The sequence below is a fragment of the Myxocyprinus asiaticus genome, chromosome 27 (assembly GCF_019703515.2).
Source record: "Myxocyprinus asiaticus isolate MX2 ecotype Aquarium Trade chromosome 27, UBuf_Myxa_2, whole genome shotgun sequence".
Classification (NCBI taxonomy): domain Eukaryota; kingdom Metazoa; phylum Chordata; class Actinopteri; order Cypriniformes; family Catostomidae; genus Myxocyprinus; species Myxocyprinus asiaticus.
In genome coordinates, this window is record NC_059370.1 from 24,941,541 (window position 1) to 25,198,967 (window position 257,427).

At 37.9% G+C, this 257,427-nt stretch overlaps 9 protein-coding genes and 1 long non-coding RNA gene across 11 annotated transcripts; 6 read left to right on the forward strand and 4 right to left on the reverse strand.

The window, feature by feature from the left end:
• The first annotated feature begins 4,055 nt into the window (after positions 1 to 4,055).
• Positions 4,056 to 12,826, forward strand: aga (aspartylglucosaminidase). The gene is made up of 9 exons (XM_051658647.1): positions 4,056 to 4,267; positions 5,069 to 5,222; positions 5,961 to 6,073; positions 10,426 to 10,538; positions 11,324 to 11,438; positions 11,674 to 11,749; positions 11,958 to 12,065; positions 12,294 to 12,427; positions 12,529 to 12,826. The coding sequence occupies exons 1-9, from the start codon at positions 4,168 to 4,170 to the stop codon at positions 12,627 to 12,629; spliced, it is 1,014 nt and encodes a 337-aa protein (XP_051514607.1). The 5' UTR covers positions 4,056 to 4,167; the 3' UTR covers positions 12,630 to 12,826.
• Positions 12,827 to 12,954: 128 nt separating this feature from the next.
• On the reverse strand, positions 12,955 to 25,775 carry neil3 (nei-like DNA glycosylase 3). Its single transcript, XM_051658062.1, is given in 12 exon segments — positions 12,955 to 13,165; positions 13,293 to 13,452; positions 16,871 to 17,258; positions 19,562 to 19,641; positions 19,643 to 19,726; positions 19,835 to 20,001; positions 20,141 to 20,215; positions 21,204 to 21,408; positions 21,771 to 21,905; positions 24,677 to 24,786; positions 24,908 to 25,018; positions 25,725 to 25,775. Coding segments are annotated over 12 exon segments (1,749 nt in total). The 3' UTR covers positions 12,955 to 12,982.
• A 296-nt stretch (positions 25,776 to 26,071) lies between these two features.
• Positions 26,072 to 41,390, forward strand: asb5a (ankyrin repeat and SOCS box containing 5a). The gene is given in 7 exon segments (XM_051658063.1): positions 26,072 to 26,079; positions 26,265 to 26,515; positions 36,993 to 37,072; positions 37,381 to 37,438; positions 38,889 to 38,930; positions 39,287 to 39,478; positions 39,664 to 41,390. Coding segments are annotated over 7 exon segments (759 nt in total). The 3' UTR covers positions 39,792 to 41,390.
• Positions 41,391 to 51,930: 10,540 nt separating this feature from the next.
• spata4 (spermatogenesis associated 4) lies at positions 51,931 to 54,683 on the forward strand. The gene is made up of 6 exons (XM_051658189.1): positions 51,931 to 52,127; positions 52,452 to 52,581; positions 52,740 to 52,858; positions 53,851 to 54,071; positions 54,175 to 54,328; positions 54,492 to 54,683. Exons 1-5 carry the CDS (start codon positions 51,961 to 51,963, stop codon positions 54,285 to 54,287), a joined length of 750 nt encoding a protein of 249 aa, XP_051514149.1. The 5' UTR covers positions 51,931 to 51,960; the 3' UTR covers positions 54,288 to 54,328; positions 54,492 to 54,683.
• A 7,297-nt stretch (positions 54,684 to 61,980) lies between these two features.
• Positions 61,981 to 80,219, forward strand: gpm6aa (glycoprotein M6Aa). The gene is made up of 7 exons (XM_051658651.1): positions 61,981 to 62,414; positions 69,687 to 69,879; positions 70,475 to 70,631; positions 71,382 to 71,535; positions 71,714 to 71,790; positions 76,740 to 76,805; positions 79,413 to 80,219. The coding sequence occupies exons 1-7, from the start codon at positions 62,378 to 62,380 to the stop codon at positions 79,563 to 79,565; spliced, it is 837 nt and encodes a 278-aa protein (XP_051514611.1). The 5' UTR covers positions 61,981 to 62,377; the 3' UTR covers positions 79,566 to 80,219.
• A 3,675-nt stretch (positions 80,220 to 83,894) lies between these two features.
• On the forward strand, positions 83,895 to 93,063 carry lrit3a (info leucine-rich repeat, immunoglobulin-like and transmembrane domains 3a). Its single transcript, XM_051658188.1, has 4 exons — positions 83,895 to 84,216; positions 85,310 to 85,776; positions 91,282 to 91,587; positions 91,675 to 93,063. Exons 1-4 carry the CDS (start codon positions 84,035 to 84,037, stop codon positions 92,733 to 92,735), a joined length of 2,016 nt encoding a protein of 671 aa, XP_051514148.1. The 5' UTR covers positions 83,895 to 84,034; the 3' UTR covers positions 92,736 to 93,063.
• A 1,843-nt stretch (positions 93,064 to 94,906) lies between these two features.
• Positions 94,907 to 126,581, forward strand: egf (epidermal growth factor). Its single transcript, XM_051658864.1, has 24 exons — positions 94,907 to 95,538; positions 98,573 to 98,772; positions 98,853 to 99,034; positions 100,715 to 100,945; positions 102,068 to 102,273; positions 102,561 to 102,674; positions 102,817 to 102,939; positions 107,057 to 107,179; positions 107,305 to 107,430; positions 108,564 to 108,700; positions 109,206 to 109,354; positions 109,435 to 109,539; positions 113,802 to 114,025; positions 114,336 to 114,503; positions 115,283 to 115,426; positions 116,979 to 117,104; positions 117,874 to 117,990; positions 118,227 to 118,352; positions 118,858 to 118,980; positions 119,223 to 119,388; positions 123,081 to 123,245; positions 124,969 to 125,068; positions 125,142 to 125,244; positions 125,399 to 126,581. Exons 1-24 carry the CDS (start codon positions 95,397 to 95,399, stop codon positions 125,560 to 125,562), a joined length of 3,564 nt encoding a protein of 1,187 aa, XP_051514824.1. The 5' UTR covers positions 94,907 to 95,396; the 3' UTR covers positions 125,563 to 126,581.
• A 15,784-nt stretch (positions 126,582 to 142,365) lies between these two features.
• elovl6 (ELOVL fatty acid elongase 6) lies at positions 142,366 to 167,261 on the reverse strand. The gene is made up of 4 exons (XM_051658161.1): positions 166,945 to 167,261; positions 148,492 to 148,623; positions 147,270 to 147,421; positions 142,366 to 143,282 (listed from the first exon to the last, which is right to left on the reverse strand). Exons 1-4 carry the CDS (start codon positions 167,025 to 167,027, stop codon positions 142,849 to 142,851), a joined length of 801 nt encoding a protein of 266 aa, XP_051514121.1. The 5' UTR covers positions 167,028 to 167,261; the 3' UTR covers positions 142,366 to 142,848.
• Positions 167,262 to 181,369: 14,108 nt separating this feature from the next.
• On the reverse strand, positions 181,370 to 183,726 carry LOC127417971 (uncharacterized). Its single transcript, XR_007893350.1, has 3 exons — positions 183,414 to 183,726; positions 182,020 to 182,056; positions 181,370 to 181,457 (listed from the first exon to the last, which is right to left on the reverse strand). It is a non-coding gene; the product is annotated as an uncharacterized LOC127417971 (long non-coding RNA).
• A 2,890-nt stretch (positions 183,727 to 186,616) lies between these two features.
• pitx2 (paired-like homeodomain 2) lies at positions 186,617 to 196,047 on the reverse strand. Of its 2 annotated transcripts, XM_051658060.1 has the most exons (4): positions 195,704 to 196,047; positions 193,466 to 193,534; positions 188,628 to 188,827; positions 186,617 to 187,511 (listed from the first exon to the last, which is right to left on the reverse strand). In XM_051658060.1, the coding sequence occupies exons 2-4, from the start codon at positions 193,509 to 193,511 to the stop codon at positions 186,948 to 186,950; spliced, it is 810 nt and encodes a 269-aa protein (XP_051514020.1). In that variant the 5' UTR covers positions 193,512 to 193,534; positions 195,704 to 196,047; the 3' UTR covers positions 186,617 to 186,947. The 2 variants fall into 2 exon arrangements, with proteins under 2 accessions (XP_051514020.1, XP_051514019.1); XM_051658059.1 differs by lacking the exons at positions 193,466 to 193,534; positions 195,704 to 196,047 and adding an exon at positions 189,551 to 190,100.
• Positions 196,048 to 257,427: the final 61,380 nt, after the last annotated feature.

The following is a 257,427-nucleotide window of genomic DNA, read 5'->3' on the forward strand; positions in this document are numbered from 1 at the left end:
AACAGCAACTTGGGGGAAAATATAGGAGCATTGTTCCACATAAGGAATATATACTACCCCCCCCCCCCCCCCCCCCACAGCACATATTGGATTAAAAAAAAGAATGGAAAACCTCGGACATATTGGATAACAAAATTGGAAATGTTATTTTCTTTATTTATTTATTCCCCCCCCCCCAAATCATTATTCCTTCACTGAAAAATATATTATTTCTGGCCCAAGACTAATGTAATCTACATGTAATACTCACAGAGTAACATAACATAATCTAATTTAGAAGGCTACTGTGAAATCCATGGGATTTGCTTAATTTAGTGCTGACAGCCATGATGAATATTGCATAAAGACACTGTATACACTGATGTCAGAATGGCTTAACATACATTCTGTGTGTTAACATCTCATATTATTGTTTTGTTAAATTGTTGTGTCCTAAAATTGACATTTACTTTTTGTCAGTTCAGATCAGAGAAAATTCAAAACTCAAGTAATTTTGTCACAACTTGATTTCATTGTGTTCTCTCCTTTTAAATTTGTAAAATGGAAGTTTACTTAATCCATCTGATTTGGGACTACATGAATACTTTTTGAGGTGTTAATATATCATTGATGAAACTGCGGGATTTCCATTTTCCAGCATGCTTCGCATGGGACTGGATAGGAAGGAAAGTGTTGAAAATAAGTGTTATTTTATGCATTTTTGAGCAAGATAAGAATAGGAAGAGATTTGTTCATGTTAAATGTTCTGTTATATTGGTATGTAAAAAGAGTGTGTCATGCTGGAGTTTTGGGGGTTGCCATTGTGGTGAAAAATGGTGCATTTTCTTAGTCTGAGGATGGACTTTTCACGTGATACTTGATTTGAGTGCTAATTAGCTCCGTATAAGCTGCTGCTCCTAAATTGGCAGTGTAACAGTTTCACTGTCCTTACATGTACTCACCTGGCATATATTAATGATTAATCAAATAAATTCAATTGGTCCAACATAAAAACAAATATTAAATAAACCTTAGTAAATCTAGTTTGCTGAACTTTACGATGTTGAGTTAAAACTACCATAGCACATTTGACCTAATCTAACAAAATTATTGTTGGCTCAGTGACATTGACAATCTGAATAAAAGAAATGTAATTACTTTTATAAACTTTCTAAAATTCAATTAAGAAAGAGGAATGAACAATTATTTTTGAGTGTAACATTAATGTTTCTGGCCTAAAGAATAATTCTGACTCTTTAAAATATAAGTCATACTAAAAGCCCTAAATCTTTCTCTGAGTAATTCAAATGTAATGTATATAACATTTGTATGGAATGCATGGGACAAGTCTCTGCAAAGGAAATTGTCTATTTGTAGAAAAAATGTATTGTATTAGTTTATATATTTTTGTCATTATTAAAGACAACAACAAAGCAAATTTATATTTAATATGTAATAAAAAGTTTACAATTTAACAGAAATAAAAAATAATTCTTTATGAAAGTAGGTCACAATCTGTTAAAGCATTAGGCCTATCTGAACTGAAGCACACTAAGTTATTTCTTTCATGTGACATTTGCTGAACTTAATCTTCAAAATTCCGCTTTAAGCATATACTTAATTGGTTACTGGCATTAAAATAGACAAGTACATGCCTCAAGCTGAATGTTAAAAATTTTTTAATTAGCATTGTTGTTGGCATATACTATTTGGATTCTTTTTAAAGTGATAACTTCCCTTTTTAGGCCAAAATAATGACTTAAATGTGTCTTTCTTTTTTAGGGCAGCTCAGTTTCCAAACCTTTGTTCATAAATATTTGAAATCTTCTGATTGCAGATTAGTCATAATGCATGCTTATTTCCATGCCAAAACACTAAAAGTTCATTGCAGTTTTCCCTCATGCATCAAGTGACTGCTGTGTTAGTTAGCTTCACCTCAGCTGGCGCTTTCTGCAGTCTGTTTTCTTTGAGCGATTCCTATCTTTTAAAGTGCTTTTAAAAGAACCTCATGAAATTCATTTTCATTTATGCTGCAAAGTCTGGCACAGTAATGAACACAGTCTTCCATCTGTTTGACTTGATGTTTGGTTACATATGGAAACTAGTCTTTATTGCAACTTGAACAAAATAACCTGATTTCAGTGTTAGTTATTCAATGTACTTTCACTCCTCTGTTGCATTTCAGTAAGATTTCAGACCTATTTCTGTCTTCACTTAATAACATGGACTTTTTTTATTTTAACATTAAGATTGCCATTTAAAATACAGCACATACATGTGTATGGGAAAAGTGTACAGGTGCTGTAACTGGTCACAATTCATTTTAGTTTTTCAACATTTCTCAAACCTTTTTTTTATTTTTATTTTTTTTTTTTTACTTTTGTGCAGTTTATATAAAAACAGTAGTTCTGAGGTGTGGCAAATACATTTACAAATATTTCATGTAGTCTGCACAAAGCAATGCCTCTTTTGTTCTTAATGGTAGGCCTATATAGTGGTGCAAACAGTGTGTTGCTAAATGTACTCTTTGGTCATAAAGGAGGTGGGATGCAATGTCCATTGTACAGTTTGGCAAATATTCTCATTTCAGAAAATCACAAGTCTGTTCAGAAACACATCCCATGCAAAACGTTGCAAATTTTGTTTCAATTGAAAGTCCAAATATATAGATGTCAGACATGGTTATAATGCTCTCGGGCATTGCTGTTGACACTGTTATAACTCAGATATTGTCTTTAGGCTTACCAGTTTACCAAAGGCTGCCATATTTTCATAAAGAATTCAATGTTTGGCTATGTAATATCTCTAGAGGTTTCGGTTATGTCACTTTAGGTTAGCAGTGTTAGAAATGTCTCTGCCCTAGGTGTTTTAATAACTCCTTTATTTTGCCATTTAGAGCTGTCCTCCTCTAAGCTTCAGCACGCACCTCTGGTGTTCAATTACTCTTTTATCAGGAATTATTGTAAGAGGGCAAATCCATGAATAAAATATGACAGAAAACAGTATATTCCTTTTATGAATAATGTAACAGCTAATTCAATATATTTGCCCTTTTTTTCCTGGTAGAGTAATGCTTTGTCACAACCTGTATGTACTGCTGCTCTTTCTTGTTTAGCATGGGCAGGGCAAATAATTGTGCCTCTTTCTGAATATTTTTGGCAGAGCTAAAGCCAATCTAAACCTGTAGAATTTAGTATAAGATATACAAAAGAGAATGCTACATTTTATTTAGCCTGGTGACTAAATCCTGCTGATTTAGTCTGGGATTTAGAATTTAAACCTACAGTATATGATCCATGATCTAATTATTATACATCACTTGTGTATTGGAGTGCCATATTGCTTGGCTTCTTTGTTTAACAAAGGATATAATGAGTACTATTTACCTAGACAACTCTCAAAAGAAAAATCTGTCAGTTTTTAAGATATACACATTTCAATTATATCACAAGTTTTTTTAAATGATGCCTACATGTTAAGAATTAAAAATGTTTAGTATTTAATTAAAATCAATTCAGAGTACTGTATGAATTTCTAAAACTTAGCAAGTTAGCAGTAGTAACAAAATTCATTTTAGTTTTAAACAATATGGCCTAAAAATTGGATAAATAGCAAAGACAGCAACTACATTTGCTTTGGTATTAATTGAAAAGAAAATAATTACTTTGCAAATGTGAGCATATTTAAATAAATCTATTTTAGACCATTAGTTTAAATCATATGTTTGCCAGGAATCATTTATTTGAGCATTCCAGAATAATAGCTTATATAGGCAGTGCTAATATAGCAATATTAAGGTTATATCGTAGGCTATTTGTTTTTCAGTCCTCTGGAGGTCTTACTTTATTTCTCAAGAAAATACTTTTAAAATCATTCATTAATTTCTATTACGTAATAATTATAAAATATTATTTTTACAGTATTATATATTGTTTATTAAGCACCCTTTCCGTAGCTTAAGGTCACTAAAAAAATAAATAAATAAAATAAAAATACGTGCTTTCTGTTAAGGATTTTTTTTACGACGCGGTCCCTTTAAATGTTTTCACGAACATAAGTCATGTGAGAAAACCCGGAAGTGCATAGTTGCAAGACAAGACACGGAATGTTTAAGGCACATGACCGTAATAGTTTTTGCACACTTAAGGAAATGTAGTCAGAGTGCATTAGGATTGTCCGTATTTCGCTATGATTCAAGTAGCATTTGTAATTTGTTTGCTTCCTCTAAATCAAGCTGCACTGCCTTTAGTGATCAATACTTGGCATTTTAAGGATGCAACAATCGCAGGTAATACAATAGCACTTTTTAATTCTTTCAGAAACTGCACAATCCTTACGTCTCTCATCCTGACCAACTGTTTTATATTATTTTCTTGAATGATCCTTAAAGGCATGTCATTACAGGGTGAAGTGATAGTTCACTCAAAAAGTTTAATTCTCTTATCAAAACTCATCCTCATGCCATCCCAGATGTGTATGACTATCTTTCTTCTGCAGAACACAAACAAAGATTTTTAGAAGAATATCTCAGTTCTGTAGGTGCATACAATGCAAGTGAATGGGTGCCAAAAAATGTAAGCTCCAAAAAGCACATAAAGTCATTATAAAAATAATCCAAAGGACTCCAGTGGTTAAATTCAGACCTTCTGAAGCAATATGATAGGTGTGGGTGAGAAAGTCAATTATTAACATGTATTCTTCTGCCTGCCCAGTAGGTGGCGATATGCACGAAGAATGCAAATCTCCATAAACAGAAGAAGAAGAATGTAAATGTGAAAGTCGAGAGTGATAGTAAAAAAAAGTACTTAAATATTGAACTGTTTTCTCACCACACCTATCATATCTGAAGATATGGATTTAACCAATGGAGACTTTTATAGTGTGTTTATGTGCTTTTTGGAGCTTACATTTTGGTACCCATTCACTTGCATTGTATGGACCTACAGAGCTGAGAAATTCTTTGTTTGGATTCAGCAGAAGAAAGTAAGTCATAAACATCTGGGATGGCATGAGGATGAGTAAATGATGAGAGAATTGTAATTTTTGGGTGAACTATCCCTTTAATGTTCAGTGGTATTTCTGTCTGTAGCTTGGAGTGCACTGCAGAAAGGAGGCTCGGTTCTGGATGCAGTGGAGACGGGCTGTGCGCAGTGTGAACTGGAGCAGTGTGATGGAAGCGTGGGGTTCGGGGGCAGTCCAGACGAGCAGGGAGAGACCACTTTGGACGCTATGATCATGAATGGGTACCGCTTTTTTTTCAAGCCACATCCATGACTTATTAACACTTCATAATAAAACTGACAAACATTACTACATTGTACTGTATGATGGTTAACAGGTCATTGATGTACATTCAACCTGCTGGGAAAAACCCAAAACATCCTTAGATAGTTAAATGGTGCCCAAAATTCTTATAAAACCAGCCTGGTTTTAGCTGTTTGTTTGTTTATCTCCCTCAACAGGGTTGTCAGAAATTGTATGTAACTCATATGAAGTTCACATTTTAATGTACTCAACTCTTCTAACAAGCAGTATATAATATTTGTTTGTGGTTTAATTAATTATTAAAGTTATTGTAGTGTTACTGCATGATGCAAATAAAATGAGAATCAAATAAACTTCTTAGATATTGGTTTGGCCTGATATTGGGCTTAAGCAGTTATGTTTTAGTAATTTACTTTTGTGCATGTTGTGAATATTAACTAAGGGTGATGTTTGCACTGGGACACTCTCTTGTTAATAAGTGGTGAGACTGAGACAAAATACCAGACATTTTTGCAACAATAGATACCTACTTTTTCACCTGATTTGATTGATCATTAAATGAGCCTGATTTTAATTATTAATTTGCATTTTATTAAATTTATTATACATTTAAACATTATTTTGTATTGTTTAAGAGAGAGTCTGAACTCTCTATAAGGCCATCAATGTAAAACGATAACAGTCCTGTTTTTGTTTCCTAAATGTCCCATGTTCAGAGACACAATGGAAGTGGGAGCAGTGGGAGACCTGCGCAGGGTTAAAAATGCTGTGGCCGTTGCCCGAGCAGTGATGGAATATACAGAGCATACCTTCATAGTGGGCGAGTCAGGTAGGTATTGTGCATTCAGTGGGTGCTTCTCATTTCTGAAATTGTGCATCCTCATTTCCTTTCCTTGCATCTTAGTATAGGAAACAAGGAAAGGATGCAAGGAAAATAAACGAGGATGGAGGAATCGAAGTGAGATACACTGGTGGCCAAACGTTTGGAATAATGTACAGATTTTGCTCTTATGGAAAGAAATTGGTACTTTTATTCTCAAAAGTGGCATTCAACTGATCATAATGTATAGTCAGGACATTAATAACGTGAAAAATTACTATTACAATTTGAAACAATGTTCAGAACTTTTTAAACTCAAAGAGTTCTCATTAAAAAATCCTCCACGTACAGCAATGACAGCTTTGCAGATCCTTGGCATTCCAGCTGTCAGTTTGTCCAGATACTCCGGTGACGTTTCACCCCCACTTCCTGTAACACTTGCCATAGATGTGACTGTCTTGTCTGGCTCTTCTCATGCACCTTACAGTCTTGCTGATCCCACAAAAGCTCAATGGGGTTAAGATCCATAACACTCTTTTCCAATTATCTGTTGTCCAATGTCTGTGTTTCTTTGCCCACTCTAACCTTTTCTTTTTGTTTTTCTGTTTCAAAAGTGGCTTTTTCTTTGCAATTCTTCCCATAAGGCCTGCACCCCTGAGTTTTCTCTTTACTGTTGTACATGAAACTGGTGTTGAGCGTGTAGAATTCAATGAAGCTGTCAGCTGAGGACATGTGAGGTGTCTATTTCTCAAACTAGAGACTCTGATGTACTTATCCTCTTGTTTAGTTGTACATCTGGCCTTCCACATCTCTTTCTGTCCTTGTTAGAGCAAGTTGTCCTTTGTCTTTGAAGACTGTGGCGTACACCTTTGTATGAAATCTTCAGTTTTTTTGGCAATTTCAAGCATTGTATAGCCTTCATTCTTCAAAACAATGATTGACTGACGAGTTTCTAGAGAAAGCGGTTTCTTTTTTGCTATTTTTGACCTAATATTGACCTTAAGACATGCCAGTCTATTGCATACTGTGGCAACTCAGAAACAAACACAAAGACAATGCTAAGCTTCAATTAATGAACCAAATAGCTTTCAACTGTGTTTGATATAATGGCAAGTGATTTTCTAGTACCAAATTAGCAATTTAGCATGATTACTCAAGGATAAGGTGTTGGAGTGATGACTGCTGGATTTGATCAAAAATGACTTTTTTCAAATAGTGATGGTGCTGTTTTTTATACATCAGTAATGTCCTGACTATACTTTGTGATCAGTTGAATGCCATTTTGGTGAATTAAAGTACCAATTTCCTTCCGAAACAGCAAAATCTGTACATTATTCCAAACTTTTGGCCCCCAGTGTATATTTGTAAAATGGAATGTCCTGCTCAGTCAAGCATCACTTCAGAGCACTGTCTAAAGGCATCTCATTCCATTATGTTGTTGAAACATGATTTATTAATATATTCATAATAAATACTAATAATACAAGATGCACTGTTGAAGTACAGTATGTAACAATTAGGGTTTATTTAAACTGCAAATGTGAAAGGCGAAAAAAGTAAAACTGTAGTGTCAGATGTGAAAGGGAGGAAAATGTATGTGTGCATCAGGTGCATTGACAAAAGTCTTGCGCCTAGGATGCAGCTGTGCTTCCTCGCTTAAGCGTACTCTGTATGCTTCCTCTATCCTTGCAGTGCATTTGGAGAATTGATACTGTACATCCGATCGGTTTCTTGGTCACAGGCTCGAGGACGCAGGAGAAACGAGGATGCACAGCTTAAGAAATGAGAAGCACCCAATGTCCTCTGTATTCCAGCTTGTTAATGTAAATACTTAACCAGCCAATTGTGTGGTATTCAGCATAAAAGTATTCAGACATGGTCGAGGTTCAGTTGTAGTTGAAAGCATACACGAGAATGGGGAAGAAATGTGATCTAAGAAGGGGTGCTTTGAGTATCTTAGAAACTGCTGATTTTTTTATTTTCATGCACAGCAATCTAGAGTTTACAGAGAAGTGATGAAAAAAACAAAAACAACATCCAGTGATTGACATTTCTGTGGACAAAAATGGCTTGTTAAGAAGAGGTTGCAGGAGAATTCTGGTTCAAGCTGACAGGAAGGCAACAGTAGATGACATAACTATATGTTACAACAGTGCTATGCAGGAGAGCATCTCTGAATGTGGCTACAATGGAAACAGGCTCACAACACCTGTAGAAGTTTGGAAAAACATTGAATGGCCTCGATTTCTGTTGTGACATGCATATTGTAGGGGCAGAATTTGGCATAAACTTAACCTAGCTGCATAACACAATAGATGGATGCATCCGGCTTTGTAAGGGTGTGGGGAATATTTTCTTGGCACACATTAGGTCCCTTAACAGTTCAGTGTTTAAATGCCACAGTCTACCAGAGTATCGTTGCTGACCAAGTGCATCCCTTTATCGCCACCTTCTAATGGATGCTTCAAGTAGGAAAACTCACCACGAAGAATGCAGGCTGTTTCAGTATTTGAAATGTGTACTTAAAGCTGCACTACATAACTTTGTGCTCTCTAGCTACATCTGTGGTTGAATAAATTATATCAGTCGTGTTTTGGCACTGCTCTTCTGGCGGATGAATCTCCCAATTTGGGCTTAACTGGACATCGCCTATGTGTAATCATGACTGGAGCCGGAGTCATAACGTGCTATTTTCATGTTGATATTCTGTTATACGATTAAACATTTGAACGGAAATATTACTTGCTTTGATGAAGATAACACTCTTATTTACATATTTGAATTAATTTTACACTTAAATCGCTTTTCTGACACTACACTCAAAGCACTTTTAAATAGAGAACAGGAGACTCTCCTCAGCCACCACCAGTATTATCTTAATATGATTATTCAAGTGTTTTATCTACTGTTAATGTTTGAATTGTACTACAATTTTCAATTTAAAACCACAAATTGCAGATATGGGTCAGGAGCTTCAGTTAATGTTCACATCAATCATCAGAATGGGGAAAAAATTTGATATCAGTGATTTGGTTCGTGGCATGATTTTTGGTGCCAGACGGGTTGGTTTGAGTATTTCTGCTGATCTCCTGGGATTTTCTTGCACAACAGTCTCTAGAATTTACTCTGAATGGTGCCAAAAAACGAAAACAACCAGTGAGAGGCAGTTGTGTGGATAGAAACGCCTTATTGATGAGAGAGGTCAACAGAGAATGGCCAGACTGGTTCGAACTGACAAAGTCTATGGTAACTCAGATAACCACTCTGTACAATTGTGGTGAGAAGAATAGCATCTCAGAATGCTATTCTGAGATGCGGGTTGGCGCTGTTTTAGCGGCACGAGGGGCACCTACACAATATTAGGCGGGTGGTTTTAATGTTGTGTCTGATCGGTGTATCGTTATTGTTATTACAAGAAGTCAATACACATTAAATATGTCACAGTAACTTCACCAGGCAACATAGATACATCACGATCGGTTAACACACGAGTAATGTTCAATTCATAAAAGCATGACAAGCAATAAAAGCTTCAACAACCCTACCAGAAAACATATCCAAGCATTATAGCAGGTAAACAATTTCGGCAAATGGATAACAGATAAACATTCATCTAGACTACAGTGATGCTGTCCTGAACTGTGTGAGTGTTACTGAACTGAGCTGAACAGCGTAGTTAGTTTCTCCAGTCAGAACATGAGACAGCCGGTACTTAATTCCTGTGTGTGCATACATGACGTAATGACGCAAGGATGAATGTCATAAGCCAGCTATTTCGTGCCAAATCGAACCCGACAGCTCAAAATACAAATCTTTTTTATAGGCTTACCATAGTGAATCGGGGTAAGGTAAGGACATTGTTTTGAACATTGATTGTTTATGTACTCAATCAATAATGGCAATTTGTTCATCTTTAACAAAATAAAAAACTTACATATTGCAGCTTTAATAAAACCACTGAGTCTGCTTTCCTTTTCAACTATTCATTTCAATATATCTGTAGACACTAGGGGCTTGTTCAGAAAGAATTCATATTGGTTTAAAGTGTAGAGCACATCACTTATATTGTAATTCCATCTATAATGCTGTTAAATTCTGTTACTCCCATCTGTTATCAAATCTTAATCAAAAGGAATTATAGGGTGCAAAAATGACTTTCTTTCTTTATCCGAGGCTGCCTTACTAATTAAATATCCTCATTACAATGAAAAAAGCCAAGCCAGCCTCCCACTGCACTCCATTTGTGCTTTTTACTGTCTCTTTGGTTTATTTCAAATCAGCACTAATATGTGATTCAGTTTGTACTAATTCATAGTTGCAATATCAAGAGTAGTAAAAAACCTTTTTCTGTCTTCATGCAGCCTCAATTTTTGCTGAAAACATGGGCTTCAAATCGGAGGACTTATCAACGAACAAATCAATGACTATTTTCTCTCAGTGGTTGCAGGACAATTGTCAACCCAACTACAGAAAGGTCAGGAGTTAGTTTAAAAAAAATAAATAAATAAATAAATAAAATAAAAAAAATCTTCCGTGTAATCATTACTGCAGGGGTTACCTTTAAAGTACCTTAGCACCTTTTGCAACTTCAAACATGGGTTTAGAAGCAGATTTGTGGCAGATAAATGGTTTTGATGTACCAAATGTACCAAACACCTTTGAAAGATTTTTTGTTTATTGAGGTATATAAATAAATAAAACAAAAGTTACTTCAGTCAGTGTTATGGTTTGGACCAACATTTCTTGTGCTTATGAATTCTGTGTTTTCAGAACTCTAACAAAGTTATGCTTACTTCAGTTCATATAGATTTTGCTGAGAAGTTCTGGAAGGATATCAGTGTAATCACTGTCATCAAAAATACACAACAAAGCAATAATGAATAATGCATTGTGAGCTTTATGAAAACTACAACGGTTGATTCCAGCATTGTGCTATTTGAGCAATCAAAGCCCTATGGAAATTCAAGAAACAATACTCTGAATACATTGTTTTGTGTTTTCATACCTAAGCAGATTTAACTGTTTGGGTTGTTGGCAAGTTAATCAATTTGTCAAAATCAGGATCTGTTAACAACTTTGCAAAGCTTAAGGTGGATAAAGCAAATCAGGGAGCAACATGAACATTTTAAATTATAAAGTATAGCTAGGCAATGTAATGCTAATTTTAAAGCTATATAGAAAAGGACAAACTTGATGTATGTTCCTGTTCCAGATCTATTTTTATCAGTTATATATTCACTTTGTATTTTTATATTACAGGATGTTTTTCCAGACCCTTCCAAATCTTGTGGGCCATACAAGCCCAAGGCCAAAGGCCTATGGAGGCCAAAGCATCAGAAAGAAAAAATTGACCCCAGTGCTCATGATACAATTGGTAACATTCCTGTTGATGAGGAGAGCTTTTGTATTGTAAATTGCTTAAAAAGAAAGCATGCACAATAAATAAGGTGCACTTTGATGGTGCCATTGATAACCAAGCCCATTACAGTTTATTGTGCATAACAATTGATTTGAACGCCACAAAAGATATACTTGAAAACCACTATTTGATTTGATTCATTAAGGCATGCGGTCTTACATGATACATTGTAACTGTTCATTTTGATTAGGAATGGTTGTAATTGGTGAGAAAGGACAGGTGGCAGCTGCAACATCAACCAATGGAGCAAATCATAAGATACCTGGGTGAGCATGACAACTTCTCAGTATAGGTCTCTTGTCTCCTGTCGGAAATATGAAGTCAGAATGGTGATGTTTAAGAGTGTTAAAAATCATAAGAACATTATTGAATGAAATTTTACCAAGCAATGTTGTTTAATACAGATAGAAATAGGTTTTGAGTGTTGCCTGTCAATAGAGATTTAGTAAGCAAGATGCATGTTGATTTGTTTAGCCGTGTAGGTGATTCACCGGTAGCTGGAGCTGGAGCTTATGCAGACAGCACAGCGGGAGGAGCTGCTGCCACAGGTGATGGAGACATCATGATGCGTTTCCTTCCCAGGTAATCACCCTTCTTGTGAGCAGATTATTAATTCATCATTTATTAGCATCCACAAAAACTGGTATGAGCTAGCTGCCTTGATGAATTAAATTTGGAGTCTACTGAAACAAAATTTCAGTCTCCAATTTTAATATTTTTTCCACTGTAGCAATCAATCAAATGAAATATCTTAATGGTTAGATGATTTACTAATGTTCCTCCTGCATTTATTTTATTTTTATTTTGAAGTTTTTTAGCTGTTGATTTAATGAGATCTGGAACTGAACCCTCCGTCGCCTGCAAGACAGCCATCTCCAGAATCAAAAAGCATTACCCCAATTTTTTTGGAGCAGTTATTTGTGCCAATACTACCGGTGGATATGGTGAGTGAATGCTAATGACTGTTTGTTTCTTTTAACATTGTGTATGCTTGATCTGAACATGAACAGGGCAATCATTTAATTTTAGTTTCTTTTGTTCTAAGGTGCTGCTTGCAACAAGGTTCCTGGGTTCATTCAATTCACCTTCATGGTGTCTAACCCACAGACAAAACAACCTCAGTTGCAGAAGGTTGACTGCTTTTAATTACATCCTCCTGTTCTGCTAAATAATACTTATTGATTGATATGTGCCTTATGTGATCAAGGTTCACTATGCACTATTTTATTTTTAATAATCTGTTTTTAAGATCTTTTAAGATCAGTGAAAAAGACATGTTTTAAATGAAGCTGAGGTGTTTAAATTTGCACTACTACTGTACATTAAATGCAGAGACAAAAAGATGGATATTGTTTGTTTTTTTTTCTTATAAATGTATTTCATTAAAAAAAATAATTAAGTACACACTTGTTTCCATCATTTAAACATAAAAGGCAAATACAGCTTCATTAGCATTTTAATACATTTACAAATTGTAATGTTAAACGCATGTTGTAGATTCAGCAACCGGGCAGAATTGAGATGCCAGGGCTCTTCTCAGCCCACTGGAAAAAGTTACATTGCTTTCCCATTTTAACTGGACACGTGTAGAAGTTGCGCCCATTATTTGGTCCAAGTTTTAGAACGGTCTTCATAAGAGTCCGTTTTCCATGATGACACATTGGAAAATGCAGGTCTGCCCACTGTTGCAAAAAAATAAGGTTGAAATGACCACAATATGTCAGTTTAGTTTCATTTTTGTCAGCTGACTGACTGACTCGGCTTTCTAAAGTTCTAAGCTAAAGCAAGTACTTTTTTTTTCTTTCTTACCTCAAAGAAGTTACAGTGAGTCTCTCTGGGCAAGGAGCAGGCGTAGAACTGTCTGCCTTTGTTTTCTCCTTCCTTAATGACGACCCTAAGGGTACATGGCCGGCGATGACTTTTGCAGCAGGGGTTTGTTGGTAGGGATGGATCATCACTCTGTGTGCCCCTTTAAAGGAGTTGCAAGATAAGGCATCTTTAAAAAAAAAAAAAATCACCCATATTTATTTAATATTTTGCCATCTAATCTAACTTCACTACATATCTTCAACTTGTTGATGCATAAACACTGACATAATGATAACTAGACTAAATAAGTAGAAAAACTTTGATGTTGGCTTGACAAAGCCTTATCTGAAAATACTTTTAAAAATTTTAAGTTTAATGGTTACAGACATTACAGAAAGAAAAACAGCCAGCTAGCAAAATAGATTGTCAAGTTAGATGTGTGTGAGAGAGAGGGAGAAAGAGACAAATCAGTTCAAACACCTTTTTGTGGGTTTGTTTACATTTGAATTTGACAGTTTGGAGTTTTAATTAATGAGCATTCCATTGGCCCATTTGAACATTTTATCCATGTACGTGCAAAACACCCTGGGCAAATACCAGTTGAAAGTGATCACCCCTATGCCCTACTCACTACAAATGACAGAGCTCTTGATGTGGGCACTCTGAAGGGAGCATGACATTACAGTTTGAATGTAGACACACTAAAAGTCTTCTGACAGGGCCCTTTGTGAAGAAGTTAACTTTCTTACTTTTGTTTGGAACGGCCCTTTGAGTGGGGTCCCCTTCTCGAAGTGAAGGCTGGAAAATGCCATTTGGAAAACACCCCCTGTCTACAGGAGTGGTGCAGCGCAATGCGGCAAAAGAAAATTGATATCTTTATAATGAATTATGCTGTCAACGCTTGATGTGTCCATCGCGTTGCGCCAACAGTAAACAGATGCCCCATTTTATTCTGTGCTGCACACAGTGACCTTACTCCTGCCAACAAGACAAACAAATGGTTTAAAACATTCACTTGGACATGTACAGTGTATACAGGCTCAAGGCATCGCGACCTGACATCCCTTGCGCAAGGGTTGCAATAACCGAAAACTCTTCGTCATTTACAGATTTTTTTTGAAACACGGACAGATAACTTCAAATGCTTTCCATTATTTTTACAGATAAAAAAAAGAAACAAGAAAACAATTTAAACCTAGTGCATCAGTTTTGATTTCACACTTTCTTTCTCACTCCCGCCGTGTGTGTGCCCTGCCCGTTTATTGCCTGGGATGTAGATGTGTTTTTAGGGCGATCCGATCACAAGTGGATAGAGGTCGACCGATAGTGGGTTTTGCCGATACGATAAGTAAGAAGAGGAAACAGGCAGACAGCTAATTAATCACCTGATAGTTTTTAAAATCTATAATATGAATGAAAACTGTCCACTCAATGTAAAATAGTGCTGAGCTTTAGTAAGTATCGCTTTCCATGGCGATCCTTCAATACATTTCTCCCACACAGGCTTCAAAGCCTTTGCCAACTGAAATGAATGAAACTCAAGTCTTGTCTTTTTAAATATAATTTTAAAATGTCACTGTATATTTTATATATAGTATCAATGTGCCCTCTCATGACCATCAAATTTATATTTCAGATTTAAATATTTTACCATGATCCTTTGAATACAGGAAAGGAAGTTTGGACAGAAGATTATTTTGTCAGAATAGAGAAAAGTTTGAAAAACCAAACAAAACTATAAAACGGAAAACTATAAAACTGCTCCTGGGCACATTCATGCGATAAACTGTGCTTGTGCATGATCTTCTGATGAAAGAGAACGGCTGAGCAAAAGCAAAAACTCAGCCAGCATTTTCACATATGGTTACCATTAACCTGAAATTGATGTATTACTGATAATTAACTTGTTAATCTACTTAGAAACTGGTGTTGTCACGGTACCAAATTTTCAGTAGTCCACACCGATACCGTTTTTTTTTACCGGTACCAAATTTCACAGATCTCGTTACCAATTTTGATACCACAGCAAAAATATGCAAATATGATAATGTGCTATTGACACATAAGTTTAGTTATTTTTATTAATTTAATAATTATTTTAATAATTATTATTTTCCAGAACATGCTATAGTTTAATTTAATTTCATCATCAAAATGGTGTATAATCATTTAATTCTTAAAACTTTTAATAATTGAAAATAGAACTTTTTAACATGTCATTGCATTTTTTGCAAATTAAGAGGAAAGGTAAGACGTTTACATTCTTGACTTTGGAACATTGTTCTAACCATTCTCCAGTGCAGCAATTAGTTATAACCAAATTAATTATCAAACCACCTTCGGCAACTATTGGCCTCGATTAATATGTAAATCAGAAATATCTGTCGACCTCTACAAGTGGACAGGCGCCATTTCCAAACACATCACCATTCACACCTGATCGTATATGCTTCTCTTTTGAACACATCTGTTTGTATTTAGTGTCTCTGATTTCATGACTGCATACATCAATCGTTATTACAGTTATGTCAATAAGTTACTGCATGATAATAAAATGCAAAAAGTATAAGAACAATAAGAAAGCTTGAAAAAAACTCAGCTTACCATTTCTGCCAATTATACTTGCATTTAATCCTAGTGCAAACATGACAGTTAGAGCAGAATTCTCTTATTCCAACGGAGAACCTGTTTTAACTGAGCTGATGTGCTTTATATCAGACACTGAAGTTCAGGGAAGTCTGTACATGACTGTACACACTTTTCAAATTTTCCATCTAGACTGCATTTCCTTTTCAAGCCACACGTAACCGGCAAATCATTACAGGTAGAGTTTTCACCCTAAAACTCCTGTTGAACTAGAATCGCGCTTGAGTCAAAAATCTATTATACATGATCTGTAGCTACTGTTCATGCCATTATAAAGGATGCCACACTCCTGATATTATCCTCAGTATTTATGAAATGAAAACAAGTATGACGGATAAAAAAATACCAGATCAGTCTGGTTTTTGAAAAACCCCTAAACAAAATTTGTTGAACTAAAGTAAATTGGCTTTGTCAAGCCAACATAATTATTTTTTTATTTTTTGGAATGCCCAATTCCCAAGTGATTCACCTCAATCTGGGTGGCAGAGGACGAATCCCAGCTGCCTCCGCATCTAAGACCGTCAACCCGCGCATCTTATCGTGTGGCTTGTTGAGCGTGTTGCCACGGAGACATAGCGTGTGTGGAGGCTTCACGCCATCCACCACAGCATCCGCACGCCCCAACAAGAACGAACCACATTATAGCAACGACGAGGAGGTTACCTCATGTGACTCTATCCTCCCTAGCAACCGGGCAAATTTGGTTGCTTAGGAGACCTGGCTGGAGTCACTCAGCATGCCCTGGGATTTGAACTAGCGAACTCCAGGGATGGTAGCCAGCGTCTTTTACCACTGAGCTACCCAGGCCCCGTCAAGCCAACATAATTAACAATAAATCAAAATAGCTGATATTATTTGGTTATAGTCCAAGCTCCACAATATACACATACTTATTTATTATTGTAACCTAAACTCTTAATGCACTCACTCACCTTGGGGAGATGTTCTGCACACTTCCCCCAGAAAGCACTCCATTCGTGGATTTCATCCTCTTGTTAGGCTGACTGTGGCTTGCTAGAGATTTTATCTTATAGGGCTCATTGCCTTTGAATTGCATCCCAGTCACACCATTACTGGGACTCTTCTGCTGCCAGTTGCTGTGTGCGCTCAGACCCATCGCTGTCTCTGGAGTGTTCGTCTGGTTAATGGCAGGACTTAAGGGAGAGTCAGGTTTTGCACAGAGGTTGGTTAGGACAAGAGTGGTGGTCCCAAATGCAGCCCTACGACTCATCTTTATTTCCAGCAGGGGTTTGCTAAAAGTGTTGCAGGAGTAGCGGATAACGTCTTGACTCAAAGGTGAATGTTCCAGCTTTGTGGACTCTTTTGGTAATGAGAAGAGGTGATTTCAAGGGTATAGGTTGTTAGGCATGGATGGCATCTGTTCAGTTAAAATGACCGACATTTGGAAATTTTCCCTTTTCACACAAGTATTGTTAATATTTAGGCACCTAACATGCAATTCTGGATGGATTTTGATGAAGCAACAGTATAGGGGCACAAATCTTTGGTGAGTTAAGGTGGCTCATTGCCAAATTCTGTGTAAAGTCTGTGCATGAAAACCGTACTAAAATGTCAGCTCTTATCTGCCAACAGAAATAGAATAAGTGGATATAATAACCTAGTATCAGAGTCAGCTCTGCAGCTTTAGTTCTGTGTAAATGAAATGCTTTATCAAAGTGACCTTAAGCTTAAGGCCAAAGTATACTTTCGGATGTGTGCGTTGCGGATCACTCCGCGCACAGTATGTGTAACGCAAATTGCGTCATCAGCACAGCTGCTAGGCTTGAGCGCCTATATTTTCTTGACTTGCACCAGAGTCCTTCTAGTGGAGCCTACGAGCTTAGCCTAAAATAGCATAACCCGGAGCTCCCATAGACATTCTATGGGCGGTACACTGGTGAGGAGACAAGGGGCCGTTCTTTTTGAATGGATGTCTATGAGATACAAGAGCTCATCACTTAATGAACTGACTGCCTTTCCACTAATTTTCAACATAACAATCCTTTTGCAATGAACTATGTGTAGAGTTTACAACAATAAATGTATGTTTTATAAGAGAAGTCACAGACAATTTTGCAACAGGTCGGTGTCACTTTTGGGCTCTCCACTTTCATTTGTAAGATATCGGCAAACAGTGAATTTTGTCGTAACACACTTGTTGACAGTTATGCTCTCTCCTATGATAGAAACGCGGAGGTTGATATCCAGTGGCTTCAATTCACCAAAAGCCAAGGTATGGCAAGTTCCGATGAAGTCATCCAATCTTACTTCATAACGTCACAGCATCAAGTCAAGTCCCAAATATTTTAATTAATTCTTGACAATATCAAAACGTGCTGCAGCGGCCATCCTCAAATATCACACTGAAGCGCCTATTTACACACTAAATACTCTATTGAAAAGCAGCTTCATATGACTCAAATTCATAGGCTGCTTGTACTGTACATACTGAAGCCATATGACAAATTGAAAAGCAAGCACAGGTAAATTTATAGTAGAGAGAAAAACAACAAAAATGTTAACAGCACCAGCCTTAAAATAAGACACACATGCGCCCGAAGATAAATCACATAGCTTTGTTCATAACCCAACAAATTAGTAAGTTGCTGTTATAAGAATGAACAAAAATAGAACAATAAAGCCAAACCTTACCTAATGATGATCTTAATTTCTTTTCATTTGAAAAGCAATAAATTAATCCATTTATTTACATTTATTTAAACTTATTTATTCTTCTTTATTTAAAATAGTCTACTATTGATGTAGATATTAACAAATTAAATTAAAACAATTTAGCCTTCACGTGTTTCTCCAAAACATTGCTTCAAGTTTTTAAAGTAATTATTCAAGAGCCAGTAATAAAGCAGAGTAATGAAATAAAGAACAGTGTAAACAGTGCTTTAAGTTATTCAGTAACAGCAGCAATTAAATATTAAAATAGTGATATAAAAACATTAAAAAGTAATCTAATACAAATATTACCACTTAAAATATTGACAATCTTTACTGCACGATTATTCGATTAACATTAATACAGAACCAATGCATTCACAGTTTGACTGATAAGCAGACCTGTCATTGAAATGTAATGGCTTAAAGCTACTAAAGTTATCTAGCCAAGGACGGTGAGTGATTTTGTTGCTTGATTAATATTAACAACAGACTTATAACAGCTGCAACAGGTCTACAAGGTACAGATCGGATATTTTAAGATTTTTGTCCTGTCTGCATCACATTACACGTTAACAGCTGTATTTACAATAATATCACGTCCCGTCTGTTTACACACTCGTAATACATTAACAGCTGTGTCATTTCGCGTCAATGGGGGCATTTTGAAGCGCATTTAAATGTTCATGACCACAGCTTACCACGAGATAGGAGTGCTCTATAGTCTGTACACGCAGCCTTAAGCATGTAACCGCGGCTGTAGTCACACAAACAGCGCACGGACATAGCTGCGGGAAGTAGGTGCTGCAGCACCCCCTGCATATGCTTTTTTTAAATAAACAGAATTAAATTATTTTAAAAGTTTGATCATCATTTTGTGAATTGATCAAGAATCGTTTGAGAAATAGAGATGCATCAGTGAATATATTTTTTTCTCTATGTCCCAAACTTACCCTCCGGTCTAGGGCTCATACAACCATCGCACAACTTGCTGCTTGGGGAATTTATTAGAGTACAAAGAGAACAGACCCACTTCCTCTCTCTTGGCCACATGATCGTTGCTACTCATTTCTCCCAGATAAGCACATCCAATCAAACCATTTCAAGTTGGGAGTTTACTGTCAAGGTGAAAAGACAACAAGTTCTGAATGGAGTGCTCGGATCTTGGCCTGTAAGTGTGTGCGTGTGCATGAATAAGAAACTGTGTGAGAGGACATACAGCTTACTTGATGTTGACTTCGCTTGGATCACCTGTCTGACAGTGCTGACAGAAGTATGTCATCCTACCATTTTCTCCCAGTCGACAGACAGTGACAGTTCCACTGCACTGGCCACAGTTTGGACGTTTGTACACCTTGTAATGCTTGTAGAGTGGGGATCCATTCTTTCTACACTGAATGTTTTGGAAGGTACAGAGAAAATAAATTGTAACAGGCCTGACAGAAGTAAAATCTCAAAACATTGTTCCAGCAGGTTCTAACTATGTTTACCAGTGTTTTGAGAGTATTTGAAATGGAGGGGGAATAACATACCTTATAAAACAGCAAGGTGAATTCATGCGTCATCTTCACAAGATGATTGACCTGTTCACTTGTCAACTGGTTGACCTTTGAAAGGACAGTACAATTAATTATATAAAAAAACACCCAAAAATCATTTCAACCAGCTGTTTTCAACTGGTGGGCCGCAACTCAAAACTGAGTTGCAGGTCTATTATGGTAGGGTAGAGGACAGCAGGGAAAAACAATGTTAAATGCAAATAATAAAATGCAACTAACCATATAATCATGTTTAGTTACGATAGCCAAACAAAAGGCCTGCCATCTTTTATGAAAAATCATATCTTTTGCTGTTGCGTTCAAAGGCCATGCATCAAGTCAAACTTTACGGTGTTTTGGTACAACTGCAAACTCATACATTACTTGGAAATATAACAAATTCTAATACAGTATTTGGCCCAGTGTTTAGCATGTGATGGGGCCGTCCACACCTAACATGTTTCTGGTCTGTCTGTGCACTTTTTCCATTGTTTATCTATGTATACGTGCACTACTAGACAGACGTCTTCAACTACTGTGCCACGTCCAGCTGCTTTTTCAGCATCTTGCGCAGGAACACCATATATTTTAGATGGCATGTAAGGATTAAAAAGTAAAATAAAAAAATAAAAAAACATTTTAGAATCGCGTCTCCAGATTTTTTTTTAAGCATTGTGTCTATACTAGCATGTTTTTGTTTTTTCGCAAAAACACGTTCAGTCTGAATGGCCCCTAGTAAACCACTCTTCTGCAGTTGTTTATGCATTTACAAAACTGTACATTTTCCTATTCAGCCTATATTTGGAAATAATTTTGTATATTGTTGGGCCTATGCAGTTTCAGGTAAATATTGATTTCAATGTTTCATTTTAAGGCCATTTTTGTTGGCATTTCAAACAAACTATTACATGTGTTGGGACACCACTTGATGTCCAATGTAAAGTCTGGGTTCTGAAGCAAAACCAGCTAAGCATCACAGATTTAAAATATGGTGCAAAAGATAACCAAATAATTCAACTGCAACAAAGAAATATTTGACTTTACAAAAGAAACGTACCTTAACAGCACGGTTAAGGCCACTGTCGAAGAGGGCTTCATTTTTAATTATGTTTCCTACACCAGGTAGGACGGACTGATCCAATAGAGCATTCTATCCATTCTCTCTCTTTACAGCTTCCACCTCCCGAGAGAAACTAAACTTGGATGAACAGATATCAAGAACCTCCATGGCTCTTACTTTCTGCTCACAGTCTTCTGAGAGTCTGAGAGGGAGCAAACAGAATTACTATTGCCTCAAGGGTCTGAATCTTTGAAGGCTCAGTGTAAAATGAAGTGTTCAGGCTGTCTGGATCACGCTGAGTTATGAGAGTCTGGAATTTAATCCAGCAGAGAAAGTGTTGCTGCAGTAGGGAAGTTGCCTTCTTAAGAGTTATACTTAATAAGCTGCCTACCAGATGTACATCAGTATAAAATGCTTGACTGTGAAGGGCTTTAAATGAAGAATCACTTTTGTGCAATTTAATTTAGCATTAAATGTAATCCTTATACCAAAATCCTTATGGAACTGAAGTTTTATATGGAACAACTATGTTAGAATTATATTTATTAGTAGAAGACATTTTACCTGATTTCAACAGTTGTGTCAAAAAAGCAGACAACATCACTGGAAAGTTGAACAACCAGAGCTGGTGGTTTTCCCTTCAGATCTTTCCTCTCCACAGGATTTATTTTCAAGGAACCATTCATACCAAAGTGCAATCTAAAACGACACAAATTTCCATTGCAGTTATCAGGGTTCACACAGTTTTTGTCTGCTGAATAACTGGATAAGTATTTTTACAAATCATTTTGTTGAGATATCAGCGGTGGATTTCAACTGGTATTTCAGGTACCAACCCTTAGAATTCATAGATTTAAACCCCTGAAGATAATTTTGTGTCTCATAGGAAACTTTAGCAAATAGCAAATTCAAGACCACACCCTCTTGTGTCACTGCAGTGGCGTGGGGGTAATGAAAGTGTGGATGTGCTTTTTTCGTGCAGATGACCCTGGTTCAAATCTGCCTTTTGTCCCCCTATTATTTCCTTTATTACTACTTATAATAATACATAAAAATAAATAAAAGTTTGAAAGGTTGAGGTCGAGGAGTTGAGAGAAAGGTTTGATTCAATAAAATTAACCATGGTTTTACTATAGTAATATTGTAGTAGCAATGTCCTTTGGCAGAAGCCATGGTTTTAATGCAATTATCCATGATGTTACTACAGTAAGATGGTGTTAATATAGTAACCATATTTAATTTTGTGGTTACTATGTTTTTACTACAAAATACAATTTTGATATGATGGTTACTGTAGTAAAACCATTGTTAATTTTTGTAAGGGAAGGTTAGGGGTTGGTGTAGGGTGCCTGTGGGACAAACACGCTGTCATGATACCTCTATACTGTATGCTAATCAGTAGTGCAAATAGCATCTGTTGCTATTAATACTTAGTGCAAATAACCTCTGGCTTTATTCATTTAGAAGTCTTGTATCTAACTTCTGATTTTTCCATGAGGTTTTCCATGACTGTGGGAGTTATAAATCTATTCTACTCTAACATACAGCTGTGCTCAAAAGTTTGCATACCTTTGGTAATATATGTACCATTTTTAAAGAAAACATGAGTGAGCAGGCAAAACACATTTCTTTTATTTCTTATGGGATTCATATTCAACTGTAGGTTATAACAGAATGGCACAATCATAAAACAAAACATGGCAACAAAGAAAAAAATGAAATGACCCCTGTTCAGAAGTCTGCATACCCTTAGTTCTTAATACTGTGTATTGCCCCCTTTAGCATCAATGACAGTGTGCAATCTTTTGTAATAGTTGTCTATGAGGCCCCAAATTCTTGCAGGTGGTATAGCTGCCCATTCGTCTTGGCAAAATGCCTCCAGGTCATGCAAAGTCTTTGGTCGTCTTGCATGAACTGCACGTTTGAGATCTCCCCAGAGTGGCTCGATGATATTAAGGTCAGGAGACTGTGATGGCCACTCCAGAACCTTCACCTTTTTCTGCTGTAACCACTGAAGGGTCAACCTGGCCTTGTGCTTAGGGTCACTGTTGTGCTGGAAAGCAGCTTTCCATGTGCAGCTTTCGTGCAGAAGAATGCAAATTGTCAGCCAGTATTTTCTGATAACATGCTGCATTCATCTTGCCATCAATTTCCACAAGATTCCCCGTGCCTTTAGCGCTCACACACCCCCAAAACATCAGTGAGCCACCACCATGCTTCACAGTGGGGATGGTATTCTTTTCACTATTGGCCTTGTTGACCCCTCTCCAAACATAGCACTTATGGTTGTGACCATAAAGCTCTATTTTGGTCTCGTCACTCCAAATAACAGTGTGCCAGAAGCTTTGAGGCGTGTCAAGGTGTTGTCGGGCATATTGTAACAGGGCTTTTTTGTGGCATTTGCAACTCGACCATAAGGCTCATTTCTGTTTTAGTATCGTCGTGTTGTGCTCCTTGAAACAATCACACCGTCTTTTTCCAGAGGAGCCTGTATTTCTCCTGAGGTTACCTGTGGGTTTTTCTTCCCAAACGATTCTTCTGGCAGTTGTGGCTGAAATCTTTCTTGGTCTACCTGATCTTGGCTTGGTATCAAGAGATCCCCGAATTTTCCACTTCTTAATAAGTGATTGCACAGTACTGACTGGCATTTTCAAGGCTCTGGATATCTTTTTATATCCTTTTCCATCTTTATAAAGTTCCGTTACATTGTTATGCAGGTCTTTTGACAGTTCTTTTCTGCTCCCCATGGCTCAGTATCTAGCCTGCGCAGTGCATCCACGTGAGAGCAAACAAACTCACTGACTATTTATACACAGATACTAATTGCAATTTTAAAAGCCACAGGTGTGGGAAATTAACCTTTAATTGCCATTTAAACCTGTGTGTGTCACCTTGTGTGTCTGTAACAAGGCCAAACATTCAAGGGTATGTAAACTTTTGATCAGGGCCATTTGGGTGATTTCTGTTATCATTATGATTTAAAAAGGAGCCAAACAACTATGTGATAATAAATGGATTCATATGATCACTATCCTTAAATAAAAGACAGTTTTTTTTTTTTTTTTTTTTTTTTGCATGATCAGTCATATTTTCAAAATCAATGCCAAAATTTCAGTTTCTGCCAGGGTATGCAAACTTTTGAGCACAACTGTATTACATTGACATCCTTAACTCATATACTGACAGTTACCATTTCCCAAATTGTTTTTTTAAAAGCAAAGTCAATTTAATAAGAACATTATTTCATGACTCGAATGCTTCGGCTCCCTTTATAATATATTTTCATATCTAAACAGGGCCCTGGGAAGCAAGCCAGCAAAATTCAATCAGTTGTGATATGGAAAGAAACTTACATTAGGTGTATGACTTCCTACAAATCACTACCCAAAACGATCATTTAAAACAGAAAGCACAAAGTCAATGACTCATTAAATCTACTCTGATTTAATTGATTTGCGTTGTACACACACCTCAAAGCTCTGAAGCCGAAATACATGAACATCTCTTTCCCCAGTGTCTCCACTCCTGTGAACACACAGCCCATAAAACTCTGGAAAGAGCTTCTGGTACTGGCATCTAACTAAAAGAGATACAACACTTTTTTAAAAGGGTAAACGTTCATATCCAAAAGACATTTTTAAAGAATTAGTACACTGGCTTTGTATAAGAGGACTGCAGTCTGCTCAGCTGAACTGACATGCACTTACTCTTGATGAATTTCCAAGTACATCTAAAAATTTCTGTCTCTTTTGAACACTTGCACGCATCTTCTCTCCATTTAGTGTGCATCCTGGACCCTCAATCACTGTGATCTGTATTTACCTGTTTTTGAGAGAACAAGTGAACAAATCGAACAGTGGAACTAGTCTCGGTATTGGTTCTCGCGTGAGCAAAGAGAACCCGCCTGATGATTCAAATCTGCGCATGCGTGAAATGAAATCCAAACGTTACAGGGTTGCATTGGAAACTTTTTTTTAAGCAACTAAAAAGTATACGCTATATTTTAGAGGTCCTTTATACAACAGTATACAAACATATACACATTTATACACAAAACAGTCAGAGTGTGGTTGGATTGAGAAAAGTTGCATTAGAACATAATAAAAGTGGTTTGCAAATTTGCCAGTCTGTTTGGGTTACATAAACTATTTGCAGGACAGATCGAAGACGATACGAAATTATACCCTTTGTCCGTCAGTCCTGCGTTTTATTAAAATATAACAAGTATTTTTTTTTCTTATCTTTTTTTACATTTACATATGGGTGGTAGACATCATTCAAGATTTTAGGTTGCAATTTATTTATATGAGGGGAAAGTGCATATTTTTAGTTGTTGCAATTGATCATGTCATTTATGTTAGTCACCACTTTTGATAAACTTTTTATCTTCACTAAGTCATTTCAGTGGTTCTGTGGTTTGACAAACAAATGTGGTCTCTCATTTAATGAAGTTATGGAAATGGCATGCACAATAATTGTTATACATTTTTTTTAAAAATACATTTAAATAGCATTTACATTCATGCTGATCATTTTGATATCCATGCTTTTCTGTATTTCACAGTTCATGATGAGTCACACCCCAGGACAATTTCCAGGACATTTGAAATATAAATAATAATAGTAATAGTAGTAGTTGTAGTAATAATAATAGCCTAATAATAAATACATACATTAGTATAAATAATAAAACACACATAGTTTGAATGAATAATTTCATGTTTATGGATCATTTCATGTTGTTATTTGGTGTCCAACCAAACCAAAGTCTTTAATGTCAACTGCCCATCTATCAGTTTCTCAAACTCACAAATTGTTTAATTGGATACATAAACACTAAGAGTAAATGTATGCTTGAGATCTACATGACTTTGTTTGTATTGATATATTGTATTGATATTTAACAGTAACTTAATTATATAAAATTGTATGTTCTAACAAATGTTAGAAATCTCAGTCTAGCACCTGTTATTAATGCATTCAACTGATCTCCCAAACCTCTTTTGAGCTGCAGTAAGGACCTAGGTGCATTGGGGGTGCTGTTGGGGTGGCATACAGAGCTCAAAGATCAACAGAGCAGTCTGCATGCATATCCTGCCACAAAACATTCATAACACAGCCATGACAGAAATACAGGCCATTTGCAGCACAGCTGTCCGATGTTTACCTCACCATCCTGGCCCTCTTCTGCTTCAAACTTTTCGTTAGAATTACCATTAATTTACTCACACATTTCTACATCATCAAGGGCAACCGAAAAGAGGCTGCCCGGATTTCAACTGAGTTTTATGGTAATGGTCAAGGGTATAGTAAGTAGAGCATTTGGACAGCATGAATGTGGATTTAATTTCCTATTGCAAGCATGTTCCTATAGCATGGATATATTTAGAGCATGGACAACACTATTATTGCACAATGCTTTTATTGCAATGTGGTTGGATTTATTTACATATAGCAGCCATCATTCATGCAATAATAATAATAATAATAAAAATTATATATATATATATATAGCTTGAAAGTAGCATGTGACATGACCTTAACTGTACTCAAACCTGGCTCCCCATGTTCCAACAGATCCTACCCTATATTTCATAACTATTTGATTTCGTGATTATGTGCACAGTCCGCTGAGCAACAACTGTAATGAGTATTGATGGCATCTAGTCCAGTAGAGGGCAGTAAGAGTTTGTATAAAGCTAGGTGCATTCTCAATGGAAGGGATGATGTAATTTACATGTGCTGAGCGTGTGACATGTAATAAATAACAGAGCACAATAATTTGAATTACTTTGATTTATTTACACAACCAAATTATACATGGTACCAGGAGTGGGGTTCTTCAAACAATGGATGCAATTAAACCACCAGGTTTATTGAAATTGACTGGAGGAGTTTCAAACAGCAGTTTGAGCTGTTGCAGCTATTGGTCGGGTGGATGCTACTGATGAAAGAAAGATTGCCATGCTACTTACTATTGCAGGAGCAGACGCAGTGGAAGTGTATAACACGTTTACTTTGGCTGAAGAGGCGGATAAGAAGAAACTTATCAAATTAAACATATTAATTAAACTAACAGATCTTAAGATCAAAGCTAAAACTTGTAATTTTAATGAATTGCGAGAATCAATGATGCGGGATCAGATTGTGTTTGGCATATGTGATAAGAAACTCTGAGAAAGACAGTTAAGAGAACCCAAACTTACATTAGACAATGCTGTAAAATTGGGTCAGTCCAGTGAATTAGCGAGACAGCAAGTGCTGAAGTTTGATGACGTTGCCGGTGTTATGTCAAAATCTGTTTCCCCGTCGGGATGTTTCCCCCGAGCAGATCCGTATGGGGGAAACAGTATCTGACGGTAACATTCTCCGCTGTCGGAATGTGTTCCCACATGCACAAACCTAAGCCTAACCCTTCCCTTCCCTACCCAAACCTACCTTAACCCCATACCCTATCGGGGCTAGTGGGAAACAGATTCCGATGGGGAACACAGTCCGATACAACACCTGTGTTCCTGTGATGGCCTCTCTTAACACTGAAGTAGATGTTATTTCATTCATGGAAAAGCGACGCTCCGATCAAAGAAATACACAGAAACAGAAGCATTCTACTGCAAACATTGTGGAGACAAACATAAGCCCAGACAGTGCCCAGCCTTTGGTAAAAAATGCTCCAGTTGTAGAGGCCCGAATCATTATGCAAAAATGTGTTTTCAAGAAAAAAAAAAAAAAATGGGAAAACAGAGTGCATGTAGTGGATGACACAAATAACAGTGACACGTTGAGTGATTAATTTTATGTTCAGATGGTGTCACAACAAGAGGTAAAATATGCACAGGTAGAAGATTTTGATAAGTGGATTGCTCCTCTAGTTGTTAATGGGAATATTGTGCCTTTCAAATTGGATACTGGGGCAAAGGCTAACTTAATTAGCATCAAGGATGTGAAAACGTTAAAAGAGAGACCTTTAATTCGAAGACGTATAGTCCCACTCAAAGCCTACAACAGACAACCGATTGAGACACATGGAGTGTGTCGGTTGAAGGTTCAAGTAAAAGGAAAGACTCAGAATCTGATGTTTGTTGTAGTTCCCAATAAACATGAGTATCTCTTAGGAGACAGGGCTTATAAAGGACTTAAGCTGGTCAAGAGAGTCTATCAAATAAATGAGAAAAATGTGTATCTACAGATGGGTTGTGACAAAGTACCTGACATTTTGAAACAATTTTCAGATATTTTTACTAGTCAAGGAACTTTGCCATTCAGCTATAAAATACAGTTGAAAGAAGCTGCTAAGCCAGTTGTGCATGCTCCCTGGCGAGTACCAGCACACCTGGGAGCCAGTTTTAAAAAAGAACTGGATTGAATGACACAGTTAGGAGTTATACAATGGACAGAACAACCTACAGAGTGAACTTCATTACTTGTGTTAAAAAACCCAATGTTGACTTAATGTTTAGACCCCAAAGACCTTAATGATAACATCAAATGAGAGCACTATCAGATTCCCACACGTGAGGAGATCACTAGTGAAATGTCAGGTGCCAAGTTATTTAGCAAATTAGACGCTTCACATAGTTTCTGTCAGATCAGATTGGATTCTGAAAGTAGCTAATACTGTACATTCAATACACCTTTTGGAAGATATTGTTTTCTTAGGCTTCCATTTGTAATTATGTCAGCCCCAGAGATTTTTTCATCGCACCATTATTGAAGGTTTAGAGGGAGTTCGTATATATATTGATGATCTTGTTGTGTGGGGATCCTCACTTCAGCAACACGATCAGAGACTGATGAAACTACTGAAAAGAATTTGAGTGAATGGACTTAAGCTAAATAAGGAAAAGTGTCAGTTTGGGGCAACAGAGATTACCTTTTTAGGTGATAAGCTTTCTGTAGTAGTAGAGCCAGATCACTGTAAATACAGGCCCTCCTTGATAGGCCTCCACCTACTGACAAGATGGAGGTGTTACGTGCCCTGGGCATGGTAAATATCCTTGGCAAGTTTGTTAATACGAAGGTTAATACAAAAGGACAAAGACTTTGTGTGGACTGCCGTATATAATCAGGAATGGAAAATGTTGAAGGAGATGCTTACTATTGAACCTGGAAACCAGTAGCATATGCTTCTCGCTCCATGACAGAGACAGAAAAACGCTACACTCAAATTGAAAAAGAAACCTTGGGTTTGTTGTTCGGATGTGATAAATTTCATGGATAAATCAATGGATTACCTACCTTTACAGCAGATACAGATCACAAACCATTAATCTCCATTTTTCAAAAAAACCTGAATGATATGTCACCTCGAATCCATTGTATCAGAATCAGAGTTGGATAAATATAAATAGACTTATGCTTCATATTGCATATAATTATTGCTCAATGGGGCAGTTTTAACTGTCCAGGAGATGGATAGCCTGAGGGAAAAACTGTTCCTGTGCCTGAAGGTTCTGTTGCTCAGTCCTCTGTAGCACCTGCCAGATGGCAACAGTTCAAAAAGGTAGTGGGCAGGGTGAGCAGGGTCCAGAGTGATTTTTCCAGCCTTTTTACTCATTCTGGAAGTGTACAGTTCTTGAAGGGAGGGCAGGGGGCAACCAATAATCCTCTCAGCAGTCCTAACTGTCCTTTGTAGTCTTCTGATATCCGATTTCGTAGCTGCACCAAACCAGACAGTTACTAAAGTGCAGAGGACAATGACTGCTGAGTAGAACTGTATCAGCAGCACCTGTGGCAGGTTGAACGTGGAGTCAATGTGGGTCTCCCACTTCAGGTCCTGTGAGATGGTAGTGGCCAGGAACCTGAATGACTCCACTGCTGCCACAGTGCTCTTTAGAATGGTGAGGGGGTCAATGTTGGTCCACAATCATCGTTTTTTTTTTTTTTTTGTGCTGGTTCCACTTAGCGGCTGGAGTTTATTTTGCAGAGTGGCACACCTCGGGACAGTTTTGTGGATGAATCTACATGCACTTTGAGTTTGTTCCACCTATTGGCTGGAGTTTGTTTTATAGATTATCTTTTGCTGTGAAATTCTGTCTCACAAAATTTGTATAGAAACACTGGACTTGAGCAATCCGACGGCAAAGTTGTCGCGGGGGTCCTCGTAGGTGTACATGGACTGTTTGAGTTTGGAGGGATGGACGCCTGTTGGCGTTGTCGTGCGTGGGGTTAATATACACGTTTTTCTTTTTTCTGTTTTTTTTTTTTTTGTTCTGGGGGATGTTCAGGTTTTAATGGTCGCACCAATGTTGGAATGTGGTCTTTATAATCTTGTTTTTGACACACAATTTATTATTTTTTATAAGTCAAAAGGTTAAATGTTAATATGAGTGGATTGTCTCTCTCTGCATGGAATGTGAATGGGTTTGGGTACCCCATAAAAAGAAGGAAGGTTATTTCTCTTCTTAAGCATAAGAAATATGATACAATGTTTCTTCAAGAAATGCACCTTTCTCCGCAGGAAGCGGAAAAATTTGGAAAGATATGGGGTGGGCATTTTTTTTATAGGGCTGGCTCGAGTAAGAGCAGGGGAGTCATTACACTGATAAGTAAACATCTACAATTCAAATGTCTCAAACAGAGTAAAGATAAATTAGGAAGAGTCATTATTGTTTTAGCTGAAATTTAGGGGCAAAGTCTTATTTTGGCTAATATTTATGCACCTAACGTGGATGATCAGGGCTTTTTTATAGATCTTGAAGGGATGTTGCAAGCTGCTGGCACCCCTCATGATATAATATTAGGAGGAGTCTTTAATCTTTTGATGAACTCAGTCCTTGATCATAGTGAAGCAAAAGTGTGCAAGCCCCTTATAGCAACATTGACGCTTCACAGGATGTGTAAAAATCTTGGTCTTGGTCCATCTTTTGAACCCATCTGGTAGGGACTATAAATTTTTTTCATCAGTCCATAAGATTTACTTTAGAATAGATTTTTATTTATTTATTTATTTATTTTATATATATATATATATATATATATATCTAAGTCCTTCATTTCATCTGTTGTTGATTGCTCAATTGGAAACATTTTAGTCTCAGATCATGCCCTGGTGTGTTTAGAGATGTTGCCACATACGGAGAAAAAGAAATCATATAGTTGTAATGTATCCCTTTTGCAAAATCCTGAATTCCAACAAATGCTAAAGACTGAAATCATTGTCTATACGGAGACCAACTGGTCCTCAGAATCCTCTGTGGGCATAGCTTGGAAGGCACTTAAGGTGGTTCTTAGGGGCCGGATCATACAGTATGCCTCATTCACCAAAAAGTCCAAAGCACAAGAACTCGTGAAATTGGAAGGGAATATTAAAGTGCCGAGGCAGAACTGAAGTGCCGAATGTCATCTAATGGCCTCAGAGAATTGACCCAATTGAAATACAAACATAATACTATTTTGTCACGTAAGGTGGATTTTGGGCTGTTCAGGGCAAGACAGTCATACTTTCAGTCGGGGGACAAGGCAGGAAAACTTCTGGCTAGATGTATAAAACAGAGAGAGTCTTTTTCTACCACTCCCTCAGTGAACTCTGCTGGTGGTGAAATATTAACCTCAGCCATTGATATAAATAATGCTTTTAAAAAATTCTGTCTTGATCTCTATAGTTCCACGTCTTTGTCTACTGAAGAGGATATTAGAAACTTTGTGGAACCATTAGAACTTCCTAAACTGACGACTGAGCAAAAACAAATTCTCTTGATTCTGAAATAACCTTGGTGGAGCTTGGCGAGGTAATTAAGGCCTTGCCTACAGGCAAGGCTCCGGGGCCAGATGGCTTTCCCGCTGAGTTTTTTATATCTTATGCTACAGAACTAGGGTTGCAGCGGTATACCGGTTTCACGGTATACCACGGTATGAAAATTGGCGGTTATCATACTATGTACATTTGCTTATCTACGGTATTGAGAAAAAAAATGCAACCAGACGAGAATCTCTCAAAATGTTATAGTTTCTTATGAAGTAATCTAAAGGTAGAATACATTAGACCTCATTATATCAACAGTGGCAGTTGTAGTTAAAGTTTCAAGATGTGTTTCAGCTAGTATTTATTTTTTTCATAAATACTATAATTTGTTATTATTATTACTATTATTTAAGACTAGCTACACTGACCTAACCGTGGTTATGAGGAGCCTTTCCTCCTGTGTAATTTGTATGTTCTGTTTGAATTATGTTTGAAAGTAGGACACAAACGGGATAATAATGGGCTCATAAAAGTAAATATGCTCTTCAATTTTTTAAAAGGGGGGAGAGAAAACTTCCATTCGCTTTTGTTGTTGACATCAACAATAATAATGTCACTTGATGCATGGCCTTGTACTTGAAAACCATGAACAAATCTATGCAACATAAAAGGAAATGTAACCCAGGATACATTAAATACAGGTTACGTTTTTACTATGGTGGGTCACCACTTGATTTCCAATGTAAAATCTGGGTCCTGAAGCAAAACCAGTTGAGAATCACTGAGATAAAGGTACAGAGAGGAGCAGTCTGGCTGTGCTGTCGCGCACCTACAGTATATGTTAATTATTAATAATCATAGGACATTACTTTAAAAGCTCACACAGCTGATGTTATTTTTTATTTAGTAGTTAATTTAACATGCTATGCTAACATGTAAACTAACATGCTTTAATTATATAACATGTTATAGTTACATGCCATTTTTTCATCATGTTTATAACTTGGTTTATTATTATAATTCTGTTAGCTTTCTTATTTATTCTATTTATTTTCAAAAGGGAGACTTTTTTTTACACATACTTCCATTAAAAAAAATGGTTTCAATTTCAATTATAATAAAGTGTTTGTTCAACCAAAAAAAAAAAACAACCAAAAAAAAAAAAAACAACCAAAAAAAAAAACAAAAAATATTTCTGTTTTCACTCCTTTAAGGGTCATAGTAAGTGATAATAATAATCGTGTAATACCGTATACCGTGATACCGTGAAACCATGATATTTTCTGAGACGGTTATCGTACCGTGAAAATCTCATACGTTGCAACCCTATACAGACCCTAAGTTTATACGGACTCATTAAAGAATGGAAAGCTTCCGCCAACCATGATACAAGCCCGGATCAGTCTGATTCTTAAAAAGGACAAAGATCCAAGCGAGTGTAAGAGTTACTGTCCAATTTCCCTAATCTAGCTAGACGTTAAAATATTGTCAAAAAATGTTCGGGGGGAAGGGTTTAATTTTATATAATTTGATTCCGCATTTTCTGTTATGTCTGTTATTTAATTTGTTGAATGGAATCAATAATTTTTTTTAATAATAATAAAAAATTAAAAAAACGGGAAAAGATTGTCTGGTATGTGCTGCCAAATGTTCAGCAGTTCATCCCTGGTAAAACTGACTGGGAAAAGATTGCTAAACACAGGACCAAAAAAAAAAAAAAAAAAAAAAAAAATTGGAGCACTCCAAACCGTGGCTGCCATCTGCGGCGCCATCCTGGTCATATCATACCATACCTGCAAAGGTATGATATTAATTTACTGTATACACCTGGTAAATATCTCATTGTTGCAGATACTTTGTCTAGAGCCCCTGTACCCTCCACATTCTGACATCTCAAAGGAAGTTGAAAGACATGTAAACATGATTGTTGCATCTCTACTAGTCTCAGATGAGATGTTGAAACTGATAGCAGAAGAAACCGCTAAAGATGATGTACTGCAGTAAGTAATGATCAATTTTCAGCTAGGATGGACAAAAGGCAAGTGTCCACAGTATTTTCCCATTCGGGCAGAGTTGAGTGTGGTCAATGGATTGCTGTTGAGACTAAATAGAATTGTTATTCCAGGATCAATGCGCCAGGACATGCTTCGCCAAATACATGAGGGGCACTTGGGCATTGAAAAATGCAAAAGAAGTGCAAGGCAAGCCATTTATTGGCCTGGGATTAATCTCAACATTGAGGCATTAATCAGTAAGTGTGACACCTGTCTCAGACACCATTACAAGCAACCCAAAGAACCAATGTTGATATCTGATGTACCTGTGGAGCCATAGCAAAAGGTTGGAACCAGTCTTTTTCATGTGAACTGTAAGGACTTTTTGCTTGTAATCGATTACTAAAATGATCCTGAAATTGCACAACTTCGTCATACCACGGCAACTGATGTGATTCATCACATAAAAAGCATGTTTGCAAGGCACAGAATACCACAGATTGTGCAAAGTGATAATGGCCCACAGTATAGTAGTCGAGAATTTCATCTTTTTGCAGAACATTATGTTTAAACACACTAATGCGAGTCCTCTTTACCCGATGGCTAATAGGAAGTCAGAGAAGGGTGTTCAGATTGTAAAAAGACTCTTGAAATAAGGAGCTGAGTAACTTGGATCCATATCTGGTCTTGTTAAGTTATTGTTCTTCTCCTCTGGGTTGTGGATTATCTCCTGCCGAACTCCTTATGAATCGAAAGCTGCGTGACACCCTGCCAAAAGTGGCATCTAAAAGAAAAAAAAAAAAAGAGCCAGTTGTGGAAACACATGCAGCTTTTGAATTGGAAGCAAAAAGTGTACCATGATAAGGCAGCTCAGAGCCTGAAACCTCTTGCAGAAAGAGATGTGGAGAGAACTGAAGAGGAAGAAAAAAGCTTGTTCAGACTGAAGATGGACATATTCTAAGGAGAAATCGAAGGAGTTTGCTTAAGACTCAAGAGACTTTCACAGAATCATTAGATACTGAATTGCACCCTTATGAAGTACCAACCACTGAACTGCAATTTCCTGAAACACAGTCTTTTGAACAGCAGTCCTCTGAACCTCATGAAATGCCATCTCCTGAACCTTCTCTATCTAAACCAGTGACTGAAGTTCCAGTGTTACGCAGGTCTATTAGGGCTCGAAAACCCCCTGTTAGAATGGACTTGTAAATAGAGGGACAATAAAAAATCTGTCATGGTTGGATGTGATGAAATTGGGTAGACTGTTAGTATATGAATTGTGTTTTCTACTTGTTGTGATGTTATTGAATTCTTGTCCACTCATTGTTATGTTATGGAATTATGCACATTTGGTGATGTGTGTTAAAAGATCTTGGTGATTTTCCTTATTTCTTAACATTTAAAGGAAAGGGATGTAATGAGTATTGATGCCATCTAGTCCAATAGAGGGCAGTAAGAGTTTGTATAAAGCTAGGTGCATTCCCAATGGAAGGGATGATGTAATTTACATGTACTGAGTGTGTGACATGGAATAAATAACAGAGCACAATAATTTGAATTACTTTGATTAATTTAACACAACCAAATGATACAACAGCTCCGGCAGGTTATATGTTTTTTAAAAGCTTTCAAACACTTCAGTTCTAGCTGTTCAAAACAAGCTCTCATGATTCATATTTGTGTGCTTTGCTTCATAAGATCACATGACCACAGTCCCCCAGACCCTGTGCGTCATCATACACAGGGAGGGATTAAGGAGTCTGCAAACATGTATATGACGCAAAGCTCAGATATGGCTGCCAGGCTGCTATTTACAATGTTGTATAAATATGCAGAATCGAAGCCATGCTATCTGATTCTGCCTCCTCTCTCCCCCATACTTTGACTGCAAAAGAAGTGCAGTAATCTTCAGTTTAGCAAGCGTTTGTGCAGCCAGACGGTTGTCTGTAGGATTCTGAGTAGAGCAACCGGGATGCATAAACAGCAGCGAGGGCTTTTGGTATAAACAAGTTGTCTCACAGAGCATCTCCAAAAACTTCTCTGAGTTTGTGATTGGGGAGAGGAACAGAGGCGAGGGATAGTCACAGGAGATTGCCATAGTCATTGCCATTTACCAAGCAACTTAAGTAGGGCACCACGGATAAAAACAGCTTCAGTGACTTTTTGAAGATAATTATAGAAGGAGCAAACATTTTCCTGAAGGGACACAAGCTCTGTCAAAGTGGAAGTCTTGCTGAGCTGGTTAACCAGCCAAGGTTGGTGCTTTGATATCTGGCATGTGTCTGTGGACTGACTTGCAAGATCCTGAGTTCAAAAGTGAGCTTTGTTCTTGAATGTGTACCAAAAGAAGGAAAATCAGAAGTTAAAGATTTATGAAAGGGTCAAGGCTGTGACAAGAGAGAGTTGGTTGTGTTTATGTTTCTGAATTAAAAACTTAAGGATGCTTGAGAAAGTGGTTGCCTCAAAAACATGAAACAGATTAGCAAGAAGTATAATGGCTTTTCCTTGATTGCAGAAAAAGAGGTCGATGGAAAGACAACTAGGTCTCAGTTACAACAGTGTATGCGATACTATAGTTGAGTGAGTGATGAAGGGAGGTGACGACAATGATGACATATGAATGCATCAGAAGTTATTCTAGATATTGACAATGGGGTCAAAAAGTCTGAGACAATTAGTGGAAATTTTGAATTGATCTTATTTAATATAAATGATCTCATTACAATTATCAGCATAACAGACTGATTTAAAAAATGGCAGAATGTTAGAAAAAGATTTTCAGAATTCAAATTTGTTATGTCCTGCTTTTGCTTCAATGATAGCATGCACTCGAGCTGACATGCTAGTTAGCATTGACATGTCGAAACGGGTTACATTTGTTTAGTGATCTGGAAAGAGTGCAACATCTTAAATAGTTCATAATTTTTTTAAACTTGTTTTTTAACTAAAGCTTTTAATTTCCAGGTTTAAATAATAATAAAAAGCTTTTCAATGTGGTCTCAGACTTTTGGACCCCATGATGTTATGTGGATCTTATTACAGATGGGCTTTACAACTTAAAATCCTTGCATTTCCTCTTTAGCGAACCACTTTTTTGCTCTTCTCCAGGGTCTTGGGCTGATCGCTCTTCTATTCATGATGCTGCCAGCCAAGGAAGCCTGCTGGCCCTCAAGACTCTCATTGCTCAGGTGATCTCCATGCAGAATCCTCTACTGGTAGAAAAGGGTACATGTGAAATACAGGCCCATTCAGATAACCTGTGGTTAAACAGTAAGAGAGGAAATTTATAAGGATAATTTACTGTTTTAATTATTTGTCTAATCTAGTCATATGCTCTCTGCTGGCTTAGAAATATAATACACATATAATGTAGGTGAGAATGCTGCAACCCCATCATCCCTGATAGTAAAAGGGCTTTGCTGCCCCCATCTGGATTAGAAGAATCGTGCACATACATGTATAAATGCAATACTCATTTCTCTTAATCTCTCCACAGGGCCACAGCCTCAATGTGCTGAAAACAGACCACATTAGCCCTCTTCATGAGGCGTGCATAGGGAGCCATGTTGCCTGTGCCAAAGCCTTGACAGATGCTGATGCCAACATTGCAAGGCTTATAGGTAACACTTTATTTTGAGAGGACTTAAAGAAGCACTGGACAAGGCTTCTTTTATTGAGATTAGTGTGGTGTAACAATGAATTTGTTATACAACACTAAAATAAACTATATCTTTATATAATTAAGAAGTATTATTATTTGAAATGTTATTGTATTTCATTAAAATGTAGGTTGTTTTATATAATAATAAATATTTTAATGAAAATATGTACAAATATTTTTATATTTTTAAATGTAAAGATATATTTATATAATTGAAAAATAAATGTAAAAAAATCTTTGAATATTAAATAATATATAAAGGCAGTATTAAATAATAACTAAATACGTTACAGTAAGGTTCCATTTGTTAACCTTAAGTTAACAACATTATTTAAGTTCACATGAACTAACAATGACCAATACTTTCACAGCATTCATTAATCTTAGTTAATGTTAATTAAAACATATACTAATCTTTTTTTTTTTAAATGATAAGTTGTATATGTTAACATTAGTTAATGCACTATGAACTAACATGAACTAACATTGAACAGTTGTATTTGTATTAACTAACTTTAAGAAAGATTTAATGCTGTAAAAAATACATTGTTAATTGTTTGTTCATGATACTTAAAGCATTAACTAATGTTAATGAATGGAACCTTATTGTAAAGTGTTACCAACATTTTATAATAACTCCTTTTGTGTTTCATGGTAAACAAATATTCACAAACAAGTTTCGAGTGACATAAGGGTGGGTAGATTATCACAACATTTTCATGCATGATTTCTGCAACAGCATTTTAGGCAAACCTTTATTTTTCTTCCTTTTCTAACCTGAATTTTCAAAGATAGTAATATGTATTCCCTCTTAGTACAAATAGGCCCTTTATTTAATAAACACTTACCATAAAATAAAACATTTATAATTTCTTCCAAATCTATTTTCAGTATTTGCATTTTTCATTTCATACATTTCAAACATGCTGTTCTTCACCCTCTGTTATTTTGCTTTATGTCTGTGTGTTCAGGTTAATGTGACAACTATAGATGGTGTGGCACCATTGTTCAGTGCCTGTTCAACTGGCAGTTTGGCACGTCTAGAGCTGCTCTTGCAGAGTAAAGCTAGACCACAAGCCCTGGCTATATGTCAGCCTTCACCTATCCATGAGGCAGTCAGCAAAGGTGGGTACAAGACTAGAGCTAGAGAATCAGGGCCTCACACAAAATCAGCCATAATTAGCTGACTTGCTGATAGACATTTGAATAACTTAACATTAATTAATGTGTTTTATGGTCTCATATTCAAGGCCACAGCGAGTGTGTGGAGGCACTGGTTGCATGGGGTGTGGATGTGGATTAAAAAATTCCTTACATGGGCAATCCTCTCTACACTGCTTGCTGATGTAAGGAGTTCCTATGTGCCCACAAGCTGCTTCATGGAGGTAAACATGTCCCAAAATTCACACTACTCACAACTAGCAATTATATCACATCCTGAGAACCAAAACTTTTGATTAATGTTAGGTTTTGCACTTCTGGATTCTGAATATCTTGATAAGTTCACACTTAAAGTTAAAATATTTCTTCCTTTCCCAGCTTAACAAATAAAGACAACAATAACTGAGCCATTTGTATTGGCTGATTTTGTGTGAATACTGTGGCTCTATCGAAACTAATTTAAAGAAAGTTATTTTTGCCATTCCATTCTTGACACTAGTGGCTCAAATTACAATTACACACGTGCACATACATTTTGGTATACTATTATTATACTGCATTTTTCATCATTACATTACAGGTGCAAATGTGCAAAAAGGCACACATATGGAGATTACTCCTCATGCAGCAGTTCAAAAAGATTGTGTAAGCATAGTGAAGCTCCTGCTGGAATTTGGGGCAGATATAAATGCACACAACCTGGAGTATAAACGGCCCGTTGAGATTGCTCCTCCAGGGAGCCTCACAGAAGGCTTTCTGTTGATTTATGAAGGTGAGGTTTTGTGTTTGTGAAAGATATTTTTGAAGAATGTAAAGTGTATATCACTTGTTCAATTTAGTTAAAAGGTTTAAGCAGTATTATAGGCTCAACAGTCATCAGTTATTTTGTTGTGACATTTAAGCGTACATGTTTCACTACTGTACATCAGACTTTTATCTGTTTTATTCTTTTTGCAGCTACACCCCGTTCTCAGCGTCAGCTGTGCCATCAGCAAATCAGGGAGAGTTTGGGATGTTCCCGACTCCATCTGCTAAGACATTTGCCCCTTCCTAAAGCTTTAAAGGATTTTCTACTATATAGATAATGGAATGACTCTCACTGGCAGGACATTTTCATTTTAGTGGTTTGATTTTTTTAAATAATAAAAGCTGCCATTCCTTTTGTCCTTTAATTCTGATTGCCTTTTCTCTGTGGCCTGATTTCGCATGAATATGCTTCTAATGATACCCATGTGGGGACTGAGATGGCATGTTACATTGTATATAATCTGTAACTAGACCCACATGGAATGCCATGCTCACAGAATTCCACAGAAAATTCCAAATGTTTCTGCAGGATTTGAATGCCCATCATTCACAAAGTTCTACCCCCCCACCAGTCCTTGTGTGTTCAGTATTAAATATATATTTAGCTAATGTAATTATGCTTTTAGCAACGAATAAGACTGTAGTACTCTCAGCTCTCATTTTTTCACCATGTTTAAATCAGTTCCACAGATTTTCCCCTAAAATCAGTGCAGAAAATGTGGAAAAATGTCTGCATATTCCATTTGGGCCTGTCTGTTACTAAATGTTGAATTATTGAATAAACTGGTGACTGGTACCTTTACTGGTACTGATGACTTTAGCTTCATCTCACAATGGTCCCACAATGCCATTTATATTACAAATGGCTAATTTACATGAACTTAATTACAGTAAGAGGTCATCCTGTTTGACAGAGCATCCTTCAATTTGTGAAAACAGATAATAGGTCAGAAACAAATCTTTATAGTGCAATATAGGCCTAGTTTTGCTTATAGTTTCTTGTCTGATACAACAGATGTATGGTCTTTAAAAGCAAACGATGTCGGTTACCAGTGATATTGTAGTAATAGACCTTATTAACAGCAGCGCCATCTTTTTGATGGGAATGACAACGAGTCTGTGAGGGATAGACGGGTAGTCTCTTTAATGGGTTGTACAGTTGTTTTATGTTTTTTTGGATTGTTCTACAATGACAAACATTGAAAAAATATCTTTCCAAGAAATTTCAGTAGACAAAAACCTCCAGACAACATGAGTTGTGAAAAAATAGATGTGATCTAGGAGCTTTATGTTAGCTTTATACAATGCATATAATTGAATAGATGGTAAGTCTATCGCACACATGCAGCCTCATTTTCATTCCCATCATAGATGGCGCTGCTGTGAATAAAATTTGGAAACGTGTTTGTCATAGCATTTTCTAGGCCACTTATGTGACTGGAGACTTCGTCTCATGTAAGTGTATGACCTACATTATTTTAAACATAATGTTTCATTTATTTAGGTGTTTTAAGTGGAGAAAAAGTGTCATTCTCAGTGCACCTTTAACCCTTAAGCCGTGCTCTCACTACATGATTTTTCGTCTGATTTTGCTGCAGCAGAAAGATTTCCAAGATCTGCGACAAAAAACGCCAGATCGGCGACAAATCGCTACAGTCGATAATGGTCGTTAAGTATGAGAAGTGCAGTCTTGAGCAGTCAAAGACGCTAGGATACTTTCATGCCATGCTTGATATTATCGCCACATGATCTTGGAGTGTTAGCAATGCAACGACATGGGTGACCTGCTCCAGCCAATCACATCTTATCATGCACCTTTATATACAAGAATGGAAAGCCACAATTTGATCATAATTATGTTTTATTGTAATAAACTAACAAGAATTTTTAACAAATAAATATATGATCTGCACACTGTACTTGACATTGTGGTGTTTTATTTACCTCCAACTTTTGTTCCAAAACAGACACAGACAGCCTTCCCACATCTTTCCAAACATTGTTGCTGCCATATTTTCTTTTATCATCTCCTCTTTTGTTCAGACAAAATCAGTTAGCAGACAACTCTTGGACAGTGAGCTGTTGAAACCATTTATTTCTGGTAAAATCTCATGATCACTCTCATTTCATGCATAAATATTGTTGGCTGGGGATGCCTCTTGGTCAAAGATCTTGTAGTTTGAGCACCTAGTCTGCATTATCCCCATTCTTTTAGTGCTTGGAATAATTGCAATCTTTCTCTATTGTATGCTGTACATTCTAGCATGTTTTACTGTTTCTGGGTGTCCACACTTTTCACATTCACCCGTTTCATGTTTCCCTATTGTATATGAACTTTAATTTAGTGTTGTATGCCCAATTCGCAATCTAGTCATTGTCACATCCTTTTTACTGTTATTAATGGTTCTTATTCCACCCCTATATTTCTTTGTATACTATACATATGCCTTCCTCTTAATTCATTGTCCCATATTATCTGCCAATTCTTTTTTAATTCTGTTAAAATCAGTCCCTTAGTTTTCGCTTTACTCATCTTTACCCTGATATTAATATCAGGATCCTTCAATGCCTCCTTGGCCAGTTTATCTGCTTCCTCGTTCCCTTTTACTCCAACATGCGCTGGAACCCACAAAAAACTAACCCTAACTCCCAGTTGCTTAATATTATATAAACTCTAGTGCTGATTGTGAATCTGTACATATCACATAACTTTCAGGCTGTTTATCTTCCACCCACTGTAATGCCAGGGATAAAGCTATCAATTCTGTCGTAAATACAGATATATGATCAGTCACTCTTTTTGCTATTTTAACTTTGTGCTGAGGAATATATACTGCTGCTGCTGTTCTGCCTGATTTTGGGTCTTTTGATCCATCTGTATATATTTGAGTCATGTTGTTATATGCTTGATTAATGTATTGATGAACAATTATTTTCAATAGCATATTTTGTTCCCTATTGTGTATCTCTTTATGTAAATATAGGTCTGTTTCTGGCATTGAGTATAGCCATGGGGGTATAGTTGGAATTATCACAGAAGCAGCTACTTCTGTCTCATTCAGCCCCATTTCCTGTGCCTCCTTATTGACTATCCAACCAAAACTTATTAATCTTCCATATTCATATTCCCAACAGTTTTCCAGTACCTTTTTAACTGGATGACTTTCTTCATGCCCTTTTACAATTGATCCAATATCTCATTCTTAACTTTCTCCTACGAATTTCTAGAGGCATTTCCCCCATCTCCACTTGAATTGATAACACTGGAGATGTTCTAAATGCTCCTTTTTAAGCCATGTTGCAGATGCAGAACTGTATATCAAACTCCCATAATCTATTGCAGATCTAATCAATGCATTATAAATTCTTCTTAGTGATTGCCTACTAGCTCCCCACTCAGCACCAGCCAAGCACATCATTACATTTATTCCTTTTTTTTTCTTTTTTTTTATTTTATTTGTCTACTAACTTTTGAATGTGTACACCAAATGTCAATTTTGAGTCCATCCACATACCTAACAGTCTTATTACTGCTACTTGTTCCAGCTCTTGTCCATACATTTTAATACTCACTCTAGGGTTTTTCCTCTTTTTTGTGAAACAAATGACTTGCGTTTTCACTACTGAGAACCGAAAACCCTACGTATTTGCCCAATTCTCAACCTTGTTTACTGCCACCTGCAGGCTCTTCACTACATATGTCTAATTTCTTCCCCTCTTCCATAATGCACCATTCTCTGCGAACAATGATCTACCTACTCCAATGTCTATTTGTGAATAAATATCATTAATCGTTATATTAAACAATACTGAACTGCATACGCTACCTTGGGGAGTTCCATTTTCTATAGAATATACTTGTGAATATGAAGTCCCAACTCTTACTTGTATGGTCCTATAAAATAAAAAAAATCTTTGATCCAATCATACATCTTTCCTGAAATTCCCATTTTATCAAGTTTCATTAACAAACTCTCCTTCCACAACATACCGTATGCCTTTTCTATATCGAAAAATACTCCAACTATTACCTCTTTATTCACTTGAGCCTTTCTTATTGCCACCTCCAAACTAATTGCAGAATCCATTGTATTCCTCCCCTTCCTGAAACCACTCTGGTATTGGGGAAATAACCCTTTTTTCTCAATAAAATACATCAGTCTTGACACTACCATTTGTTCCACAAGCTTGCACAAGTTTGAGGTCAGTGCTATATGCCTATAACTGCTTGGTTGAGACTAATCTTTCCCTGGCTTAACAATCGGCACTATAATCCCATATTTCCACACAGATGGTAATTTCCATGTTTCCCATATTTTATTAAACAAACCCAGTATTGTCTTTAATGATGTTTAACGATACATTTTTAATCATCTCAACACAAATTTCATTTTTTCCTGGAGAAGTCTGTCTAACCCCTGCGAGCGCTCTCTTCATTTCATATAATGTAAACTCTGCCTCTGTTATACTACCTTCATACCCTCTTTTTTCCATAATTTTAGGATTTTCTCTTACACATTGTTCCCTATATTTTCTCATGTCTTCAGAAATATTGTCATTACTATGCACCTTCATAAATGTTTCTGCTAATACTTCTGCTTTTTCACTATCTGTAACTGCTAATTTATCCTTATTTATTAGTACTGGTATACTGCTATATCTCTGAATCCCACTCATCTTTCTAATCATCCCCCATATATCATTAATTTCAATGTCTTCTCCAATGCTTTCACAAAATTCCCTCCAATATTTCCTCTTTGCTATTCTTATTACACGCTTGTGCCCTCTTATAGTTTAAGTCAATATAGTTAAAGCTTCTTCTTACTTTCCTAAGAGCTTTATTTCTTTTTGACACTACCTCACTACATTCTTCATTCCACCAAGGAACCACTTTTTTCCTTTTTGCCAATTACTATTTCTGCTGCTCTCCATATCACTTCACTTATTTTTGTATTAAATTCATCTGCATCCTCCATTTTATCTAAAACCCCTTCCATTTTATTTTTACAAATCTCCTTAAATTTATCCCAATTAGCCTTTTTAAACTTCCATCTCTCCATTCTCTCTACCTTCTCTTTTTGAATATCAATTCCTATTTGACAGAAAATTGGAAAATGATCACTTCCTATATTGCTTTGAGTCAATACTTTCCATGTACTCTTCCTTGCTAAATTATCTAATACCAACGTTAAATCTATCACAGAAACCTTTCCACGACCTACAGTGCATCCGGAAAGTATTCACAGCGCTTCACTTTTTCCACATTTTGTTATGTTACAGCCTTATTCCAAAATAGATTAAATTCATTATTTTACTCTGTAGGGCTTTACTGGTTGTTTAGATCAGTGTTACTATCAGAAATAATTCATAATTATTTCTGTAGTTATTAATTAATATTGAAATTAATTAATTGGATCTAACTCATTAAAACCTCATATGGGGCTCCAGTAAATGTAGTGTGCTACGTTTAGGAGCAAGTTTGGTTATTAGCAATAATTAATAATTATCAAAGATAATTATTAATTATTAAAATCAATAGAACATTGATGAGAATCAATGTTAGCTTTTTAAAATCCTTTAAATCAACAATTATCAAAGACAATCATTAATTGTTAACATCGATGAGACATTAATTAAAATTAACACTAGCTTATTGATCATTCAAATTCAATCATCAAGGATAATTATCAATTATCAAAAATCAATAGAATATTAATAAGGATTAACATTGACGGGGCACCACCCTGGAATCAGGGACTAATAACCAGATAGTATAACAGTCTCTATATTAGATTGTTTTCTTAGGAAAATTGACATCCGAAGAATATCGATTTTCGGGGGGAAAAAACAATGAATGAAATCCCGTCAGCATGACACAGGCGTATGCAAAACAAACCAAAACACTTCTCTTTGTAATATAAACAAAAGTTTATTTATGCAGTAATATCAATTAATAATTAATACAATGCAGTCAATAAACTTCCGACTTACAACTACAAACTAAACAGTGATATGATTAGATATGGAAATAAAAATAATCCTATAACACATAAGGTGTGTGTGTGTGTGTTTGTGTGGGTGTGTGGTTAGTAAGAGAGAGAGAGAGAGAGAGAAGTGACAGCCCTAAAGCCGATTTTGCGATCGTGGGAGAGAAAACAGCTGTCAGTTTATCACTCAGAGGCGCGGTGGATGGCTCGTAAACAGTCCCGTGTTATTTGACTCTTTAATGGATGAACTCAGTTGCTGTCTCACCCGCGATGGCGAAATTGCACAACAATCCAATTCGGTTGGACCACAATACAGCAAAACAAATTTGTGATAATTAATACCCTGAGTATTAATAATGAGCGGACATGGCGGTCCGTAAAATGAACAAGCAAAAACCTTGAAACACAAGAATAACACACTATAATATTTTATCTCTGCCCAGACGTAAACCTCTTACTTGAATCGCATGAGGACACAGGTAGAATGTGTTTTCCTCCGTCCTTTAAATCCGACCCGGTTCCTTGAGGCTTGTGTGATCACATGAGGTCGTTTCCTCGCTCTGTCGGTGGGCATGGCTGTTGATTCTCGGCGGGCTGATGGAGAACTCAGAAATGTCAACTTGATTGAAGATGGAAGAGAAATCTTTAATCTCTTCACTTCTGTAGGCAAACGGATGAAGATGCGAATTGCTCGGCGGCCTCCTTCGGATCCGTTAGAGTGTTCGGTTGAACACAGAGTAATCTCAACTCGTCCAGCGAGATGGAGATTGTATGGCCACAGTTTCAAGTCGGACGTTACTTCCTTGTGCCACGAGGTTGCACCTGAGAGCAGCAAAAAGAGCTGCGTCTATATTCGGTGAACAAAGTCGCTGGAAGTGAATTCTGGAAGCATTTCAGAGGTATTTCAACTCTTGATGATGTCATGTTTGAGGGACATTCTGTTGTGTGCCTCATCCAATAGGAGTTGAGAGTTCGATCCTTTAGTGAGCAAGGCTTCATGGATTTGTAGTCTGTTTTGGACTCCCTTTGTTTGATTTTGGCGCGATTTTTATCAGTAAAATTTACGACTTGGAAGGTAGGGCTTGAGTTATGTTTTTATGACTGTTAGGCCTGCCTTTGTCTTCTATCTGAATACATGAGGCCCAACAACTCAAAATTCTACAAACAATACCCATAATGACAACGTGAAAGAAGTTTGTTTGAAATCTTTGCAAATTTATTAAAAATTATAAATTGAAAAAATTCACATGTACATAAGTATACACAGCCTTTGCCATGACACTCAAAATTGAGCTCAGGTGCATCCTGTTTCCACTGATCATCCTTGAGATGTATCTACAACTTGATTGGAGTCCACCTGTGGTAAATTCAGTTGATTGGACATGATTTGGAAAGGCACACACCTCTCTATATAAGGTCCCACAGTTAACAGTGCATGTCAGAGCACAAACCAAACCATGAAGTCCAAGGAATTGTCTGTAGACCTCCGAGACAGGATTGTATCGAGGCACAGATCTGGGGAAGGGTACAGAAAAATTTCTGCAGCATTGAAGGTCCCAATGAGCACAGTGGCCTCCATCATCCGTAAATGGAAGAAGTTTGGAACCACCAGGACTCTTCCTAGAGCTGGCCGCCTGGCCAAACTGAGCAGGGCCTTAGTCAGGGAGGTGACCAAGAACACAATGGTCACTCTGACAGAGTGCCAGCATTTCTCTGTGGAGAGAGGAGAACCTTCCAGAAAAACAACCATCTCTGCAGCACTCCACTAATCAGGCCTGTATAGTAGAGTGGCCAGACGGAAGCCACTCCTCAGTAAAAGGCACATGACAGCCTGCCTGGAGTTTACCAAAAGGCACCTGAAGGACTCTCAGACCATGAGAAACAAAGATTGAACTCTTTGGCCAGAATGGCAAGCATCATGCCTGGAGGAAACCAGGCACCGCTCATCACCTGGTCAATACCATCCCTACAGTGAAGCATGATGGTGGCAGCATCATGCTGTGGGGATGTTTTTTAGCGGCAGGAACTAGGAGACTAGTCAGGATCGAGGGAAAGATGAATGCTGCAATGTACAGAGACATCCTTGATGAAAACCTGCTCCAGAGCGCTCTGGACCTCAGACTGGGGCAAAGGTTCATCTTCCAACAGGACAACGACCCTAAGCACACAGCCAAGATAACAAAGGAGTGGCTCCGGGACAACTCTGTGAATGTCCTTGAGTGGCCCAGCCAGAGCCCAGACTTGAACCCGATTGAACATCTCTGGAGAGATCTGAAAATGGCTGTGCAATGGCTGTGGCCTGATGGAGCTTGAGAGGTCCTGCAAAGAAGAATGGGAGAAACTGCCCAAAAATAGGTCTGCCAAGCTTGTAGCATCATACTCAAAAAGACTTGAGGCTGTAATTGGTGCCAAAGGTGCTTCAACGAAGTATTGAGCAAAGGCTGTGAATACTTATGTACATGTGATTTTTTTTCGTTTTTTTATTTTTAATAAATTTGCAAAGATTTCAAACAAACTTCTTTCTCATTGTCATTATGGGGTATTGTTTGTAGAATTTTGAGGAAAATAATGAATTTAATCCATTTTGGAATAAGGCTGTAACATAACAAAATGTGGTGTGAATACTTTCCGGATGCACTGTATATCTATTATTGTGCCCGACCCATCATTTATACACACTAACCCTCTCAAATCTAGCAGGTCCTCGACTACCAACCCATTTTGATCTGTGTTTTCACTCCCCCACAATGTACTGTGTGCATTAAAATCTCCACACCACACCATCTTATGATTACCTTTCCCACCTATCTTTTCCAGATTTTCTTTATTAAGTTTTCCACATGGATTAATAAAGGTTTACAATTTTAATACATTGTGATCCTTCCCATATTTCAACTATCACTACCTCTTGTTCCTTATTTGCCTCTACAATTCTATATCCAATTCCTTGTTTTATAAAAGTTGCTACTCCACCACCATTTCCACCTTGCCTATCTCTACATACTGCAATATATCCATGTAATGTATAATTTAAGCATGGTTTAAGCCATGATTCTTGAACACATGATATCTGGGCATCTTTCTTGTTTTAATATAAATTTCTTAAATTCCTGTCTGTTAGCGATCAAGCTTCTTGCATTCCATTGCAATATTGTTAAAACCATTAAGAACCACCTGTTGCCTGAGTGTTTCCTACCTGTACCTTTAATTTTTCATTTATCATCTCCACATTAATTCTCTCTACTTCCACATACTTTTCCGCTGCTTTAATTATGATTTTAATTCTCTCCATCTGACTTTTTGTTTGTGCAGAGCAATTCACCACCTCCGCCATTAATGCAATGAATGACACTTTATCAACCTCCAGTGAATTCTCCCTAGTTTTTTCTTGGCAATCCTTCATTTTCTGAGGTGATACTCCTCTATTTTTTTTTTGTTCTTGTTGTCTGTTCAACTTTCTTCAGGGCCTCAGCATATGTTAATCCTTCTTCCACTCTGACATTCTGCACTTTCAAGACTTTTTGTCTTGCCTGACATCCTCCATACCCTGCGCTATGCTCTCCCCCACAGTTACAGCATTTGAGACTTACACCTTGCTCACATTTGCCATATTCATGTTCTACTCCACATCTTGCACATCTTTGTTTACCTCTACACACTGCCACCACATGGCCACATCTTTGACATTTATAATATCTTAACGGAGGAGGTACATATGGTCTGACCACATAACTCATGTAACCTAGATATATCCTTTCAGGCAATTTGTCCTCATCAAAATGAATCATCACAGAAAGACTATCCTTCCTTTCTTTATCTTTGATATACTGAAGTCGTCTTACCTCCTTTACTTCTGCTCCAGAAATGTTCTTTTTAATCCTCTCTGTTGTCACATCAATTGGAATTCCTGATATTACCCCTCTTACACATGTCTTATCTTCTGGAATTTAACATATCACTTTTTTTCACCCAGTATCATCTTCAACCCCAACGCAATTTTCTGTTGCCTATTATCTTTACAGAATAATTTCCCATCCCTCAATGTTTTTGCACTTTCAGTCTGCCCTATCTCATCTTTAATCGCTTTAGTTAACTTCAACGGATTTATTGCAGATACAGATTCAGATGCGAATTTCAACATTATCTTGTATTCTTCCTTCCTTTTCCTTATCTGATAACTTCCCCTTTCACTATCAGAATCTGAAACCTGACCCCAATTTTTCTTTCTTTTCCGATTTTCCACTATATTCCAATCATTACTTCCACTCCCTCCATTTTCCGCTCCAAACACTTCTTCCTCCATTTCCAGATTGCTTCCGGAATCTACGATGCTTCCTACCATGTGCACTCCACTCTCAGTCCAGCCATAGCCAACTGCCCACCTCAAGCTGTCGTCGCGCCTGACCGGGAAGACGGGTCTACCTGCTTCTAGTAACCAATCAAATAAGGTTTTCGTGGAACAGTTTATTCTGACCTGATTGGTTTAACAATGTGAGAGACAGCGTCTTCTTCATATGGCTAAGCGTCGTGCCTCTGGGTATCTCTCTTAAATATTAATCTGAAATGTTAATACATACACGATTCAATTATATTTACTGTTAATTATCATTGGCAAGGCATTTTGTTGAATAGATGGAATTAGCTGGTATCACAGAACTCATGCTAGAAAACAAATTAATAAAGTAAGCCATATAAAACAAAACTCTGTGAACAGATAGATAGATAGATAGATAGATAGATAGATAGATAGATAGATAGATAGATAGTATTTGTTCCTATAGATAGTTTACTTAAATAATTTTGTTTTTTAGAATGAGTTCAATGATACCAGCAAGTTACATCCATCCATCCATCCATCCATCCACCATGCCAATGATAATCGAAAGTAAATATAGTTAAAATAATGAACAGCAACAAGAACAAACATTTGAACACCAGATTGAGGATCATATCAATAAATAGTGTCAGCTCAACTTTACACTCACAATAAAAGAACGTGTATGTATTAATATTTCAGTTTAATATATAAGAGAGGAGAGATACCCAGAGGAACGAAGCTTAGCCATATGAAGAACAAGCGGTATGTCACGTTATTAAACCAATCAGGTCAGAGTAAACTGTTCAACTGCAACACTGTAAAAACCTCTTAAAAGAGCATACTTTGTTGATGCTTTATAACCAGATCATTAAGCAGCTGCATGGCTCTGCTTCAGACCAGTAGATATGTCAACCACTAGAAATGTATCAAGTATCATGCCTATTGCAGTTATGCAAAATCCATGGCAATGCATGTTCCTAAAAATATTCACATATTTTCATAGAAAAAATAAAACAGCATAAACAGATTCAGAATTGCTTCTTTGTGGTAGTTTATGTCATATAAAATATATTAACATTTTATAACTTTCATGAATAACCTATTAAGCATTATTGCATTATATAATGCTTAATAGACAGTTAAATACATTAATGTAGGTAACAATGTCATGAAAGTTTGATTTGATAGATTTAAATGTTGATGAACTAGCTACTAATCTATGAAGAATTAAGCCTACCTACAGTATATGTTTGTTAATGGCAAATGGAAGCATAAAGTGTCATCAAATGGTATATTATTAGTTTATTAGTAGTTTGGTGCTGCCTGTAAGGTTAATAAAAAAAGTAAACAAAAAATTGAAAAAGGTTTATCAGAGGTGTCCTTTGTCGTGCATGAAGAATCTTTTGTTGAATCTTTTGCATTCATTTTTAATGCATGCATGCTCTGTTGTGACACATTACCAGTTGTATCAAACTGAACTCCATCTGAATCTAAATACCACTAAGCGCAACACCCCAATTTCTGTCAGATGGCAGGCAATAAAAAACAGTTTTTAGTTTTTTGGCATTGTTTGGAGAGCAGAAAAACTAAATATGACGAAAAACAGCTTTTCTTCATATTTTACGTTGTTAAAATATCCAAATTTGTCGGATATTCCTCCCCTTTTCCCTCATGGGAATGTATGAATAACTATGGTAAAATGGCTTCACTTTCCTCCACGCTAAACCACGCCCCCGGGTATGATGCGTTGCCGACTGTATCTATGGAAGTAAATTATAGTAAGTACAACACATGAACAGTATGATGACTATGGTCATTTGGGTGCACTACTGAAATTATGTAAGATGTGCATCTATTCAGACTCAATAAGTGCCTAAGAAAATATTTATATTTACCTTATGTGTTCTGTGCAGGGGCGCAAGGCTAGGAGCCTACAACTCCCATGAGGCCCAGCGGGAGGAACGAGGTTAAAGGGATAGTTCACCCAAAAATGAAAATTCTGTTGTCACCAACAAACGATAGCAGAACAAACTCGTGATCTACGCGTCTGTCACCAGCAGGTGGCAGCACATCAACTCCACCGAGTGTCCTCACGTCTGTTTCCATGCAACCCGCAAACAATGGAAAGTGGAAACGCGGCTAATGAAGCCGAAGAGCTCTTTCACCAAACAAACAAATATAAGGCAGTACGTCACATTTAAGTTAGAAATGGCCTATTCCCATTCGCCAAAAAAGGCTGGTCTACCGCGAGAGGTTTTTAAATGGCTGCAAAGTCTCGATTTATCGATCTTTCCAAAAAACGTGCGCAGGTGAGTAGAGAAGATTACGGGATCTCTGCTGCCCTGAAAGCTTTAATAGAGACGTTACATTTATCTAATGGGGTTTGTACTTGAATAAAAGCCTAAAGATGGTATCAAACAAGCTAATTTAGTTTTCTTATCAGTTACAACAACTTATGTTAGTCTCTCGTTCCTCAAAGTTTCGAGCTACATTCAGTCTCATTCAGTTCTAATAACATGTTAACTTTTCCGACCTGGACTTATGGACAACGTGAACATTTTGAGTCTCAAATTTAACACGTTTCCTTATTATGTGTTTGTCATACAATTAATGCTCTGTCTTTTTGATTGCAGAGACTTTTCCAATGGATACCTAGTGGCAGAAATATTTTCATGGTACTTCCCGAAGGATTTTCAGATGCACTCTTATGACAATGGAGCATCAGTGGCTGCCAAGCAATCAAATTGGTCCCAGATTGAGAAAGTGAGTCTGATACACATCAAAAGTGACAACCAATCTGCATAATAGAATTACAGTTTAGTATCTTGATATGTTGTTGTGCTTGGGCCTACAGTATGTCTCCTACACAAATTACTCAAAATCCAAAATTGTAATAAAATTCTTCCTCTGTTCTTTAAAAGTTTCTGGTGAAACAAAACATCAGTCTGTTGAAGGAGGCCATCGATGGCACAATCCACTGTAAACCTGGGGCTGCAGAGCTTCTTGTGCAGGAGATTTATACCGTCTTGACCAACAGAAGGTGGGAATGCAGAATATATAGTTCAACAGCTGAACGCATAAAAGCATCTAGTCTGTCATTGTGAAAATAGGTATTTTTCAAGTTTTTTGGGGATCTCTTAAGATTCTTTCCAAGTGTTCTGGTAATTTAGTTCCAGGTGCACATACAAAAAAATTAATGTTATGAATTAAAGGGATAGTTTACCAAAAAAATCAAATTTTCATAATTTATTCACCCTCATGCCATCCCAGATGTGTATGACTTTCTTCTGCAGAACACAAAGATTTTTAGAAGAAAACCTTAGCTCTGTAGGTCCATTCAATGCAAGTTAATGGTGGCCAAAACTTTGAAGTTCCAAAAAGCACATAAAGGCAGCATATGTAATCCATAAGACTCCAGTGGTTAAATCATTGTCTTCAAAAGCGATATATTAGGTGTTGGTGAGAAACAGATGAATATTTCAGTCGTTTTTTATTTTACTATAATTCTCCACTTTTACTTTCAGTTCCACATTCTTCTATTGTTTTTTGTCAATTCACATTCTTTGTACATATCACCACCTACTGGTCAGGGCTCGTCAAACGTGGAGATTTATAGTAAAAAAGGACTTAAATATTGATTTGTTTCTCACCCACATCTATCATATCATTTCTGAAGACATGGATTAATCACTGGAGTCATATGGATTACTTTTATGCTGCCTTTATGTGCTTTTTGGAACTTAAAAGTTCTGGCCAACATTCACATGCATTATGGACCTACAGAGCTGAGATGCCTTTCTAAAAATCTTCATATATGTTCAGCAGAAGAAAGTAAATCATACACATCTAGGATGGTAAATGATGAGAGAATTTTCATTTTTGGGGTGAACTATTCTTTAAGCTATATCAAACAAAGTTAGCATGCTTAGAAGCATCATTTTGTAAATTTGTGATGATCCACATATTCTTCAAAGGTTAAGAACCTGCTTAATGCCAGCTTTCTTCATTTTGCTTGATTTATGCTTCTTGTAGGATCCAAACCGTACAGACGGTGGTGCAAGGCTTCACAGATAAGGCCTATCAAGAACAGTTGCCTATGGTGGCGCGTGCCACAGCCTCAGTGGCCATAAAAAGCAACTTGCGTCTCAGTGAGGTTATAGCTGAACCAAACATCACTGCCAACCAGCATAAGGTTCTGGCCATCATACACAGGCACATAGAACAGAGGAAAGAGGAGAGGAACCAAGACCCAAGTGAGTCATTGCTCATCCTTTCATCACATGTTGGATCCTTTTTGTTTGCTTAATGTATATTGTAAAGGGTTAGCGTTCAAGTATTTTCCTTGGCTTTTTTAAGGGCGCTTCAATGTGAAACCCACTCTTGGAGAACAGGCTGTCAGATTTCGTCCCCTGTTAGCACACCAGACTGAGCCAAACCTTCAAATAAACACCAGTCAAGCAGCTTGTTAAGTGCTTGGTCCCAAACTTTTCAACAACAGGATAAGCCGTGTGTAAGAAAACATTCTTCATCTGCATGCAACCATATTGTGTTTAATCAGTACTTAATTATATTTTGGTTTTCTCAGAGGGCAGAGTCACACATGTATAGTATTGTCATTAATTAACCACCGGTACATTGTATTTAGGAAATGTTTGTCTTTATGTCTTATGTAGGATCAGTGGCATCTGGAATCAGAAAGAAATGCTTTGCGGATATCAGGGACTGGCAAAAAAAGAGATGGTTTAAGGTAGATTTCCAATAAAAAGCATGCTTAGCATGCATATTCATCCATGTGAAGGCATCCTTTGTTGTCCATTTTTGAACTGAACACAATCTGAAAAATTAAATAAAAATAAATAAATAAATCCCCAAGTTCTTAAGCCTTGTTGTTTGGATGATAGTGGATATATACATTTTATAGCCATATGATAGTTTTATGTGAGGAACAGAATTAAATTTAAGTTATTAATCAATAAAAATCTGCTTTTGTCCCTAGCTCTTAAATCTCATTCATTCTTTAACACATTCGAACATGGCATGTCATAGCGAGAACCAATGAAGCTTGTGTAGAGATTTTTCGCTTATTCTCACCATACTGTGTTGAGTGCGCTGTGCTTCTGGCTGTATACAAACAGCTAAATTATTTTGTGCATTATGTTTTTAATGCAAGATTTTAACTCAGTAATGTTCAATAATAATAATAATAAAAAAAGTTAAGCTCAATCTACTGCATAATGTTGATTACCAAAAAAAAAAAAAAAAAAAAAAAATGATTTACATAAACTTGTCCTTCGTTTTCTTTCAAAAAAAAAAAAAAAAAAAAAGGGCAGATATTGAGGTTACAGTTACAGTGAGACTTACAATGGAAGTAAATGAGGACAATTTTTGGGGGCTGAAATTTGAAACCCATAATTTTATAAAAGCATTTTTAATAATTCTTCTGTTAAACCTTGTGTATTATTTGAGCTGTAATGCTACTTAAATCGTTGTTGCAGTTTTTTAGTTTTACTGTGTTATGTCATCGTGGCAACAAAGTTGTAAAATTGCATATAAAATTACAAAAGGTTTGTAAGTGATTTTTTTTTTTATCACACTAAAAATCACGTGAACATGCATAATGTTTACATCTTGTGGATATACTTTTGAAACAGTGATTGTTTTAGCATTTTTGTGGTAATCAACATTATGCCACAAATCCTGTCGATTAAGCTTAACTTATTTTGTACCTGGAATATTCTTTAATGACTAATATCGGTCTGCTCCTCACACGTAGCTTTAGAAGACATGGAGCATTGCAGAGGCGTCATGCCCATTCAGACTGAGGAGGCATGTGCCCCCTTAGATATTTGAGCCAAGAGGATTTTGAATGGATTATTTAAACTTCCATAAGTGTATTTACCCTTGATAATTAAATTCAATGATTATTCCATGTAAAAAAGAACGTCTGTGGCAGGAATCTTTATTCATATGTCTAAATTATGTCTAAACATACGTTCTGCTATACGCAACGTCCCGTGGCAGCTTCGGAGATTGCGTTCACGGGAAAGGTCCAGCACCAAGGGAAAGCGCAATGTTTTGGTAATAAAAACTAATTGATTACATCAAATTCAGTGCAGTTAACATTTCTGATTGCTGTGGAACAGTCAATCAGTGTTTTTATATAAGCTAATATAGATTATGTTTTTGTTTGATCAGTCACTGTTCATTACTTTGGTGCTGAAATGTATTGAAAAGGTTTTGGTGCTTCTTTACATTGTCTTTTCTTCATGTTTAAAGAAAGCAGAGGCTTGTTATCTTATTTCTGTGTGAATCCTCTCCTTTCCACTCATTCTAAAAACTTGAAGTAACAAAAGGTGGTTTTACATGGTTCCTCGGTAGGCGCGGGTTCCGTATTTTCCATGATAGAAAAGCGGCGGGCGGCTAAACGGATCGAAGCAGCATCGTTTGTGTTCACGAGACTTTGTCACTGCTTGCAGCACACACTGCGCAAGATACAAATATTTTGATTTTTTTGTTGCTGCTGCGTGTCATTGACCATCTCACAGAGATAACTTTATTCAGCTTGCAATTTTTTTGCTATCACTTACACTAAACATGGAATACAATATAAACAGTAAATGTCTCATTCAAAAATAGGCTATGTTTTCTCTCTTTTGAGCTTAAGAAGTTCTGGCCATCGTTGCGTTTGTGTTGGCGCTTTTTGCACCACCTGTCGTGTCGTGTATGCAAAAAGTGATGTAACGCACTCCACCTCATAAAAAGTAACCAAATGCAACCATTACTGAAATGCATTTATTGAAAAAAAGTTGTAAATTTAATTATATTAAAAAGGTGATTGTGTCCCATTATTTATACCGGGGTTGCGGTGGCTGACCTTGGTGCCTCCTCATAAAAAAAAAAATAATATGTGCATGATGCCCCTGGAGCACTGGACCACTTTTATAGTGCATTTTGTCCTTTTTGTCACTTGACAGTTGCTATGACAAACTCTGTTTATTTATGGAAAAAAGCAGCCTGGACATTCGCATTAATACCTCCTTTTTGGTTCCACAGAAAAAACAAAACAAAACAAAAAACATAAAGGTTTGGACCATTATCTCAACACATTGCACCAAATTGGAGCTCGTATCATAAACATACATGTTTATTTGGCAGAGTTTTGATTGCCTCTTCAGAAATGCAATAAAAACTTCTCTAAGTCAACCCCATTCAACTCCCAGGCAAATTGTTGCATCTCTGTTGTTTCAGTATTGAGATTCGTTGTTCTGTGAAAGGAGGCACAGCATGTTTTCTTTCCCACTCTACCCAAGGCCCACTTGCAAATTAGACTTTCATTTAGCAAACTCACTATGAGACAGACAGGTTCTAGGCAAGTTGCCCGGGTCCCTGTTTACCCCCTCTGTGTCTTTTACCCTCTTTCTTCCGTACATACACAAACACACTGTTACACAGTCTCTTTCACACTCTCTCTCTCTCTCTCTCTCTCTCTTCCTTCCAAACACACACAGACAAACACTTTCACACGGTCACTGCCACAATCAAATATAAAGAGTGGATCTGTTGTGTTATCATGTATCTCTCACACTCAATGCATAGCATAGGGTTGCCATGGTTATCTAAAGCAAGCTTACTGCTTTTCATGAATATGCCCAGAAAATAACATTTTAGACCTCCCAGTCTCTCTCACGTTCTCTCTTTATCACACACTCCTTCTTATTGTATGCTTATGTTTTTTTCTGGTTGTTTTCTGGACATTTTAAAAACCCAATAATAGGATTTGAGTAGAATAAAATGCCATCAGGTGCGAATGATTCAACCTAAACTTATAAAGTCCATGCAAAGTCAAAACAAATACAATTGCTCATGCTTAGGTTTTTTTTTATTTTTTTAACTTCTGCATGTAACATGTCCTGCACTGTTTGTGCTACAGAATGATACCTCAAATTCTGTGGCTTGTTGAGGCAAGATGTTCTATTACTTTCCTAAGCTGTCAGACTTAAATTTTTGCATTTTCGTATATATGCAAAAAAATAAGTAGTTTGAGATTGTAGGGAGACTGTCTTGATTATATCAATCTTTGTGTGTAACAGAAGTGGGTGGTCGCTGCTGAGGTTTTTTGCTGCTGTTTGATGCAATTTCTGAGTGGTTGATCTTTATCTGTAGGATCATGAATAGTACAGTAATTCACCACAAATTCCACTATTAAACATGATTTAATAAAAATGCAATTTAAATAACTCAGACTGATGTCTTCAACAGAAGCAAATACCATCGATTAACAACCTCAAAGCTCACGGTAGAACTTTAAAGGTTTATGTGTTCTTGTTAAAAAATAAATTCCTCATTGGAAAAAAATGCATGGGATTTTTACTTCTGGAACCAGTCTATTGCACTCCGCATATATCACAGAGGCATGGGGGTTTCCGGTTTAGACTTGGGCCAGTAAGTAACCACTTAGCAACCACCCAGAACACCCAATATGCTAACAACCACTCACTGAAATCAGTGTCCACTCATTGATTTGACATAACAAACTCTTCTCATTCTTTTGATCAAAAATAAGAGGAAACGCAAGCAGGAAAGAAGATTAACATTTTTAACGATTCTTTATTTTTCTGTGAAGCCTTGAGAGAATAATCCTGCAAGAAATGCCATTCTGACCGCTAGGGGACAGATACTTGCATAAGCTTTACACCACACCGTTTCATATGGGTTTATATAGATGTATGACATTCTGCGCTCTGTGTGTGCATGTATGTGTGCATACACTGCCTCTTGGACGGGCAACATCTAAAGTCGGTTTCCATGGTAACAAGGCAGCTAGCGTTACAATCGAGTGGGAGATGGTAGCGTGCACTACAAGCATCTCAGAATACATGCACAACCCGAACACATTTTGTGCTATGCATTCCAGTGCCAACTAGCTGCATGTAGACGGCTAGATGCCCTTGTAGAAGAGCATAAGCCATCTGTTATGTGTTTTTTCATCTGGGCCTGCAGCGCCAAACAGGGAGGAGGTGTGCATTGGAGAGCAAGAGGAGGGAGCTCAGTCTTAAACATATTAATCCACACAGAAACATGATTAGCCAGAAGGGGGATCGGGTGTTAAAGTACCACTCATTTGCTTTGGATATCCCCTCCAAAGCCCACCTCATACTCATTGCCAATGCGTTATCACACAGTAACATTTTCACAAATGAACACACACTTGGAGGCAAGTGCCAATGTCTCTCTCCCACCACCTTTCCAGGAAAGCAACATCATCAGGGACCAGGGTGTGGCTCTCTGTATGTGCCTGTGAATAGACTCGATGGCATGTGACAATCACACTGGATATCATTTTTTCAATATGTTACAATTATTTTATACATTTATTACAATTGTGATGAACATAAGTATCCTTTTTCGTGAACTTTAGTGATTAACTGATATCTGTTTTTCAATAGCCAATAGCCATGTCTAGAAAGTAGGATATAGTATTTAATGAAAGCAATGATGTCCAAAACATTGTTGACATGAAAACTTATTTTACATAATATTTACTCAAAATAAACTTAGGAAATGTTTACAGAAAATGTTCATGATCCATTGTCAAGGGTTTAGGTACTGACAAAAGAATGAACTAACACTTCTGTTAAAGGGAGTTCACAAAAAAATTAAGAAAGAAGATCTAGGCAGAATGTTAGAGACTGTCCGCCTCAGTCACCATTCACTTTCATTGCATTTTTATATTCCATACAATGAAAGTGAATGGCTACTGAGAAAGTTTTGTCCCTAACACTTAACCTAATATCTCCTTTTGTGTTCCACAGAAGAAAGAAAGTCATATAGAAACAATATGAGAGTCACAAGGGGCATGAGTGGTTGTGGTTAATGGCCGATATAGACCCTGAAAATGTCCAAAGTCTGGCTGAATATTTTACCTAGCCACCATCACTAGTTTTCACTGTTAAAGTTTATACATATTCCCTAAATATCCTGAGTGATAATAGTGAGCTTGTTTAAATAGAATGTCTTGTATCTTCAGATAACGAATATTATATTCAATGTCAAATGTTAGTATAGCTTGGCCTTTTATGCCTGTGCAGTGATATTTGGCCTGAAATAGAGTCCTATATATGTAGGCACTTAGGACAGGAATGTTAAACATAGCATAGCAGTATCAACATATCAAGCAAATTGTTATTGTCTGGGGACATACTATCTTTTTGGGGCCGTTCACACTTTCTGGCATTCAAAACAGGTTGACAGAGTGCAGGGGACTACTTTTACCTCTTGGTGCAAGACACTGAAAAATGTCACAATCTCTGTCTGGCACATCTGTATAGGCAACAAATAAAATAAGAGAACAAATGGAACACAAGAACTCGTCTTGTATAAACAGCCCCTAAAACACTGTAGCAACTGCACCCCAATGGCATTCTAAATGCTATTCTTAGATTCTAACCAAGCAAGCAGGTCGGCCTTCGCAATAATTTTAGAACTTTAAACTGCCTGTAGAATTTAAATCTGTCAGCATTTTGGCCAGGACATGTTGATGTATCTTCGAAACTGCTGTCAGCTCATAAGCCAGTGTTTGAAGTAATAGGGCCAGTAAAAACTAAAAGATATGTTAAGCATTTTAGAACACACTTTATTAGGACTCCATTACAACACACATGGAATCTCACAGACAGGCAGGCACATTTGGGCAGGAAATAAAGATACTGTAATCTTCCAAATTTGCTGCTAAATATTCTTAATAATTGAACATGATAATTTGCATGATCTTCTGAGAAGAGTGCAGTGTGTAATGGGACTTTTCTGTTTATAACTGCAAGCTGTTCTCTGTTGGGGTTTGGCTGCACAACTGGTACAATCAACGCTTAATCAGTTCAAAACAAAGTCATCATGTTTCTCTGAAAATAGATAAATTAATGAATAGTAATTTGAACTGAATTAAAAAATTGCTTTAAAAGGGGGCCTGGGTAGCTCAGCAAGTAAAGATGCTGACTACCACGAGTCGCAAGTTGGAATCCAGGATGTGCTGAGTGACTCCAGTCAGGCTTCCTAAGCAACCAATCAGCCCGGTTGCTAGGGTGGGTAGAGTCACGTTGGTTTAACCTCCTCGTGGTCACTATAATGTGGTTATTGCTCTCGGTGGGGCGTGTGGTGAGTTGTGCATGGATGCCAAGGAGAATAGAATGAGCCTCCACACGCACTGTCTCTGCGGTAACATGCCCAACAAGCCATGTGATAAAATGCACGGATTGACGGTCTCAGACATGGAGGCAACTGAGATTCGTCCTCCACCACATGAATTGAGGCAAGTCACTACACTACCTCACAGACTTAGAGTGCATTGGGAATTGGGCATTCCAAATTGGGAAGAAAAAGAAATTGCTTTAAAAAAAAAAAAAAGCTATAGGCATTCAGAAGAGAATAAGTTAAACAATTTTATAGCTTGTATATGATTAGATAAATGTAGCTAAGATCTGAAGTTTTTCTATTAGTTTTGCAAAACGAAGCAAAATTGTCATTATTCACATACTGTAGGTTACTATAATGACTCTGCAGGTTCTAATAAATAATGGGTGTCTAAATATAGGTGCAAAAATAAAAACAACTGGCTTTTTTGCCTTTTATGTCACCCTGGAATGACACAGTGAATGTTTCATAGATCACACACACATACACAAAACATCACATGAGTGCACCATACAGTATGATATGTTATTCATTGCATGCATTTATATTTCATCCATCTTGTGCTCAGAAGCATTGAAGCTGAACAAAGCTCACTCTTGAAGGTTTCATGCTTATATTTCCGAACCTCAGATTGATTTTCATTTTTGATATGTGTATGATATGTATATTATTTTATGCACCATTTGTATCAGCAATCAAAATCCTCAGAATAATTATTATATTCAGTTGCTGCAATCACACAGAATATGAATGTAATCTTTGTTGTTTTTATCTTGAGTTTAATGCAGCAGAGCTCAGCTGAGATGTAACTCAGCGTTGACCATTTTTTGTAGAGGAGGGGTGTAAAGGGGAGGCTATTATTGGCTTGGTGCTCGACTCGCCCCAAAAACCCACCTCTCTCTGCCTCCTCAATGTACCGATCCATGTTTTGGGCGGTTGTCGGTTTGTTGTGTTTGTCTCTCTCTGCTTTTGTTGAACTTTAGGTTTTGTTACCTCACATACACATATATAAATGTTGTGAGGTATATAGGTCTGAATGTCTTGGCACACACTGGTTTGCACAAACCCGTGCTGAGATGCCACAGTGAACCTCCTCACACAGAAGGCAAGTCAACTGAAAAAAATCGGTGTTGACAGCAGCTCTCCTCTGTGAGGAACAGGGTAGTAGCAGTAGCTAGAGAGTGAGTTGAGGGAGGGGGGAGTGAGAGTCTGAGAGAGAGGGAGAGGGAGAGAGACTTGTGCACTGAGTTCCAGCCTCAGCCTCTATTGTGGTAAGCAGGCAAGGGAAGGCGTATAAGGAGCGGGCTTTAAACCCACAGGCGCAACACTGGTAACCGCTGTAGAGACCCTCGAAATCGGAGGACAAGGCAACATGGAGGAGGACATGGATGAGGGACAGACCCAGAAGGGTAAAGGAATACTTTTTTCCCCTCCCCAGCATTTTCCCATCCATCTTTCTGGTTGTGTTGTTTACCTTTGTGCCTAATCCCTCAGTGCTTTTCATTGTCTCTGATCTTGTGGATTATAAAATGAGGTTATCAAAAACATCAGAATGCAGGTTTTTATTTTTCATGCACGAATAAGTGTTTGCTGCAATGCACATTTTCATGAATTTACCGATAATGCATTTCATGCAAATATTTTGGTAAAATGCATATTAAGATATTTTTCCCTTTCAAAAAAATAAAAAAATAGTCTGAGCACATATACAGTAGATTCTCCTTAAATTCTTCAAATTAATAGATTGATAGATTTTAGATTGGACAATGATTGTGTAGAGGGGTGTGTGCAAGGGATGGATCCTGTTTGTGTGTGTTTATGGGTGTGTGTGTGTGTGTGTGTGTGTGGGAACAATCTGAGGGGACTGTCTTTGTTTGCCGCGCATTTCTGTCAGTCTGTCTGAGGGAGGCTGAGACAGACGGGAAAGTCTGCTTCTGCATGCAATGGACATTTAAATCGTCAACCTTATTCAGCCATTGTGACTTTACCAAACCCTCTTTTTCTTTTCTTCAATTTTCTCAGCTGCATGGGGTTCGCTCCCTCATTTGTATGCAAGGACATTTGTTTGCTTTGTGTGAGAGATGGAGCTTGCTATTTATATGACCATCATTTGCAGGGGCTGAGGTTTCAAGCAAAGGGTGGAAATCATTGTATAAGGTCCTTTTTTATCTTGGTGGTCTACAGAGAAAATTCAATAAAACAATACATGGTGGGAAATGAAAGAAAAAAGGAATAAAAAAATATATTATGATCGAAATATCCTACTTTCGCCTCCTCCCTTCTAAAGCAGTGTATGATGATATCATGGAATAAAGCTAGCAGCCATGTCAGGTCTTCTGTGCTCAGTCATGGGATTGTGTGAAATCACATTAAATGCAGTGATTTGTCAGTGATTTATGGTCAACCTGTAGGGGTGTTGTAACACTCTGTGATGTTTTGATGTTTTATTGTTTCATCTATTGCTTATCTGGATTTTATTTGTTGGATCCAGAGATGCCATTACATGACTGGTGGTATTTCATCTGAGAATTACTAATGCAAAATGGCTTTGCATTTTATAGTGAGGTGTTTCACAGGGAATGCTTATTTACCATAGAAGGCACACCTAGTGAACCTCTTGATTAAGACGCTAGTCTAGGATATGGTGTATGCTTCCTTTCACCTGCTTTTCTTAAAACTTATGTAGTGAGTGACAAGTTACTATTCGAATTTGGCATCTGTTGGATGGCAGTCCAAAACTGCCATAAAGTGAAACTTTTTGAGAATTTTTAGAGCTTCCACCAACATGGGCTTATCAACATCTTTTCTAGTGTTTATACCCATATTCTTACTGATTTTTCTTTGATTGAAAGCATTCAAAGTGGTCAATATATTTTGCCAGACTGAAATATAATGAATATAATGCACATTTCTTATTCTAACAATTCTAATGAAATGGCATGTGTCCTCATACATAATACACTTAAAGATTTATTTCTACTTGATCAAACCCATAAACAAATATATATTTTTGTTGGTGTAACTTTATCCAGTTTATATAGTTAGATTAAATAACATTTTGACTTGAATAAAACAATTTAATTTAGTTGTTACCACATGAAGCACATTATGACATAGACATACCCCCCATACCCTCGATCAACATAGTTTTCCAATGCCAGATTCTCAACCTTTTACATTTGGTGACATCCTTGACTTCATAACTGCAAACCACTAGACTCTAGACTCCATAAAAGAAAACCAAATTTCCAATGATCAGCAGAAGTTTATTCACAGAGGTGCACTGACTGCTGCACAATAGATGAAGTGGGGAACTAAGCAGCCTCATGGGAGAATGGACATTTCATTACCTCTCATGATTATTGGATTAGAGGACATTAGGCCATTAACACACACACACACACACACACACACACACACACACACACATACACACACGCACACACCATCCCACTCCTCATTTCTTATTTATAGGTTTTTCCTGAAAAGTTATCTCATCTCCATTGTTGAAAGTCTGTTAGATGGGTTCTTATCAGTCCCAATTCAGTTGACTGTTTAATATCATCCACTGATAAGATTCTGATAAGAGACATTCATAAAGTGTGTATTCAGCTTGGTCTGCTATAATACAGTCTCTCAAAGATGTTGACAGCATTGTGTACTACAGTAGTAAAATTTTTCGTCATTTTTGAGAATGTTATTATACACCTTGCTCTTTCTTTAGCAACTCGGCATGTAACAAAACCTGTTTCATTATGCACACTGCAAGTTGTGATTAGATGATGCATTACACAAGGGTTATTATCACTTGTTTTGAATTTCCTTTGTTCTGTTACAACCAGAATATGATTAGATTGATCCTGTGGTGTAAAGGAACTTCTCTTGGGTGTGCAGGATTTGAAATGGACCACACAAGCTTTAATGTGCAACTTTAAATGAAACTGAAAGCATGTCACTTTAATTCTATACCTCTGTGGGATGTGAGTTCTCTAGCAGTTTAAATGTCCCAGTTGTTTTCTTTCTTTCTTTCAAAAAACATGACCTTGTGTAATCCTGAGGCAACCTCCTTCTTTTGTTCTCACACTTTGGTCAAACTTCTCAGGGACACTTGAAGTTTCACTAATTGTCTTTAAAATTGAGTCATGGTTATTAATAGTAAGTGAGTTTGGTGCACTATTGTTCTCCATATTGTTTCCAATAGGCCAGATGACCATGAGAACAGATCCGTTAGGTTCTCCAGATGTTAAAATAATGTTTTGAGTTCTAAAAAAAGCACATTTATAAAATGGATAGTTCCAAGTGTTAATTTTGATTGGATTAGCCACGCCTTTGTGAAATGATTATAAATGCAAACCTGTGACCACACATTCTTTATTAATGTGCAGGGTTGCTACATGGCAACTACAAACACAATTGTTTGTTCTGATTTGTTTATATGAATAAATGTATATTATTGAATGTAAATTATTGGTTTCTTTATCATATTACTGTTGCTGCTGTTTTTAAAAACAATGAGCCAATCGAGTCAGTGTGTTAGAGTGATTTTACCATGGATAAGGGTGCTTTAGATACTCCGCTTTTGTGATGTAGCTAAAAACACCTCTTAATTGCAGGAAAATCACTGTAGCCCACTGCCTCTCGTGGATTGTTGCTATGACAAAGGAGTCATGTCACTGCTAACTTGCATATGGGTTCATCTCTGCTGAGAGAAGTGCTGGGGCGTTAATGAGGAGGATGCGGAGAGTACGGGAATCTTCTAACAGCAGCGGGGCTGTATAGATTCATGTAGTCGGTGCCGTTCCTGCTGTTTCCGGGGCTGGACTGATTAGAGTTATGTCCCCCCCCCCACACACACAATCCTTGTAAATGTGTCTCCCATTCAGCCTGTTTGTCGCTGAATGTGTTGACACACGGAGCTGTAAGTGGGTCATGGTGCTCGTACAGGCCCGGCCCATTCTCAGGGCCCACACCTCCATCACTATGGCAACCCTGCTGGTTGATTAAACATGCGCAGAGAAGCTGCATTGATGTGCAATGATGAAAACCTTCTTCTAGGGAGGGGCCAGAGATCACACAGTGCCCCTCATGTAGCCACTTGATGAGATCGAGTTCAGTTGGTTTGAAATTATTTTATCTTGGCAGAAAAACTGCATTCAGTCTAATGAAATGCTAATCACTTTAAATTGGCAAATTATTCAGATCCTTTTGAAAATTATATAGACAAAGGCTGAAAGCTTTAGAGGTTCTGATTGAGCTATGGATGGGAAAGATTTGACTGTGGGTGTAAAAGGGTAAAAATAAACAGCAAGAAAATAGCTTGTTTTGCTGCATGATCATCACTCTCTATACCTTTAGTTCAGGAAGTCTAAGTCAAAGCTTTTCCTCTTCATCTATATTTCTCTCCATTTGCCTGTCTCTGGGAATCCCACTGTCTTTTTCTTTTATCAGTCACACTCCCTTATTTCCTCACTCTCCCTTTCTCTCCACCCTCCATGGTAAGGATTAGCATTAGTGTTTAGACTACGACCCATTGTTGCATGTTCTTTGAGAGTCGTGTGAGAAAGCTTCCCTACGAACTTGTCTGGATATCAGGGTGACCACTAGTTAATAGTGACCCCACAGTTGTAGGGATTAATTGGAGGCTGGGGGAAGGGCGAGGCAGCATTGGCACTGTGGCTGTCAGACTGACAGATGGGCATTGAGGTTGGGTGGGGTGATCGAGGAACATGGGGGGAGGAATTGGGGTGATGGGTTGGGGTAGGAGTTGCAATCTCTGTTAGAGAACGCTCCTAGATAGTGCTTTTGTTTGTGTTGTTTGGGTGAGGCCTCCCTTTTGTGCACATAGAATTCAGTTTAACGTCTGAGAGCGACAGTCGGTCGCATTAAAGCAAGGCTCTTCTGGCAAATTTTGTCTGTTTATTCAGTATTTCAGTATATCTAAGGGTAACACTTTACAATACGGTTCCATTTATTAACATTAGTCAATGCATTAGATATCAAAAACTAACATTGAACATCTTAATACAAAATACAATTATTCATTGTTAGTTCATGTTTGTTCATGGTGCATTAACTAATGTTAGCATATACAACTTTTGTTTTTTAAAATGTGTTCTTATATGTTGAAATTAACATTAACCAAAATTAACAAATGCTGTGAAAGTATTGTTCAATGTTAGTTCATGTTAACTAATGTGGTTAGCTAATGTTAATAAATTACCTTATTACCATAACCTTATTGTCTTGTAACCTAAGTGTCTAACATATAAAGCAGAAGTTAACATAATATATGTTAATTAACGTAATTTCAGACTAGTACCTTAAATTGTTAATATTAAACTGTCTATATGATTACATTCAGCTTGTCGGTAAATCTTCTGTGGAAATTTTCTGTTTTCCAAAAATTATGAACATTGACAAAAAACAAACAAGCAAACAAACAAACAATGATTTATTCCGCATCCTTGATAAGAAAGCAAGTGTCTTTAGTTTAGCAATATTATGAAAAATAAATGCACATCATAAAAGCATATTTTAACTTCATCCAACATCATGTGAATCATTTTATGCTCTATGGTTTTTGTCAAAAATATATATATAAAAAAATTAAAAAAAGATTTCTTGCATCTCTAAGCATTAATTAGCTTTTAGTTATTTTAAACAAACGTAACTACATTTTGGTTATATTAGACAGAGGTTGTCTTTTTAAGAGGATAACATTGTCCAATAAAAGTCAAGAATGCCCTGATTTTAATGTTTTGGTCATATTTAATTTTCTAGGGGTTCAGTGGTTTGGGTTGTTTTCAGGTTTATTTTATAACATAGTGTTGTATTAGACTGATAAATAATTTTTGGCGTTGGCTGCCATATGGAAAATGGCATATGATTACAATATACTGGACATGTGATTTTTTTTTGCCAGCGATGTGATCCTGTGGGAATTTATGTAATAAGCAAGATTCAAGAGCCTGTAAGCATGCAATCTGCATGCATTTTTAATGCTGCTTCATCGCCTAACACCCTTGAGTGATGACTGAGACTGCATTGTAAGATAATGTAATTTGCTGCTTTAGAACATGCGATTACTCCCAGCCAACCAAGAAACCTACATTGGTTTTAATATTAAAGGAAATCACATAACAGTTATTGGAATCTAAAGGGCAATTAGTGTCATGTGAATGCTAAATATGGGTTCCAATATGGGTTAACAAATGAACATGAATTCAACATAAACTAAAGTATTGTTAAGCAGAAACTTTGTTAGCAAGGTAGGGAATATATAGATCTATCAAACACTATAAAGAAACTGATCCCATTCATATCCTCACTGCCTGCAATCCACAGCAGTTGCTATAGCAACAGGTTGGTCCCTTGCCAAAGCTACTGTTAAACCAGGTCTGAGGTTTATTACAGCATCATTACCATAGCAGTGTTTGACAGTCTTCCATAATTCACATTCAAAGGTCTGAATTCTATCAGGAGCACTGGCCTCAACCAAAGCCATGTTCATAACTCTTTAGTAAATCATGTAGGTTGTGTAAATCATGCAGATTGACCATGACTCTTTTTATAAGGGCTGCCAAACAAACACTGACTTAAAAAAGTATTTGAGCTGTATCAAAATTTAATTTTCATAAATTTTCACCATGAAGTACACACTTGCTAAATTATCCATTGTTTGAACATTGTTTGAGTCAGTGCTAAATTCAGTACTTGCATTATATTATAAGATTCTGTAATGAACAGATTATATCTATATCTATATCTATATCTATATATATAAAAAAAATTATTAATTTTTATTTTAACCTTTGCCCACAATGCATGCTATTTAAAGATGTCAACAGTATCCTAAGAAAATGTGCTGCTCAAATGCACCACAAACCCAAATGCAAAGAAATGAAACTCAAACACATCAAGGCAATCATTTGAAAAAGCTCAATCAGAATCAGTAAGTGTCACAGTCCATCCCTACTCTGAGCCTCTCATGCATTTTGTTATTCATGAATCATACGATTATGATTCACTCTGAAATATGATGCCAAGGAGAGAATTTAAAACTGTCTGCTGCAGGAACAATTTCGCAAATCATTGGAGAGTAACATACACACACATACAGTACACAGTAGTCAGCTGGACCTCACTGGACCGAGCTCAGAGTGAATGAATTGAGGATTTAGCTCCAAGTGTCTGGGTACTTGTTAGTCTTGTCAGGCAGAAGCTAGACACTGGGCATACATGGCCATTTATTCTTGTTTTGCTTTCTGAATGAGGAGACTTCTCTTTTAAATAGCATATAAAAGCTGTTGAAACCATTTTTTAATATCACACAGAGAAAGCTTCTCAGTCAGTTTCACATTATTGTGAATTTAGAATTTTGTGAATGACTGCGCCAACAACTGTTCTCCATCCATCCATCCATCCATCCATTCTTGCATCCATCATAACTAGCTCAAAATTGAGCCATCCATTTTTGAGTCTGTTAACCTCAGTTTAATGCAAGGCAAATAGTCAAACAGATTGTTGTCATGATGATATGAAGCTATTGAAAAGTCCATCCATCCATCCATCCATCCATCCAATGTATCTATCTATCTCAAAGCTTGGTGATTACAAAGCGCTTTGTTCCCCACAACCATACCTTTCAGATCAATAATGAGCTCTGTTTTTCTTTTCCTCAGGATGTATGGAGTGTTGTCTGAAATGTCTAGGGGGCATCCCTTATCCATCCCTGATTGCCACCATCCTGCTATATGCTGGGGTGGCGCTGTTCTGTGGATGTGGACATGAAGCTCTTTCTGGAACGGTCACCATCCTCCAGAACTACTTTGAGGTGATCAGGGCACCTGGAGATGCCTTGGATGTCTTTACAATGTAAGTGATAATATATACTTTTATATTATTATATAGAGTATTCTTTTGATTAGATATAGGCCTCTAAATATAACTGTGACAAAAAAACAAAATAAAATCTAATGTAGCATAGAAGTATATATTCATTATAATATTGAAATACCATAAAAATAGTCAGTTAATGTAGAAATTACAGTCAGTATAGTCCAACCTATTCACAAAGGAACTTCTTTCTTTTTTTTTTTTTAAAGGAATAGCTTGCCCAAAAATGAAAATGTTGCCTTAATTTAATCACCCTCACATTTTTAAAACCTGTATGACTTTCTTTTTTATGTGGAACACTGAAGGAGAAGTTTTAATGAATATCTTTTCAAGACAATGGCAGCTGCTAGCAATCCACTTTAAAGCTTAAAAAGGACCCAAAAGAATCATAAAAGCACTCCATAAAACTCATGTGTCATATTCCAAGTCTTCTGAAGCTGTATGTTAGGTTTCAGTGAGAAAAAGTAGTGAAAATCTTGATGTCCGTTACATGTTCATGAGCACATTTTCAATGTGAACTGTTCCTATAAATAGTTTAGTGACCTCAGTGAATTCATTTTTATCTTTTCCGCAGCATTGACATTATCAAGTACGTGATCTACGGCATTGCCTCTGCATTCTTTGTGTATGGCATTCTCCTGATGGTAGAAGGCTTCTTCACCAGTGGAGCGATCAAGGACTTGTATGGAGACTTCAAGATCACCACCTGTGGACGCTGTGTCAGTGCATGGGTAAGAAATCACTTGGAACACTCGATGCATTGTAATTCAGAAAAGGGCAACTATAACCACTACAAGTAACTCCAGCACATAAAGATGACATGAATTTATAGGCTATAAAAGATTGCAGAAGTAAAATCGAGTTACTCTCCTTTCATTTGTGCCAAGTGAAACATGAATCAATGTGGTGGTTGCAATTATTGTAATTAATTTACCCAAACCCCAGTAAATGGTAACATTGATATTTAAACACTGCTTCGTGAATTCATGTTTCAGTTTTCATTTAATTCTGATAAATAAATAAATAAATAATCCTGGCAAAAGTAAGATCTAAACAAATGGTTTAAATTATATTTAAGGATGCTTGACTTTACAAGCAAAAAAAGTTCAATTAATGCCAAAGAAAACTGGCTTTGATATTTACTAAAATGTATTGTTTAAAAATAATTATTGTTTATTAAGTATTTAAAGTTCATACTCCTCATTAATTTTAATAAAATACTTTTATTATACTTCTACATTTATTCTGGATTCATAAAATGTACACTTTTTCAAAGTTACTTAATTCATTTTATTGGAAATTTGTTGTACAATTGAAATCTTAAAAATGGACTGAAACATATCTTTTTTAAAGTGATCTATTTTAATTTAGAATCTAGACTATTCTATGCTTAAATGAAATTCATAGTTGTGAAATGCTTGATGCTTGTCATTAGAGTGCCCTGACATCTAGACATAAGTTTTAAAACTTTTTTTCACCAGTTCATCATGCTGACATACATCTTCATGTTGGCTTGGCTGGGTGTGACAGCATTCACCTCTTTGCCTGTCTTCGTGTATTTCAACATCTGGACCATTTGCCAAAACTCGACTGCCCTGGTGGGAGCAAGTTTATGTTTTGACCCACGCCAGTTTGGTATGCTTTGCAATCTTGGGGTTTGCTGGCTGAAGTTTATGTTCTGCGTAACTAAACAGATGGTTTTGAACAGTTGTTTTGTTATTTCTGTTTTGTACTTTCTTTTGGAAAGTTATGCAAAAATGATCTGTGTGCTATCCATTCCTATCACCCCAAATACCTTATTTTACACTTTTAGGTGTTGTGCCCATTGGAGAGAAGAGGACTGTATGTGTAGGAACAGAGATGTTCAGCAAAATGTGTGGATCAAATGAGGTGAGTTTACAGTTCTATAACGGAGTGACTATTTGCACTACGTAAAGGTGTAAATAGCACCTGCCACACAACGTGGCTATTTGCAGTCCAATAGTCTGGTGGGAACATAGAAATTGAAGACAAACTATTCCACTAGTGTGGATCCCATCCTGTTTCCTGTCTCCTCTATTAGTATTTCCTTTAATACTACTTATAATAATAAATGAAAATTAAAATAAAGGTTAATTTCCTCACAGTGATTTGGTCACTGTGAAGGTCAAGGTTTGATCCAGGTATAATTAACAATGGTTTTACTATAGTAATATTATATTAACCACATTTTTTGGCTGAAGCTATGGTTTAAATGCAATTAACAACCATATTACTATAGTAAAATGGTGTTAACATAGTAACCATGTTAACCAATTTTGTGGTTACTATGACTTTACTACAAAATACCATGATGATACTTTTGGTTACTTTAGTAAAACCATGGTTAATTTTTGTAAGGGAAGGTTAGGGTTAGGGATAGGGGTTGGTGTGAGGTGTCTGTGGGACTCCAAAAAAACACAATATACAATAAAAAACATGCTGCAGTGATGTCCCTATACTGTATGTTAATATTTAATTAGGCTGCACGTTCATGAGACTGCACGAGAGCAGTATCTGTTGCGAGATGGGGTATTCAAGCGAAAACTTGTTGTTTATCTAAAAACAGGTCTGCCACTGTGGTATTAATGACAGAACACTACACAGCTGCACAAAGCAGTGAACAGAACTTGAGAATAGATGCATTTCTATGCCCAACCTTCATTATTTGAAATGGGGTTCTCAATAGCTATGTTTCCATCCAAGCTGCGAATTTAATTTATGCAAAAAACCATATTATTGCAAAAACAATGTGCGAATAAAGCTGCTTTTCCATCCAAAGGTGTTCAAAAGGATGAAATTGTCACTTCCGGAGAAACTGTAGCCACTGTGAGTGTTTTATTAATAACATACTGGTGGTTTAGAGCATGCGGACAAAACACTCTAAAGAACATTTCATGTTTGGGAAAGACAGTGCATCACACACTTCTGGGAGCACTATATATGTGCATTCATCCATCCTTATGACTATACCATGCAGAAATATAAGATATTTTTCTAAAGTGTCAATATACCTTCTCTTCCGTACACTTAAAGTTTGTTTTCGACTTATTTGCTTTGCAAACTCTTTGGATTTCCTAGACACCGTTATTTCAGGATGACCAGAGCAATATTTCAGATGCGATGATTGGTACACTGGTTAGTCCAGTAATGAACAAGTTTTTCAGTCACATGACCTTTTTGATGCGCATCTTTTATTCCTAACAAATTCAATAGGAATTTATTCGGTAAATGTGTTCCATCATAGTTCATGCACATTTCTTCTTATCGAATAAAAAAAATTATCCACCTCAAGTGAGCAAATAATTTTTTAATGTGCATTTTGGAGATTTATTCACATCTTGGTGTTTCCATCCAGCAGTTTTTTTGCAATATCCCAAAATGCGCATAAAAAACATTGATGGAAACAGTTACTCAAACAGAGAGAGATAGACAGAGGAGGCTGAAGGCAGCTACAGACACACTGTGTCCTAAACTGACGGCAAACGACACGTGATAAAAGGTATATTTTCTATGTTAATCAGAGTTTTTGTCCCAACCAGCCGTGACGAGTGATGGTACATTTTGTCGATTGCTTGGTTTCTATTTTCGGCATCGCACGATTCGCGCCATCCAGCCACTCCCACTGTGAACTGGTCTGGCACCAGTCCAAAAACTTTCTCATAACAGTATATTGAAGCCAGCATCTCACTAGCTGGTTAAAAGCTACTTAATTTTGACCACAAATGTCACACCTGAATGTTTTCACTGAGGTATCACTCTCTTCAGTTGGAGGTCTGTCACAAAAGCTCACCCGTTCAGAATGGAAAAAGACATTCCCGCCTCCTCTAACTCTTGGTTTGATTGAGTACACTGTTTATAACAAATGAGGCTGTGCATAGGAATGCATCTATTCTCCGACTACAAACTCATCAGACATATTTAGTAAGTTCGGTTCTTTGGTTTATGTGCATCTGTGTTGTGTTCTGTTGTTTCTATCGCTGTGGTGGACCTGTTTTTAGATTAAATTTAGATTCGCTTGAACGCCCCATTTCGTGAGCTGAAGCTGTTTGAACTTGCTCTCATACAGTCTCATAAACGTGCAGAGGAGAGCAACAGTCGGTCAACAGTTTCACTAAATAATACATTCGATTTCAGTTTGTTTCTCACCAAACCTTAACAAATGCTTTCATAACAATCATGAGTCTCATGGAATAATTTATTAGATTTCTGAATGATACTTTTGCATACTTTTGAAGCTTGAAGTGGTGGTCACCATAAACTGCCATTGTATGACATTGTTTTAACAGAAGTTGTTCAGCATATGCGGCCTACAAAGTGTCCCTTAGACAGTGTCCCCTCTCGCCTGTTCAAGGACGTTTTTAGTATTATTGGGCCAAGTGTTCTTGTATTGATAAATTAATCTCTTATCTCAGGGTGTGTTCCAGCTACTTTTAAACATGCTGTGATGCAGCCTCTTATCAAAAAGAACAATTTAGACCCTTCTGTTTCTAACTTTAGGCCAATTTCTAAGCTACCGTTTCTGAGTAAAGTTTTGGAGAAAGTAGTTCTTACTCAGTTGGAAACATTTTTAGATAACCATGGCATTTCGAAAAGTTTCAATCTGGTTTTCACATCATAGTACTGAAACAGCTCTCTTAAGAGTTTTTAATGATCTTCTCTTAACTGTTGATTCAGGGAACTCTGCAATCCTGGTGCTCTTAGATTTGACTGCTGTGTTTGACATTGTGGATCATAGGATCCTTATATCACATCTTGAACAGTGCGTAGGAATTAAAGGTACTGTCCTAGAGTGGTTTAAATCATATCTGACAGATAGGACTTTCTCGGTTCATTTGGGCGATTATTCTTCTACTACATCCCCGCTTACTTGTGGGGTTCCCCAAGGCTCCATTTTGGGTCCTGTTCTCTTTTCATTGCATATGTTGCCATTGGGGTCTATCTTTAGATTATATAAAATTCCTTTTCATTGTTTTGCTGATGATATACAAATCTATTTACCTATAAAACTAAAAAGCAAAGAGTCAATGCATCCTTGCTGGCTTGCTTAAAAGATATTAAAACCTGGATGGATTTTAACTTTCTGAATCTGAATGAAAGTAAGACCGTTGATCCGTTATTTTTAGATGTCCGGGCCTTTTTGATGATCCTGATGGGACTCTTGGCCCTTTGGCTTCATATAGTCGATCTGTTGTGAAAAACCTTGGAGTAATTTTTGACAGCTGTTTTAAATTTGATAAACAGATCAGCTCAGTTGTCAAAACTAGCTTCTTTCATTTAAGACTTTTAGACAAGGTAAAGGCCTATCTCTCTCCCAATGACTTTGAAAAGGTTTTTCATGCTTTTATTACCTCTCGTTTAGACTACTGCAGTTCTTTGTATGGATTGAACCAGTCATCTTTGTATAGACCAGTCGTCTCTCCATCGTCTGCAGCTGGTACAAAATGTGACTGCTCATCTTCTAACAGGAACAAAAAAAGCATGATCACATAACACCAGTTCTAGCCTCTCTACACTGGTTTCCTGTCCATTTTAGGATTGATTTTAAGATTTTATTGCTTGCTTTTAAGGTTTTAAATGGCTTGGCACCATATTATTTAGCAGATCTCTTGCATCATCATACCCCGGTTAGAGCACTGAGGTCAGACAACCAGATGCTCTTGGATGTTCCCGAGATCCAGGCTCAAAAACAGAGGCGATCGAGCCTTTGCAGTGGCTGCTCCTAATCTATGGAACAGCTTACCTTTCCATATAAGGACTGCTCAGACTATCGCTGCTGAAGACCTACCTCTTCGCATTGGCGTTCAACTCGAGTAGAGCTTGACACCCTGACTTCTTACTCTGTGTGTTGTAACTCTATAGCCCTGTCATAATTTTATTGTTTTCTTTTATTTATTTATTTATTTATCATTTTTATTTAGTTCTATGGCTTTGCTTTTCTAATTGTACAGAACTTTGGTTCAACCCTTGTTGATTTTAAATGTGCTTTATAAATAAATTTGACCTTGACATCACTGAGCACAATTTTTTTTCCCTACAATTTCTCCATTTGTGTTGAGAAAAATAAAGTAATATGAGGTTGTCACAACACAGTGGGTGAGCAAACGATGACTGAATTTTCTTTTTTGGGTGAACTAACCCTTTGAAGGTGCACTCAGTAACTATTTGTTTGTGTCATCTTGGACTTACAGTGACACCTGGTGGTGTGGATGCAGAATAATTCAAAATCAATAGTTTTCACCACAGGGGTGTTCGTTGGGGGTCAGGGTGGGGTTGGTGATTGAGGACGGGGAGGGGTAATAATGGCGGTTAAATGTTATATGTTGATTCAATGTATATATGCTGTTTTTCTTTGTTTTATATCTATGAATCAATAAAAAAAATGTTCATTGAAAAACAATAGTTTTCAGTTACAGATGCCAGTGTAGATATTCACTATTCCCAATCAACCATGATTAATTCAATCCTAGAGTGAAAGTTTATAAAAAGACGGTTACTGAGATTAGGCGAGTAATATTCAGCTGGTCATGTGATTCTAAAATGGCAGCCCCCATGAGGGCGCCCCTGTCCCATGTAGAATAAAACCGTTTTTATAAGGTTACTGATATGACTAGAGTGAGTGGACATGATTATATACATATGTTTCAAAATTACATATCATTACTTTAGGAGTAAAACTTTTTTAATGGGGGAAAAATTACTGAGTGCACAGACATGGACAGCTATTTTGTATCATATTTTATAGCTCATTTCTACAATGAAAACCAACCCATAATGTTAACTAAATGAGCATTCCATTCTCTCCATTCTTTTCTTAAAAGCTGGATATGACATTCCATCTGTTTGTCTGTGCACTGGCTGGGGCTGGAGCAGCTGTTATTGCAATGGTAAGTTTTTGTGTGTGTGTGTGTTTACACTACATCTTTCTTTCTTTCTTTCTTTTTACAATCAGAATGCTCTTAATATTGTATTTATATATTTTTCAAATCTGTTTCAAATACTATTTTGGTGCCTGGCTATGTATGTTTAAGGCATTAATTCTTTACAGTCAACAATAATCATGGTGATAGAAATCAAAAAGTTACCAGCCAAGCTATCAGAATTACCAGAAAAACTGTGAAGACACTTTGGTAACAGTGTGTTTGTTAAGCTGATGACGATGCAAGCTGAATGAATGACATCACCCACTTCAGCTTTTGTATGTGGGTCTAAAGGAGCCATGTAAAGTCATGAATCATGGTTACTGCGTTCCTCAAGCATGCAGGGAGCATTGGTTGCACTGGAAGCTCTCTTGTTATTTAAAATCTGTTTTTTGTTTTCATTTCTCTCTCTCTCTCTCTCTCTCTCTCTCTCTCTCTCTCTCTGTCTCTCTCTCTGTCTCTCTCTCTTTGTCTCTCTCACACATTCACGAAGAGACGGTGGGCATGTCGTTTTGTTGTCATGGAAACTGCGAGAAGAAAGGCCCTAGAGCTTGTAGCACGCAGTGTTCAGTAATTTGCGAGGAACCATTTTCTGAAAAAGAGAACGTGGTTGTTAGTCTGAGATGATGTAGCAAATTAAAGTAACCGCTTTTCCGTCCCCTGCTGCGGAAAAATAAATTTTTACTGATTGTTAAACACGATGTGTCCTCACACTCTGTGGGAAAGATAATATTGACCAAGCGTTCCTTTTTTGTCAAGATGAAAGAATCAGGGTGTGGCCTCATTAAAAAAAAGCATGCATAATGTGCATCTAATCTGCATAATCAAGCGAGTTTGATGCACTAAAGCAAAATATAGCGTGTGCTAACATGAATGACAATACTTAAGATCATTTGCAACTTTTTAAAAAAATTTTTTTTTTAATTATACATTTGTGTGGTTAAAACATAGACTGCTATAATATAGATGTAGACTTTGGATTACAAAAATGTTTAACATATGCCTCACTTTATGTTTTAATAGCTTTTTCTGTGATACATAATAAGAATTAGTACATTCATGCATATTTGAAGTAGACCGTAGAATTTCCTGCAAACTCAAGGCAAGCTGCCAGAGCGCATATGAGAGGAGTCTGGCTGCTTTACAATGCTGCCTCCTGCTGGTGCCACAGCTAAATTTAGTGTGACCGACATGCGTCATCACGGTCTGTTCTGCACTAGCAAATTATCTTTATTCAATATACACACGAGATCATGATACAAACTGATAATTAACAATTGAATAAGTCAATACTGCAAATAAATTGATTAAAAGGGATAATTCACACACAAATGAAAATTACGGCATCAATTACTCACCCTCATGTTGTTCCAAACCTGCATGACTTTGTTTTTTTTCTGTGGAACATGAAAAGAGATGCTAGGGAGAATGACATCCTCAGTCACCATTCACTATCATTTCATCCTTTTTCTATACAATGCAAGTGAATGGTGACCGAGACTGTCGTTCCCTAACATTCTCCTTTTGTGCTCCACAGAAGAAATTCATATGGATTTGGTGAGTAAATGATGACAGAATTATCTTTTTGGGGGGGGGGGGGGAACTATCCATTTAAAGAAATAATAATATTTAGGTTTCATTTCTCTTAACTCTTAAATGCATAGGTGTTTTGCCAAACATTATTACATACCTAAAATCTTTAGCGACCCAGCATGTATATCTATCACAAATGGATCAACAAAATGCCCAGATAGTGTAAAATTTTCAAGCAAAACATTGTCAAGACAATTATACAATGATAGAATATAAATAATAATAATAATAATAATAAATAAAATAAAAAATCCCTGAAGCACTTATTGAGTCTAAATAGACTGTCTTACTTATCTTGCTGTTCATGTGTTGTACTTGCTATAATTTACTTTCAAGTTGCTTCATCAAATAGCAATGTCAAATGTAAATAAAGTCAATCACAGTAACAATATTGCCACCTTGAGTAAGAGATAGCATGTATAATATACTGTGTGTGTACATGCCTATGGGATACAGAAAATCCACATGATACAGTAGTCATTTGTATAAATATAGTACTCATTTGTCCTGTAATAAACAAATAAATAGATCTCCTGTGATAGTAAACTTATATAGATATGAAATAATCATAAAAATATCATTTATGAAAGTACAAGTAAATATTGGGACACTATTTCATATCTTGGGTCACTAACGAACCTATACAGTTTTGGTAATAAACCAATTAGAAAAATATATTTTTTGAATTATTTTTATTTTTATTATTGTTACATTATTCATAAGAGAAAAGTTGAGGAATATTAAAGAAGTGGGAGCATACTCCAAAAAAAAAAAGAATGAAGTAAAAGGGGTGGAATCAGTTCCTGGGTCACTAAAGACCAGAGGTATGCATAAAATGGTTAACACAGTGTGGCCAGGTGTATAAAACAATGTAAAACTGTATAAAATGTCAGAATAATATAAATACAGAAAGTCTTATTTAAATGCAAGGTTTTGCTGACTGAGTTTGTGTTGACGATATTTATTATGATGTTGCTTCAGATCCACTACCTGATGGTGCTGTCTGCCAACTGGGCCTATGTGAAGGACGCATGTAAAATGCAGAAATACGAGGACTGCAAGTCCAAGGAGGAGCAGGAGCTGCATGACATCCATTCTACGCGCTCCAAGGAACGGCTCAATGCCTACACATAAGACAGGAAGCAGCGGTGAGGGCGAGAGGACCCACAGTGCCTTCACTTCCTGTTGATGGGAGTTTTGGCACTGGTGCAGTCCAGGTGGTGTGTCATATGACCAACCCCATGGCCAACCCATTACCTCTCGCACAAACATTATTATTATTATTATTATTATTATTATTATGTGTTAGTGCTGTAGTATTGTATAGGTTTTTTCACATTATTGTTTTTTTTTTTTTTTTTCTTTTTTAAGAAATTGTGCAGTTCCTTTTTTCCACCACATACTAAACTTTTTGAATACATTTATCTTTTTGGACAACATTTTTCATCAAAACTGTACATGAATCATTCTTATGTAGAGGGTCGGTTTTGGGGTTTAAAAAAGCACATTTTTCATGTGTATTTGTCTCTTAAGGTGTCATTATAAAAGACTTAAAACATGAACATTTTTTTTTTTTTTTTTTTTGGTTAAAAGATAAATAATTATCTGTCTTTCTCTCTCCCTCTCTCTCTCTGTGTCTCTCTCTATCTCCCTCTCTTTCTCTCCTTCTTTTTTAATAATTAGAAGGTAAAAAGCCCGAAACCAGCAGATGGCTTGTTCATTTTGCTATATTTTGGTAAAAGAAAACAAACAAACAAAAAAAAAAAAAAAAAAAAAAAAAAAACTAAATTAAGATATAACAGATGTACCATAAAGTGTTTATTTATTATTTTTCTACAGATGCCATTGCATAGCATTATCAAGATGAATACACCATGGTTATGATTTGCTTGCCATGCTAGTCTAGTGTTCAGGTAGTCCGCAGTGTGCCAGTGGGTGGCATTGTAACTTCTCTGAGAGGGAGAGGAAAGGGGCTATTTTATGACCACTTTTAAGTGGATTTCAAGCATTTCAAATCTGCCAGTATCCATGACTCCCTCTATGTTAACAATGCAACTCTTCCTTTACTGGCAGCAAGCTACACATGCACAAGCCAACAGTGTTATGTCCCCTCTTTTTTATTTTCCTATAGATACAGATACAGACACAGTTAAGCTGACAGGGTTTTTATTTGATAATTATTATTTTCAGCTTTTGTATATAGTCATTCTGTAAATGTATGTACTGTACGTTAGCACTTAAACTTCAGGTGAATTCGTATTAGATTGAAAAAGACATTCCATTAAAGGATAGGGTGGGGAGAGGGAGGGTACTCTTATTTAAACCTAAGAAGAAAAAAAAAAGAGGAGAGGAGATGCAAAATCCAGGCGACAGTAATGTTTTGTGACAGATCACTTCTTTTAGTGGGTTTTCTTTTCAAAGGGGAATGTCTCAATGAAAACTAATATTTAAAGAGCTACTGTATTCTATTATCTTGATGACGGTAACAGTTACTCGTTGTCTTGCTAACAAGTCATTATTATATCGAACAATGGAGATGTCTTATTCTTTTTATGCCTGGCAAGTCATGTTCTGTCAGTGTTTCTAAGAGCTAGTTTTGTGCACTTATGTGACCATTTTGTGAGCTCTTTCTCGGTGTAAGTGCATTGGGGTGCTGACTGCACAGTCAGATCCCTGTAATGTTAGGTAAAGACTGTGAACCTAAGTGTTATTTGTGGCATGGTCATGCATTCAATGGTAATCGTTTTTACTGGATCAAAAATAATAATGATAATAATAATAATGGGAAAAAAAAATAAAAATAAAAAAGTCAAAAACAATTTCATCTTTATATGAGTTTGTTATATGCGACTGTCTTGCTGGGTCATCCCCTTCTTCATAATGTGCAGTAATTTGAATCCTATGCTGAATACATTGCGCTGAAACTCCTCTTCGATGGTAGTGTTTGATTTGTGCCTGTTTACTTTGTGGTGATCTCTAACTCCCTCTGAGTCCTACTCTCACCTTTCTATTACTATTGCTTGTTGAGCCCCTAACTTGATGCTTTCTCTGAACCCTTACCTCTCTCTCTCTCTCTCTCTCTCTCTCTCTCTCTCTCTCTCTCTCTCTCTCTCTCTCTCTCATATATATATATATCTTACTCGCTCTCTCTCTCTCTCTCTCTCTCTCTCTCTCTCTCTCTCTATATATATATCTTACTCGCGCTCTCTCTCTCTCTCTCTCTCTCTCTCTCTCTCTCTCTCTCTTTCTTTCTCTGGCTCACTCTCTCTATCCTCGTATTAGTCTTTTTGTACTCTCACTAAAGAATTCTTAGTAGCAAGCTGTATCATTAATTTGTTTTGTATATAAATGTGCCAACCGCTTGACAGTGGCTTTTCTGATCTGTAGGGACAAACTGCTTGCATTAATAAACTACACTGGTGTACTTGTTAATAAATACTCTACTTTTGTCATTGTAATTCTTTACAGTCAATGTCTACTTTGTGTTAGAATTATTCCCCGCACATTCAAGAATTAATTTTGCATATATGTTTTATATGACAACTTGTAAAAAAAAAAAAAAAATACTGCATGCTGTCAATGACAACTTGTATGACTAATTGACCATCACATCTTCAAACGTCTACAAATGACTTGTCATGAGCTTTAACATTAACATTAAAATTAAGTTTTCAGTGATATCTACTACCAATTTAATATCACGTTAGTGCAGCCAGTCTGTGCTATTTTCATTCAAATCTCATGGAGCCAGGACACAAAAGGGCATTTCCCTTGACCATTGTAGCAAGCTTGTAAAAGGCCTTATAATTATCCATGTACTTTCATTCATTTCTGTGTTTAATTAAAAGCAGATTTTTACAATGATGAACTATCAACTATTTAACATAAGTAGCATATAAGATATCTAACAAAAATTATAAACAACTTTTCTAATGAAATTTTTATTATGTACAAAATTCAACCTAAATTGGAAGACTTACAGCGATAGTTCATCGAAAAAAATTGTTCTGTCATCACTTACACTCTTGTTGTTCCAAATCTGTGGCATTTGACTTTCTTTCTGTAGTAAAACACAAAAGGAGATGGTAGGCAGAATGAAACCCTAAGTCACCGTTCACTTACATTGTATGGAAAAAAAATATATAATGTAAGTGAATGGTGACTGAGACTTACATACAGTACTGCCTAGCATTCTCTTTTGTGTTCCATGGAAGAAATAAAGTATTATGGGTTTGGAACAACATAAGTGTGGGTAAAAGAATAAGTGAAGAGAATTTTCAATTTTGGGTGAACTATGCCTTTAAAGGAATAGTTCACCCAAAATTGAGTATTCTCTTATCGTTGACTCTTTTTTTCTAGGCACAATCATGGTTTCAAACATGATTACACTTCCCAGTGCATGATGCATGCTTGAGTTACATACATTTTGACCTGTTCTCAACCAAAATCGATTAGATCGCTCAGAAGACTTCAAAGTTTTGGTCACCATTAACTTGCATTGCATGGACCAACAAAACCGAGATATTCTTCTAAAAAATTTTATTTGTGTTCTGCAGAAGAAAGAAAGTCATATACATGTGGGATGGCATGAGGGTGAGTAAATGATGAGAGAATTTCCATTTTTGGGTGAACTATCCCTTTAAGTTTAATTGCTGCCTTTAAGTTTAAAGAAACCACTTTATTTATGAAGAAAATTTAAAATTTAAAAACTAAAAAATGAAATTAAGCAGAAATGACAGACATTATGTTGATGTATGACAAAAGATTATTTTATAAGGATGAAAATATTTTTTGTAGTGTGGATGGTTTTAAATGTGGCATGTCATCCATTATACTCCTGCTAAATACATATGTGAGTGTTTACATAAATACATGCTTGGCAAATTGGGAATCAAGCTTAAGAGTGGTATTGTAGGGAAATCTGTGTATTTATTAACATAAGTAGTTGCTAAATTAGGTCTTTTATTCAGGTACACATACAAACACGTTTATTGGTCAGTCTGTAAATGAGGCCAAGAAGACTAAATGTCTTTCAGACAGTACAGTTTGGCCTGTCTGTCCCCCTCCCTGCTCTCAGTAAATCATGATCTGTAATACAGCTTACACTCAGGTGTCATCTAGCCTCGATGCACGCACACCATGATCAACTCTACACAGAGCCTGGTGTGAGACGTGGCAGGTGACGGAAAGAAGCGAAGTGCTGCTAAAATCACTCTGATGGAAAAGTGTCTGGGCTGGGACAGGTCACGGGACAGGAGAACCTTCTTGCTGTTAGCCGATTAGTGTGTGCCTTGAGAGCTTATCCTCCTCTTTGAACATACACACAAATACACTCACACACACACACACACACACACACACACACTAGCCATCTTACCGCATCCCACACTGTTCAACTTTAGTGACCTACTCAGCCTTGAGAAATCCTTTCTAATTTAGATTCCCCCATCCCATCCCTGGCTGTCCCTTCCAGTCCTCCCACTCTTCTCTGCTTCCTGGTCCCACTCACCTGTTAGCATGCTAAACAGAATGCATGCTGCAATAGACTTTTCTTGCTTTTATTCCATCTCTTTGAGGACACATAAAAGTGTTTTTGTCAACTAATGGTCGAGTGCTGGCATCTGATGTGTGTGAGTGTATGCGGCCGTGCTGGTTCAGCTGAGTTTAGGATGTATCGTCTGCTGGTGGCCCAAGTCCTCCTTGGCTGCTGGAGTGTGGCACAGCCATTCTGTCCTTCCCAGTGCACCTGCGTGTATCATGGACACAGCAATGGCACTGGCACCAGGTAAGAAAATTTTTGGGGCTCTAATATCTTTTATTAATAACAATATCGGTGTCTAATAACAATTAGGTGAAATATTGTTTCATGGAATAAAATCTCTACAAATTGTGCAGATAGTAATCATTAGAGTAGAAAGTCATTGTAGAGTAGAAAGAAGTAGATAATAATAAAATAAATAAATAATAAAATGCACAACAGGAAGAAAGAAAGAAAGAAAGAAAGAAAGAGAAAAAATCATCAATAGAAGAAAAATCCAAATTCATTCAGCTTTTGCCAAAGTAACAATATCAAATATGGATTTTCATTTGTTTTACATAAAATTTAATAAACACTTTAATTATATACTGTATATATATATATATACACACACACATTTCAAACATAAGCTAACTCCTCAGCTCAAATATAAGCTTTGATGTAATCACATGGGATATTAGCCTATGCTTATCTCAAGGGCTTAAAGCGTGATGAAACACATACCTTATGAAACCATTCTAAGTTCCAAAAGCATAGTTTTGTTAAAGGTACAACATACAATCAGACTAAAATCTGTCAATTATAAATGTAAATGTTTTACCTTGTAATTTTCTTTTAGAGTAAATAAAATAAAATAAATAAATCCCACAATGAACATCTTCACTCAGTAATTGTTTCCATATTAAAAACGTTTTAATCCTAAAGGAATGAACTGTGATTTTGAAACATATGTATAAAATCTTGAGCATTCACATGAGATGAGGATAGTCATATCAGTAACCTTATAAAAGCTGTTTTATTCTACATGGGGCAGGGGCGCCCTCATGGGGGCTGCCATTTTAGAATCACATGACCAGCTGAATACTCTACTTGCTTAATCTCAGTAACTGTTTTTTTATTGGACACTTTCACACTTGTATTAAAGTAATCATGGCTGATTGTGAATAGTGAATTTCTACAGTGGCATCTGTAACTGAAAACTATTGATTTTGAATGATTCTGCATCCACACCACCAGATGTCACTGTAAGTCCAAGATGACATGAACAAAAAGTTACTGAGTGCACTTTTAAAGCTTACCTGTCTACGTCATGAACCTCTGCTCTGAAATTTTGCTGCAGGTCTGTCCTATGTAATGACCCTGACATGTCAGATATTCCAGTTAATGTCCCTGTGGATACATTGAAATTGCGGGTAGAGAAGACAGCTGTGCGTCGAGTGCCCAATGAAGCCTTCTACTACCTGACAGAATTGCGCTATCTGTGGATAACATACAATTCTATCACCTCTGTGGATCCTGGCAGTTTTTACAATCTGAAGGTTCTTCATGAGCTACGACTGGATGGGAACATGATCTCTACCTTTCCCTGGGAGTCTCTGAAAGAAATGCCCAGTCTGAAGACCTTGGACCTGCACAACAACCGGTTAACTAGTGTTGCTGTGGAAGCAGCTCCTTACCTGGTTAACATCACCTACCTAGATATTTCTAGTAACAAGCTAACTACCCTTCCCTCTGACTTGGTGGACATCTGGCCTCCATTTTCTGGCATCCTGCCCAGTGCCAATGCTTCACAAAAGACTGTTCTTGGTGGGTATAAGTGATCATGGCACTTCTTAAAATGTGTTGAATACCCATTATGACAAAGGCAAATGGTATGACCTGTCTTTCTTTTAAGGGGTTATAATTCTGCATGGCATTAGGATAGTTTGTTGACATAAGCTGAATTAGCAGCAGAAGGCATTACATTATGATTCACAACAGCTGTTGTGAGTAATACTGAACTGATAATAATTAGTAAACAGTACCTTCTTGTTTCCTGATGAATATGCACATGTAGCTGTCCATTTCCTCAGGGGAATGTTTCAGAAACATAGGCTCTTTTCCAAAACATAGCAAGCTACCTATGTAGGCAGCATTTTAAGGCATTGTATGCATGCTATTGCCACAGATTCTGTCTGAAAAGATCGGAACTATAATTATGCTGCCTCCTACGTTATCTTCTTTTAGCCAAATTATAAGGCATCATAACATAAATCATGTGTGTTGAACACAATCACATAATGCACTGCAACATGCTTGGTGAAAAAAATCCATGATGGCAGATGAAGTGAGAGAAATGCTTATTATAAATATACTTAAATACCAAAAAGTATTGATACTAAAAAGTTCTATCAAATTAATAATTGACTATTTTACCCATTATTTGTTTGTGCTATGTAATTTTATGCTTATTAAAGTATTGCATTGTTAGTTTAGCAAGATGCTAATACCAAACTCAACTGAAATAGATTTTGAGTCTCCTGGCACTTACATTTTCATTTATTCATTTGGCAGATGCTTTTATCCAAAGCGACTTACAAAAAAAGAAAACATAAGCGAATCATCTTAAGGAGACAGTGGTATGAAAAGTGCTGTATTACAAAGTTTCACTAGCATCATAATAGTATTCAAAACAGAATAAAGTGCAACAGGAACATTTATTATTATTATTATTATTATTATTATTATTATTTTTTTTAATGACTGGTTAAGTGCTCATGGTAAAGATATGTTTTTAGTCGTTTTTTGAAGACAGAGAGTGAGTCAGCTTCATGGATGGAGTTGGGTGGGTCGTTCCACCTATGTGGTATGATGAATCTGAAAGTCCGGGAAAGTGTTTTGGTGCCTCTTTGTGTTGGTACAACAAGGCGACGTTCCTTAGCCGACCGCAGGCTTCTAGTGGGTGCGTAGCTCTGCATAAATGATTTTAGGTATGCTGGAGCAGACCCAGTGACTGTTCTGTATGCCAGCATCAGAGCCTTAAATTTGATACGTGCATCAACCGGCAGCCAGTGGAGAGAGACAAGGAGTGGTGTAACTTGCTCTCTTTGGTTCATTAAAGATCAGACGTGCTGCTGCATTCTGGATCATTTGCAGGGGTCTAATTGCACATGCAGGGAGGCCTGCAATGAGAGCGTTACAGTAGTCAAGTGAGGAGCACTAAATAGAGTGTTTTAAATCTGTTCCATTTTACTAAGTTTCTACCAATGTAGCAGTTGACAGCAGCTTACTAATTTTTGGAACAGACCCATTCAGTCCCATTTCTCTTAGATGCCACTGTGATTGCAAATGAATTTACCCTGGTTAGGAACAAGTTTAGATTACCCATAGAGGCGAAGGGAAGGTGGGGCTTTAATTTAAGAGCTAATTTCGTTGAAAACTTCTTCTCTGGAATCTCCACATGTGAGTGTTCGCAATATCCCATCTTCACCTTGTCTTTATATAGAAAGTGCAACTGTATCTTTAAAGATCTAAGATCTTTAAAGATCTAAATCTAGCCTGTGTCTTCATGGGCTCTCCCAAGTTAAGTACACGCTAATAGTCTAATGGGACTTCCAACTGCTCTGAGATTTGAGTTTCTTTGAAGCGCTCATCTGGAAGGAGGATGATTCTAATATTTGCTCATTAGCTTCAGCGACATCTAGACAGCTCATTCCAGCTGAAAAAAAAAAAAAAAAAAATAGATAATTTGTTAAATAGACAATTGGCTTTAGTTTACGTTGCAGCCCAGCAAAGCTGCGCACATATGCCTTTTTTTTACTGTGCTGCTTCTCGTGCCAGAGCCGGTGTTCAGCCGGGGAAACTAAGAAGTGATCTCAACGGCAAGTCTGCCCACTTTTCGACTGACTTGAGAATGGAACGATGACCTACCTGACCACATAACTACAGAACTAACCCACAAACAAACGCAGCACATCACATTTTTGCTACAACGAGGCTGGAGCCATTGCGCAAGTCCAAAACAGATGAATGAGAAACAAGCGATTGAAAGATCACAATATATACATTTTTTTAATCGCAATACAATAAACATAAAGAATAAAGAAGACTTGCTCACGCTGTACATCCTAAGAAACCTATGAAAAATAACTTCATAAAAAATATGAATAAACTCCAGCTACTTTCCTCATATCCAACTCCCGGTCCATTCAAAAGTGATCATCACCATGCCCTATTTTCTTAGAGTACAATTACCCATCACTGTGAGAGCTTCACATGACTGAAAGGTGATAACTGTCATTCGAAACTCACTTTTTAAGTGATTATAATTAAAATGATTGAATATAAAATTCTGTTTGGATCCACCCATGGATTGTACTCCCTTCAAAGTGCACTGCAAAGGCATCATTAGCGCCTGTTGGAACACAGACTGTCTTGCTACCAGATGAAGAGGCATCGTGAGTTTTCATTCTGGAAAGCATTTAATTGGACAACTTTCTCAGCAGCTTTGTGACAACATGAATTTCCCTGAGTCTTTTTAGCCAGAAGGGAGAGACTGCAGATGTTAAATGTATCATCTGCTGACTTTAATAGCTGCTGAAAGTGAATATTGTCAACGTTTAAAAGTAAACTGACATACAGATGACCTTAAAGCTAATAGACATGCAACAAATGCAACAAAACTTGAATTTTTATCTTTACAATTCAAGGTAGCGCCACCAGCTAGCAATTACTGGAGGTGATGTGATACTGTATAATACTTGGCTATTGTCATCACAGTATATTTTAATTGGAATATTATGCCACAACAACACGGGCCACCCTCTGCATTCACACAACAGACATGGTTGACCAATTTAAAATGTTATCTTACAAGGTGGTCACTGTAAACTGTCAAGCAGTTCACACCCCAGCCCAAACCCTCAGCTGTCCCAATGCTCAATCCTTTTTTTTATTTTTATTTCAAATACCTACATGTGGTAGATCTCCATAATTTCAACCATAATATATCTCCTTAATCTATGTTAATGAACAACTGCTCATCATAAATTTTAACAACTGTATCAGTGTCTGAGCTTGCAAGCTAGCTTAGGTAAGGCATAATGAGCTAGCTCCTACAAGGACTCTTGTCCTAAAAAACCTAGTATTTTACTAGCATTTTATCCTAAACTGATGGTATGCATATATATCATTTTCAGCATTTTGTACATATTGAATGGAAATGGTAGAACATGTGTATCCAAACGCTTATTGTGTGCATTTAGGGTATATTTGGACACTTGAACAACACAGAGTTTGACAAAGAAGCAGGCCTGTCATTGAAATGAATTGGACTTAGTAGAGCAAGTAAAGTTATCCAGCCAAGAAAAGTTAGTGCTTTTTTCTTGTTCCTGTCAGTATTGTTGTTTTATTAATAACAACCTATGAGACAGTGGCATGTCTATTGGAGCTGCATTTACACATCGCACAGGTCCAAAATTTTTAGATATTAGATTTTTTCTTGTTGCATTAAAGGATTAGTTCACCCAAAAATGAAAAATTCTCTCATAATTTACTCACCCGCATGCCATCCCAGATGTGTATGACTTTCTTTCTTCTTCAGAACACAAATGAAGATTTTGAGAAAAACATTTAATCTCCGTAGGTCCATAAAATGCAAGTGAATGGGTGCCAAATTTTTGAAGCTCCAAAAAACACATACAGCCATCATAAAAGTAATCCGTTGAACTCCAGTGGATTAATTAATGTTTTCTGAAGTGAAACGCTAGATGTGTGTAAGAAATAGATCAATATTCAAAACTTTTTTTTACTAAAAATTCACGAGGGTTGAGGTCAAGTGCTTTGGCAAGTTCACGCGAGAACTGACGTGTGAAATATGAAAAAATGGAAGCGCATTGTTGTTTACAAAAGAGGAGCATAGAGAATCATACATAGATGCCTCATTAGGCTGGTTGGATATGTCAACTGCGGCGCCATCTTGGAACGGTGAACAAGGAGAGCTGTTTGAATCAGTTTGAATGCAAGTGAGTGAGTGGAGAAGATGTCTCAGACCGAGCTCCTTGCTCAGACCGCTGCATAAACTCCTTTTGTGTCCACAAAGTACAGTGATCCATAGAAACAGCTGCTAATAAGGGACCTATGTACGTATCTATGCAGAGGAGGCTTACGCACATACATCACTCGAGAGGCAGTTTGAACTCCACCCTCATCAACGTACAAACCTCAAGCTGGCTGGAACTGAACATTTTTAGTAAAAAAAGTTTTAAATATGAATCTATTTCATACACACACACATAGCGTTTTGCATCACAACACATTAATAAGACCACTGGAATCATATGGATTATTTTTATGATAGCTATATGTACTTTTTGGAGCTTCAAGAAGCGCCATTCACTTGCATTTTATGGACCTACAGAGCTGAAATATTCTTCTAAAAATCTTAATTTGTGTTCTGCTGAAGAAAGAGTCATACACACCTTGGATGGCATGAGGGTGAGTAACTTATGAGAGAATTTTTATTTTTGGGTAAACTATCCCTTTAACACAATACATATTTATACTGTATCAGTGTCACGTCAAGACAGGCATTTTGATCAAGAAGCACATTTTAACATTCACATGCACAGCTGCATTCACAGCTGCAGACTGGAAAAAAAACTTTTTCTTTTATTTTTTTTAGTTTTAACTTTGTACTTAAGTACTGGTACTTTTGACATCCATGACTATAATTGGCTCTATTAAAATGAGCAGTTGCACCCAGTTTGAAAACCACTGGTGTAAAGCACAAAAGCACAAGCCCTTAAGTCCTATTACCCTGTATCAAAAAGAAATTAACAGTTACCACCACCCAGCTGTTCAGCTGCATCAGTGGAATGTCTCATTCCTTGTTTACAGTCAACTGAACTACCATCCGGCCATAGACAGAATTATGGGCAGACTGTGTGTATTAATGTCTAACACCTGATGCTAGTCAGACAAGACATCATCGCTTTAAGATTTGCAAGACACACATATCTGATTTGATGATAGTGACTTGCTGCTTTTGAGTTTAATTTCTCTCTAAGTAAGTAAAATAACAAGTTAAACTGTAAAGTAAAGTACATGGGTTACCATTTCAAAATTTATAATTTCGCTGAGCCATTCAACTCGCCTATATCCTGGGTCTTGAGGGTATTGGTGAATTTAAACTGTCAACATATGAAAATGTGAATTTCACAATCAATATTGTAACGTGTAAGTTTGCTGTTTGTTACCCAATTTTAATTGAGATTTTCAACATTTTAACAAATTTAACAGTTTTCATGGACATATAAACAAATATATTTGTAGGTCTGCAGGACAATCCCTGGTATTGTGACTGTCAGATTTCCAAGCTCATTGAGTTGTCGAAGATGGCCAACATACCTGTGGTGCTAATGGATCCGTTCCTGACATGCAGTGGACCAGAGAACCTTGCTGGCGTTCTCTTCCAGCGGGCTGAACTGGATCAGTGCCTCAAGCCATCAATCATGTCCTCAGCCACCAAGATCACTTCACCACTGGGTAGCAATGTGCTCCTGCGCTGTGATGCCACTGGTTTTCCTACCCCCACCCTTCTGTGGACCAGAGCTGATGGATCGGCCGTGGACAACACAGGTATAGAAGTTCCATCAACCTCCAAAACATCCTTTAATCTTATTCTTTTTTGTTATTTCTGATGCTCACAGTTTCATATATCTGTAGTTGTGCAGGAATCTCCTGGTGAGGGTGTTCGTTGGTCCATCCTCAGTTTGCATGGTATCGTGTTGAAGGATGCTGGTGATTATCGTTGCATGGCCAAGAACGTTGCGGGGAATGCAAAGACATACATCACCTTGTCTGTGGATGGAGTGGAAACTGCAACACAGCCAATAGTGCTGAACATAACCAAGAGGCCAGATGCAGATTCCAAACTTGTTGAACCTGTGACATCTGTTGCAGGGACTGGGATCCCATTTTCTATGTCCTTTAGCCCTGCCTTGCTTACAACCAAAGCTGCCATATCCACGCAGTTACCTCTGTCAACCAAGAAGAGTCTGGGACCAGGCGAAGGAGTACAGAGATCCCCACCTGCTGGAGACAAGCCAGCTAAGATCCAGCAAGGCAAGGGTGGAAAAGGTCTAATGATGAATGAGAAGACAAAAAAGAAAGCTGATGTCAGATACATTGAGGTAGTGGAGGAGACAAGTGACACAGCAGTCTTGCTATGGACATCTGAAGGCTTGCCTAGCGACACACCCTTAACTGTGGTCTATTTTCCATATGATGCAAAAGATGATACAGAATCAATTGATGCAGAGGTGGGGCAAGGAAAACTCCTCTTGGAATATCTGATACCTAACCAGCTCTACACAGTGTGCTTAGTTACTAAGTCTTTGGCATCTGGGAAAGAGCAATGTGTGGATTTCAGAACTCTGGATAACGCTGGGAATGATAGGCAGAACAAAGTCCTGGTGATTGTCAGTGGGATTGCATGTGCAGTTGCGGTGCCTCTCATTGTGGTGCTGCTCTATAAGATCTTGTGTCTCTGCTGTAAAGGAAACAGCAGCAGGAGCAATGGACCAGATGATGACCTTTCAAAAGAGACATATCTAAAATTTGAGACACTTACCATGAAACAAAGGACTCTGAACGGGCAGGCAAATGATCTCTGGGCCCGAAGGCAGACTCAGGAATCAGAGAGAATGCTCCTATGCTCACGTTCAAGCATTGACTCTCAAATGACATACAAGAGTGACAGTTCTAGATCTGAGTATCTGTGCTAATGTTTAGCCTCATTCTTATGGCATATCGGCTTTGAAGTGTTATCCTTTCTAAACACATGGTATTAGACAAGCTGTGGCAACATCAGTTTTTAAAGATTAGCTCTTGATATGCAACTCGTTGCCTTACAAGACTTCTCTTAACCCCAATTTGTATTTTCTGTCTCACTTCTCATTTTATAAATGAAAAATTTTGTTCACCCAAACCGACATTATTGTGTATTTGTTTTTTATGTAATGCAATGTACATAAATGTTATATATTTTTGCGTATGCCAATATATAATGATATAGTGTTATATACAGTCATGATAAATGTAATTAAAATTTGTACTGCCTTTGATGTATTTGTTTTTGTTGGAATCACTGGGAAGATTTGGGTACCTACACACTACAGAAAGAGTTTGACGGAGAGGAAGTCATTTTTAAGAGCGTCACTTTCACAAATCCTTGCGTTTTTTCGTCTACGTTCTATCAATGCACAATCCAAATTGAAATAAAATGAACCACAGCATTCTCTGGCACAGTATAAACTCTTAAATGGATAGTTCACCCAAAATTTACAATTCTCTCACCATACCCTCATGACATGCCAAATGTGTATGACTTTCTTTCTTCTGCTGAACACACACAAAGATTTTTAGAAGACAATTTCAGCCCTGTAGGTCCATATAATGCAAGTGAATGGGTACCAAAATGTTTAAGTTCCAAAAGCACATAAAATCAGCATAAAAGTAATCTATAAGACTCCAGGTGTTTAATCCATGTTTTCAGAAGCGATATTATAAGTGTGGCTGAGAAACAGATTAATATTTAAGTCCTTTTTTACTATCAGTCTCCACTTTCACATTCTTCTTCTTTTGTATTTGGTGGCATATTGCCACCTACTGGGCAGGGAGGAGAATTTATAGTAAAAAAGGACATAAATATGTCTGGAGTCTTATGAATTACTTTTATGCTGCTTTTATGAGCTTTTTGCACCTTCAAAATGTTGGCACCCACTCACTTGCATTGTATGGACCTGCAGAACTGAAATAAAAATCTCTGTTTGTGCTCAGCAGGAGAAAGAAAGTCATACACATCTGGGACGGCATGTGGGTGAATAATTGTTGAAAGAATGATCATTTTTGGTTGAACTATCCCTTTAACATTACTGCTATTTATTGGTTTTATGTTCAAACGATGAATGAAGGGCAAATTTGACATGCCAAATTTGCATTTATTTACAAGCCTCTACTGTTCTTTTGTTTTAATGTCACTTGTCTTTTTTCAATTCTCAAATTGCTGGCTAAGTTTGTCAGAAAGGGATCAGATAGAAGAATCATACAGTAACAGACACTTTCTTGGTTACATGTATTTTCTGTGGTTTCTGATCTGATGTCTCTGGGTGTGTCTACACAGTTGAATGTTAATAGCATGCATTCTTCTAGATGCAACAGGTGTATTTCTGTGTGTCTCTCCTTTTTAATATTTTTTATTTCACACACACACATTAAATTCAGCCAGCTGTTATCATGGCAATCATGGCAAAACGCAATATTATGTACACTTATCTAGTTATGTGATCAGAAAAGATTGTATGTAAAAATGTGCTGCAACCATTTCCTAATAATACTTGATAAATAGTGGCAACTATAACTGATCCACTGCAGTTCCAGATAGTTTTTTTTTTTTCTGTGCCATTTTAACTCTACCAAGTTTAATGTCAGTTCATTTAGTTGGAGAATTCCGTCAGGGATGACGTCACACCATGTCCTGTGAGTGTGTGTCAGAGCAGACATTGTGCTGCTGCATATCCTGCCCTGGTTAAGTTGAACAACAGGGAAGCTGTTGTATCCGTACCTGCTGCATTTTTTCCCAGTGCAGTGCCTTTAATTGTTGTGACAATATGATAGTCATTCGTATAATAAGATTGCGTTTATCTGGGTAAATAGGAAACGGGTGAAGCACTTACAAGCCCCACCCCTGTGAATCCTTATTCTGGGGGCCAGACAGAGACTATGTAGACACAACAACACTAGTTTATTGGTTTGTGTTTGTGTATGGGAGGGGATGTGAGAAAATGTAGAGGGAGCATCCCATTACTCATGAACAGCACAAAAAGGTTTAGGCCAATTTAATGACCACTCCTACTAAATCACAAGCACAGAGAACAGAACCAACGGAGGCCAGGAGGTTAACTGAGGGTGACTTGTGTTATCTGTACAAGCAAAAGGGCAGTTTTTGTGTGGCTTGTAATCGCTCTGAGTGCAGGCTTAGACTCTCAGACCAGGGAAAACCGTCTTTGCAGCCATGGCTGGTTTCACCATGTGTCAAATTTACCATGGGACTGTCAGGAATTTCATACTTTGCTTCCAAAACAGCTAGAGCACTGGAGAGCTGGAGAAATTGAAGCTGTGTGTATGTCTGTGCCTGGCAGGGCTCTACACAAACCTGCCTGTTCTTGAGTACTCTCACTTTCAACCAGCTCTGTGTGATAAGGACACCTCTGGGATATAGACACACTTTTTCTCTCTCTGTATCTTTTTGGCTCAGCTCTCTTTTGTTCTCTTGGTTGAAGCTGGTAGGATGTGTGTAAGATGTGTGGGGGTTACGGCTGGATCGTGTGGCGCCGTGTCCAAGGAAATACTTAAGAGGAGAGGCCTGTAGAAGCTGAGACAGGATTATGTTCTGGAGGATGATAGTGGCCACCTTTCAGTTGTGGTTCTGGATGGTGAGCATGGGCCCTGCCTGTGCTACAGGCCCCACTAAGGGAGCATTATGTTGGGGAGGACGTCCCTGGGCTGCTGGAAACTTCAGCTGTGTGGGTAAGTTCAAAGTTTGAAAGTGAGTGTGAAATATTTTGATCCAGCCTTTACCGAGACAATCGTTGCATCACATACTGGTGCAAAGCTAAACTAGAGATGCTGTGGCCATTCAAACACTGGCAAATGGCTGAATGCAAGTATGGATGCCCAAAGACCTGCATTCTGCAAATCTCTTATGTGTGTTCAATGGTCAATATGGTCAATATTTAGCTTTTAACTTGGTCTGATCAAAACTCTGATCACTTACATAAACCTGCCAGAAAAGTGAGTGAGAAGAAAAAGGGCATGATTAGTGAGCAATTGAGTGATTGTAAAGGAGGTATTTGACTGAAGCTAAATATTTAATTAAAGGATGAGGCTGCATATTTGGCACATGAATTGCATTGTTATTATAGCTGTTAACAAGCAGGATTTTAATTTGAAAGGTAAAGTAATCCAGAGAATCATTTTTGCTTTTCATTTGGCAGATTGTGGGTCAATGCCGCAATGCTGATTTAGTTTTTTTTGTTTAGATCCTTAAATTATTCAGAAATACATAAAAAATGCAATTCACACAAGACAATTGCTTGAATAACATCTTCTATGATGAACACATTTTAAATTTAATTTAAGTTCAAAGTCATTTTGACGGTGTAACCGTCCTGAAACAGAAAAAAAAAAAAAAAAAAAATCAAAGTCTAATTTAAAGCTGAAATTACTTGAAAAAAGAAATGTTTTTCATTTGTAGTGTAGAATAGACCTTTATTATTTTTTTTATCTGATTTTTTTTTATAATTTGTTTTTTATTATTGTGTAACCAACATGTAGGATGGGTTAGGGTTTTTTTTGTTTTGTTTATGTTGACAAAAACAGAAGAGACAACATAAAAAAGAGATGAACCCTTTAGACCCTCATTACTGTGTTTGAAATTTTAACCAGTATTCTGATTTATTTTTTATTTGTATTTTTACTTTATGAAAAAGCACATTTTGTTTTTTCTTTTTTTTTTTTTACTTTATAAAATGTGTTAGGAATTTTTTTGAAATTAGTGATTAAGATGTGTACACTTTCATGTATTCAAGGTGCAAGGAAATAATACCTTTTACTTGGTGGTCATGAGAATATTTTAAATTATAATAAAAATGTGTGTCAAAAATGTAATTTTTGTGTCCAATTACATTGATAGCATTTTCTAAAAAAAATTACAGTATATACTGTATATATATATATATATATATATATATATATATATATATATATATATATATATACAGTATATACTGTAAAAAAATTAGAATATGCTATCAATGTAATTGGACACAAAAATTATATTTTTGACACACATTTTTATTATAATTTAAAATATTCTCATTTTTAACACTTCAGACGACCTGATTTTTCAATGACATTTATGTTTCTATGGTACATGTCATTGCACTTTATGAAAATCACAAATCAAATCCTAAATTGTCTAAAAAAAAACACTGATCATGATGTGCCAACACAGCAGGATAAAGTTTTGCTAAATGGTTCTTTAATTTGTAGATCATTATTTAATTGGATGGCTGTTACATGGTGATGAAGGACAAAATTTGGTTGGAAACTTGGTTTTAGAAAAGGTTTGAAATACCTTTGCATAATCATTTTAAGTTACTCTTTGCCTCAGATAAAAACTTGACCCTCCCTTCATGAGTCATGATATTTACATTGATCAGCATAAGTCTGTTAAATATTCCTTAAAATAGAATACATCCTAAATCTTGAGAAAAACTCCCTTTGTTAAATATACTTTAAGAGTTTAAAAATATCTAAGGATTTAATATGTGTATGCTTTTTGAGGAAAACTTTGGAGGGGCATTTAAAAATGTGTTTAACCAGATTAAAACGATATTGCTATTACATACTCATCTAAATGTAAACTATTGACCATCACCATATTCTACATTATTATCATTTGTCCACACACATCCTAGCAACATGACAATGTCATTTGTGTAATCCACTCAAACAACCTCAGTTAGAAGGCCTCCATTATCATGTATGTTGCTAGGATACAACTGCTTTATTTCTATAGAGGCATTTGTGAGATAGAAATGTGAACTTCTCCCTATTAAAGCATGAAAAGACCTGTCACACAACAACATTAATTCACTCTCTGAATGAAATTACAAGTGCCAGTGTGGACGATCAATTCTATCAAAGTAATTTTATGATGAAGAAAGAATGTTTTTGTTGAACGACAGGTCTCGTTTATCAAATGCCTCGTTTCAGGGTCAACCCTTTATTTGGGGGGGAAAAAAAACACACCAAAATGTTTCAGGGAGACACATGAACACTGCCACCTCATACAACAAAAACAACACAGCCCATGTTTTCTTCCAGCTCTGGGCTTAAATCCTGCTTGTTCAATATCTTAAAAAATATTCAGAGTACCTTAAAGAGATAAAAAAAAAAAAAACTTTCTCAGTCTTTTCTGAGCACAGTTTGGCATCAGGTTATGAACTTGACAGATTGACAATAAAAAAAGAATATAAATTTTTTTTCACAGTGTCACATTAAAAATAGTTGTATTTCTGTTCTGTTCTAGATGTATATAAAGACATATATAAGACCCACTGCTATACGATGCTATAATGAAGTACTTGCTAAGCTGAGGCTTAATTGAATTCATTGGACCTAGAATCATCTCACAGTGAATTCAGCAACAATAGGTCGAAAGTTTTGCTGCTGAAATCGGTCTGTGCTTATCGAAAGTTGAATCACTGCCCCCAGTGGCCAAAGTTAGAAGTGTCTGATGGGAGATGCCGCTTGTCAGTAACTCAGCAGAATGGGGTCGATGTACTTTCAGGGAACTTTCAGCAGCAACATGTCAAGTTCCCGTGTGCTCGAGTGATGCACATAATATGTGCATTTAAAATGTAAATCAACATTGTTTAAATTTGGGATCAAATTAATATTTCGGTTTATTTTTACTGCAGAGTTTTTGTCATTACAAAATGTTGTCATTTGTCATTAAATTGTCATGTGAAAGCTTTTGCTATTTGTCTCTTCAAAGGTCCAGAGCCTTATCTGTTAATTGGCCTTGGAAACGGCATTCTCAGAATGAACCTTGATGGTGGGGACCAGAGAAGGATCATGTCTGGGGTGGGGAGGTCCATCTTGTTCGACTTCCACTTGGGTGAAGGCACAGTGCTCTGGGCCGATACACATGCAGGAGTAATCAACAGAGCGGGACTGGACGGAACAGGTGGACAGGTACGATTAGAGCACCATCTCCCATCTGTTTTTAACCTCTGGTTCTGAGCCTCTCAATGCAGGTTTGTTTCATTCTTTAGGAGCTTCTCTCATCAGTGAAAGGAATCACAGGGCTGGCTGTGGACTGGATTGAAAACTCAGTGATCTGGTGTAATGCCGAAAGAGGAACAATACAGAAAGTGGACACAGATGGGAGAAATGCAAAAACTCTTTTGAGAGACCTGTCTCATCCAAGCAGTGTTGTTGTTGATCCAAATGAGAGGTAAAAATAAGAAATCAATACAATAGTTGAAGAGAAGGAGAATGCAAGGATTTATCAAAATGTGACAATTATTTTAAATTGTGACATAATTTAGGTTGATCTCTTTGGAAAAGTCAATAAAATTATAATCAAATGTTGATAAGTTAGTTATAAAAGATATACATTTTTTTAATAATATTTATTTATTTTAAATACTTGTGGGAAACATACCACATTCCACAGACTGTGTGAAAAATCTATAATAATTGTATAAAAAAGGAAAGATTTAAATTTTGAGATATGGCTTGTGGAACAATAGGTCAGACCTGTTACCCACAACAACATGTTTCACAGTTTTATATTCTGTTCTCTCAGCAATGTGCTTTGTCACTTTCACAATTCTACGCAGGACTATGTTGCACAACTCCTCATTTGCTAGTTAGCTTTAAATGCTGGAGAATTCAGATGGTCGCATTCTTTCAAACATGGCTGGCACATAAGTGCAATTTTATCAGAGAGTTAGAAAAAGCTCACTGGCCTCACTTTTGTATCAAAGGACTGGCTGTGAAGAACTAATCTGCAACCATTTCTGATTTCACATAAATAGAAATGAAGCCAAATTAAAGGAACAGATCACCCAAAAATAAAAATTCTATCATCATTTTTCACCCTCATGCCATGTTAGATGTGTATGACCTTATTTTCTCTGCTGAACACAAACAAAGTATTTTAGAAAAGTATCTCAGCTTTGCTAGTCCATGCAATACAGGTCAACAGGGTCTAAAACTTTGAAGTTCAAAAAGCATATAAAGGCAGCATAAAAGTAATTCATATGACTCCAGTGGTTGAATCCATGTCTTCTGAAGTGATATAATAGGTGTGGGTGAGAAACAGATCAATATTTAAGTCCTTTTTTAATATAAATTCTCCACTCTGCCCAGTAGTGGCAATATGATTGAAGAATGCAAATTGCCAAAAGCAAAAGAAGATCTCTTAAGAGAGAAGGAATGCTTCTCAAGAGTGCTCAGCATGCTCCCTCTGTGCTCGGTCCTCGCCTCCTCATGGTACATTTAGAGAATTGATATGTCCTTCAGTGATGGCAGACATTAACCTGTTTCAGGGTCACGTCCTTGAGGATGGAGAAGCGAGGAAATGAGGATGCACAATTTAGGAAATGAGAAGCACCCAAGAGTGCTTAGGAGGGCTGTTTGAAAGTAGATTTATAGCAAAAAAGGACAATTAATATTGGAGATGTATGGATTACTTTAATGCTTTCTTAATATGCTTTTTGAGCTTCAAAGTTTTGGAGCCTGTTGATTTGCACTTTATGGACCTACATAGCTGATATATTCTTCTAAAAATCTTTGTTTGTGTTCAGCAGAAGAAAGAAAGTCATACACATCTTGGATGGCATGAGGGTGAGTAAATGGTGAGAGAATTTTCATTTTTAGGTGAACTATCCCTTTAACAGATAGATAATGCTGAAAATAAATAGTTTTAAGTTGAATTAAAAGAATGTGCTTGTATTGATGCAGAATAAATCGTTGCTACATCATTTTTAACTCTGTTTTGATCCTATTTGTTCACAACTAAATCAGAAATTTAAACTTTCATCTTTGATTCTTTATAATGCTGCTCATTAAGATTGTATGTAGCTCAACGAGTGCTATTATAACTTGTTATTCCATTTTTTTGTTCCAGATATATTTTCTGGTTATCAGATGGAGTGACTCCCAGTATCCAGCGTTCAGATATCACAGGTGGGATGATGGCAACAGTACTGAAAGTTGCAGACAGACTAAAGGTTTTGGCCATAGACCACAGGGACAGGAGATTATTCTGGGTTCAGCAAGGCCTAGGAGTGCACACTGCAATGGGCTCCTGCAACTATGATGGCAATAATATCAATGTATTCAATCATCTTCAATCAAGGTAAACCACATATAAATAAACCACAAAGGGTCTCGTTTAACCCTGAAGCTGTTTATTTTGCTACAAGACTGGCTGACTGTATTATCCCACTTACTACACAGCTAATGGCCAAATCAGTTTTGTTATTTATTGTATTTGCACAACACAACAAAAGACAAATAATAATAATAATAATAATAATAATAATAATAATAATAATAATAATAAATAAAACAAATGATAACATTGTGCAGGAGAGGTTTGAAGCCAGAATGGCTTATAAGATACCTCCCCTATAAAAAACAATAAATGTACAAAAAAAATAAAAACAAAAATGTGCATCTTCAAAGTTTCAATTCTAAACAGCAATACAATGATGATAGAAGTGCCTTTTACACAAACATTTCAGTTTGAGATCTAAGCAGAAATACAACATTAAGAGAAATGTAAAAATGTATGTAAAAGTACAAACTCCAAATTTGAAATATATAACAATGAAATCCATAAAACTTTTATGAATCCTTGTTAATTAGAGTCCTTTTCAGATGTCTCCCCAATTTGGAATGCCCAATTCCCAATACGCTCTAAGTCCTCACAGTGGTTTAGTGACTCGCCTCAATCCGAGTGGTGGAGGATGAATCTCAGTTGCCTCCGTGTCTGAGACCGTCAATCCGCTCATCTTATCACGTGGCTTGTTGAGCGCGTTACCGCGGAGACGTAGCGTGTGTTGATGCCCGCGCTATTCTATGTAGTAAAGAATTAAAATGCAAGAATGATTAATCGATGAACGAACTCTACTTAAAATACCAATTGACTTCATAGTCTTTTTACAAATCAGTTCAATATGATATTTCCATGTTAATTTATCATCTACTCTCACTCCCAAGAATTTAATATAAGGAACCTGAGTTATTTCAATGTTGTCTATTATGTGAGAAGAAAGAAACTGCAGAGTAATCTGAAAACTAGCACAGCTATGCACGATGTTGGTTACCTCATAAAACAATAAATTATACAGTTATTGTATAGGATACATATAATAATAATAATAATAATAATAATCTGTCCACAAAATGCTTTGATTGAAAATATGGAATTTTGAAAACTTTTATGGTAAAGACATCGTACCTGCTCTACTCCTAGATCCCAGTCTCTGAGGATGACAATTTTCCTGGATTATGTGTACCTAACAGACTCAAAGTCTAAAAGCATAACACGAGTAAACAAGTACACAGGGGGCCCAGTGGAGAATGTCAATTCCAAAAGAATGCCGAACCCCCCTGGAGATGTCAAAGTGGTACATTCCATCAATCAGCCAGTGATGGAGATTGCTACTCCATTCACTCCAGGTTGGTAATGGAAAATTAAATTTTATATAATCTCAGATGTCCTCTTTAAGTCATTACACAATCTTAGTTGCATTAGTTACCTATTTTCATTCGAAACTCTTAACAAAACAATGATTATTCCATTATTCTAAAAAAATAAAATGTCCTACACTGTAAATTATCTATAAAAGTAATTGTTAGTATACCAGGTTGTTCCTTTCATTCATTTTGAATGTCACAGAGAGCACTTCTCCATTACATTGTGGTGAAATGTGCTTGGAAAGTCCACTCTGTCCATTCTTGTGCAGGCTGTAATCCACAGAGAGGAGAGTGTGTGAAAGTGTGTTCCAGTCACAGTGACACTGGTCTTTGCCGCTGCCAGGACGGTTTTTCTCTCAGTAAACCAGGCAACTACTGCAAAGGTACAGCATTCATTTCCCCTGTCAAACACAGTAACATCCCTAAAGCCTAGAATCGAAAACCAGCAGAGATTAACAAAGATTACATTCTTTGTTCTTGATAAGGTGTTCTTCTGAAAGAAAAAGCCCTGTTCCTTTCTTTTAGATATAAATGAATGTGCCTTGTGGAATCATGGCTGCTCACTGGGGTGTGAGAACGTTCCGGGCTCCTACTTTTGCACCTGTCCCAAGGGATACCTTTTACTGCCTGATATGAAGACCTGCAAAGGTAGGACTGGATTGGAGATGGATAATGAAACATATGTTTAGAGTACTATTATTATACATATTAAGCAGCTGGGTTAGGGCATATATGGGTCAGAGAGATTGAGAGATTGAGAGATTGATAGAGAGAGAGAGAGAGAGAGAGAGAGAGAGAGTCTATAGATTCCATTGTTGTTGCTCTAATTGTGCTTTGAGGCTGAGACAGTGTACTGTGGTAAGATGATGAGGTGATATCAGTAATAAGGAACATATTTAGTCAGCAGCTTTGCCTGACTAAGCAGGTCAAGAGCAAAGCAACAGCAAGATTAACTCTCAATATAATTCTCGAACAAATCAAGTTTGTTGTCATGTTTCCTGACAGTACAATAACCATAATGATGTGTGATGGGTAAATTATCATTAATATATGTATGTATACTGTATATAAATTATGGAATACATTTTTTATTGTGATTATCATTTATTTATAATAAACAGATTAATGTCTAATGAAGATAATAAAGATTTAAATGCAGAAAAAGAATGTAAATGTATGCAAAATTAAATATGAGAGTGAAATGTTGTAATATTAGTTAATCCTCTGTTCCATCACAGAACATCACGAGCTGTCACTCATTCTGCTTAAAAGACCTCTTTTGCACTTTCACCTATGTGGGTGGAATTATGGTCGTGACATCATAAAGGGATTGGAGAGAGAGTGTCCCGTTAAGAAGCTTGTTTCCCACTAACCATCTGGCTTCTTCTAAGCCTATCATTGGCACTGTTGACAGCACAATTCCCATTATTAAGATATAAATAGCTCCTTTTTCAGGAACTCTCTGAATTTAATCTATGTTTATATCTGTCTTGGCTAGTATAATTATTTAATCAGATACATTGTCTTTATATTTATCCATTGTTAACTAGAACAAAAACTCAATTGATTTCAGGAGTGGTGTTTTGTAAATATCGGATGATTGGATTTGGGATTATTCAGTGTCAAAATGAGCACTGTCTGATAGGCCTCATTTATGACTACAGTGCCTTGAGTTCTGTTGGTTAAGGTGACATGTTCTGAGGTGTTTATGGAAATGTTGAGGTGAGAGTTGATTGGCTGAGGACAAGGGTTTGGGACATTAAACACTGAGGCCATTAGCTTTTGACTTTAGATTTGTTTCTTTATCTTGTTTTCTATTAGCAAGCTGTTCAGCCAAAGACACTGTCATACCATTAATTATTAGACTAAAATACAATCCCGTTTATGCCTGTTGTGAAGTGCATAGATTATGTGAAGTGGCGATGAAATTAAAATGACAAAACAGGTTGTGACTAGGTCATTTTTAAAAGTCAAATTAAAAGTATTTCTCAAAAAAAAGAGAATTTTAAATGTGTTCTCTGACTGCTTGTAACATTGATTTTTAAAGCCAGTTCGGTGAGTGGCAAAATATCTTATAACACTTTATTTATTCATAAAATGAATATTTTAAATGTAATATTTATTTATTTTGTTTATTTTTGTTTTGTTTTGTTTGTGTGTTATTGAATTGATGGTATACTTTTAAATATCAATTTTAATAATTTTCTTGACTGTTTGGAAATCAAGAGAAACAAAACATAACTTTGTCATAACTTTGAGTTTTTTACACCTATAATTATATACTTTATAGAAATATATATTTTTTGGATTAGTAATAACAAAGTTGTTCAACTCAACTCAACTAAACCCAACTCAACTCATCTCAACTTAACTCAGTTTAGTTCTATTCAATTCAGTTAAGTTCAGTTCAATCAGCTTATTTTAAAGTGCCACAGAGACACAGTTTATAAAAAAAAATTATCTACGAATGGCCTACTTGTCTCTGCATATTAAGCTGGGATAGGAGAAAGCATTTTAAATAGGGCTGTCAATTTACTCGTTAATTCAGTGTGATTATTTAACAAGCTAGAAAAATTAACGCTATTAATCATACTACTGGACTGTAATAAGGATTTTCCACCATTGGAGCAATTCAGGCTTGAAATACTGTACCACCTTTATGTTTCTATGAATCTCAGTCAGCAGGGGGCAGTAAGAGCAATTTCAGCTGTACATGCAATGTGCTGCTGTGCAGGCAACAAACCACACTTAACTGACAGGAGGCATTCTAGCATTCAAAGCTATACGGAGTGTAACTCTGTCAAGATGTGATTTCTTGAAATGTGATTTCTACGTTTCAAACTATCTTAAAGGTATATGACATGACACAAAGTGAGATGCTTCAAAAGCATCCATCGGATGCATGTATTCATAGACTTATCCTTAGAAAACCCTTTATAATAAGTCTACCTCGGACAGATTGACAAATTTAATTGCGAAATGGACTGCTGTTGACTGTAGGCCATTCATAGGATATGTTCAATTAAATTAAAATGAACAATAAATTGCCTTTTAAAGCCACTTTTTGTATTGCCTAATCAATGCTTGACTACCACACTAATGTAATGTATTTTAAATATTATATTTATCCTATATATTATATTTACCATTTTTTAAATAGAATTGTAATTATTTAATCATATATTAAATTCCTTTTTATTTGGGAGCCTTTTTCGGCAAATATTGATGTATGCTATTAATTAGATATCGCCATGCCATGTGATTAAAGCTGCACTACGTAACTTTGTGCTCTCTAGTGACATCTGTGGTTGAAATGTGAAATTGCAAGCAATGTGCATAAGAACACTTTACGTCAGTCGTGTTTGGCACTGCTCTTCTGGTGGATGAATCTGATGGGGTAAATACCTCATTCAAACACAACCTATTTATACATGAGATTCATCAATATATCCACAACATTTATGGAACAACTTACATCTGCACACTGAAGCGACGCGCTAGTCAGAATATGTCATTTGCATTGCAGGTTTCCATAAGAAACATGCTAGACGCAATGTAATATCCTTTCATGGAAAATTAAAGTCTCTAAAGCATTAAGAATTCAGAATACAGAAGGCTAAATTCTAAAAAGTAGATACTTCAGTCTATACATTATTTCAGGAGATCAAGTTTTTCACAACATGGACAGTATGCACACAGAAGTTATAAACATGCACATTAACTTCCCAGCACAGCCTAGATACATCACGATCGATGAAAACACGGTTAATGTTCGATTCATAAAAGCATGAAAACCCTACCATACGACATACTGTATTCAAGCATTATAGCAGGTAAACAACTTGTCCAAACGGACAACAGATAAACTTCCATCCAGACTGCAGCGATACTCTCCTGAACTGTGTGATTATTGTTACTGACTGAACTGAACAGCGTCCTCGGCCGGAACACGAGACAGCCAGTCCTTCTTCCTGTGTTTACGGACATGACGTAATGACACAAGGAGGAACGATATAGGCCATCGATCTTGTGCCAAATCCAACCCGAAAGCTCAAAATACAAATAATTTTTATAGGCTTACTGTAGTGAAACGGGGTAAGGCAAGGACATTGTTTTGAACTTTATCAGTAATGGCAATTTGTTCATTTTTAAACAAAAATCTTTCATAGTGCAGTTTTAATTCAAATTAAAATATATATATATATCAATTGGCAGCCCTAATTTTAAGACCAAAAAGGTTTCACACTTAAGCTTTAAGAAAGCAAAAAAAGAGTCATAGTAAATGAATAAAAGGTAATGTGGAACGGAGACTTAAGGCGGTCGCACACAGGACCAGAAGGGCCATGCGTCGCATCGCGGCTAGGACACAGCACAGGGATGAAACACGGGGCACATCAGTGTGGTTCAGGTGGCAGACAGTACACGCAAAAGTTGCCAATGTTTTTCCCTTCTTCAAGAATGAGCATCGCTAGAGTAAATAATCGATGTCCTTTGATAATGATTTGGGTCGAATTTAATGGAAAATATGTGAGTTGCGCTCTGTGGCGTGGCAGAAATTTGAACAGCCTCCAGAGTCGTACCTGGGCGTTGACAACAGACGCCGAGTGGAGGCGGCGGTGTGCATACCTTCACTGAAAATAGTTGTTTCGAATTTTAGAACGCGCCATGCTGTCCACCAGACACGTCCGGTGTGCAACCCCCTTTATTGTTTGTTATTACATGATTCCTAACTGGCTTGGTTGCTTTCTGCCATATGTTTCTACAGAGGCTAAACCCTGCGTGGAGAATGGGACAGTTTGTGATCATAAATGCGTCAATACAGCAGAAGGAGATGTTTGTGTGTGTCCAGAGGGATCTGTTCTAAAAGCAAATGGGCATTCGTGCACAGGTGTGTTTTTGTGAATCAAGGTAATTCACCATGTGTCTTTGCTATTGCAAATCCACATCATGTATGCATGTATGCCTTGATCGGATGTTGTGAGAGGATTTTACCACTGTCTCTGTATGTTTCAGGCTGTTTGTCTGTAGATCGGGGAGGCTGCAGTCAGATGTGTGTGACATTATATCCAGGCCAATGGGAGTGTGAGTGTCAACCTGGATACCAGCTACAGTCTGATGGGAAACACTGTGCTGCCACAGGCAAGTCCCACTGCACAACTGTGTCTGTACTCTACATTTTGCATGGTGCCTGGCTGTCTCAGCATCCACCATTTGTCATCCTGAATTATTGGGTTAAAGGACTGGATCACCCAAAAATAAAAATTCTCTCATCATTACTCACCCTTATGCCATCCCAGATGTGTATGACTTTCTTTCATCTGCTGAACACAAATGAAGATTTTAGAAGAATTTCTCAGCTCTTTTGGTCCGTACAATGCAAGTGAATTGGTGCCAAAAATTTGAACCTCCTAAAATCACAGAAGTCAGCATTAAAGTAATCCATAAGACTCCAGTGGTTTAATCCATATCTTCATAAGCAATATGATAGGTGTGTGTAGACCTGTTGCGATTAATAAAGCTACACTATGTAACTTTTTTTTTTTTTTGTTAAAAAAATAACAGAATGTTATTAATGAGAGAGTGCAACAAATATCCATCTTCCAAACCATGTCTATACTTTACCCAAATACACTTTGATAAACCTATAATAATGATATAATTAAGGTTTTGCTTCATGACAAATAAGGGCTCATGGGTTTAATCAGAGCATTTAAATAACGTGTGAAAGTGAAGAAATTAGGAAATAAATATTTTACTATTGCATAATGTAATATATATATATAATCTTGACAGCTCTAGGTGTGGGTGAGAAACAGATTGCTTGCACATTCTTCTTCTTCTGTTTTTGGTGATTTACATTTTCATGCATACCGCCCCCTACTGGGCAGGGAGAAATATTTCTAGCAAAAATGACTTAAATATTGATTTGTTTCTCACCCACACTTATCATATTACTTCTGAAGATATGGATTAAACCACTCGAGTCATATGGATTACTTTTATGCTAATTTAGGTGATTTTTGGAGCATCAAAATTTTGGCACCCATTTCCTTGCATTGTATGGCCCTACAGAGCTGAAATATTCTTCTAAAAATCTTAATTTGTGTTCTGCACCTTTGGGATGTCATGAGGATGAGTAAATGATGAGAGAATTTAAAATTTTGGGTGAACTATCCCTTTAAGCATGTAGTTAATCAGCATTTAAATGCATTTGCTTCTAATGACCCAGACACATCTGGAATCATCTGGTATCACTTTGCTGTTTCGCACAGGGCCTCCACCATACCTGTTATTTGCCAATGTAGTGGATATAAGAAAGATTAACACAGATGGCACCAAGAACAGGAGACTGCTGGAGGAGCCAAGAGGCACTATTATAGCTGTGGACTATGATCCAGTGCAGAACAAGGTGGGAGATCACTCAAACCCATAGGTTGTTTAGACTTAAGAGGCCACTATTATTAAGATGTGTTTACAGCTGCCATCTAGTGGCCAAAAGGTGTAAAAGCAATTGGGTGTGAGAAAATGCATTGCATTAGAGCAGATGGGGCGACAGTAGTATGTTTTTACTGCCATCTAGTGGCTACAGAGCACACATTCAAGCGAGGTCATTGTTGTTGTTCAAGTGTCTTCCATTTCATCAGGAAACTGCCAGAAATATAATTTTGCAAAGTATGTTTAAGGTGTTTCAATGAGACCAGGTATATGACTGCATGATATGGAAGCATTCTGTTGCTTTCTGATATACTCTGTCAGTATCAACTACCAATGCGGACACTAGAACATGTTGAAATAATAGGCTGTATAATTTGACATTTTCTTCTTTTAAATTGTGGCGTAATCATGATATGAAATACTGTCTCATATGGATATTCCTCGTTTGGGTTTCATCTGTGTGTGTGTTTGTATTTTAGGTGTATTTTGCAGATAAGGGCCTGAAGCGTGTTGAGAGGGCTTCACTGGATGGAGGTTTAAGAGAGATCTTGTTCTCCACTGGGCTCGACTCACCTGAGGGGGTGGCTGTGGACTGGATCAATCGCAAGCTGTACTGGACTGATAGAGGGTGGGTTACAGACTCACACATTCACACACTTCTCAAAACTGTACTTATTTCATTAACTGACTTAACATTCTCTATGTTAGATTATCCACAATTTCCCGCAGCAGTCTAAATGGCCTTGACAGGGAGGTGTTTATAGATAAAGACATCCAGAAACCCAGAGGCATTGCCCTACATCCTCAGGCACAGTAAGACCTTTTAAAATGCATGTTAATTTTCTCCTCTACAGTCTAAATCTTGCAAGTTGAAAATTGTACAGCAATAAGCCATATATTTTTAAAGGAGTAGTTCACCCCATAAATGGACATTTTGTCATTAATGTTCCAAATGTTGTTTGGAACCAAACCTGTTGTTCCAAATCTGTGTACAGTTGAACCATGGAAGAGTCTGCAACTTGTTTCCATTCAGTGACAGTTGATAGCAGGAATTAACAACAAAATGTTTTTCATTTCAGTTCGTTCTGAGCAAAAACAGTATTTTTTTCGATCGCAGATCCTTTACAAATGAAAACAGGTTAGAACAAAATAAAAAATGGTTGATAATGTTCTTTTTAAAATGACAGTACGTTGTGCTAAGGGGTGAGTTAAATACCAATTGCAGTGTTGCCAGATCTTGCAAGAGAAACAAGCAACCTGGTCTGGGAAAAAAAAAAGCCCAAAATAAGCCACTTGCCTCACCAACATGAGCAAAAATACATATACATAGCAATACATTTTTTTTCTTCCTGTATGGTGGATTTATCAGCATAGAAACCATAATACGAACACAGTTAATTAACAGTTAAGTATCATTTTATTTACAGATCTGCTTCTGAGTCAAAACCCGGAAGCATCAAATCTGTATTAATGCATCATATCTAACAATAATTCAGTGAAGACTTGGAAACAACTGAGAAATATATTATGAATGTTTTCCTTGTATCTAGATTAATTGTGCATGCACAGTATATGTAATAATTATGCATAGTTGTTAAAAAGGTCCTCATTCACACAAGGCAAAATCAACAACTGGCAACTTGGCAAAGAACTGTGTAATGCAGTTTCCTTCAGTATCAAAGCACATATTTAAATGTTCGGGCAACATGAAGTGCTGTAATTTCAAGAATTTACTGTGATAAACCCTTTGGCCTTTGGTTTCATGAAAAAAATTATCAGAATGAAATTAACCGGTCATGACCGGTGACTAGCATTTAAAAATAAAGTTTTCACTCCAGAAAAATTGAAAATCACTTTGTTCCCGTTCTGCAAAAAATGTCATCTGTTTTCGTTCCTTGAACTGTTTTCAGTCCCTGGTTCATAGTAACAATGCCTGTCAAGCCCCCAAAAAGACAAAAAACACCAAAACGCGCTATAAAATTGACCATATGACTTGAATAGACCACAATACAGTGCACTTGAAAAGTCTGATTTCAGTGTCATGTAAACACGTTAGTCGGACTAAAATTAAACCAGTTGTTTTTTGCTAAATCGAACCAACAGACCTAGATAACGCGATTGTTGTTCGTTTCTGACCAGCACTGTATACACGTCAACTGGACCGCAATAGGCCTAGGTGTTTTGCGCATGCAGAGGTGCCGTGCAGCATATATTTAATCTGGAAGTCGAATGCACCTCAAAGCAGAGAAGACAAATAACAACAACACCTGCGTGCATTTCATTCAGAAGTGATAGTCCCTGTGCCCTATTCCCTTCGATGACTTTACCATTCACTGTGAGAGATTTGGAGGGCTGAAAAGTGTGGGGCTCAAATGTTTTTATTTTATTTTTATCCCCTTTTCTCCCCAGTTTGGAATGCCCAATTCCCACTACTTAGTAGGTCCTTGTGGTGGCATGGTTACTCACCTCAATCCGGGTGGCGGAGGACAAGTCTCAGTTGCCTCCACTTCTGAGACCGTCAATCCGCGCATCTTATCACGTGGCTCGTTGTGCATGACACCGCGGAGACTCCCAGTATGTGGAGGCTCATGCTACTCTCCGCGATCCACGCACAACTTACCACATGCCCCATTGAGAGCGAGAACCACTAATCGTGACCAAGAGGAGGTTACCCCATGTGACTCTACCCTCCCTAGCAACTGGGCCAATTTGGTTGCTTAGGAGACCTGGCTGGAGTCACTCAGCACACCCTGGATTCGAACTCATGACTCCAGGGGTGGTAGTCAGCATCAATACTCGCTGAGCTACCCAGGCCCTGTGGGACTTAAAATTAAAGTTTATTCTAAACTCACCTTTAAGACATTTTTTATTGGAAATTCAGTTCAAAGTGATCTTAGAGCCAACTTAGTTTGATTGTTCTCCCTTCGAAGTGCCCTTTGGAGGCTGATTTATCTCATTTAAAATTCGAGAGTTCATGGCAAATTCGCCACTGATCATTTTCACATGTAAATAAGCTTTGCGGCAAACTTGTGGCAAATTGTCCATTGTTGCCAAAGGTTTGCTGCAGTAACACCAATACCGTTGAAGAGCTGCAAATGTCTGGCAAACATTTGAAGCAAATGACAAGCTCATTTGCATGTGAAAACAATGACTGGCAAATTTGTGGCAAATTTATGACTAGTTTGCCAGAACTCTAAATTTAGGGACACATGTCAAGCGCTAGAAACATTATTATTACTCTTTACACAGAGATTATAAAGGATGAAAATTAAGCAAAGCAGAACTTGTATACTGTAGTTAGAACAATTCAGGAGCAAATTGTGTCATCTTCTGCCATCACCATAAACAACGGATAGCGTACATCTTATCTGCACCAAAATGAATGTGTAAAGAATGTAAGAAATGCACATGACTGTAAAGTTTTCCATTGTTGTGGCTGTTGTGGGTCTAGCTGTAGCTGACTTTGACGCGCTACTTTGACGCAAAAGTTGAACTGGAAAATATCTACGTCACTTTCTCAGCTGACGTCCCCCTAACAAAAAATTTAAAGTTCTGACAAACTTGCTACAAAGTTGCTCTAAACTTGCCACAAATTTCCCACTCATTATTTTCACATGCAAATGAGCTTGTGATTCACCACAAATGTTTTCCAGAAGTTTTCAGCGCTTCACCGGTAGTGGTGAACCTGCAGCAAACCTTTGGCGACAATGAAGAGTTTGCTGCAAAGCTCATTTGAATGTGAAAATAATGAGTGGTGAATATGCAGCAAATTTGCGGCATGTTTGCCGCAAGATTGCCTGAACTCTTGATTTTTGTAAGGCTTTTTTCACCTATTCAATTGCACATGGTGTCATGTATACTTGTGGTACCTGTGGTAGTTCGATTATAACTGCCCATGTAAACATACTCAGTATTCACTGAAAATCTTACCTTCAACTGGAGCTTTAATACGAAAAACAATGGCACCTTTCAGCACATTGGGCTCTATTTTTGTGAATGTGCAAAGCAAAGCGCTACACTCAAGGACTGCTTAATACTAGCCATGATTTATGTGTCAGTAGATGAAAATGATTAATAATACTTACATTCTCTATAATTTAATGGAATGTACATCCAAATTCTGAAGAGAAGCGCATTTTCCGTGCCTATAAAAGGAGTGTGTCACTGTCATAGAAATACAGTATGCCTGACATTCATCAAGGAGGCAGTTAATGCACAAAAGAATGTGATTTTCCATTCTTCTAATTCATTGCATACAGTCCATTTACACTACCTTCTAACTAACTTCATATGAATGTGCTGTCTTCGTTTATATCGATGGTGCTTGCAGGAATGGACTATATATAAGGACGCAGATGGTAAAATAACCAGAGAAGAACCTCAGAATTAAACTGTACTTAACCCAGCCCATTTGCGCGTTGTGCCCCTGATTTCAGCCAAACCATGTTGTGCCTAGACTTAGCGCATACTTGCATGAAAATACCAAAACTTCATGGCCATGGCCACTGACTTTGTGCTTATGACTTATGGCATGGAGCTGCCCTTAACGCTGGCGCTTTTAAAATAGGGCCCATTGCGTCAGGTTAGACGTTAATGACATCATCAAACGTCATTGTTTCTTGCGTGTCTAAAGACAAAATGTCACTGAGAAGATTTTCATATATATATTTTCACTGAATAATAACTTAATATTATATATGTGTTCCTTACACAAAGCTACTGTGTGACTTCAGAATGCTTAAAATATAGCACGCAAGTCTTATGGAAAACTTCTATGTTGCTTTTTATGTTTTGTTTTTTTTTTTTGGTCCTTTTTTGACCAGACAGACATGGCCACAATGAACTGTCATTGTATCGAAAAGCGCTGCAGGAAGATTCTTTAAAATGACAGAATTTTCATTTTGAGGTGAACTATTCTTTTATATACATTTTCATAAAAAAGGCATAAAATTTAATAGCGAGAATACTGTACTTATGGACCTATAATTTACAGTGTTTTTATACAATGTTAATCTCATATGTTTCAACTATACTTGTCATGAAATCACCATGGATCTTCTCATCTGTGTTTGGAGGAAGGTATACTGGACAGACATGGGGAGTCATCCTTCAGTGGAGCGGTCAGGTCTAAACAGAGAGACCCGTGAAGTAGTGATTAGCACTGGACTGGTGTCTCCTAGTGGACTAGCTGTGGACCATGGCTCCCAGCATCTGTACTGGTGTGACTTGAGCAGAGGTCTGATTGAATCGGCCAGACTGGATGGTTCTGATCGCCATGTACTAAGCGAGAACCAAGTAGGTGAGGTTTCTCTGCTAATACACACAAAGACACACAAACAAGTATGATCTATTTACCTGCAAAAAAAAAAAAAAAAAAAAAAAAAGCTGGAGAAGCTCATTGGCCAGCATAGTCACTCTTGTGAAGCTGGTTACTTTGTGGTTAAGTTAATGAAGTGGCCAGGACATGCTTCACACACCAACATCCAAAACACAACACACTGTATGCTGGTGACCTGTCATGTTTTTCTATTAATTTTATACAACAAAAAAATTCTGCATCTAATATGTTGTGTTTCGTATGTAAATTCATTAATTTTGCTTTGGCTCAGGTCGTCCATTTGACATTGCTGTGTTTGAGAATGTGCTCTGGGTCAGTGACTGGGATGGTCACCTGCTCTACCGGCTAGACACAAGAACTGGACAAACCTCTGAGCGTCTCCATGTTGACTCTATTCAACCAGCTGCTCTGGTTGTTGTTCATCCTCTCGCCAAACCAGGTACTGATGCTGTGCCCATTCTTTGGCTGTGTCTCGTTTGGAAGGATGCACCACATGCACTGCAGTATACCGAGTGTCCTCCTTTAAACAAGCCTCATTTAAACGAGACGGCCTTCGTAGGACAAACGGAAACTGAACGTAACATGGTTGCTATGACAGCACGCCACTCTTTAACAAGCGTGAGGGCTTTGAGTGAGAAGGGAACAAAGTCCCTCTGGAAGGGAATGTATGAGGTACATTTTAGGAGAGTTATAATGATGTAAAGAGAAAAGAAAATAGATTTTACAGTTGTACTTTTAGTCTAATACTTTATTTTAATGATATATTAATATAATTATACATATTATATACTCTGCACCCATCTACTGAGGTACTTCAACTTGGGAATTAACATTACTTGCGTTTGAACATCATATTTACAGGCAAATTGGCGTCATTTTTTTAGACATTTCCATTTAAGTAAAGAATTGTGGGCTGTGAGTGCCCATGAAGGATACACCTCATGCATCCTCCGAATTCCTGTGAAAGAAGGTCGCATTCAAAGACTGCATTCGAAGTGTCATACTCGCTTTTCTGAAACGAGACAGCCTCGATGACGTATGTGGCCGACAAACGCGACCTCCGGAGGATGCATCCTTCCAAACGAGACACAGCCTTTATATCTGTACTGTAAGTATTGGGGATGATAAAATGAGATAAGGGGGCTTGTTGCTTTCTGGTCTGTATCTCAAAGGTGAGACATAATGGACTGTGGTGCAATGTTTGTTACTTTCTCCTAGGAGGTGATCTTTGTCTACATGAAAACGGAGGGTGTGCACAAGTGTGTGAAAGCAGACTGGGATTGGCTTATTGCTCATGTTACCCAAATCATGTAATATCAGAAGATGGCAAAGACTGCCTGCCAATAAATACATCATTCACTGGTCAGTTTAATAAGCACACATTTTTTTAACAATGTAAAGTAATTAATATTGTTTTTAAATATTTTAATTTGATTTGTAAATGCAAAGCACTTTTACCTAGAAATACCATGTTAAAACATCAAAAGCTAATAGAATATAGGTAGATGAAGTACAACTATATGTTAAACCTCCTCATGAAACTACACCCTCCTTTTGTCCTTTGGGCCATTTTTGAGCCTTTATTTTTTATTTAAAAAAAATAAGTTAAACTTAGCAAACATTGGATGTCTTAATATACATTTATTTTAATCACTTTTGGCATTTTATAATATCTTAAAGGTGCACTCAGTAATTTTATCCCCATAGAAAAGTTTTACTCCTAAAGAAATTAATTGTAATTTTGAAATGTATGGATAAAATCATGACCACTCACATAAGATGAGGACTCTAGTCATATTAGTGACCTTATAAAAGCTGTTTTATTTTACATGGGGCAGGGGCGCCCTCATGGGGGCTGCCATTTTAGAATCGCATGACCAGATGAATACAACTCGCTTAATCTCAGTAACTGTCTTTTTATTGGACACTTTCACTCTTAGATTAAATGAATCATGGCTGATTGTGAATAGTGAATTTCTACAATGGCATCTATAACTGAAAACTATTGATTTTGAATGATGCTGCATCCACACCACTAGGTGTCACTGTATGTCCAAGATGACATGAGCAAAACATTACTGAGTGCACCTTTAACTATACAAGAACATTTTCGGATTTAGTCTGCTGGAAGAATATCAACAGTGTATATTTTAGAGTTACAATTTTAGTACATACCTCTTTCACAAATGAATCTCAGTTGCCTTTTCCAGCAGTCAAAATGGGCACAACTTTCACATCAATTACTACAAATGCATTCCTCCCCACTAAAGTCAAACAATTTGTTGCAGTGTTATATGGATTTTGGAAGTTGCCATAATACTGTAGATATTTCTGCCATCTAATATTTTAGGAGAAATTCAAAAGCAATAGGTCTTTATTATTTATTAACTTAATAGCCTGTTCAAAACTCTGTGTGTGTTTGTGGACATGTGTATGTGTGCACAAACACTGTATTAGAGCAAAGAATGCAATTTGTGGGACTGATGCAGTACCCAGTGAAGCAGGTGGTGAAGCTAGAGAACAGTATGCGGCTTGAGAGAAATGTGAGAAATTTTGAAGAAGAAAAAAAAGGTCAAATTTGATTCATAGATGTACCAAAAAAAAAAAAAAAAAAAAAAAAAGCTATTTAAAGCTGTATAACATCCAGAAAGCTCAAAGGTGATAGGTCACAACTGGTTCTTTCCATACGGGTCAAAACTGACCCGTGAAGGCAATGGAACAAACAATTAGTTTAAAGTTATTATTTCTCTTAAACAATTACATACAAAACCAATTTTTCATTTATGTTTTATCTTTTGGTTCCAGAACTAAAAGCTATGTGGTATTTACAACATTTTTTTTACCTGTCCTGGGTCAAACATGACCCTAAGACAATAGGATGGTTAAAAAAAAGATATGTATTTTTTCCACACAGAATCAGGTGATGGTGAATCAAGCGATCATCTGAGCAAAAAAACACTGAATGATGAGAGCACACCACTGGCCATATCAGACCTCCGTTCAGAAGGAGACCAGCTTTTCAATGAGAAGATGGTGTCAGGTAGAAGATGATCCACAAGAATGTCACAACAAGAAGTCCATTTCTCACTTTTACATTTTTAAAGGGCTAGTTCACCCTAAAATGAAAATTCTGTCATCACTCAACCTTGTCGTTTAAAACTGTATGTTTTTGTCTTCCTTGGAATATAAAAGGAGATATTTATGTGATTGTCCATCAGGCTGCTTTTTTCATCCAATGAAGCAGCCATAGATTTATACTGTAAAGCTCTGAAAAAAAGGCACCATATTGTAAATGGACTTTAGGCCAACTATAAGTCTAAATCTAAAGCAATATCATAGCTTTGAATGAGGAACAGCCTGCAAACTGTGGACAGACTTCATTGGTTTTTATGGATCTCAAGCCATGCCAGATTAAAAAAACAAAATGGTAAGATTTGTGCAAAAAATATCATTCAATACGAGAGATTTGGTGGAGGGCAAGATTTTCTTTAAAAATTATTAAACATGTTATTTGTTCATACACAAAGCTCTTTTAGGACTTTAGAAGACTTTGAATAATGTGCACTAGTCAAATAGGCCTAGACTTTAATGTACACAATACTAAATGGCGCTGTCCTTTTTGAAATTTGCATGAAAAAGAGCAGCCTGGGCTTTCTACAAAATATTTCTTTTTGTGTTCATGAAAAAAAAAAAAGAAGCTTCAAATGACATGAGGATGCACAATTTCTCTACATGATTTAGTTGGATAACTTAAAAAATGACAATCTTTGGTGCCAGCTTGCTTAATAATAGATTGTTCCATGTTTTAGACCAGGATGACTGCTACTCTCTTATGTGTGATGTGAATGCTCACTGTATGCTGAAGGGAGGCAGAGCAGTGTGTCAGTGTGTCAGAGGTTTCACTGGTGACGGGAAGCTATGTGTGGGTAAGTATGTGTACGTAAGCGTCTGTGTGTGTTTTCACCAGATGTCAGATGATTTTGATTTGGTATAGACTAGTATAGAAAAGGTGGTGTGTGATGTATGTGTGAAGCTGGATTTATGTGTATGCAGAGTATATGGCTGTTATTCAAAGTATTGATCAATCTTTATGCTAATTTGAGCTTGTTTACCTGCACACAAACAGTATTGACCATATGTGTGTGTGCTTGTGCTTACACAGATATCGATGAATGCACAGCAGGCCTGGCAGAGTGCAGCAGTTCTCAGTCTGAGTGTGGGAACACAGCAGGTGGATATTTCTGCCAATGCAAAACTGGATTCAGTGGAGATGGTCATCACTGTATGGGTATGACAGAACACATGTTCACACACATTAAAAAATAATTGTCTACAACACTACTAGTGCAAAACTACATATCGTAGACACACACTAGTTGTCTAATGTAATAAATATGTCAAACATGAGTAATCTAAAACAGAAATTTGATATATGGCCATTTATGAACATATTTATAAAATTAATTAATTTTTTTAAACAATGCACAATTAAATTTGATGGTATTTTGTTATGACATTGAAATTTGTAAATCTTAAAATATTTTTTGAGTGTAAAATGGGGACGCATTAGGTTTGTGGAATCCATGCCAGCTTGAGTACATGCTGTGATTAAAAGCCAAAAATTAGACACTAAAAAATTCTGAAATTAATGTACATTTTTCCATTTTCACTCAAATTGTAATTCATTTTCGCTAGTAGCCTCAAACATTTGGCCTGCACAATATACAAATCTTTTTTTACATATTCTTTCCAGTGACTGACCTCTTGATATGTATGCACATGTGATTTTACAGATATAGATGAGTGTCGGTTAGATATCCATGACTGTGATGTGCACGCAGAATGCCTGAACACAGTTGGAAAATATCAGTGTAGATGTATATCTGGCTACACAGGGACTGGATTCAGCTGTCAGGGTAAGATTTGATTCAGCTGTCAGGGTAAGATTTGCATTTGAAATGTTTTACAGAACCAGTTACTTTTCAAAATATTGTTTTGTTATGAAAACAATGTGTTGTTATGGCTGGAGACTATGAGCAGGACCTGCTAATTTGAGTTTATGCAAAAGGGGTATTGCACTGACATGTAGCAGTTCAGCGTATGATGCAACATTATGTGGTATAGTGACCTCATTTTTATTCTCTGTTTCTTGTTGCAGATGAGTTTAAAGCCGCCCCCTCTTGGCTGAGTACTGGTAGTCCACTTGAGGTCACGTCACCATGGCAACACAACAACGTGCAGAGCTGCCCCTCCACACATGACTCCTACTGTCTGTATGAAGGGGTGTGCCTCTATTTCCCTGAGATGGAGTCTTATGCCTGCAAGCAAGTGTCTGCAAATATAACTTTGTTCAGACTGAATCCTCTGAAACTTTAACCTGATCTATCTAATAACTTATTTCATTTCTCATAATTCATGTCTTTGCATGGTTCATAAAAAATACCTCAAAGCAACAGTTCACCACAAAAATGAAAATTCATGCACACACCCTCATGATGCTCTAAACCTGTGTGAATTTCTTTGTTCTGTGGAGCACAAAGGGAGGCCTGTTTCACATCGCAAGCATAAGCAGTGCGTAAGCAGAGCATGTATTTTTTTGCCACCCATGTTAACAAGTGAAAGTTTTCACATCAGAAACTGCAGCAGAACGTCAGAGCGTAGCTTGAGAGTGAGCAGCGTGAGCTGCAGTGCAATGGGAGTTTGGACTTGGAGTCTATTTTTGCAGCGCTGCTAACTTAATTAAAGTGACAGTGCACTGTTGATGGACAAAATTAAGATAATTTGACATGATAAAGTAAAGTCAAAGAAAAAAGTGTGGGATGTAGTGGCTCTGGCTGAAGGTGCAGATGGTTGAGTTAACATTTTTTCTTTGGAAGCGCGTCCATTCTCATAATTTTTTAAAATGTTAATTATTTGTTGTGTTTTTCATTAGCAAATCTGCTGGAAATTTCAACCTCTAAACATTTCTCTAAACACAGACACACAACCCCCCCTTGAAAAATCACTAGCGGCACAAGATCATTTATTGTCATGTAAACAGATCAACACTGCAAAAAAATCATATTCTTAAAGAAATATTCCAGGTTCAACTTAAGCAAAGCTCAATCGCAGGAATGATGTTGATTACCACAAAAAAATAATAAAAAAAATAAAATAATAATAATAATAATAATAATAATAAATTAACAAATGAAATAAAATAAATCAATTAGACTTATCCCTCCTTTTCTTTAACCCTTTTGCACATGAGTTTCTCCTGTACTGACGGTTCCCCCAGCATGAGTTATTTAATGTGCACTGTAATTTAAAAATATTTCACTGTACACTTCATCAGCAGATGCACTGGAGGACAGATTATACACTATATTGCCAAAAGTATTCGCTCATCTGCCTTTAGACGCATATGAACTTAAGTGACATCCCATTCTTAATCCATAGGGTTTAATATGACGTCGGCCCACCCTTTGCAGCTATAACAGCTTCAACTCTTCTGGGAAGGCTTTCCACAAGGTTTAGGAGTGTGTTTATGGGAATTTTTGACCATTCTTCCAGAAGCGCATTTGTGAGGTCAGACACTGATGTTGGACGAGAAGGTCTGGCTCACAGTCTTCGCTCTAATTCATCCCAAAGGTGCTCTATCGGGTTGAGGTCAGGACTCTGTGCAGGCCAGTCAAGTTCTTCCTCACCAAACTCGCTCATCCATGTTTTTATGGACCTTGCTTTGTGCACTGGTGCGCAGTCATGTTGGAACAGGAAGGGGCCATCCCCAAACTGTTCCCACAAAGTTGGGAGCATGGAATTGTCCAAAATCTCTTGGTATGCTGAAGCATTCAGAGTTTCTTTCACTGGAACTAAGGGGCCAAGCCCAGCTCCTGAAAAACAACCCCACACCATAATCCCCCCTCCACCAAACTTCACAGTTGGCACAATGCAGTCAGACAAGTACCGTTCTCCTGGCAACCGCCAAACCCAGACTCGTCCATCAGATTGCCAGATGGAGAAGTGTGATTCGTCACTCCAGAGAACGTGTCTCCACTGCTCTAGAGTCCAGTGGCGGCGTGCTTTACACCACTGCATCCGACGCTTTGCATTGTACTTGGTGATGTATGGCTTGGATGCAGCTGCTCGGCCATGGAAACCCATTCCATGAAGCTCTCTGCGCACTGTTCTTGAGCTAATCTGAAGGCCACATGAACTTTGGAGGTCTGTAGCGATTGACTCTGCAGAAAGTTGGCGACCTCTGCGCACTATGCGCCTGAGCATCCGCTGACCCCGCTCTGTCATTTTACGTGGCCTACCACTTCATGGCTGAGTTGCTGTCATTCCCAATCGCTTCCACTTTGTTATAATACCACTGACAGTTGACTGTGGAATATTTAGTAGCAAGGAAATTTCACGACTAGACTTGTTGCACAGGTGGCATCCTATCACAGTACCACGCTGGAATTCACTGAGCTCCTGAGAGCGGCCCATTCTTTCACAAATGTTTGTAGAAGCAGTCTGCATGCCTAGGTGCTTAATTTTATACACCTGTGGCCATGGAAGTGATTGGAACACCTGATTTCAATTATTTGGGTGGGTGAGCGAATACTTTTGGCAATATAGTGTATATTATCAAACATATAATGTGATTTTTAGATGTTTATAATGATTATGATAGATAAGATGTGATCGCGAATGGGTATTTACAGTTTTTTTTACAAGGGTATGCATGCTGCCATATTGTTTACATTGCAATGCAGCATGGGATTCTGAGTTCGTCATAGAAGCATTGAAGGTTCTAAAAAACAAGCCCTTCCACTTTCCCAGCCCCAGAAGTGGTGAGAATGAGTGAGGGACGGAATGGGAGAAGACTCAAGTGGACGGACTAGTTTATATTCTTTATTTGACATTGCAGCAGCGCTGCATCAAAACAGTCAGCTCAGATGGTAATGGCTTTATACTTTTATTTGGTGATTAGTTGAATGTTTTTAACATAAAAAATAATGATATTGTGATGTAAAAAAGACTATTTGAGAAGCTGATTCATTATGACAACCGTTTCAGTCCCTCTCTGCTGGTAAACAGCAGCTGAGATGCAGATCGCACCTTGTACATGCGAAAGGGTTTTACTTATCAAGTGTACTGTATCTTGCTTTAAGGATGTTTAGATATGTTCCTGAACAAAAAATACAATACAAAAAATACTGTTTATTTATTTATTTATTTATTTTTTTACCTAGTTTGTCCAATGAATGATGATTTTTGTAAGGAGCGCAGCTTACTGTGTTGGCTGTTACTAAATTAATGAATTCTGCAAGACATTAGATTACACCAGCATCATGTAAATAAGATTTTATGCTAATCAAATTTGTAACACATATCAATTGCCCACTTCTGATAAACATTTTTATTAGTTATGAACATTAATATAGGAAATTCTCAATGTAGTTGCATATAAATCACTTTATTTTCAGTATAGAGCTGTGGCTGTAATGCTGTAAAAAAAAAAAAAGTATACTTCCAGTATAAAAGCCCTAGCAAGTCTGCAGCTGCAGTTGCGCTGTAGCTTCGCAAATGCGTTGCTCACGCTTGCGATGTGAAACAGGCATAAGTCCCCAGTCACCATTCACTTTCACTGCATTTTTTACCACACAATCCAAATGAAGGGTGACTGAGGCTCTCAGTCCCTAAAACATCTCCTTTTGTGTTCCATGGATGAAAGAAAGTCATACAGGCTTTGGATCGACATGGGGTGAATAAATGATGACAACATTTTCATTATAGGCTGAACTAACTTTTTAAAGCCATAAAACCTTAGCTGAATTTTGACATTTTTGCTTTCAGTTGATGAGCATTAGATGGCAGACTTGTACTAAACATGACTATGCTTTTTTTTTTTTTATGTTTGCCCTTGACAATAAGGACACCCATTAAGAGTATTCCGCAAACCATTTAATAGTTTTTGCTCTCTGTTTCCAGGGATGAGAAATAATGAATGCTGTGTATAATGATACACTTTATATGTATGCTGCAGTTGTGTGTCGGGCTACATGGGGGAGCGCTGTCAGTTCAGTGATCTTGAATGGTGGGAGCTGCAGCAAGCTGAACTGGAGAAGAGGAGGAATATGGCTGTAGCTGCTTGCACTGTGCTCCTTGTTACCCTGCTCTCCATCGCTGTTTGCGCCACCTACTGCTATGGGTGAGAGAGAGAAAGAGAGAGAGAGAGCCAAGGGGTCAGAATGCACGAATGTCAACTAATGTTTATCCATTTTTAGTCATATTTTAATTCATATTCTCAAGAAAGAGATGCAGTGGATTTAGATAAAGATATATTTACCCATCAAATATAGTTTATGATAAATAAATATATCATGTTCATCCCAATAGAAAAACAAATGACAAAATGTAATCAAAAGAGTTATGTTGATATGAAACCAGAGCATCTTAATGCCTCCTTGTATTGGATTCAAGGGACAAAATGAAAATAGAGCCCATGACAAAAATGGTTTGAAAACATCCTTTAGTTGCCATTACATCAAAGACCTCAAATGGTCTCATGCTGCTGGTCTGGGTTAATTTCCCTGCTCTACCGGTTGAAAAGCATGCAAGTGACATTAAATTGTTTATTAGGAGAGGAGGCCAAGGCCAATGAAAGATTTAAAGATGTTTTCATCCCCTTCAGCATGTGTCAGAAGACTTTAAGCACACATAAACTCACAGCTGGGTGATATTTTCCCCACCCTGGTTAATTATCTATTTCTCTATGCCTGTATTTATGGGGCTTAGTGACATTGAGCTGTGGTGTGGTGATTTCTTATACTCTTAAAGCAGCATACTTATGTAAGGTTTCTCTTCCCCCTGCACCTTAATGCAGTAGTTGCACGCTTTCAATTACATGCTTGGTTTAGCTTGTACTACAGCAATTACACATCAAAATAGGTCATTCCTACGCCCCAAAATGGACCCAGTGATCTATAACCTTATTTGAAAGCTACATGGTCGGCAAATTGTGTTTTTCACTTGGTTACTCTTGTTTCTATCTTCTCTCTTTTTTCTCTCCATTTTTTTCTATCTATATCAACTTTACAACTTCTAACTCTCTCACAAACACACACAGTACATACCCATTATTGCCCCAGGTGTAAGGGTGAGACACACATGTCAAATATACATGTTTGTAATAATACTACTTATCATACCTTCACATTTCAGTGCAACTCTTCATATTTCATTCTCACTCAACAGGATCCAGAGATTGGTTTTGTGCTCTGTATCGGTTAGCAGGGTGCCAATCCGTGAACAGATAAAGAAGATCAAAACGTCTCAGATTACTATTTACATAGATATGAGAGTTATGTGACTATAATCCATTTCATAGGATCCAGTTCGATGAATCTGACATTTTGCCTTTCAGAAACACAAAAAGAACATCTATTGAAAGGTCATTGAATCTACTGCCTCCATGACTTAAGTATTGTGACGGTTTCAGTTTTACACTGGATTAGATGAAAATATGCATGGCATGTCAAGTTTTTAAGTGTTAAAAATGAGATATTAATCAGTATTTTTTTTTTTCTTCTGTAAAACCCATTAAACAAGATCAATTTACCTGAAACGCTAAATGTGCAAGATATTGAGAATATTTTGTATGCCACATACATATGTAAGTGTATTTTGTCTTGTGGCATTTTGGCAGATTTTTTCACTTGTTTTTAAATTGTTTATGCTTATAAAAATTCCAGTGTCTCAAAATAAATAGACAAAACAAGTCAAAGTATAGTGTGCAGTTTTGCTTATCAACTGTTAGATATGTTACTGAAAAACAAGACAAAAATTACTGATTAGGAATATATTATTATTATTATTATTATTATGATTATTTATTTTTTTTTACAGTGTATAAATGTTTTGCTATTTGTCAGGTCTAAAAGACATTTTGGAATGTGTCCAGCAGAGGATGATGTGGGTGACGTGAGCATGAGTGAGGACAGTGTCACTGAAACAACGACTGTCACACCACAGGTAAGATGCTTATTTACAGTACTAAGATGTTGTTCTTGATAATATTGTCTATTTACATTTTGTGTGTGTGGAGGTCTATGTGGTTTTGGATACTAGTCCCTGTGTTGATGAAAATGTCCTTCGTGTTGTGGGGTGTCCCAGAGGAGCCATATGCCTCTCTTGCTCCTCAGAAAGAGGTAAGAATTTCCATTCCTACCTCCTCCCATAAATTACTGCAATTGTTTGCATTCAGCAATAGTATGGATCAGCTTTCTCACTTCCTTATACATTCCCCTTATATATTGCTGTATCATTGAGTCTGTATGTAAGAATGTGTGTTTTTTAAACTAGGAGAGAGTTTTGCTCTAGAGGAGGCTGAGACACTGCAGAAACACAACCATGGTCTTCATGTTGCCAACTGCTCTGTATCATGTGACATACACAAACTGATGGATACAGAGAGGACCACTGATAAGCTCATCTCCCTAGAAGACTCTCTATCATCGCCCAAATGATTCACCAGAAAGCCTTCACTGGAGGCTGGCCCATGAACTGCTAATGTGAATATGTTCAAAACAATAATTCATCGTCATTCAGTGTTGTTATTTAGCCAGATGAGGGATTACCTTCACAATGAGGTTTTTCATGTTCCAGAAAAACAAGATTACAGGTTCAAGTAGCAGCAGTTATTTGTCAGCAGATTTCATATGCAAAATAGGTCACTACCTGGTCAGTAAAGGGAAGTAAGCCATGAAGGGATCTGTAAAACCAGTGCACATCCCTCTAATGGTTTTATGGTTTCAATACAAATAAGAGCTATAGGATGTTTTAAGATCATTTTATCTAGTCTATAAGGAGGTCATCCAGAGCAATTCAATGCTGCTTTGAAGACTGTTCTAATGCTAACCAAGCTACATTAGTCATAATATACAAGTACTTGTCACAAAAGTGAAGCTTTTTGTTGTATTGCATACTAACTGTGTAAATAGTAAACATACCTCTTTTTGCCTTGCATATTGTGTAACTATTGTGATCTTATAAACTATGTTGAACTTTAATGCATTTCATTTTAAAGACTTTATTTTAATAATTGGTTTGAGAAGGTGAAGTGGGAAATGAAGACCCATCCTGCTTTGCCAGCAGAAAACAACATGTACTTTGTCTATTTTGCTTCAGATCCTACAGAGAAGTGTGTAATTTCTGCACTACTAGTAGTATCATACAGACTTTCAAAAATAATGAAGGTTAACTATAAAGGTTAACCAAACACATCACCTGTCTTTCATTGGTCAGAAAACAATGGTTTATAATGATATTGATAGAATTAAAAGCCCAGATTATCTAAACACATTAACCTGTTAATGAATCAAGTTTAAATGATAAAAGATCTAGAAAATGAACAGTTTAGAAGTTCTGACCTATTTGACTTCGAGCAGACCCTCTCTTAAACTGCTCACATAGAAACTGCAGATTTCCACAGAATTGATACGTCCATCATACAAAATTTCTTCACATCTCCCATGCATGTTTGTTTATGAAATATTTAGGATCATTTTATTATGCTTCCAGAAAATAAAGGTTCTTTATCAGCATGTATGGTTCTATAAAGAAACTTTAACATCCATGGAACCGCATTGCACAAAAGTGTTTTTTTTTTGTTTTGTTTTTTTTAAAGTTCTTTAATGAAACTTTCACTGCAAGGTTCTCTGGGGGAACCAAAAATTGATCTTAAATAGCATCACTGTGAAAAACCCTTTTTGGAACATTTAATTTGAAAAGTTAAGTGTGTACTAATTTCAGCTCCATTTAACACATTGAACCATGTATAAAGCCATTTCACAGACTTTCCCCCAAAATCATCGCAAAAAATGTGAAGCTAGTCCACAGGTTCCGTCTGGACCTCTAGTCGGGGAGAGGTAAGAGCAATATTTCGGAAGCAAGCTATATGTTTTATCTATATCTATATATTTGTCTTTACAACAAACAATATTTGTGCTGGGATTATAAGGTTTTAACCTATTTTGAACTGATAGACCAGCAAAACCCAGCTGAAGGATGATGTATTAAATATGACTAAACAATAAAAAAATTTATAATTAGTGTAACGTTTGAAGGAAGTCACGAGAGTGGGATCTAGATGCAGCTTAACTTTAATAACAAATAAATCAAATACAAAAATGGTAAACACTGGAACAGGGCAAGACTAGGAACTGGGAAACAAAACAAACGTTACAAACAAGATAGCAACTGGAACATGAACTGGAGAAAAACACAACAACTGACAAAGACTGAACAGACATCAGGGCATTATATACACAAGGATTAATGAGGTAATGAAAAACAGGTGAGAACAATTGGTAACAGCTGGCAGTGATGTGGGCAGTGAATTAAGGGGAATGTAGTCCGGGGAAAACAGAAGACAGAGGCTAAACACAAGGCAAAACAACAGTGAATCATGACAGAACCGCCGTGGCAGGCATGGGCGTTGGCTCGATGGCCGGGGCAGGTGTGGGCATTGGCTTGGTGGCTGGGGCAGGCGTGGAGCAAGGAGTCATGGACGGCTTGGAGCAAGGAGCTGCGGGCAGCTTGAAGCAAGGGGCCGAGGGCGGCTTGGAGCAAGGGGCCGTGGGAGGCTTGTCTATGACGTGGCATGGAGCAGACTCAGGCGTGGCTGTGACTTGGCATGGAGCAGACTCAGACGTGGCTGTGACAGAGCGTGGAGCAAACTCAGGCGTGGCTGTGACATGGCGTGGAGCAGACTCAGGTGTGGCTGTGACCTGGCATGGAGCAGACTCAGACTTGGCTGTGACATGGCGTGGAGCAGACTCAGACTTGGCTGTGACATGGCGTGGAGCAGACTCAGGCGTGGAAGGCTTGGAAGCCGGGTTCACTTATAAAATATAAGTGCTATATTTTATTTATTTCATTTAGCAGTGATTTCTACAGAACTTTCATGTGATGGCTGTACAGTACTTTTCACAGATTCCCATGTCTTTATTTAAATCTGTTGTCTGCCAACTCCAGATGTTTTTCTTCCATTTGTTGTAGCTGCGTTATTGGTATAGTGAGTTATTGCATGTCTTTTTGCAGTTAATAAAGTTCTATGATTGAAATAATTGGTTTTGCGTTAAATTTGACCACATTCATCTTTCAAAAAAGGTAAAGGTTCCTAAAAAGGGAATCGTCACTGTCTTGTAACAGGCAATGATATATACAGTATATATATAAAGGATTGGGGTGTAATGGAATACATGTAACGGGATTATGTATTTAATATACAAAATATAAGTAACTGTATTCCACTACAGTTACAATTTAAATCATTGGTAATTAGAATACAGTTACATTCAAAAAGTATTTTGATTACTGAAGAGATTACTTTGCATTTTACTGTCATTTGTTTCATTTAATATTTAATCCTTTCAGATGGAAAACATTTATACATATAAATGATGTGATCCAAAGTGCATTTGAACAGCGGTGAAACACTTTCTTATGATGTGTTACATTCATACGAGCAGACAGAGAAGTACATTTGAAGTAAGTTTGGAGCAGAAGAAATAGAAATAAACCTTGTGTAAATTGTCAGCTTTACACTAAGCTAAAATGCTATTTCTAGCCATTTTACATGCACATGTTTCCAGGCACGATCATATTTTTTTATCAAGAAATTTCACGTTGAATCATAATTTATTTTTTTCTAGTAAGACCTTTGATATTAGGGCAAAAATTGTATTCTTGATCATTTTTGTATTGTTTTCCTGTAAAAATATCTAAAAATCATTAAAACAAGATACATTTGATTGATCTTGTTTTAGAAACAACACTGCATAAGATATTTAGGTTTTTTAGAGAATGTATTTTTAACATGTATTTTGTCACTGTACTGGCAGAGTTTTTATAGTCAAAACAAGTGAAAAAATCTACCAGTTCTGAAGAAGTAATCCAAAGTATTTAGAATACGTTACTGACCTTGAGTAATCTAACGAAATACGTTACAAATTACATTTTACAGCATGTATTCTGTAATCTGTAGTGGAATACATTTCAAAAGTAACCCTCCCAACCCTGATTTTATATATATATATATATATATATATATATATATATATATATATATATATATATATATATATAAGAATAAGTTTGAGGTTTTGTTTATCATTTATAAAAAGTGTGTGTGTTAGTCATCTCTGATCTTTCTTTTAAAAGGTGTCTGAACTCTGAACTGAGGTCCACTATCTGTTAGCTATAACCTTCTCTCTCTCTCTCTCTCTCTCTCTCTCTCTCTCTCTCTCTCTCTCTCTCTCTCTCTCTCTCTCTCTCTCTTTTAATCTCTTCCTTTGCCATCACTGGCCCACATCATTATTGATTTTCTGAGAGGGTCCACTTATTGCTCTCTGATACGATGAACAGTGGAGTCCAGGTTGCACTCCAAACTTGGGGGGATGGAGCCTGTAATAAAGGTGAAATTGGACCTACGTCAATTCTGTGATAATACTTCTCCTTAAAGCTAAAAGACTCCAAAATTAAAGGACATGTTTTCTTTTGGGTCTCAGCATTTTGTCGCCTTCAATTTCCAATGGTCACAACACAAAGGCAAAGGGCATATTTGTGTCAAATTTTGTCAGTATATTTCCTTGTAAAGTCTATATTCACTGTAAAAAAAAAAAAAAATTGTGAATATATTTAATCATAAGACACAACTTTCAGAAGCCACTGTAGAGCACAGAATCATGACACAACAGTGCTAACATTAAGTGCTTTTGTTTACATAATGTTTTCTCTACAATGTACACTAAAAGAAAATTAACCTACTGTAAAATGTGCTTTATTAAGATCTAAATTAACTGGTTTAGTTTAGAAGTATAACTTAACTTGTCTGAATCAAACTGGGTACATTAGGTTACACCCACAAGCTCCTTAAGGTAATTAATTACCACTTTTTTCAGTTATGTATCAACTTTTCTCTTATGTACAAAGAAGCCAGTTTTAGTTTATACTGCTCTAAAGAATAGTTCACTCAAAAATGAAAATTTTGTCATGATAACGGCAGCTGGTGGGATCAAGGGATGAGAGAGCTAACCCACCTGAGAGTGGAGGAGAAAGACAGACAGACAAACAGAGAGGGAGAGAGAGAGAGAGAGAGAGAGAGAGAGAGAGAGAGAGAGAGAGAGAGAGAGAGGTATTTGCAGTTGGGCTGCAACAAAGCATCAGCGTCTCTTTTTCAGCCTTTTTCGACGTTTTTCCATCATTTTCCATCTCATCAGACAGGGAGCAGTTGGTCTGTGGAGATTCCAAAAGGTGCACAGATGAGGGGACTAAATAAGGCATTAGATGCCCACTCAAAGGCTTTATCTCTGGTCCTCTATGTCAGTGTAGTGCCCTTGTGGTTTGCCCAGAGTCATGCTGCTTTGCTTGGCTTTGAGTAGATTTAGCACAATTAAGGGATAATGCATGAATTTGGGCACAGGCACATGTGCGTATGGCTCAATTCTATTGACGAGTAAGCTTGTCAGTCCCCTAATAGAGCTATCAGAAAGAACAGGAACAACTGTGGCACGGTGGGGACACTGGGAGAATGCCATGTTGGGTTTGAGCTTGTTTATGGCCTAAGACAAGCGCAATGTGTGTTGCAGAGATGTATTCTGAATGATTAAGATTGCACTGTAATGCGTGCAATCATCCACCATTCATAAATTCATGATAATTCTAACTAAACTGACTATACAGGCAAGAGCGTAGATTTCATGTTACACTGAAAATTAGTGTTCGGGGGAAGTTGTGGCCATATGACAGTCAAATAGGAGCTTCAGCATAATGTACACAATAGACATTATTCACGCTAGCGCCTTCTTTGATTTTTAATGGGAATGACAACGAGGCTGTGAGGGATATACTAACAGTCTCTTCAATGGCTGTACTGCAGTTTAAAGTGTTTTTGGATTTTTCAGCAGACAAAACATTGATTAAATATCTGTCCAAGAACATTCAGTGTACAAAAAACTCCAGACAACATGAATTGTGGATCTAGGAGCTTTACAGCTTTTTATCGTTCGTGCCATTGAAGAGATGATAAGTTGTCAGCCTTGTTGTCATTCCCAATAAAAAAAAAAATTTTTTTTTTTTTTGTCTTAAAAAGCTTTTATTATTTCCACTATCAAAACTTTGAAAAGGCTTCATCAATCTAGGCCTGTATACAAGTTTTTTTTCTATTTTGGAAGCCATATTTGTGCAGACTTCTGTTGTTGTTGTTGTCATCGTCTGTTTATTAACGTCTGGGTACTTGGAAGAGTATGTGGAAATTGGATTATTAGTGCTTTATGAATGCACCTTTGACCTCTTCTGTCAGTCAGGCTTCTATAACACAGAATGGTGTAATAAGACAATGGAATACCAATTGCTTATTGGTATTTTATGAAATAATAAAACAAGGCTAGTAAACTCTTTCAGATTTTAGAATGAATTGGTTTGGCATAAGTCAACAGAATAAATGCCTTAGCTTTAAAGTCACAATGTATGATGTTGTTCAAGTACATTTATTCACACTTTTATATGACTGGCTAGGCATTAGCATTGATATTTAGATGAACTCTTTTATTTTATTTTTATTTTATTTATTTTTTTGCTTTTTGTTTTTAATCTTTACCTTTATTTTACCAGGTTAGTCTCTTGAGATTGCAAATCTATTTACAGAGAGAGACCTGGCAAAAATGGCAGCATAAAACTTATTAACATAAAAGACACAAGTAAAAACGAGTACACACAATTTGTTAAATAAAACAAAATAAAATGTATATGTTACCTAATTTGTAATTCATCATTGCAAGCGCTCATTATTAAATGTCTGGAGGCGTTACAGTTTTAACTCTTTAACTCTTTAAGTTCTAACTGACACACTGCACCCTTTGTGGATTCTTTGACCTTTCAAAATGATAACTGATATTTTATGAGCTAGACAAAGCATGGCTCATCTTACCTAAGGCTTTTTGTGGCATTCTCAACTGGGCAGTGAGTAAGTCATATCAAGTTTATTGCCTTGCACGTGACTGTAATTAGTAGACAAGAATGAAACATAGTTCCTCTGACACCATGGTGTGACATGTACCAAGACTAATAACTAGGTATATAACATTTTCAGATGACAATAATGGCACCAGACCTAGACTTCAGATAACAGATAACATTGTCTGAGGTCAAAATACAAAAGCAGTAAATCTGAACTACTGTAAATATATTGCATAACCAAAACCTGTGTATAGTGATGGACATACATGGGTGGAAGCTGCTTTTCAGCTGCAGTAGAGAATGGGGGGATGGGGTGTTTTTGCCTTTCCACCCGTCAAGCCCGCTGTCATTTCGAACAATCCCATTCAGCCAGCAATCGTGGGCCCCCCTCTCAACCTGGGCCCCAATGCACACCCTGCACTGCCAGTAGCTACGCCACTGTCCCCTACTCTGAGGAAGAAGTAGTCTTTACAGCTTGCCTTGTGCTGAATGCTTCAAATCAGTGAAGTCATTTAGTATGGATGAAGTGTCATTTCATTATATCTCCAGTAGCCAGTGATAGAATAAATGTGTGTAATTAAAATAGCCCTGCAGGGCTAAAATTTCATCATGCCTGCCACTCTACATTGGTCTTTTCCACCAGTTTTTCTTCTTTCAGGAGCTGTTGGTGTTGTTGGGGAATACAGCTTAACCCAATTAAGAGACCACTATGAACAAAGACCCAGGATCAAGCTTACAATCAATTGACAGTTTACTAAAGACAAATTCATCACAATTCCAGTGGTAGCAATCAGAAAGACAAGTTAAAGATGAGTTCAGGGAGCAAACTTACTTAAAATACAGAAATACTAGGATTGATAGGCATATGCAAAATTGATTTACTTTCCAGATTTTCTAACATTCTGATTGGTACAAACATAGGAAGATTACATAAATTGCTCTAAACGTTGTGTTCATCAGACTGCATGACAACAACACTATTTTAGACATCACATTTTGTTTTTATCATAACTCTAATTCTAGCACTTCTGTAGGTATCATGAGTTGTGGTGCCTTTTTACTTGTGATGTCCATTGTGTGGAGGTTGATTGGTTATGAGGCTCCCCATTGACAAAAACATATCACATTCCATGAAGAATAAGATGATTAGAGAGAACAAACAAGTTGTATCTTCTTTCAACAAGGCTACATGGCACCCAAACTTATCTGGAATGCAAGGCTTGTGAGGAGACTTGGAAGTACATAGAGAAAACAATACAAATATACAAACCAGAATATGCCAGAATTAAAACTTCCACTTATAATACAGAGTAATCAACAGTGATTAATGGAGCTAGAAAGAGTTAAACATAATGTGACTACTGTCACTGAACATAACCTAAGCATGGCCTTGCTTTTACCCACAAGGCACACACACACACTTAAATGTCTCACACAACTGGTATGAATGTACTAAAAAAATGCATTTAATATACTGTACACAGTAACAGGGCCGTTTCTAGGCATAGGCGAACTAGGTGGTCGCCTGGGGCGCCACCTGCTGTGGGGGGCACCAAAGAGGAGACCGCCACAACACACCCCAACCCCCCACCAACGGGGGCAGCAATAGGGATCTCGCCTAGGGCGCCAGAATTTTCTGAAACGACCCTGCACAGTAATATTAAGATTAAATAAATTAGATGAAATTAATGATTCATAAACTTGAGATATAAAGATGATTCAACAAACACTTACTGCGCTCCTGACATGGGTCAGACCTTTAGTCACTTTTCAAAGATGAAATATACAAATTACTTGTGACATATAATGTATAATCATGACAACATAATACAATCATTAATAAGTAGGATTGTTAGTAATTTTATAAAACTCATCAACTAAACAATAGAAAAACAAACGTGATTACGTGAGAGTCACCCAGACCAAACTCCAGGCAGGTATAGCTGACAGAGAACGCTTGCAGGTCCCCGACCCTCTTGATGGAGGTGATGCAATCATGAGGGCCGTCTTCAAGGAGAGGTCTTTCAACTCGACTGACCCTAGCGGCTCAAAGGGAGCTCCACGAAGGCCCAGGAGGACCACGGAGAAATCCCATGAGGGGAACAGGCGTGGCCTAGGAGGATTCAGCCTCCGGGTGCCTCTCAGGAACCTGATGATCAGGTCGTGCTTCCCTAAGGACTTACCGTCCACTGTATCGTGGTGTGCCACTATGGCGGCCACATACACCTTCTAGGTGGAGGGGGACAGCCGTTCCTCCAGCCTCTCCTGCAGGAAGGAAAGCACTGACACGACTGCACATCTCTGAGGGTCTTCAGCTCGGGAAGAACACCAATTCGCGAACCGACGTCACTTCAGGGTATAAAGCTGCATCGTGGAGGGAGCTCTGGCCTGAGTGTTCGTGAGTGAGCATTCAAAATGTGCTTTGGCGTCAGCATCTTGAATGGGAGTCTGTGCCCGGTTCAGAACTCGCAGGTCCAAGATTGGCCACAACCCACCGCCTTTCTTTGGTACGATGAAGTAAGGGCTGTAAAACCCTTTCTTCATCTCGGCTGGAGGGACAGGCTCTATCACGCCCTTGCACAGAAGGGTCGCGATCTCTGCACGCAAGGTGGCGGCGTTCTCGCCCTTCACCGAAGTGAAGTGGACACCACTCAACCGGGGCGGATGCCTGGTGAACTGAATCGTGTAGCTGAGTCGGATGGTCCTGGCCAACCACTGCGATGGGTTGGAAAGCGCTAGCCATGCGTCCAAGCTCCGGGCGAGGGGCATTAAGGGGACAATCGTATTTAACGTACCTGTCGGTGGGGCCTCACGATGGGAGGGAGCAGGGAATGCCATGTTGAGGAGCCTCACTTCCTCTCGAACTAGAGGCTGTGCTGAGGGTACCCTCGAAGCACTTACCTTGCTCCATGTACCCAGCATCGGGGGGGTCGGCGACGGGGAGGAGGGACTTTTTGACCGTCCTCGTAGTTCGTCACAACCACCTGGCAGTGGGTGTGAGTGTGGTGCGACCGGATGCGCGAAGGCAGGGGGCCTGCGTTCGCGCCGTCTAAGTCGCAGGTTTCCATGATAACGGCGGTCGTAAACACTGGCTATGACCCAGAGAGTGAGGAAACTGCTCTTTTATTGAGAATGTGGGTACCACAGCCTGTTCAAGGTGCGGTGAACATAAAAGAAAAGGAAACCAAGGATTTACCTCCCGGCCCTCCACCGGGGGATGGATTGGTCTGGATACCAGTTCCAGGTTTGCAGCAGACATCTCGCTGCCTGGGTCGTCTGTCTCAGGGGCGCTTAGGAGCCTTCCAGGTCCTCGTACCGGCCCATTAGGCGGGGGGGGGCGTCAGCTTCCTGCGGGGGGCTCTACGCTGGGGCCGAAAACTGGGCTTGGGCTGAGGTGGAGCCGCCTGGGCTTTAGCCACCGCAGGGGGACGCCCTCGGCGAGCAGACGGGATACGGGATCTTGAGCCGCACCAGGGCAAGATGTGTTGTATAGCCTTCATCTGCTTCCTCACCACTGAGAACTGCTGGGCGAAGTCCTTGACGGTGACGCAGAATAGGCCGATCTGGGAGATGGGGGCATTGAGAAAGCGAACCTTGTCCGTGTCCCTCATTTCAACCAGATTCAGCCACAGGTGGCGTTCCTGGACCACGAGGGTGGACATTGCCTGCCTGAGTGCTCACGCCGTGACCTTCGTTGCCCGGAGGGCGAGGTCGGTCGCAGAGTGCAACTCCTGCATCGCATTGGGATCAGGACTATCCACGTGTAGTTCTGTTAGTGCCTTGACCTGGTGTACTTGCAGGAGGGCCATGGTATGCAGGGCAGAGGTGGCCTGACCAGCGGCGCTGTAGGCTTTGGCTGTCAGAGACGACGTCATCCTACAGGCCTTGGAAGGGTGTGCCAGGCGATCCCGCCAGGTGGCTGTGCTTTGCAGGCACAGATGCACCGCAACCGCCTTATCCAGCTGAGGGACCTCCGTATACCTGTGGGCCGCCCCGCCATCGAGGGTAGTGAGAGCGGACGAGCTAGGAGGTCGGTTTTGGGCAGAAAAAGGTGCCCTCCACAAACTCGTCAGCTCGTCATGCACTTCCGGGAAGAAAGGGACCGGGGGGGGCGGAGGCGTAGCTGTGAGCAGCGCCCTGAACCCAGGAACCAATCATCTAGCCGCGAGGGCTCAGGGGAGGGTGGAAGTTTCCACTCCAACCCAACACATGAGGCGGCAAGGGCAAGCATGGCGGTCATCTTGCCATCAGCCTCAGACTGGGCGGGCCGACCCGAAGGTGGAAGCCCAGTCGAGTCCTTGGTGTCTGACATCGCCAGTATGCTCTCTGATGCAGCGATCGAGCACTCATCCCGCTCCAGAGCTCTGAAAGGGACACTAAGCTGGCCCTGGGGTGAGCTGGTCTCCTCTTGGAACTCACTGGGGGTAAACGAGCATGCTGGGGAATGGGAAGTCCGCGGGGATTTACCCATTGAAGCCCCTAAATCACCTCCAACGCCAGCCGGGCTGGCCTCGTACCCGGAGGTAGAAGGCACGGCACGGGGGGCGGCTAGAGTGGCTTTCCCCCGGAAGAAGGAAAGCCGCGACCGCCACGTTGCCATGGTCATATTCTCACAATGAGAACATGAACCATCCACGAACGCTGCCTAAGTGTGATTACGACCCAGACACGTGAGGCAGCGCCCGTGGCCGTCGGAAGCGGAGAGATAGCGACCGCATCCAGGAATCACACAAAGACGGAAAGGCATCTTGAAAAAGAAGCATCTTTAAAAAGACGATCATGTCAATGTGTTTGCTCTAATAGAGAAAATATACTCTTTGCAGGAATATAACTCTCTTAGCGCTGTCGAAGTGCCCAGGGGCGTAATCTGCACAGATCTGTGCAGAAGGAGAGAAAAGCCACTGGAATGCGCAGTATATCCAACAGCAAACACTTCTTGGGAGATGAATGGACAGGTAGTGGAAGACAGCTTGCTGACACACAACTGCTTGGCTCCGAAGAAAAAATCTGAATGAGTGGTTGTGAGCCAGCTCCTTTTTCGTATGTCCAGGGGATTGGCATGCAAATTCCACTCGCCAATTCTCATTGGCCTTTTCTCAAAGATCTGAGGTGTTTGGGGCTCCCAAGGGCAACCCCTTGTGTCACTACATCGACACAACGTTGAGTGAGTGACAGAAGGGGAACGTCTCGGTTACTGTCGTAACCTCCGTTCCCTGATGGAGGGAACGAGACGTTGTGTCACCTAGTGTCACTACATCGACACATCGTGGAGTGAGTGACAGAAGGGGAACTGTTTAACCACTCAGTGATGATTTAAAGTAATAAATATGAGGTAGAAAATGTTTTATTTGTAATGTTTACATTCTGAATTCATGACGCAGTTGAGCTAACAACATGCTATTTATGATGATACTACTAATTTATGATGATACTACTGCAAAGTGGATGTGTAAAAGAGTGTTAATGGGTTAAAACAGACAAAAGAATGATGGTAAGAGAGGCATATGTTACTTTGGACAGATGTGTGAATGGCTTTCGCTGTTGTTCGCACATGAGTGAATGGGCACTTGAGAGTATTTCAGTAGATTTGATTCCCTTTGTAGACTAATTAAACAATTACTTGAATGATTGTACAGATGTAGGTAAATTTGCACCAGCTCGCTAATAACTCTACTCACCACTGTGTTGATGTTGACTGATTTTGACTGACTGAAGAACGTAAGCAGAATTAGCTGTCAGTCTCTAGGTCACACCTACTGATGATGTGGAGCAATGACAGTAAGAAAGTGTTTAGCAGCTGATCATACATTTTCCTAAAAGATCGCCCATCGAGCTGTTATAAGAACCACAGAAACAAACACAAAAACAGCACCTTTTTGGCCAGATTTGGTTCTAAATGGTGTCACACCTGTTCTTTCTCCGATTTCATATGAAGTATATCGGGGCCTTAAGGGTGCTTTCACACTAGCACTTTTGTTGCGCACCCGGGTTCAAATGATGTCAATGTTCGGTTAGTTTGGATGATGTGAATGCTGATTTCCGAACTTGGGTGCACACCCACATACCGCACCCGAGTCCGCTTGAAAAGGTGGTCTGGGTTCTGTGAACTTTGGTGCGGTTCGCTATTACACTGATATGACCAAATCGCGCAAGTGAACCGCTTGTGATTACATATAATCTGCATCTTTGCAGGCTCCCGATTGCAATTTTTATGGTATAATACATTTCTTATACCTGCATGTCTCCAAACAAATCCCCTTCAGAGAGCAGCTCACATTCTTCACATCTCTATCAACACATCTGTGGCTAGCAGCAGACAAACCCTCACATTCTTCACGTTTTTGCACAATCAGTGCATCCGTATCAGATAATCACACAAGTGGTTCTGTGCATGGAAAGTTTTGTTGGTAAATCCAAAGAGATGAATACTTTAATAACACAGTGAAGCTGATGTCTTCTTGAGTTGTTACCTAGTTACAATGATAACTGCCGTACAGTAAACCATTGCCGTGGTCCTGACCCAAATTATATGATGTAAACTGAGACCAGTGGGAAGGGGGGAGGAACCAAACTTGGTCCAAGCAATCAAACTAAGTGTGAAAGCACCCTAAAATACCCTCATCATGTCTGCATCATTACTAAAAGGAATAGTTTACCCAAAAATGAAAAATTCTGTCATCATTCACTCAAACTTTTATGACTATATTTTAAAATATTTTAATATTTTATTAAAATATTTTAAAGGATGTATGAGATGCTTTTGTCCATACAAAGTAAGTCAATGGGAACAAAAACTTCTAAACTCAAAAAAGGACATAAAGGCAGCATAAACGTAATCAATACGACTCGAGTGGTTTTATCCATGCCATATTATGTGATGTAATAGCTCTGTGGATGTGAAACAAAGCAAAAATTCTGTTCTTGTTCACAAAAAATCTTTACATCCACCCAGCTCTCCAATGCACATTCATGAGAGAAGCACGTTCACGCATCTTCACGCTTGACCATGTGTGTTTGCATGTTCTCACGAGAATTGAGGCATGCGCGATACAACCGGGAGATCTTAGTTCAGAAGACATGGAGTAAACCACTAGAGTCATATGGATTACCTTTATGCTACCTTTAAGTTTTGGACCCCATTGACTTACATTGTTTGGACAAAAGCACCTCATACATCTTTCAGAATATCTTATCTTTAGGGTTAGTAAATGATGAGAGAATTATATATATATTTATATTAAGTCTTACCCCTTTATGACTTAATATGTTATCTCTAAACGTCTTAGTTTTTCTGTACAGGTATAATGGTTTCATGAATTTAAAAATATCAAATGTAAGGTGAAAGTTTTTGATTTATTGGTTATTTACAGTGTTGGGTGTAATGCATTACTAAGTAACTAATTACTGTAATTAAATTACTTTTTCATTGAAAAAAGAAAAGGGATTACTCTTAATTTTTCAGTAATTTAATTACAGTTACTTCTGATGTAATTGTGTTAAATACTGTATAGACTATAGAACAATTCTAAATAAAACAATAGTGAATTTAAAATCAAAATTTTAAGTCTAATGTTAAAATATATGTTTTCTAATTTAATGCTGCTCCCTTAAATTCTTTGGCCAGTTTGTGAATAATTTATTTGATTTTATATGATTAATTTGAAAGAATTAAAAGAACAGTTTCATGTCTATCCTTGTATTTTTCATCTGGTCAAGGTTGATAAGGGGTTTAAGAAAGTAATTAGTAATAAGTAATGCATTTACTTTTCAGATGGAGTAATTAGTACAGTAATCTAATTACACTGTAGAAGATGTAATTGGTAGTTAGTAATTCATTACTTTTTTAGAATAACTTACCCAACACTGGTTATTTATAACACCGACCTATGCTTTTTTTTTCTTTAATGATTTAACAAGAATAACTCAAATGCTCCATTTACCAAAACCACTTACCAATAGAATAAGAAGTTGTTTTGCATCAAATAAAATACTTGCAGCATTTAAATCCACATATACACTGTATACCAAGTAAATTGCTCCCAGAAATGTTGAGGATAATGTTCATGTCATAAAAACTATAAAAACTGGATTAATAGACCTTATCAGTGTAACGCCATATTACATTTTTGACGGGAAGGAAAATGAGGCTGTGAAGGACATTACAGTCTTTACAATGGCATACTCTGTATAAAGGTCCTAGATCACATCTAATTTTCACAACTCATGCTTTCTGGAGTTTTTTTGTCATATGCTTTTTATTAAATGAAGAGAATGTAAGTGTATCCCTCACAACCTTGTTTTAATTCCTGTGAAAAATGGCGCTACTCTGAATAAAGTCTAGAAATGTAACCCTTACTGTATTCTCTGAGAGCACATGGACATCACCAAAACATAAATAACTAAATAGTCTCCAGCTGAGTTATGGATAACCATGAAATAACATCTTAAGATAACAATTGTGTTCTACATAAATGGTCGATCAAATTATAGTCTCCAGTGGTAATGTAAAGCTAACCTAGAGCTATGTGTGGAGACCTTGTAAAGTACCATCTTGTGTGGCTAATGAAATTTCAAGAAGGTTTGTGTGTCTGTGTTTAGATACATTTTTAGAGGTCAAAATAGCCAGCAGATTTTCTTGTGGAAAAACTCAACAAATAATTGACATTGAACACAATTACTACAAATTATCAAATGGCCACATACACTGATTATTTTTGTCAAGTGATAACAGGCAACATTATGTAGCTGCTACAGAATATGTGGATCCAAAGGATTTCAGCTAATTAGGATTAGCCTATATTATGTATATTGGTTGAATTTTCACTAGGAAAATGTCTATTTCTTGCTTCTTGATAAATTAAGTCAGTGAACTCTGATCTTTGCCATAAAGTGTAGTAGATTGTCTATTTCAGTAGTTTCCAAAAGGTTTGAAATATCTGTTAGCAGCATTTTTGTCACCCCACCCGATCAGTCACACACAGCATGCTGCTTAGTATGGCTTTAGAAACCAGTACAGTGTGAACTTATGTCTTATTTCATTGTTGCTGAGGCAGTAGTGCTCCCATCTGGCATGCTGCTCAGTCTGTTCATAGCAAGAGTAGTAGCCTCGTTCAGAATAGTCATGAGCAAAATACGTGGCAGAAAGTGTATCACAAGCTCCTGTCAGGGTAAATAAGAATAAATGACCTCATACTCAGTACGTTTACATGCACACTAAAAGTCACATTTCAGTCGTACTAAAACAATAATTCTTTTAAAAATGTCATGTTTTAAAATGCTGTAGTCAGACTAAAATTGTACCAGTCAAATCTTTGCGAAGTCAGACTTACAGACCAATGTAGTGCTATTGTAGCTTGCCGTTGTCCAGCATGTGTACAAACTTAATCAGACCACAATTGGCTTTGCCATTGTGCGCATGCTTAGAAAGATGCACAATGTGTATACAACACTTTCTCTGCTGCCGTCCTTCCTTCAAATATTCAATTACGCATTGTGTGTGCTTGGACCGACAGATGAGGGCTGTAGCTCGACTATGCAAAACCCTCTGTAGATTATAATTGCACATGTAAACATGCTAATTGTGAGATAAATATCAGTATATGCAACAATAAATAAAAAATGCAGACACATTATTATTTTAGCACTCTTGGCTCTTTGTTAAAATTGTCTATAGATGCTTTACATGTACACATTGCAAATGCACAAGAGCACAATGGACACTTTTCAGATTTGTTACAGTGAATATAGATGTCACGTTTTGCATTTTGTGTAAATATGCTTGAATTCATGGTCTTTGTGACAGGGCTAGTTTGGCTAGACTCTACAGCATTGGTCTTTGGAATAAATGATGATGATGATAATTACTTGGAGCCATGGGAAGAAGGCCTTTCAGAGGTCAGAGATGTTCGATGATTCATACTTCACATGGGCTCTGGGTGTTCTGATGATCCTTTGGCCCGAATGTCGTCTCAATGGCCTTTTTTCTTTCTTGGATTTTTAGATATTTGTACACATGTTTTGTGGTTGCAAGTGTTTGAGTGTTTCAATGGCATTAACATTTCAGGCCTTTTTAACTACCATGACTACTTTGCTTTTGTTTTCGTTTCAATTTTTTTGTCATAATGATATGCACATCAAATGGAAAACTCTAAGACCTGAGAAAATTTTGGTGCTGCGATGCCAAACATAGAACACACTGTGGCATTTTTAGCTCAACATTTACCAGCCATCCATTGACATGGCTTTCGTACAAAACAAACCATACACAAACTAGTATCTAATCAATAAAAAATAAAAATGGAACAATAAAATGAATGTTTAGACAATTTTTTAGACATAACCACACGCATATTAACTCTATCCATATAATTTCCTCTGAATTTAAAATTAATTTTCTGTTTTTTTCTTCTTCAAATGTCCTTCAGTCCATTTTGTCCTTTTCTCCTAACTTCCATTTCAATTTATTTTACTCCCTTTTTTAACTGTACATTTTTTTTTTAATACAGAGAATTGTACTGGGCACATAAACATTACATAAAGACATATATTTTTTCTTCATTTTATCTTCAACTGATATCATTATCATAATGATTTCTCAGTGCAGCTCAACAGTGCTCCCCTAGTGTTGGGGAGGTTTACCTCTATACATTAGTAGTACACAAGCTTTGATCGTTCCTTTCCTCCGCAAGTCCGTAAGCCCTAATAGCTCCTTCACTTACCCTTTCATCCATCCACTATCCATTCATTGGTCCACTTTAAAGTTTTTCCCCCCATTTTTTTTACTTTTGCTTGATTTATTGGCTTTTCTTGGCTACAATGGATTTGGTCTTGTTGACGTAGGCTTCGAAGAAGAACTGACAGAAGAGCACAAAGTAGCTGAGGTACATGAGGGATGACCACACAATGTTCTGCACATGTGATGGGCACTCTTGGCCTTGCTGCATCCACGAATACACCAGGTAGTTGACCACGCAACCCATCACCATTTGAGTGATCTGCGTCAGAGTGATGAACATGGCAAACTTGCGGGAGATTTTGAAACCAGCAGCCCTAAGAGCATAGTATGAATACATGACGGCATGCACCAGGTAGTTCATGGTCATGAACCAGCCCCCACCGGCCACCATGTCCTTGTAGGAGTACCAGGAATAGAGCAACACTGTGATATGATGATACCAGTGCAGGAAGATCAGCTTCTGCTTGCGCAACACAATGAATAGTGTGTCTCCTGAAAGTATAAATACAAGATACAAGATCAGAGGGAGATGTAGTTGGAGGATTGAGAGAGTGAAGAATGTATTTGAGAAAGATTGTGGTTATTTAAAAAAAGAAACTTGGTTACTGATGGTAAATTTAACACCTCAAACTAGGTGTTTTTTTTGTGTGTGTTTTTTTAAACTGTTCACAAACCGATTCAGGAAAAGAAAGAAAAAAAAAAAAGATCTTAAGATAAATTATATGTAGTTAATATGAAGGTATCTAGCTATAAATGGTTACGGTTTAAGAAAAAAGTTAAGAACAATCTTTAGAAGTCTTTTTGTCAGGAATACAATATATTCTTAACCTTTCTTTTTTTGTGTGTGTGTTAGAAAATAGGAAGAAATTGGTAGTTAAGCATTATGAATCTTATGTAAATCTGATCCCTGGTCGCTGATTTACTTATCTTTTCTCGTAAACTACCTCACTACTTGTTTTTTTAACATGCTGATGGTGTAAGGCTATTGATATTGAGAGGTGTAGAGATTAAGTTGTTAAAATGTACATTTCCAAAGAATATCTAGCCAGGACAAAGTTTATCTATGTGTTCAGTAGACAAAACATAAGTTTATATTGTAAAAAGACTTTATCAAACTTTGTAAACAGGTTTTGTCAAGTAGAAGTACATACAAATAGAGTGGTCAATTAAAAATGATACAATAAGACAACTTTTGTTTCATGTCACCAGGGGCAAAAAAACGGTTCAGGGAATAAAAACCAAAAATGAAATTTTTTTTTTGCAGAACGTAACCGAAAACAGGAACAAAGTGATTTTGAAATGCTGGTAACAGGTTATAAATGGTTAATTTCGTTCCGATAATTTTTACATGAAACCAAAGGCCAAAGGGTTTATCACAGTAAATTTTTGATCTACACCACTTCATGTTGCCTGAAAAAATTTAACGTGTGCTTTGATCCTGAAGGAAACTGCTGCATCACACATTTCTTTGACTAACTGCCCAATGTGGATGTTGCATTCTCTGAATGAAGACCTTTTTAACAACTATGTATAATTACTACATATACAGGCACAGCTAATCCAGATACAAGGAAAATATTATTAGAGGTAAAAAATTACATTTCTCAGTTGTTTCCAAGTCTTCACTGAATTATTGTTAGATATGATGCATTAATACAGATTTGATGCTGCTGGATTTTGACTGAGAAGCAGATCTGTAAATAAAATGATACTTAACTGTTAATTAACTGTATTCTTATTATTATTTCTATGCTGATAAATCCACCACACACACAAAAAAAAATTGAATTGCTTACTTTTGCTTAGTTTGGTGAGCAATTGATTTATTTTGAGCTTGTTTTTTCCAGAACAGGTTGCTTGTTTTTCTTGCAAGATCTGGCAACACTGCAATTGGTATTTCACCCACCCCTTAGCACAGAGTATTGTCTTAAAAACAAAAAACAAACAAACAAACAAACAAAAACAAAAAAACATTATTCTAACTGGTTACCATTTGGAAAGGAGGCTGTGGAACTTATGAAACGGAACGAAAAAATACAGTTATTGCTCAGAACGAACCAAAATGAAAAACATTTTGTTATTAGTCCCTGCACGTCACTAAGTCATTAAGCTGTGTAAAATTTTTAATGTTAGAAAACATTCTCCTGTCCCAGTTGATTTCCACAAAAACTGTAAACACTGTGGTGCTTTCGACATAGCAAAACTGACATAGCAATGGCATGGCAATCAATAGCACAAGTTTGGGATGGAACGACCTGTGATTACATTGGCAGACGGGGTGAATGTTCAACCCGATCTCATGAAAATTCTTACATAATTTATGAGTTGGCTATTTGTATGGTCTTGCACAATGTTGATCGCATAAACTTGTACAACTTCATCACATGCAAGTTCCCGGATGTCTAATGCGGAAGTAAGCGCAAGTTCCGCACACGAAGCGTTAAGGACATACTTATTAATATTATGCCCTAACCCAAACCCCTTATCTAAACTTAACCAATCAGTAGAGTGTGTGAACATGATAGGAAAATTTTTTGTGTGATAGAAGCAAGTAATTGTTACGTATTATATGGAAATGATGTCCAGCGATGTCATTGGCTGTAGTGAAAGCGTAGGAGTTTAAACGAATGCAGTCACACAATATCATACGAATTAGCCAAATTTAGAAAAGTTGTACGAATCCTGATGATTTCACCATGAGAGTGTGTTGGAATGTTTGCTAAGCCTGTCATTATTTTAGAAATTCTGTATGGTGATGCTAGTGGTAAAAAAAATTATTAAAATAAAAATCACACATTTTACCTTTATTTGAGTCAGGTATTCCTGGCTATTTCAGTTGCAAAATGAAGATATTACAGAGTATAGCGTGTCAGAGTTAGCCTTTACTAAGTTGTATTTGTATTTAAATGAGTAGCACTTGTTTACTTGAATCTGTATAGTTTTGAGTTAAGATATTTCTGCATTTATGTTCACCCTAAGTTTTTCATACGTTAGTATGACATAGCTAAGTGTGGGTTTTCGGCTGGTCAAAGGTCTATGTGTGTTGGTGTGTCCCCTGCTGTATATCACTGACAGAGCATCATGAGTCATCACGCTTGACGTGATTCTAGGATCCTGACATTGTCTCAATGCTGCCTTTTTTTTTTCTCGACAAAGGGGCTGGTAACCCACCAACTGCCAGGGCATGGGAACCACAATAGGCCCAGGCAGGTGGAAAATAGAACCACTATCCCAGATCTCCAGACTCTGGGTTATGCTGCAAGGTTCACATTAACAATGAGTTCTGTTACTCTTTCACAACCAATTATATTCATGCAGATGGACACTAAATAGGTTTCTCAGTAGCGCTTTGTCACTGTGGCTGACTAGACTGGAGCAGCTGAATGTATTAAATTCATAGTCTTCAACTTTATTCTTCCGTCCTTGTCCTTACTCTTGTTTTTAATAAGATACAGTGGCTGCACCTGCAAATATGTTGATGTTGCAAGATCAGCAGCAGTCCATCATTGTGAGAATGTAGTCTAACTGCATTACCTTAAAGGGATAGTTCACCCAAAAATGAAAATTCTATTTACTCACCCTCATGCCATTCCAGATGTGCATGAACTTCTTTTTTCAGTAGAACACAAACAAAGATTTTTAGAAGAATATCTCTGCTCTGTAGGTCTATACAATGCATATGAATGGTGACCAGACCTCTGTAGCTCCAAAAATCATAAAGGAAACATGGATATAATCCATAAGAATCCAGTGGCTAAATCCATGTCTTCAGAAGCAATATAATAGGTGTGCGTGAGAAACAGATCAAAGTCCTGTTATTCTAAATCTCTGCTTTCACTTTTACATCTGAAAGTCACATGTGGTGCCTGTTTAGTTTCACTTTCACATCTGAAAGTTAAAGTGGAGATTTAGAGTAAAAAAGGACTTAAATATTGTTCTGTTTCTCACCCACACCTATTATATTGCTTCAGAATATATGGATTTAAACACTGGAGTCATATGGATTACTTTTATGTTTCCTTTATGTGATTTTTGGAGCTACAAAAGTCTGATAGCCATTCACTTGCATTGTAAGGACCTACAGAGCTGAGATACTTTTCTAAAAATATTTGTTTGTGTTCTGCTGAAGAAAGAAAGTCATACACATCTGGGATGGCATAAGGGTGAGTAAATGATGAGAATTTACATTTTTTGGGTGAACTATCCCTTTAAATATAGCCTGAGGATTAAACAGTATCCAGTTTTGGTTTATAAAAATGCAACATTCATGAAAAAATATAATTGTTCATTAAATGACATTCCACTCTTTTACACCAGTGTGATTTTGTGTGATTTAAATATAAGTGTTTAGTGATATTGAAACTCAACAGAGACTTATACAGTAGGTTAAGTAGGATACACCCTCCAGTGTTGCATGTGTTGTACACACACACAGCTTAAAGAAATCCTAACCCATGAAACTGAAATAAATGTTCTCACCTAGTTCAGGTGCCTTGCTGAGAACAAAAGCGTAGGCCCAGAACTTGCTGACTGGTCCGTTGTAGAAGCTCTGATCACAGACTGACTGCTTTAGGCCTTTGGTCATCAAGATGTACATCATATAGCCTCCAGTTCTGACGGCACCAAATATACTAATGGAAGGAAGTACAACAGAACACAAGAACTGAATCAGATACAATGAGCTTTTGAAATAGTCTGTAATTTAGGGCTTATTGGCACTATTAGGGTTTCTGCAAAACATAACAGTACTAATAAGCAATACGAATAACAAGGCTTTATTTTAATAACTGGTTGACGGTTTATTACATTATTCATTGACAGTTTATTTCATTGTGTAGGTGGACCCACTTAATTGAAGATCAGGTTCCTGTTTATAAGTTTCTACAACACTAATTTCTAATGACTGGATCATATGAAAAACCTGGAAATGAGGTAACAATCTGTGTCTTCTCTTTTCTACAGTCACTGTAGAGCTGATCCCTTTACATAAAAAAATGGGTAACATGGTGAAATGATTTAACATGAGTTAGATGAAATAGTGAGGTGCAAAATCAACACAGAATCATATTTGCAGGCCTCTTTTGTACCATATACAGTATGCAGGTCTTTATGAAAAGAATGAGGAAGTGGCTTGTTTTTCTTCCTACAAGGCACACCATTAATCTGCTAAAACATGAAACAGTTTATGAATACACCCTACTACACAGTATTCACTTAACTAATACAGCATTGTTGTATTATAATGTGCCATGTAATGTAATTCTGACTGGAATGCTCAAATTAGTGATAGGATTCAATCTTTTAAACTACAATCTGTTAGCAAAATTTGAGAACATAAGGGAAGTAGGCCTCCAATACTTCGCTTTTATCTTACGTTGTTATTGACTGGGTTGCATTTGCCGCATTATGACATAAGAATTGATGCATCATGAAGTGAGTGTTTGTATTGCCTGTGGTGTTACAACATCACTGCTTGTTTACCTACTTCCCAGGTTATCTAGTCTGTATTGGAGTAATTTACATATTTTATATTTCTATTTCTATCCTCCCAAAGCAATGTGTTAAATTTAAGCAAATGTAAGTTTTAGTCCAGCATTGACAGGAGCTTCAGGCAAATGGGAAGTTGCATTCCTACAGTTTTGTTGGGAGAGCATTTCTTTGGTAAAACACAAATTTGCATGCAAGACCCAGTATTATTTACCTGAAGACTGCAAGTGTTAAAGACCACAGTACCAAAGGTCTCCTCAACTCAAACTTCTCCCTTTGTTTCATTACATGCCGCCCACCCAGTATGCAGGCAGCGTAGAGTGCAGAGAAGAGGAATGACTTCTTCCTGTAAGGAGGGAGATGACAAAAAAAATAATAATAATAAATAAATAAATAAATAATAATAAACTTGTATGGTCAAAGGAAAAACTTGTTTCTGCAACAACCTGACCATCTGCTCACAACATATTTCACTCATTCTGAATTATTATTTAATATAAATTATTAAAAGGAATATTCCGGGTTCAATACAAGTTAAGCTCAATCGACAGCATTTGTGGCATAATATTGATTACCACAAAAATGTATTTAAACTTGTCCCCCTTTTTCTTTAAAAAAAAAAAAAAAGCAAAAATCGAAGTTACAGTGAGGCACTTTCAATGGAAGTGAATGGAGCCATGTTAAAATACTTACTGCTTCAAAAGTATAGCCACAAGACATAAACAATATGCATGTTAACATGTTTTTAGTGTAATAAAATCACTTAACCTTTTCAGTGTAAAGTTATAGTCAATTTTACATCTGTGTTGCCATGATGATTTAATGTCAACAAAACCTAAAATCCTAAAACGACTGTGAAAATTACAATTTAAACAACTTTACAGCTCAAATAATAGAAAAATAAAAAATAAAGCTTCACATTTCTGCTTTTAACCCCCCCATTCAATTCCATTGTAAGTGCTTCACTGTAACCTTGATTTTTGCTTTTTTTTTTATAGAAAAGGAGGGACGAGTAGAAATACATTTTTGTGGTAATCAACATTATGCCACAAATGCTGTCAATTGAGCTTAACTTGTATTGAACCTGAAATATTCCTTTAAAATCCAGTTTGAAGCTATAATCCTAAGATATTATTTCTCTATTGAGTCAAGTGGTGGAGAAAGCAAATTAGAAATTCTCACATTATAAAGAAATAGCTCTCATTTCTAATGCTAAATACAACTTATTTATTTGCTCTCATTGAAACGTCCATATGTCAGACTGTACCCAACTATAATAACCAAGTATTGGCATGCTTTTGCTTTGTACGACAACACGCATGCCTGTGTTGCATAGTCAAATTACCAGACTTTGCATATGGTAAGACACACACCCTCTTACTGGACCAGTGACTATTCTGACTGTAATATATTTCCGTTATGATGTGTGGGCAAAATTAGGATTCTTTCCAAGTGGGGGTGTCTCAGAAACTGTAGCTATTGAGCTCACAATCCTAGTCTAAATACATTTGCATATTGGTCTAGGATACTATTTGCTCTGTGAAAAACAAATAGGTTGTGATGTTTCCTTTATTCATATCACATTAAATCCTGACCTCAGAATGTAATCTATTTGGCTCCGCATGTTTCACTGCTTCAAGTGCTGCTTTCCAAATGCATCAAACATGACAGAAATATGTTATTGTATTTCCTTAAGCCTATACTCATGACTTCTCTGTTGCCAAAATGAAATGAAATAAAACTGTTGTTGGAGCTTTTCATCACAAACAGCTTATTGGGCTTATTTTGACAGCTTGTGTTGCTTTTAGGACCTCATCATTTCTGGCAGTGCTGTATTGCACTCTGGTAGCTGGAATTATACACAGTGCAATCTAATTCAATTTTGAGGACATTTTGATCTGCCTAAATGTGATTTGCAATACATTTGTTTCCTTAACTCTCCATCTGCACCTTATTTCGAAAGTTGAGATAACTGACTTATCTCAGCTGAAAGAAACAAATTACCCTCTGGTTCACTGTGATACAATGATCTGAAATCTGTAAATGTTTGTGTATATATAAATTTATATGTATATTAAACTCAGACAAAATGACACAAAAATGATTTATATTCAAGGGTACTAACAACACTAAAACCAATAAGGTTTTATTAATTATGATGGCAAAATTTTCCCAAATTGTTAGCCAATGGGGCATGTCTCTTTCATCCAATGTCATCTCCTGGATGATGTGTGTGACTTTTGTTTCCGAGAGCTACAGTGAAATAGGTGGACAAGGAGCTCCAGAGGTTCTGATCACCCCATTTGACACCAATAAAGCAAGAGATGATTCCTCTAGTCAGTTCATTGCATAAATAGTTAAAGTCAAAAACAAATAATAAGCAGTTCTGGGTGTCTGCATTTATATTTAGCAATCTGTTCAGGTTGGTCCAGTTCTTCTACATGCGAGAGACATTGTTTTGTTACGCATGACATCTACAAGCATTGTTTGAAGAATAGAAGGTCGTATGTTGGGAAGGCATGCTGAGCATCATTTTATTTTCCCGCCCACTGGAATTGAGAAGCACTGACCTCACTCTGCTCAGAACAATCCATTCTATGCATACAGCCCCCTCCAACCTTGACATGTCATTGCATTGTTCTTTGTGTACAAAGGACGGCTGCAGCAGAATGCACATTTTTATGGGACCGATTTATCAGTGTTATTTGAAGACTGAACTCATGTTGCTGGTTGCTTTAAGTTAAAAACAGGGTCTGATATTGCTCATGCTCACTCTAACCGAGATATTTCTTCACTGTGCTAGCTAACAGGAAGCTTGAGAAACAGATGACAAGATGTTGCTAATAGTCATCCATTACAAGCATCTGCATTTGCATGTCAGCATGTATTCTACCAGAACCAAATGTTAGATGCAAAAAAAAAAAAAAAAAAAAAAAGATTGCTAAATTTGAACAAAACCAGCAAGGTTATTAATTTTAAAGACAGATGTGACACTGAGATGTACTGCAGTGAAGGACAAAATGATATGTCCCTCTTTTAAGTAGCTCCATGTCAACAGACAGGTTTTTGGGAGGACTTCAAATATCTTGCAAGAAGAGTGAATTAGTGTAATAGAGGACATCTCAATCTGTGAGGCTGAGAGCTCCAGTGAGGCCATGGTTTAATCATATGGCGCACAAATGCAGTAAAGTCCTGTCTCCAGTGCTGACAATCCAATCGAGATGCGAGAGAAGATTCACATCAGCCTGTTCTGCCTTGTTACCATGTCAAAAATGCAGAGCTTGCGTGTAATTATGCCAAAATGATCCAAAAAAGGTTGTGAGATGGAAGTATCCTGAACAACAAATATTTTTTTGGTCCTGCGTTATCAGCTCCGACTAAGTGGGTCTATGAATTGCAAGACCATCAAGTCCTTGACTTCTTCATCTTTGTTTTTGTCTATGCTCACTTTTTTCCAGCTGAGTGCATCAAGACCTGTAGCGGACAAAGACTAATGAAGCTACCTGCAAGGGATCACATCTGGCCAAAGCTGTTTGCACTAGAAGTGCTTCCAATGTAATTTAGAGCAGCTAAATAAACTGAATCTGCAGCCTAATGGCAGTTTTAGACTAATGACGGTAGCAGAATCTATTCTGCTAGATCCAGTGATTTTTAACCAAACGCAGCACAATGTTGGAAAAGCGCAGGATGATAGAACTCACTTTTACAAGCACAAAATATCAGCCAGCAAAGATTTTCTCCCACTGCAAAAGCTTTACATGCGGACATGCAAACTCAGTCCATTTTTGGAACAGTGCTGATTGCACGTTTATAACCATTAAAGGCATAGTTCACCCAAAAATGAAAATTCTCTCATCATTTACTCACCCTCATGCTATCCCAGATGTGTATGACTTTCTTTCTTCAGCAGAACATAAACAAAGATTTTAAGAAGAATAGTTGAGCTCTATATGTCCTCACAATGCAAGTGAATGGTGATCAGACCTTTGTAGCTCCAAAAACTTCTGAAAGTGAAAGTTAAATTGGAGATTGAGTATAAAAGGACTTAAATATTGATCTGTTTCACACCCACACCTATTATATTGCTACTGAAGATATTTCTGTTTAGGCGGAAGACAGCAGTTCCACTGAAACTCTGTCAGAGGCTCCTGGGGCATATGGCATCCTCAGCGGTGGCCACACCGCTTGGGTTGATGCATATGAGACTGCTTCAGCACTGGCTTCAGACTCGAGTCCCGAGATGGGCATGGCGCCACGGGACACATTGCGTGGTTGTCATGCCAATCTGTCGCCGCCTCTTCAGCCCTTGAAACGACCTAGCATTTCCACGGGCAGGGGTTCCTCTAGAGCAGGTCTCCAGGCGCATCGTGGTTACGACGGATGCCTCAAAGATGGGCTGGGGCGCCGTATGCAATGGGCACACAGCCGCCGGCTCCTGGACTGGCCCACGGCTACGTTGGCACATCAACTGCCTCGAGATGTTGGCAGTACTGCTCGCCCTGCGGAGGCTTCGGCTGTTGATCCAGGGCAAGCATGTGTTGGTTCGGACAGACAACACGGCAACGGTGGCATACATCAACCGCCAAGAAGGCTTACGCTCGCGTTGCATGTCACAACTCGCCCGCCGTCTCCTCCTCTGGAGTCAGCGGCACCTCAAGTCGCTGCGAGCCACTCACATCCCGGGCGACCGCAACACCGTAGCGGTCTCACTTTCATGACAGGTTACGCTCAGGGGAGAGTGGAGACTCCACCCCCAGGTGGTCCAGCTGATTTGGAGTCGATTCGGTCGAGCACAGGTAGACCTGTTTGCTTCCCGGGAATCCTCCCACTGCCCACTTTGGTACGCCCTGACCGAGGCACCCCTCGGTATAGACGTGCTGGCACACAGCTGGCCCCCAGGACTACGCAAATATGCATTCCCCCCAGTGAGCCTACTTGCACAGACCCTGTGCAAGGTGAGGGAGGATGAGGAGCTGCTCGTTCTGGTATCACCTTACTGGCCCACCCAGACATGGTTCTCGGACCTCACGCTCCTCACGACAGCCCCCCCCCCGGTGAATTCCCCTGAGGAAGGACCTTCTTTCTCAGGGACGGGGCACCATCTGGCACCCGCGACCAGACTTCTGGAACCTCCATGTCTGGCCCCTGGATGGAACGTGGAAGACCTAAGTGGCCTACCACCCGCGGTGGTAGACACAATCACTCAGGCTAGGGCTCCCTCTATGAGGCACCTATATGCCTTGAAGTGGCATCTGTTCGCTAAGTGGTGTTCTTCCCTATGCGAAGACCCCCAGAGATGCGCAGTCGGATCGGTGCTTTCCTTCCTGCAGGAGAGGTTGGAGGGGTAGCTGTCCCCCTCCACCTTGAAGGTGTATGTAGCCGGCATTTCGGCACATCACAATGCAGTGGATGGTAAGCATTTGGGGAAGCACGCCTTGATCATCAGGTTCCTGAGAGGCACTAGGAGGTTGAACCCCCCCAGATCGTGCCTCATTCCCTCATGGGATCTCTCTGTAGTCCTTCAGGGAATACGGGGAGCTCCCTTTTAGCCGTTGGAGTCAGCCGAGCTAAATGCACTCTCTCTGAAGACTGCCCTTCTGACTGCGCTCACTTCCATCAAGAGGGTAGGGGACCTGCAGGCGTTCTCTGTCAGCGAAACATGCCTGGAGTTCGGTCCTGGCTGCTCTCACGTGATTCTGAGACCCTGAACGGGCTATGTGCCCAAGGTTCCCACGACCCCATTTAGGGATCAGGTGGTGAACCTGCAAGCGCTGCCCCAGGAGGAGGCAGACTCAGCCTTGGCGTTGCTGTGTCCGCTTAGATGCGCTTTATGCATCTATTTGGATCGCACGCAGAGCTTTAGAAACTCCGAGCAGCTCTTTGTCTGCTTTGGTGGACAGCGGAAAGGAGGAGCTGTCTCCAAACAGAGGATCATACATTGGGTCATTGACGCCATCATGACGACATATCACACCCAGCATGTGCTGCCCCCCGTGGGGCTACAAGCCCATTCTACCAGGAGTGTGGCGGCCTCCTGGACCCTGACCAATGGTGCCTCTCTAGCAGACATCTGCAGAGCAGCGGGCTGGGCAACACCCAACACCTTTGCGAGGTTCTACAATCTCCGGGTTGAGGCGGTTTCGTCCCGTGTTTTGTCAGGTACGAACAGGAAAGTTCCGGGACAGCTGGCCGGGTGTACCACTTGCGCATAGCGCCTTTCCCTCCTTTGAGGTGAAGACGTGCGCTGTTGAATCCCACAAAGTGGTGATCTCTGGATGACTTTCCTCCTTAGCCTTGTGGCAGATGAGTTTGCGGAGAAACTCGCCGCCGGCCCAGTACATGTGCTAACTAAGCCCTGTACTGGGGTAGATGCTCCACATGTGCTGGTTCCACATAGGTGGCCCCATGTGATGTATATCTGTCGCTAAATTGTTTCCCTGTTGGTAAACTGCATCTTCCTTGGGCAGTGGTTAATTGTTCCCCAGTCACCATGTTTGTAGGATTCCTCCCCTCACGGGTAGGACCTACCATGGGACTTCTCCACATGACATACTTCCGACAAGACTCGGTAAGGCCATGTGACATATTTCCACTCAAAATACCCCCCTCCCCCTCTCTGGGCAGGGTGTGGTCTCTGCGGTGTCTCCCCCTTAGGATTGACACCCCCCCAACGTAGACACTTATGGCCCCAGTCGGTAAACAAATTCCACTCTTTTTGGGGAGAAAAGAGGAAAAGAGGCCACAACTGGGCTAGCCTGTCCCTATTTTTTAGGCAGTCGACTCGTTCCCGAAGGACCGTTCGACGCTCATAAGAGTGTTGGGGGAGGTTATATGATGGCCTGGTGCGCTGGCTACGAGGCACACAGCAGTCTGCCCATCTCGCACCGCCAGTCCACATAACACAGTTCAGCTTATTGTTTCGTATAGGGAACCCTAGTGTCACTACATCGACACACTGTCGAGTGAGTGACAGATAGGGAACGTCCTGGTTACTTTCGTAACCTCCGTTCCCTGATGGAGGGAACGAGACGTTGTGTCCCTCCTGCCACAATACTGAACTACCCGCTGATATGACCGGGACTTTGTCTCTTCAGCACAAAACCTGAATGAGTGGTTGCATACCAGCTCCTTTTATACCCGTATGTCCGGGGGAGTGGCATGCAAATTCCACTCACCAATTCCCATTGGCCTTTTTCAAAGATCAGAGGTGTTTGGGGCTCCCAAGAGTGACCCCTAGTGTCACTACAATGACACAACGTCTCATTCCCTCCATCAGGGAATGGAGGTTATGAAAGTAACCAGGACGTTTTCATTTTTGGGTGAACTACCCCTTGCATATCTCATTCCCTCTATTTTATTTTACTTTAAATTAAATTAAAGATAAACAGAGGCTAGTTGCCACATGGCCTTATCATATTTTAACTATAAGGAGTAAAAGATGTCAAAATACACCAATTGTGTTTTCTCAAGCAGTGGTTTTAGTTAATTTTAGACATCTAGTTCAAAATACTGTTTAATTAGAATAATTTTTTGTGATTTCTATCCTTAAAACTAATGGTAACACTTCACAATAAGGTTCTATTCCTTAACATTAGTTATTGCATTAGTTATTGTCATGAACTGACAACGAATAACATAATTTTACAGAATTTATGAATCTTGGTTAATACGGCTGGGTATTGGTACAGTTTTCACAATTCGATTCAGAAATTTTCGATTCTGATTCGATATCAATTCATATGGGTATTAGAGCCCGACCGATATGGAAAAACAATATCGGTCGGGCGCTAATGGGTATATTGCAGTTATATAATGTCCATTTTGCTTGCATATGAACGAAATTCTCTCCCAGATAATGCTGTTAATTATACTGGGGACCTTCTAACTAGGTACATTACAAAAATATACATTTTATAATTATATTTTATTAGTTTTTCACCACTTTAGTCTTATTTAACCTTTTTAAAAATGAACAAATCCAAGTATTCTAGCAATAAATATGATATTATATTGCATATATTTTGTCACTTGTTTATTGTTTACATGCATAATTTGTACTATTTACAAATATTTACATGGATTTATTAAATATGTGCAAAAAACAGTACTGTCTCTTTAAGAAAACAGGCATTTCTTTAAAAAGTGTCTGTAAATAAGCACATATTAACGAGAGAGAACTCAAATGGCTTTACCTCATCTGTGATATGCGTGATTAGAATTACATTTTTATTTTTATCAACAACTGACTGTAAAGAACAGAAAAGGTATAAAAGAGACATTATTCAGTGAAAAATGGATTGTGTGGATCTTGTCTTTGGACACGCGCAACCAAAATTTTACTCTCAACACTGTGCTGAACTACTGTACTTCCCCACTATAATACACAATTACTGGTGAGTGAAATCTGAACGTTTACCAGCCAGTGACTAATTACAGACATTTTAGTCGCATAGTGTGAAATTTGGATCGCAAATTCAGGTGATTTACTTTCATTTTACATTCAAGTAAAGTGAAGTTACCACAAGTAACCTTTTCTGTGTAAAGTTATAGCCAATTTTACAAACTCATAGCCATGATGATGTAATGTCAACAAACCCTAAAACGACTAAAACGACAAATTCAATTGTTTTCCACGCCGAGCTTCACTGGTTCTCGCAGGCAGCGCTATAATGATCAGTGCTGTGCGTTGAGAGCTCGAGACCGTTTCTGCGAGTAAACGCAACTTTTCCATGCTCGCACTGTTCTTCTCACTGGTTCTTACAACGCTGTAATAATCCGAAAGTGAACGCACAAGTTCTGTGATCACGCTGCTCTGTCCATTGAGCCGTGCTGATAATTGGTCCGGGTAGCGGATAGCGCTCTTTCATTCCGCATTTGATGCGTTTGCCATTTGATATTGCTTAATAGAAAATGGCAGCACATAAACGAAGAGAGAGAAAGAGGAAGAGGGAGAGTTGGCCAACATTGTAGTTGCACCAGTGCGACCTGTAACAAAACTTTGTCTCACCGGCTCGGAAAACGGTCACAAAATGCGACCATTTAGTCGCAGTCCGTAGCCCTGCAAATTGTCACGTTTTAAATTAAAGTACTAAATTTATGCTATGTATTATTTACATGTATTATTTTCCATTTAGCTGTTTCATGAATTTACCCGAGTGTAGTGTTATATTGAAATACTGCTTCGTTTTGTTGCGAGTAATTATCTGGCAAGCACTTCTAATTGCTGTTGTGTTTAAGATCTGAGCGGGGCTAAAGCTGAGCAAACTCGTGGCTGATGTTACAATTTGTGACATGGTGAAAAGGGCTTTAGCCAGAGGTATCTGTTCTTTCTCTACTTCCCTCTCCAAACATCAAATACAATCTCTTCTTTGGGGTTACTCTTAATGAAAATAGAAACAAGGTGACTGCTCTTTTAGAGGTCAAATTTTGAACTGCATTTGTATAGGCTAATTCCTTATGTGCTTTCAGCTGTGGTGGTTGGCAAAGGCTTTAAGTTCTGTCAAAGAATTTTTGGACTTGAGTGTTAACTGATGAATGCAGTTAGAGCAAATCTCATTCATAAAGATTATTCCTCAAGGGCAGTGGCAGTATTTTTCAGAGACTGCAGTGTAGTACAGTGACTGCATGCACTTGTAAGATTATATTCAGTAATATTTCTTGCAACCAGGCATCATTCTGATTGTGCCAGGAAAGTCTCCAGCTTAAGGTTTATGCATTAAAGGTAGTGTTCACCTATTATGTAAACCTGGCAATCTGTGCAGGATTCAGTCCACTTTTATGCAGCCCTGCTTATCCAGAGTATGTCTGATTGTCTCTTATTTTGAGAGACAGACTATCTTACTATGAGATACAGCTCATTAAAGAACATTTTGGGCAGTGCACCAGTGTGAGGATAGAGGTTAAAAATACACCCAGATTAGAGAATGACCTGCAGCTACCTACACAACCTCAGGCTAATTCTCTGTAGTCAACCCTGATCGACAGCAAACATGGCACACAGCACAGGCTATGGCAACTCTTTCTCACTGATCTTTGCTAAAAAAAAGATCTTTGCTAAAATTATTTTGCCTACCAAAAAATAATGTTCTCCAGTTCATCTGGAATGTTTTTAGTGACCCACAGTGAAAGTCTTATTCAGACAATGAGTGGTTGTCCCAGCATCTGTATTATAAAGCAGGTATAACATAGCATATACTAATATTTGTATATAACTAATTTTACTCTAGCATCTTGAGCACAGGTACAGATGTATGTTGATGTAGTTAGTATATCTAAGATTTAATGTCATCTTTAGAGCATCTTTAAATATTGATAATTGATCGGCACGTTGTTTTCTTGATACGTTTTTGAGGCATCGATGTATTAACATTAGCCAACATTTATATTAAAAGCCTAATTTGTGTGCATTCCAATTCACAAGTTGGCCAGTTTAATGTAGTCTGGCGTAATGGCTTTAGGAGACCAAAAAGGGGTGATATAACATTTACTCTACTTAACAGGGGTGTAACAATATATTGTGTATCGCAATGTATCGCAGTTCAAAAAACGATGATATGTGTCATGGAGACCGGACAGTTTTTTCAATTTTTTTTTTTTTTTTTTGTCTGTTCTCTCCTATACGCATGACGCGCAAAGTCCTACGCCTACGTCACGTGGTGACGTGAACAGAGTCATAGCATAGCAGCAGCTGCTGCCAGAAAGGTGTTGAATAATGAGTGCGGGTGAAACTGACGGGAAATAGAGGATGCCCCATCCTATTAAGTCAGATGTATGACAACATTATGGTTTTCCTGTTACACAACTGCTCGACCAAAAGATTACAGATAAAACAAGAATGGCATGTAAATACTGTAAAAGAACTATAAAGTACACATCTTCCAATATGTCCAATATGATGCTGCACGTACAACATCACCACAACGATAAACTCCGTGAGCAGCATATGACAAAGGGAGTGATCAAATGCCAGACATCTTTGCAAAGTAGTTTTACAGCCCCGTTGTCACATTCATGTGCAAGAGCGCAAGAAATAACCAGATGCATAGGCGTTTTTATGGCAAAGGACACAAGGCCATTTTCTGTGGTCGGCAATGACGGATTCTGCCTAATTTGTTTCAAGACTATTTGTTTACGTTTTACCTTTTAAAGTTTAGTTTAATTGTTACTTTAGTAGTTCTACTAAGAAGTTTAGGGTGCAAATTTCCTAATTCTAATTTCATACTAAAGCTAGTTTATTTTTCAATGACAGCCCAATTCTATTTGTAATTTACAGAGAAGGAAATTTAAACTTTCACTACTGTTAGTGTTAATTTATCCAAAAGAAACTGTTTGAAGATTGTTTATTTTTACATAAAGATCATTTATGTCTAGCATTTATTAAGCTGTCATTACTTAATATTCCCGTTACTGCAGTTTTGATTGCAAAATGTACAAATAGGAAAGAATGCTGTTTGTTGAACATTGTTGATGTTTCAGGAAATAAATGCATTGTTTTCATTTCAGTATTCTTTTTTTTTTCAAAATATTTAAAGTATCGAACCATGAACTGTGTATCGTGAACCGTACCGAATCGTGAGCTTAGTGTATTGTTACACCCCTAGTACTTAATAATAAATAATAAAGCCCAGTCGTACACCGGACGAGAAGTGCTGCGTTGTGGGTAGGACAAGGCATCGATGCGGTGCAGGTGGCAGTCCAAAGTTGTGAATCTATTTACCATACACACAAGATACAAAGGTTTTTTGTACTTCTTCAAGAATGAACAAAGTGCCATTAATGAGTTTGCAGGTTAGTGTTTGAAACTGGTGTAGATGCGAAATGACAATTTCTCTGTATCGCTTTGAATAGGTTTTATTCAAGCAGTCAAACCACAAAAAGACATATTTGTAACTAAAAATACATTGTGTAGGCTACATGAAAAGTTCATAAACTCAATATATTATCCATCCTATGTCCTTTGATAATGATTTGGGTCAAATTTAATGGAAAACTGAATGTGGCGCTGAAGAATTTTGAGCAGCCTCCGGTTGTAACTGGGTGCTGTCGACAGATGCCGAGCGGCGGCGGCGGTATGCGTACCTTCATAGAAAAGAATTGTTTCTAATTTAAGGAAGTGCCATGTCATCCACTAGACACGTCCTGTGTGTGACCCTCTTTAAGTTACACTCACACTTTACAAAAGTTGTGTTGAGAAGCAGAGCCAGACCGATGTGGGATTTTTGAGACCGATACTGATTTTAGTTTACCAATTACTGATATGGTGGCTGATAGAGTTAATGTTTAAGCTGGAATGAAAACAGACCTTTTCTATGTGGATTGTGCACCGATATGACTATAAAAAGGTACTCAGAAGGCTGCTTTCTTAAATATTTTTATTAAAGAATATTTAACATTATTATTATACATTGTCAACATTGGAAAAAGTACAATATTTCCCTCTGAAATGTAGTGGAGTGGAAGTATAAAGTAATAGAAAATGCCATGGTAATACTCCAAGTAAAGTACAAGTACCTCTAAATTGTACTAAAGTACAGTTTTCTTGCTTATCAAAACATCATCAGCAATATTTTACTGTTAATGTATAACAAAACAGTCACAAACAATAACTCATGGCAGCGGTGTTACACCGTAATCTGGTGGAAAACCAGGCTTTTAAATATTACATTTACCGAGAAGACACCTCTTAACTCTGCACCGCTTAACTCTGCCCTGTCCACAGAACCAACGTCAGCTCAGCTCTGTAAACAATGGAGTCAGAGTGCGCTCTGCTAGACAAACTACGTTATGACACCAATTCTAAATCACCCAAGCATTGTTTTCTGCATTGTATGTTCTGAAAAAAGTTTTAATATCTGCGCATATCGGAAAACATAGACGCAGATACCGATATATATAGCAACAACTAGCACCTATTTATATCTGAAAAAAATGGCGATATATCATAATCATCAGGAACATTTTCTGATTATCGATGCATGAATGAGGCATCGATACCAAGCCTACAGACTGCAGATGATTTTTTGTTACTTTCGGATTACCACAAGGGCACATATGTAAATAAAGTCAAGATAAAATCACTGTGATCTATAAAACTTTAAATTATGCCTTGAATGCAAACAGAACATGTTTGAGTAATATTATGAGTACTGTTGTAGCTGTTATTATATCTAAGGAAAAGAAACATGTACACCGCACCCTACCAAGAAAACAGAAAATAGCTGTTAATGTAGAACAACTCAGTATTTTTTATTTTATTTTATCCCCTTTTCTCCCAGTTTGGAATGCCCAATTCCCACTACTTAGTAGGTCCTCGTGGTGGCACAGTTACTCGCCTCAATCCGGGTGTCGAAGGACAAGTCTCAGTTGCCTCCGCTTCTGAGACCATCAATCCGTGCATCTTATCACGTGGCTCGTTGTACATGACACCACGGAGACTCCGCATGTGGAGGCTCATGCTACTCTCCGCGATCCACGCACAACTTACCACGCACCCCATTGAGAGTGAGAACCACTAATCATGACCATGAGGAAGTTACCACATATGACTACCCTCCCTAGCAGCCGCGCCAATTTGGTTGCTTAGGAGACCTGGCTGAAGTCACTCAGCACACCCTGGATTTGAACTTGCGACTCCAGGGGTGGTAGTCAGCATCAATACTCGCTGAGCTACCCAGGCCCCCACAAGTATTTTTAAAGAAATCAGGCGAGTTCTCTGTCTGCTACAGAAAAATAACATTTCCCATAAAGCAAATATAATACGAACAGATGCACTGAATTATGTCTTGGTTAACATTAAACTAAGGGTACATTTACACGACAACAATGTACTAAAAACGAAAAAGTTTTTCCTTTGCGTTTTTGAAAAGTTTCGCGTACAGACAACAACGGTCCCCGTTCACACGGATCCGCGGAAACAACCAAAACCACTGTATTATGCATGCCGGGCCAGTAGTTGGCGATGTCACTTTGTAAAGACACACTACGCGCCTGTGCACATAAGCATTCTTCCACAAAGCGGTGAATACAAACAATGAAGATGGCGATCGCTGGTCGTAGAAGTGAATCAGTAAATCTACACTTTGCTGGAGAAGCATCAATAAACTTATAATCTTGAGCAGCACAAACACAGTCCTGTAGTCCGCCATTGTAGTTTTGAATGTCTCGCGCGTTGTTTTGAAGTACTCGCGTGCATGCCTATAGACTGAACACGTAATACGTGTGCGCGTGACGTCATCGTTTTTGTATGTTTACACTGAGATGATAGCGGCATAATTTTCAAAAACGTGCACTTTGTAACCCGTTTTCAGAAGTTTGCATTTTGAGGCCCCAAAATGCATAAAATGTTTTTAGTTGAAAATATTGTTGTGTAAATGGCCCCTAAATCTGACAGGATAAACCTCCGATTCAAAAACATTGCGAAGTGTAATTCTACCATGCATTGCAGTTAGTGTGTATGGGGAATTTGCACTATTCATCAACTTCAGACTGTATTCAATAGGTAGATAACACGTTATCATCATCATCGTTATTATTGTCATAATTAATGCTGAAGAGTGTCTTTCCTCTGCTTGCTCATGATCCAAAGTCAAGTATCACAGCTAACAGTTCATGGCTGATTTCTCTGTTTATGTTTAAGGAGGATTTTAAAGGGGAAAAAAAGTTTTGATTCCAAAAAGAAAACAAAATCTAGTTATAAAGAATAGATCAAAACAGATTTAAACTTTTAGTGTGTCTTTTCAATTACTTATTCCTAATTACTATAAGTGTTGAACATGTTACATTTGCCAGAATGTCTACCTCACCCAGACATTTGAACTGTTTTAAACAACAATTTATCAAAGTCAGATACATTCTTCACTTCACTTTCTTTCTTAAGAACTTAAAACACATTTTAATTAATTTGGTATTTATGTGTACAATATGGATTTGTTAATGATCAGGGATGCAAAATCATCAGAGGTGAAAAAGGAATGAAAGTCTTAGCAGGTTTTCCAGGGGTATTTTTTCAGTTCATTTTTGTATTGTTGTTGTATTCAAAACTTGTTTTTCTTAAATGAAGGTTTAAGTACCGTTCACCTGGGGGAGGGGCCATTTTTTCAGCTTCAATACGGAACAGAACAAAAGTTCGCATTTGCAACCATGTAAACCAGGTGATTTCTATGCCGTACCAGCAATGATTGCACAAATCGTGTCAGTATTGGCAGCTATTCCTGCTCCCGCCGAATGATGAGGGTTACGGATTTCTTTGAGCACAAGGCTAACTTATTTTAATGCATTTTAATATTAACAAATTTTAGCTAACCTAGCTAATGTGATTTCTGTGTGGCTCTTATTACCTTCAGATTCTCAGGTCATTGGATAATGAGAGCGTCTACATAGCTGCAAGGCATAAATTCCACTGAACATTAATGTTGTTCACTTTTCTCTTTTAAAGAGCAAATAATACATTTTCTCCCATGGCCATCACAGCTGTGTACGAACGTGCATCTAAACCATCTCTCACTCTAAACAAACAGCTGTCTGTATCACTTTATGTCAGGAAAATGCACTATTTCATTTGTCAAAAATTAAAACTTGTAATCCTGACAGCAATCCCTTTTTTTTTTATGTAAATGTAACGGATTACAGTTACCTAATTTTTGTATCCTGATTATCTAACGTCATTACAAGTAATCCATTACTCCCCAAGTCTGCTCATAGGTGGCTTCAAACATTCAACTGATAACTATGCCCAGGATACCAAAAAAAAAAAAAAAAAAATTTGAAAAATGCAACTTATGTCAATCTCTTTATATACTTCTAGACCATTTCTTCACCAAATAGGAATGGTTCAAATGTCCAATGTCTGTGGTCAGTGTTGAAGCACCTGTCTGTGTTTGCCTAGCATAAATAATGCAGGAATTATTTATCAATGCTGGCATTCTGTTTCCCTGATATTCGCAGGAAGAAGTGTGTACAGATCTTGTTGTTCCAGTTGTTTATCACAGGGCAGAACATAGGATATTTAAAATATCCATCCTTACAAAGCATAGATGTGTGGCTCACTGCAGCTTTTGATCAGAACAAGGGAGGATTTCTGAAGACTGCATTTAAAGATGTTACTCTTTATAGATGTATGCATTTTTCCTCAAATGCAAAAGTAGCAATTGCACAATGTGAATTAACCATCTGATCAACAGTCTTACAAAGCGCTGAGTGACATTACAGTTAATTGGCATACTAATTACTTATTGGTAACCCCTTTGTTCATCCACTCTCTCAGCTAAATTACCTTTGGCAACATCTCACAAAGTAAATTACAACAAATGTGTGCGATGAGGATTCTGTTGCTTTTGCTATTAGCACAAAGTACACCACTGAATTGGAACTAACCACAATTAACTCAAACTGAGTCCCTACATCCTTGCATCTGCCTTGATCTATCTCTTCTCTGTCATGAACAATCATTATCCTACCTCTCGACCACACCTGTGTTGCAATGCCAAACATCATTTGTAATAGTAAGATTTTTATGGCTTCACTCAACCTCAGTTGTTTACTGGGTGTTTTTAAGATACTGATCCTTGGGCAGCTGCTTTGATCTGTTTTGTAAAAAGCTCTATAGAACTGTACCGTGAAATGGAATTAATTTGACTATAAGAATTTAATTACAGAAGAGCCTTTATTATAGTGCTATGTCTAGAGGCAAGGATTGGGTGATTTATTACCATTTATCTTGGCAATTCTGCTTGATGATCTACTAATGCATGGTGTTTGAACGCTTTGTGTTAAGGCTCAGTAACAGTACAGCTATGTCAGTTATCTTACAAAGAGTTAATGTGACTAATATTCAGAACTATGAAACTGTGGAACTTGTGGTGGTTGCTTATTAACTAAATACCTGGAGGGAAATATGAGTTTATGAGCCTTTGTTGAGTTGATTTGAATGATTTATGTTGCATGATTAAATGTGTTGTCTAGTTTTCTCTAAAATGTCAAATGCCAATGTGTTTGTGTTTAATCATGTTTTAATTGTGCATCTTGGTGTTGGAATGAGTGACACTGACAAACAGCAAGGTATAATCCACCCAAAAATGAAAATTCTCTCATTTACTCACACTCATGCCATCCCAGATATGTATGATTTTGTTCTGCAGAACACAAACAAGGATTTTTAGACTTTGTCGGTCCATTCATTGCAAGTGAATGGTGACCAGAACTTAAAGCTCCCAAAAAGACTTAAAGGCAGCAGAAGTAATCCATATGACTCCAGTGGTTAAATCCACATCTTCAGAAGCGATATGAACAGATCAATATTTAAGTCTTTTTTTTTCTTTTTTTTTTTTTTTACTGTAAATCTACACTTTCACTTTCTTCTTTTTTTTTTTCTTTTTTTTTTTTTTTTTAGGCGACTCACATTCTTTGTGGATATCTTCACCTACTGGGCAGAGAGGCAAATTTATAGTAAAAAAGGACTTAAATATTGATCTGTTTCTCACCCACACCTATCATATCCTTTCTGAAGACATGGATTAAACCATTGGAGTCATATGGATTGCTTATATGCTGCATTTATGTGCTTTTTGGGGCGTCAAAGTTCTGGCCACCATTCACTTGCATTGTTTGGACCAACAGAGTGGAGATACTCTTCTAAAAATCTTAATTTGTGTTCTGCTGAAGAAAGTAATTCATACACATCTGAGACGGCATAATGATGAGTTAATGATGAGAAAGTTTTCATTTTTGGGTGAACTATTTCTTTAAATTCCCCCTTTTTTTCCCCAGCACATTGCATTATAAATCAGCAGAATAAGACAGGATAAAGCTTTTTTGCTACAAAGAAGATTAAATCTTAACCATATGGTAATTTCACAATAGGTGCTGCTCGTGGTCTCCCTTCTATAACGCGCGATGCGAGATGATAAATGTGACGCAAGCAACACAGAGAAGTCGGGACAGTGATGCTGAAACAGGATTGGTCAGATGTCTGTCAGCAGACATCCTAAACTGCCTCCCATTGGTCAGCCGCTATGCAGTCTAAAGCTTTCACGTTTAACGCCATAGATTTAAGTGGGCTATGCTAGGCACCAGGCTATCTACTCAAGACAAAGTAACCACCTATTTGAGACTGACGACATTACCTGTTAATTTAGCCTATTAAAAAAAAAACAACAACAAAACAACAACAACAACAACAACAACAGAGAGAGAGGGGGGGGAGAGAGAAAAGCGGCGTACTTGTTATCTTATTCTTAATATCTTATCTGTATGTGATATGAACAACATCCTAAATGATGAAGGCCATGGAGGGCACATAAAGCAAAGCATCACCTTAAACAGGCTTTGAATCTGATTAGAGAGCAGCGATATTTCAAATATAACCTCACTCATTATGCTCAGATCATTTGAGATCTTCAATAGTACGCCATGCTGAAACAGGGGTCTGGATGGTACCTGTCTACGGCAGCCAGTGCCTTTCAAGAGTCCCCTGGGGATTTGCAAACAGCTTTCCGCTAATGCGTGGTTAAAATGTTTAACACGCTATTCAATCACTGCACAGCAAGACCGTTCACTGTGATATCGTCCTTACTGATGACGCAACGGCTTTAAATCGTGCCCTGGTTTACGGCTGTGATTATCTCACATCATGGTTCAGCCTATCGTTTATCATGCAACAGAGCTACTGTACCAGTTCTCTTGCATCCATCGAATGGCTTCTTCTTCATTGAATTGCCTCTCGAATTCGTACTCTTGCAGCGCCAGCACCGACATGATTTTTCGGCTGCTTCCTTCAAACGCTTGTAGAAGAACGCTAGCCTTTACTTCTCGACTAAATGAGTTGAGTTTCGCGGATTTCCTATCGGTTTCTCGCAGACTCAGATTCAGCCTTGCCCTCGCATCGCTCTGACCACTTCCAGCACACTCGTTGAGTTGTTCTCGAATGTCAGCTTATATGACTCTCTGCCCGTACACCGGCATACGCCCTCCTCTCTCGTGAGGTAGAGGAACGCAAGGTCCTAATGCCGGAGATCTGGTGCATCCTCTTGTACTGTCGTCATTCTCGACGGCGGTGACCTTTGGCATAGATTTATAAACCATCAGTTTTCAATGCTTTTTCCACTGTTATTGCAAATGTCTAGCAGTCTACTACAAAATATGATATAGCCTACATTGCAAATAAATCAGTTGGGCCAACTGTCACTCATACTAGCTTAACACATTTGGCACTTCTCATCACACTGTTTTTGTTTAATGTATTATAACACTGTAAACGGCAAATAACAATTATACTTTGTGATCTAATTAAATGAAGGTTACTTTTCTCGTCTATTTTTTTATTTTTATTTTTTCCCCACCATGGTAAACCGTCATCATAGTTGGACACATACAGTGGTGGCCAAAAATATTGGCAACCTTGGTAAACATGAGCAAAGAAGGCTGTGAAAAAAAAAATCTTTCATTCCAAAAAAATCACAAAAATCTAACCTTTAATTAAAGTAAATCTATTGAAACTGGGGAAATATTTCATTATTAAATAAATATTTTTCTTCAAATTGTATTGGATATAATTATTGGCACCCTGTTATTCAATACTTTTTGCAGCCTCCCTTTGTCAAGATAACAGTTTGGAGTCTTCTCCTATAATGCCTAATGAGGTTGGAGAACACATGGCAAGGGATCTGAGACCATTCCTCCATACAGAATCTTTCCAGATCTTTCAAATTCAGAGGTCCATGTTGTTGGACTCTCCTCTTCAGTTCACCCCACAGGTTTTCTATGGGGTTCAGGTCAGGGGACTGGGATGGCCATGACAGAACCTTGATTTTGAGGTCAGTGAACCATTTTTGTGTTGATTTTGATGTTTGTTTTGGATCATTGTCCTGCTGGAAGATCCAGCCAGGGCCCATTGTAAGCTTTCTGGCAGAGGCAGTCAGGTTTTGATTTTTTATCTGTTGGTATTTGATAGAGTCCATAATGCCATGTATCCGAACAAGATGCCCAGGACCTCTGGCAGAAAAACAGCCCCACAACATACAAGATGCAGCACCACATTTAACCGTGGGCATTGGGTACTTCATCTCTGTGTGCACCAAACGCATCTCTTGTGTTTGCTGCCAAAAAGCTCTTTTATTTTTTGTTTGTTTCATCTGACCATAGAACCCGGTAGCATTTGAAGTTCCAGTAGTGTCTGGCAAACTGAAGACGCTTGAATTTGTTGTTGGATGAGAGCAGAGGCTTTTTTTCTTGAAACCCTCCCAAACAACTTGTGGTGATGTCGATGATGTCTGATTTTTTTGTTTTTAGACTTTCTGACCGCAAGACCCAATTAATTTTGCAGTTCTCCAGCTGTGATCTCTGGAGATTCTCTGGCCACTTGAACCATCCTCCTCACTGTGCGTGAAAAAAATATAGACACACCTTTTTTTCCAGGCTGATTTTTAAGATCTCCAGTTGATTGGAACTTGTTAATTATTGCCCTGATGGTGGAAATGTCATTTTCAATGCTTTGGCTATTTTCTTATAGCCACTTCCCATTTTGTGAAGCTCAACAACCTTTTGCTGCACATCATAACTTTATTCTTTGGTCTTTCCCACTGTGATTGATGAGTAAGGGAATTTGGCCTGTGTGTTACCTCATATTTATACCCCTGAGAAACAGGAAGTCATGGCTGAACAATTTCATGTTCCTAGTCACCCAGATGCTTTTTTGGAGAAAAATATGTATTTAATAATGAGATATTTCCCCACTTTCAATTGTTTTACTTCAATTAAAGGTTAGATTTTTGTGAATTTTTTGAATGAAAGATAAAAAGGATAAACAATGCAGTTTTTTTTTTCTTGACAGCCTTCTTTGCTCGTATTTACCAAGGGTGCCAATATTTTTGGCCACCACTGTACTTCATTACTCCCTAATTACCACCACACATCTAGAGGAAACGACTGAAAAATAAAGGTAACACTTTACATTCATGTATTCTTTGTTAAGGATTTATAATAATAATTGCATTTGTATAAATACAAATGCATTCTAAATCATTATGCGTTCATAACAATGTTCATAAAAACAGTGACTTTCATGCAATACCTGCCAAATAGTGAGCCAGTTTACCTCACGTTATCTAGGCTTAAAGGGATAGTACACCCAAAAATGAAAATTCTCTCATAATTTACTCACCCTCATGCCATCCCAGATGTGTATGACTTTCTTTTTTCAGCAGAACACAAAGATTTTTAGAAGAATATTTCAGCTCTGTAGGTCATCACACTGCATGTGAATGGTGATCAGACCTTTGTTGCTCCAAAAGTCACATAAAGGAAACAGAAGTAATCCATATGACTCCAGTGGTTACAGTAAATCCATATCTTCTGAAGCAATATAATAGGTGTGGGTGAGAAACAGATCAAAATACAAGTCCTTTTTTTTTTTTTACTTTTAATCTCCACTTTCACTTTTACATCTGAAAGTCAAATGTGGTGCCTGTTTAGTTTCACTTTCACATCTGAAAGTGAAAGTTAAAGGAGAGATTTAGAGTAAAAAATTACTTAAAGGAATGTTCTGGGTTCAATACAAGTTAAGCTCAATCGAAAGCATTTGTGGCATAATGTTGATTACTACAAAAAGATAGTTTGGCAAAAACTATGCAAAAAAGTGCAAAAATTTAAGTTACAGTAAAGCACTTACAATGGAAATGAATGGGGGCCAATTTTTTTACATTTAAATATTTACTGTTTCAAAAGTATATCCACAAGACATAAAAGATACGCATGTTAACATTATTTTAGTGTGATAAAATCACTTACAAACCTTTAAAGTTTGGCTGCCAACAAGTGTCCAGCATACATGGAAACTTATTCAGTACTGTTTTAAAAGCACCCCAGGATGTACCTCATGATGTTGGTTGAGAGAATGGCAAGCATGTGCAGATGGACAGACCTTAGCAGGGGCAGGGGCAGGGGCAGAAGGATGAAAAAGATCACTTTTATTTTATTTTATTTTTTTTAAGAGTAGTAATTATATAAACTTAACTAATTTCTTTGCTTTTTGAGTATTTAAACATTTTTTCTTACATTATGTACTATACATCATTTTTTCACTTTTTTCCTTTATCACAAATAATAGCCTATTCTGTTATATTTCTCATAAAAAGCACCATGGTAATACACTTGTTTATTTATTTATTTTCAGACATGGTCTGTGATAACCCCATGTTTTTGACATGTGTCATAGTAAAACCAAGGTATATTTTTAAAGTACTTTGGAAAACCATGTCTGTATCATGAAATATGAATATAATAATCATTCAGTACCATGGTATTACCCTGGTAACAGCACAGTGTCTTTTTTGTTAAAGGGCTCTTATGTTTTTCTTGTCTCATCACTCTTTTCACTTTCTCTCATCTCTGCTCCCTCACTTCATCCTGTAATTTCTGCTGCATCCACTTGGACCTCACCATCCTCTTTATATAGTTGACACTTCTTAGATTACTTTCTCTTCATTTCTTTTAATATTCATGTTATTTTCTCTATTCTGTCATTAATATTTATTAATATAAAGGACCTTACAGCAATGCTATGGCAGAAACGTGGTACAATAATGGTGTCAAGATGGTACTATGGTTTTGAATGGTTATCATGGTAGACCTCATGTCCAAAATATGGTAATACCATGGTATTTTTATGAAAGTGATTAGTCTAATGGCTTATTAGTTTACACAAAATCCAAACTGGCTTTGACTGAACCAGACAGATCCTTCAGTTTATGACAGTGTTCTATAAAAGACCAACTGAATTTCTATCACTGAAATTGACACAACTGCTCCTATTATAAATAATAAATCTGTCTATACTGCAGGTGTGTGATGTCGGAAATCTGGTAGCAATCGAGTATTATTATTTTGATGAACTTACAACACAATACATTGAGTGGACTTTTTATCTGACCTGTTACTCATCTGAGGTTATGGCACTTCTGTGTTCCAGAGCGAATTTCAAACTGCATTTTTGCACCCTTGAAGGGCACTGTTGCGAGAGGGGATGCCACTCGAAAGCTCGTTCAAAACGAAATTGATAAAATTAATCTTTTCTCGGATGGCTCTTCCACAAGACTGTTAGTGAAGGGTACATTCATTCAGTAATGCAATGTTTCTCATCTGAAATCTCATAATAACACATTATTACTGTTATTGTGAGATTATTACAATGTTTTAATTTTGTTTTATTTAACTATTTTAATTTAATTATTAAAATGTCTCCCCTTTTTCTGGACGACCAAAAGGGCACCTTTAGATTTGTGAATGAGCCTGTGCTTGCACCCCTGCTGCCCCCATTCTGTGCACGTGACAGGCCCAACTATTATAAAATTATCACAGATACTGTATCATGGCAGAGTTTTATTGAATTGTCTGATTAATGACAAACACCTGCCAAATCTTCATTTTAACCTGTGTTGCAGGTTATCAAACTATAGCTTCTGTGGTGTGAGGTTTGACCTTGCTGCTTACTGATATGTTGTCATGCTGTAAGTATTATCTTCTCACCTTTGTTCTGTCTGCCTGCCTTCAAGGTGGTTTCCAAATCCATTAGAAATTGTTCCTGATGACAAAACAGTGTTTGATGTCAACAGATGTTCGTTCTTTGACTTCTTTGCCAAAGACCACAATAGTCTTCTGTTGTAGAGGTGTAACTTAAATGTTGGTACTGTGAGTGTGGTGTGGCACAGTGGTTCAGTAGGCTAAGGGTTAAAGATCTCAGCCAACGCCTGGAGGGTTGATGCAACCTGGGTTTGCATTCTGTGGCTGTCATGGCATGGTAAAAAACATTGAAATTACCTTAATGGCTTTTTGGCCTTATCTACAAAAGTAAATTGAGTATCAGTTCAATGGCAGATTTTATATTGCATTACAATTTAGGTATTTTATAGAGTCCTTAAATGTTTTATGTGACTAGAGACATCCTATAAAACCCACTTAGAAAAAAAATCACAGTGTTGACTGTCTGTGCAGTTACTGCAAATATAACATCATAGCAACACATTAACAAGACCCATTTGTGTGATAGCCTTTTTCTTTACTACAGAGAAACCAGAAATACTACACATCACCACTACCAAAACAAAGGGAACAAGTCCCTTTTCTCTGTCAATACTGCTGTTGTTTCATAATGGCCCCATATGAATTAATATGTTCTACTCTCTGAGTCAGTGGCACTTACCAGACCTCATTAACTTAATCAGGGCCTCTCTAAGGAACTCCAGCAGATATGAGCTTATGGAGACAGTAGTTGTATTGATTCAAGGGACTACAATTGATTCAAGGGGCCACAATTCACTTGGTACAGTATGCACTCTGTACAAGAGAGCAGCTGGGAAAATGGAGCGCAAGTGGAAGAATACAAAATTAGAGGTATTTTGCGGTGCATGGAAGCATAGTGTCTGTAGCTACGGACAGGCACTAAAAGCTGCCAGGTCAGCATATTTGAGCAAACTCATAGAAAATAACCACGACAATCCTAGGTGTTTATTCAGTACTGTGGCTAAATTGGTTAGGAATAAAACCTCAACAGAACCAGATATTCCGTCGCAGCGCAAGAGTAATGACTTTATGAATTTCTTTACTGATCAAATTGAAATAATCAAAAATAAAATTGGAATTATGCAATCATCTGTCACAGTACCTCAGAAATTTTCCTCACATGCAACTTCAATCCTTCACTGTCATAGGTCATGAAGAGCAAACAAAACTTATGGAAACATCAAAAGCCACAACATGTTTGTTAGATCCAATACCAACCAAGCTCTTAAAAGAGGCATTCCCTGTAATCTCAGAACCTCTTCATAATATTATTAACTCCTCGCTCTCCTTAGGACATGTCCCAAGAAACTTTAAAATGGCAGTTATCAAACCACTTATTAAGAAGCCACAGCTTGATCCTGGAGAACTGGCTAATTATAGACTGATTTCAAATCTCCCCTTTATGTCGAAAATACTAGAAAAGGTAGTATCCTCCCAAATATGTTAATTTCTACAGAGAAATAGTATATGTAAACAATTTCAGTCAGGATTTAGGCCTCATCACAGTACAGAGACTGCACTTATCAGAGTTACAAATGACTTGCTCTTATCATCTGATCGCAGCTGCATTTCACTTCTAGTGCTTTTAGATCTTAGTGCTGCATTCGACACGATAGATCACAACATTCTCTTGAATAGGTTAGAGAATTATGTTGGCATTTGTGGAGTTGCTTTAGCATGGTTTAGGTCCTATTTAGCAGACCGCTACCACTTTGTCTATGTAAATGAGGAATTGTCAAACCAAACAAAAGTAAAGTATGTGCCACAGGGATCAGTGCCACAGGGATCAGTTTTAGGGCCTCTGCTTTTCTCTTATATATGCTTCCCCTGGGAGATATTATCAGGAATCGTGGAATAAGTTCCATTGTTATGCTGACGATGCCCAACTTTTTATTTCTTCAAAACCTGATGAGATTTTACAATTCTCCAAATTAGCAGAGTGTATCAATGAAATAAATGATTGGATGGCCAGAAATTTCCTTCTACTCAATTCCGAAAAACAGAGGTACTAATTATTGGACCAAAAACCTCTAAAAATAAGCCGCTAAAATATAATTTGACTCTCAATGGATGTACTGTTACATCGTCTTCAACAGCGAAGATCTTAGGTGTTATATTTGATACCAATCTGTCCTTTGAAAATCAAAATACCAATGTTTGTATAACAGCATTCTTCCACCTAAGAAATATTGCTAAATTACGACACATGCTTTCTGTTGCTGATGCAGAAAAACTAATTAATGCGTTCATGACCTCAAGACTAGATTATTGTAATGCATTACTGGGAGGATGTCCAGCAAGTTCAATAAATAAACTTCAATTGATTCAAAATGCAGCAGCCAGAGTGCTGACGAGAACCAATTAATATGATCATATTAGCCCCATTTTATCATTACATTGGCTACCTGTTAAATTTCGTATTAATTTTAAAATTCTGTTAACTACGTACAAAGCTTTGAATGGTCTAGCTCCACAGTACTTAAGTGACCTTCTACCACCCTATATTCCATCACGTTCATTACGATTGCAAAATTCCTAAGCTATGGAATAGTCTCTCTAACACTGTTCGAGATGCAGACACACTCACTCAGTTTAAGTCTAGACTAAAGACTCATCTATTTAGCCAGGCATACACCTAATTTATCCTTCAACTCACAATTAGGCTGCTTTAGTTAGGTCTGCCTGAACCTGAAACAGTGATCATGATCTATAACCCTGCAATAAATTGAATGGCATCTATGCTAATATTATTTTATTTGTTTCACTGTATCAACCTTGGGACTCCTATCCTGAGGTCACCAGAACCGGCTGGATCCAGCTCCATTCCTGCTACGTGTCGCTGTGTGATGATGACTTATAGCAGCCGGTGCCAGCCAAACATCACTTCAGTCTATTACGATGGACTTCAGAGGATGAACTGATGCCAACTCCAACCATAAGACATGGGATACTTCATTTGCCATTGCCTGAACCTTGGACTTAGGATAGACCTCTCTGAAATTACTGGCCAGGTTGAACTGCGATGCACCTATCTGATCTCAGCCTGCATCACCTCGGTCTAATGACTATCAATTAATTGCCAACAAAATCCTTCATCAGCCAACTAACAAGGACAATTGCATCTATGTGAACTTCTGCAGTTAATCCAGGATGGACTTCAAAGACTTTAGTCATTAATCTTACAGTTCATACAAAATTTTTGTTTTAAACACTGACCCTTAACACTTACTTAGTTTAATAATTTTAAACCATGACTTGCACTATACATAAGTCATATTGGCATTATATTCATGATGTTAGCCAGAGATGAACTGGCCCCCTCAGTGAGCCTGGTTTCTCCCAAGGTTATTTTTCTCCATTAACCAACATCTTATGGAGTTTTGTGTTCCTTGCCACAGTCGTCTTCGGCTTGCTCACTGGGGTTATAAAAACAATGATTATTTAATTACTTATTTTTAAACACAATTCACAATCGTATTTTATCAAACTACACAATGATGACTCTGAGACATTATAGATATTACAGTTTTATCTTCTGTTAATGCCTGATCTTCTGTAAAGCTGCTTTGAAATGATGTGTGTTGTGAAAGGCGCTATACAAACAAAAATGACTTGACTGGACAAGTGAAGAAACCAGTTCAGAAAACAAATACAGCAAACAGACTTTGAGAGAGACCGCAAGTGTGTCAAATACTTTGTGAGCTGAAACGCTTCACGCAGGGTTGCTTCTTTTAGGACAGTCTGAGGGTGTGGTTATGCCATACAGAGAGAATGTAAGTCACGATGCAGAGAGGAAGTCTATAACAGGTATATTCCAACTCAAATTCTATAAAGGCCAAATAAACAAAACTACTTGAATACATAAGCAGCTTTCTATTTATAGTAGATGCCATAAAAATATATCCGATTTGTCTTGTGATTGCAATGTATCTGTCACAAAGTGCCGCTTTTATACCTTTATTCTTGACATGAGTGTTTTTTTTGTTTTGTTTTTTGTTTTTTGTTTTTAGATTGTTTATTGAGGGTAATGCATAATCATAGGTGCCGTCTAATTTGCAATTAGATTAGCCAAAATGATTTTATAACACAGTTCTGGCTTATCCACTGTGCTTGAATTTGATCATGTACATATTTTTTTTTTCTTTTTTTTTTAATGGCATCAATAATGTGAACAAGGAATTTTGCCTCCCTGAATTAACTTTAAATGTGGGCAAAGAAGTGCTATTAATTATTTAATGAATTACATTTTACTGTATGTTGTTATTGTGCAAAGCTCACTGTGGAAAAGGCAGAATCTTCTGTTTATATCTTTGATATAGCTAAAGCGATAACACTTAGTTCATTAATAAGTGAAGGGAAAAAATGCAGACACTTGATGGTTCATAAAGTGTAATTTTATGAACCATAAATATAAATCCTTATTTATCATCCTCAAATCAAACATATTAGATCCTGCAAGTCTTTAAAATAACAATGTGTTTGATATTAAGCCAAAGCTGTGTTATACTTTGTCTAATTACTCTGTAAAGGGGTTAAAAAATACAGTAACCACATTTCAGACTTTACAGGATGTAATTTTGTTGCCTGTGTATTTCACGGTGCAGTACCGTTGTTTATATTATTAAATAATAAACTTGATATATTAACCTTCTAGAACTGTAAAAATCTGCTTTTCACTTCATAAAGTATTGCTAATCACAACAGTAATTACAAAAGGGCAATGATCAATAAACATGAAGAGACAGTGCCACACACAAACACTTAACACCATCAAGGTAACACATGTAAAAATAAAATAATGTAATAAACATTAACTAAACTACATCAAATATAACACAGAACACCCCAATGTACATAACTGATATTAAAAATAAGAAGAAACATAACTATTTCCATAAAATATAATGAAATGAACTGAGTCATGCTGGGAATTCTGGGAAAGCCCGTTTATTGTTTTTTTACTGTAATTTTAACAATAATTTACCGTAAAAGTACATGTACTCTCTTGTTAAACATAATATAATTTTTTTATGTTAATTATACAGAAAATCATACTTTTTACATATTTTTTTTATATTTTTACAGAATTTTGACTTTTTAAATATATATATATATACACACACACACACACACACACACACATAGTATATATATATATATATATATATATATATATATATATATATATAAAACAGGGTTTACTACAGAGAAACCAGAAATACTACACATCACCACTACCAAAACAAAGGGCACAAGTCCCTTTTCTCTGTCAATACTGCTGTTGTTTCATAATGGCCCTGTATGAATTCATATGTTCTACTCTCTGAGTCAGTGGCACTTACCAGACCTCATTAACTTCATCAGGGCCGTTAACCAATTAAGGTTTTTTACTGTAGCATTTTTACAGCCTTACAGTTAAAATTACAGTAAAAAACTTTTACAGATAAAAATGAAAAATAATGTCTAAGATATTGAATAATAGTAGGATAATTGATGGTGCAACATGGATAAGCACCTTGTTCAAGTCACAATAGTAATAGGTTGATTTCACAAATACTATATCTAACGATTGGCCCTTCTAGGGTTCGAATTAAGTTTGAGTTTCTACTCTAAAAGATGTAATGCTTAACAAATGCCTTTTTCACTTTGGTTTTGTGGCAAATATTTATTTTATTTTTGTTTTCCCATTTTGACAGTGCATGAACACTGCACTTTATTTAGTCATCAAATTATTTCATTTAGTGATTCAGGGAGATTATTATTATTATTATTATTTTATGTTCAAGTCATTTATTGATCTGTAGCAGTGGGCTTAATGTCTACCATGTAGGATCATTGAGCAGTGCACATCATTTTAATTTGAACTTTACAAAAGCTTTTCATTGATTTATTTTATTTAAATTTATTTATTCAAGGGTGTAGATTTGTGTTGAACATTAGTTGGGTGAACATTGGTAAATGTGGCAGGAGTACAGTTTGTTTTACAATATTTTGTTTGGAATACCCTTAACAAATATGTGAGCCATTTTTTTTATATTTACAGATTTCAATTTCATAACAATATTCCATCAAAATAAACTGTAATGTTTACAATTAAATTAAAACTTAAAATATGTAGGATTCTATTTTATTTAAGATGACTAAATTTAATTTGATGGAATTATTTTATGAAACTGAATTGCGTAAATCATAAAATTATTTTTAAAAAAAATTATTCCTCTTAAATTTTGTTGCACCATCTAGTGGTCACATACTGAAACAACAGTTTCATGTTGAATTTTTCAGAGCATTGTCATGGAAAAAAAAAGAAATAATACATTCAAAACAAATATTGTTCCAACTTACAAGTAGCTTTATTTTTACTTGTTCTTATAAATAATACATGTGCTATTACTAATTACCCTGGTACTGATGTTGAGATGCAAAAGTGAATGTCCAGTTAATAGGCATGCTACCATTGGTTGGGTTACTACTTGACTTTTTTACATTACAAATTATTAACAAGTTGGCCCATTTCTGTATTGATCACCTTAAGTTTACCATCAGTAAATATCTTATTTTTGTGACTGGCTGAACAAATTGTATACACATCATGAGGAGTAGCCAGCACTTGTCAAGGTGGAGAGAGCAGTATTACAGTTTTAAAGAACATTAGCTAATTTTTAGAAATGTCATTCAGTGTATCAAATATAGATACATTTGTGGGTCATACAATGGTTAAATCCTGTCAATAATGAATCTCCACAATTAATTTGATTGTTTTTACTGCCCTCTGTTGGATATGAAGGAATATAACCATTTAAACGTGCGCTTCAGGCATTTAGGTTTCGGTCTAGTGTGTGTGGTGGGGGTTTGTGGATGTATTATGGTGAGAGGCATTAAATAAAGCAAGTCCAATGAATATATGGCCAAACTGCTAAAAAGGAAACATTGTTCTAAAAAGTCATGATTGTAGTTAAACCACTACATCCAACATAGTGTATGTGGAGGCGAGGTAGTCTCAGTCTGCGGACAGACACACATTTGCATCCTATTATGATATCAGACAAGCATTGATAGCATCATTTCTAACCTAGAGGTATAACAGAATGTAAACCACAGCAGTTCAAAGCGACCTCACAGGTAAAACAGCACCTGCTGCAGTAGAAAGTTGGGAAGTCAGTTGACAAGCTACACTGCCAAGCCATCACAGAGACAGGCAAAGAGGCAGAGCTGACGGACAGAGACAAAACAGTCTGCCTCACTCTTCACCTCTTGGCCTTGCGCGTGTCTTACACTTCTTCCTGAGCAGAGCTGTTAATGTTGATCAGCTCACGTCATCTGTCCACTGAGATTAACAGGACTTTGGTGCGCAAACTGTGAAACATAATAAGGAGGATGTTTGAAAAAGAATCACTGCAGATTGCTTTCACTGCTTCATTAGGCCGCCTGCGGGTTCAAACATGTCTCCCCTTATGAAAGATTAAAACATCAAATGCAGGCTGTGCTGCATACAATGAAGTAAACTTCCACCTTTTTGGTGGAACAATTGCGTTTTGCAATTTTGTTCATAGTCTATGACAATAGTCTATGATTTGTTTATAATAACTGGCATTTGTAATATTTCCTGATGCAGTTGATATGAAGTATGTTTTACCAGCTTGTCAGATTTGTTATTAAGTGCTGATGTACTTCTCTTGCTTGAAGCTTAATGCTTTTGACCTTTTCACATTTGATGTATAAAGGCTTAAGTGACTGATGGCTTCATATTTTTGAAAGGTGATGAGGTTGAGAGAGCTGCAGTTTCTTGTTACTGTTCACAGTGAGACTCACAATGCTTTCTTTCATTGTCTCCATGCCTCTCCTTAATTCTTCAGGCACTGCAGACACTAATCGACAACTCAACACCAGTTGCAACTCATCACCAGTTGCAACCAAATGTTTTAGTGTGCTGTTCAAAAGATTGCATAGCAAATGCAAGATTTACGGAACAATAGAGAAAAGTGTATATTTTGGGCCTGTGTTTAATAGTGAGTTGCTTTCAAAAGGTATTTACTTAGAACAGTATATTTTAATCCTTAGTATTTTTTCATAACATTTTTTCCCCCTCAAGTGTAACTTGTCTTTGAGTTATATTAAAGATTCACAAATGTTTCATTCACCACAAACTTGGACCTATAGTGCATTTATCCAAAGTCTTTCTAGCAAGTCTGTCCATTGTCAGCCATCTTTGGAACGCTTTCAAGAGGCTATTTCCAGTCATGCCAGTGCAGCTCCTATCTACTTGAATGGAGAAAGACCGAAATCTCAAAAACAGTTCGTCAAGATTACGATCAAAGGACTTATTTCAAATCAGCAATAAAATCTGATAACACTGGTATCATAAATTGTGATTCTTTACCTCATATTATGCTAAAAAAATGAAATTTTCCCGGCTTGTATAGCTAATGCGCATGCACGTTCTAGAGTTGATTGACAGGTGATGTTTGTTTCTAAAAGGTGATTGGCTATTTTACCTGTAAGGCTGGAACTTCCTTTCTACATCCGTTGATTGTTGGGTGCTCAGAGTTACTTGGTTGAGCATTCCAATTTCTCTCATTCATTATAATAGAAGTGGCCCGTCTCTGCTAAATAATCTCAGATTTATCTCAAGTGTTTTTTTCTTAACTGTGGTCAATGCTTCAGACATTAGAAAAGACCTTTTTCCTGGCAGAAATATTACAAACTTTTTTTATATGTTGTATTTATTAATTATTTAATGTACATTTATGACTTTTTATATGTGTTATTATATATTACCCTAGTAAAAAAAAAAAAAAAAAAAAAAGTTACATAAAAATATAAAGAATAATAAGTCAACTCTGCTGCAATGGGGTTTTAAATACAGCTGCTGATGGAGTGACAGTAAACTTGGCAACTTTTGTCTGCTGTAATCCATCTCGCTCTTTTTGTTTTTTGTTTTATTTGGAAAGTTGTGTTAACATAATAGCAGATTTTTTTCTCATGTCTTCTGTTCACCTCTATTTAAGTTTAACCTGCTATAGTTTATTTCCATGTTGCAAACCTTTTTTTGACTGCTGCTTTTAGATTTTTAGTTTAAATGCGCTGTCAATGTTGTGTTTCTGACAATATTATTATATCCATCATAATTTTTGCTGTTACTACAGTACAGTTTGCCTCTCTGTATCCAATAATTTAAATCCTCTTTCAGTCTGGACATCACAGGCTCTATTAGAGCATCATTTTACATCATCAACCCTTTATCTCAAGCTGCCTATTGCAATGCTCTCTCTCTATATATATATATATATATATATATATATATATATATATATATATATATATATATATATATATATGGTTGTAGTAAGGACTTCAACTTTTCATTGATACCATCTTTATTAATTCCACACACATCTGTGCGCGTTACGGATTCTATTGTGCAGATGTGCTCACTGTGTGTAATTCCTCATCAGTTTTAAAGTGAAATCAATTAAGATGTTTCTTTTTAATATAAGCTGAGGGAGCAGGAATTGTCTGAGTCATAGAAGTTTACCTCATCTCTGTTCGTTCACACGCTCCCACACTAGCACACGCCTGTGGCCAGAGGAGCCATCCTGGCCTCACACTCGGCTCATCAAAGGCAGGGCCCTGTCAGGCACACACACACCCGAATACACAAAAAAGAACACTCAAGCATGTCAAGGGATAGTATATACACATAGATACACACAAGCTCTGGCACATCCTATGCACACACTTTGATTCACTAAACACAAGCATGCCAGAAGAAAGGGTAGACTGACATACATGTTAGCAATATGCCAGCACATTTTTTGAAAACACAAAGAACAGATCTACGCACACAAAGCACTGGAACGTAAGACAGAGGAATCATGTCTACAGATGCAGGTACAGACACATAGATACTTTATGTAAAGCATAGAAACAAGTTTACTTTTTTCCACAGGATTGTCTGATCATAACTCCAGGCAGTGATACATGTAAGGTTTTCCATACACGCCTCCACACCCATAATCCTCAGATACATTTTCTTCAACCATTAAAGCTCACCCCGTTGGTGTTTGCTTATTCTTTAGAAAACCTCCTACTTAGTTAGTGTGTCTGTACATACACAAGTGACTGGAAAGATCTATGGTCATTTTTAGTGCAACAGTGCCTGACTATTACTTTTATGAAGAAACCTGCTGACCTGTGCCTGGTTCTCCAACTGCGTTAGCATAGTAAAACTGTTAATAGGAATCAGAAATGCAATTAAAAACCCTTTCAGCAAGGCACACAATCCTAAAATAATTCTCATCTGGCTGTTAATTAATTGTAGCACAAGGCAGGATAACACGTCCTTGCCATTTATCCGATTTGTAGTGGGTACCAGAAGGAATTTTGAAATAAGGACTTTTTTTAAATAAAAAATCTTAATCAGCAGTTTTTGTGGTTCTTCAGGCGCTCCACTCAGTACTACACTGTAAAAAAATCCTGTTGTTTTTACAACAACAAAAAATAAATAAATAAATAAATAAATAAAAAAACTGGCAGCTGTGGTTGTCAGAATAATTATGTAAAAAAATACAGTAAAAATGTAAACAACTTTACAGAACAACCTGTAAATGTTACAGTTTAAACTGTTGTAATTTACATGACCATGCTGGCACTTAAAAAAAAAAAAAAAAAAAAAATCTGTTAAATTTACAGTAAAAAAAGGCATAAACTTGATATTAACCTTCTGTTACTTCTGTTACTTTAAAAGATATTGTTAATCACTGTAAAAATTACAGAAGAGCACATGATGACATGAAGTCATCAGTAGTGGCTCTACCAGGAGCAATGACCAATAAACATTTAGAGACAGTGCTCAGTGTCACTCACACAAACACTAAACACCATCAAGGTAACACATGTGAAATTAAAATAATGTAATAAACATTAACTAAACTACATTAAATATAACACAGAGCACCCCAATGTACGAAAATAAGAAGAAACATAACTATTCCCATAAAATTTAATGAAATATGATGGGTCATGCAGGGAATTGTGGGAACGCCCGGTTATTGTTTTTTTTTTTTTTACTGTAATTTTAACAATAATGTACTGTAAAAAGTACATGTACTCTATTGTTTAAAATAATGTAACTTATTACCATTAATTGTTCAGGAAAATCATACTTTTACATCTAAGAAATGTAATTTTTACAACATTTTATCTTTTAAAATATATTACAATTTCTTACTGTATATTTTACAGTTAATACTCGTTAATCAATTAACATTTTTTCTGCAGCATTTTTACAATCTTTTACCGTTAAAATTACATAATTTTTTGTTGTGTACTCTAGTACTATAAAAATTTGTTAGGCCAGATGTACTAGTTAATATTCTATTAATTGGCCCATAAAAGCTGAATACTGCACAATCCTTTTAAATTCCGAATGTGTTGCAGGTCAATCGGTGTTATTTTTAACACATTTAGAAATCAGTAAGCAAGATCTCTTCTATCTGATTGGACAGCCTGTGCTATATTGCTGCGATTGAATGACAACAAAAATGCTGTCCAGTTTACCAGTATACTGAAGTAGCATACACAAACCTTGTTCCATTATCCACCTTTTTCTTTGTCGCTGTCCTTTTCTGCATATCGCGGCGCCGTTTTGTGGCCCGTTCTGCATAACGCGGCGGCCCATTTCAGCTTATCGCGGCCCATTCTGCCCCATTTCGAGGCGGGCCCCTCGGGAAAAGTCCCGGTTCTCCTGATGGCCAGTCGCCCCTGGTATTTGGAATGTTTAAAAAAGGCGGCGGGGGGTTATCTTTGTGACTAGTCTAGTCTTTAAGCCATCTGTAGCTGTTACAACACCCTATAACAGCGCATAATTATCCAGACCCTTAGCTGCTGACCATCACCAGTAACGTTATAGCTGATAACAACAATTAAGCGGAAGTGTGGAGCATCTGAGAGGAAGTCTCTCGCCACAATGGCGCCGCCCATGGAGAAGTCAGAAAAAAGGTGGATACGTAAATATTTTGCCCACTGCCCACAAACACACAAACACATTAAGGGCAGTGTTGTGTAAGTTACTCTAAAAAAGTAATTAACTACTAATTACATCCTCTACAGTGTAATTAGATTACTGTACTAATTACTTTGTCTTAAAATAAACATTACTTATTACTAATTACTTTCTTAAACCCCTTATCAACCTTGACCAGATGAAAATACAAGGATAGACATGAAACTGTTCTTTTAATTCTTTCAAATTAATCATATAAAATCAAATAAATTATTCATGAACTGGCCAAAGAATTTAAGGGAGCAGCATTAAATTAGAAAACATATATTTTAACATTAGACCTTAAATTTATATTTTAAATTCACTATTGTTTTATATAGAATTGTTCTATAGGCTATACAGTATTTAACACAATTACATCAGACGTAACTGTAATTAAATGACTGAAAATTAAGAGTAATTCCTTACTTTATTTTTTTAAATGAAAAAGTAATTTAATTACAGTAATTAATTACTTAGTAATGCATTACACCCAACACTGATTGGTGGTTGTAGTAATTACTCTGGACAAAATAATAAAACATAATCACATAATTGTAATCCGCCTAATTTCTCTTAAATTACTAAAATTCAAATCGTACTTCGCTGTATTTTACGCATGTATAATGATAGCGTAATGCCATACCCATAACGAAGAATTGAACAATTAACCTAATATGTCGTGGTGCTATAGCTGCTCTCTTATAGGCTTTTGCGTGAATTCAACTCTAGCCAAAAGAAAAGAAGAAACGCTTCGAATATTTGAACGAATATTTGATTAAACGTTTTATGGTTCACAAAGTCAAAGGGAAAGGATTGAGGTAGGTATTTTTGTGCGCACGCAAAATAAGTTAGAAGACGGCAAAACAAAAGTGTGCAGCAGAGCTAACAAAGAAAACTTGAGTTACAAATGAATGCAAACTTTGGCGCTTCTCTCAGTCATGCAAGGGCATGTTTTTACTTTTCTGCAGATAATGCCCATTTAAATGACTTACCTTTATGCAATCTTCTAGAGAATAGAGGGAGAAGCACTTTGGCCGACTGAAGAGTTCCTCTCCGGAGCTGTTCAGGATTGCTCCCGTGGGCCCCCCGCTCGCAGTGTTTATTGAGATGTGTATTGGGACCACAGACCGTGATGTTGTTGGGAATGAATAATTTAGGCCTGGTTAGATTGAGAGCTCTTCACTGAAGGGCTCAGGAGTTTACCTGAAAAAGGGTGATTTATGGTCTGTTGGTTTTAGACAAAACTTGTTTTAATGCAGACGGCTGAAATGTATCATTGTTTTTGACCCAATAACTGCATAGGTGTGTTGAATTATGCAGTCTAGCAGCTTTAAATTTGATCATTTCCTGTACATTTGTTCTGTCTGTCTAGTATATATAAGTGCATTCAATGTTCATACTAAACCGCACGCCTCGGTCCTGCCTTTGCAGTTTGACACTATACCCAAAGTAAATTTTCACTCATTCTTTTCTGTACTCGCTGTAACATGACTGTCATGGATAGATGCACATTCACACACACTTCTGTCTCTGTTGCATACCTGTCTTTGTTTTGATTGCTATTCTATAATTGAGATTGTCTTTGTGCTCTTGAAATCTTGTATACCCTCTATTCATGTTGCATTTTCAAGACTGTAGAGAGCTAGTGGTGGGTTAAATATTAGAGTAAAAAAATAAAGACTTGTTCATTTAAAAAATAAATACATTTGATTTAAAAGATAATTCACTTTAAATAACCACGCGAATCACTTACAATGGCACGTAGCCTATAGGCCTATTCTTTCTTTCTTTTTTTTTTTAATTGGAGAGGCAATTTTTCACTTATGGTTTCACGCCGTTTTCTTATCAGTTGTGTAGCTTTTTTAATACACCACATTACTAGATGCTGTGTGAGCTTTCTTTGTTTACAATTCAGTCAAGTTAATTGACACTGAGTGTCAAGATCACTTCTAATTAGATATGCGAAAACTGGCTTACTGTCAAAGTAAAAAAAAATAATAATAATAATTAAAAAAAAAACAATATTGTTTGCACAATCCATAGCATCATGGTATTAGAAGTAGGCCTAATCCATAATTCATATGAGGTATGAGTCAACCCCCCCCCGGATCCAGTCCGCCCTGATCTTTTTTTGCAATGTTATTTCAAGCGTCAGTGATCACTGAAGGGCCCAACCTCAGTCAGTCTTGTATATTCGACTCCTAATCTGATCAGGACATCTCGCCCTCCTCATCGGACTGCTCATGTGTATTAGATACGTGCCCTCCCCCTTATAAACTATAGAAATGCTGAAACCCACAAGCCAACAACGTGTGCCATTCGCTTTTAGTACAAACGCTTCATATCAGAGGGGAAGCAGTGATGAGAATGCAATAACTGTCAAGAAAACATGTTGAAATGTTTTAGAACAATATATTTACTTCCATTAAATAAAACACAATAGTTTATTTTTGGGATGTTGAAAAACGAAACAAAAAAATCCGTACCAAATAGTATACACAGAGCAAAAACCAAGTTCATTTCGCAGAAACATTTGCGTGTTATTACCCATTGCCTATTGCAGTTCTATATTCACACAGACATTTAATAATACATTTATAATATAACACACGACTGGTGCGTTTAGTATGTACATTCCCTTGTTCGCAAGCAATGGTTCCGGTACGTTTTTCCACATGCTGTTAAACTGAATTCTTGACAATGTTCAAGATTTGGAGCTTTCGTCTCAACAAGTTGGAGATGATTTTAAGAGAGAGAGAGAGAGAGAGAGAGAGAGAGAGAGAGAGAGAGAGAGAGAGAGAGAGAGAGATAGAGAGAGAGAGAGAGATATGTACAACTGTTAAGTCAACAAATGTCCAAAAATTGAAACGTCAAAATAAATGAACTTTTAGTGTAGGCTACAGCACAGTTCTTATCATTCTTATAAGAACTGGCATAATTGCTTCAGTTTCCGCTTGATATTCCATCACAGGATTTGATGCGTTTTTCAGTGGTTTATTTTTCTAGTGCCCTTTAAACAAAAAGTGTAGTCTCTCGTTCCTGGGATTCTGGATTGTAAATTCTACAATCGTCTCTTACACCGGTCTATCCACTGCGTACTGGCAAGCGCTGAGATTGGAGGCCGGGTTCTGCACACTCGCGTATCCAAAACTCGAGTGCTGCTTGGCTTTCAGTCTCAGACTGGCAAGACTGGAGTTACAAGTGTCCCGGTAAACATACGGAGGTGTCGGTGGGGCGTAAGGACACGCCGGCGTGGGAACTCCAGAATTTAGCGAGGGGTTGCTGAGGTTGTTCAAGTTATTGAGGCTGTTTAAGCTTGATCCGGGTACACCGGTGACAGCAGACGGAACCATACTGGAGGACATGCTCATTGAAGAGATGGAGTTAGGTGGAGAAAACATGGTCTGAGAGGACAGCGGATTGACGTTCATTGAATTGAAAAAGGGGAAGCTTTTGGTAGACAGAGAGGCCGATGTGAGCCCCTTTGCTGCCCAGTTATTGTATGTATAGCTGGGATACATGTCATCGTAGGGCTGCATAAGTCCATTAAATTGCGGGCCGAAACCATTTTTACACAGCTCTGCCTGTTGATTCCTCTCCCTTTTTCTCCATTTTGCCCGTCGGTTTTTGAACCACACCTGAAACAAATGTAAATAATAATTACAATTATATATATATATATATATATATATATATATATATATATATATATATATATATATATATATATATGTTTCCACATCTGAAACAAATGTAAATAATAATAATAATAATAATAATAATAATAATAATAATAATAATATATATATATATATATATATATATATATATATATATATATATATATATATATATATATATATATATATATATTAATAAATAGAGCATGCATGCATCTAATGGTCGTTTACAAATATATGAGAAATGCCAGAGTAAGTATCGATAATTACAAGTTTTCAGAACTGTCACCGTCGGCATTAGGATATATCAACAACGGGAGTTCGCTGCTGGTGGGTTTGTTTATGGTCGAAAAATTAAATGGGTGGTGGTGTGAGATTCAAATCGGATCCCTAACTGAGTCGCTTTTTATCAGTCACAATCTTGTCTGATTCCCCAGGAATCCCAATACACATCCAGACTTACAGCGGTCATTAGGCCGCCCGACTTTCCAAATGTTTATTCACCCTAAACAGGCGGAGACACATTAACCTTAAGGATACAACACAATCACAAAACACAAGCTTGGCACCTCTTTCACAGCGACTGCGTGACTCCATTAAAAGCCTGTTAGCACCAGTGCCCCACTTGTGTTGATTGCAAATCATTTTTATATCACCCACAATTAGCCTCTCACCAAACTGTGAAAGATTTGTGATGTTGACCGAACAAGTTATATTGAGCATGTATAATAACATTACATAATTTAATCTTATAGTCTATATTATAACAAAATCTAATATATTCAATAATATACTAATGATCTATTTCATAATGTTATTAAATATTAGAAGCATATAATTCTAAAATGTATGATGATGTCAGTTAGTTATATCCCGGAGGGATACAACACTGTATAAAAACAAGATACATTTTAAGTAAGCCTATTATAACATTCAAATGGGTATAAACAAGAATATTCACATGCAAGCCTATATAAAGTCTGCATGAATTTCACAATTTTTCAAAATAAAAAAAACACAGATGAATATTTAGAGCACATATTATTTCAAAGTAATTTCGTTCATCAAACTCACCCTGACTCTGGCCTCCGTTAAATTTGTCCAAACGGCGATCTCCTCTCTAGTGGACATGTCCGGGTAGCGGTTCCGCTGAAAAGTGGCCTCCAGTTCTTGGAGCTGTTGGCTAGTAAAATGCGTCCGTTGCCGCCTCTGCCTCTTCTTTTTTGACGGGTCATCAGACGAATCTTCGTTTTTACTCTGTTCCTTCTCTTTCTCTGCAATGGAAAGTTAAAAAATATTTTAACAAGACGGGACAAGAAAGATGTTTTAGCATCAGGTTTCAAGTTTTGATACACTGGATGGGTTTGTTTGAATAAAAAAAAAAAAAAAAAGCAACGCTAGGTCTAATTGATTGTATGTTTGAAATCATAGTAGCATGGTTACAACTGATACGGCTCAGATAAATTAATTGGTGGTGATTAACAACAAAAAATCCTGAACTGCCGTCAATGTCTAAACAGAATTTCCCGGCAAAACAACATTCAATGTAGAATCCACGTGCTCGATTGAAATAAAAATGATTTATATTAAGATTCTGAAAATGATGCTTATTAATTAAAAATTAAACGCGATTTTTTTTTTTTTCATCATAAGAAGGACAGGAACTTGAAAGTTAGAAAATGTGTGTATTGTTCTTAACAAAACGCTATTGTCACTATACGCAAACATCTGTGAGAAGCCCACATTTTCAGACAATTTAAGTAAATAAAGCACTGCCAAATGGCATGACGTATGTACATCAATAGCCCCATGAATCAAGCGACTGCCAGTTCGATGTCTTGATATATTTGCATGCCACGCACTGTGTAGACTACAGCCTCCCCTGCTTTTAAATTGAAACAATTGGAAGGCTTTTTGGAAGGCGGTAGACGAAATGATAGCTGACACCAAAACTGAAACATTTCAGTTAAACTTCTCTTCAAAGGACCAGAGCTTACCTACGGACTCTGGACTGGAGGTGTCTGATACTGTGTGTACCTCCAGCCTGTGTTTAGAGTCCACAGACCGCGGAAGCGGTTGCATAGAGGCAGTCGTGAGCGGCGTGTGTTTATTCCTGGTAATGTGGTGATGGTGGTCCAAACTCAACGGATCCTTCATAGAGGTCATGGATAACGAAAGCGATTTATATAGGGTTCGCAAACTGCTATGGCTTCCTCAGCGAAGGTCACACAAATGGAGACAGAAATTATGACGGGGGGTTAGAAAGAAAGAAAGAAATGTGTCCAGTGTAGTGAAGTGTCGGCAAGCGTTGTCGGGTTCACTGGAACTGTGCTCCTTTCTCAATGAAATCACTTAAAACGACAGTCCTCAAACGACTTGGTTTTAAAATAGACCCGTCGCCAAAGAAAGTTCGAGTTTTGTTTTAGTTTCGGCTGAGGAAAAATACATGTCAGTTTAATTCCGAGAGCTGCAATGAGAACCAGAGTGACAGGGACAGGTATGTGATATTATATCCACTTGCATACACACACTCTCCTGCACACCACAGCGCTCTCTCTTCATTTCAGCTGTCCCTCTATCCGTCCAACCGAGCTGCTCTGTGCGTCCTGACGTCACACAGAGCCCGCCCACAATCTGACGGAACATTGCATATTCTATACGTGACAGCTTTTATGGCCAACTGACTAAGAGACGGGCATAAGAAATAAGAAAATGCAGCTGCCTATGCAGTCTGAGGTGCTTTTTTCATAAAGGCATGTAAAGAGAGATGCACGGCGCATCCACAAGTCAATTATTTGGCCCCCGAGGAGGCAAAATGGGTTAAAGAACAGGATTCCTAAAATACACCTGGCGCTGTAAACACCATTCAAACGTGATGCTTAAACCTTTGTCAGCAGGCATGATCAGAACACTGAGTTTTATCAAGGTCTTAACCCAAGCAGAAATTTCTGTCAAAGTAAAATAATCCTCAAAACAAATGGCACAACTGTGTAAGGCTACTCATAATTACGTTTTCACATTTGACACATAAATTACAGGATTTGGGTATCAAATATCTACACATTTGTTAGTTATCTCCCAATATCAGTCTTTTCAGATATCAGAAAGCCAGTAGATTATTCATTATATCTATAACTGTTGAAAATATTTCAAAATATTTGTATCGTTGCTTTCATTAGTTATCTTATCAAGTAATTTAGGGACTGAAAGCACTTTGGCAAGGTAAATCTCTGCGCCTCGGGCCCAGAATTTTTTTCGCGGGAGCGAACACCAACTCTGCTTTTCTGATTACATATAATCTGATTAGACGCTTTTTTGATTAAGAATTTTAGATGGGCGTCTTTAATAACTTCAGGACTCTTCAATCTATCGGATGTTCAGGCCGTTGGGGGGAAAAGCATTAAAGCACATAAAACACGACTTATATATATATATATATATATATATATATATATATATATATATAACAAACAAAAAATAATATAATATATAAATAAATAAATAAATAAATATATATATATATATATATAAGTTCATTAGTTTGCCCTAATTAATTTATAGAAAACATTTTCCGTCAGCGTTTTGTTTTAAAATAATTGAAAATTGATTTACCATAGGGGAATATATCGATGAAAGTATGCTTTTGTTTTTGTTTTGTTTTTTCTTTTAGAATTCTATACATAGCTGATTAATAAATTGGTAATGATAGCAGTTAGAAAAAGAAGCGGCTGATTGCGATATAGATCGCGCGATCATTTCTACATGCAATTAAAAAGTTATAATATATATATATATATATATATATATATATATATATATATATATATATATATATATATATATATATATATATATATATATATATATAGTGATTCAAATAACTATTGAAAGCGGCCTCTTTCTTTGTACACTCCAGAAAAACAAATTCTAAAGATTCACGCCAGCAACTCAGATTTTCCTTCTTATTCTTGTGATTAATGTGGTCCTAATTGAGTCATGCAAAATTACCTGTAACGCAATTACAGCTCAGACTTAACAACAACCCTGAACCAAATAGCAAAGACGCAGTAAGTTCATTTCAATCGATTGCTTTTTAAAGTCACCCGACAGATAGCTCCATCTCTTCGATTATGCTCACGCGTTGTGCTGGGTAATATGTGGCATAAGCCTATATGATCCTGGAACCGACCAGCCTTGTATAAACACGTCTTATTTTGTATGAGTATGACCTCGAATTCAATGCATGAGCCACTGCCTGGACATTATTATTATTGTTATTATTATTATTATAGATCGGGTTTCGATCTGTATCACTTGCCGTTAAGTGTATTTATTTATTTGCTTTAATTTTATTTGGTGACATGGCTTCCGCATTGAGATAATACCTGATTAAGTCGCTCTTAATTACAGATCGGTTTTTATCATACCTAAAAATACTAACAATAATGCAATAACTAGTCTGGATCTGAGGTAACCTAAAAATAATAGTAATTATATCCAAATCATATCCAAAATAATAATAATATTAATAATAATAATATGAATGAGAAAAGGTCTGAAGTACTTAAAAATTAAATGTGCGCATCGAAATCTCATAGGTCGTAAAGGTGACCGAGCTCAGTTGTTGTTAAACGTACGAAGTTGTGGACTAGATTATTGCTCTGTTTTTATTCTGGACTCTCAAAATGCTTCAGTGCGTTCTCACTGCCTGCTGTGGATTACGATGCGCCACATTAATTACCAATTCAGTCAATATAAGGGAGACGACAAATCCTTTTCCATAGGATTAAGAGGACATTAGATTCTTCCATTTGTATATTAACCCTCACGAGGAGGCTTTCATTACACATTTACTTTCCCCCCGAGTCTATCTAACAACCACTGCATATACAGTATTACCGTTCAGGAGACGAGATTGTCGGTAATCAAGTCACTCGAGTGTCTTCACTCGTAGCCTACTTTGATGTTTGCATTTTTATGCGCACTTTCGCCTCTGCTGTAATGACGCATCAGTTCTATTCAAGTATAGGCTACCATTGTTAATGCTAAAGACAACAAATACTAAATTTGATCAAATTACAAATTAATTTATCACATGTAAAGCTATTTGACTTCACTACAAGTGTTTTAGTTTGTCCTCTGTTTGCACTAACTGGCCTGATGAAGATGCCAGATGCTAGGGAGACAGGCCACGCATTAAGTATCAGCCTGCTGGTAGCCTACAGGGGTTTTTCTTTTAATCTAAATGTAGTTTTAATATTGTCTGTGCACGACTCTGATTGAGTTGTCCTTTCACTTAATCGCTTAATTTCAACCTACTGGGAACATCATACTGAATTGCAGTTTAAACTATCATTCAATATGTGAAAATTATAGATTGGCATGATTTCATTTAGGACGCCTCTGATAACTATATAAACATGCCACCCCCACCGACAAATATTTTAAAGAATCTGATCATGTTTGAACAAATTCATGATATTTTAGAGATCATACATCTGTTCCCATGGTTTGACTGATCACAGACTAAGAAAACGTAGATTATAAAACTTCAAAGTCCCTGTGAGGAAATGCGGTAGCAGAGAGACGCTCCCTTATCCATGTATGATTCTGTCCTACCACCAGATGTCCATCTTTGACTACAAACGTCTAACGGTTCCGCTTTCTCCGTAACCAGTCATACTTCAAACACCATAGGCGTGCTTACGCTTTACTTATACTGTAAAATAGGCCTGCTTGCGATTACTGAGTAGCCTATATAGGACCTCATGAAACTATTTTATACAGGCCAGGCAATATTCACTGAAAATAGCTTGGGGTTTGATTAAACCAACTAAAAACATTAATAATCCCAGACCTTCTCTTTAGACCTAACAAGCAGGGGGCCTTGTCATTCACCAATATCTTCTTACCTAATTGGGCACAAGTTGATGCAAGTTTTCGGCAGTGGGAGTCCATTTAACAGATTGTATGTTGAGCTCCTGTGAAAAAATAGAGAAGTAAATAAATAAATAAAATTCGATTTAAATTCCACGTTTTGCCTTTATAAAGGCAATCATAATAACTGACCGGATGGGCCTCTCAGTAATGATATTACTGGATATTTCCTGCCTGTAATGGGATGTGCACATTCCTCATCGTTTGTTTTGAAATCCCTTAGCGCTTGCTCGAATCCCTCCTAATTAAGACCCGCGTCTCCAAACACACGAAAACAACGCACAAAGAGGAGACAGTGGTCCGTGTGTGTGTGTGTGTGTGTGTCAGTGAGAGAAAGAGAGGACAATTTGAGAGCTAGAAGTTGAGTGATTCCGCGGTAAAATCAGGGGATTAGTGTCTGATTGAGATGTCTGTCTGTTGGATATTACACAATTCATTATCGCAGCTCTATACTAACCCGGTATGAAGTAACACAGATGGGCCTTTATTAGCCCAGGCTTCAGCTGTTTGCTTATGATAATTTCTGACTGAAATTTGCATGCAATCCTGCTGTTAACCGTTTTCCCTCTCCATTTTCTCTCTCCGAATGCAACGCTTTGCTATAGCCCTCCCCTTCAATATCACCTGCTTCGCATCTGTGCCTTTAGTCAAAGGCCCGAGATTAAATTTGCGCCCAGAATTGCGCAAATGACTTGAAGGAGAAAAGCATTAATCAGAATACTACTTTAAGATGTAACAAAGTTATAAAAGTATCAAAATGATTTACCATTTAAAGTAGCTTATAAAATGACCAACTAAATTTGCCTATAGTTTTCTCCTGTCTTCCCGTTCTAGTTTTCTGAGTGTAATTAAGCTTTGCGCCCCGTTCTGATTTATTTCGTTAACATAACTTCTTTAAAAAAAAAAAAAAAAAAAACCTTCTATGTCGATGTATATATATATATATATATATATATATATATATATATATATATATATATATATATATATATATATATATATATATATAAAACATTTGATTTCGTAAAAAAAAAATCAAGGTAGTTTTCAAAGAGCAAAACGTAAAAATATTTTGTGAGTTTAATAGTTGGATTAATGCTGCCTCAATGTAAATTCATGTAGCTAAATAAACCATAGAGAAATATAAAGCTACAGTTATTTATTTCGATTTATTTTATTTAAATGTTATTTTATAACGAGAAATGAGAAGTCACCCCCCCCCCCCCCCACACACACACACACACACATATATATATAAAATCAATATTTATTGAGAGAGCAACGCTCGACAGTCGTCAGGCACTTACATTTTATATTATAAAAACAACGGATCCAATGATGATGATGATAATAATAATAATAATATTATTAATAATAATAATAATTATTATTATTGTTATTAAGTCTGATTATTATTATTGTTATTAAGTCCTAAATTATTATTATTATTATTACTATTATTATTATTATTATTATTATTATTGTGTGCAAATTTTGTTTCAGTGATTCATTGGAACAAATTAGCCTAAGCTCCATTGTTTCGGATGGTGAAATGTAATATTTCCATAGGCTAATATTGGGAATACAACCAAAATGCAAATACTTTAGTGTTGCTTTTGAGTGGGTGTTTTAATTTAAGCTAAGTTTAAATTTAATTTATTGGTCTTTAATAAAATGAATTTGTTGTATTAATTAACAGAAATACTAGGCTACACCATATGCCATTTTGAACAAGCGATTCTTTTATTCAAAAATGGTTAAATAGTACTTCCATATACCTTTGTACTTTGAATAATTAGTAAATAATTACATCTCAGTAATTAATTCTGTTAATTGTTTTATTGCAAGTGTCAACAGAAATTCAAGAATATTGTTGTGCATTTAAAAACACCAGCCGGACAGGCTGTTTTTCAAGTTTTGGTTGCAGGTTTTGTAAGATGCATTTCTGCTCATGCTTACTAATCTAACATGTATTCATGTTAATAACACGCTCAAACTATTAAGTTGTCTTTGCATCATTTTCCGCACAGTGTTAAAGATATATCATTATCAACAGGAAAGTCAAGGTGTAACCTGCCAAAACATCACTTATCAGGCCTCACCATCTAACAACACTAAATCTGAAGTTCACCCACGGCTTGCAACCCAGAGGTGGAACGAATTCCTACACTTGCATAATCTCACATTCAAGATAGGGTGTCATGTGCACTTACCAGTGGTTGTTGAAAGCGGCGTTTTGCGGGCGTGCCAGTCTTGATTTTCCTTAAAAAAAAAAGATAAATTCCACACCTCTGAACAAGCTTATCTCTACTCTTGATGATGTCCGGGTGCACAAACTGTTGCTACCACGTCAAAAACGAACATAACCTCTTCCTCCTCTGAGATCTCTGCGTTCTTGCAAAGAACACGAAAACGTGCATATATTACCTTCAGCCTAGAATGTCACGCGCTACCAACTAATAAGTTGCTTTAGTTGCTCATATTTTCTGCCGAGCCTCCACGACTGCAACTTTTTTCCTTACAAAGACGCAGAGAGTGGTGCATTTGCCCCTCTCACGAGCTTTGACTGTCAGCGCGTGGGCGTGAGTGAGTTTGTGTGTATAAGCGCGTGCGTGTGCATGCGTGCCACAGTGGGTGTGTTTGTATGCACAACCGACACGTAGAGTATATGAAAGGGGTGAAGTTAGTGATGTGAGACGTCTGTTTTCTGAGTATAGACATTCCACATATAAATACGAACAAATTCAACCCAAAGAACGGTAAAACTCATGAATCGAATCAAGATTTTATTTCATATTAACTAGCTGTCAATGTATTTCATAGTGGTCACTGTAATTAGACAACGTTTTTTTCCCCTATATATTTATGCTGTAGCATTAATACGAACTGACATTAAATGTAAAGGTGAAATAAGCTTAGAATGAACTTAAAGGAAAATTCAGAAAACGAGTGCTTTCATTTTATGTCTTTTTTTTTTCCTTCCACAGTTTGTTTATTGGACAACTAATGCTGTATTGGTGTTAAAAAATAAAAATAAAAATAATAATAATAATTCAATAGGCTCCCGTTCCATAGTCAAATGAAAACTTTAACAAAAATGAATTAGTTATGTGTTTACAAATAAGGCAGCAATGCAATAAAAATACAGTAGTTAGCTATAGTAAAACCATAGCGAGACAGTCTAGACTTCGCGTGAGAAGGCCAATCTAATGACCAATCTACCCATAAATCGTGTAATGTTGATTTAGATGTATTTAATTTATTCGGCCATCTCTGCTTTTATTTAAAATACCAACGCTTCTGTTTAAGTGTCTGTTTGTGTCTATGTGTGTGTTTTCACGGTGTCGGTCAGGCCTATAGTATGAAGTGAACAGCTGGCTAGGATGCAAATGATCTTTAAAGATCCGCGTGCGAACTCCATCCGCACCTCACGCGAGCAAAGCAGACCGGATGAAGGTTTCACGCGCCTAATCCGTTTTTTACATTTTAGGTCATACACCCATTAATCGAGTAATTAATGCGCTTGGCCATGAGGGAATTCCCAAGCCTGTGTAGACTCAGAGGAACTCGTGCGTCTTATGTTGGAATACCCCACTCACAGCTTTAGGCCTGCGGGTCTAAAAATGACATGCAAGTTTATCTATAATTCTGCATGCTGACAGCTGCAAACAGCCCACCTCGTATAATAAAATTTAGATCTAAGCAAAATCAAACCCACCTCTTGCCTTTAGTTACTAAATATAGTCGACAGCATTTTTCCAGTCTCTTGTAAGAGTTGTATTTTTCGGAATCGTTTTTAATAACGAAAAAGATTTGCCACATCACTATCCAAAGTGGCTGTGGTGTTTTCTCTCGTCCCTAACCCTAACCCTATTTCCAGCGGTAGAAAGGGCAGCAGCACAGTAAATCTGCTTTACTCTGCACCTAATGTCCATCTCTACTGTCTGGTATCAGATCAGCGGTTCTGTGTGTGAGGGATGCGTCATTGCATCAGTCTTACCTTGATCTGGCAGCAGCCGGAGCCATCGCTTTCTCACGCTGCAAAGGAATGCCCGAAGTTCAGAAAAATGGGTCGCTCGAAGATCTTCATGCCTCGGGGGCAGACCAGCGGCTTCTTCTCATTTCTGGCTCGTTATCGATTCGCTGTTGTCATCTTTGGCGTCGTAGAACCACAATTGAAATACTGTCTGACAAGGCTCTGATGTGCAGGCTAAAGTGACCCGAGCAAAACTATGTTCAAAGACTTCATGCCACATAAACATAGTCCTCTCCACTGCAAGATGTTTGACATTGATGTGGTGTGCAATGTGCATAAATGTATATAAAGGTTTATGGATTCACTTTTGAAAATATCAGTTGTGTAAAACTATTTTCAACTTTTGCTTAGGTGCAGCATGCCTGATTATTGGCTCTTGAGGGGTTGAGGTGTGTAATGCAGTTTCTTTAGTAACTGAAAACTTGCATCAATGGTCATTTATTTTAGTAATGATATAAAACGGTTGACAGAATGTTTCTCATGACCCAGTAAAACAGTTATTGCTGTTAATCATATTCCTCAGTGTAGTGCCACCATTTGACTAATATTGGAAATGGACAGAAGGTGTGAAAGATCTATTTCCATCACATTTTAGAACCTCTGACATGCTTGGTATTTGCTTGGGTCTAGCAAATTATGTTGCATCATTCACTTTGGATTCATTAAGGGTGAACAGAGTTTCACACAAGGAATCGATTAAATACGACTTAGTGGGCTATGTCAGGCTGTGCGCACAATAAATAATTGTATGTTTCATTATGATTGCATTCAACACACAAGTTTAGTTTGCTCATCCAGAAAACTGCTCTGTTGTCAAATACAGTCTGACAGATTATCGGTGTAACCCAGATTATAATCACAGTGTTGCAACAAGATATATTCTCCTGAGAGAGTCACTGTAAACAGTGGCTGTCACACACTACTGTCTTTTTCACACAGCATTTTTCTGGCATTTCCAAAGTTGTGGACACAAGACCGCAAACCATTAAACAAATCAGTTTATATACTGCTAATATGTTAGACCAGAAGTATTGCCATGAAAAAAAAAAAAAAAAAAACTTTATTGTGGGTTTAACTTTTGTAAAATAGGAAGAGATTTCTGGAGGGGAGGGATGGAAAAGTGGCGGATGAGGGAGGAGGAAAAGGCAAAGAGAGAGGGAGGGAGTTAGAAGCAGCAATAGGGAGAGAAAGTCTCAATGTTAGAAAAAAAGTTGATTTGCAAGATAATAGCCACAGCAGCCCTTGATTAGTCTGGTGGCTGGTTTTCTGGCAGTTTTTGAAATAGTCAAAAGGTTTTTAAAACTTGCCTCCACTGTACACCATTTTCAAAGCGTGAGAAGATTCTGGAAAGCATACGATGCCATCACAGATATATGCACTGTGGTTAAAATTTACTGTCATGACCAGGCCTATAAAGGACAAATATGGCAAGCAGTAAAAGTCAGTACCTACACACTAATACACACATACCACACTGAACCCAACAAGGCTGTAACATCTATTTAAAAAACACTCAACTGTTTGTCTCTGGCATATATACTATTAACATCTCATTTACCATGGTAGCAAAAACTATCACTGATGTAATGTGGTTTTGAATGTTAAATGATTTAATATCTTCTAGTTTAGTCCAGTGGATGAAGCAACATTATTTCAAGTTAAACTAATCTTTTCAGTCTATATATATAGTGATCAAAACATGCATATGACATACCACTATATTCAGCTGCTCACTTGACTAGAAAATAAATATATACAGTATGAGGGAGCAAGGTGTTAATTGCCAATGCAGGGGGACCTTGAGCTCTCGGATCGCTGACAGGAGTGGTTAGATGCGATGATGCCGCTAGGTTGCCAGAGGGAAAATTTTCCCAGAATGAAATGGAGGTAATAAGACAAACATGATGGACGCCAGCACCCAGTCATAAGCTGAAGAGATCAGATGGTTACTGAAGCATTGACAACCCCTGTTCAGGTGTTCCATAAACCTCCACTAGAGTCAGCTTAGTGTTTAATTAGTCCACTGTGGCTGAGAAAGAGAGGCAGAGGCAGGCATAAAGAGAAGAAAAATGAGAGAGAAAGAGAGGTCATATTATCAATATTGAAAATGCAAGTTTCTTTATGTTTTCCCTTTGATGCTTTTATTCTGCTGATATTTCAGCATTATCACACCATGTTACCTTTTATTCAGGGTCCTGAACTTTGGGACAAACAAATCAGCTCAGATTTACTATTTGGCTGCACGCTAATCCTTGGGTGAGACATGGTGTGAGTGTTTGTGTATGAAGGGTAGAGAGACAGTCTCTTTGTAGGGGCGTTGCTTAATCCAGTCCTTATGTGAAACTGTTGACATTTGTGCCTTTTTTTCCACTTCATTATGTGCCTGTACCTATTTTTGGCTGGATTAGCCCCAAATCTCCCATGCAGCACATTCAGCATGCCACTAGTTTAATTTCATCAATAATGGATGAAGAGACTGTAATCTGAAAACATGAAAGAAAGTTGGTGCTCTCCAACAGTGCAGTTTTGTAATTTTAAGTCTACCTCTAAATTGACGAGAGCGACTACAATCATTTCTTCAGGCAAGGTAGTGTTTGCTGATCAATACTTGCAATATGGCAGTGGAAGTGACTGTGAACAGTGCAGTGGGTGGCAGGAGGGAATGTGGAGGGTGCATTCATGTCTGTGTTCATGTTTGTCAGAATGTGTATCTTGCCTGTGTGTGCTGCAATGTTTCTCATTGATTGTGTTAACTCAAACTTCTCATTGCTGCCTATTACTGGAGACAGGGAGACATGCCCTGCACTGATGCAAGGATAAAGGACACACACACACACACACCCACACCACACACACACACACACACACACATACATGTTGGTGCAGTTCTCATTATGAGGACTCTCCATAGACATAATGATTTTATACTGTACAAACTATATATTCTATCCCCTAACCCTAACCCTAACCCTACCCCTAAACCTAATAAGTCAACCCGGAAGTCTCTAGGATGTTCTGGTACAGAGATATGTGATTTGTAACTTGGTTGCTAAGGTAACCACATCTGGTTGCTAGGAAGTTACCAAGGTGATACTTAACATGGCTCCTTGCCATCCTGAGTGAAAAAAGTCAACCCCGAAGTCTCTACGATGTTCTGGTACAGAGATATGTGATTTGTTACTTGGTTGCTAGGGTAACCCCATCTCGTTGCTAAGCAGTTACCAGGGTGATACTTATCAAGGCTCCTTGCCATCCTGAGTGAAATAAGTCAACCCGGAAGTCTCAACAATGTTCTGGTGCAGAGATATGTGATTTGTTACTTGGTTGCTAGGGTAACCCCATCTGGTTGCTAAGAAGTTACCAGGGCTCTAAATGGTTGCTAGGGCATGGCTAAGTAGTTTCCATGATGATACTTGAAGACTGATTGCTCACCCAATTCAAACAAGACAACTCTCATGTCTGTAGGACATTCTGATCAGGAGATATCCATCTAAGCCATTTTGAATGGCAGTCAATGGGTTTTGGTTGCTAGGGTTCACTAAATGGTTGCTAGGTTGTATGCAATTGCTAGGGTGTTAAAGTGATAGAGTGAAAGAAAGAATAAAAAGAGTGATGTAAAGATAGAAAAAGAAATTGATGGAGTGATAGATAGAAAGTATGAGTGGTGGAGTTATAGGATGTACACTACCGGTCAAAAGTTTTGAAACACTCATTCTTTATTATAATTTTTTTTCTTCACATTTTAGAATAATAGTAAAGTCATCAAAACTATGGAATAACATAAATGGAACTATGGGAATTATGTTGTGACTAAACAAAATCCAAAATAAATCAAAACTGTGTTATATTTTAGCATCTTCAAAGTAGTCACCCTTTGCCTAGAATTTGCAGACATGTACTCTTGACATTTTCTCAACCAGCTTCTTGAGGTATCACCCTGGGATGCTTTTTGAACAGTATTGAAGGAGTTCCCATCTATGTTGGGCACTTATTGGCTGCTTTTCTTTATTATTTGGTCCAAGTCATCAATTTCAAAAACTTATTTTTATTATTTTTTAAAAAATTTTTAGTTTTATAATGAAATAAATTAATATGGTGGCACAATTATATTTTTGTCTACAAAACTAATTTCAAACATTTAAGCATACGCCTTCAGATCAAAAGATTTTTAAGATCATGAGAAACATTTCAGTCAAGTGTTTCAAAACTTTTGACTGGTAGTGTAGCTTGAATCATCTAAAGGAGCTATTACAGGAAAAAGTTTTCATACCTTGAATGGAAGTCAAAGTGACATGAGGCCTTTTCGGAAGTCCAATACTAGAATACCGTAATTCCGATCAGTTAGAAAACTAACATACACACACACACACACACACACACACACACACACACACACACACACACACACACACACACACACACACACACACACAAAGAGAGAGTTAGATAGAGACAGAGGGAAAGATAGATCAATCTTCACTGTGATATAATGGCCCATTAGTGATTTATGTTATAAGAATCACAATTCTGTATTTTGTTTTGTCATATGTGTACAACTGTCGCAGACATTAACTTTTCAAGAATTAAGAAATCAGTTGAATAAAGGGGCTGGTTTGGTGTTTATCTTGGCATTATAACTGATCCAGTTGTGTTCAGTTCACTGCATGAGTTAAAATGAATGGTTTATTGTAGTTTTTATTTTGGATGTAACAAAAATATGCAGTGCTTACCATAATGATAATAACTGATAATGTCATAAACATTTAACTATTGTGTATATAATTTGGTGTGCACGATTGAACATATGAGTGCCCATATCTACCAACCCTAAAGTAATACTCTTAACAGAGTAACTGAATAATTCTACCATTTTCCACCAAAAGTACTAAAAGGACAAAAAAAAAAAAAAAAAAAAAAAAGAATGAGAATGAGAAGGGAAAGGAAAAGGAAGGGAAAGGAGCAACTATTACCCATCTAAACATACAATCCATAGCGTAGCTTTGGCAGTTCCGGCGTAGCCTGACGTGCACCTCTTCAAAAATGTAACTGCGTGTCGACGCAGACCACAATAGCTGTGATTGGTTCACTATAACCAGAGACTGCCCCCTAAGAAGATAACAAGGATATCTAAGGTAGAGTTGCATTTTATCCAAGATTAATTTAATATCAATGCATCATATCACATTGTATTTGGACTCGTGACCGTTAAAGCAATTGTCTCAATCATGAGCATCTGCTTTTTTTATTTATTTATTTTTTTTTTGATTTTGTTTGTGTTTCAAGAAGTTACAAGTGAAATGCAACCAAAGATATCTGTTTAAAGCTTACAAACTCTAAAAGCTTTTTTCTCTGGGCCTTTACTTGATATTAATTTGATATGTGTGTGAAATAATATGTTTGTATTTTACTCGTGAACTTTCCGATCAGCACGATGATTTGACTGTATGTTTGATAGTATGTGTTCAGTAAATAATCATATTTCATAAGTTATGGAAACAGAACACTTCTAATTTGTCAGCAAATATATACAAAAAATAAAAATAAAAAAAACCTGGCAAGAGTTGGTTATATTGCCTATATGCATTGTAAAGTCTTTAAAACGACACCCATTTTGTGTTATTCAGACGTGTAGTTATTAATTAATTTGGCAATTTCTTTTCCACCACGGAACGTCAAAAGTAGGATGCCAAAATATTTATGCATTATTATTTAAGCGACTCAAGGGCATGCAGTAATTTCCTCATTTATTTTCTGCCTGCAATGCAGACAACATGTATAATAAATAATAAATAACTACATTTCAACATGTTCCCATACTTTGAACTCATTTTTGATGCTACAATAATTTAATAAATACTACTGAATCCAGAAATTACATTGCTTGCATTGCTTTTGTTTATTTATGAAACATATAGTCAGTATTTTGGCTGTGTACTCAAAGAACGATGCAGACACACCAACACCGAACTATAAATACAAACCAACGCATTGACCACTACGCAGAGCCTACACCGCAGGTTCGACGCAGAAGTATAAATCAGCCTTTACCCACAGCCTAAACCTATAATCCTAACAGAGAATGTTTTGCATTTTTAGAATAATAATAATAAAAAAATCTTTTTTGATTTTAGGAATGGATTGTTTTTCCAAATGAGGACATCCCAAAAGTGAGATTTTAACTGATTTAGCTCACTTTAGTACAAATTTGTCTCTAAACTAAGTATTCACACTAGAGGTCTTCTCGGGTCCTAAGATACCCAACCCAAATCACTTCTTACCCAAACCCGATGTGCATAAATACATTTAAAAAAAAGAAAACCCCAACCCGAGACAGACCCGGTAAAATTAGTCCAGAGTCCGACCAGACCCGATGGCAATTTTTTTTTTCCGAACCCGACTGGACCCGAATGTAAAAGGCTCCGACGTCTGCACAGCCTGCATGCACCAGTATCCAAGAGGGTTTGGTACTTACACACGGAACGCGGCAAAACACCTACATGCACACCAACAGCAGCGGCAGACTTGCAGTGTCTGTGAGAGAAATATTCTGCACATATTGTACCTCTCATATTTGTTTCTTTAACCATTTATATAGTTCATATATACAACAGTTAGTTCCGGTCCTCAAATCTGATTGGACGAGAGATGCTCCACGATTACTGATGGTCTGACACCATCAGCACTCCGATGCTTCACTGTGTGTATCACTCCGCTTGTGTTCGTGCCGTTCTAATCTAAAGTGTAAGAGCAGTGCAAATGTGTTAAGAGATATGTCTCTTTACACTAAATTTTGTGATATTACATATTTTAGCCAGCAGGTGGCGGCAAAAGACCATTTTTGTATGTAATATGAGCTAGTTGGTGATGTGAAGTGAGTCAGTGTCACTCAGTGTTTATATTCATCAGCACTCTGTGATTGCTGGTATTACTACTACACTACTAAAGCTAGGAAATAGCTTTAAACGGCTTTAAACTAACAATTTCAGCATTAAGGCTCATCACAGCTGAGAGACACAACAGACTGATTAATTACACAAACTGAATTAATTAAAGGCGCTTACCTCTTACTGGACTTTCCACATTGGAGAGGACATACTGTTCAAAATGGCGGAGGAGACTGCAGTTTCTATAGTAGTGAATGACACTTGCGCACCAGCTACCGCGAAATAGGGAGGGCTATCCCAAGTTGGATGGCTATTTTTCCACTGAGAAAATAGGATGAATTTCACCAAAATGACATTATCTTCAGAAAGCTGTTTAACAGATTACAGCATCATCATCAGGTGATAGCACACACAATCTCTCTCTCTCTCTCTCTCTCTCTCTCTCTCTCTCTCACACACACACACACACACACACACACACACACACAGACACACATTCTTGTTTCTCCAATAACTTGTTAGAAACAGCACAAGCCGTGATACTATTTCTAAAGTGACATTTTTAAATTACTAACGAAGGTTTGGACGCATCATTTGGTTTGAACCAGCAACGGCAGATTCTGATCTGTCACGTAAGGAAGTAGTTCCATGCACAAATGTGTTTTTTATGACCGTACTTTTTTTTTACATTTACTTGTTCGTTGAACTGTTGTATATAAGCAATATCACACTCACAATCGTGCCATATGGCCCTAAATCAGCGCTGTGACTGCCTACGGCACTCGGCCTGTGGCTGAATCACAGCAGTGCTGATGTAGGACCATATCGCACTCTTGCGATATTGCTTAAATAGTACTTAAAACAAATCAGTAGTTAAGTCATAATCAGTTGAGAATAAATAAAATGAGATAAACGAGTGATAAAGAAAAAATGGCATTTGTATTTATTGTTGATTTGTGTCTGTCTTTGATCTGCTTATTGAGAACCTGATGCATTATTTTGCACATCATTTAACAATACACAATCATCTATCCTACTATTTGTTGTTATTTTTTATTTCATTAGAATTGAGTAAAATACTTTATGTAGTTAAATTTCATTTTGAAACTTTATTCTACCTGGCAACAAATCGCGCACTCACAAGCTCCCAAGTGCTGGCTTTTTTATGGCTTTTTTAAATCTTTATTTAAAATAAAGTTTTTTGAGGCATATTATAACTCGGGAAATTCCTCTTCATGTTATCAGCAGTCTGCTGTGAGCTCAGTTAAATTTTGTATGATTGGCTGTGAATAAAACATTTAGATTATTGGTCAAGCCCGACGCGACTGCTGCAGCCGCTCAGAAAAAGATGAAATATTTTTTTATCTCTCGTGGCGCCTGCTGCGAAGAGCCATGCACGTGAAAGTGGCAGGAATTTGGGTCTACGAGCACTGCTTATTATTTAATATGTATTTGTTTTAAATAATATTAAATAATAAAATATTGTTAAATGCCCTAAACAATTAATGGAAATTTGCCATTTTTTAAAAGAATTCGGGTCTTCTCAGTAAAAGCATATTTATTTAAATTTACCCGAGACCCGAGGCTAATAATATCAGTCCCTTGTCCGAGGCACTCATCAACGTTTTGGACCCGAACCCGCGTGGGTCTCAGGTCGGACCTCGGGTTTTTGGATCCATGTGGACCCGCAAAGACCTCTAATTCACACACAGTATAACATATGTATAATAGAACACACACATTTGCACAGTTGTACACAAATCTCCCCTCGCAAACAATGTACAAATCATTATCTAATTTACCAAACCCAAATTTGACAAAGCTTTTACTACTGTCTTTGGACAAGGGACAATATTTATGAAGAGTCTCAGTCTAAGGCACTGTATCTCTGACGCTTAGTACAAATAAGCATTGGTCACTAAGATTAGATGAGGTTGTGATGATTCCACAAGACTCCTGTACCTCAGCCAACAAAGTCACATTACTGTGGATCAAAGCATTTGTGCTTGTGTATGTGTGCGTGTATTGTGTGTGCGAGAGAGAGCTAAAGTCCCACTCATTTCAACAGAGGTCAGGGTTAAGCATCATTCAGACTTTAATCTTGCATGGCCTGCTCCTCTGAGCCTGTTCATTGCTGATATGATTTTTCACTCACAAACATCACCACAATATGTTTAAAGTATCTGACCCACGTGTGTGCTTGTGGTGGAACTGTTTTCAAATTTGCTTAATGGTGAATGGATATTTCAATAACATATTTTTACCAGAACTGTATTACTTGTGTTTGATTGCTTTTACCATTATTACATTTGCAAAGATAATTAAAACTACTAGTTATAACAGGTGGTAATAGTCCGGCATTATGACATCACAAACAAACAAAAACAAATAGTAGCTAAATCAATGCAAGCTTCCTATATGATCTCTATGAAGGGCTGTCCTTATGACAGATGTCTTTATTAACCCCTCAGATCTGCACTGGATCCCACGAGAGGGTCCCATCTGAAAAAGAGAAGTTTACCCGGACTGCATAGAGCGCCACAAAGCCTCTATAAATATCAGAACCTGAGAAGTTTTTCTTGGCACATAAGCAGGTTGCTGCTCACTTAAGACACAAGCTTGTTGGCAGAATGCATTTGTGTTTAGTAGTGTTCCTGTATGATTTACCTTGCAAGTACCCCCACTTTGGTTACCATAATTACATGATGCACTGTATAGATGAGTTCCTTTTGTTTTTAAAACACACTGCATTTAAGTTATCTCAGATAATTAGCATCAGTGTAAAGGGCAACCATCAAAGATTTAAAAATATTGAAGGCACACCAGTGCCATTTAATACATGGCAAATGCATTGAAAGTTTAAAGCTGTGATGCATTGACAGCAGCAGGGATCACACATTCCATTCTGACTGTCTGTGATTTGTTGAGTGCAATATAGTTCTGAATAAATACCTAATGGGCCAAGCTTAAAGGAATAGTTCACCCAAAAATGAAAATTTGCTGATAATGTACTCACCCTCAGGCCATCCAAGATGTATCTGAGTTTCTTTCTTCATCAAAACAGAATTTAAGACTTTTAGGATTTCATTTCAGGCCTCCTCCTCTAAACAATGCAAGTGAATGTCCTCCATTTTCTGACGGTCCAAAATGCATATTTAGGGTGCATCAAAATAATCCACACTATGCAAACGATTGATTATTTTTAGAAACAAAACAATACTTATATACTTTTTAACTACAAATGTTCGCTTCCGTACATCTCTGTGACGTGCGCTCATGAGAGGGATGACGTAAGCTCGTTGGTAAGGTCACGCGTCACGTGGAAGAGGAGTCAGGAAGCGCGTCATTGTTTGCATTGTTTTAAAAAAAAACAAATTATTATTATTTGGAAATGTTTTTTTATTTTATAATGTTTTGAAATTGTTTTGGACTGTTTTGGTTTGTGAACGGCACAAGTTTCTCTTGTAAACAATGATGCGCTTCCTGACGACTCCTCCACATGAAGCGTGACCATACCAACGAGTTTACGTCATCCGTCTCATGAACGCACATCACAGAGATGTACGGAAGCAAACATTTGTAGTTAAAAAGTATATAAGTATTGTTTCGTTTCTCAAAATAATCAATCGTTTGGGTTCAGAAGAACTTTATTTGTCGACTGGAGTCGTGTGGATTATTATGATGCACCCTAAATATGCATTTTGGACCGTCAAAAAATGGAGGACATTCACTTGCATTGTTTAAAGGAGGAGGCCTGAAATGAAATCCTAAAAGTCTTAAATTCTGTTTTGATGAAGAAAGAAACTCAGATATACCTTGGATGGCCTGAGGGTGAGAAAACTCTCAGCAAATTTTCATTTTTGGGTGAACTATTCCTTTAAGCGTTATCATAATTTACTTTGATGGGAGGTGCTAACCTTGTAAGTTTCCAAGAGGTCTTGATGGCACTTTGCTCTCCCACATGGCAGGTAACCCCCAAACTGGTATACAACCCTCCCCACAAATTTATTCGCAAGAGTAAGTTTTCAGTTACTTTTAACTCCAGTGGTGTTCATTTAAGCTGGTTTATTTAGAAACGACAACAGCATGTGTTATATTTAAAAGCTAGCTTGTCCAAAACAGGATGCAGACATTTGTATTGGCTCACTGCAGTTACGTCAACATGATTGGTTTTAATCACCTTGTTGGTTTTAGCTTCATAATATGCAATTTATGTTCAACATGATCACATGGGAAGTTCGCATGATGCTTTCAAAATTTCCAGAACCCTGCTTTGGCCCCAAAAGCCCGAATTACTGACAAATGCCATCTCCTTTCAGGCATTTTTGCATCAGTTCATTTGTGTTTTCCTTATCCTGTGACCTCAAGCGTGTTGCCTCAGCAGTGTGGGAGAACCATGTCCTCATCTTACGCTGAAACCAGGAAGTAATCTAGTTTGCATAATGAGTGACGACCATGATTCGGTTGTACCATTTTCCCTCAAAGGGTATATTTTTACTCCACTGATGGTAAGGCTTAGGGTTGGGGTTGGGGGCAGAGTAAATAAAGTATGCATTCCTCTTCACTGTATTACAAAATATATTGCTTTACAACTTGCTTTTTGTGCCCCTCTGTGGGCATTTCACCTGTAAACCTGAGTTCGCACCTGCCTTAATGTGCAAAAAACTTCCCACTTCGGCCACTGAGAGCAGTGCTTCGAATTCTATTAAGTACAGACTGGGTTTAGCTTAAGAAACTCAACCTACTGTTTCTGAATTCACTGTGAGATCAGACTGTTATGTCACCCTTGATCTTTCAAAGCAATACTAACGAAAAGTCAATTTTGCACTACTTCAAAGCCACATCTGCCTTTCCCTAAGTGGACATGGAGACTGGAGAAAGAACTTTTTCAAGCATAGCCTCTCTCTTATTGGTGGATGGCAAAATTATGTTCAAGGCTACTTTGTGGAGTGTTCAGTCTGCACCCTGTGTGTGGCAGTATCTCAATGTATGTTGTCACAAAATACAACTTGGCTAACAGGAACAGTTCGGCATTTGTCCAAGCGCCCTTCAAAGATGACAGATTTCATTCAAGGTGTCTCTTCATTTGTGGCACTAAGTCAAACTGTACTGCTAAAGTTTCAAGGACAAAAGCCAGTATGATTGTGCGCCCCTAATATCACACACGTGCTTACACAGCAGTGATTTGCCAGAGGGCATTTAGACTTATCACCTTCTCAAAGGCTCTCTGAAGGTTCACACATGTAGTTGCTATGGCCTAAATTCAGCTTCATCCAATTACTTGAGTGAATTCTCTCTGTTTTTGATCCCTTTGTGTAGAAATGACTTCGTTTTACATGTCTGGAACAGGGTGAAAGGTTTTGGCTCAGACCAGAGTCACCCCCAGTGGGATTTTCTTGTGTGTCCATTCTCTTATGTGATGAATAGGGACCCTGACAAGGAAGAAATTCCATTATTCTCATTATTTGTTCTCATTGCCTCACATTCCTGTGGTGTGAGTCTATGTAGCAGACAAGCCTGTGAAATCACATTGTGTATTTTGACAGAGTTATCTGGACTCTGACAATGAGGGGTATTTGAGAGGAAGATGCTCTCTGATATTTCTGGCCTCATCTCACTGAACTTATGTTGCAGATAAATAGCTCTCTACTGATTTTAAGAGAAGAGTCACATTTTCACCCTCAGCCAACCTTCGGCTAGTAATTTAAATGCCTGTCCAAGTCTGTTCTCAATGCTCATCACTGTTTGTTCTTTTTCGAGAGGTGACTGCAAATAAATCTACAAGTCTTTACACAACAGAAATGTATCACCCATTATCTTCTAAATTAAAGGCATATAAAATGTTGCAATTGGATCCCTTTCTCTCCAAATATTTTTTGTATGTGTGTGTGTGTTTGTGCGCATGAAATTTTTCTTTCTCAGTGTTTCAGTAAGTTCTACATACACAATGATATTACCACAGGCCTCATGTCCCTGGTTTTATGGCATGGACGTGGAAATCCCAGAGGTTGTGGTAGGCTTGGCTGGGCTGCTGGGCACTGGATAACCTCTGACCCCACTCTTAGGCGTTGATTACTGAAAGATAGAGGCCAGTTATGACACCAGCAGGGTCACTTTGGAGCCCTGAACCAGCTGCCTCAGCACAATCCCTTCCAGAGAAGGGGCCAATCGACCCAGTGTTCCCTGTCCTTCTTTATAACATATAGACATCACTGGATGAGATCATTGTCAGTCAGTAATTGCAAGTACTGTGATTATGATATCTGTTAAATGCAAAAAACATTGGGCTCTTATTTGGAAAACACACATTTAAAAAAAAAAGAAAATCTTACAAATTACATTTGAGCATTAAAATGGGAATCTTTGGGATGGGAAAGAGTGCAATACGTGGATTAGACCAATCAAACTTTTGATGTTGATTGGACCTAGCTGATTGTATGATTGGTCTGGTTTGGTCCTTGTAAGCTCATTCTTAATCAAAGCTTCCCAGTTTCTGTTTCTTTTGTTATTTCATTTAAGCATCAGTTTCTGTCTATTTTGGTCTCCTACTTCTACATCACCTGCCCAGACACAGCGGTTACCCCTGCTGATGAAAGCAACAGGCCAAACAGTAATGGCGCCATGGCAACACACTGATGGGGCTTTTGGGGGGTTGCTAGACAAACACCTGTTGGACACACTGCCTTCCTCTATTTCCCTCGCTCTCCCCTTCCTCTCATGCAACACACTCCTCTCAAAGTGCTTTACAAGGTGCAAAGAGCCTGAGCCACAACAATTGAAATCTGAGATGAATGGTCAGCTGCAGTCATCAATCATCCTTCAATCGATCGTTGTCACCCCTGCTGCTCAGCAAGCCCTGCCATGCAGCCACTAAGAGTGTTGGGTAATGAGGGCCGTCATCCTATGGCACCTCACTCATCCTTGGGGGCAAGAGAATGTTGAATGCGAATAACTTTCCACCAATGGAAAGATGAGGGCTGTCTTTCCAAAACAAAAACATGGCAACTGTCTAAAGTGTGGTGAATAGTTTATAACTGATGAACTATGAAGAAAGTTATCTCAAGATTTTGGTCAAGTTGCATGAGCAACCTCAGACATGTGAAACCAGCAAGTAATCACGTTCACATTACCAATGATGAGTGTGACTCAGAGGTTGCATTTTCCCTCTAAGATTACATTTTTATGTGTAGGGTTGGAGTTTGAGTTAGAGCATATGGTTAATAAAATATGCATTCCTATTGACTGTGGGTGCATCTCAGTCAGCTCTCTAGTTCAGTTGTCAGGGCACTGGTCAGCGAGTCAGTCATTTCTAGGGGTATCTCAATCACAAAATCGTTCCAGGGCACTGAAACATTTTCTCCATAAAAATTCCCAGAATGCACCTTAAAAACCAGGGATCATCCAGACATGCAAGTGCAAATGTAAATATATTATATCAAAGCCTTATTTTATCTTTAAAGAGAATTATCTTTCATCCATAATGTTCATGGAAGTTAATCAATCTTTTGAATATGAGTGTTGCCAGAAAAAGATTAAAAATATACTCCTTTATATATTTATTTCTTCATTGATCATTCATAATAACACTTTACATTTTAATGTCTATAATGAAAATGTATAATAGTCTCATTTATGCAGGCATGTTGCTGATTAATAACAGCTGTGCTTGAATGCTCAACCTTGTTATCATGTCGCAGATAGTTCAGTCATAAGTATTCAGTGGATGATCACTCTTGCCAGTGCCCGAATTCGTGTTCACGATATACTGATTCATGACATAGGGAGCTAGGGAGCTGACTGAGGCACACGCTGTATTACATAAAAAACAAGCTGGACTTTACAATGCATTTAGGCTATATGACCAACTCTTAACAAGTGTTCCATTTTCATAACTTAAGAAATATGATTATTTACTGTACACCACACTGTCAAATATACAATCAAAACATACAGATCAGAAAAGTCTCGAGTAGAATACAAAAAGCTATTTTTGTTTCACGCACAGACCAAATATATAGAGTAAAAGCCATGAATGAGTTTATACAGTAAATTGTCAACAGTGGCTTTTTGTGTTTTTGCTTGTAAATTCATTAAACATTAACAGAATATAAAAACAGCAGATGCTTCCGATTAAAATGAGCCCAAATACAATATGATATGTTTAAAGGCTGATTTATGCTACTGCGCTGAACCTGCAGCATAGGCTCCACATAGTGGCCAATGCATTGATTTGCATTTATTGTTCTGCGTTGGTGTGTCTGCATCGTTCTGAGTACACAGCCTAAAAGTTAACTATATACAGTATTTAATAATTAAAAGCAATGCAAGCAATGTCATTTCTTGATTAAAACATATTTATTAAATTACTGTAGCATGAAAATATTTTTCAAAGTAGGGGCATAGCTACGTACAAGAATTTGGGTGTGCCAAGAGAAAACTGGGTGTGCAAGAACTAACGCACAATTAAGTGAAATAAAATAAAATGACCATTAACAACCATTGCATCAATGTCTTTTTGGCTATACTTTTCTTTATTTTTTTATAGTTTAAACGACTGGAGAAAAAAAAAAACAGTAGCCCTGTTAATATATAAAAATGTGATGCTTAATTCATACATTTTGTTTTGCAATGTTTCATCATTACTTTCCAAAAAATGCTAAATACACAAATATAAATGGTGGTACAATTTGCAAAATACAAAATGATAAACATACACCAGGTTTTAGTTACATTAATTAGTTTAAAAACTTTATGGATATGAAATAAATCAGTGACGCATTGTGTTGAATAGAAGAATGCACAACTGTAAGAAGATTCAAAACCTTTAACATTCTTAGTATTTATGGAGTACAGGGAAGTCCGGTTCATAATTAAAAAGAAAAATACTGTTGTTACATTAATTATTAAGCCAATATAAATAAAGGATAATACCATGTCTGACTTGATGCAAACAGATGGTAAGTAGACCGCTAATAGATTTACATATTATCAGAAGAACTGTAACGAACTGGCCCTGGAGACGGTGTTAGGATCCATGTGCATATATTCAAGATTCATATGATCGTTGATAACTTGGAATGGGTGGACTGCCCCCTCTAACCAGTGATGCCATTCCTCTAGTGCTGCTTTCATGGAAAGTAATTATTTATTCCCCACATCATAGTTATGTTCAGCTGAGTTCAACTTCCTGGAGAAAAAGGCACAAGGGTAAAGCTTGCCTGGTGTTCTGTGACGTTGTGACAGGACCACTCCAATCCCACAATCTGAAGCATCTACCTCAACGACGAAGGGAAGATTGGGGTCAGGATGTTTCAGTATCGGAGTGGTCGTGAAGCTTGACTTGAGGAAGATGAAGGCTTGGTATGTGGCATCGTTCCATGGCAACTTGCTTGGCTTTCCCTTGAGCAATGATGTGAGTGGTGCTGCAGTGGTAATGTAATTCCTAATGAAATGCGATAGAAGTAGAACCACTGTAGTTCCTTGATTTTAGAAGGTCGAGGCCATTCGGTGACTGCTGTTACCTTTGAGACATCCATCTCCACACCTTGATTGCTGATATTGTAACCCAGGAAAGTGGTATGGAACTCACTTTTCTGCCTTGACAAATAGTTGGTGTTCCTGGAGACGTCATAAGACGGTCTTGACCTGCTGGATATGTTGTTCCATGTTTTGTGAGTAGATGAGGATGTCGTCAATGTAGGCCACCACACAATGATTCTGTAAGTCTGAATATTTCATTGATAAAGGACTGGAAAACTGAGGGGGCAAGTCCATATGGCAAATATTCATAGTGCCGCCTGGTGGTGATGAAAGCGGTTTTCCATTCATCCCCTTCTCGAATCCTGACGAGGTTATAAGCACTCCTTAGATCAAGTTTGGTATAGATCTTGGCTTCACAGAATTGTTCAAGGGCTGAGGGGATAAGTGGTAATGGGTAATGATATTTTATGGTGACAGAGTTCAGGCCTCGCTAGTCAATACAGGGACGTAGACCTCCATCCCTCTTCTCTATGAAAAAGAAACCTGCAGCAGCTAGGGAGGTGGAGGGACAGATGTAAACGGAGGCAAGTGCTTCCTCAATGTAATTCTCCATGGTGAGGGTTTCTGGGTGTGACAATGCATAGGCCTTGCTTCTCGGTGGAGCTGTATTGGACAGAAGTTCAATAGCACAGTCCCATGGATGATGAGGAGGAAGTTGTGTAGCTTTAATAATAATAATAAAAAATAAAAAATAAAAAAAATAAAAAAATAAAAAAAAACACTTCACTGAACTCTGCATACTCCTTGGGAATCGTGGTCTCCTTCTGTGATTCAGGACTCTCAATACTGGTGATAAGGCAAGGCCTGGAAACAGCAACATGGAGACAATGTTTATGACAGAAACTTGACCAATGTGTGAGCTCACCTTGGTTCCAGGATATCGATGGGTCGTGGATGGCCAGCCAGGGATGACCCAGGATAAGAACATGCTTGGGTGAGTTGATGACATATAGTGAGATATTCTCTACATGAAAGTCCAATCTTGATGGTTATAGGAACAGTCTGTTGTGTTATGCCAGTACCAATAGGTGCGTTGTCAACAGTGGTGATGTTAATCTTAGGAAAGCATTCAATGGTGGGTATGTTGAGTTCTTGAACAATCTCCTGATTAATGAGATTAACAGCAGCCCCAGAATCCACTAATGCTGTAACACATCTTACATGATCACCAATGGAGATCTCTAAAGACAACAGAAAGTTATGTGAAGTGGGTGATATAATGTTCATGGTACTCACGTGCTGCCTCAACTTAGGGGAACTTTATTTCTTGTGTGGACACGCAGCATTGAAATGACTTGGTGAACCACAGTAAAAGTAAAGGTTTTCGTTGCATCGACGTTGGCGTTCCCCCATAGAAACACGATTGTATGCAACTTGCATGGGTTCGGGTGATATGGTGGATGCCTGAGCCTGTACTGAGACTGTAGAATTCGAGGTGAAGCAAAACTGAGGCCGTGAAGCATTCTGAAGCAGGTTATCAATCTTGATGGCCATACTTATATATTCAGAAAGATTCGTACTTTCACCCTTGCAGGTCAGTTCTGTCCTGAGTTTCAGGTTAAGCCCTTCACGGAAAAGTCTTCAGAGCGACATCATTCCACCCACTCTGAGCTGCCAGTGTCCTGAACAAAACTGCATAATCCGCTGCTGATCGATGACCCTGGCGTAGATGAAGTAGCTGAACAGGGATATCTTGGCCACCCACTGGATACTCGAAGACTTCATGGATTTGTTGAACGAAGTAATCAAATGAAACCTGGATTTGATCCCAACAGCGGCAGACCAATCGAGAGCTTTGCCGGTAAGCAGTGACATCAAAAAAGAAAATTTCCTGGCGTCTTGATCAAATGATTCAGGCTGATTTGAGAAAAATACCTTGCATTGTTGTAAAAAACCACAGCATTTTTCAGCAGAACCATCAAACTTACCAGGTAGAGCAAAGCTTACCGGTTTAGCATGGGGAGCTGGCAGTGAGTGAATGTATTGTGTCAAACATTCGTTGGCAACTCGTAGGTTGTTCAGCTGGTCTTGGTAACCCCTTAATACCTCGCACTGGTGCGCGAATGCGGCCTGGAGCTGTGAAACTTCCGCTGGATCCATGTTAGGCGAAGTATTCTGTAACGAACTGGCCATGGAGATGGTGTTAGGATCTATGTGCAGGAAGTTTATTAAAGTACACAAGCAAACAATCTAAATCGGCAGGCAAATAGAGGTAGTTGTTAAACAGGCGGTATAATCCAGTAAACCAAAAAGACAGTCCAACAAGGCAAACAAAACAAAGGGGTATCCAAAGGCAGTAAATCCAGGAAAACAGGCAATGGTCATAACAAGAGAACAATCAGCAATGGCAATGGAAAAACGCTTGGAAAAACGCTTGGGAAAAACGCTTGGGAAAAACGCTTGGGAAAAACGCTTGGGAAAAACGCTTGGGAAAAACGCTTGGTAAGACAGGGTAAACTGGCAATACTTCACAGAGTCTAAATGGAACAGCATGGTATTTATATTGTTGAAACAGGAAATCACCAAAGAAGAAAAATGGTACAGAGTTAGCATTCGGGAGAGGGCTCCCTCTGGTGGTTGGTAGGAGGGGTAACAACCTCGGATATTACAAGAACATTTACTGAACTTATAAAATACAGTTAAAACGCAGTACAGTACAGTCTACCTTTTCAAGCATATCCTCCAAATATTCTACAATATGCATAATATATCATAATTGGGGAATAAAATAACAACAATTAACTTATTTTGCTTGTATGGATACATGCCATTATGAATAATGAGGCATAAAACCAAACTCAGTAGTATGAACTTTCTTCATTTAAAGTGTTTGCTTGTTTTCTCAGTCACGCTCTCAGCATCTGTTGCAAAAGTGCGCGTGTAATCTAAGACAGCCTCTGTGACACATTGGGTATTATTATAGTGATTATAATAGATTATTAAATTTCGTAGACGATGCATTGAAGTTTAAGCATAATATCGATGCATTTTACACCCCTACATACTATTAAACGTAAAAAAAAAAAAAAAACCTGCCATTTCATTTAGATGTGCAAGCTTACATTTTGGTGGCGTACATTTTAAATTTTCAGTTGCACACCCTGGCACAACCGTGGCTATGCCACTGGTTCAAAGTACAGTATGTGAACATATTGAAATTTAGGTACATATCATTTGTTATACATGTTGCCTGCATTGCAGGCAGAAAATAAATGAGGAAATTGCTATATGCTTGCTCTTGAGTCACTTAAATAATACATAAATATTTTGGCACACCTTTGACATTCCATGATGAAAAAGTAACCATTAAATAAATGAATAACTCGCCTGAATTACACAAAATGGGGGTTATTTTAAAGCCTATATAATGGATATAGACAAAATAACAAACTCTTAACAGGTGATTTTTAATTTGCTGACAAATTAAAAGTGTTCCTTTTCCATAACATAATACTGTCAAACATTTGGTAAAATCATCGTGCCGATTGGAAAGTTCGAGAGTAGAATTCAAAACATATTATTTCACTCACATATCAAATTAATATCAAGTAAAGGCCCGCAGATAAACCTTTAGAGTTTATAAATTGTAAACAGATATCTTTTGTCGCTTGTAACTTCATGAAACACAAATAGAATAATAAAAAATAAATGCTTTAATGGTTATGAGTGCAAATACAACAATGTAATATAATGCATAGATATTAAAATAAACTTGGATAAAATGTGACGCTCCCTCAGATATTCTTGTTATCTTCCTGGGGGGTGGTCTCTGGTTAAAGTGGCCCAATCACAGCTGTTGTGATCCGCACTGACATAACGCACAGTTACATATTTAAAGAGGTGCACGTCAGGCTACTATGTAAGCTACGCCGTAACCGCCGTAGCTATGCGTAGCCTATGCCGTAGGTTCGACGCAGAAGTATAAATCGACCTTAAATCTTAAACAAATCTTGGACAAAATGCAAAGCTACCTCAGATATCTTTTTAATTACTTTAATTACATTTTGAAGAGTTGTGTGTCAGGCTACAGCATAGGTTTGACACAGAAATATAAATCGGCCTTTAAACTGAAGAATTCCACACCTCTTGATTGGAACTCTCACACAGAGGAGTAATTTCCTGATGCTTCTTCTAGTCTAAAATGCCAAAATATTCATTGTGTTGAGGATCATTCTCAAGGATTAATTATCAAACAGTCTTTGACCGCAGTTTTTCAAAACGGTGGGAATATCTTTGAAAATGAGTTGGAGCGTCTAAGCAGAGGTTTTGCAGGAGTGATCTATAGAAAGTGAATTTATTTACAACACCCTTTAAACTTTGAAAAATCCAGAAATGTCTGAACCATAACTACAATTTTTTTTTTTTCATACTCTTGTGTGCTTGGTTTAATTTGTGCTGTAGTTGGTGATTGTAAGAGATCTCTGTGCTTGCTGACAAGCAGATACTGTTAAAAAGGACAAAACATGAATTGAACAGTAATCCTTAGTGCTGAAAAAATCATCCACACAGCAAATGGGAATTCCATCAGAAATTTCAGGATTATATATTATTTATAGCGTTCCTATGATGACTCGAGGATAGGTGATGCAGAGATGATATGTTGGAAATTGAAGTATATCACAAACAATTAGTCGCAGAGCTGTCAGGCTCAGTCAAGTAGAAATACGAGGTTTTGAAATGATATTTGCCTATGTGCCTTGCATAATGAAAAAAAGAGATATGTATTTACCTTAAATATGGATTTTTGCTAAAGAACATTCTCTGTTGAAATTGCCACAGTATCAGTGGTATTCAAAGGCTTTTCCTTGGACATTTATGATAACTTACAACATGAGTGAGAGAACTTAAATTAAGATCTCTCTTAAATAGACTACTAGAAAAAAAAACATCTCGCCCGGCTTTGCAGAGATGCTGGTGAAGATAATCTTATCCACACAGTTACTTAGATTTATATGCTTTCCATTTGCTACATTTTACAGATGTAACACTGTTTTATTTGTTTGAACCATTGCGATGCTTTGTGAGTTGTCTTGGTGTGGAATGGATGTCTGTTCAAAAATTGATGCCCTACATGGAGTTCCGCGATCATTGGCTGGGATGGTGGGGTGCGGTGTTGGGTTGTGCGAGCGAAAACATGACGCAGTGAGAGTTGCGAGGCGATAGTCTGTGTTCCGCGACTGCTATCGGGTCCTTGAATAACATATAATGTATGAGGAAGAGCAGCCGGTGGAGTTTCTGGTGCCTCCCTAGGGTAAGACGGTACCCCCTTAGGGAGTTGGTGCCCTACACAGACTGCATAATATGCATATAGGGAGCATCAGTACGGTGTCTGTCAGATGGATTTGTATGTCTGTTATATTGAGAAACATTTTTGTTAAACTGATTTTTTCTTAGGGATCCCCATGAAGGGCAATCCTTGACATTTTGGTGTGCCCCCTTTATTAATATACAACACATTTGGAGGCAGAGACAACAGAGGAGTCTCTCATTTAAGACATTGTAGTTTTGGAAACTTCCACTTGATTTAGATCTCCTACTGGTTTGGAAACCAACCCTTGTGGTTTTGAAGATTGGGTTGTCTGGGATGCAGTTTTTCCAGCATTTAGCCAAGTTTATCACATTGTTTTTTTGCTTCCTTTTCTTAATTTTTTTTTTTTTTTTTGGTATTACTGTCTTTGGTAGCTTGGTAGCCTTGAAGGTTTTGATAAACCGTCACAGGGAATCCATCAGTCTATTTCCACTTTATAGGCCTATGGTATTCATCACTCTCAGCTTTTCTGGGCCATCTCTGCCAGCTAGTCCAACTCACTCCACAGGAATGTGCTGTCCTCCACTCTTTTCCTCTCCATATCTTCTTTTGCTCTGTGGCAAGACAGCACATACTTTGTTTTTCTTTTTAGAATCTCCAGACATTTATGAAATTAAAATACAAATGGAAACAACCTCCTCTTATCTGTCATTTTTGTCATTCTCCAGTTCATTCTCCTCTCTGGACTGTCTGCTCTAAAAGGTACATGGAACTCATTTCAAGGAAGCACATTTGATTACCAGACATTTGCTTCTCTGGAACATATTAAGAAAGTATATTAAGTGTGTTCCCACACAGTGTGATTTGTAGTAGGAACTTTAACCCCTAACTAGTATCAAGGCTTTTGTAGATACAGAGCCCTGATGGGAAAGTGATAGCTTGGATTGAGATAGTTCATGTTAATGTTATTGTCTTTGGCATCACCAAACTGTTTCCTGCGGCAATAGTCCGATTCCCTGTAGCTTTGAGATGTGCTGGATTCTCTATAGATGTAGGTCTACACATTTAGTATTGCAGTAGTATTCTTTACCCAACAAAAGAATATCTGTTGAGCAATCTACTTTAAATACATAAACTCAGGGCTTATAGCCAAACACATTAAAGGGATCTGTCTGTGCTTTTCTGACAAAGACATTGAGAAGCTACACTCATGGAAATTGCTTGGAAAGTAAATGATACCTCATGTCAGGGAGAGGCCTACAGACCCAGAGAGTTACACTAAGATACACAAGGCTTTGCATCAGTGGGATATGTGTGTATTGTGACAGGCGGCTGGTTTGTGTGCATAAACAGAGGCCAGGCTTGTGGATAGAAGAGCTTTAGACCAAGTCAAGTGTTGACACCTCCAGCTGTTTGTGGCATGAAGGAGAGATTCTACACTGCAGAGAAAGACACCAGCAAGGCAGGGGTCCAGAAGATGCAAGAGGAATACCATATCTCCCTCTCCCATCCTCAAACTTTCTCTCATCTCTATTTTCTTTGTCTCTTCCTGCCTCATTCTGACCTTCTTCTACATGCTAGATGCTCACTTATTATCCACTGTCTGTGCCAACTCAAACTGGGGTGGTCAGAGAGGCACTGGCAGTCGCTCCTCTTCTCCCTTTTCTCTGTCTTTTGAAGCAGCAGTAGCTGATGTTAGTCCTCTCTGTTCCTCCTCCACTCCACTTTTGAGTGCTTCTCACTGCTCTCAGCTAATCTGACAGCTTTAGGGAAGTTATAAAAAGTGTTGATTTTGCAGAAAGGGAAAAGGAGTGATGTTGTGGCTGAATGTCTTGGCCAAGGGAATATTTTAGTGTCTGCTTTTTTTTTATTTTCCATATCTGAGATCACAACCCTAGATGCTGCTGCTCAACCTTTACATCCCTGAAGACCAACAGTTTTAAAAAGAACATTAGATTGTGTCTTTTTGATGTTTCAGCTTTGGTTTGTTGAGTCAGCATTACTGTACACTCAACAAGTACACCAATGAGCTGAACATAATCACAGAGGAAATGGACATATTGCTTATGAAAGTTAATGTACCCAGAAATCAACCCCATTCAGCCAAATTACTGACAAGCGCTATCCACCTTCAAACATCTTTGCATAAATTCAAGCATAATCACCTTCCCTCTATCACTGCTAATAGCGCATTGCACAAGCAACCTCCAAGACATGGGTTCTGGTCCCATGGAAACCAGGAAGTAATTGCGTTCACATGAACAATGGTGAGCATAATTTAGAGGTTGCATTTTTTGCTCTAAAATTACCTTTTTACTCCACCGATGGTTAGGTTTAGGGTTGGGTTTGGGAGGTTAGGGTGTTGGTCTAAAATATAAAGTATGCATTCCTGTTGACTGTACTACATCATTTACAAGTAATAATTAGGGCTGTCAACTGATTCAACATTTTAATTGATTACATGAAATGCTGACTAAGTAATTGAGTTCGTCAATCTGTCCAAGGTTGACTGTTCTCACAGGACGCATTCTTTTTGTTGGTCTATGTACATATTACATGGATATTTATTCTGGTTAGTGTGTATATCACACCAAACGCGTGTTTGAATGCGGCACTGCAACAGCTGGCTGATCAAATCACAGACACGGAACAACAATACCCGGACTCAGTTATTATTATTCTTGGGGATTTTAACAAAGCAAATCTCACACGTGAACTGCCCAAATACAGACAGCACATTACATGCCCCACCAGAGACAGGAACATACTGGATCATTGCTACACAGCAATAAAGGATGCATATCGCTTTGTCCCTAGAGCAGCTTTGGGACTTTCTGATCACTGTCTGGTTCATCTTCTTCCAACCTACAGGCAGAAATTAAAATCAACCAAGCCAGTAGTAAGGACTGTAAAGAAATGGACCAATGAAGCAGAGCGGGAACTACAAACCTGCTTCTATTGCACGGATTGGAGTGTTTTTGAGGCTGCAGCTACAGACCTGGATGAGCTCACAGATACTGTTACATCATATATCAGTTTCTGTGAGCATATGTGCATTCCTACAAGGACTTATTTAAAGTTCAACAATGACAAACCGTGGTTAACAGCAGAGCTCAGGCAGCTTCCACAGGCCAAAGAGGATGCTTACAAGGGTGGGGATAAAGTCTTGTACAGTCAGGCCAGGAACACACTGAACAAGGAAATCAGAGTGGCTAAAAGAAGATACTCTGAAAAGCTGAAAAACAAGTTTTCAGCTAACAACCCTGCATCAGTGTGGAGTGGCATGAAACAACTCACAAATTACAGGACTCCTACCCCCAACCCTGTGGTGGACCAACAACTGGCTGACGACCTGAATGTGTTCTACTGCAGATTTGAAAGGCCAAATCTCACACTCCACACCCACTGTGACCTTCACTTCACACAAACACCAACACCTCCTTCAACCCCCCTTCTCCCCCCTCCTGCTACTCAACCTGCACTTAAGATCTGTGAAGATGATGTGAGCCGCGTCTTTCGGAAACAAAAGATGAGGAAAGCTTCAGGTCCAGATGGCGTCTCACCAGCGTGTCTTTGATCCTGTGCTAACCAGCTGGCCCCCATCTTCACACAGATCTTCAATAGATCACTGGAGCAGTGCGAAGTCCAATGCTGCTTCAAACGCTCAATCATTATTCCTGTCCCAAAGAAACCAAAAATCACAGGACTTAATGACTACAGACCTGTCGCCCTGATGTCTGTGGTCATGATTTAATTTGAGAGACTGGTGTTGGCCCACCTGAAGAACATCACTGGACCCTTTCTAGATCCCCTTCAATTTGCTTATCAAGCAAACAGGTCTGTGGATGATGCAGTCAACATGGGATTGCATCATATCCTGCAACATCTGGACAGACCAGGGACCCAGCAAGGATCCTTTTTGTGGACTTCAGTTCGGCTTTCAACACCATCATCCCAGCTATACTCCAGAATAAATTACAGCAACTCTCTGTTCCCATGTCTATCTGTCAGTGGATTACCAGCTTTCTGATGGACAGGCAGCAGCTTGTGAGACAGGGGAAACTCACTTCCAACACCTGTACAATCAGCACTGGTGCCCCCAGGGATGTGTGCTCTCTCCATTACTCTTCTCCCTCTACACCAATGACTGCATCGCCAAGGACCCCTCTGTCAAGCCTCTGAAGTTTGCAGATGACACCACTGTCATCGGCCTCATCCGAGATGACGATAAGTCTGCATACAGAAGGGAGGTTGAACAGCTGGCTGTGTGGTGCAGTCAAAACAACCTTGAGCTGAACACGCTCAAAACGGTGGAGATGATTGTGGACTTTAGGAGGAACACCCCAACACTGACCCCCCTCACCATTCGAAACAGCACTGTGGCAGCAGTGGAGTCATTCAGGTTCCTGGGCACTACCATCTCACAGGACCTGAAGTGGGACACACACATTGACTCCATTGTGAAAAAGGCCCAGCAGAGGTTGTACTTCCTTCACCAGCTAAGGAAGTTCAACCTGCCACAGGCGCTGCTGTTACAGTTCTACTCAGTGGTCATTGAGTCTGTCCTCTGCACTTTAATAACTGTCTGGTTTGGTTCAGCTATGATTTCAGACATCAGAAGACTACAAAGGACAATTCGGACTGCTGAGAGGATTATTGGTTGCCCCCTGTCCCCCCTTCAAGAACTGTACACTTCCAGAGTGAGGAAAAAGGCTGGAAAAATCACTCTGGACCCCACTCACTCTGCCCACTACCTTTTTGAACTGTTGCCTTCTGGCCGATGCTTCAGAGCTCTGAGCACCAGAACCATCAGGCACAGGAACAGTTTTTTTCCCTCAGGCTAGCCATCTCATGAACAGTTAAATTGCCCCCACTGAGCAATAACTATGTGCAATACACAGTTTAGTCTTTTTTTATATTTATCCAACACATCCAACCTCTTCTGCCATTTCATTCCTCTGGGAAAAAAAATAAAAAAACATTTGCACTGTACATAACTGATAACAGATTTGTATTAGATTGCACTACGTATGTGTATGTGTGTATGTATGTATGTGTGTGTCTATGTATGTATGTACGTATGTGTATAACTATTTTTTATTATTTATTATTATCTATGTCTTGCTGCTTTTTTTGTATTGTTTTTGTATTGTTGTACACTGGAAGCTCCTGTCACCAAGACAAATTCCTTGTATGTGTAAGCATACTTGGCAATAAAGCTGATTCTGATTCTGATTCTGATATGCTTCAGGTGTATGCTTTTGGAGTGTCTCACTGTGGTAGTGCCACTTTTCACTGGTTTTCACCATCTTGCACCATAAATGCTGCATTTGTAGGGTGCTGTATTAAGTTAAATGTAGTTTAAACTTTTAAAACACTTCTCGAGACCCTGTTCTGTTGTACTTTGTCCTACTGTCTTTGAACAGCTGTTGGTTTGTTGCCTATACAGCTGGGACTGCAACCGCCCTCTGCTGACTGCGACTTGCAAAAACATGAAGGAGATACATCAAGCTTGAATCAAGTATGCATTGCTCTATTGGTAGGAAAATTCCTTATTACAGAAATACAGAATAGGGGGCATGATTAATTGCAATTCATTTTTAATGCATTATTTCTATGTAATTTATCACATTAAAATAATGTGTTAAATTAACAGCCTGAGTAATAATATAACTCACTTTTGGCGGCACTCTGTGGACATTTCATCCAGGGTGATTTTAGTTTTGGATTGTGGGGGCAGTGATTTGAATTTCGATGTGCACAGACTGATTTCAGCAGCAAAACGTTCGACCTACTGTTGCCGATTGACAGTACTATCAGTCTAGGCTGACTGTATGGGTAAATGAAAAAATATGATAAAAAACTGTCATACAAGTCTTTTTTTATTTTTTTTTATCAGTATGATACGCTGACCATAAAATTGCTATGCTAACAAGATGATTTCATCAGTTGTCATTTACATTTTGTAACTGACATCTTGCACAACTGCGTTCCTCGCTAAACACTGCCAAAGTAAATTGGTAAAAATGGCCATGTAAAACATAAAATGAGCAGAACATTTCTCCCATGAATTTGCCACTGAAAGATGCCAGCTTTTTACAAATTGTTTCTCAGTCTGTTAGTGGACAACAAGGTTGCCAGAAATGGCTCAATCAGAAATGCTCATACGCAATTAATTTGTAGAGTGTCTGCAAAAGTGCAGCGGAGGCAGTTTGCCGGCTGAGCAAGAGAGTGCTGTGGCATTTTTAAACTTGAGATGTCTGTAATCTTAGCCCACAGCCTGTGCTCTGCAGACCAGAAGCCTTCGTCATTTGAAATTAGCCTTCGCCTCTCGCCAGGAAACATTTTCGTTTTCTCATGCAGAGGTCCTTGTACATGGTTATGGTTGTATTTGTCTATGATCATTTTTTGAAATAACACCCCATGTAGAAATAAAACATTGTTGTCAGTGTCACATTAAGTGGGCATCATTGATTGTCTTTTTACTGTAAAAATTATGCTCTTTCTGTAGCACTGCTTACAAGAACAGAAAAATAAGAAATAGCCCAGGAAGGAATCCAAGTCAATTCTAAACATTATTAAAGCACGGAAATCAGTTTTACAAGTTATGTTTGGCAATTGCATATGATATAAGGGCCACCTTGAAAGGGTTGTATGTGTGAGATGTACATGCAATATTATAAACAATCTCTGTTATAATTATTTTGGAACCAAGACATTATAACCTTAATAACAAAATTGCTCTTATGCTGCTATCAGTTTCCCTTTAAAACAAGTCGTAATGAAGTGCTCAGATTTCTAAGACTCTCCCTCTTTTTCTCTCTCTATTTCTGTGAGTGCCTCCCTCTTCTCATAGACTGCAATGGTAAAAGTGCTTCACGAGTGCTTTCAGTGACTGCTAAATGAGGAGTCACTTTCACTTTTATAGCAGTAAAATGTAGCATTGGACTCTCTTGGCTTTAGAAGTTCAGTATGAGTAAGAACTGCCCTCAGATGTAATTTTGGGGAAAATTCTGATTTTGCAGTAAAAGATTTACATTACATAAGCTTCCCATTGTCATCATCAGTGCCCAACATAGTGTCACTGACCTCATTGCATTACCACTTTGCTTTCTAGGAACTACAACATGTTGTGCAAATGCAGTTCCTGGTTACACCTCCCCTCCAAAACCCAGTTCTATCTATGAACAGTTACCACACTCTTTGTATTCATAATGCTCTCAGCCGTAATGGTTATTTGGTTCGACAGTGGTAATGGTGTCATTTTGTCATCATCACTGTCTAACCTGGGTACATTTTACGAGAATTTGAGTGGAAAATTCTTTCTGAGGAAGGTAGTGTGCCGAATAAGAGCACAGAGGGCTAACAGCCAGAATAAGAGAGTGTTTACAACCCAGTAATTCTGCCTCCTCCTAATAAAGGGTTGATAGTAATCCAGTGGCTAAATATTGATCGTTCGCCATTCATCATGTACTCTCAACATTTTAAAGTATAAGAATGTATTTCTGTAAATGGTTGAAAATGCATCTGATTGAATCATTACAATTACTTACATTTCTGCCAGTCCCAATGGCTAATATTAGAAACATGTTGCTAATACCATTTTTATTTTTCACATTTTATCTCATAAACTATCAGGGGAGTTCTGCTTTGGTAGCTAAACAACATTAGCCTTGTGAGTGACTTTTTCTATCAGCTGCACGCTCTAGAATAAACTCATAACAGATGTGATGCTTCTCAAATCATCAAAGTTAATTAGTACACGTTTGTTAGTTACTGTTCTAAAACATACACTTATTGAATGGTAATCATATAATTTTTTTTTAGGGATTTATGTACATGTAGTAGGAGGCGGAGTTTAATTGTGTGGGTTGCCAGGTCTCCAATAGTCCTTCAGTCTCAGCAGGGTTTGTGTTCTTTGGAGTTTTGCCTGTACAGATGATTCTTTTTGAGCCACTTTTAGTGATACAACCCAACGCAGTGTAGTTTTTTCAGAGTCAGACTCAACACCCATTCAACACCTTGTTTCTATAAGGAGAATCAATATGGATTTAGAGTAATATTCCATCTATTATGATTTATTATATGCCACACTTCATCTCAACCACTTTCACAAATCATGGCAGGCAGAGTAATATTTTGCGTGGGAAAGCTTAAGGTATTAACAAACAACAATAGCATTAGACAGAGTCAAATATTCGGCTTCGGCAAACATACTATATATTGACTTGAATTTTTGCGTTTAGTTATCGTCTGCTGTTTGTGCAGAAATAGCATGTACATTCACCTAACAGCTCTTATAAAAGTTAAAAAAAAAATTGTGCAATCATGAATTGCTGAACCCTGAATATTTACATTTTAAAGATAATATCTATTATATTGAAGTTTAAAACTGTAGAACCTTTGAAGATTTGACATAAAGTTGATGCAGTATCAGAATTAACATAACATTTTTAAAATGTTGTTAGTTTCTAACTTGCATACCTTTTGTTTAAATATGGAGAGGGGGAAAAGAGCATAGACAGAGAAAGAGAGAAAATGAATGAGATGAGAAGTTGCAACGAATGGTTAGCTGTCACAATGAAAATGCGTGAGCTTGCAAGAATGACCATTTGAGGACCTGTGGAAAAGTTTGTATAAGCAGCTAAAAATAAGTGGCACAGATAGCTTTGAAACAATGCACCACAAGTGGCTCCTATTTGCTTGTTGTTCAGATGAGGTTTCATTTCAGTCATCAATACTTGTCATGACACAGGGAGAGAGGTAGTCCCATCGCCATTAAAAACATGCCAATGCCATGACAGGCTTAATTTATGGCTATCCTAATGGGTCAATCTCTCTGTCATAATAAATAAGGGAGCTTTTTGTTTGAATATTTGCCAAAGTTTCTTTGCGATTAATTGATGTGCATCTCAGGTTTCTACCTCAAATCCAGCTCTCTATCAGTCAAGAAAATGAAAATTTAAATGCCAGTCTACAAACACACACACACACACACACACACACACACACACACACACACACACACACACACACACACACACACACACACACACACACACACAGGTTCTGAATATCCAGTAACATATACAATATTTAAGGCTGTACTTGGGCTGGACCTTGATTTTGCTTAAACTGTTTTGCCAACACTTATCTATTCATTCAGTGGGAGTAGGGAGCCCTAGAGGCGTCCCTGGCAGATAGTTATGGTCGTTCCAGTGTGATTTAGTCAACCTCTGCATTGTTCGGCATAAATGCTTTGGTCTTTAAATAGTCCTCTTTTGTAATCCTGCCATTGTTCCAATAGTGGATGGTCACATCACCCAACACACAGAGAGTCAAGTGTTCTCATTCCCTCCATCCTCCAGCCGATGCAGAGATTACTCACCTCGCTTCAGGGGTCTGCAGGCAGCCCGTTTAGGGTTTCAACAGTGTCCTGTAAAACTAAACAACGTCAAACTCTTCAACAAATGGGAAGAGCTAGGACAACAACATTTCTGGGTGCTTTGTAACTCTACAAGATTTTTAGTGTGTGCTAAGCATTCTTTACATATACTGTATATTAAACTGTTGGAATCTTTTTTAGATGGATATTGGATACTGAAATCTGAATAACATGCATTACAAAAGAATTGTATCAGTGTGTTATGCTTTGTTTTTCCTATATAATTTCAAGTCTATTTTACAGTAAGTTTACATGCACTTTAAAAGTTAGATTTTCTGACTGAAACAGTGATTTGTCTTTTTAAAATGTCATGTAAATGCTTTAGTCTGATTAAAATTGAACCAGTCTGACTTCTGCGAAGTCAATGTGATTGTAGCTTGGTTTTGTCCAGCGTGTTTCATGTAATTTAACTCACAATGCAAGTGAATGAGTGCCAAAATTTGACGCTCCAAAAAGCATATAATGGCATCATAAAAGTAATCCATACAACTCCAGTGGTTTAATCCATATCTCCAGAAGTAATATGATAGGTGTGGGTGAGAAACAGAGCAATATTTAAATCCTTTTTTGCTAGAAATTCTTCTCCCTGCCTAGTAGGGGGGCAGTATGCATGAAGAATGTGAATCAATAAAAACACAAGAAGAAGAAAATGAAAGTTAAAGTGGAGATTGACTGAGAAGGGAGGAGAATTTAAAGTAAAGAAGGACTTATATATTGACCTGTTTCTCACCCACACCTATCGTATCACTTCTGAAGACACTGATTTAACCACTGGAGTCTTAAGGATTACTTTAATGCTGACTTATGTGATTTTTGGACCTGAAAAGATTCAGTCACCATTCACTTGCATTGTATGGACCTTCAGAGATGAAAAATTATTCTAAAAATCTTTCTTTGTGTTCAGCGGTATAAAGAAAGTCATGCACATCTGAGATGGCATGTGGGTGAGTAAATAATGAGAGAATTTGGTAACACTTTAGATTATAGCCCGCAATTTACAGTGTAAGTACACCAAATTTACAACGTACCTTTTTGTAATAATAGTGTACCTATAAATTACTTACGTGTAGGTATAAGGGAACAGTGTGCAAAGTTTGGGGATTAAAGGGGTAACAACCTGGAAAATTACAAATAATTTATACTGTAAGTATTTTATAACTAAAGGGTAGCTATTCTAATATTACGTGGTATGTATGACCTACTATGCTATATAACAATCTTACGTGAAACAAGGGGGTAACAAGTACCACTTTAAATTACAGCCCGCACTTTGCTATCAAAGCAACATATCAATTATAGGCTACTGTATATATGCAGTAAGATGCAAGTGTTGTGTTGTATCATGTTATACATTTGTATTTTATTTCCTGGGAATAGCTGGAAAGAGGTAAGCTTGTTTTCCACTGAATTGCACCTTGAAGGACTGCAATGCCATTCAAATAGAATAGCAGAACAAGTTATTTGGAGTATGTAACACACTTTCATCAGGTAAGTAGCCTTGATTTAAATTTCTGAATAAAATCATATAGCAAAAACCTCCATCATGTATCCTGTAATAATAGAATATGTACCCCGTAGTTAAAAAAAAAAAAAAAAAAGTAGTCCTATATGTATAATATAATAAGTATTATTACAAAAAGGTTTGCAGTGTATGTTCTTTCTAAATTGCTCCCAAACAATTGTTGTTTAGCATAGTAGGACATATACCACATAATATCTCCATCATGTCAAGTTAAGTCAAGTCAAATCACATTTATTTATATAGCGCTTTATACTATAGGCTACAGATTGTTTCAAAGCAGCTTCACGGTAATAAACAGAAAAATAACAGTAATGTTTCAAAATGCATCAATTATGAAAAATACTTCAATTTCAGCTATAAAGCAGCTCAAGATGGTAATGTAATTATTCAGCTCAATTCAGTTCATGTTTTGTGTTCTGATAGAGTCAATACAGTTAGTTCGATTATATTTTCTGAATATTAATAGTCATTTAAGCCCCCAATGAGTAAGCTAAAGGCAACAATGGCAAGGAACCAAAACTCCATCAGATGACAGTAGTGAAAAAAAAGAAAAAAAAAGAAAAATGCATGTATCCTGTAATAATAGAGTATGTACCCCATAGTTAAAAAATACCTACAGTAGCCTATATATGTAGGGACACTATTATTACAAAAAGGTTTGCTGTGTATGTTCTTGCTTAATTGCTCTCAAAGTAAGATTGTTGTTTAGCATAGTATAAGGTCATATACCACGTAATACTAGAATAGTTACCCCTTAGTAATAAATACTTACAGTTTAAATTATTTGTAATTTTCCAGGTTGTTACCCCTTTATTCCCCAAACTTTGCATATTGTTCCCTTATACCTACAAGTACGTACTGTGTAGTTACATTATTAATACAAAAAAGGTATGCTGTAAATTCGGTGTACTTACACAGTAAATTGCGGGCTGTAATCTAAAGCGTTACCGAGAATTTTAATTTTGGGTGAACTATTACTTTAACTGTGTGCCTACTGTATAATGAAGCTTGTTATGAGCATTTGACTAAGTGGAATTTAGCAGGAAACAGGAAGCTTGACCCTTTATCACAATGAAGGACCTGGTCGAGACGTTAATGGCATTTCCATATTCCTGCTCAAGTGTCTTCATTGCAGGTGGGTTTTAAAGACCCTGTACCACAGCCTTGCTATGGCATCCCGCCTCAGCAACAACAGGTGGGTGAGACAGGCTCTCTTTTATTTTTTATGAGGTCCCTACTCCCTGTCTGGGATGCAACACGAGACGTCAAATGTGCCCTTTGCACCAGCAATAAATAGAGGTAGAGCAAGCGAGGCAAGAGGCGCCCACATACCGTTGGGTTTTGGGTCTGTTTATTTATTTATTTATTTTATTTTTTTTATGGAGTGATGAAATATTATCTGCACTACAAATAGACTGTCTCACTATAAATGAAGTATTAGTGTATTTGATGTGCTCAATATTGAATTTGATGTGCTCAATATTTAATGAAGAATTACGTAATTTCCTGAGAGGCCTGTGGCAATGAAATGTGCCGGAAATTTGGATGTCCAGTGCATTAGAAAGTCAGTGGGACAAAATCATTAACAGGCTAAAATCATTTCAATTAATCATATTCAATTCATAATCAATCAACACTTTAACTTCATAGTTCATCCAAAAATTAACATTCTGTCATCATTTACTCACCCTCATCTTGTTCCAAACCTAAATGGTTAGGAAATGTTAGGCAGAATGTAAGCCTTTGTCTTTCACCACTGAAATTCACTGCATGGTAAAAAAAAAAAAAATAATAATAATAATAAAAAAGATGCAATAAAAGTGAATGGTGACGGGGGTTAAATTCTGCCTAACATCTCCTTTTGTTTTCCACATTAGAAAGAAATTCTCATGAGTTTGAAACAACATAAGCATGCTTGAATGATGACAGAATTTTTGTTTTTGGCCGAACTATCCCTTTAATTATGAATAGATAACATGAAAGTCAGTTGTATGATGAAAGCGTCCCATATCTTGCCTAATAGTCCACAACTGAGATACATGAGCCATATTTTTTAGGTCTCCACCAAGTCTGTTTTGGAGCATCAAGCTGCCTCTGTGAGACAGTGCTGGACTGCAGTGATAGAGATGAGTTATTACAGCGAGAGAGAAAAAAGGCAGACAGCCTGCACATCCCCGCCATCCATTTCAAGGCAAAAAACAACAAAGTAACCAGTGCAGACATACAGCCCTGTCAGATGTTTTCCAGTATTTTCATGGAATTTGAAACATTCTCTTACTTTTCACGTTTTCATTAGGCTGCAAAAAGCAATGTAATGGCCACAATGGAAGCCAACAACTGCCTTTAACTATTCTGAAATCTCCCTTATTAACACGTTGGATGTCAGAGGAGAAGCAGCAGCCAAGAAGAGAGTTAAAGGAGGAGGCGCAGTAGAAAGCAAGGGGACATTTAGCTGCTAAATGATGGATACTTTACGCCTCGGCCGCAAGACGTCTTGGCACAGCCAGCCCATGGAAGGTGGGCAACGCCTGATTGAGCGTCCAAAGCTCAGGTAATCCCCTCCAAACTGGATGGAAAATAAAACCTTGCCCTTGAGAATTTCCACTCGGGAAGATGTCAGAAAATAACCCGTCCTGAAGATGTATCATTCCCCAAATGTCTCATGCCCAATATGAGCAAAAGCAAGAGGCATAATAGCAAGAGGCCAAAACATTTTGAAGTAAGAGTCTTTACAGTTTACTGAAGTTATTCACATGTAAATATTTGTATTGCTACTGCTGGAATTTTTTGACAGCCTAAGGATTTAAAAAATGTTTTTTTTTGTAAAAGTATGACTATGTGAGATAATTGGTCTCGATATCATCAATTCAATAAAAGCGAATTCTGTCAACACTAATGAGCAAGACATCTGTCCTAATGAAAGACTAGCCATCCCTTTGTAACATTTCACAAAGTTTCCATACAGTTTCATTATCCATTCATTTTGACTGTTGCACAGAATGTTAGAGGTGCATCACTACACATCTACTTTGTCAATTGCATTATAACACGAAAGTGCTAATATTTGTTCCACAACTTTTAATTAGACCAAAGTAGGGCGCATTCTCATGAGGCATATTTTACCCTCTCTGCTATTCAGAGCCTTGGCTCACAGACTCTCAGCCTTTTTGAGCCTGACTGTGGCTTAGCGCCTATTTTCCCCATGTTGGAAAGAGCAGAGGTTGAGATGCGGAAGAGTAAACAACCCTCTTTTTTTTTTTTTTTTAGATGTTCAAATCCCCTTCGCAGGATAAGTGGATGTGCTTCAGCTATTTTAAGGTATTGGTTTGTGTGTGCAGTGCATGCGGACACTAAAGAGCCCAGTGCTTGTTACAGTCTTCTTCTGGTGCCTAAAAATAAAAGCCCTCTTTCTCCTCTGCGGCCTATTAGTTTCTGTGATATCCCAGCAGTGAATTTGTATATGTGAATAAGTGAGTGGTAGTATTTATTCCCCTGAGTATATGCAGTGTATAGGCACTTGTGTGCACATGCTCTGTCTATGCATGCGTAGATCTGTGAATGTGGTGATCTCTAGTTCATTTTACACACATAGTGTAGTGTGTACATAGTGTATTGCGGATGTTTGTCTGCAATGCATGCATGTACAGTGGGGTCCAAAAGTCTGAGACCAAACTGAAAATCTGGGATTCAAATATATTTAAACTTCAAATATAAGATTAAAATTTGGGACACTGACCATGTAAGCTTCTTTATATAAAAGCTCAGATTTCCTTGCTTTTTAAAGCACACAAGATGCTCTTTGGAACATTCTTAGATCATTGTGGAATTACATAGATCATCAGGTTTTGCACAAGCTTGTGGTGTCAATGCCAGCTTGAGTGCATGCTGTCATTAAAGTGAAAGGGGGGACATGCCCAATAGTATGCCCTGGTTGTCTCAACCAAGAGAAAAACGTGAGAATATGTCCGTAACATGCCAACACGAATACGTTACACGAGAGATCGCGTGAACTCCGCCCTCTCGTGAATGCGCATACTGCTGCCGACAGGAAGCCATGATTTATAGTTAAAAAGAACTGAAATATTGATCTAAAAGTGATCATGTCTCTTTAGAAGACATTAACCACTGGTGACATAGGGATTACGTTTATACTGACTGTCTGTGATTTTTGGAGCTTCAAAGGTCTGATCCACTTGCATTTTAAGGACCTACTGAGCTGAGATATTTTTATTTAAATGTGTTCAGGTGTAGAAAGAAAGTCACACACACCTGGGATGGCAGGAGGATGAGTAAATGATGAGAGAATTAAAATGTTTGGGTGAACAATCCATTTAAGAGTAAGTCCTGAGTTTAGTGTTACTGATCTTCCACCAAATCTCCTCTTGAGTAAATTTAAGGGAGTTATAGGGGCAGACAGACTTTTTTAGGAAGGGTATTTGTGTTCAGTGAGACAGAAGCCTTATTTTCTAGTGCTTCTGTACTGGACAAATGTGAATGTGTGTGCTACCCCTTTTTTCTTTAACATCTTTCTTTCCAAATCCCTGTCTTAAGCAATCAATAAATCTCCAAAAAAAAAACAAAAAAACAATACAAAACTGACTTGTGCTCAAAGCACATTTAAATGATCAGTTATTTATTTGTATACTGTATATGTATTTGTACAATGATATATTTCCATAATTCATGTCACATTAAATAATTCTTGGTTAATTATTATATATATGTTGGAAAAATGCAATAATAATTACTAGAATGAGTTACTCTAATGGAAATAAGATGTCTTCAGTATGCAAGAGGAGAGCACAGCAGTACTTAATAAAAAGCTTGTCAACCATCAGGTCACAGGATGTTGTTAAATGTCAGCCGTGGTAAAAGTGACTTCAAGAGGATCCTAATTTAATTTTAAAACCCTCCACACTGAAGTGCCTCCATTGCTCCCCCAAAAAGATATATTACTTTCTATCAGTGCTATAGTACTCAAAGGGAAATGTCACAACTTTTATTCATATTCGGAATTGAATTTAAGTTTGGAGAATTTACTTGCTGCAGAAACTGCTCAAGTTGATCAATTCATAAAGGAGTACATTTTTCTCATTCAAAATTAAGGTAGAGCTCTGGTGGTCTTGCCAGCGACATTGCTTGTCATCTCTCTAATAATTAATCTCTGTGGTGTTGAAAGCTGTTAAACCAAATGGCCTTGCGGACTGTATGATGAAGCTACACAGCAAAAGTAAGCAAACTAGAGGTCAGTTAACACGAAACCCTGTTTGCAACAAATTTAACTTCTGTAATGTGACGTATTTATAAACAGGATTTTCAATGCAAGAAATAGAGGGCAGGATTTTTTTTTCCCATTGTGAATTGATTGGACCATGAAAGGTGGACCTTCCATACTATAATATAATTATTATTATATTATGTACACTGGTGAATTGTTCACAGTAAGACCTGGAGCATGCATTAAGAAAGTAAATGGATTTCAAGTTGATTTAAACCAGTACAGTTCTTGTCTACTCCAGCTTGTCTTATTGAACACATACAAACACACTCATACATGTATTTTTCTCACAAAGTTTGTGAATGCATGCAAATTCCCTCTGAGCATCATTCATGTGCATCCCACTTTGAGATGTACAGTCTTGTTGATTAAAGCCTTGTGATTTATTTTCCATTGTTTAACAACAGGCAGGTTTCAAACACTAATCTATTCTCTCATTCTGCTTATTGTATTGGCACAGTGCTGGGTTTGACATTTCAGCACTGAATGCTTAAATGTGTTTTTCATTGGAGCAGGACTGTGAGCCTCACAGTGTTTCATGCATGCTTCCCTTTGAAATTGGGAGTGCAAAAAAACAAACAAATATTTGCCACCAAGCACGTTCAAGTTGTTGCCGACAAACCGCTGATGCACATGACGTGCATAAATATCTTGTGAGCGACATGTTTTTGGAATTAAAATATTACATTGCATTTAAAAAAAAGAAAAATCTGCTCATAAAATGGGATCTTCGTTTGGATCAGTATCACTCTGATAAGTGACATTTTGTGCTGTGGAAAAACGTACTGAAGCAGCTCAAAACAATGTTTTACCAGTAAAAATGTGCTTTCAGAAGAACACATGGCAGTAGCATAGAAAAAAATCACAACCTAAGAAAAGCTAACAGGCTCGCTAACCAGTTTTTGGCACACCATATGCTAGTGTTTGGTTTCTCAGCTTTCCTTCTTGAGGCCTTTAAAACTTTGTCTCTCTCTGTTTTACTAGCGCTCTGTTTTCCCTCTGCTATGTAAAATGTTTCATTAGTACCCCTAGTATTCAAAGAGTGCACAGATTTAGACCAGTTGTTGCTGTAGTTGTGAAGCAATGCTGCTAATCCCTTTCACAAACACATACATTAGAGATCGCCACACACTTTGAATCTCATATTCGTGGTAATTTCAGCTCTTTTCTCTTTCTGCAATATCAAAGGCAAAAATGTAAACCCCGCTTGGTTTTATTTGTTCTCTCTGCCTGAGTATAAAATTAACCAAAGCAGAGAAGACTAGGGAGTGTTGTAACACACTTTGTCTGTAACACCTGTAACTCAATGTTTTTTGCACCATTCCCAAATGTAACTGCTGCAAATTAAAGTAGTTTAGAAATATACTACTTATCTCAAAAGTGTGTAAATTAGTGTCAAGAAAAAAAGAGCTGTTGGAACAACTGGCCCCACTGGGCTGGGTTGTAACACTAATAAAAGACATGGAGGTTAAAAATGTTGTACATGAATGAATTGTATTTACTTGTACAAAATAATTGTTATTCCATCTCGCATTCCAAAAGCTAGTAGCACAACCTGCTAGTTTGTCACGGACTAAACTGAAGCAGAGAATGCTGAAAGCAAATGCTAGCAATAGACAAAGAAAACTGTGAGACAAATGAGTGGTAACTATTCTTTGGGTCTGACCATACTGAGCGCTTGGTTTCACCCCTTTGTCACATGTTATATACTGGTAACCTATGCACTTAACCCCACAAACACTTTTTGACCACCCCCTTGGCAACAGACCCAAAGCGCTTGTGTCAAGTCAGATTAAGTTAGCATTTCATTCGCTCTATACCCTAAACAGAGTTTAGGAAAACTATAGACCATTTCTAGGACTGATTGTTGGTGACATCAAGTGATGTCATTGTTCCATGAACATTTCCTACTTGTCATAACAGAGACTATTTAGCAGAGACGGCCCACTGCTATTAAAATGAATGGGAGAAATTGGAACACCCAGTGGCAGCCAATGGTCAACCTGCCTTACAGGTAAAATAATCAATCACCTTTTAGATACAGAAGTCACCAGTCAGTCAACTGGAGAACATGCATGCGCATTAGCTATACAAGATGGTAAAATTGTGTTTTTAGTAATCTGAGGTAATCTGAGGTAAAGAAACACAATTTATTATACCAGTTGTGAAGGAACGACACACCTTTCCCGTGGATCATCGTCCCCCCACCTCGCATGATCCCAGTGAAGAGCCTCATCACTGCTGCCTTTAAACACAGAGCCCGCCTCTCCTCAGGAGACCAGTCTCTACCTGCTGGCATCTTTGCAGGTCTAGGAACAGAGCGGGGAGGGTTTGGTGCAATGCATCGCCGGACCCGCACCCCGGAACCCCGACACGAGTTAGATGCGTCGCAACTGATGGGCCAGGATGCTGGGCTGCTATTCACCTCAAATGCCGAGGCCCAGGGAAGTCGGGCCGCTCGAGTGAAGCAGCCACCCCACATGCCTCGGACCAAGGAGGGGAGTGCGTTGTAGCCGCCGAGACCCCACCCACTATCACCTGGACCTTCCCTTGTCTTCTCTACTCTCCCTTCTACTGCAAAGCACTTTCAACCCCTTTGTTTTGGATACTTTCCCCTTTGGACACTTTATTCCCCCTTTTCTGTTGTTTATTATTTTAAATAAATGTCTCTTCGAGGCCAGATGCCACACCCGCCGTGCCCGTTTCTTGCTCACCCCGCCACACAGTGTTGTCAGATTTTACTGCTTATTTGAAACATGTTCTTTTATTGTAATTTTGACCAACCATTTTGGAGATTTTGGTCTTTCCCCATTCAACTAGATATGAGCTGCACTTTCATGCCGCTTGTTAAATAGAAAAATAGCTGCCAAAACTGCCCAAGAATGTTCCAAAAATGGCTGCCAAGTGGACTGACTTACCTTGAAAAAGAGACTTTGTTTAAAGGATCCGGAAATACGTCTGGACCATTCTAATTCCTTTGTTTTTGTTTACATTCTTGAAATGGTCTATACTGCATGGGTCTATAACCCATGCAAAGATTCTAAACTTACAGCTTGATCATATATACAGTACTGTATGTTGCCAGCAATATGGTCACTGGTAGTGCCCATGTAATTTTTAGGCAATGCTTGCAAGGATCTTAAGGGAACTTATAAAGTGTACTGTATAATGCTATTCTTACATGAGGGGGAAAAAGAATTAGAAAGTGAAAGCGAATGAGTGAGAGAGAGAGATTTTCTGATACATATTTACTGCTTTTCAGCTTTAAAAAACTGTCAATTAATTAATGAACAGGTGACGTTTTGCAATTGAAAATGAGCTTGGTTAGCTTAAACCTGTTTTGAGGTGCTGATACTCATTGAAATCGATAAAATGTTCCTGGATTCCAGTAATCCCACTGAAGATCAGTTCAGAGGATCAATATCTGCCTTAACACCCATTCTGCTCCGCAACATATTCATTACTTCTAGAAATTATTACTGACCTTTGAATCTCTCGATATTTGGGGCTCTCGTCAATGCATGTCAAATTAATGTTGCTTTCTTTACGTTTTGTGGGGATTTGCATTGTATGTATTTGAAGTTTCAATATTCATGGAATACTGTTTTAATTTTAACAAGCATACACATTCTTCTCTCTGTTACATAACTGAAGCAACATTGTTTAGACCACTGTTTTGTTGTGTTGCTCTTGTTTCTTTTAAAAGTTACTTATGTATAGGAACTTTGTATTCCTAACAGAAACATAAGTAATTTAATGCAACTTTCAGAGAGTGTTAATAGCAATATCACTACAGTATTATGCATTCAACACACTCTTACCATCTCTGACCTCATGTTCAGGATTGAGCATGTAATTCTTATCTGTCCAGCTAACGCTGATGTTTCTATTGGTAGACAATATACTGGTAATTGTTGTAGGGTACAATGGGGTTAAAGGCAACCCCTAAGGTTTTTTTTTTTTTTTTTTTCTGGTCATAAAATGTATCAAGTTTGAAAAAATTTATTTATTTTTATTGAATATTGATGGAGCAACATAATTTGTGTTAAAATAAATAATAACGGAAGATTGTTTTGTTTAAAATTCAGTTTTTTTAAAAAGGTGGCTAAGGAGCCTCATACCCCACTCTAGGGGTAAAAGGCTCCCTCACTTGGGGTAAAGGCTCCTAGGGGGTTTAATGTGATATTGTGTAGATACCGGGGCAATACTTATAGTGTCACGGAATGGGGAGTTTGAAGGAAGGACCAAGCGCAAGTAGGCAACAATGAGCTTTTATTAAATAAAACAGAAAAAATACAAAATCAAAACTCGAGATGGAAAAAACAAAACAAAACAAAACTAGAATAAACTAACAGGGAAGGCAGACAGCTAACACAGACACACGACGACAGGAGCAAACCAGTGAAGTGAAACAATCCAGCACAGGACAGCATACACGAGGAGCTAATATAGGGAGAGAAAAGAAACAGGGGACAGGTGAAACCAATAAACTAATAATGAGGAGACAAGGAGCAAGACTGAGAGACATGTGGCAATACAGAAAGCCATGCGCTCTCACAGACACAAACACAAACACCCGAATTTCATGAGTGCATATTGGCAGAGACAAAGGCAACACGCACTCATGCCAAATGACAAACAAGACGGGGACATTTGTGTGAGGGTTCGAAGCGAACCCCAGCACAACATGACAACGGATTGCGACCCAGACGTGCAGCGCAAAGTGAGCGCAACACAAAGAGCGCCCGAGGTCGCAAGAGACAAATACAAAACAACTGACACAAGTGCATGCCGCAAAATGACATAAGAGCAATGCACTCATGCCAATAACCAACAAGACAAGAGAATGCATGACAACGGCAAAAGGGCGAGACATACATTCTCACATAGACTAGACAAAACACTAAATGGGGATGTCACAGCTCAGCCACAAAGACAGTAAAAACACAACCAACATAAGTGGCTGAACTCTGACATTTAGGGCACAATTTGCCAACTAATGCAAATAATTTTGAGACAGCAAGATGCTGTTTTGAGTAACAAATTAAGATGATCCTCACTCAAAATAACTACTTCAGAAAAAAGTCAACCATTTGCTGTTAATTTCAAACACATTTGGCATTTTATTACATCTCAAGTATTCTATAAACAAATTAAACTCTATCATGATTAGATGAGTCAATGTGAGCCCACTTTGAAAATTTTTTCATAACAGTCTTTTCCCCCCACTTAAAAAACAAAAACAAAACAAAAATAATGTGTTTAATAGGGGCATTTAGCCCCTGCAACAGGGTGTCTTTTTGCCACAAATACCATCCTTTCACTTATTGGACAGTTATTGAAAAATGTTTGATTGAATGACCTTAAAGGTGCAATATGTTACAATTTCATGTAATATTCGGCCTTTTTTTTGCCAATGTGTGAACGGCTTGTGACACAACTTAAAAAATGAGCCCTTCCCGGACTTCCTAGGTTGCCTATTAAAGCATGTAGACTGATTTTCATGCGAAGAGTGCGGGTCGCTTTTGCCGGGAAAATCCAAAGGATGTGACATTTATGCGCGCTCCCGAGAGCCTTGCCTCAGTAATCACTTCTCTTCCGCTATTCAACAGTGATAACAAATTGCAACACTAGGTAACGTTATCTTAGAGATGGAATCCAGCAAACATCCGGCTCCCAGCACAACACCGACTCCTATACAAAAACTCAAAAAGCCAAAAACATTTTTTGAGTTAGCCAAAAAAACAAACAAACAAACAAACAAACAAACAAAAAAAACATTTATATACTGAATCCAGTCTGGCTAGTGGGAACGTGATCGTGGTCGAGCGATAACTACAGTGAACATTGGCAGGGCATTTGATTCATGGAGGGACCTTCGTTCGGTTTTGGGGATCAAAACCGACCCTGAATTGGCATTCTTCTTATTGGACATGTGAAATATAGTGCCATAAGGATTGATCTGTGTAATTTTAGCTAACTTGATCTTGCCTGCACAGTAACTGTCATAAACAATGTTAATCTGTAATTATTCAGCAAGGTAAACTACAATTCTACATTCTATTATTATAAAACAATAGCGCATATCAAAATGACAGTTGTGATGGAATCACATCAATACTGAATTGTGTCAACATATTTATAATGTACAGTCTATTTTATAAACAGCTACTGTTATCATCCACCAAATTTAGCTAACAGCTATTGATAAATCTGGCTTGCTAGCTAATGCCGACATAGGCTATCGTATAAATGCAGTCAATGTATCATGCAAAGAAAAGTGATTACTTCAAACTACAGTCTCGCATATTCAGACCTATATCCACACTTTGTTTTAGCCCTGTTCCAGAACTGGAGATTCAAATATAATATACAGCCTCAAAGTTTGTAGTAAAACAATCATAACTGTGTAATTTTAATTATGCTACCTCATCTGTCAGCATGATGCCAGTGAAGCACGTTGTCTCTCTGTACGTTATGTCATTGTTTTGGTCGATACTCGCTCGCTCGCATCCCTATGGAGTGTGTGCGTGAGTGCGAGCACGAGCAACAGGTAGCTGGCTGCAGTTCACTTAACGGCCACAGGTGTCATTAATAACAAGGGTTTCTGAATCTTACATACTGCACCTTTAAACAAAACTGAAAATGAGAAATAAGTGTTTTGTCTCAAAAGAAATGTGTTCATTTCAGGGATTTTCATTAGCTATGTAAATTTTCAGCATTTTAAAAAATACAAAAAATGAGATCAAATTGCCTCAAATCAACCTTTAGACAACACATGCAAAGATCTCATGGATCAGGAACTTTTTGTAGTGTATAGTGACAAACAGGTGTTGAGGAAAATACTGTGGTAGTTTTTGATGGTATTTAGTGTTTTGGGAGAAAATAAAATCAAAGGAGACTTTTACCTCATGGAGCCTTTAGCCCTGTTGTACCCTATCATGTTTTAAATTCGTTTTAACCTCGAGTGATGAATCTGTGTGTGTGGGATGGAACAAATTAAATGGTATTGATAAAATGGCTTTAAAAAGACAGCTTGATATGGACTTTCACTGGAACTATGGCTTCAGCATGATTGTATAGCTTTATTAGACAGTTTACAATGTCAAAGGACTGTTTTTGAATATTAATTTAAACTATGATTTCAGTGGTTTGGAATGCTCTGTAGAGACACAAAGTGAGACAAAGTAACATCAACAAACAGGCAGACAAATGAACAACAGGGTGTGTGGGGCTGTTTGTGACTGAATGCACCCCTGAAAAGAACCCCCTCAAACTTCTATTAATCACCCACTCTGTTCAGCAGTCCACTCCACCTAACAAGAGAAAGATGTGTGGCCCTTAACCTGCTAGCATTAGCTTTGGACTTGCTTTGTTTGGGCCTTTGGACTAGACAATCAAACTACAAGATAAAATTAGAGGGAAATGGGTGTCAAATTTGGCAAAGTCCTTTTTTATTTATTCACTCATTTGCAACCCATAGCATCAAAGCTCTATTCAGGCTGGGGAAAACAGTTACAGTATAATGTGTTACTTTTTTTGTCTAAAGATTGAAGAGGCTGGATAGGCTGTAGAGTAAATTTAATTAGGCAGGGCGAGATGACTTGTAGTAAGAAATTAAATATCATCCTCGCAGAGGCTGGAAATGTGAAACATGTGAATGTTAAACAGTGCGGTTCTAGAGTCACTCCTCTTTTTTCCCTCTTCTGCTTTTTTCCCCATCTTCAAAATGCTGACTCCACTTACACATTCAAGTGTGCCTCGCATAAATTGCGGCCCGCTGAGGGAGATGATTCCACTCTGTCCAAAACACATAAACGCACACAAACGCTCCCATTCTGACTCACTTTTTGAATCTCTTTCTGAAATTATCCAGCTTTCACATATGAACACACTAGGGCTGTAACAGTTCAGATTTCTCACAGTTCAGTTTGCATCACTTTTCTGCGGTCACGGTTTAGGTTCGATAAACACTTGGTACGCCACTGTTAGAAGTTTCACCGATTATGAAATCTGAGGCCATAATGATAATCAATATTTAACATTGTGATAGGCGGATACAAATGCAATTGCTAATATTTCATTTTTCAAATAGCCCCTTATACCAGGCTGAGGCTAAATGCACAACACTGTAAAGATACAGAGAACAATTAAAATTTTGTGAAAAGCCTACATTTATTGTATTATATTGAAAATGCATATTAACAGTTCTCACTGTTCTCATTGTGACATTGTAGTACTTGCATCTAGTAAACATCACAGTTTTAACAACACACACCAGAGATACATTCAAACACAAGAGAAATACCGTATATCAAATTCTAGCTAAAAATGTCCACTTAATCATTAGTCTCTACAGTATTATTTATACATTTTGTTTTATGTTAAGTAATGCAAATCACTAACTCAGCATTTGCAAGAAGACATCTCATTGCCATGATAGAAGGATAAACTGTTATTGCTCTGTTTAAAGTTATTGCAACAAGCATATACCTCTGGTGAACTTTCTAAATTGGTTTGACAGATTAGGGCTTTTGAGACTGACAGCAGTGAAGTGCACAAACTATTTCTATCAATGCATTCACAGTCTGACTGCCGAATACAACAAGTATTCTCATATTGTATTTGCATCTTTGGTTGTTGTTTCATTCATTTACAATTTCCTTTTACTCTCTGCCAGTACTGCCATTCAGTAATACAGAGAATTACCATAATTACTCTTGAAAATGGACACCTTGCAATTCTTACACATTTATTATTTCCAGAGGTGTCTTTAGGCGTGTGCACCGAACCATGGGTGGCAAATGGTTGCGTTTTCTGGGCCCATCACGGGGCCCGAGAAAACACACTCCTTTGGCCTCCACGACAATGGCTTTGCACTCATGTATTCTCACTCACATTCTCTACTTGCCATGCCATTATTATATACAATAAACCACTGAATGAACACTGTGCGTGCTATGGTGATAAAAAATCACCAGCCATAAATGCCTCATTTGCGAGGGACTATCAGCTTTTTAAACAACTGCTAACTGAAGAAAGATTCTCTGCATTGCAGGAAGCTGAACGCCACAAGCCTTGTTTTTGGCAACAGTCCCATTCCTTTAACTTCATGGGTGTTTTTCATCTAAGAAATTGTGATCTGCATAGTCATCAGTCTCACCACTGCACATCTACAGTAGGTCTACCTAATTATTAAAAATACCCTTCAGATATAGAAGAACCTCACTAGACCAAGTTATAAAAATTGCCAAGGTTTGAAACTTGAGTCCAGTAAATGATCAATTTTGTAGTTGCAACGTCTCAATGAACTGATTGAGGAACAGAATTGCTCAGTGGATAAACTTGTTTTCCTTGGTATATTCCCTTCTAAAAAAAAAAAAAAGGCCAGCTTAGACCAGCATGAATTTCCATGCTGGTCGAGGCTGGTTAGTGCTGGTTTGCTGCCGGACTGCTCATAACCACAGTGCATACCAGCAAATCTTAGCCGGTGAAGCTTGTCAGCCAACATGGATTTTCTGATGAAGTTAGTTGACCAAAAATGTAAAGCTGGTTAACCGAGTTAGATTGTCTGGTGGGGAAAATAGCATCAAAACATAACATACTGGTCTCAATATGCCTTTTCAGCAGGGTTTTATGTAACACTTACTTCTGAATTACTTTGAATTAAGTGTCATATGTGCCTCAAACGGAATACCATCACAACAGCTTTTAGTGAAGTAAATACAAGCCTAACTAATATCACCCCCTCTCTCTTATGGTGGCAGTAAAAGTAATAATTATTAGCTCTGCGATCCAAGCACACAGACAGGGTGAATAATTCCTTAGTAAATGTGAAACTGTGACTGAAATCTTTGTTATGCTTTGGGCGGGGTGCTGGGCAGAGGGAGAGTCGGCTCAAGTTTCTCAGAGGCGTGAGGAAGGCCGAATTCGATCAAAAGTTGGAAACTCTCAGCCTGGACCACTATCTTTAACATACAGCACATTATTTTCTGCTTATTACTTTGATCATGTATGTCAGCAGAATGAGCTTTTTGCATATACTTCGACTTAAAAACATGTGCTCATCCTCGTTCAAAACAAAGACTCTTATTGAGGCTGCCAAGAGTATGAGGGCACTGGCTGAGCCACGTACTAATCTGACTCCCCACAGAATTGTCCAGTCCAAATCACTGGTCTCCAAAACTGCATCCTCTGTTAACAACGAGTGCCCTTTGATTTGTGTTCCCACATCTTTCAATGGATGATCAATCAATCCATTCACATCACAACTGCTTTGCAGTTTCTTAACAATTTTAAAGCTAAAGTGTGTAGTTCCCTATCTGTCACCCTATCTGACATTGTGTTGATGTAGTGACACTAGGGGTCACTCTTGGGAGCCTGAAACACCTCTGGTCTTTGAAAAAAGGCCAATGAGAATTGGCGAGTGGTATTTGCATACCACTCCCCCAAACATACATTTATAAAAGGAGCTGGTATGCAACCACTCATTCAGATTTTCTCTTTGGAGCCGAACAGTCGATGCTCACTGAGCTGAATTCTCATGCCTGTTCATTCACCTCTGCTGGATCTGACGGCGCACTGCAGAGAACGCCACTGGGCGCTTCGGCAGCAATAAAAGAGTATATTCTGAAAAAAAAAAGAGTATATTTCTCTAAAACAGTGGCACACACGGAATGTCTTTTTAAAGAAGCCCTTCTGTTTGTGTGTTATTCCTGGTTGCGGTCGTTATCTCTCACCTTCTGATGGTCACGATCACTGTCTTTCGTGTCTGGGCGCTACCCATGCAGAGACAGCGTTCGTGGATGCGTCATGTACTCATTGCGAGAACATGACCATGGCAATGTTGTGGTTGCGACTTGCCTTCGTAAGAAAGCAAGCCACCCCAGCAGCTCCCCGCCTCTGTCCTTCAACCTACGGGTATGAGGCCAGTGTGGCTAGCACTGGGGGCGATTTGGGGACCCCAATGGGACCACCTCCGCCGGGTATCCCCCCATGGACCTCCCATTCCCCAGCACACTCTTCTGCCTTGATCGGGGCTTCCGGATGAGTCCGCCGGCTCGTCTCACAGCGAGTTCGACCTCTTGTTCGGAGCCGGCGAAGGTGATGAGCTCTCGAGCGCAGCATTGGAGAGCGGGCTCGTCCAGTCGGATGCGTAAGCGTCAGCTGGGCTCCCCCCCTCAGGTACGATCGCTCAGTCACAGACTGATGCGGAGATGATGGACATGCTTTCCCGGGCAGCCGCGAGCGTCTGGCTAGAGTGGAACCCTCCGCTCTCCCCTGAACCCTCGCGGCTCGATGATTGGTTCCTGGGCCCGCGCCTCCACTCACAGCCACACCCCGCCCCAGTTCCTTTCTTCACGGAAGTGCACGAGGAGCTGACAAGGTCGAGGGAGGCAACTTTTACTGCCCGATCCTGATCTTTCAGCTCCCCCAACCTCACTACCCTCAATAGTGGGGTGGCCAACGGGTATTCGGTGATCCCCCCGGTGGATAAAGCGCTCGCGGTGCACCTATGCCCACAGAGCACCACCACCTGGCTCGACGCCCGAAGCTCCCATCCAGGGCCTGTAAGTTTATGTCGTCCCTGGTGGCCAAGGCATACGGTGCCACTGGACAAGCCGCCTCCGCCCTGCACGCCATGGCTCTCCTGCAAGTCCACCAAGCCAAGGCACTAAAGGAACTGCACGAGAGTAGTTCCGCCCCGGGATTGATGCAGGAACTGCGCTCGGTGACCGACCTCGCCCTCTGGGCGATGAAGGTCATGGCGTGGTCTCTAGGGTGGGCGATGTCCACCTTGGTGGTCCAGGAGCGCCACCTTTGGCTCAACCTGATCGAGATGGGAGAGGCTGACAAGGCACTGTTCCTTGGTGCCTCCATTTCCCAGGTTGGCCTGTTCGGCGACACCATCGAGGCCCAGCAGTTCTCGGCAGTGAAGCAGCAGACTGAAGCTATCCAACACATCCTGCCCCGGCACGGCTCAAGATCCCGCACTCCGTCTGCTCATCACCAAAGGCGTCCTCCTGTGGTGACTGCACCGGCTCCGCCGCAGCCCGCCCCCGCGGCCTGGCCCTGGCATGGAGGCCACCACAGGAAGCAGACACCACCTGTCTCATGGCCAGCTGCCAAGAACCCGAGAAAGGCTTCAAAGCGCCCCTGAGACGGGCAACCCAGGGACGAGGAAACCCGCTACTCTGGAACTGGTAAGCAGACCACTCCATCCCCCGGTTGAGGGCCAGGAGGAGAATCTTTTGTTACCTTTTCATTTAATTTTGCCGCATGCCCAAGTGGCTATGGTACCCAAGAGTTCAGCAAAAGAGCAGTTTCTTTACCGGAGCGGTCACATACCTGGTGCGCACGGCCGTCATCATGACCACCATTCCATTTTGGCAGGTTTGGCGCTCCAGCGGCGGTCTCCCCGCCCCTGCGTGCCCAGCTGTGGCACAAATCTGCCCCCGATGTGACGGTCTCCATGGGTCACGAGGACAAGCCTCTTCCTCCCCCATCCCAGGTTGTTCTGGGGGTGGTCACAAGGAGCCAGGTAAGTGCTTTGATGTCCCTGAACTCAGCACGGCCACGGCATGACGTGGCACCTCAGGCGCCGCCCCGCCGCGAGGCCCCACCCGCCGGTACGTCCGACGAGATTGTACCCTTGGTCCCCCTCGCCCAGAGCTTGGACGCATGGCTTGCGCTTTCCAACCTGTCACGATGGCTGGTCCGGACCGTCTGACTGGGCTACGCGATTCAGTTCGCCAGGCATCCGCCCAGGTTCAGCGGCATCCACTTCACCTTGGTGAAGGGCGAGAACGCCGCTACCTTGCGTGTGGAAATCACTACCCTACTACAGAAGGGTGCGATAGAGCCTGTCCCTCCGGCCGAGATGAAGAAGGGGTTTTACAGCCCCTACTTCATTGTACCAAAGAAAGGCGATGGGTTGCGGCCCATCGCAACCCATCGAGTGGTCCGAGGCACACAGTGGTCTGCCCGTCTCGCACCGCCAGTTCATATAACACAGTTCAGCTAGTTGTGCCGTTTCTTATAGGGACCCCTAGTATCACTACATTGACACAACATCGAGTGAGTGACAGCTAGGGAACATCCTGGTTACTTTCGTAACCTCCATTCCCTGATGGAGGGAACGAGACCTTGTGTCCCTCCTGCCACAATGCTGGACTACCCGCTGAAATGGCCGGGACCTTGTCTCGGCTCCTCAGCACAAAACCTGAATGAGTGGTTGCATACCAGCTCCTTTTATACCCATATGTTCGGGGGAGTGGGATGCAAATACCACTCGCCAATTCTCATTGGCCTTTTTTCAAAGACCAGAGGTGTTTCGGGCTCCCAAGAGTGACCCCTAGTGTCACTACATTGACACAGCGTCTCGTTCCCTCCATCAGGGAATGGAGGTTACGAAAGTAACCAGGACGTTTCTTCCCGACAAGTGTCACCAAATGGAACAGAAAAAATAACGATTCTCCATTGGTTGGAAAAACAGTTAATTTTGATACAAATAACCTTTGATACAATTAACCAATAGTAATATTGTAGAAACCATGACTGTAGTAACCTTTGTGGTTACAAAGGTTTTACTACAAATACCATGGTTAAACTATGGTTACTATAGTAAACCACATTAAATTTTCATTAGGGCAACTCGTACAACTCGTACTCATCCGTGTGTCTGATAATGTTCATTTGCAGTGCAATCTTTGAATAGAATGCTGCTAGTGTGGTGCCAGCTTTAGTAGCTTGTAGTGTAACTAACTACTTTTTTTAACAGTTGCTTGACCGTAGTTTACTTTATGAGTGGCTTTGGGAAGCTACATTTTCAAAGTAGCTTCCCCAACACTGGTGCATGTGAACACACTCATTGGCTTAACCCAGGGTTCGGCAACCTTTTGACATGGAGTGCCATTTTTTATTTTCCAGGTCAATGGCTGTGCCGACCCCCCTCTTTTTTACCAGCACTACAGAAAAGAATGGAGAATAAAAGCACATTTTCCTATGTATTTTCTTTAAAGGTTCAGTTTTCATCATCGTTTTGCCTCTTGTGAAAAAGGTTGTGCATATGAGCTGACATCACTTCTGTAACAGATTTTTTTAAAGTCTGTAGTTTTGACTGCACCCAGCAGCTAAGCAATTTGCATAAATACATTTGAGTGAATAAGATGTGATAAAATGTGCTCACTCAACAGTTGCTGGTTCATGTTTGGAGAAGAGTGAAACTGAACTAATGTCCAGACAAGCTTAAACGTGCGCTCCTCCGGAACTGGACCACGGATTGCTTGACGAGCACCGATACTGTTGCACGTGTTGAGTGTTGTTAAACTCACCACTGAGTTTTGCTCAGAGAGCGTTCGGATGTTTACTGTGATTTTATCAAAATCATTTGGAAGGTCAGATAAAAGTGATTGGCGGACTGCATCAAATCACTGACTTTTTATTAAATAAAGACATTACATCGTACCGGGAGACCCTGAGAAGTTGTGGAATGCAAGAAAAACTGCTGGTACTCTGTAGAGTAAATTATAGAAGGGCAGGTATTGTGTACCGCTGCATATCGCCCCACTTCAAGTTATTACACTTAATGTAATTTTGAGTGTGACCATGGTTTAAGGAGGGTGTACCTGTATGCTGGGTTGGAAATTGCAAGGATTAATAGTGGTGTTTTCCTTATTACATCACGTGTTGTTCTGAAAGCAAAAAGAAACAAATGAAACACGGAATGTAGTCTGTCATTCACACAGCCTGACCGAAGCAAAGTGGGCGCCTTTACTCGTGCGATTAACCAAAAGTGAAACACTGCTGGCTCATGGTGCGAACGGCTTGCACGCGCTGCACGAGTCTGTTGGGTATATTGCAGTCTCATTACATTTTTACTTTTTTTTTTATCCTCCCATTCAGCTCATGAAGATGTAGACTGAAATGCAGAATTTCATATAAATAAAATAGTCTACTCCTCTCTCGCCATTGCTGGTGTGCTAGTGATTACACCTCTGTGTGCAAATGGTTGCCAACCCCTGGCTTAACCAATGGCATATGAGACTGGGGCATAACCATGGCTTCTGCCAAAAAAAAATAAAATAAAAAGGTATTACAATCATGGTTCATGATTACTACAACATTACTTGGCAACAATCCATGTTTACATGTAACACCAATGAACAAAAATGGACAATGAGCTGATTGGTTTTTGCTTACACTGTTTATGCCCATATACTAATAAAGAAAAACCGTTTAAGGGGTTTACATGATCTCACACATTGTCAGCTTATTAGCCATACAGTAATTGGTGTAAGATCGTGCATGTAAACACGCTCAATGTTTTGGGGAATATCAACCTACGAATAGCTCACTTATGGTTGTCTCAGCATATTAAACTGGGATAGGAGAAAGTTCCTCGAAAAAATTACACACTTTCACTTTAATGAGAAATTGTCTTTCAAAACGTTTTACATGTTCATTCCCTCAGATAGTTTCCCTCCATTTCTCTCATGCACTCTCTCTTTCTCTCTGTTTCTTATACTCACTCACACATTGACAAAGTGTGTTACACATGCTTGCAGGTGATGATATGTTTGAAAGTAGAATATCCATCACTGTACTCTTATGGTCCCTGGCCCGTGTCCTACTGCACACACACACACAAACGTGTACACTCACACATATACACCCCTCTGGCTCGTGTCTAGTCGAACATCCATTGTCAGCTATGGGGGAGAGCCATAGAGACTGACAAGATCATCTGTCCCCACAGCGGGTAGATTTAGACAGTTTTCACATATGCACACAATAATCTCTCTTACACCATACGTGTTCATAATCTCTTACATGCACCACATAAAAAAGAGAAAAATTCTTGTCACTTTTGCTGAAATACCAACACCACCCTGAAAACCTCATCCAAAGAAACAAACTATCTGATCTTGAGAAATTTGAGTTGTTCCAAACCCTTTGGTGCTGTTGAAGGCAGCCATGATTTTTCCATTGCCGGAGCAAAAAAAAAAAAAAAGAAGCTTCCCACCCCAATGGGAGCAGGAGGGCTTTTTCATTTAGCCAGTGGAGGGGAAGGCTGTGGCTTTCAAAGCAAACCATTTTGATAGTTAACATGAAGCCACTTTAAAGCACAGCTGTGCCACTGACGTGAATAATACTATTTAATTTGTCCAATCTTAGCCCAAATGCAGGGTGGCTGTGAGTGTGTTTGTTACTATGTCTTCCATTCATCTGTTCAGCATTTACACTTGCGTTTGTAGTCAGAATTGTTGCATAGTAACATCTGCAGTGAACTATCCATCTCATACCGACAATATACTTGAATTATACTGAATGCTTATAGACATAGCCATCTCTGCTATTAAAATTTTAGTGAATGCGAATGTCTCCCTGTGTGTTTGTGTGTGTTTGAGTGTGCATGTGTGGGATTGGGTTTTGTGGCCCAGTGTGGCATTAAGTCTCAGAAAGCAAAGAGTGCTGTGTTGTTTTATGCCTCTCTGCTCTTTCATTTATGTCAGATCTGTTGTTCACATGCTACGTACGCAGACGGTGGAGAAGGGGGCTAAGGAAAGAGAGAGACTTGTGAAGTTTAAAGGCCAAGTTTTGGCACATGCAGAGTCTAACTGATGGAGGAGATGATTTTTGGTCTCTTTTTCAAGGCCACTGTAATTTACTCCAGTTCTATAAATCTCTACGAATAATAAAAGAGAAAAACGCTTACACACTGTATATGTATTTCGGAAACTATTTGCCAATGCCAAGGACTGTAAAATTCAGCTTCCTTATATGTTTTGCATTGATGGACACTTTGAAGTTTTCTTGACTGATGCTTTTAGACCATTAACACAGCATTAACTGAGGTTTTGCTTTGGGTACAAAAGTAAAGTATGGTATTTTATGTAATTTTTTATTTGGCTGGTGTGGTCTTGATGCATTTCTCATGCATTTACAACATTTTATAGGGTTTCTTTCTTCCTTTTACAAATTGTGACAAGTCTGTCCATTTTTTATTTTTTCTCTTTATTTTTTTCTTTATTCCAATTTGTTTTTTTGTTTTTTTCAGTTTCACTAACCACAGCCAGTTTGGCAGGACTACATTTAGGCTACTGTAGATTGAACACAACCAGCTGAAAACATGCAAAGAAACGTGGAAGGCTTTTAGATGGTTGCTGCAAAGGGTGAATGTTCAGTGTGTTTTGGAGATGACTCCTCATGCTGAGAGGTCAGTGATGTTTTGACTGCTCTGCTCTGGATTTCATTAGCACAGGAAATGTCCCATGTAGACATGCTGGGCATTTATGCTTGGAGAATGAACTCACATTCACTCTGTTAATAGTTGGAGGAAACTGTTTGAGAATGAGGAAAGAGAAGCAATAGCTATTGTCAGAGCAGCAGGCCGTTGATGATGGAACTTTATACACACTAACAGGTGTGTAGGAAAGAAAAATGACCAAAAAACAATATTATAAGCGGTTATAAACTGTCCATGTGTAACAAATGATATTACTGTGAACAAATATGTACATTTATGTGCATAAAGGTTTAGCAGATGTCTTAAGGTGTATTTAATCGCAAACCCTTAGTGACTGCATTGTGTTGATTACAGCCATGAATGAGACTGAAATGATGTCAAGGGACGGTCCAGTCTTATTCAGGCCTAAGGGTTTGTTTGCCTGAAAATCTCATGTTTTTTTGTGAAAGACAAAATATTATTAAATATGGAAGCAATATTTATTGATTAATCTATTATTTTGTAGAGGGTGGTTAAAATGACATTTATTCTGGAGCCATTGGAACTCCAACTTTGGAAAAACAACACAAAAATTACCACGCTGTTGGTATATACTGTACTGCAACAAGAGGTGCTAAAGTTAACTGATTATGGTAACAGACCTACCTATCTGTGTAAAGAGATCTTAATATCCTTTTAGATTCTGGTTCAGAAAATAAACTTTTATTTTTGTATCTTCATTTTTAATGCTCTATATGTAATGTCCTTGCTTAAATTTTATGCTTAAATTGTACACATTTTCAATGGTCAAAATGTGAGTCACATGGAGTGAAGCTAGTTTTTCTTGTCCAACAAAACAAAGTCCCCATTTACACCTGGTATTAAGATGTGTTTCGGGTCATCCTATCACATGTGGTCAGCGCTAAATACAGGTCTAAACGGGTCTACAATATTTTGTGATCAGATCACAAAAACCCCATACACAGGTAGTAAAAAACGCATGTGACCACATTGCATCTGAGGTGTAAACAATCCTTCCTGATGTGTCCCAGACAGCAGCAAAGCACCACCCCTCACCTGTAAATCAACTGCTGTGCTAAAACAAGTGTTTAATGTTTGCCAGTTACGAGCGGCTTTAAAAGGAAAGAAATTGTCCAATTGGAAAATTAAAAACAGATACGTATACACAAGCACAAGAAATTCACGGATCTTCTTCAGTGTCAATAAGTTTCTAAACTTATTGTTTTTACCTGTAGTTTTGCTCTTAAAATTATAAGCAAGGCCCCCTTCTATAAGCAATGGATTAAATTCAGTAAATTTTGATCCATGGCTTGTAATATTTTGGTTTTCATCATCATTTATGTTTATCTTTTCTCAGAAAATGTATTAAAGGGATAGTTCACACAAAAATGAGAATTCTGTTATCATTTACTCACCCTCATGCCATCCCATATGTGTATGACTTTCTTTCTTCAGCAGAACTCAAAGATTTTTAGAAGAAGATCTCAGCTCTGCTGGTCCACACAATGCATGTGAATGGTAATCAGACTTTGTAGCTCCACAAATCACATAAAGGAAACATAAAAGTAATCCATATGACTCCAGTGTTTAAATCCATGTCTTCAGAAGCAATATAATGTGATGTTTGGAGCTACAAAGGTCTGATCACCATTCACTTGCATTTTATGTACCTACAGAGCTGAGGTATTTTTCTAAAAATCTTTGTTTGTGTTGTGCTGAAGAAAGAAAGTCATGCACATCTGGGATGGTATGAGGGTGATTAAATGAGAGATTTTTCATTTTTGGGTGAACTATCCCTTTAAAAATGTAAAAAAAAAAAAAAAAACAATCAGCCGGGAAAGTTTCTGAAATTTGGTTGATTTGACATGGAATAACCCTAATCCTTGAGCAGTATGCTAAACTTGAGATACATACTTTGAAATGCACAGTAGACAATGCAAAATTTCTTCAAAATTTAGATAAAAACAAAGTAAAAATTAGGCAGAGTCTCAATTTACCATCTTCAAACTCTTCACTGACCCACCCAGATACACACTTGCACACACATAATGATACTCTTTTGCTCTCTAAACGTAGGCCTACTCAAATGCTCAGTCAACCAGCGCATGCGGTTCTTTGCCCTATGATCAGCTCTGCTATGCTTCAGTGGCAGGAACTGATCTTTTATACTAATTTTGGATTAATGGATTAATTTATCCCTCAATGCAGACACTCACAGCCACATTTAAAATAACAAATGGGGCCTGCAGAACGCTCAAACACACCCCCCCCCCCCCCCACACACACACACACACACACACACACACACTCACTCACTCGTTTTAAAACCTTTAGATGAATAGAGGTCTGCAACAGTGCATAAACACAGTGAATGTGTTCAGGTCCTGCCACAGCCAGCCCAACTTTAATCCCACTTAATGCTCAGAGTCGATTTACGCTCCCAATCACAGTCTAACTTTAATCTCTGCTCAAGCTGGACAAAACCCCCTCCAACCACCCCTAAACCACTCCAGAGAGCGAAGAAGACAAAGGAGAAGACAAGGAGAAGGAGCACGGGAGGTTATGGAGAGATTAATTTTGACGCGTTTTTTTTTTTTTTTATGCTTCTGTGGGAGTTTTATTTTTTTATTATTTTTTAAATAGCTGTGTAAAAGATATTTTATAGCTTCCACAAATCACTTAAAGGAATATTCCAGGTTCAGTACAAGTTAAGCTCAATCTTTAGCATTTGTGGCATAATGTTGATTGCAACAACAATTTATTTTGACTCGTCTCTCCATTTCTCTATAAAAAGCAAAAATTGAGGTGACAGTGAGGCACTTACAATGGAAGTGAATGGAGCCCATTTTTGGAGGGTTTAAAGGCAGAAATGTGAAGCTTATAATTTTATAAAAGTACTTAGCTTAATTATTTTGTTAAAACTCATGTATTAAGCTTTAAAGTTGTTTAAATGGTCGTTTTAGGGTTACATTACTTCGTTATGGCAACAAAGTTGTAAAATTGGCTGTAACTTTACAGAGAAACGGTTAAGCAATTTTAACACACTAAAATCATGTTTACACGCATATTGTTTACATCTTGTATCTATACTTTTGAAAAAGTTAGAATTTTAACGTTCAAAAATTGTTCGCTTCCATTATAAGTGCCTCACTGTAACCCAGATTTGAGCTTTTTTTTAAAAATCAAGATAATTATTTGTGGTAATCAGTATTATGCCACAAATGTTGTCAGTTGTGCTTAACTTTTATTGAACCCCGAATATTCCTTTAAGGCCCCAGCACACTTAAGCCTGGTTTATACTTTGGAAGAAGCCAAACTTTTTTCTCTTGAGCGAACAAACGCACCCTCTGTGAACTAATCTGGCGTTTATAAATGAACACGCCATCGTTTTAACCTTAATTTGTTTAGGGTGATGTCACATTGTTTAATGTACTGTTCCAGCCACAAGTAGAGTCAATATTGCAGGTTTTTCTCTCCATGGACTGCCACTTTTAGCACTGTGTCGCTTCTTTGCTTTATTAAACTTGTCATGGCCCCTTCCACTTTTAAAAACTCCAATCTCTCTTTACTCATTTGTTGTGGCCATGCTGTCTTTGTAGAGCACAATCTCTTAGAGACAGGCTTCACATTTTAATAACAGTAACCTAGGTAACAACTCCCCAGCTGGCACACGCAATTGTAAATAAAAAACGTCACGTCCAAACGACACCCACGATTAGTTTTAACCAATCATTAGCACTCTTCGACCAGCTGAGTTCTCCTAGATCAAGAATTTCAGAGATGTGTGCAAACAGGAGAAATATCACCAAACGAACCCACTGGCAGAACATAAACACCACTGCATTTCATCATAATTTGTAGGCAAACTAAACGAGGCCTATTCGCCCAATACGTATAAATTAGCCTTTACGGAGAATTTCTTCTTCGTTCTTCGTTCAGAGGTAAAAAGAAGTTAGAAACAGTTGAGCAACAACATACTGTTTGCAAACATTCAGACACTGGCCACGCTGCTGTGGGAGTTGTTTTAGAGGTACATTTAAATATGATGATGCTCAAGACTACATGAAAAACATATGACATATAATATGACAATAAAACGTGTCATTAATGACTTAATGCCTCATTCTATGAGTAGAATTTACACAAGCTCAGCAAATGTGCTAACACACAATACACGCCAAGATATGCACCGATCCCTACCTGCTCCATTCTTAGACCTGCAAGGACACTAGCGTGCATGCACAGGAGGGGTGCGCTCTGCATTTAAAGGCAGTGGAGATGAGGCTGTATTAACATCAGGTGCACCTCATGACGCTCTGCCAAACAGCGATAGTCACTGCGCCCCACCTCCCTCCAGCCCACTCCTGTTGTGGACCTGGGTGAAGAACAGCCTTTGAAGAGGTGGGACGGCACTGATGAGCAGGAGGGGCATGTTGTTCCAACTTTCTTCCACAGAACACAAACATATTTTGATGGAATGATACAAAATGTGTTTGTGTAATAATGTTACTAATATGATGTGAATATACAGTATCCACAGGGCCATAGCTAGTGGGGTGAATGGTGGTAATGATTCTAGGGGCCCAAAGGTCCAGGGGGGCCCACAACAAATGAGAAACTTCATTTTTTAAAGGTAAGGGACCCAGAGCAATGTACAGTCAAGGGGAGTATCCATACAATGCAAGTCAATGGGGTCCAAACTTTCAAGCTCCATAAAGATGTCAAGGCAGCATTAA

Bases quoted from the DNA above. Each gene is read 5' to 3' on its own strand.
- aga (XM_051658647.1), top strand. From the start codon at position 4,168: ATGATTCAAGTAGCATTTGTAATTTGTTTGCTTCCTCTAAATCAAGCT. The intron at 6,074-10,425 runs GTAGGTATTGTG...GTCTTCATGCAG, and splicing joins CTTCATAGTGGGCGAGTCAG to CCTCAATTTTTGCTGAAAAC. The intron at 11,750-11,957 runs GTGAGCATGACA...TGATTTGTTTAG, and splicing joins GCAAATCATAAGATACCTGG to CCGTGTAGGTGATTCACCGG.
- spata4 (XM_051658189.1), top strand. From the start codon at position 51,961: ATGAAGCCGAAGAGCTCTTTCACCAAACAAACAAATATAAGGCAGTAC. The intron at 52,582-52,739 runs GTGAGTCTGATA...GTTCTTTAAAAG, and splicing joins ATTGGTCCCAGATTGAGAAA to TTTCTGGTGAAACAAAACAT. The intron at 54,072-54,174 runs GTGAGTCATTGC...GGCTTTTTTAAG, and splicing joins GGAGAGGAACCAAGACCCAA to GGCGCTTCAATGTGAAACCC.
- gpm6aa (XM_051658651.1), top strand. From the start codon at position 62,378: ATGGAGGAGGACATGGATGAGGGACAGACCCAGAAGG. The intron at 69,880-70,474 runs GTAAGTGATAAT...TCTTTTCCGCAG, and splicing joins GCCTTGGATGTCTTTACAAT to CATTGACATTATCAAGTACG. The intron at 71,536-71,713 runs GTATGCTTTGCA...TTACACTTTTAG, and splicing joins TTTTGACCCACGCCAGTTTG to GTGTTGTGCCCATTGGAGAG.
- lrit3a (XM_051658188.1), top strand. From the start codon at position 84,035: ATGGTCGAGTGCTGGCATCTGATGTGTGTGAGTGTATGCGGCCGTGCT. The intron at 85,777-91,281 runs GTGGGTATAAGT...ATATATTTGTAG, and splicing joins TTCACAAAAGACTGTTCTTG to GTCTGCAGGACAATCCCTGG. The intron at 91,588-91,674 runs GTATAGAAGTTC...ATATATCTGTAG, and splicing joins ATCGGCCGTGGACAACACAG to TTGTGCAGGAATCTCCTGGT.
- egf (XM_051658864.1), top strand. From the start codon at position 95,397: ATGTTCTGGAGGATGATAGTGGCCACCTTTCAGTTGTGGTTCTGGATG. The intron at 99,035-100,714 runs GTAAAAATAAGA...TTTTTGTTCCAG, and splicing joins GTTGTTGATCCAAATGAGAG to ATATATTTTCTGGTTATCAG. The intron at 118,353-118,857 runs GTATGACAGAAC...GTGATTTTACAG, and splicing joins AGATGGTCATCACTGTATGG to ATATAGATGAGTGTCGGTTA.
- elovl6 (XM_051658161.1), bottom strand. From the start codon at position 167,027: ATGTCGGTGCTGGCGCTGCAAGAGTACGAATTCGAGAGGCAATTCAAT. The intron at 148,624-166,944 runs GTACAGTAGCTC...CCCTCCTTACAG, and splicing joins CGATGGATGCAAGAGAACTG to GAAGAAGTCATTCCTCTTCT. The intron at 147,422-148,491 runs GTAAATAATACT...TCCTTCCATTAG, and splicing joins TTAACACTTGCAGTCTTCAG to TATATTTGGTGCCGTCAGAA.
- pitx2 (XM_051658059.1), bottom strand. From the start codon at position 189,719: ATGACCTCTATGAAGGATCCGTTGAGTTTGGACCACCATCACCACATT. The intron at 188,828-189,550 runs GTAAGCTCTGGT...TTTCCATTGCAG, and splicing joins CTCCAGTCCAGAGTCCGTAG to AGAAAGAGAAGGAACAGAGT. The intron at 187,512-188,627 runs GTGAGTTTGATG...CATTTGTTTCAG, and splicing joins TAACGGAGGCCAGAGTCAGG to GTGTGGTTCAAAAACCGACG.